Source organism: Bos indicus, chromosome 24, assembly GCF_029378745.1.
Source record: "Bos indicus isolate NIAB-ARS_2022 breed Sahiwal x Tharparkar chromosome 24, NIAB-ARS_B.indTharparkar_mat_pri_1.0, whole genome shotgun sequence".
Lineage (NCBI taxonomy): Eukaryota > Metazoa > Chordata > Mammalia > Artiodactyla > Bovidae > Bos > Bos indicus.
Window position 1 is genome coordinate 23799376 of NC_091783.1, and position 288358 is coordinate 24087733.

Consider the following 288358-nt stretch of genomic DNA (forward strand, 5'->3'; position numbering starts at 1 on the left):
TGTATGTGTTTTATTGGAGTATAATTGCTTTACAATGTTGTGTTAGTTTCTGCTGTACAGCAAAGTGAATCAGCTCTATGTAGACATATATCCCCTCCCTCTTGAACCCTCCCCCCCTCCGACCCATCCAGGTCATCAGGGAGTGAAGAGCTGAGCTCCCCCTGGCACATGCACATTAACGTGTGTAAAATAGCTAGCTAGAGGGAAGCAAAGGTATTTTTTAAGCATCAGCTCATTCACGTGAATGTAGAACTGTAGGGAAAATAATCTCTAACTTCATTTTCCTCCTGAAGTCTGAAGAATGTTATTGACATGACTATTATTATGACTGTGAACCCAGAATGCAGTGAGATGCTGATTTACCTTCGCTGGTGAATCATGCAGGGAACGGAACCACAAACCTGAAGCAAACCAGACCATCTGTGCTGTTTTCTCCAGATGAGTCGAATTTGGTGACCAATCATTCTCCAAACAAAGGGCGTCTCTTTCTTTTCATCTTTCTCTTTTAAGTGAGAACGGGTAATTTCTCCAATACAAGATGCACAAATGTAGTTTGCTTCTCATACTACATTGCCTAAATATTTTGACTCTGCACCTAGATAAATTAGCCAATAAATTATGACTTCAAAGATTTTGCTCTTTGAAACTTCAATTCTCTCATTATTCCTCCCATCCACATCCATGCTGTTCTGGGAAATAAGATGCTTCCTGGAAAGTTACATTTGAATGACGTTTTCTAAGGAAATTCCTTCTATCTTACGACAATGCTGAGGCACAAAACACTAAAAAAATGCTTGGTAACTTTATATTTCTTGGAGAATCAAGTCATAAGTAAGAACTTTTGTCTCCTATAATTCAATAGCCGGTATAGCAATGTGGATCAATCAAACGTTCATTCATTGAATGTTGGATGGGGCTTGGAACTGGAAATGCCCAGTTGTTAGAATCCCCTTACAAGTATTGTGGGTCAAGGAGGAAGCTCTGCTCACCTTCAGTGAGATGACACACTCTTGGGTAGAAAAGGAAGTTAAAGCATCTCATTTTGGAAATAGCAAAATGCATGTGTTCACACAATCTAACCTCACAAAGAAATTGTTACTTTGATATGTCTTCAAATAGTTGCTTAATAAATACTTAAAATATTAGCTTGCCAGGGGGCTTAAAGAAACATATTTATGAGTAAGAAGTATTAAAAGACAGCTTGGCCGTAGGGGGAAGACGGTAAGTCAGACACTGAATACAGTGTGAATAATTCATTCATGTTCTTACAGCAGTGGTGTAACAGACAGGGGGACAGAGGCCACTGGGGCTCCTGAATATTTTTCTCTATATGGTGACAGTTAATCACTGATGTTACCTGGGCTGGAATGAGTGGAGCAGTAGGACTCAACCAACCAAGACTTGCTTGGAAAAATACTGGTGATGTTTATCTCTGGCACTATGTCCTGGGGTTATCTGCTGACTGCCTCTTCTGTGCTCTTTCATTTTCCCCAATGGTCAAAATAATTCTCTCTTGTGATCACCAGCAGATCAGGATGCTTTTATTCCTCAGAAGCACTGGGGGTTCCCTGACTTCAACCCAAACCTGCATCTTGCATGTGCAGGACTTGCTTTTTGTTTTCTCATCAGAACCCTACTGAATCGCATGAATAGTCAGAAGTAAAGTCATGTCCTTAAAGAAATAGCCCACATTGCAATGTATATCAGTGCACTGCTATTTTTTGTAATACTATTTGACTTTTTAATATAGGAATATGTGTTACATTCATTAAAATAAAATTAACAAGTATCACCAACATTGGCTACCACATGGTTTTAATATGTTCTAATGTTTACAAAGTCCGTTGTCAATATTACCAATATCCAAACAAGTTCCTGGAGTCATATAAAAAGGTCTTGGGGACACGGCTGTGAAATGTGTAAAGCACTGTACACCTTGCAGAGATCATTAGCAGGAGGACTGATACGGCTGAGTCCTGTCCAAGAGAAACCACTGGGATGCTGACACGGAAGAGCGTGTCCTCTTTCCCAGTGGGATGGCCCTGAGGCTTTGTCATTTATGAGCAATGGATGCCCTTGTGGAGGTTTCTTTCTTGTCCAGTTGCAATCTTAAATGGCCGCATCCACTCAGTTTACTTTCCCCACTGCACCTTGTACATGTCTTGGCTACACTCTTGCCATAATAAAATTACTGATCATCTTTCCCACTAGCCCATACTTTTTAAAGATTTTGGGATCCTCTGTTTTCCCTTAGTAGCCTCAGTGCTCAGCAGTATAGGTAGCAGCCATTGTGTTTCATAGATAAATACGAGGATATGCTTTGGTGAAGAGAATTTATAAAATCTTCATATTCAGACCATGAAGGCTAAAGATTTGAAAAAGATTTATTACTAAGAGAATCATAAGTAGAAAACTGAAACTGCAGAGTGTGGTGTCTTCAATTACTCCAAGTTTTTGCCAAGGAAAGCTTTTTGGACAAGAAAGATCCCATGGGTTTCCAACCTCCTGGGTACAGAGAATAGACTGTCGGATGGTTGTCAGAGGTTGGTAGAGGGAGGTGGGTGAAATCGGTGAAAGGCACAAAATTCCAGTTAGAAGATAAACACCCATTCCAGACTTCTTGCCTGGAAAATTCCATGGTCAGAGGAGCCTGGTGAGCTACAGTCCACGGGGTTGCAAAGAATCGGACGTGACTGAGCACACACATACAAGCCTCGTGGATCCAAGGTACAACATGTGACCATACTTAACAGCACTGAATAGCATGGTTTAAAGATGATTAGAGAGTAGGTCTTCAAAGTCCTTATCAAAAGAAAAAAATTGTAACTATGTATTATGATGGGTATTAACTCTATTTCCTGTGATGATCAATTTAAAATATATTCAAATATCAAATCATTAACTAAATATAAATACAAATTCAAATATTAAATCATTAACCTGGAACTAGTGTGTTATATACCAATTACACCTCAAAAACAAAAAAAACCATTTCAATGTCAGAAGATGAACAAAAAGAAGCTGTTACCAATCTCACACTGCTTTTCTCTTGGTCAAAAAGTATCTTGTAGGCTCCAACTGACCCTCTAACAATGAAGAAATTACAGACATGAAGATCAGAGATAATGAGCTATCCATAAAGTCCTACTCTAAATGTAGTTTGGAAAATGTTTTCGAATTATTGAATTTTTTAAGATGCCAACTCATTTCCCATAGCTCTGTTTTCCCTGCAAATATAAAGACTGTTTTACCAAAAATAAAGCCAAAAAACCTATGTGATACAAAAAAAGTCTACATTGAGTTCACATGTTAAAGCAAGAGGAGGTATAAAAGCTATCAGTGACTTCTATTTAGAAGCATCAAGGAGAACTTCCCCACTAAGCCTTTCAATTTCTCATTATGAGATTTAAATTCATCAATTGGCAAATGAATTTTATATTACAGGAAGAAATGTTTTTAAAATTTCTATATAAATGGACATGCATTAAATGCTACTGCTTCTTCATAGAAAAAGAACATCCAGGAGAAACTCCTATGGTTCCTACAGTCACTGCTGCTGCTGCTGCTGCTAATCACTTGAGTCGTGTCCGACTCTGTGTGACCCCATAGACGGCAGCCCACCAGGCTCCCCCGTCCCTGGGATTCTCCAGGCAAGAAGAGGCCAACCTTTTCCATCAAAAGCCAAATGAATCAAGGAAATAAAACCATAGCTCTGCACTACCTCCACATTCTCTCTCCATTAAAAGAATGAGGATTTGAAAATTAGCAGTTTTCTGAAATAAAACCGTAATATGAAACCATAGATACATTTGGATCAAAGGTGAAACCTACTTTACATGTACCATTTAACTAGCTTATGAGAAATCAAGACACTGTGTAAGTACCCAGAAAAAGAAATGATCTTACTTATCTCAAGTGTCCAGGACCTTCTGTTGAAGCAGCAGGTGTTCCCTCCTTTAGACAAATTGCTGTTTATGGAGGGCGTCCACCAAACACGGTACTGTAAACAGCAAAAGGGGGAAATGCCTGGACTTTTTGTTGTGTTTGGGTTAAAGCTCACCTTTGAACCATCTCTAAATAATTTCCTTAAAAAAAAAAAAAAACACACAGATTGTAGGTGGAAATTTTAGCTAACTAAAAAACAAACTTCCCCATAAACGCAATGGATATATGAAGTATAAATGCTAACTATTGATAAAAGCAGATTCAGGGAGTCCCTTTGTTCACAGAACTTATCTTCAGCCAATCTTCATCGATTTGTTGTAATAGGACCATCTCTTTTTGTCTGGTATCAGTTTGGATTGCCTATGCTTTGCAGAATTGCTATGCTGCAGATATATTCACTATATATCTGCAGAATTGCAGATATATTCACTATCAGCATTACTGATAGGTATAAAAATGGAATATTAATATAGCTGAAAAATATAAAATATAAATATAATTATAAATAATATATATAATAATTTATATAATTATAAATATATTTTAAATAAAATAGCAGAAAAAAAATCAACCTTTGCTTTGTAAATCCGGGGACCCTCCTCCAGTTGGTGAGAATGTATGTAATTTATTGACTAGCAACTGGAGAAAAGTTTCTGCAGATAACAAGACTGCGTTCATTGGCCAACCTAGACCTCCAGATTAGCTGTGACACTGGAGGACTCCAACTTCTGATTTCTGTTTCACTGTGGATAATGACGTATGCTTTGAACTTGAAGTAATAAGTTCATGCCAACTGCACCCTGTCTTCAAAGAAATTCACGGTGACACACTTTCTAGGAATGATGTTCAACTGTATCCTGCAGGAAGAAGTCCAAAACTCTTGTAACAACTACTCTCCTGGCGAGGTTCTTTCTAAATAATATTTAAGAGCTTGTTGAATCACTGGGTAGATCATTTGTTCTCAGATAAGGTCATGATAGATACAAATATGTGCCTTAGGTCCTAAGAGCAACTGTTACTCCAATTAGGTCACATTAATATATTAAGAATAAATATTTATATGAAAATTGCTTAATATACCTATTATGAGAATAAGTGAATTAAAACATAATCAGGTAAGTTTCAAGAAATGTCACCTTAGAGAATGCTTGGTGGTTCAATTTTCCGTGATGAATTTTGGAATAGACGATGCCTGGGGAGTAACGCAATGAAAACAATAAAAGAAAAATTCCACAATGCTAAATAAAATTAAGAAAACATTCTGTAACACTGTAATAGAAAAAATAGGACGAATAAGGAGTGCCAGTATTATAGTGAAAATAATTTAGTGTCAATTACAAGTATTTATCTTCCATCGCCTTACTTGAATGAGCTGTATTTTCATTACTATAATCATTTAATCTATGAGAAGGAAGAAGCATGTTTTTATTTTCCTCCAAAAGTAAACATCCTTTTTCGCCATCTGGTGGCTAAGGACCGCATTTTCTGTGTAGATGAAAACAGCCGAACTCAGATTTAACCAGCTAATTATGTTTAATGCTTTCAGCTTCATCTTACTGTAAAGATATGCATATTTCCTTAACCAATGTAAATACAACTGAGGCAATTTTGTTTTAATGGTTCAGAGCATTTTATTCATATTAATCTATCTGTAATATTTAATGCAAGAGAAGGAAAACTAACCAGCAATTATTTTAGAAAAGAATTTTGAGAGGTAATTCATTTTGAAAGTTAAATATGGTAGTAACAATTTGTTTGACTTACCTGTCTTTTGGTATAAAGAATTAACAATATTTGTATGAAAACAAGAAGATTCAAATATATTTTTAAATAAGCATAATAGATATGGTTAATTTCAAAGAGGAAACCTTTGTAGTAATAGTTACAACTGTATGTTGAGAATTCACCATGCCAATGAGGGTAGAAATTTTAAGAGTATACGGTTTGTTCTCCTTATAAACTTTTTGTTAAGTAAAATTTTCAATGTATTTATTAGTACATTTTATGTGTATGTATATTAACCACCTCATTTCATTAAAAATTTAAAATTCATATTAAAAATTAGAAATGACAATAATTTAAGGTTGAATTTCTTTATTTTCTCCCAGAATATTTTAATATTGAAACCCAAATCATTACTTTAGAGAAAGGGAAAAACAGAAACATGAAAAGACAAACATTTCATTTAACTTATGGTATCGTGAGCAGTCACTTTTTTAGGCAACACTTTTTTCTTTGTAGAAAAGAAATAAAAAACAAACAGCACCATTAAAGAATGCATGATCCCTGAATTCTAAACAAAACACTGCCTAAAAATTGTTTCAATGCTTGTTGCACTCCGTCACATTTAGTCAGGTATCAAAGCAAGCATAACAGTATTAAATTGTAGCAGTCTTACTGATTCAACTGCTCCCCCTTCTGAGGATTTTACACACCTTTTCTGAGTTTTTCCTGTGGGAATAATATATTCTTTGGTAGAGGGCTGAAGGAGGGTTGGACTTTGCTGTATGCTGATATAAAATGTCTGTGTACGTTCCGGGCCTTTGCCCCCAAATCTGTATTTGTCATGCATGTTATGTTTGGGTTGCTTCACATTTTGCTGTTACACTGTAAGAGTAATACCGCCTTTTAAAAAAGGCATTAAATGGCTAATGTCAAACAGATGTAAACATTCAGAATACTGACCAAAGGGGAAAAAAGGGAAAAAAAATACACACATACACATTAAAAAAGTATACTGAAAATATGAGTCAGATTAGGTTTCCATGAAGCCAGGGGGAAAAATACAGCAGTACAAGAAAAATTATGGCAACCAAGTAAAGCACTTTCTTTGAAACATTCATGAACAGTACAAATACAACAAAGTTTTTTCTACAGTCTAAATTATTCTGCAACTATCAAAGAGAGTACAAAGCGAAATAGTATGTGCTATAAAAAAAAGCAGCTCCTTTAAATTATAGTAAAAATGCTTTTCGTTCGCTTTACAGTGACAAAGCATGAGGACTGAAGACAAGATTTTTTTTCTATTCAGTGACATTTTGGCTACATCGGCCCCTGACAGTCTGGTGAGTTCCTTTTCTAGGACTCTTCACATTGTTCTCTAGAAACATGGACAGTGACTCTGGGCTCTGTGTATTCGGTGGGCTCACTCCCTCCAGGCTGCTAGCCCGGTGCTGGCCTCCACACTACAGAGCAGATACGACCCTTAACTCGGCTTCAGTTTCTGTCACCTGGGATTTGACCAGACCCAGGAGGAACTGGGAAACCAAGGCCACAGTAACTTCCCCTTTAGAAATTGTGCGAGTGTTTGTAAAGGCCACGGGGCTGTAGCGTCTTGGATCCTTACTCTCGGCTGCCCTGCAAAGCACCATACGCACCAGCTTATGTCCATTTTGAACGAGTAAGACTCTCCAGCTCTAGAAGTCAACTAAACCTTCCACAGCGCATCCCCAAAACACATACCACCACAAAGTCTTTATAGCAACGAGGCTCAACCTCATGGGTTTGTTTTCAAGTTTGTTCCTTCAAACTAGACCTTAGCAGGGAAATAGTCTATGTAACTATGGTGCTCAGGTCTCCAATATTTCTGCTATTCTCACTTTGGGGAAGGAAAAATATTTTCATTCTGAAAATGACTCTTGCATGAGAACATTCATATTAACATGCCCATTAGCTACCTAAATGTCTTTATACAACTTCAGGCAGATGTATATCATATAGGAGAGGGATCAGGGAATAGCAGTTTTCTTCCACCCCTGGTTTCAAAAGTGCTACTTAGGGAAATGCAACCTTTGTGAAAATAATTTAAAAAAATTCCATGATAGATGTGCAAGCTCTGTTCCTGATATGGATATCAGAGTGTCCAATCACCAGGATAACACACATACTAAAATTTGCACATTATACCATGGTAAACATGTAGCAAATAATATACTCCATTTGCACACAGGCAGATATCAGTGGAAATCAGGACACTAAGAACTTGCTCACCTAATCCAAATATACTGGCTTTTGTATATATATTAAATGGCCATTCATAACATATCTGACCTATGTTTTACTTGTGAATTTTTCTTTCCATCTTTCGAGCGCAAAGCTTTAATTCTTTAGTAATATAAACCATATGCAAACACTGGGAATTTAAACAAGGGCAAAAAAAGAGCAAGGGCAGAGAAATATTATGCTCTTTGGAACAGAGTGATAGAATCCACATGTGATCAGCAACTGATTCTCCAAACTTACCATGTGAAAAATGAGAAAAGAGAGAAGGACACTTTTCTTTATTCCCAGTGAGTAACTTGCGGGCAATGTTTCACAATAATGGAACTGATAACGAGCTCAGTATCATATCAGCCTCAACTGTATCTCAAATGCAGAGTGCAAAGGTTCTGTAGACCAGAGTTTCAACTAGGTGTCAGTTACTAGGGTAATGTTGAATCTGCTGGTGTGGACAGTATCTGACACTGGTAGAGGAACAACTAAACTTGGAGGAAGGTGGTGGCATGCAAGTATCTATGTTTTAGGGGTGCCCCTATGTGAGCGTGCCCTTCCAAACCAACATCAGAGCCAAGCAGACCATAGAGACCCACTGATGAGGATACCACTCAAAGCCCCTGGTGCAGAGTGAACTAAGGATCCGCTGGAACTAATGCTGCCTTTCTTGGGAAGGGCTGGTTAAGTGCATTGCTAATATTCTCAGCCATTAATTCTGTTAATTTTAATGTGAAAAACAGAAATGACAGCAACTGAAGCACTGAACCTCAGCCACGGAGGTAGGCCTTATTTGCTTTGATTTCTTCCTAGGTATCTTTCACTATCAGCAATTTGTTAGTAAAAATGACATCTCTATCACTTAATAAAATTTGGCAACATCAAAGTCATAAATATGGAGGGAAAAAAATATGCCATGGTTGACTACTATAAAAAAAAAAATTGCAAGTTTTTTTTTTATCCCCAGGAATGTAATTTCCACTCATTTTAGTCGATTTTTAAGACGTAATTTAAGGGAATGTCAAAAGTTAACATTGATTAGGACGATCCCTTGTGAAAATAACTGTCATTCTTACCCTGAATACAGAAGATTCCCCCCCACGCCCAGATTTTCTACAGTCACAACCGACCAGTGGGTTAAAGGTACTCCGCATTTTGTGCTCTGTAATAGGAAGTTACAATGGACATGGTGTTTGTTCTTTCATCTTCCCACAATGTGCATGTGCTTTTGAACTTGCTTTAGGGAACAGAGCCTGCTGAAACTACAGCTGTCCTCTGGCACGAGGGTGGCCGAAGTACATGGCATGCAACTCAAATACTTGACGCCCAGACTCTCGGCTAAACACTGAGAACAGTTGTAAGATGCAGTATCCCTTTTTCAAAAGTAGTTCCACTACCCCAAATGTGAAGAATGCACTGAATTCACCTGAGGGTGGGGGGAAACCAAATCGTGGAACACCCAGAACAATTCTAAAGGACTAGTTCAGAGTCAAATGCAATTACAGAGATCGTGACTCATGAGGAAAAAACTCGTTTGGAAAAATGTCAACATTTCAGCCTTCTGGAGTCCCTTTCGCCATCAATGACACTTTTAAAAAGAAATGGCCAACCTCTGCAGAATCAGAAGTCAGAATGCAAGGATGTCATCAATAAAGGGCTATGATTATTTCCCCCCATCTCAATATCCAGTAACTGTATGAGAGTGAATAGAATGGACCGATATTTACATCATCAACCCATCTAGGTGTGTTTGCATACACAGCATTTTACTTGTTTGCTCTGAATTTTAGGGCATCTTTTTTCATACTTGCTCTTAGAAGCCACGCACAAAGCTCTGAAATCCTCTGGGCCTCTTACAGTCTCAGGTGTCAAGAGGTTTGAACCAGAATGCTGGGCAAGAGGCCCACACTGCAATTTCAGGTAGAAAAGACATTTCACTACGATGTGTGTACCATGTCCAATGCAGATCCAGGTAATCTGCCCATCTCCGAAAAGAGTCAAAAGGGAGGAAAGAGAATAAGGACAGTGGAGTTCATTAATGGTATACCTCCTTTAATATCTCTTGTGATATGAGTAAATACAAGGAATCATACACTTAAATCAGATTCCCTTTGCCAAACAGAATGTCATCACTTATGGTGAAGGCAGATCCAAAGGAGTCAACTGTGGGAACCCTCACTGGAATGGTTTACCTGTAGAAGAATGCATCACCACCTCAAAATTGCTTTTACTGATCTCTTTCTACATCTCCATTTCTGGTTACCATGAAGTAATTAAATTGTCCTTTTCCTTGCTACACCTGGATTTTTTTTTTTTTTAAGCAACAAATTGGGAGGGAGCGACCTGTATACACACGCTTAGAAATTTTCCAGGAGTTGCGAATGGCAACTGAATATGCAAAAGACATGCTGCTGAGCCCCTTGACTGGGATGCGATCTCGCCTCTCCCAGAAACGCCAGAAAACAATATGAGATAGAGAAAAGAGCCTCTGTTCCAAACTAAAATAAATTAGCACGGGATAGACCCCAGAGTGACGCAATGTGTTGTTGATGATGCCGTTTGGCTTTTCCATAGAGGAAAAGGGATACTGCACCTTTCACTCGGCTTTTATCGCACAACCAGGCAAGCGACACAGAGTTTAGAAGGCCCTATGCAGTCGTCGTGGCAGAAGGCCCCGCAGCCTTTGCACACAATCATGGCTTTCAGCCGGCAAGAGCATTTCAGTTCCAATTCGTCCGCGTTGCTGCTGTCGGCAAAGTTCTGAACAGGCATCTGGGCGTTCTGAGCGGGCAGGCCCGTGGTAGGACTGGAGCCACTTCCCAAAACCCCAATGGACTTTTCAATGGCAGACGTGGCCCTTCTGAAGCTTGTGCTCCCGAAGTGGATGGTTGGATAGTTTCCACAGAGCTGCTGTTGTTGCTGCACCTGCATTTTCTGAGCAGCTAATTGGGTAAAAGGCTTTTGCGGCTCGGAAAGCAAATAGGAAGAGAAATCGGCATTTTTCAGCGCAAAGGCCTTCAACTGTTCTTTCATCTCATTCTGATCGTAGGAAACTTGTTTCATGCCCAGTTCGCAGCTGCTGCTTAAACCTTCCTCAAAAGAAAGAGGTTCCGATTTTATATTGCTACATATGCCCGTGGACTGAGGCCAACTGAGTCTCTTAGTGGTTTCCATGGTAACCGGTGGTTGTTTCTGCTCGGGTGGGACTTCTGGGTTCGGATGAGACGGAGGTAGTGGAGGAGGTGGCGGTGGTGGGGGCGGTGGGGGGGGGCGGGGGCAGAGCCAAGGGGGGAGGGGGCGGAGGCGGCGGGAGATGCACCAGGGCCTTGTGTGGCATTCCGTGCGGGGTCCCCCCGACGTCATCACCTTCTTTAATCGGCACGTTGGGGGGTGCCATGTTGGCTAACCTCAGCTGGTGAGGCGCCGGGGAAAGGCCAACCTCCCCCAGTCCCTTCTGTTCAAGGTGCCTGTTGAAGGCGAATGAGCTACAGCCTGCTGAGGTCTTGGCAGAGGCCGGTAACAGAGCTGCTGGAGGAAGAGGGCCCCTGGGTGTCAGAGGCATTTGGTAAAACTGCTGTCTGTGCGAGGTCCCGGGGTCGGGATGGAAGCCCCCGTTCTTGTCGACGTGAAACAGGGTCTGCTGGAAGCTACACGAGGGGAGCAGCCGCTTCTGCTGTTTGACCTCGGGGCTGTGAGCAATCCTGCTCTGCGCAGGGTGCTTGTTCAGCCACTCCTGCTTCAGAGGCTGGCTGTGTGCCAGTGGACTCAGGCCGGAGCCGAGGACACAGGGCACTCCTTTCACGTCGGGGTCCGCCAGCAGTTTCCCCGGCTCGCATTTCACTTGCGTGTGCTCCCCCACGGTCCTGGCCACCCTCTTCTTGGGGTGGTTCTCTCGCTTCCTCATTTGGAGCGGTGCCAGGGCTCCGGCCAAGTAGCCCTTCCCATCTGGATTGGGCGAGCTGAGGGGCATTTCAACCACGTTCCTCTCTGGGGCTGCTTTACCCGCTGAGGTAGTCGGAAGAGGCAGGGGGAGCCTGTTGATCTCCAGCTTGGCTCCCAGTCTGGGCTGCGGCAACACTTTCTCCAGAGGTAGGTTGCCCTGGAGTAACTGTGTGACGAGGGGGTTGTTGGCCTCCACCGACGACAGACGGCAGCTGGAGTTCCCAGCGCTGGGCACCCTCTTCAGGTTGTCTGTGGCCAAAGAGACAGCCTCCTCCAGGGGCCCGGAGGCGGGGGCCTTCACGGTCTGCGGTGGCTGCACACTCGGGGCTGCCTCGGCGGCTGGAGCAGGCAGCTCGGAGCCGGGGAAATCTTCGGTGTCCATCCTGAAGCCTTTGTCCACGTCGTGAGGTTCGGACTTCACGGGGAGCGTGACACTTGTGATGAGATTCCGGGGCTGAAGTTCCACCACATGCGAGTAGCTGGCGTGCTCGGTCTTGATGGACTTGGGACAGCTCTGCTCCAGATAGTCCTTCTGTTTGCTGGAAGCCGGGTGGCTGGGTGGAGGCTGGCCCGTGCTCCGCATCCCGTCCTCACTCCAGCAGATCCGGCTGCCCGGGTTGTACGGATGGCTACAGGTGGTGTCAGCTTCACTCTTGAACGTGGCTGAGCCACGCGCCTGCTCGGCAAAGCTGTGACTCGGGGGAGTCCCCTCTTTTAATTTATCGGGAATGACCAGGAGTCCTTCGCGAAGACCCGGACAAGTGGCCTTCATCGTCTGACTGTCTTGCTCGGCCACGGAAGCCGTGATGAAACTGGAACTGTGATCTCCGCCTTCAAGGGCCACCGGCTCGGGCCTGCTGATGACAGACACCTGAGGGCAAGCCATGGGTGGCCCGGCTGCCTCCGTCCTCCCGGCCCGGGTCTGGAGCTCCAAGCCAGCTTCCGTGCTCTCCAGGGAAACCGTCAGAGACAGGGTGGAGGTCAACGTGGTGCTGTGGTCCACGATGACCTTACAGGGGATCGATCGGTTTATGGCTGCTGGTGTGAAGCCGCCCGGGGTTGGCTGAGGTTTCCCAGAAGGGTCTCCCCTGTTCCGAGTCCCTGAAGTTTTGTCCAGGCTTTCGGCACTTAACTTGGGAGGGCTATCATAAGAGCTGATGGTCAGCATGCTTCCAGAAAACACTGCCACGGGTGGGCGTGCCACCAGGGCGTCAGTGACCGCAACGGGGTCCCTACAGCCGAGGGCAGCTCTCACAGTGGTGCCCATGGGCACAGTGGCCGGTTCTTCACTCCCAGGCATGGCTATCTTCTCAGAAGGGTATCTGTTGTTCATTCCCGTTGGGGGCATCAAAACAGAGCTAGAGGAGAGATGGTTGGGAAAGTTGCTTCCAATCGAGGGAGCTGGCACGGAGGTGTACTGAGCAGAGACGAGGCTGCCAGCACTGCTGCTGGGTACCAGTGCCAGCTGGTCATTGTGGGGGCTGGCCGAGCCTGAGCCCTCTGAGGGGGCGGGGAGAGGTGTGCTCTCCATACATTTTGGTATAATGGCTATGCATGGGGTATCCGTTCCCTGGATGGTTTTTAACATGCTTATGTTACAAGCAGAAATTGTAGCGTTTGCACTGTCAACAGACATTAGGACGGAGGATTTATCAACAGGACTCACAAAGGGATGCTCTTTAATTGCTCCCGACAGAGCGGTGCTGCAGACAGACGCGGGGACGGGATTTTTATTAAAAAGCATGGGCACACTGCTATTTTCAGAAGAGGTAGATGAAACCATTTTCTCAGGTAAGTGTGACACGGGTGTGTTTTCGTCAGAACTATGCACAGATAAGTCCGTAGCGGTTTCTGCAAGTTTCGTCGGGTTGAGAGGCTGCTGTAGAACCGTGGTGGTGTCCCGGAGGTGCGCGGCCTTGTTGCTGGGAGATCGGCAGTTCGGGTTGACAATGATGACGCCAGGCGAGCCTTCAATTTTTGTTTCAGGGGCAGGAGAGACGACGTCTAAGCTTGGAGGCCCTTCCTTTGGGCCGAGCTGGGGAGGCCCCCGGGGCTCTTTCGGGTTCTGGAAGAGGTGGGCTCGTGCTTGATGCTTAGCAAACAGCTTGGCCTTTGTCTGCTCTTTGATGTGCGCCAGGGTCCGGGCCTTCCCGCCCTCTCCGGGGCTCCCCATGGCACCTGAGACGATGCTGGCCGCGGCCGCCACAGCTGCAGCCGCCGCCGCCTCGCGCTGGGCCCTGGCTTGCTGCGCTCGGGCCTTGATGTCTGCCAGGGTCCGGGCTCCCGTGTTCCTCCCGCTACTGACCGAGGTGCTGGAAGACGCACGAGCCTCTGGTTTGGAGACAGGTTGGCTCTTGATGATAAAGGGTGGCCCGATTTTGGAAAGCTGGATCTACAGAAAGGAGGCGGGGGGCGGGGGGGGTGGGGGTGGGGGGCAGAAATGAAAAGATAAAGTAAGCGTAAGGAGCACCGAAGAGGCGCATGTGCACATGATTCCAGAGGCGCATGCGCACGCAAGAGCAGGGAATAACCACGTTTTTAAAGGGGCCAACCCCTAAATCCAGGAATGGGCTTTTGGAGGTAAAAAAAAAAAAGCAACAATAAACGCAGCACGAATGTGAAAATTAAAAAAATTTAACCTCTGTTTTAATCTACAAAACATCAAACAGTGACTTCATTTGGCATGGAAATGAAACATATTAAAGCATCACATGAATGGAAAGGAAGCCCAGGCTTCTTCAAATGAGGTAAACTAAAAAATAGTTAAGCTTTCGACTTATCTTCCTGGCTGTCATGAAAAAGTGGGACCTTGACTCTGTTTGAATTTACTGGTCTTAATCTGACATAAAGGAGAAAGCCCCAAGGAAGGCTCAAGACTAGAATTCTCAGCTGTGATCCCAGGCTGTGTACTTCAGTTTCTCCAACAACCTCCGAAGTAAAAGACTGTAGGTTTTATGTGGTCCCATACCACCTAGCCTGTTGCTTTATACATATAATAAGCACACAATATGAGTTTGTAAATTCAGTTGTAAAATGAGCCTGGCTATTTCCGGTCTATTTCCTTCGCAGAGCTGTTATAAAGAGGGAATGAGACTGTTTTTGTGAGAATGCTCTGCCTTCCAAAGGGATTTTGTTATTAGCAGTATGTTTTATTGAAAGCAAGGGCAACTCTAGTTTTCTGCCTCCAAAATAACATGGGTTTGGCAGTTTATTTTGGAAATCCAGTGTGCTGAATTTCATACATGTCCCAACACACACTGTTCACTTACTCATGCTGAGACACGCATATGTGTGTGCTCAATCGTTAAGTCATGTCTCTTTGCAACCCCATGGAATGCAGCCTGCCAGGATCCTCTCTGTCCATGGGATTTTCTAGGCAAGAATACTGGAGTGGGCTGCTATTTCCTCCTCCGAGGGATCTTCCCAATCCAGGGATCAAACTTGCGTCTTCTGCATGGCAGGCGGATTCTTTACCACTGAGCCACCAAGGAAGCCCAAGAGATGCACAGTTGTCACCGAATTCATGCAGCCTAAGACCTAACACCTAACTGTGGTGTTGGAGAAGACTCTTGAGAGTCCCTTGGACTACAAGGAGATCCAACCAGTCCATTCTGAAGGAGATCAGCCCTGGGATTTCTTTGGAAGGAATGATGCTAAAGCTGAAACTCCAGTAGTTTGGCCACCTCGTGCGAAGAGTTGACTCATTGGAAAAGACTCTGATGCTGGGAGGGATTGAGGGCAGGAGGAGAAGGGGACAGAGGATGAGATGGCTGGATGGCATCACTGACTCCATGGACATGAGTCTCAGTGAACTCCAGGAGTTGGTGATGGCCAGGGAGGCCTGGCGTGCTGCGATTCATGGGGTCACAAAGAGTCGGACACTGAAGACCTAACAACCAATATCCCAAAGCAACGGCCTGTGATGTGCTAGCCACTGAGAATGTTCACAGAGTCACAGATTTATGGAGCTGGAAGGGATCTAGTTAAAGCCCTTAATGTACAGCTGCAAACACTGAGCCTGTGGAGATAGGCTGCTCTGGGGTCCTCTAACCAGAGCATGATGGAGACTTTCAGCCCCCTGTTCTCTTCTGTTGACATGTACTATGCTCCCTTTTATTCTGTCCTCTAGAAAAAAGATTTTTCCTAGAAAACTTACATCTCTCTTCTTAACATTTGTGCACTTACATATGTTGACATTATAAACATGTGACACATACTACAAGATCATTTCAACTTGGAATTATCCTTTAGAACTTTGGAAGGTGGAATTATTTTCCTGAGCTCTCATTTCTCATTTTCAAACATGTGCTGGTTCTCTTCTGATCTAAAGGCTCCAAAGAAAGATAAATTTAGAAAAGGATTTCAGCTTTTCAAGTACTTCCCTTCATTTAAAAAATTAGAAACATCAAGCCTAACAAACAACAAATTTGTTTTATCTAACTAATCCACGTATGTTTACATAAAGGTATATATCACTTTTAAAAACAGCTTTTGACAAAAAACAGGATACTTCAATGTATTATATACTTGTATATATGTCTATACTTAAACATATTATACTTAAAAGTATTTCCTAGGGGAAGCATGCTTATTATATTTGTCTTTCCATTGCTTCATAAATGAAAATGCATAGCAGGGTTTTAATGGGAGCTTAATGTTCATCTTTTGTATCTCCAGAATCTTATTTAATAGGGAATGATTCATTATACAGAATAACTACAATCACACCCTTAAAAGTCAACCTTAGGGAGATTAAGAGTCCCTATTATAAGTAGATGTCAGAGCAGAATAAAATAAAAAGACATGAAGAAAAACAAAGGCTGTTTGTTTATAGTTCTTTGAATCAATCTTAATTTTCAGTTCACTTAGGCAGATTCAATTATATAAAAGGTTGGTTTTCTGAGAGTTAAAATCTACCTGGGAATCAAAATAAGAAGTGTAATTAGGAATGTTTGTCTACAGGTTTTATTATTTTGTGAAGTCAAATACTTCTTTAACTATCTTGGAAATAAAATAGTAGCATTTGTATACATGTATATCTATGGCATTTTCCTCTGGGTTTGCAAAGCAATTTCATTTATTTATTCAAGAAGTATTTAATGAAGGTCTTTCACAAGCCAGGCCCTCTCTGCTGGGCAGTGTGGTGTGTGGGGAGTTCAATGTTTGTTGGCAAATGAATGAAGGGGTAATACATACCTTCATTTCTTGAGTGCATGCCTCTGACTTGATCACTACTGTCTCTAGTTCTGCTAACTTTTATAGAATGATGAATTAACCTTCAAATTTATGTAGATCTCTGTCCTACATCTTGGAGTCCCCCAAAGGCCATGTTATCTGAGTGGCCTGTGGGCTCCTCCAGGCCCAGTTCTCCCTGTTCATTTGATTTTTCCCTTAAATGCCCAGGTCTAAATATATACATGTATCTAAACTTACTGTATGAACTCAATGCAGTCTGAAAAAGAATCACTTAGTATCAGACTGGCGCTGGGAGTATTGGAGTATAAACTGTGACATTTACTCTTGAAAAATGAAATATCTGAATAGGAAAAGCCTATCTATGGAATTTTTCGTTAAAAAAAAAAATACCATACCTTGAGAGGTGGGACCCTTGGCTCCTCTCTTGGGGGTGGCTCTTTCTCAGGTGGGCTGCTGGACGAGATGTTCCGTCCAGCAGATGACTGGTCATCGTCTATCCTAGCCCTCTTCTCCTTACAAATCCCGAAGCTGTGATGCTCTGCAGTTTTCCTCTTTGATATTTCAGATTCTCTGCTTTCATTTCTTACCCCATCTGGGGACTTGGAGGGCTCTGACAACTTGGAAGAATGTGAGTTCTCCAGCCGATTCTGTGAGCTCCCCTGCTTATGCATTTTATTTCTAGAGCCTTCTGAAAATGAAGCCTTATCTACCGAGGAGACGTATTGTTTGTCCTGTAGTTTACCTGATGGGACCTCATTTCCCTTACTCTCTATCTCTTCAGAAAAGACGGGTAAGTCCAATGGTGAAGACATCCCTTTCTTTTCTGCTCTTTGCAGGACATTATGATTTTTCACTTTGATCATTTCTGTAGAAGGAAGTTCCGGAATTGAAGTGGGATAGGATTTCTCAGTTTCAACGTGTGATTTACAAGGCTGCTGATTCAGGGTGTTACTGTGTAATTCTTCTGATGAATACGCTTCAGGAGCAATTGAAGAAGAAGCCATTTTGATGGGTTCAGGAGCATCTGATAGAATCTTCTGTGGAGAGGTAACGCCCTCTCCCAAGGGCTTGGCAAGAGCAGAACCTTCGTCTTTCTGCGGGGAGGGTGGTTCTTCGGATACGGAAGTGGACTTTCTTTGTTGATGCACCATTCTTTCATTCATGGAAGAACTGGAAACTGGAGATGTTTCTGAAGGAAGTGGCAAACTGGATATAAAAGTGGTCTCGGGCGTGAGAAGCATGGAAGACACTGAAGAAGTTTCTGACGTCAAAGGTAAATCAGACATGGGTGAAGTTTCTGATGTTAAAGGTAAATTTGATACTGGGGATGCTTCCGATGTCAAAGGTAAATTGGACATCAAAGATGCTTCTGATGTCTCAGGTGAGGTGGATATTGGAGAGATTTCTGACAGCAAAGATGCATGAAGATTTTCATCAGCGGCATTTCTCTGATTATATTTGTCCACATTTTCAGTGCTGGACACCTCAGAACAAAACGTTGTCTCAAGGGAGGTTGGAGTACACGGCTCTTCTGAAGTGCATTGGTTTTCCCCTCCTGGGGATGTCAGACTGGCACAGGCTCCCTCTGGGCTCTCAGAAGAGAAGGACGTCTCAGAGACGCAGGCATTTTCAGAAAGCTGCTCATCGGGCTCGCTCTGCAGCTCCATACCCACAGCAATTCCTTCACTTGGAAATCGGCCTTCTAGGGACGATGACCCCGTTTTAATTTCTGGAGTGTTGGTCTCTAGTGCAGTTTCTGGCTCCTTATGTTCTGTGTCACTAACATGAGTCACGGATAAAGTGGAAGGAATGAGCGAGTCACAGACTTCCAGCTGATCAATGACAACCGACATCTCTTCCTGGGGAGATTCTGACTTCTCTTCCACGTTAACTTCGATAGGAGGCAAAGTTTCCAAAACATCATTCATCATAACACAAGATTCCACATGATCTTCAGGAGGTGCTAATTGTGGCTCTTCATGAGAGGTGACTGGACTTTCCGACTCCTCAGAAAATTCAGGTATTGTCTTGTGATTCTCATCCTGGCACTCACAGATGCTGGTCTCGACCTCTTCTGCAATTTCCTCCTGAATCACGGATTCTTCAGGGATCAAGATGTCCTCTGATTCTGATTCTGTCATTACATCTTTACCTACATCTACCATTGGACAGAGCGTAGCACAGAATTCAGGCTCTGGAGAAGTTGGGCTTTTCAAGCTTTTTGGCTGTTGTTCTTTCAAGGGAGTCTGTGCAGAAAGACTGGGAAGGCCAGGGGTCCCACAGGAAGAACTACTTTCAGCGCCATCAGTGTTTGGTCCAGATGTGAGCTTTACAGAGTCCTCTCTTGACATGCCCAACCTGAACAGAAATTAGAAATACTAAATTATTGTTCAACCACAAAACATGAAAGGTACAACTTGGATCTCTCACCAAATATAGCATTCATAGAAGTAAATGCATCAAATTAATTTTATTATCACTAAGTAGCATGCTTAGCCTATGTAAACTCATTTATGATGGCTTAGGTTTTCTACTCCTTTTATGTGCTCAATTGCTCAGTTGTGTCCAACTCTTTGCGACCCCATGGACTGCAGCCCGCCAGGCTCCTCTGCTCCTCTCCTCTTCAAGCAAGAATACTGGAGTGGGTTGTCATTTCCTTCTCCACAGGATCTTCCTGACCCAGGGATCAAACCTGCATCTCCTGTACTGGCAGGCAATTCTTTACCATTGAGCCACGTGGGAAGACTGCTTTTATAATCATACCTAAAATAAACTCTGCATGCATGCTCACTCAGTCATGTCTGACTCTTTGCAACTCCATGGACTTCAGACTGCCAGGCTCCTCTGTCTATGGGATTCTCCAGGTAAAAATACTGGAGTGGGTTGCCATTTCCTCCTCTAGGGGATCTTCCTGACCCAGGGACTGAATTCATGTCTCCTATGGCTCCTGCTTTGATAGGCAGATTCTGTACCACTGAGCCATCTGGGAAGCCCCAAAATAAACTTTTGGTTTTAAAAAAAAGTATTGATTTTTATTCTATAAGCAAGGAAATATCAACCTTACCAAGTATTAGTAATAAGAAAATTGCATAGTACAAAAGATTAAAAAAATATGGGCTGAAAGGCAAAAGAATATAAAAAAATCTAAACTTTTATACTCAGGAAGTAGAAATATATCCTTATAGTAGAAAATCTCATAGTCCTCAAAAGATGCAACATAACCAAATAATTAAAATAAATGGAAGATGGGTACGTTGTAAAATTCTACAACTGAAATGACTTCCAAAGATTAAGTTCTCTTAACCCAATGTAAAAGATGTCCATCACCTTATTTTAGTATCTAAATGTCTAACCTAAGATATGATGGAAATTTCTTTAAAGAATAATAAATATGGTTGGGGTCATCAAAGTTGATTCCACTAGATTACATCTGTGTGAGACAAGACATTTCAGTTCTTTCATGTAGATCTCTTACAGTAAAAATATTCCATAAAAAGATAGTATAGAATATCAAGAAATAGCCCAGGCCATAAGACAAAGTTCATCAGAATTATGATTGATAATATTGTAAATCACTATTTCCTATCATACTAAGTTACAATGTTAGCATCAGATGGTAGGGAAATATGCTGTTCTAAATGAAGTTAAATTAGAGTGCAGGCAATTACAAGGATGAGCAGGAGAGAGAATATTCCCAGAGGAAGAAACATATTTGAATGAGGAAATAGAGCTGTAACAGGAAAATACCTCAGTGAAATCTTCTTCAACCTTTTACTTAAATCCTCAGAATAAAAAGGAAGTAAGAAAGAATGTGCTTTTGGGGTATTTTTTCATTGCCTTCTTCACTAAATTTCAGAAAGCTGAGAAAGAAAGATAGAGGATACTTCCTTCATAATTAGTCTCTCTTCTTTCAACTTTCCCTATGATGGGTTCAAATTAAACCACAGTTTATATTATGCTAAGACGGAAAGAATAATATAACTACACAACAGATGAATTTAGAACAGAAAAATCAGCTGGATACAAGGTCTCCTGGGGCCAGATCAAGTAAAGATATCACTGATACTAGATTAGATAGAGAATATACAAAACCTACCCACCAGCAGCCAAATTTCAGCTAGATGAGTCACAAGGATATTATTAAATATATACTATAATTTTGGGTTAGCATATTCATAACATCTACATAAGTAATTAAAACAAATTTAAGACAGTACTGTATCAAAAATCCTAAAGGAAATCAACCCTGAATATTCACTGGAAGGACTGATGCTGAAGCTAAAGCTCCCATACTTTGGCCACCTGATGTGAAGAGCTAACTCACTGGAAAAGAACCTGATGCTAGGAAAAACTGAGGGCAAAAGAAGAAAGGGGTAGCAGAGGATGAGATGGTTGGATGGCATCACTGACTCAATGGACACAAGTTTGAGCAAACTCCAGGAGATGCTGAAGGACAGGGAAGCATGGCGTGCTGCAGTCCACGAGGTAGCAAAGAGTCAGACACGACTTAGCGACTGAACAACAACCCTGGATTAAAGGCAGAGTAAGCCAGTACGAACCAAAATAAAGGTCACAAAGAGCAGAAAACTAAATCAGACAGATCTTAACTAAAGGGGAGTTTCAGTGGTAACATTCTTGGGAGAACTCAGAGCAATGAGAAGGCACATGGTCTCAGTCAACTGAAAATTATCTGATGGGAGGAAAATATCCCTCCTGTATTGAGGGAATATAGGTAATCTCAGAGTAAGAAAATTAGAAGGGCAGTCAATGAAATGTCCAAAATGCACCAGTCATCCAGTATGTAATCAAAGATCAGAAAAGATAAGCAAGAAGTCCAGGGAGGTAATGGGACAGAAACTCTATGGATAAACTATAACAAGGAAAGGGTCAATTAAATCAAAGAACTGTTGGATTCAGAACTCAGTGACACTGCTGGGGAGTCATGTTTATGCACAGCATTGTAGCTATCACCTTCCAGGGCAGGAGCCCCCAAATTTCATGCCAAAAATTGTAGATGTGTGAATTTTTCTGAGAAGGATTTGCAGGATTAAGACACTGAGCAAATTACTTAACCATACTGTGTACGCCTGGGGAAATCAGTTTCACTGCCTCTCCGTTTCCTAATCCCCCTTTAAAAAAAAAAAAGAGTAATAATGGTATCCACCTTATAGGACAGTTGAGAAGATTAAGTGAAACAATATTTGCAAAGCTCTTAGAAACCTATTAGAGCCTGAATATGCTCAGTGATTGTCTGCTGACTGAGGAAAAGTCTCTGTGTGGTCTTACATCATGGGCTGTCTGACAGTGTGTGTGGTACAAAGACAATGGTTGATGCAGACTGAGCTGATAGAAGAACAAGCCCAACACACGATCAAAACTAAGGACAGGTTCTTTGGAGGTGACTGTCTTGCTTATGCTTCTTCCATTACTGACAAGAGTGTTCCCAACACTCCCTTTGTCAGAAAAGACAGGAAGGCAGGGTTCTTAATCTTGCTGGACATCAGCGTGATAGAGAAGCATCTAAAAATACAGATTCCAGGGTTCAACTCCTGGAGATCCCCAATCAGTATGCCTAGGGTGTGTGTCCTAAATCGGTATCTAATCTGTTTTTTAATGTAATTAGTTTATTTATGGTTGCACTGGGTCCTTGCTGCTGTGTGCGGGCTCTCTCCAGTTTTGGCAAGTGGGGGCTACTCTTTGTTATGGGGCCTGGACTTCCTACTGTGGTGGCTTCTCTTGTTGTGGAGACAGGCTCCAGGTGCATGGGCTTCGTTAGTTGTAGCACGTGGACTCAACAGTTGTAGCACAAGGGCTTAGTTGCCCTGCGGCATGTGGAATCTTCCCAGCCTAGGGATTGAACCTGTGTCCCTTGCGTTGGCAGGCAGATTCTTAACCACTGGACCACCAGAAAAGTCTTGTATCTAGTTTTGAAAGCTGCAATGAGGACTGTGATGCCAGCAGGCTTGAGTAATAGTGCTAGTAATAATATAAGAAGGCTGATAACTAGCCTGCCACAATTTTAATTTTTGAGAAAGGAGATTACAGCCTTTTAGTTTTGCTTAAATATGTATATGCATCTGAGGTCTCAGGGCAGCAACTGAAAAGGAGCCTTCCTCCTCTTGAGGATGGCTACTTAGGACAATTCACCAGGGATGAGGCACACTCATGTGAGACTCCCTCTGACATTTTTCCTCATTTACAGGGGAGTTTTGTGAAATTAGATCAAACGGTACAAGCTGTATCGCCTACAATCACCTTAGTGTCTTCTATACAAAACACCACTTTCAAGCATCAGTTATGTTTGTGAGAATTAAAGCACAGATTCTTCTACCTAAGATGATTTAAAGTGAGTGAAAGTCGCTCAGTCAGTCATGTCCGACTCTTTGTGACCCCATGGACTGTATATGCAGTCCATGGAATTCTCCAGGTCAGAATACTGGAGTGTGTTGCCATTCCCTTCTCCAGGGGATCTTCCCAACCCAGATCTCCCGCATTGCAGGTGGGATTCTTTACCAGCTGAGCCGTGAGGGAAGCCCAAGATGATCTAAAGTTACTGTCAACTGTCAGCTCTTAAATCCCTCTTTTTTTCTTACAAATCTGATTGTCTGTGAGACTCCAATTCTGCTCAAGGAGAATGTGTCCCTGTTAACTGGGAGGCAAAGGAGAGAATGCTTTCAATTTAGTTCAGTCACTACCACGCTTATCTACATCTGGTATTATCTTTTAAAACACACACAAATCAAAATAATAAATCAAAAAGTGGTTATACCCTCCTACACTGTTGATGAGAATGTAAATTGGTTCAGCTACTATGGAAAACAGCATGAAGAGTCCTCAAAAAAATAAAAATACCATTGTCATATAAGGCAATAATCCCACTCCTGGGCAAAGATTCAGACAAAACTATAATTCAGAAAGATACATGCACCCCAATGTTCACAGCAGCACTGCTGAAAATAGCCAAGATGTGAAAACAACCTGAATGTCCACTGACAGATGAGCAGATAAAGAAGATTCGGTGCATAAACACAATGGAATACTGCTGCTGCTGCTAAGTCGCTTCAGTCGTGTCCGACTCTGTGCGACCCCATAGACGGCAGCCCACCAGGCTCCCCCATCCCTGGGATTCTCCAGGCAAGAACACTGGAGTGGGTTGCCACTGCCTTCTCCAATGCATGAAAATAAAAAGTGAAAGTGAAGTCACTCAGTCGTGTCCGACTCTTAGCGACCCCATGGACTGCAGCCCACCAGGCTCCTCCGTCCATGGGATTTTCCAGACAAGAGAACTGGAGTAGGGTGCCACTGCCTTCTCTGCAATGGAATACTACTCGGTCATAAAACCTAATGGAATAATATCATTTGCAGCAACATGGATGGACCTAGAAATTACCACCCTAAAAGTTAAGTCGGAGAAGGCAACGGCACCCCACTCCAGTACTCTTGCCTGGAAAATCCCAGGACGGGGGAGCCTGGTAGGCTGCCGTCTATGGGGTCGCACAGAGTCGGACACGACTGAAGCGACTTAGCAGCAAAAGTTAAGTCAGACGTTTACAGTATGTCATCACTTATATGTGGAATCTAAAATATGACACAAATGAACTTGTCTACAAAAGAGACACAGACACAGATAACAGACTTGTGGCTGCCAAGGGGTAGGAGAGAGATGGACTGGGATTTGACATTAGCAGATGCAAAGCATTATATACAGGATGGATATAACAAGGTCTTACTGTATCACATGGTGGTGGTTTAGTTGCTAAGTGTGTACAACCCTTGAGATTCCATGGACTGTAGCCCTCCAGGCTCCTCTGTCCATGGGATTCTCCAGGCAAGAATACTGGAGTGGGTTGCCATTTCCTTCTCCAGGGGATCTTCCCAACCCAGGGATCGAACTTCGGTTTCCTACATGCAAGCAGTTTCCTGGCTTGCAGGTGGATTCTTTACTGACTGAGTCACCAGGGAAGTCCATATATCACATGGATGGAGCTATATTCAACACCCTATGATAATCCATAATGGAAAAGAATATAAAAAAGAATGTATAATATATATTTCTTATACATACATACACTGAATCACCCTTGTAGAGCAGAAATTATTACAACACTGCAAATCAACTATCCTTGAGTAAAATAAAGTTTTTTTTTTTTTAAAGTGGTTATAGAGAAAGAGGAAAATGGACAGAGCAATAGATAGTACTTCAGGCTTTCCTTAAAATAAGGACTAAACAAACGTATACTCAGAGTCAACATTTTTGGAAAAATGTGAGAAATAAATATGTGTCTAAGGCTGCTTATCTCTAATGATTCATTAATGAAAATACTTAGACTAAAAAAATAGCATATTTTTACTAAAATCCAGTTAAGAAAGACAAAATTGACTTCTCTGGAATTCATGTGCTATTTTCAGTCCAAAATGAATTTTCATGGACAAGTTATAAACCATTGAAAATGCATTTAAAAAAAATTTAAGTGCTGATGTGTCACTATAATTTTACCTGCAATTTCTTACACTGAGGGACTATTGCCTTTTATCACAGGTTTATTAAGTTTTACGGCACATGAGTGTGCTGTGTGAACAAAGAGAATTACATTTTCATTTCCTTCTAAGAGAAATGACAAAAAAAAAAATGCTCTAGTACTTACTTTTCTCCATAAAACCTTTCAAAGAATTTTTCTTTCCAAGGTTCTGTTTTCTTTTCCTTCTCAATTTCTTGCCTTATCCGCAATTGCATTTCTGGAGTAAACTCTCCTAGAAAGAAAATGCTTAGATATTGAGGAAAAGCTGTCATATCTTTTGCCAATTAATAAAGAGAATATGTAACTAATTTGAGTAAACGTTTATAAATACTGAAAAGTAACAGGTTGAGTGCTAATGATATTTCTACGGCTTCTCCTTTTATGAACATCACTCCGTCACTTAGTCGCAGACAGACTTGAAAGCTTTAGTAAATGTACTGTGTACTAGAGGCGGTAAATGAAACTGTGTATATTCAGTGTCCTTGATGAAACCAGTCTGGTGAACGCAAAAGCACACCATTGAGTATAATAATACAAGGTGGAACGCCCTATAGAAGCCATAAGTAAGAATATTCATAAATGTAGGGAAAGTACTTAACTCTGCCTAAATCGATTAAGAAAGACCATCTACAGAAACTGAGTCTTAAGTTAGCCTTTGAAAGATGACCACGCTTTCATAAAGTCATTAGCTCACAACGCACAGAGATATGAATATATATATTTATGTTCTTTTAAGAGGCCAATTGTGAGTAAAATACAGGATGAAATGGAATAGGAAAGATAGGCTGTGGTCAATTAACCAATACATGTTTTAAAGAGAGCCCTGAATGTTTTTCTGTAAGAGACTGAGGGAGGTCCTGGTGGTGTTCGGGGAGGGAGAAAAATGGCCAAATAAGCAACTTAGAAACTGGCAGGCAGGCTACTAGGTAGCACAGACGAGAGAAGGAGATTACAGTCAGGCCAACATCTTGAGAACGTTGAAGAACATGCAGATTCAAAAACACAAGTTCCTAACCAGATGGACCTGGGGAGAAGGGAGAGGATCAAAGATATCATTACGGTTTCTGAGTTAAGAGCTGTGAGAAAAGGGATGATCTTAGCAGATAGAAGGCAGAAGAAATGGTAGACATTTAAAAGGAATAGAATTTAATGCTGGCATTTAGGTTTTAAGGGGCTTGATGCTAGGAAGATCCTGCAGACTTGTGGAACGGAGCACTGAGCACTGGGAAAGAGTAGCTGAAGACAATTTTGGACGTTTTCAGCTTATGGGCCACAGCTGGAATCCTGGTGCTGAATAAGGCTGCTCAGAGTACATGAAGAGTTATAAAAGCGAAGAACAGGGAAGAGAATGGTGGAGGCATCACTATTACCAGCAGGTGAAAGAACAGGAGCTCCTGAAGGAAGCCGAGAGAAGGCTGTCAGAAAGGTACCCGGGACGCAACCTAAGATATATTATGAATGTCTAGTGGAAATGGCTTCAGCCGCTCTGGTGAAAGAAAAAGCACACAGTTGACTATAATAATGTAGAAAACCCTGTAAAAGCCACAATAAAAAATGTAGTAAAAGTACAGAGAGGGAAAGCACTTAATTCTGCCTAAAGCAATTAGGGAAGACCATGCATAGAAGCTGATTCTCGAGTTAGCTTCTGAAAAGTGACCAAGCTTTCATAAAGTAATTAGCTCACAAGGCACAGAGATATGAATATGTACTGCATGGGGTGGAAAACAAGTGAGATACTGGAGAAGCAACATGAAAGGCAGGACAGAGGAAAGGAAACTGGACTTTACAATCAGAAAGCAATTCATATTCTCTAGAAAGAACTGTTTCCATTGTGTAAGACTGGGCCACTCCCAGCCGTAACAATGTGCGCGGGGAAGGGAGTAAAAATGTGACACTGGATATTTTCTAGTCTTTCAAGAAGACTGGTGACTAAAGGAAGGATAAGGCAAAGTGTGCCTTCAGGGGAGGACAATATTAAAAGAAGATTCTTCAGAGTCTTAGGCCTTAAGAAAATATATAATATATCAAACATATAATTAAAATGATTATTCCAAAGAATATCTTGCTATATCAAACTGTTATCATGTTCTAGATAATGCTATGCTTTCTTCAAAAATCCTGGACATCAAAATTGCCAAGAATAATAAGAGAATTAATGAAGTCATTTGAAATAGGATGTGAGTTTTAATTCAAGTATACTTCAGTGGGGGAAATGACTTGGGAATCAGAGAAGAGTGCAAATCTCAGAACAGTATGTGTACTCAGATCTGTCAAATAATAATGGAAAATAGAAATTTACCTTCTGCCAGTCGCTGTTTCCAGCCTTGTGCTGCATATGCAAAGAATTCATTATTTAGAGCTGAAGTACTGAGGCGTAAAATTCCATCACTTCCCATCTAGGAAATAAGCCGACAAAAACAAGATTCCATCAAGAATAATTCAAAGCAAAAGTACGCAGGAAAGAAGCGAAAACTGAGGGTACGTGTGAGAGAGAGAGAAAATGAGAGACAGAAACAGCAGGGCAGGAGGCAGGGAGGAAAGGAAGGAATTTAACAAAAGATGAATCTCCTAGTAGGAAAACTGCACTGTTTACAGTGACTATTACAATGACTCTATAGCAATTTAGGAATAAATTTAGCAATGTATTAGGCATTTCCATTATCAGTGGTGAGTACAACAAATGTATGCGGTTTAATCAAAGAAGTTTTCTATCTTTATCATTTTAATGTGCTTTAAGTGGTACTGAATTAAAAATCAAGATATGCGCACACCTTTAGATTGAGTTTTTTAAAATTAAATTTTCTGAATTTTTTGTGAAAGCTAAAGAAATCTAGTCTGATCACTTGGATTCTTCCACTGTCTGAGGTTTAGACAACAGAAAGTTCTGGAGCATATTAAAACACACCCACACTCTCATACATACCTCTCTCTCTCTTCTTCTCACCTCTCTGGTTGCACACACAAAACAGGTATACAAAGTTTAAAAGCAGTATATGCTATATGCTACTAATGTTTCCCTCAAATATTTTTAAAATTCATGAATAGAAGAGATTCAGAGAAGCATCACCAAACTGGATGCTTTTTTTAACTTTCCAACTATTTACAACATCTTTTCTGGGTATATATTCTGCCTGCTGAGACGGGATAAAAAGAACTAGTGTGTCCTTGGCTGACTGTAAGTAGCTGTGGAGTGAAGAGAGAACATATAAAAAGTTAAACAATGCCAAAAATTAGGTGAGTGGGAATTAAAAAGGACAAAAAAAAGTTAGGGAAGATATCTAGGTGGACCTGAGTAGTTGAGAAGAACTTGATGCCAGAGGTGAAATGGGTTAGGGTCTTGGGAGATTAACAGGATTGGGACAGGATGGTTTTATATAAAGCATACAGTACAGAGTGTAGACTGGGTTGTGGACACAGGATGTCACAATCAGCAACTGGACGGTTCATGAAGAGGTGAAGATGTTTTAGTCTGCTACTCAAAGGCTTGGCAAACTGTAGCTCCAGTTATATTTTCAAAGATTTCTTTTTATTCTCACAAACACACTCATATCCTAAGCTCTAAGAAGTCTCTGCCATCTGAAAACACACTCAGATTTCTTATCCCCATGTTTTCATTCGTTTTTTTTTTTTTTTTTTTGTCTTCTTTTCACTCCATTTTCACCCAAAGAAATGCTGTCCCTCTTTTAAAATTTAACTCAAACCATGACTTCATGAACGTGTCAGCTGAACCATCATTCAGGAGCAAAGGAGAAAACTGAGTCGAAAACTAAATCTTATACTGCTGCTGCTGAGTCGCGTCAGTTGTGTCCGACTCTGTGCGACCCCACAGACGGCAGCCCACCAGGCTCCCCCATCCCTGAGATTCTCCAGGCAAGAACACTGGAGTGGGTTGCCATTTCCTTCTCCAATGCATGAAAGTGAAAAGTGAAAGTGAAGTCGCTCAGTCATGTCTGACCCTCAGTGACCCCATGGACTGCAGCCTTCCAGGTTCCTCCATCCATGGGATTTTCCAGGCAAGAGTACTGGAGTGGGGTGCCATTGCCTTCTCTGAAATCTTATACTACCTACTCTAAATGTAATCTCTTGTTGTCATTCAGTCGTTCAGTCGTGTATGACTCTTTGCAACCCTATGGACTGTAGCACCAGGCTCTTCTGTCCTTCACTGTCTTGGAGTTTGTGCAAATGCATGTCCATGGAGTCAGTGATGCCATCCAAATATCTCATCCTCTGGTACCCCCTTTTCCTCCTGACCTAAATGGAATAATGGTCAAAAAATCCAGAGAAGAGAGGCACTGAACAGATGTGACATAAGCTGAATGCTGCCATCACGACAGCCACAGATTAGAGATCTTGAATTTCCTTACCTAAGATACTGATAACCACACTAAAATATTTAATCCACTTGGAAAATTTACAAGACTGTTCACTCATGGATTCACCATTTCCTCCTAATGATTTCATCTTATTGCATGCGTGCATGTTCAGTTGCTTCAGTCATGTCTGACTCTTGCGAGCCCATGGACTGTAGCCCCCTGGCTCCTTTGTTCATGGAATTCTCCAGGCAAGGATACTGTAGTGGGTTGCCACTTCCTTCTCTAGGAGATCTTCCCGACCCAGGGATCGAACCAGCATCTTCTGTGTCTCTTGCATTGGCAAGTGGGTTCTTTACCACTCACGCCACCTGGGAAGCCCAGATACTTATCAAGTCACTTACATGAACCTGTGTATCTGGCACTCGTCTGGGTGCAGGCAATACAGCTGCAGTAGAAGGAAAAGCCTCCTCATTTTCAAATACACTCCACATATAGCAGATGCTTCTGGTCCTTGTATCTCTCCCACCCACCTGGGCTCAGCACAGTTGTGATGTCTGGTGACACTGCCACGCCAGTCCCCACCTCAGCATCTCACCACAGCCCCAAAATGGGAGTGGATAAACTGGACAATTCTAGGACACCACCTTTTGGGATGCGGTTATGAACTGAAGCAAAGGAGGCCACTTGGTGCTGTGTCCCCAACAGTTAGAACAAGTAGGTGGAAGGCAAGTGCCCGGGAGAAAAATGAAGTAGTTTACTGTGAGGTGCATTTATGGAAGGCATGATGAACAAAGGTAGATTTTCTACATTTGAGCACACGCATGTGCTGAACAATTTGGAGTCCATGCACAATGCCTGTTATATTGCAGGTACTCAACAAATGTTTATTACACTCTCCTTGGTTTGTGTAAGTGAAAGATGTAACACTGAACTCCAGTAGCTGACATGCAGGATTTTAATTTAGTATATTTTGCCAGGCCAGGGGACATGATGAGTTATTAACTGACATTTCAGCATAATTTTAAGACACAAAGAAATACCAGACCCAGATTAGCTCTGACAGAGTATCAAGATTTCAGCACATGAAAATGCACGATAGTGTGAAATGACCACATTCAAGAATATGGAAGCTAGCCCTGGAGGAAACTGTTTTTCTTTTAAAACAGAAAAATAATATTAATGGCCAGGCTTCCAGCCTGTATGAGACAGCACAATTAAACATGAGGGCTGAATTCGAGTTAGGAAATACGTGCCAATAAAACTTTTGAAATACACAATTAATTTTATGGCCTTTAAGAAATACTGTCCAAAAGACATGGCATTTAAATGAGCTGGAACAATAAACATTTCTGAAAGGTTTATTTATTTATCACTGAGCTATAAATTCTTGTTTTTTTCTGATTACCCACAATAGAAACATTCATTCTATGTAACTCAATGAAAAATCTAAAGAAGTTGTTGATAAGTTATGTTTTGTTTTTAATTAGAAGGAGAAAAACTGTGTGTGCTCATTGCTATGGAGAAAAATAAGTGTGAGGAAGAAAATCTTATTTGTGGAGAGATCCTTTCACAAAGATTTAAGTCTTAATTGGTGAGTATATCACTTGCTTTTGGGGTTGATTACATTAACATACATTTTATGGGATGTCTATCAGTGGAATGCAAAGGATTAAAAAGATGTTGCTACTTACAAGCCATCCAATGTTTGATGTTCAATTAATATTGTTCTATATGAGAATATATCTTGGGTTAATAATAATGCTTTGCACATCTAATAGATTATTTATCCCTTTTTCTAATTTGGGATTTCCTGCAAGTGCTTTGGGCTTTCCAGGTGGTGCTGGTGGTAAAGAACCCGCCTGCCAGTGCAGGAGACGTGAGAGATGAAGGTTTGATCCCTGGGTCGGGAAGATCCCCTGGAGGAGGGCACCGTAACCCACTGCAGTATTCTTGCCTGCAGAATCCCATGGATGGAGGCACCTGGAGGGCTACAGTCCACAGGGTGGCAAAGAGTTGGACATGACTGAAGCGACTTAGCACGCAAGTGATTTGGCATGGATGGCAGGTGGGCTGCTTAGATGAATAGTGACAAATGGGCTGCAGAGTCAGAAAGTGGCTAAATCCTAACGCGGCATCTAGACAGACCAAGCAGTTTGGAATTTATTCTACAGGTAGTGGGGAGGGAGCCATTCGAAACAAAGTCAAAACAAAATGAAAACATTCATGCTGAGTGTGTGCGGGGAAGCAGACTGTCAATCTGTTGATGTAGATGGTGTGTCCAGGATGGGCCTCTCTGCTCGTTGCTGATCAAGGACACCGGAGCCGACACTTGAATGAGTGAAGGAGAAGCCACCAGCGTTGGGGGAGGGTGTGCTCAGTGGATGGATGTACTTGCAGCGGCCCTCAGGTGGGGCTTGCGAGGAGGCCCTAAGAGCTGGAGAGACCTTAATAGTGGGAGGAACAGGGGTTCAAAACCCAGAATCATACTGGGCCTGGCAGCCCAATGAAAAGACTGGCTTGTCCCTCCTGAGTGAGCTGGACAGCCTCTGGGGGATTTGGGCCCAACAATGAAAAGCTCTGACATTTCAAATGGAGAGCTCTGACTGCTGTGTTTAAAAAAGACTTCAGAGCTGCCCAAGAGCAATATAGATACCGGGTCACATCTGTGATTTTAATTTTTCTAATAATCACACTGAAAGAAGTAAAAACATGAAACTCATTCTAATAACACAGTTTTAATCTGACCTATCCAAGATGTTGTTTCAATATATAATCAGTATGATATTGTTAATGAGCTATTTCTCATTCTCTCTGTATACTAATTCTTTGATGTCCACTATGTATTTTTAGAACATATCTTAGTTTAGATAACCCATATTTCTAAAGCTCCACAGTCACTGCTGGCTAGCAGCTACTGTTGTGGAGAGCACAGTTTTAGAAGACAAGAGACTCACCAGGGACATGAGGATGTAGTTATTGAGATAATCCAGATGGTAGCTGCACTAGGTTGACAGGTACAGAGGTGGTCAGAAAGGTTGGGTTCTAATTATATTTGGAAGGTTGAGCCAGTAGTACTTGATGATGGACTGGATGTGTGGTATGAGAGAAAGTGAGCAGGCAAGAATGACGCCAAAGACTTCTGGCCTTGGCAATTAAAATTATGAATTGCTATTTATTACAATGGAAAAAAATGGAAGGAGGTTTAGTTTGGAACCAATTAAGGTTGAGATGCTGATTATAAATCCAAATTGAGGTCTTTTACCTATCATTCTGCATATAGTATGAAGAATGCCCTGGACAAATGCAGGGACTTCTGTCAAGAAGTGACAAGAGAAGACCAAGGAACAAATGATGAAAAGTGTTGAGGCTACTCGGCAGCAGGAGTAAAGATGGATGACATGCACGAGAAGTCTGGGAATCAGAAATGATGGGGCTGGGTGAGCACGTGTTGGGTGGTGAATGAGCTAAAGGCTTGAAAGATGATTCCCAAGAAGAAGGCTTGGCTAATTTGGTGGATGCTGGAAAGAGGCATTAGGACAGGTAAAGCACAAGGGGGGAGTGGTGTCTTAGACAAAGAAATGATGGGATTTTCTTTGAATATGCCAATATAAGGGTATGGAGAAGGCAATCAAGTAAAGGTGATCTAATCAATACTGGAAACTCAGGGAAGAAGCCCACTGGTGAGGAAGGAATCAGGCATAGAAAATTTGTCATTAGTAGTAAAGAAAGTGTAATTGAAAACATGGATATGAATGAGAACACCCAGGAAGAGCTAACCAAAAGAGAAGATGGCATAAAGCAGAGCCCTGAGGAACACCAACACAGAAGGAATGGGCAGAAGTAAATCCTGCCAGGAAGACCGAGAAAAATCAGTCACAGGTGGAAAGAAAATCAAAGCAGATGGCATCACAGCTGAAAGAAAAGAGTATCCAGAAGATGAGCTGTAGTGTGTATGTACTAATATCTACCAAGCCATATGGGATTACTCGGGTCAACACTGTGTATAGTACACTATACTAGCTGTTATGTCCGATAAAACAATCAACAGGGTCTTTAGAGCAAGGACAACCTAGTCAGTGAGACACCAACCAGGAATCTAATGCAACAGCAAAAGAGGAATGAGCAGACAGACTATAAGCAATTATTACTGACCCTCTTATACCTTGGAACAAGCATTCAGTGCTCTTGTATTCTACACTCCAGGAAGAACTAGAGTTGGGGAATTCATCCTCTCTAAACGGTAAGTTTTCATTTTTTACCTTACCATTAAGTAGGATTCAGACGGCTCAGGAGACTCTCTGTAAGTATGGCTCAAGTTTTATCCACAAGAGAAAATGTAAGTATAAAGTTAGATATAAAAAATGAAAGAGGGCTGCTGAGAGAGATGGATTAGTAAGGGAGAAAGAATCAACGGTATACTAAAGACAATTTGGCCAATAATTTTTGAATGCTATTTCTTAAACTGCATTAAGACAACATTTTCTAAACTGTGCTTTGCAAAACAGGGATTTTTCAAACGAGGAATTACAATTTTAATGGATAATCTATCTAAAAGGAAATTGATTCTACTATCCAATAAATATAGCCTATACTTACTAAATATTATAGAATGATTTTCTTTACTGCATGTATTCTTGAATATGTTAGGATTTATTTTAAAGCATCATGCAGTATTTCCCAAACTTTTAAACCTTGCAATCCTCTTCTAGAAGAATTATCACTATCTCATGGAACAAAAACAAGTGTTCTCCAAAATACAGTTTGGGAGATGATGTATTGGGTTGGCCAAAAAGTTCATTCAGGTTTTTCTATAATACTATCTTATGGGGAAAAAAAAATACCATCGTAAGGGAAAAATGGAATGAACTTTTCGCCAACTCAATATTAAAAGTTGTTAAAGTGTCACTGTCAGCAGCAGTCAAATGAGATAAACCTACCACAGTGAATTTGCACACACTAGGTACTAAATCCTTGTTAAGCAAAATGAACGAAAATTTCTGAGATCTGGACATGGGACAATTTTCTACCCATTGCAAAAATCAAATATTCATAAAAAATAAAGTAAAAACAGTAAAGGATGATGCTATAAGTCTTAACAACCTCAATTTCAAAGCCCACTGCAAGAAACAATTATTTCACGTTACTTTTAAAAGTTATATCAAAGTATGTGCATGCGTGCTCAGTTGCTTCAGTCATATTGGACTCTTTATGACCCTGTGAACTTGTAGCCCACCGGGATTCCGTGGGATTCTCCAGGCAAGAATACTGGAGTGGGTTACCATGCCCTCCCCCAGGGGATTTTCCTGACCCAGGTATCAAACCCACGTCTTCTGCGTCTCCTGCTTGCAGGTGGATTCTTTACCACTGAGCCACCAGGAAAGCCCATATCAAAGTATAAGTGCATATAACAACTTTTCTTTAAATACACAGAAACTGTCATTATAAAACTGTAATCAAGACTATCAGGAACTATACGGATGTCAAAGAAAAAAGTGCAACAACATTTTCATTTTCCTCCACCTAATTTTTTAAAAATGTGCATGGAATTAAGCTAATGTGAACAAAAAGAAATCTCAGAAATATTACCAAAGAAATCAACATTTGGATGGAAAAGCAGAAGGCTTTTTTGTCATCACTGTCATGTGAGTGAAGTCACTCAGTCGTGTCCGACTCTTTGCGACCCCGTGGACTGTAGCCTACCAGGCTTCTCCGTCCATGGGATTCTCCAGGCAAGAATACTGGAGTGGGTTACCATTTCCTTCTCCAGGGGATCTTCCCGACCCAGGGATTGAACCCAGGTCTCCCGCATTGGAGGCAGACGCTTTAACCTCTGAGCCAGCAGGGAAGCCCTATTACTGTCATAATGGGTCATTAAAACTGGTTTTATTATAAAAGCCTCTCTTCTGAGTCAAGCTGATTCCTTTTCTTCCTACTACTTGGTTCCTCAGGAAATCCCTGCTGAACGCTACAATGGAAACCACAAGATAAGAAGTTGAGCAGGGAAGAATTTGGGAGGTGGAAGATCCACTCTACTGAGGGTGATGGCAGGTGTATCTGTTAACTAGAATAAAGCTCCTGAGGCAGACATGTGGGTAACATTTAATTATTAAATGAGATGTGCAAGTATGTAAACTTCCAAGGGGTTTGAAAACAAAAGAAGATTATAAGATGACAAAATAACAGCTAGTCTTGTGGGAGTAGATTCTCACCTTCTCATTAAAAAATACATGTAAACATGTATGTGGATCAGGAAGATTCCCTGGGGAAGGGAATAGCTACCCACTCCAGTGTTCTTGCCTGGAGAATTTCAGAGGAGCCTGGCAGGGTACAGTCCATGGAGTCGCAAAGAGCTGGATGTGCCTGAGCAACTAACACTTCCACTTTTTTTTTCACATACCTATATAATCATGTATAACTATGTGTGTGTAATAAAGTTTTCTTCATTTTCTTTATCTGGAAACACGCTTTAACAATCCGATGACTTAGCTAAGATAAGCACTGCCTTTGGAATGGAATCTCTTGGACCTCTCAAGAGAACTGTTCACCAGACACCTCCCCAAGCCTCCAAGTCGACAGAGGAGGTCTTCAATTAAGAGGTTAGGAAAGCCATGCCCCAGGGTAAGACCTGCTGGCAATCAATTTCTCAGGTCCCAATTAATGAGCAAAAGGAATTCCCTAGAAATAAGAGAAAAAGATTTTCTCATAATTGCTGCTACGAATTTCAGCATTTACAATCCGAAGATCCACACTTGAGGGATATGTATGATATTAAAAATATATGAAAACAGCATTTTGATATTGATTCTTAAAAGACTTCAATTATTGAGTTTTAATTACTTTACTTACATGAGATTTACCTTAATCTTATATACAGTAATTAAAAGCAGATATCATTTTCTAAAGACATTGTTTTATACATTTACATTCTGCCACTTTTTCTAAGAATCACCCTATTTTAAATTGCAAAGGGAGGAATCTCTCTGTTCAAAGTGCTATAACGTCTCTCATGCTTCAGCATCTTGCTCAGAAGATACATAGCCTGTGGTGAAATAGGTAAAAATAGTGAAATACAGACATCTGAAGACAGAAGTCAAGTCACGGACAGATCCTTTAATCACCCTTTCAAAATTAGAGAAGTATGTTTTGATCTTTATGGTTCATCTTTTTCATTAAACTTTGTGAACAACCCCCTGGCCACATCCTGGGACGATCTGACAGGCCTTGATGAGAAATGACTTTTTTGATCCAAAGGCAGATAAACAAAATTTGAACATGTTTTAGCAAATATGAGAATGTGTGTATATCTTAAAAGACATTCTCTCTTATAATTATATTTTCATCAATGTTCCCTCTGTAGGAGGGAAATGAAAAAGCAAACTTCCAATGCAACCATATAATACTAAAGTTTTATGTAGTGAAAAAAGTTCATGTTCTTGTACAGATAAAACAAGGTTCTGTTATAATGAAGTGGGAATCAATGAATCACTGTTTCTGCCTGTAATACACAGAACAGCTGTGTTTAATTGACTATCTATTAGTCACTCATTTCTTTAACAAATATTTCATAAGCAGCCACTACTTGCCAGGGACTGTAAAATGGACAGATAGCTTCTGCTGCCATAAGAGCTTTATTAATATCTAGGATAGGACAGAAAAAAAATAATGTTCATTATAATGGTACAATAAGTACCCAGAGGAGGAAAAGATGCTAGAACAACTTCCAGACCTGGCTAACTAGTATGCCTTTAGTTTCCCCTTTTATAGCCTGTTAAAATCTATGCCTGAAGTCTATTCCTCTCCCCAGTTAAACAATGGCCCAGCCCACTCTTCAGAGAAGGCAATGTCACCCCACTCCAGTACTCTTGCCTGGAAAATCCCATGGACAGAGGAGCCTGGAAGGCTGCAGTCCATGGGGTCGCTGAGGGTCAGAAACAACTGAGTGACTTCACTTTGACTTTCACTTTCATGCATTGGAGAAGGAAATGGCAACCCACTCCAGTGTTCTTGCCTGGAGAATCCCAGGGACGAGGGAGCCTGGTGGGCTGCTGTCTATAGGGTCGCAGAGAATCAGACACAACTGAAGTGACTTAGCAGCAGCAGCAGCCCACTATTGTTCAGTTATAGCTATATTTATAATAATAAGTATAATTAATTTAGTACCTACGTAGGTAAGTGGTAAAACAGGATTTGATGGCTCAAATGAATATATGTTTATTCTACCATGGGGCTTCCTTAAATTAACATGCAGGCATTTTTTCTTCTACTCAAAACCTTTATGTGCTAGGTGTTGGGGGAAAAAACAACAATAAACAAAAAGATAGGTCCTGTCCTGAAACGTTATAATGAAAAATTGTGCAACATGTACAATGACAGAATGTTCCAGGTCCATGTATGTAGGAAGGACTCTCTGAGATACTAATTTCTAGGTAGTGATGTATGTGAGGGCAGGGATGAGTAAGCCCCGTAAAAGGTGAAGGATAGCTCAGTTGGTAAATCATCCGCCTGCAAGGCAGGAGACCTGGGTTTGATCCCTGGGTTGGGAAGATCCCTTGGAGAAGGGAAAGCAACCCACTCCAGTATTCTGGCCTGGAGAATTCCACAGACTGTACAGCCCATGGGGTCACATAGAGGCGGACATGACTGAGCAACATGCACTTTCACTTGCATCAAAACTCTGAAAAGAGAAGTAAAGGATATGGTTTGAAGAGAAATGGGGTTGAGAGTGTGGTAGCTGAAGGATTATGTAGCATCAAGATTTGTTGTTGTTTGTGCATATTTCCTTTTTTTAAAATGGATATTCTTAGCTGAGAAAGATCCACCTCTACAGGGTTTAATTTATTTGCTTGTAAACTAAGGATAACAAACTATTAACTTCACAGAGTTTTTGTGAGGATTAAATCCCTAAATATGTATAAAATGCTTTGACTAGGGCTCATTTAGGGAAAGAGCTCAAGAAGTTCAGCTATATAATAACTCCTAGTAGATGTGACAGACACACCCCAGGGCACCCCTGATGTGCCTCTGTGTGTGTGTGTGTGTGTGTGTGTGTGTGTGTGCGCGCGCGCACGCTGTGTATCTGTGTGCTGGTGTCATTGTTTAAGTCATGTCTAACTCTTCGCAACCCCATGGACTGTAGCATGCCAGGCTCCTTTGTCCATGGGACTCTCCAGGCAAGAATACTGGAGTGGGTAGCCATTCCCTTCTCCAGGGGATCTTCCCAACCCAAGGATCAAACCTGCATCTCCTGCACTGCAGGCACATTATTCACCACTGAACCACCAGGAAAGCCCTTGTGTATCTGTGTTCAGGTGATTAGAAGAGAGAATACAAGACTCCAAGCAGCATTATCAAGGAAGATGGATTAAAAAGAAACAACAGACTAATCTCCATGGGGACAGGGATTTGCATTCCATGATAGGGTAGGTACTTAATAAATACTTGTTTATTTTGTTGTGGTTCAGCTGTATCACTATTTGATGCATCTATTAACCTTACCCAGTCTTTCAATGGCAGTGCCAAAAAGATGCTTTCGTTAGGGGTGAAAAAAAACAACAACTGATTTTATAAGGAACATACAGAGAGCAGGAACTAACTTTAGGTACTGTTTCTGATGTAAAGTCACAAAGAGGAAAACAAAGCAGACAATGGATTTTAGCTTTCACCCAAGGGGTTATCAACACCAGGATTATGTTACTGTAACACAAGCTCCCAAAGTGAGACCAATGTATATTTTCAAATTAAATCAATCAGTTGTGCAGCAAAACAGAAAATGGAAGGAATACTCTGGTAGGCTTTAAATCCTTCCAGAGTAGAATGTAGAGGTTACTGTAATAAATTAAAACAAAAAACATTATAACAAACTTCTGATGTTTGAAAGATGCTCTGTGGCATTCTCCTTAGGTAAGTCACCTAGCATATCAAAGTGGAAAGAGGGCTGAATTTACAGTCAGTAAATCAGGCAGCTCATCCCAGTTTTGCATTTCCTATCGGTCTGAAGATGCTCCAGGTTCTTAACAGCTTCCAGCCTCTGTCTCATTACTCAATGGAAAAGTAAACAAACTCGCAAAGCTGTTCCATGAATTAGAAATAACAAATGGAAAGAACTCAACCACTTTCTAGTGAGTGAGATTTTAAAAGATAATATTTATGAAAAGCGACGTTTTAAGAAATCACTATCTAATAATGCTGCTGCTGCTGCTGCTGCTGCTAAGTCATTTCAGTCGTGTCCAACTCTGTGTGGCCCCATAGAGGGCAGCCCACCAGGCTCTCCGTACCTGGGATTCTCCAGGCAAGAACACTGGAGTGGGTTGCCATTTCCTTCTCCAATGTATGAAAGTGAAAAGTGAAAGTGAAGTCGCTTAGTCGTGTCCGACCCTCAGTGACCCCACGGACTGCAGCCTTCCAGGCTCCTCCGTCCATGGGATTTTCCACACAAGAGTACTGGAGTGGGGTGACATTGCCTTCTCCACTATCTAATAATATTAGGCATCATTTACTGAGTAGTTAGGCTATGATCTTTTAAACCTGGGAATTCTTAAGTATGTTCTTTTTCAGTTGACGTCCCTTGAACACATACACCACTGATACCAAATAAGCAACATTTGGAGGCAGTTACCTGCTTTTGAAATTAGGTGTCATAACTGGAGAGCTGCGTACCACGTAGATATTGTTGTCTTAGTGTTGGCTTGTCACCTGAACTCTGCTGTTCCCTTCTGAGTCATCAGTCCCTTAACCTTGAGCAATATTAGTCCTGCTACCCACGCCAAAGCTGGCTGGCCCAGAGATCAGCGTCAAAGACAAAGCTGTCACAGAGAGACATTCTATGAATTGAGATAACCAATTAATTACCTCCTCCCTGTTTCACAGAAAGAATAAAGTCTGAAAAACCGTAAGAGATGTCCTGAGAAGAACCAAGATATACCAGATCATCTAACAAAAGAATGGAGAGGTCTATACATTTAACTCCTTCCTCCTCCCCTGTAATTACTTAAAATCCTCCCCACCAACTCATCAGATCTCTTTTTCTTGCAACCTGAGCCAGGGCAGATGAATACAACTAGAAAGTATTACACTGAGTAATCTATTAAACATTTTCTACTTTGAAGAGCATGCGCAATTCATTGGAGAAAGAAATTCCATCTGCAAAGAGAGCCAACGACCATGAAAAAGCTTAACTGCAGTGCAAATGAATAACGAGCCAGCAGTTCAACTTACACAGCACATTGTAAGGGGAGACTTTCATAAAGATAAGACTCTAAATCAACTTGTAAATTTTTATAACAAAATGCCAAACATGCCACTTAAATCAAACCAACACCGAGCACCTAAGTGAAAATCCTAAGACACACAAGTCTCCCTTTGTCAGTAACGGAGGATGCCTGTCCATCCCAGATAGCTAAATTACTTCTGTCAGATGGTGGCACGCCTAACCTCCATTCCTTTACTTCCTCGTTTCCCCAGTACATTCTATGATAGGAATCCTTGAGATATTATTCCCAGGGAAATAAATAATTTTATGGTTAATTAACTTTATCTACACAAAGTTCAACAAGTTCCTTCTCTGCAGAGCTTTGGAGCCTTTACTATGCCAATGAGTGTGGCCTTTCTCAAACTCCTGAAAGCTCAGAACGTGGCTCCCCATGGAATATTCTGGGGGAATGAGGCTGTGAAGATTGTGTTCATGACAGGAAAGGTTGCCTTATGGTATCTAAAGTACAGCAAGTCAGAGCATTGACAGAGTCAGAGTCTGGCATACAGAGTGACGCAAGTCAGAAGGAGAGAAACAAACATCTGATATTAATGCATATATGTGGAGTCTAGAAAAATGGTACAGATGAACCTATTTCCAAGGCAGGCATGAAACCCAGATGTAGAGAATGGACATATGGACATGGGGCGGGGACGGGATGGGGCTGGTGGGGAGGGGAGGTGGGATGGAGTGAGAGATTGGGATTGACGTGTACCATGGATAAAACAGATAACTAGTGGGAAGCACGGGAAGCCTAGCTCGGTGCTCTGTGAGGACCCAGAGGGGTGGGACTGGATAGGGGGAGGTTAGATAGGTCCAAGAGGGAGGCGATACATGTACACATAGAGCTGATTCACTTCATTGTACAGCAGAAACTAACACAACATTGCAAAGCAATTATACTCCAGAAACAAAAAACCACTGTTCGTTTTGTGAAAAATAAATAAAAAAACCCCACACACATACCGGAAAAAAAAAAAGGATTATAGACTGAGACTCTATTACTCTATCCCTCAATTGACTGGTCTTTGAAATTCCAATTCAGTGAACTCTCAGCCTGTTGTCAAAGACCAGAATAAAAGAGGCCTTTGTGAACCACGTCCTGGTCATTCTTACAAAATTGCCATTGAAACATAATTCACACACTATCAGGTATTCCCTACATGTAAACCAATTATTCTGTTTTTTTAAAAAATGAAGTCCGTGTGACTTTTTGTGCTTGTACTCAGCTCCAGAGTATGGCCACCATGAACAGACTCATTGGCATTGGAAAGCAGGAATAAAAAAAATAAGTAACACACTGAGACCTCACTTGACCTTCACGTCTATCGACCTGAGTCACTCGCTACTGTGGGCTGTGCTGATGGGAGAGGAGGGAAAGAGGACCCCTATGCCAAGTGGAATAACCCCACACCTTCATTTGAGCTCACTGTACTTCAAGCCAGCACTCAACTTGCTTCCAGGTAAGGAACATTACCAATGGTAAGTTTTAACTAAACTTGCCACCACAAAATGAACAAGAGGCTTGGAAAGGTCCCTTCCAAGAAATGAATTCAACATTAGTAAGCAAGTTTAAGCAAAAAGAAACAGAGTGGAGCTGCCAGGAGTGCTTCTAGTATAAATCCACCATGGATCACATAAAAAGAGGGCTTCCCTTGTGGCTTAGCTGGCAAATAATCCACCTGCAATGTGGGAGACCTGGGTTTGATCCTTGGGTCGGGAAGATCCCCTGGAGAATGGAAAGGCTACCCACTCCAGTATTCTGGCCTGGAGAATTCCATGGATTCTATAGTCCATGGGGCCGCAAAGAGTCGGAGATGACTGAGCAACTTTCACTCACTCACACAGAAAGAAGGACCAGGATAAGGAGGATGGGGAATGGGGGAGACTGGAGGGAGATGTGGGGAGATGCATACACTGTGGGTCTAGAGAATACCACCAACTCAGGAAATAACTTGTGGTCTAAAGCCGAGTGAAAGGAAACTTGGACAGAATAAAAAGGATGCTTGCTTCTCAAGGGAAATATGGGAGCAATAATTGGCCTGTTTTAGAGTTAGAACTAACCATATGTCCTTAGGCAAGTTACTGGAACCATATGAAACTCATTTACAAGGTCTGTAAAATGAAGTGATTAAAATAGAAGACCTTGAATGTTTCTTCCAGACCCAATGTTCTCTGACATCGGAAGAGGGAAGGAACAAAGAATGACAGTGATTCCTGAGATCAAACCCAAAGGCATGCCTGTTAATGAAATTAGGGTAAAATGAAGCAAGGAAGAAAGTAGATGCAGACAAGCTCAAGGAGTGGCCTGAGTCCATGGGCTGTGGCCACCTGCACTCAAGGTCATCTGAGTCCCTGAATGTCACTGCCCTAAAACCTGTGAATAGATCCCCCTGAGATTTAAGAACTAGAGAATGTGTGTGTGTGTATGTGTATGGGCAGGGTTACCTCTGAAGAACTGCAAGAACAAGAGACAAGGATGACGTCCAGGAGAAAAGCTTTCTAAGAATAAGAAACGCCATTTGAAGTGTGTGGGTTGGGGTGGGGCAATGGGGAGATCCTTTCACATTTATGGGAACATTCTTGGCCTACCGGGGGCAGAGTGGAAAGATGCAGAGGTCCAGCAACGCACCCACAGTCACATGATGCAGAAATGCCCTGCAGTTCATATGCCGTAGGGCTTCCCAGGTGGCACAGTGGTACAGGATCTGCCTGCCAATGCAGAAGTTGCAAGCAACACAGGTTCAATTCCTGAGTCGGGAAGACCCCGTAGAGTAGGAAATGGCACCCAACTCCAGTATTCTTGCCTGGAAAATCCCATGGACAGAGGAGTCTGGCGGGCTACAGTCCATGGGTCTGCAAAGAGTCAGACATGACTGAGTGCACACACGCGCACACGCACACACACACACACACATCATATGCATTACAAATGACTCAATGGATGTGCATGCAAGGAAAGTACCTGCTATGCTGGTCCAAGGCTAGAATATAAAACCACCTTTTTGAATGGGTTTTGGTATCTACTGATTTTCTTTCTTGGCATCCACCTAACATATTTTGAAAGACAACTGCAATTTGCTGCATTCAGAACTTTTATGAAGGTCACTCACAGAAAAATGCATCACTGAAGTTACCTCCAGACCTCTACCAACAGTCTGGTATGGTGTTCATCAGTCTCCAACTGCAGCATAGCACTCCCAGTCATTCCACATATACGTGCATCATTCTACTCCCCAGTAAGCCTACCCAGATGCTCATGCCTGACCATTTACATGCCAGAACATGTAACATTTGACTAATAGTAATCTCTGCTTATTTCTCTTGTATAATTATATAATTCGTATAGTATTTAAAACTACATGTATAGGAAAATTGTCTTTTCTGTGATTTTTGTTTTAAGGCAGTAAAAGGGCTTTACAAAATGTACATTTTAAAATAGGGTCACTGCTTCTGAAGACTTTCCATCATTGGTTTTAAAAGTTTTGGGTTCACAATGCCTTTTCTACATTACATAGTAACTATGAAAGAAGCTGGGCTTCCCCAGTAGCTCAGCTGGGAAAGAATCCACCTGCAATGCAGGAGACTCCAGTTGGATTCCTGGTTTGGGAAGATCCTCTGGAGAAGGGACAGGCTACCCACTCCAGTATTCCTGGGCTTCCCTGGTGGCTCAGATGGTAAAGAATTTGCCTGCAATTCAAGAGACCTCCATCATGCAGAATACTCCAGTATTCCTTCCTGGAGAATCCCATGGACAGAGGAGCCTGATGGACTACAGCCCACGGGGTCGTAGAAGAGTTGGGACACAACTGAGCGACTAAGCACAGCACACAGCATGAAAGAAGCTGCGGGTGCAAACTGCATGGAAAGCTGCTAATCCCCAAGCATTCATCCTGTCCTTCATTCCTTCATAATTACAAACATTTCCTCTGAGGCTGAGTAGCAGCAGAGACGATATTTTCCAGACTCTCCTGCAGTTAGGTGTGGCTATGAGACTAAGTTCTCCACAAAGGAAGGTGAGCAAACGTAATCTGTGTATCTTGTACATTATTTCTATAAGCTTGCCGTGCACAACCCTTGAACTAGAACGCAGATGTGGTAATTTCAACCTCTGGGAACGAACAGCTCTGAGGGGTAGAACTGTGTCCAGTCTCCACAGACCAACTCTCTACTTGTGCACTATTGATGTGAGAGGGAAAAAAAAAAAAACTGCTACCATATTTAAGCTGCCCTATTCTGGAACTCTCTAACACAGCAGCATAGCCTCTACCTTGACTATCACACCCTGAATAAAGAAACAAAAGCACAAACATGCAACGTAACGCACACAATTCCAGGACTCCCACAGACCCCTGAAGCATTCCTTGGTGCTCTGAACCAAATATTTTGTAGTAGTTTTAATGGCTCTTATGAAATGTCTCTTAGGTTGCTAAGTTTTATATAGCTTAGTTTTAATGTCTCTTAGGTAGCCAAAATGTCTCTTAGGAAAATCAGCTTTGAAAACATCGGATGAGCATTTGTTGTGGAATAGTCACAAGAAAACTCATTTTGTCACTGAGTATTGCAATTGACAGGTGAACCAGGAAAGCATTCTCAAACAGGAAAGCATGGTAAATGACTGGCTTTTTCCCCAATAACCAAAATTCTCTCATATCTCTTCTCTGTATGTTCAGGACTGCAAGCCAGTACTGAATGTCAAGCTCACTTGGGTGTGCTAATATTAAGTATCAGAAGCAATAATCATTTACACTTGAAGATGATAATATAGCTCTTCTTTAAATGAGAGAAATCACTAACATATATAGCTCATACTCTGTGTCATTATAAAGGGTAAATTACTAAAGTAAATATCTTGCAGTAAGTATGTAAAGTAGAAATCAGACAGCCAAAATCATACTTTATGATTAACTCCTATGAACAAATACACTTAAAAAAAAAAAAGAATTTAGTAAAATTATAGCCACTGAATCATCAACAATTGTTCTCAGTGTTTTCCAAAACAACATTATCTATTTCCCCTTTAATTTTATATCTCTTCTTAGAAAGCAAATAGTATTGCCTGAAGAAGAATATTTTGTCCATAAACTAAAAAGTGTAAGAATATGCTAAACTAATTAATTTCATATAGTATGAAAATATAGGACAATAAGGATTGTATATTTTATGACTGTATCACTGTTTTTCCAGCAACTACAGGAATGGGTAGAATTTTAATCTTTTTGACAGAAGTTTTGTATTACTTAACGACATACAAGTGATGATACCAAAAACGTGAAAACATAGGAAACCGGAGAGGAATTTTTAGGGAAGCAATACTGTAAACATTCAAGAGATATCTGCAAGAGATACGCACAGACCCCACCCCCACACCAAGCAGAGTGATGTGACCACACCATATGCTCTCTCCCACGGGACACGCATGACCTACATGCGAACAGTCAACTGAACCTCCAAACTGTCTTCATGGTAGAAAAGCAGGAATGCTTTTAAAATTCCAAGTTACTTAAAAATCAGTTACCAGTGGCACAATTCATTATCGTAATAACTGAAAAATGTTTCCATCTAATTAAATAATAACCATATACTGACAAGTCAACAGTCAGCCATTTGGGAATTCAGATAGCCCAAAATATATGGTTCTGACCTCATAAACAGGAATCAAATGAAGTTATATAAATATTGTACACAATTAGGTCAGGGGAGCTGAACTAAATTTTGAAAGAAAATTATGTCTGTTTTGAAAAGCAGTTTGAGGCATATGGCATCAAATCAAATATTAAATGGGAAGAATGTTCACCTAATTTGCATATAAAGGCAAAAAGGGGAGCAAATGTGAATGCCATCAACATCAGAAATTTAAAAAAAAATTATTTCCCCCAAATGGATAGAGAAATTATGGCAATAAAATAAATTCAAACATCTGCTTACAAAATAAAATGTAATTTAGTTAATGTAGAAATCAAGAAAAACCATGATATCTACATTGATTCTAAAATGACAAAATTGCTCTCTTGGGCTAAAATATAGGAAACAGAATAGAAAATCTAAATGACATAATAAATCTGGTAAAATGAAAAAGGCGAGAACATCTTTAAACAACATCAGAAAAAGAATACAAAGCTATGTATAAGAGCGTTTTATATATAAATTTATTCCATCATAAACTGTTATAAACATTTTATAAAATAAAGTCTTGGTAAAATATTTTTTCCAGAAACAATCAATCATACAAAACTTCCCAAACATTCAATAAAAAAATAAAACTGAAAGTGCCATATGGAAAAAAAAAAAAGCAAGTGTGATATGGTCAGGTAAACTGAAAAATCTATATATTTCATTAAATGGTGACTAAGGACAATAATTTAATGCAGAAATCATCTTATGTTTGAATGAAAAAATTGTTAAATTTTTTTCACCAATAGATCCATATCTAAACAAGTAGGGAATTATAAATTACATATTCAAATCAAGGACAGAAACTCAAGGAAAACTTATATTGGTTGGAATCGATACCATTTAAGAAAGGTAACTATAGAGATATGTCTTTGACAAGATAAACAGGGAGAGTCTACTTTTTATTTCTTTGAATATATATATTCAGAAGTTCATAGGCATCCTTTTCCAAGTGAACTATGATCAAGCGAAAGAGGAAACTCAAACTACAAAAAAAAAAAAGTTAATTATGAACAACTCTCTCTAGCCAACACATTCTAACTGTGAAACCATGTGGACCCAATTTTTTTATTCTGACACTAAAGCTAATTACAGTTCCCTAGCTGATCTTAATGAGTTACCAATGAAACAAGGTACAACAAGAAGAGGAAAATACCACGTTTTATCCATATCAAAAGCTATGACTCAGCTTTTAGGACAGATCTACCAAACTCATGATACTGTAGATGAGGGTAGTGGTGGGAGTTGAATGACCAGAAAATGGTAATGAGAAGGAAAAGCTAAAGAATTCTCCTTGCACGTATGACAGAACAGACTGGCTACTGCAAAGCCAAATTATGGAAAGAAAAAATGTGTTTTTTAAAAAAATTTTTACCACCTTTCATTGAAAGGTAGCATATATAGAAAATGAACAAATTATAAGTATATAGCCTGATCCATTTTCACAAATTAAACACTTCTGTGTTATCAGTATCCAGTTTAAGAAAGAGGACAGTTACAGCTAACAGAAGTTCTACCTTCCTGGTACTAATCCCCAAGGATAACAGAACACAACAGATTAGTTGCATCTGGCTTGACCTTTATGGAGACTGACGACATAGTACCATATACTTTTGTACTCAGCACATATGCTCAGTATTCTTGTGAGATTCATCCACATTGTGATGAATGCTCGCCTCTGTTGTGAGCAGAGGTACTTCATCCATTCTCACAGTGGTGAATTCAAACACTGAAATAACACCCAGCAATTTATTTATCCATTCTCTTGTTCACAGGTATCTCAGTAGTTTCCAGGTTTTGGATCTTTCTAGGTGCTGAAACAGTATGACTACAATCATTTCTGTTCATGTCTTTTGGTAAACATATGTATGATCCCACTGGGTATAAACAGAGGAATTTAAAGGCTGGATCAATTTTAATAAGTATTGTCAGACCATTTCTCAAAGTCGTTGAAAACTCCTACCAAAGTAAGAGTTCCATGTACTTCTCTTTCTCACCAGTATTTGTTATCATCTATAAACAATTCTGAAAAACTTTTTATGTTTATTTGCTTATAATACTAACCATCTTCCTGGATGTGTAGTTGTATTTCATCTTGGTTTCATTTACCTCATGAATAAGGATGCTGAGAACCTTTTCATATGTTTACTGACTTTTTATACCATACTTTTGAAGTGCCAGCTCAAGCTTTTTTGTTCTTAAATTAATAAAAATTATTAGCATTAACAAGGAAATTAAACAAAATTGTTGGATAACAATCCATAGAGGTCAATGTTATCACTAAATGCCAGCACCAAATAGAAAATGACACCACCTTCATGGCAGAAAGCAAAGAGGAACTAAAGAGCTTCTTGATGACGGTGAAAGAGGAGAGTGAAAAAACTGGCTTAAAGCTCGACATTCAAAAAACGAAGATCATCTTATCTACTCCCATCACTTCATGGCAAATAGATGGGGAAACAATGGAAACAGTGACAGACTTTATTTTCTGGGGCTCCAAAACCACTGCAGATGGTAACTTCAGCCATGAAATTAAAAGACACTTGCTCCTTGGAAGAAAAGCTATGAAAAACCTGGTCAGTGTATTAAAAACCAGAGACATTACTTTGCCAACAAAGGTCTATCTAGTCAAAGCTATGGTTTTTCCAGTGGTCATGTATGAATGTGAGGGCTGGACCACAAAGAAGGCTGAGCACCAAAGAATTAATGCTTTGGAACTGTGGTGTTGGAGAAGACTCTTGAGAGTCCCTTTGACTGCAAGATCAAACCTGTCAATCCTAAAGGAAATCAATCCTGAATATTCATTGAAAGGACTGATGCTGAAGCTGAAGCTCCAATACTTTGGCCACCTGATGCGAAGAGCCGACTCGTTAGAAAAGACCCTGATGCTGGGAAAGATTGAAGGCAGGAGGAGAAGGGGACAACAGAGGGTGAGATGGCATCACTGACTCAATGAACATGAATTTGAGTAAGCTCCAGAAGATGGTGATAGACAGGGAAGCCTGGTGTGCTGCAATCCATGGGGTCACAAAGAGTCGGACATGATGAAGCGACTGAACAATAACAACAAACAGCAGCATGAATACTACTTTGGAATAAACAAATCCAAATGAAAAATGTGAGATCCTCTATACCATAGGTTTTCAACCTCTTGTTGTTCAGTTGCTATGTCATGTCTGACTCTCTGTGACCCCGTGGACTACAGCACACCAGGCTTCCCTGTCCTTCAGTATCTCCTGCAGTTTGCTCAAAATAATGTCCACTGAGTCAGTGATGCCGTCTAACCATCTCATCCTCTGTCACCCCCTTCTCCTCCTGCCCTCAATATTTCCCAACATCATGGTCTTTTCCAAAGAGTCGGCTCTTCCCATTAGCTGACCAAAGTATTGGAGCTTCAGCTTCAGCATCAGTCCCTCCAATGAATATTCAGAGTTGACTTCCTTTAGGATTGACTGGTTTGATCTCCTTGCTGTCCAAGGGACTCTCAAGAGTCTCCTCCAGCACCACAATTCAAAAGCATCAGTTCTTCAGCACCCAGCCTTCTTTTATGTTCCAACTCTAGCCTCTGACTACTAGAAAAATCAAAACTTTGACTATACCTCTTAGCCTTTGAGCCTTTGACTCAACCTCTTAGCCTTGAGATAGTCCTCCCCCTGGCGACATTCTGCAACATCAAGAGAATATTTTTCATTGTTAGTACTAAAGGTGTGGGATCCTCCTGACCTCTAGTGGGTAGAGAGCTGGTGTGCTGGCAAACGTCTTACTGTGCACAGGACAGCCCTCCCCCCAGCCCGGCCCCCACTCCCCACCCCCAACAGAAGACTATCATACAACATATCATTAGTGCCAACTGACAAACCCTGCTGTACACTGAAAACTATAAAACATTTGAAAAGTTAAAGGATACGTCAACAGGGAGTGGGGTATACATCGTTTAATGGATTAGAAGACTTTAACAAAGTATAGACGTCAGAAAGGCATGAAGAAATTCTTTGGGCTGATGAGTATGTTCATTATCTGAACTGCAGTACTGGTTTCAGGGATGAATATGATATCAACTTGTACATGTTCAAGGTGTGCAGTTTATTTCATGCCAACCATACTTCAATAGAGCTGTTAAAATATTTGTAATTCTCCAAACTAACATAATTTTTTTAAAAAACTGAATTTAAGAGGCATTATACATCTATAAAAAAACTGCATCTGTAATTAAAGTTTTCCACAAGGAGTTTTCCATGTCCAGCTAACTCTGTAAGTGAATTTTTCCAAATAGTTTGGAAAAAAAAATATCCTATTCAAACTTTCTCATCAAATAAGGTATTTACTAAATAATTTTAAGAGGCAAGCATCACTTTTAGTAGGAAAACCTGACAAAGACATTACCAGAAAGGAATTACTACAAGTCAATTTCTCCGTCGATCATAAATATAAAAATCCTAAGCAAACTACAAACAAATTGCATTTATATGTATGTATGTATGTGCATGTGTATTGTTTATTCTAGGAATACAATTTTTTATAATGTCTGAAAAGCAATTTGTTATTTATCACATTAATATAATAAAAGGAAAAATCATCTTAATAGATGCATAAAATATCATTTATGATTAAAACTCATAAAACTAGGAATGAAACTTCCTTAATATGATTAAAAAAAAAACCTTCTCCTTTAAAAGAATCTGCAATATGCTTCCTGCATAAAGGTGAACCCCTTCATGGATCACAGTCTCGTGGTTGTGAAAGGGCTTGTGTAACTCAATGAATTAACTATGAGCTGTGCAGGGCTATCCAAGATGGGTGGGTCATAGTGAAGAGTTCTGGCAAAACATGGTCCCCTGCAGGAGGGAATGGCAAACAGATATGACTTCACAACCGAACAACAATAAACGCAAAACCATAAAATCTTTATCCCTGAGACTGAAAACAAAATACAGATGGCAGCTAACACTACTTGTATGTTAAACTGCACTGAAGGTATTATCCAGTACCATAATGTAATAATTTTTAAAAAGTAAAACTGCAATTAGTATAGAAAATATAACTGTATATTCAGAGAATCAAAAAAACTATATACACTTTTTAGAATTAATAAGTGATTTAGTAGATTCACCAAGAAAAATCAACACATGAAATTTACAGTGAATAGTCAGCAGCTATGGAGGAATTAATCTACTGAAAGATGTCTAAGACCTCTCCTAAGGAAACTGCCAAATTATCGAGAGAAGTTAGAGAGGACCTAAACCAATGGAAGGTCAAACTATTATTCACTGATTAGAAAACTGAATACGCAAACTTTTAATTCTTCCCTAAATTAGTCTATATATTAGTCTATAAATGCATTCCTAACCAAAATCCACGGCAGAAAGTGAAGAGGAACTAAAAAGCCTCTTGATGAAAGTGAAAGAGGAGACTGAAAAAGTTGGCTTAAAGCTCAACATTCAGAAAACGAAGATCATGGCATCTGGCATCTGGTCCCATCACTTCATGAGAAATAGATGGGGAAACAGTGGAAACAGTGTCAGATTTTTTTTTTTTTTTTTTGGCTCCAAAATCACTGCAGATGGTAACTGCAGCCATGAAATTAAAAGATGCTTACTCCTTGGAAGGAAAGTTATGACCAACCTAGAGAGCATATTGAAAAGCAGAGACATTACTTTGCCAACAAAGGTCTGTCTAGTCAAGGCTATGGTTTTTCCAGTGGTCATGTATGGATGTGAAAGTTGAACTGTGAAGAAAGCTGAGCACCAAAGAATTGATGCTTTTGAACTGTAGTGTTGGAGAAGACTCTTGAGAGTCCCTTGGACTGCAAGGAGATCCAACCAGTCCATCCTAAAGGAGATCAGTCCTAGGTGTTCACTGGAAGGACTGATGCTAAAGCTGAAACTCCAATACTTTGGCCACCTCATGCGAAGAGTTGACTCACTGGAAAAGACCCTGATGCTGGAAGGGATTGGGGACAGGAGGAGAAGGGGAGGAAAGAGGATGAGATGGCTGGATAGCATCACTGACTCGATGGACGTGAGTCTGAGTGAACTCCGGGAGTTGGTGATGGACAGGGAGGCCTGGCATGCTGTGATTCATGGGGTCGCAAAGAATCAGACACGACTGAGTGACTGAACTGAACTAAACTGAACTAAACCAAAATCCAAGTATTTTTATGAAAATTGATACTATTCCCAAATCACTATGGAAATACAAAGGGCCTCTGAAAGGAAAGAGAAAAAAAAGTTGGTGGATTGCCTCTATCAGACTTCAAGCTACCAATCATCAAAATAAGATGGTCTGGATGCAAAAATAGATAAAAGGACCAATGTAAAAGAACAGCATCTATGAAAGAAGCAAAGATTTCTGGTCAAGAAGCTTTTGACAAAGGTGACATTACAGTTCAATGGGGGAAAGAATGCCTTTTCAGTAAACTATGTTTGGCAAACTGGGTATCATTTAAACAAAAAATCTGTATCTCATATTACACTCTTATTTAACCCCAATGATTTGTAGACGTAGATCTAAAGGTATCATTTTAGGACATTTCTCATCACCACACAAAAAGGTTTAACACAGTAATAAAAGTCAACAATTTGGGGTACGTTAAAGTTAAGAACTTCTCTTCATCAAAGAACACCATTTAGAGAATCAAAAGACAAGCCACAATGTGAGAGAAGACATCAGCAAGTACCAGCACAAATCAACAAGGAAGAGATGACTAGAGTGGATTAAAGACTCTGAACTGGTAAGTGACCAAACAGGCTATCCAAATATCCAAAAGCATAAAATATTGTTCAGCCTCATCAGTCATCACAGTAATACAAATTAAAACCACAATATAAAATTATAAACACTGACAATTTCCAGTCTTGATAAGTATGTGGAATAGACTGAATATGCACATACTCCTGATAGATCTGGGGTAACCACTTTGGGAAGTTGTTTAATACTATTTTAAAAAATTGAATATATAAAAATTCTATGATCCGTCAATTAGACCCATAGAAATATACTCCAAAGACTTTTGTACTCAGGTAAACCAAAAATCACAGATACCAAAGTGTTCAGAGCAGTACTACTCAAAACAGCCCAAACTGAAAACAACCCAAATGTTAATCAAAAGATTCAGTAAGAAAACAATGATGTAATCACACAAAGAAATGCTAAACAGCACAAGAATAAACTAACTACTGTCCCACACAACAAAATGTATGAATCTCTCTCACAGCATATTTACCTTAAAAAAAAAGAAGTATACATGGAATGACTACATTTACAAAGTGGACTGTGACACAAATCAGGATAGTGGTTCCTCTGCAGGAGTGTTAAGAAGGCCAAACAGGGTTCCAAAATGGTAGGATATGCTTCATCTTTGTAAGAAAGACTGCATGCCAGTTTTACGGATGTGCGTCTCAAAACTCCATGAAATATACAAATATCAGATGGACATTCATTTGTCTGCATGTTGTGTGCCAATAAAATGTTTGTTTACATGTAAACATGAAGTAAATATGTTTTCCTGTCTCATTTTAAGAGACAGCTGACCCGGAGGACAGCAAGTAAGAGCAATGTGGTAGTTGAGACAGACCGAGCATTGATAAAATCAGAAACTGCCACGGTAAATTTGGGGGCTTTCCTAAAATAACGTAAGTTTAACATTTTCTGCAATTATCTATAGTTTGGCATATGTTTTATAAAAGCTAGACAAAAAAACTTGATTTTGCTGCTAAATATGTTTTACATAAAGTAAAAGCTTACAGTACTTTGCTGACTACATTATTAAATTTAAATAAAACTATCAAGCACATTTGGTATAACAAAAGCATTTTCAGTTAAATTTCAAAAATTGCAGCTTTTCTCGAGTTTTGAAAGCGGATCTGTGTAAAATTGGTGAAATGGTATTTTCCAATACTTTTTCTTCCCCAATGAAATACTGTGACATTCAAAATACAATAAATGTTAGCATCATTATTGCTATAAAGTTATTTTGTCTTTCGTAACATTAAGTGTAGGGGTATGCATTTTAAGATAACCATAAGGCAAAAATTTTCCTTATTTTTAAGAATCAAACATGTATCAATATATGGAAATATATCAATAATAAATATCTCTAAGCTATTAAACATATCAAATAAAATCTGTGCATCAATAAGAGCTTAGTCAATTCTGCTGAATAGTTTTTTCTGGCTTCTTTCTTTTCCTTTCAATAGAATCTCTGAACAGATAAAACAAGTATCAGATGAATAATTTAAATAAGAACACAGAGCACAAAAAGTAGCATTCTGGAAACAATCCAAGAGGCAATTAAAGAAAACGGGGAAACTGAACCACCTGAAGTATTTCCTCAGCCCTCCATGAATGCCTTCATTCTGTCTTTCACTCACCATTTATTTAACGATATTGTTATGTACCAAACACCAGACTTAAATAACCAAAACTCTGGCACTGAAACATCAATTATTAAGAACAAATCTGCAAAGGATTGATGCAAAATTACAATAGGCAAGAAAAAGAAATGAAACATATATTCCATGAGTCATTCTCACCTCTGAACATATTTCTATGGCACACTTCTGTTTTGGACCTTACTATTTTCGAAGATTCTTCCACCTTGTACAGTCCTTGTAACTTTACCCCATTGCTTACCAAACAGGATGCTTAGAATCAGGCTCCATATTTATGAGTATGGACCATTTTCAGTAGTCACTGAAAATCGGATATAGAGAACGGACTTGTGGTCACAGCAGGGGAAGGCGAGTGTGGGACACACGGAGAGAGAAGCACTGAAATATACACATTACCATGTGGAAAACAGACAGCTAGTGGGGAGATGCTGGACAGCACAGGGAGCTCAGCCAGGTGCCCTGTGACACCGAGAGGGGCAGGATGGAGTCAATGGGAGAGAGGGAATATATGTATACTTACAGCTGATTCACAGTGTTGAACAGCAGAAACCAACACAATACTACAAAGCAATTATTTTCCAATTAAAAATAAATTTTAAAAAAATTTAAAAAAAAGATCTGGTATAAATTATCTCATTCTCCAAAGCAAATAGACACAAACACCTCAAAATTATGGAAAATAATGACAAAGATACAATCAAAAGAAACATTCTCCTTTTTTTAAGGGAAAAGTACTTTAAACAATTACTATGGTTAAATACTATAGATATTAATAATGTAAACTGACAAGCTGTGTTTTTTTTTTTGGTAATCTTATACTTTAGTACAATCCTCTCTTTATAAGCTTCTGTAAAATAAAAGAGCTTAGCAAAACTGCAACTTTTCTCTTTGAAGTCTTTATGTGAAATATAATCTAAGATGACAGGAAAACTATAAAGCAGTTTTTCTGAGGTGTTTTTACCCACAGACATATTAATTTAAATTTCATTTAAAAATACTTATTGAGTGCCTACCACATTATAGCACAAATCAAAATAGCCATGCATTATTAATATGTCACTTTTAGAAAAAGGATGGCTTACTCAATAAATGGTTTTAGTATACTTGGTAATCCAGCAGAGGAAAACAATTTGAACTAATATTTATTACCATCTATAAAAGTTACACTTAAATCCAAATGCAGTGGAGTTCCATTTTCAGAATGCTTGTGAAAGGAACTCTGTGAACCTGTCCCCACTGAAACAATTATAATAGAAAAATTATTCTAAAAAAAATATACAACCATTTAAATTTTCTGGAATTTGTCTTAAGGGAATATACCAAGTGAAGAAAGAGTCATCCAAAAAATCTACTAAATCTTGGTAACCACAGCAAGAGTCTGTGTCAGTTAAAATCCAAACCATTGCCTCCACCCAGCAGGTTCCTGTGATGGAAGCTCCTCCCTAGGTAGCTGTGGCCAAGACGAGGGGATCCCCTCTCTCCTCAGTGCCCAGAAAAGGAGTTCAGTAATGGGAAGGACATTGGGAAGGACAGCCAACAGCATATCTCATCCCCTTCTAGCCCTGAAATGCAGGGGCTAGATTCCTGGCAAGTACAATCAAGAGGTCAAGGGTTCCTTCCTCTATCATACTCCGGACAGTAGCTCTATCCCAGGTGAGGAAGGCCAGGAATATTGGACCTTAAACGTTCTTACTCAAGCCCACCTGCAGGGTGGAGGTTCCATTCCAGCAGAGACAATATGAGAAAACCAGAGACTAGCACTCCCACCAATCTTTGCTTCTAAAGCAGGAGTGTCACTCCTGTCCCCAGATCTGGAACAGGGGCTCTGGATATTTTCCAAGGTCAAGAGGGACTCGATAAGAACAGAGATCTTCTAAAGTCTCCCCCACGAAGGCTGACTGTACTTAAAACAGAGAGCAGGGACTTTCAAGCTGAAAGTGCTCTTGAAACAAATGGAGATTTTGCTGGTGGCCAATTAAAAGGAGACTGGTAGCTTTTTCTTAGAGCAACAAGCTACATTTATCAGCAAACCAGGGAAAGAGACAGGTAAGAGGTGCCCTCTTTGAGTTTAAACAAACCTCAAAAAGCAGCCCTAAAACCATCCCTAAAAGGGCTCTAATTTAATTGGATCAGACTGTGGAGAAATTTATGCCCCAGGGCCTTGTTAAAAACATAAAGCAATTAGGTAGCAATTAATAGAGCTTAAGGGCTGAGTGTAATACTAAATGAAACTGTAAAATCCTTTAGCACAGACATTATATCTACCCAATAATCTTATCCCCCTTACTCACCAAGGAAACAGAACACTTAGAAAGAGGCTAACAATGTGCATGAATGGCAAACATAATTTTATTATGATGACTGAAAACCTAATATAAATTGATTCCCATTCCCCAAAGCAAATATAAACAAACTTCTCAAGATTATAATAAATAATGATGAAGTTACAATCAAAAGAACTATCCTCCTTATTTAATGAGAAAAAGTATTTTAAACACTTATTAGATTCAGTGCAGATAATTATAATGGTTTTGCAGAGAGACCAGGGAAAGGGACAAAGAACTCCAGCATGACTGTGTTCATGGCCAAGGCTGTGCTCTTTAAGAAGAAACAGCAGAGACTTCACACTGCAGGAAAAATCAATTTCACTAAAATAATCCAGCCAAGTCTCTAATCAAATTAACAAGAAAACAACAACACAAACAATCCCTAGAGAAGGGCTGGAAGTGGAATCAGTATACAAATGCTGCAAGATATAACTAACAATGTATAGAGAGGGAGAGAGGGAGGGAGGGGGGCTACAGAGAGAGACAAAGAAACAGGAAAGTGTGACCCATAGGCTGGAAAACAACCAGGCAAGAAAAGTGCTTGTGAGAAGCACTGATGTTAGATTTAAGACAAAAGGCTTCAAAGCAGCCATTATAACTGCCTTTAAATAATTAAACAAAATTATGCTTAAATAAGTTGAGGAAGGTATGCTGACAATGTTTCATCAAATAGAAAATATCAATAAAGAGATAACAACTATGAGAAAGAACCAAGTGAAAATTCTGGAATTAAAAGTAAAATAAAATGAAAATCGCACTAGAGGGGCTCAACAGTTAATTGAACGGGCAGAAGAAAGAATCAGCAAACTCGAAGATAGAGCGATGGAAATTACGCATTCTGAAGAACACAGAGAAAAAAAGGATGAAATGAATGAACAGAGCCTCAGAGAAATGTGGGGCACAATTAAGTGTACAAATGAATAGGTAATAGCAGTAACACAAAGAGAGGAGAGAGAGAGAAGAGAGCAGAAAACGGTCAAAGGCACAATGGCCAAACATCCCAAACCGAATGGAAAATGATTTACAAATTGAAGACGCTCAACGTACTTCAAGTAAGATCAATGTAAAGCGATGCACACTCAGACACATCATAGTAAAAATGCTGGAAACCAAAGAGAAAATTCTGAAATAAACAAGAGAGAAAAGACTGATTATGTACCAAGAAAGCATAATAACATTCATTAAAAATAATAAAATAGGGACCTCCCTGGAGGTCCACTGGTTAAGACTCCATGCTTCCACTGTAGGGGCCCAGGTTTGATCCCTGGTTGGGGAGCTAAGATTCCCACTTACCATATGGCAGTGGTCAAAATAAAATAAAATAATACAATAGTAAGGGGTACATTTAACAAAAGAAATGCAAAACTTATACTCTGAAAACAAAAAAAAATTTTTTTTAATTGAAAGAAATCAAAGAAGATATAAATAAATGAAAAGACATCCTAAGTTATGGATAAAAGAACTTAATACTGTTAAGCTGGCAATAGTCTCAAAAGTGATCTACAGATTTGACAATTCCTATCAAAATTACAACTGGCTTCGTTACAGAATTTGACAGGCTGATCCTAAATTCATTTGGAAATTCAGGGTCCCAGAACAGATTAAAAAAAACCTTGGAAAAAAAACTGCAGGACTTACATTTTTAAAAATCTAAAGGAAAAAAAATTTTAATATTAAAAGACTAGACTAATTTGGAGTATATTAGTATAATATTGACATAGGCAATATATTCTTAAGCTAGACTTGAAAAAATCAAATTTTCTATAGAGCTAAGGGTAGCTTAAAAAACACTATGGGCATTTGGAGAAAACCACAAAAATCCTCCCAAATTCTATCACAATAGATAGAACAAGAGCAATAGCACAATATTGCTCTATCACAACAGCACTTAATCATATATTATGCTGACCCAGCTTCCTCTTGCAAACTTGTTGACATACTCCTACAAGGACCATTCCTGGACTTATACCTCTTTACCTGCACCCAGTCCATTGTTGCACCACCATCAAAAAAGCAAGAGAGTTCCAGAAAAACATCTATTTCTGCTTTATTGACTATGCCAAAGCCTTTGACTGTGTGGATCACAATAAACTGTGGAAAATTCTGAAAGAGATGGGAATACCAGACCACCTGATCTGCCTCTTGAGAAACCTGTATGCAGGTCAGGAAGCAACAGTTAGAACTGGACATGGAACAACAGACTGGTTCCAAATAGGAAAAGGAGTACGTCAAGGCTGTATATTGCCACTCTGCTTATTTAACTTCTATGCAGAGTACATCATGAGAAAAGCTGGGCTGGAAGAAACACAAGCTGGAATCAAGATTGCCGGGAGAAATATCAATAACCTCAGATATGCAGATGACACCACCCTTATGGCAGAAAGTGAAGAGGAACTCAAAAGCCTCTTGATGAAAGTGAAAGAGGAGAGTGAAAAAGTTGGCTTAAAGCTCAACATTCAGAAAACTAAGATCATGGCATCTGGTCCCATCACTTCATGGGAAATAGATGGGGAAACAGTGGAAACAGTGTCAGACTTTATTTTGGGGGGCTCCAAAATCATTGCAGATGGTGACTGCAGCCATGAAATTAAAAGACACTTACTCCTTGGAAGGAAAGTTATGACCAACCTAGACAGCATATTAAAAAGCAGAGACATTACTTTGTCAACAAAGGTCCATCTAGTCAAGGCTATGGTCTTTCCAGTAGTCATGTATGGATGTGAAAGTTGGACTATAAAGAAAGCTGAGCACAGAAGAACTGATGCTTTTGAACTGTGGTGTTGGAGAAGACTCTTGAGGGTCCCTTGGACTGCAAGGAGATTCAACCAGTCCATCCTAAAGGAGATCAGTCCTGGGTGTTCATTGGAAGGACTGATGTTGAAGCTGAAACTCCAATATTTTGGCCACCTGATGGTAAGAGCTGACTCATTTGAAAAGACCCTGATGTTAGGAAAGACTGAAAGCAGGAGAAGAAGGGGACGCCAGAGAATGAGATGATTAGATGGCATCACCAACTCAATGGACATGAGTTTGGGTAAACTCCAGGAGTTGGTGATGGACAGGGAGGCCTGGCGTGCTGTGGTTCATGGAGTCACAAAGAGTCGGACATGACTGAGTGAGTGAACTGAACTGAACTGAGTCCACTGTTCTTTCATCATCCCCCTTGTTGTCAACTTTACATTTTCTGGCTCATCATGTTCAGATGATTTTGCCCTTCTCATCTTCTGGATACACCCATATGACAAAAGCCCAATCTATGGTAGAAAGCCCTTGCTATTCTATAGCCAGTACAGCTGGTATATTTTAGAAAAATCTAAGCAGACAGGTTTGATAAGGCAGTCTTCAACTCTGGGACACATCTCTCTCAAGCTTGTCTATTCTGCTGCTTTCAATGAACTCACTTTCTCACTCTTCAGTGACTATTTCAACTTCCATTCAATCCTCCCACAGATGAAAAAATTTCAGACACAGTCTCACCTCTCTCCTTAAGTTATGCTGTTCCAGTTAACCTTATGACTATTTATACATCAAAACAAATTTCTTAAATGATACATGCCTGTCTCTATTTTTTCCCTTCCTTTTTTCAATTTAATCCTTACCCTCTTCCAATCTGGCTTTCTTCCCTATCAAATAAAGGAACTGCGTCTAAAAAGTACACTGATGAGAAAAAAGGAATTACAATTATCATTGTTCATGATATGATTATCTGAAAAATTCAAGAGTACAAAATGAAAAACAATTAAAATACATAAAAAATTGAGTAAGATGGCTAAGGGAAAAAAAATAGTTTTCACATACACAACAATTCTGTTACAGGAGAAAAGACTCCATTTACAATAGCAATTTTTAAGAGAACAATGGCCTCAAGGTACTCAGTAAGAAATTCTAAGATCTTAAAATCTTTCAACAGGAAATTCTAAGATCTAAGAAATTCTAGGGCTTTCCAGGTGGTGCTGGTGGTAAAGAACCCACCTGCCAATGCAGGGGATGTAAGAAATGTGGGTTCGATCCCTGGGTTGGGAAGATCCCCTGGAGGTGGGAATGGCAATCCACTCCAGTACTCTTGTCTGGAGAATCCCATGGACACAGGATCCTGGCAGGCAACAGTCCAAAGGGCTGCAAAGAGTCGGACATGACTGAGGTGACTTAGCACAGAGATTCACACAAGAAATTCTAAGACTTATAGGAATGGAAAAACGAAGCAGTCTCTCCAAATTCTCTCCTTTCATTCTCTTTCAAAGCCACTCCCCAGCGGTTTTTCCTTCCTACTATTCCTTCAAAATTGTTCTTGTGAGGATCACCAGTGAAATACATATGTGAAGTCCGATGGGGATCTATCCATCATCATCTCTTCGATACTTATGTTAATATAATTCACTCACTCCTTAAATATTTACTCTCGATTTCAGTGATACAAACACTTGGTTTTCCTCTATGTCACTTCATTGGCTATTATTTTCAGTTTTATTTGCAAGCTTAATTTCTTACTCAGCCATGAAGACATGGAAATCTTAAGCCTAAGCCTTAGCCCTCTTCTCATTCTACCCTTTAGTACATGTCATTCATATCCATGGCCTTAACATCTATAGGTTGGTGGTTCCCAATTTTTTTTTTTATATACCTTCTGCTTAGAACTCTCAGAGAAGGCAATGGCACCCCACTCCAGTTCTCTTGCCTGGAGAATCCCATGGACGGAGGAGGCTGGTAGGCTCCAGTTCATGGGGTCGCTAAGAGTCAGGCACAACTGAGCGACTTCACTTTCACTTTTCACTTTCATGCATTGGAGAAGGAAATGGCAACCCACTCCAGTATTCTTGCCTGGAGAATCCCAGGGACAGAGGAGCCTAGTGGGCTTCCGTCTATGGGGTCGCACCGAGTCGGACACGACTGAAGCGACTTAGCAGCAGCAGCAGCTTAGAACTCTAACCTTCAAACCGACAGAGCCAATTTTTAAATTCAAAATTTCCCTCCAGACTTCTCAAAGGCCCCTCAGATGCAACATGTCCAAAACCAAAAACATGATTTTCTTCCAGTTTTACTTACCCCCAGTGAATGGTACCAACGATCCACCCACTGAGGATGGGCTAACAAGACACTGAAGCTGAGCTATCAGAGGAGACCAAGGCAGTTACAGTTCACATGAAGAGAATCAGAGAACCAAAGAAGAGAACCAGAGCACCTCAGAGAGAAAATATAGAGTTCTCCTTGGACAAAATAATCAGGGGCTTGGCAAGAACTACTCACAAAGTCTGTTCTCACCAAGAGATTGCAAAAACACAGACCTCAGTCACGGGGAAGAATCTGCCACAGACTGAACACTTCTGATTTGGCTTAAAATATGTTAGGGTTCCAATATCAAGCTGTTTACAGATACAGGCATATCTCATTTTGTTGTGTTTCTCCACTCATCAGATACTCTGTTTCTGCAAAGGGAAGGTTTGTGGCAACCATGCAGTAGCAGTCTATCAGAGCCATTTTTCTGACAGTATTTGCTCACTTTGCTTCCCTGGCTTATATTTGGGGAATTCTCATAATACTTCAACTTTTTATTACTATTATTACATTTGTTACGGCGATCTGTGTTTAGTGATCTTGATGGCACTACTGAAATTGTGGCAGGGGACCATCAACTATACCCATGTAAGATGTCAAACTTAATGCAGCACTTACTATAGTGCTGGTCCAGAACAGATGCCATAACTACACCAAGCTCACTTCTCTGCCTGCTCATAAGCTTCCTCTCTCTTCTTCAAAAATATATTCCCAGTGGCTTCCTATACATTCCCTCCAATTTTCGTTTCTCCTACCAGACTATAAACTCAGTGAAGGCAGATACAGGGCAATCTCATGTAACTGGGTATCCCCCATGACTAGCACCCTACACATAGCTCACCGTTAAAATTCAATTAATATTTGTAAATATAACTAATTTCTTCTGAATCATCTTTAGCTTGCTAATTGATACTGCTGAAATCATTTTTCTCCTGTTTCTGTATGACACAGAAGGCCTTGTTCTCTGAATTGTCACACTGGTCACCTTATTGAGCTCTCTCTTCATCCTAAGACAGAGAGGTCTGTAGGTGTTAGATCATTACTGGATATTGAGATAGTCTTTTCAGAAACTCAACTGCACCTTGTTCAAGTCTTTCAGATCCAGATAAGGGATGAGGAAAAAGTGCATGCTCACCCTACTGATGGTTCCTCAAGTAAAGGTTTGTACTTATGGGGAGTAACAATTGATGCTTTAAAAAGAATCTATTAACCACATGTTTAAGGATACATCACTGAGTCTAGGCCTCCCTTTAGCTGGCAAAACAGCCAGTCGTTGGGACCCAGAAAGCCAGCTAACCCCTTAGGCAAGCATGAACTGGAAATATGTTCTTCAGTGGGAATGTCCACAGTTGAAAGATTAAATCCTAGAGGAATTTCCAGAGAAGAGAAGCCAGGTAGAGATTTGCTCCTCCTCCCAAAGGCTCCACGCTTGCTTCTGGCCCTGACAACACAGCCCAGTTCCATCTAAGGTAAATCTACAGTCTCTTTCAGTCAAACCCCATACCAGTTCTCTGCTGCAGGCAGTCATTTTCATTCTGGTCACCTCTGACCTCCATATGGGTTTTCCAGGTGGTGTAGTGGTAAAGAATCCAACTGCCAATGCAGGAGGGGCAAGAGAAGCAGGTTAGGTCCTTAGGTTGGGAATGTCCCCTGGAACAGGAAATGGCACTTCGCTCTAGTATCTTGCCTGGGAAATCCCATGGACAGAAGAGCCTGGCAGGTCACAGTCCATGGGCTCACTAACAGTCGGACACGGCAGCACGCACATATGTGACTCCATCTAGTCTCATCTTCATTGTCTCCAGCAGAAACTTCTCACAGTTTCTGGAATCTGGATGGCATTCTTCATCCAGGTTCCAGGACTGGTAAAGAAATATAATGATGGGTAAAAGCCAGTCCCCTTTTAATGGGAATTTTAGAAGCAGGAAGTAAATTAAAATGCAGACTTATACTGCCAGCTTAATCCAGAAGCTCAAACATAATTAGACCGTTCCCATCCTGCTTATAATTGATTCTTTACTCCCTTACAGTGATCTTTAATAAATTTGACAAATATAATGAAAATATTTTCTCAGGCAATTTTATTTTTTGATTAGGGCTTAATAACTGCTGTGAGTTCTAAAGGTGAAATCTGTTCTCTTCTTCTCTTGAGCCTAATTTAAGAGTAAGTCACTGTATGACACCTTTCCTACTCGTCCACAGTGACCTTGGCATTACAATACCCCTTATTAAAAGCAGAGGCACTAATATGTAACCTGCCATGTGCATGACTCTCTTTCTCAAATCTAGTTCTTTGTATGATAAGACAAGTTATTCAAGTTCCTCGTTCTCCATTCCTGTATAAGCTGGTAGTTAGGAATTGAGCATACATGCATTATTCAATAATTTATATAAAAAAGGTAATTATGAAAATATCAGATGACAATATTAAATATTTATCAATCTGATATGCCAGAGGCCATTGATCATACAGGGCCAAGGATACCCCCTCATGCCTTGAGGGCGGCCACTTAGAATCGAATATAAAGGAGAAAAGAAGTGGTTTAACACACAGAATGGGACGTTGTCCAGGTTAAATGAGTTTGTGCTCTTCAATTAATCATCTCACACACAGGATGGAAGGAGGCTCCATTTGTTGGATTGCCTATTACATGCAATTACTTGTACATCTGTAACTCAATCCACTTTAAACATTATTTGATACACACTGAAGCAGATCCTGATAAACAGAAATTGATGTTAACTATCCAGTTAGCTAAGAAATGAATAATATCGAGATGAAATCACTTCCCTCCATGAGCATAAAGCTCAAACGGCCAGAATAGAAATATGCAGGCATGGTCTGCATGGATCTCTCTGACTGTGTATGATTTACAATCACCAGTAAGTGAGTCAGGAGAGAAGGAATATTGGATTTCCTAAGTACCTTAAGATATCCTTTCAGGAGCAGGGAAAAAGCCAAAGTGTCAGTTCCATTAAAATAATTACATCTCAAGTACGCACTTTTACCTCAAGGCTTAAGATATGAGTATTTCTTTAATATCTTTAATATGTTCAAATTTTTATAATCTGTTAGGCAAATTGACATTTCATTATATATGCTATTTGTAGAATAAAATAACAGTATAATTTTAAAATCAATATATACAGTACATAGAGCAATCTCTAAGAGGAGCCTGAGTTATTGCAAATGTATGAGCTATTCCCATGAAGGAAAAAGATGGAAAGCCCTTTCCCATTTGCATTTATAAAGGCTGCGTGACTTCTTTAAATATATACACTGATGCCAACAGAGCCATCAGAAATCAATAAATCACATTCTCGAATGCTGTAAAATATCTGACACACGCATTCATTTTCCCAGTCCAAAATTCTCTGCAAAAGGGACTGTGTAAATGTTCCATTTTGGTTTAATGACATTCTCCACAGTTAAAATTATGTGCATTATTGCCAGCGAGTTCAAAAGCCTGAAGAGCACAAAGCTAGATCGGGTTTTAAAGAGCCTACATAGTACATATCCTTCAGTGGCCCATCATTCAATAGACATAAGTACACAGAACCAAATGGGGAGTTAGGTAAGAATGGATTGAAATACTGCAATTACCATTTGGACAAAAAAAATAATAGGCATAATTTATTTAGAAGCAGCTGGGGGAAAGTCCTGTAAGTATTTGGAGAGATAGTCTGATAGCCTGATGCCACAGAATGGAGGCAAAGATGAGCATCACTTAAAAATGATACAGATGACAGAAATGACAACCATCTATTCATCAGTGATGTTCAATCTGAAAGTGTAATAAAAACCTAAATACGACTCCACTTTAGTTGACATTTATTCTACCAGCTGCCATATATTTTAAAAAGGTCATAGAAGTGCCCTACGTGGATGTCATTTATAAAGTACAAATTCTTAAAGAATTTGTACTTTATAAATCCCTTCTTAAAGAAAGAAGGGATCTGTTATGTACAATCAAGAAGGTTCTAAAAATTCTCCAAGCACATCTTGCAGAGAGCTAAGCAAAAAAGCCATGTCTGAAATAAACCCAAGCACTGAATTTAATAAGCCAGCATGGGGACTGAACAAGAACTAGCTAGCTACAGTTCTACCTGTTCCCCGGCACTAAACAGTGCTGCCCTGGCCCGCCCCTTCTTTCCTCTTTCTTTTTTTTTTTTTTTGCAATTTTATTTACTTATTTTTGGCTGTGCTGGATCTCCGTTGCTGTGCGGGCTTTTCTCTAGCTGCAGCAAGCAAGGCTTACTCTCCAGTTGTGGTGTGCGGGCTTCTCATTGCAGTGACTTCTCTTGTGGAGCACAGGCTCCAGGGCGCGGGGGCTTCAGTATTGCAGGTTCCAGAGCACAGCCTCCACAGCTGTGGCGCACAGGCTTAGCTGCTCCGCGGGCTGTGGGGTCCTCCCGGACCAGGGACTAAACCACGGCTCTTGCGTTAGCAAGTGGATTCCCCACCACTGAGCCACCAGGGAAGCCCCATTTCTTTCTTTGTGTTTATCTCTGAACCAAAATGCTGTGGCCAAGGAGATGACAGTTGACTCCTGTGTTTTCCCAAACCGGATTATACTGAAAGTGTGTTATTCTGAGACTGTTCTTTCAACAACATGTCTTTCTTAACCTTTAACCCACATTATCCTTTCCCTGAGACCTCCACCCACACCAGCCCCCCTGACCTAACTATTCTCCCTATGGAGCCTGGACTCCATAATCAGTTGCCCCAACAAGCATCTCACAAGTCTGCTAAAATCTTTCAGCTCCTTTTTAAATCTTCAACAGCTCTGGCAAAACTCAACTGCTGGCTCCAAGCTAAACGGACCACTATCTAGCAGTGTTGAGTGGAAAACACAGAAGTCGACCAAGGATGTCTGCCACCATCTACACTCAAATAGGGCCCCCATGTTGGTCAGCAAGCACTTTTCTCCAGGATGAATTCACAGGACGATCCATCCAGCTGCTTTCCAAAGCTCTTTCAGTCAGTCAGTTCAGTCGCTCAGTCGTGTCCGACTCTTCACGACCCCATGAATTGCAGCACGCCAGGCCTCCCTATCCATCACCAACTCCCGGAGTTCACCCAGACTCACGTCCATCGAGTCAGTGATGCCATCCAGCCATCTCGTCCTCTGTCGTCCCCTTCTCCTCCTGCCCCCAATCTCTCCCAGCATCAGAGTCTTTTCCAATGAGTCAACTCTTCGCATGAGGTAGTCAAAGTACTGGAGTTTCAGCTTTAGCATCATTCCTTCCAAAGAAATCCCAGGGCTGATCTCCTTCAGAATGGACTGGTTGGGTCTCCTTGCAGGCCAAGGGACTCTCAAGAGTCTTCTCCAACACCACAGTTTAAAAGCATCAATTCTTCAGCGTTCAGCTCTCACATCCATACATGACCACAGGAAAAACCATAGCCTTGACTAGACGGACCTTTGTTGGCAAAGTAATGTCTCTGCTTTTGAATATGCTATCTAGGTTGGTCATAACTTTCCTTCCAAGGAGTAAGCGTCTTTTAACCAAAGCTCTTTAACTCTCAAGAAATCCCGAATCCTCTAGTTTCTCAGTAGACAAACCACCACCCAGCTGAAAACCACTCAATTTACACCATACAGTCTCACAGTCACGTTCAACTCTCTGGCAACCCTATGGACTGTAGGCCACCAGGCTCCTCTGTCCATGGAATTCTCCAGGCAAAAGTACTGGAGTGGGTAGCCATTCATTCCCCTCTGGCGGAATCTTCTTGATCCAGGAACAGAACTCGGGTCTCCTGCATTGCAGGCAGATTCTTTACCATCTGAGCCACCAGGGAAGCACTGTACCCTTTACTTTCAGTTATTTCTTCACTCCATACTTCATGATCATCTTCTCTCTGAGCTCAGAAATTAGCTCTCTCTTTTTTCCCCTTAAACCAGCTTCTTCAACAAGAAGTCTATCCCTTTCCATCTATTCTAAGACTTGGGGCCATAAATCAAATCCTCACTCTTCTATCTTCAATTTCTTCTGTGAACTGCCTCAATTTTTAGGACAAAATCATGTTTAAGTCCACCCCAGCTTTAAAAATACAGCAATACTTTGCTATTCTCAACTGCACAATAAATAGTACCTAAAAGGAATGTTCTATTTCTCCTTCTCCCTCAAATCCAATTACCAAGTCATGATGATTTTATTTCTAATGTCTGTATTGGGCAGAAGGCCCCCCCACCTCCTGAATTCATAGGTTGAAGCCCTAATTGAAGCCCTAACCATATACTTGGAGACAGGGCCTTCAGAAAGGTAAATGCATGTGTGCTAAGTGGCTTCAGTCGTGTCTGACTCTTTGCAACGCTATGGACTGTAGATCTCCTGGCTCCTCTGTCCATGGGGTTCTCCAGGCAAGAATACTGGAGTGGGTGGCCATGCCCTCCTCCAGGGGATCTTCCCAACCCAGGGATTGAACCCATGTCTCTTATCTCTCCTGCATTGGCAGGCAGGTTCTTTACCACTAGTGCCACCTGGGAAGCCCCCTTCAAAGAGGTAATGAGGGTTAAATCAGGTCATACTGGTGGGGCCCTAATGCAGAATGAGGGATGTCTTTATAAGAAGAGAAAGTGACATCACAGATTGGGGGATGCTATGCAAAGAAAAGGATAAGTCAAGGCACATATAAAAGGAAGCTATCTACAAGCCAAAAGAGCAGAGAGGCCCAGGGAGACTCTAAGAATGCCAGCACCTTGATCTTGGACTTGCAGCCTCCAGAACTGGGAGAAAACAAATTGCTATTTTTAAGTCACCTAGTCTCTGGTATTTTGTTAACAGCAGCCCTAGCAAACTAATACACTGTCTTCTGAATAAGGCCCCTCCTTTCCATTCTACAATACAGTGGCTTTGGCTAAAATTCTTATTTATCAGACATGTTAAACTAGCCTTTTAAGTGGCTTCCCAGGCTATAGTCATTCATTCGTTCAGAAAACATTTACTGAGCACTCACTCCAGGCCTGGAAAATCCCATGGATGGAGGAGCCTAGTAGGCTGCAGTCCATGGGGTCGTGAAGAGTCGGACAGGACTGAGTGACGTCACTTTCACTTTTCGCTTTTATGCATTGGAGAAGGAAATGGCAACCCACTCCAGTGTTCTTGCCTGGAGAATCCCAGGGACGGGGGAGCCTGGTGGGCTGCCATCTATGGGGTCGCACAGAGTCAGACACGACTGAAGCGACTTAGCAGCAGCAGCAGCAGCACTCCAGACCAGGCACAGTGAGGAGGAGAAATAGAGCCACTTTGCCCTGGGGCTGTTAATTTCCATGGGGAAAGACAAAAGAACAAATACGTAAACAAGTTAGTCACAGACTTTAAAGTGCAGGAAAGGAAACACAGAAAACTTAGAAAACAACCAGAGATAGTACTTTAGATGGGAGGAGAGAGAAGAAAAGCCCTTGTGAGGAGCTGATGTTGAGACTTGGTGGAGAATGAGGTGGCCTTACCAAACGATGCTGGGAAAGCATTTCTGGCAGAGCTGAGGGACAACAAAAGGCTGAGGCATCAGGCACAGGAGGGAAGACAGTGGCTACGTGGTACCCTGATGGAGAGCACGGGATCTCCCCTCTACTGTGCTTCGCTCCTCCAATAGAGCTTTCTCTGTAACACAAATCTAACAACAGCACGCTCCAAATGTACAATCTTGGTATGTTTTACATTGCTTACTGACCTATGAGGCCTTTTTTAAAAGCTCACTCCACCTACCTTTCTAGCCTCAACTTTCTCCCCTCAGCTGTCTCAAATTACGTGTGGACAGACACCATATGCTTCTCTGTCTGTCCTGGCCGCAAGGGAGCATGATGTAGGAGAACATCACCTTGGGGGTGGACAAATCTGTGTTCATATTCTGGTGTCCATGTTTTTATTTGGAAGAGGCTGGGTAAGACCTTTTCTTTCCTTATCCTCAGTTTCCAGGTATATAAGACAGGAACACAGACTCTTCGAGAACTGCTGTCAGGACTAGTAACCATCTCTGTGGGAGGCCTGGCACTGCAGGCAATCAGTATTATTACTGGTAAGCATGGTTTCCTTTGCTAGGAATGCCCGCCTTACTTCTTAACCTGGGAAACTTCCTCCATCATTTTTGACCTTGTTCAGCAATACCTTCTCTTGAACTCTTCTCTAACTCCCACAGACAGGATATAACCACCTCCTCTATGTTCCCTTGGGACTTCACTGGTAGCTTAGCTGGTAAAGAATCCACTTGCAATGCAGGAGACTCCCATTCGATTTCTGTGTTGGGATGGTTCCCTGGAGAAGGGATAGGTTACCCACTTCCAGTATTCTTGGGCTTCCCGATGGCTCAGGGGTAAAGAATCCACCTGCAATGCAGGAGACCTGGGTTCAATCCCCGGGTTGGGAAAAGCCCGTTGAGGAGGGCATGTCAACCCACTCCAATATTCTTGCCTGGAGAATCCCCATGGGCAGAAGAGCCTGGTGGGCTACAGTCCATGGGGCCTCAAAGAGTCAGACATGACTGAATGACTAAGCGCAGCAAATGTCCCCTTAGCACAATGCATATGCTACCACCACAGCATTGTTCTCACCTACAGGCTTTTCTCTCTCTCTTCTCTAACCATTACTTCTCTCAGGATATGAACTGTAAGTATTAACATCTGTATCATCAATGCTTTCCCAGGCAGCACTAGTAGTAAAGAACTACCTGCCAATGCAGGAGACATAGAGATGCGGGTTTGATGCCAGGGTCAGAAAGATTCCCTGGAGGACAGCATGGCAACCCACTCCAGTACTCTTGCCTAGAGAATCCCAGGGACAGAGGAGCCTGGTGGGCTACAGTCCACAGGGTCACAAAGAACTGGACACAACTGAAGCGACTTAGCATGCACGCACAGGTTACATAAACGTTGGTTGAATGAATGGACCATATATCCTTCCCCAAACCACTAGAATTGGCTTTCCATCCATATCATTCTACTTCCTCAAAGGGTGTGTCAGTCAGGAACCCAGCAGGCACAGGTGACTCATTCAAGTTAGCATTCTTCAAAGACAGCAGATTAAACGGACTATTTATAAAGATGTGGGCAGGATGCAGCCAAACCACGGAGGATAGTGCAATAAGCCAGAGCGAATGATGCGGGCAAGTATTTGACCTGAAGGGTGAGGGGAGAAGGGAGTGATTGGAACTTGGAGAGGGATGTGTGGCACAGGCTTTCTGATAGAAGCTGGTCAATGGATGTGGCCTCTATTGTCCATGAAGGGCAGGTGAGGGGCTCAGTCTCACTCTGCTTCCTCCCCTGCTGGGGCATCCCAACAGCTGAAACCAATTAAGAGTCCAGGAGCCTTCTCATCCTCCTCCTGAGTGATTCAGGCCAGAAGCATATATTAACATGGGCCTCTGAGAGAAGTTGTGGAGGGACTCATGATGGTGCAGAGTGGGATCACGCAGCCCAGTGGGGTAAGGTGAGTGACTGTATGGAGGGGAGACCTGGAGAGAGGAGACACAGCAGGTTGGGGGCCACCTTCACAGAAGGGGCCCAATGAGCAGTGTGAGGGAGGGGTCAAGCAGGAAGGGAAAGGTTCAGGGGAGGTGGGGAGGTGGGCAGTCATGGAGAGTGAGAGCCTCAGGCTGGCAAGGAGGCCATTCCCATGGGGAGGTAAAGTGGCCAAGATGGAAGACTGACTGACTTCCAGGAGGTTCAAGGACTATTTAGAAATATTGAGAGTAACAGAACACTGTTAGTGTTGGACAGCTATATAAAGGGACAAAGCTAGGATAAACCAGGAGGCATTAGGTTAGTTTATAAGCATTAGTGTGAATTCACAGTTTACAAGCTATAGAGATGCATGTAGAAATAAATGTAAATGGAAACTGTTTTACAGTTATGGACTGTGAATAGGCTCATACTCTTTCTCCTGTAAGATGTGCCTTGTCACCAAGACACAGAAGGTCGTCACACACACAAACATGCACATACATGTATGAATGCACGCATTCCTGCATATACAGACCTGCATATATTTCATAAGTCTGTCCCAGATCTGGGAGCAGCCATACCTCAACAGCAAAGAACATAGGTATAGTGAGATCTTGATTTCTAAATACTACCTTCCAGTAAAGGGAACTAAGGTTCCTTGGAGAAGGGATGCATTCCAGGGCTGGGGCAGGCAAAGTATAAGATGAGACTGGAACAATTCCATGTGTTTCAAAGTAATGAGATATTCAAAGAGTGATGGAGACACTTTAGAAGACAGAGGAACCAGCTTGAACAGGCTCCTAGTGACCAAATGTGGACAGCTGAGCATAATAACCTGCTAAAAAACTAGGGAACAATGAAGAAACCACAGAGATAGGAGTAAGTAGAAAACTGACAGGCTGAAGAGGAACAGGATTAAAAGGAAGTCCTTACAAAATACTATTTAATTACAAAGAAAAAATAAGTAATGTTACCCTGGAGAAGCCTTGGGGGATACATTTTAATAGAATGTTCAAGTGATCAACATCAGTATCAGGAGAAATCAAATTTGTGCCAGCTCATAGGTGCAAGGAGAACACATCATCATTTGTCATATTCCTCCTCCTGATAAAATCTGAATCTGATCACTAGGAAACATCACACAAACTAACATTGGCTTATAATCTTCAAAAGTGTCAAAATCACAAAGTCAAGGGAAGACTGAAGAACTATTCCAGAATGAAGGAGACTAAAAAGATATGACAACTAAATACAATGACAGATTTGATACTAAAAGGATCTTGTTACTAAAAGTGACATTACTGGGACAGGTGGCTAAACGTGAATAGAGTCTAAGAATTACACAGTAAGAATCATAAATGCCAGTTTTCTGATCTTGATTGGCTACACTGTGCTTATGTAAGAGGATGCCCTTGCTTGCAGGAAAAACAAAACAAAACAAAACAAAAACAGGCTTAAAGTTGTAATATATTAGGGACAGGGGGTCTGATGGATAATGAGGCTTGAAACTTCTCTACTATATTTTTAAGTCTTCTAATAGTTTGTTATTATTTCAAAGCCATGGTTTTTCCAGTAATCATGTATGGATGTGAGAGCTGAGGACCATAAAGAAGGCTGAGTACAAAATAATTGATGCTTTTGAATTGTGGTGCTGGAGAAGATTCTTGAGAGTCCCTTGGACTGCAAGGAGATCAAACCAGTCAATCCTAAATGAAATCAATTCTGAATATTCATTGGAAGGATCGATGCTGAAGCTGAAGCTCCAATATCTGGCCAGCTGACACAAAGAACTCACTCATGGAAAAAGACCCTGATGCTGGGAAGACTGAAAGCAGCAAAGCAGGCAACAGAGAATGAGACGATTGGATGGCATCACTCACTCAACGGACATGAGTTTGAGCAGACTCTTGGAGATGGTGAAGGGCAGGGAAGCCTGGTATGCTGCAGCCCCAGGGTGACACAGAATTGGACACGACTTAGCGACTGAACAACAACAGCAAAATTAAAAACAAAGGAAGACAGAGGCATTGTTCTTGCTGATGCAGTAGTCCATATATACATTAGTCTCTACAGACAGCCTCCTGGAGCAAAGCAGAGAAAAGGAGGCAGAGGTTGGATCTAAAGGAATGAAGGAAAGATGTCCCCCTTACTCCCTGTGACCTCCTAAAGTCCATTTGACACTGCTGCCCGCACATAATCTCCTCATTGATGATCTCACAGATTTGCTATTTTCTATCTATTCCCTGGCTGCCCCCCACACCCTTTGTAATATGCACTTCCTCACAAATATATGTCTTTTTCTGGAATGATTATATCTCACAGTATCATCAAATCCCATAGCTGACACTATAATCTATGTAGATTGTAATCATTAATTACATTTTCTCCAGTTAAAAAACTTGATCACATAATCATTTCTGGACATTTCCTGTAATAGAAGCATCTCAACCCAACATGTTAGAAATAAAACTCCATACCTACCCCATTACAGGGAACAACAATAGTTGACGTCCCCCTCAAACCCCCACTGCACAGCCTCTAACAGAACTTCCTAAAAACCAAATTTCTAAAGTATTCCTGAATTCCTCACAGTGCACCATTTTACTTTTGGAGATGATGAGCACTCTAAAGTTCAAGATTAGGCCTGGCTGCTTTAAACCAATTTGAATATTCCATTTCCCCCCAGCTGGAGTCATTGTTTAAGTGGACAGGTGATCCATACAGTACCATTCATGTGACTCTTAGGTCTTGTTTTTGAAATACTAGAAGTATCAATATGTAATAGGAAGGAAAGGGGCAGGGCACAACTTTTGAAGGAATGACACAGTCCAAGGACACAACATAAACCAATTAAAATCAAATGGGTCCAAGATGGCAGACAAGCAGACTTTGACTAGACTTTGATCCTCAATCAGCAAGCTAAATGACACACCCAGAGGCTTCAGGACAGTTCCAAAACACTATCAAAAGACCACGGAGTGGGCCTAATTCCTGGAAATCTCCATCCCTTCCCCAAAATAGTTGGAATAACCCTCCCACTCATTAGCATATGAAATTACCCAGCCCATAAAAACCAACCACAGCACATTTCAAGGCCGCCAGATTCTGCCCTCTGTGATGGCTCATACTCTCTCCAGACTCACCCTCTGCAGTGGCCCTTACTCTCTCTGTGGAGTGTGCTTCTCCCTAAATCTGAAAAAAATCCACGTATTACCTATCCCTTTGTCTATCACTAAATTCTTTCTGTGATGAGGCATCAAGAACCTGAGGTCCATTATGTCCTGAAACCAGTACCGTGGGTTTGGGCTGGAAGACAATGGCACCCCACTCCAGTACTCTTGCCTGGAAACTCCCATGGATGGAGGAGCCTGGTGGGCTGCAGTCCATGGGGTCGATAAGGGTCAGACACGACTGAGCGACTTCACTTTCACTTTTCACTTTCATACACTAGAGAAGGAAATGGCAACCCACTCCAGTACTCTTGCCTGGAGAATCCCAGGGACGGGGGATCCTGGTGGGCTGCCGTCTATGGCGTCGCACAGAGTTGGACACGAGTGAAGCGACTTAGCAGCAGCAGCAAGACCTGACCACGTGGGTTTATGTCTCACCCTGGATTTTGGCTGGGTTGGAGTCCTAGCATATGGGTTCAAGTCCCAATCTGAGGTAAACACAAACAGCTTCAAATATGTTCCCTAAGAATGTGAACCAACAGAAAAACACCCAGTTTTTAAAAATTCAGGTAGCCATCTTACCACAAAGGGATTCAGGTTTAGAATAGTGCCAACTACAAGGGAAAAGATTTTTTAAATGAATTCTTTAAACACAGTTAAACTGGTCGGTGATAACTGAATCCTTGGACTAACAACTAGAAGCCTACTCCAACCTCCATCTTACAATTACCTGAGCCAATAAATCCCCTTTATATTTAAGTAAGTTTGAGTTCAGTTTTCTGTTAATTGCAGCATAACATGTGTGAGGTAAAATTAAAATAAACTAGATGTGACAAAGTTATAAAACAACTAGGAATATGTAAAATATGTAATCTAAGATAAACAGCCCTCTAGAAAAAGAAAGGAAAAGTACAAACATGGAAAAAAAAATACCAGAAAGGCTGGCTTAATGGTAAATGGGGAACCCAGCCTCCCTTATTTTAAAGGTGTCATAATGAATTACACTTTGGCTTCACATGGCCCAGAATAGGAGAGCCTGTAGGACTGCTTCAGGGGAGAACTCGGGCAGTAACCTGGGCAGTCAACAGAAGAAGACAAGAAAGCTGAGAATTTCAAATTTTGTAAAAATATGTGAAATCAGGCTTTCATACAAGTGAAATTTCACATAATTGCACTACCTTCCACTGACTCAAGTAAATCTGTGTAATCTGATTCACATCTCCATGCCTTTCCTACTCCTTCTGGCCTAGAAAATGGTGATGTTCACCTCCTTTTGGATTTTTATAAACTTAACAGAAATAGAGCAGTTTTGGAAGCTTGTTGCATTCAGTTGCCTGTTCCTTGCTGCTGGGAGAGAGGGCTGAGCTCAGCTCCAGCAGAGCAGAGACACAGTTCTCAATTTCTCAATGTCGAATGTGGATGGGGCCACAGAGTCTTCCTGTCCTCCCAAATAACCCTAGATAGTATCTCCAGTTGCCTCCAGACCTTCTACAAACCCATCCCACAGGCAGTGTCATTTACTCCCACTCTTCAGGGTTGAAATATGCAGGGAGCAGTCCTTTCATTTCTTCTCCAAGGCCTAATGTCTTAGGTCAGACTCTTAAACTCTCTTTTTTTAAATTAATTTATTTTTTATTGAAGGATAATTGCTTTATAGAATTTTGTTTTTTTGTAAAACCTCAACATCAATCAGCCATAGATGTACATATATCCCCTCCCTTCCGAACCTCCCTCCAATTTCCCTCCCCACCCCACCCCTCTAGGTTGATACAGAGCCCCTGTTTGAGTTTCCTGAGCCACACTGCAAATTCCCATTGGCTATCTGTTTTACGTATGGCAATGTAAGTTTCCATGTTACTTTTTCCATACATCTCACCCTCTCTCCTCCCCTCTCCCCATGTCTGTAAGTCTATTTTCTGTTTCTCCACTGCTGCCCTGTAAGTAAATTCTTCAGTACTATTTTTCCAGATTCTATATATGCATTAGAATACAATATCTTTTTCTTTCTGACCTACTTCACTCTATATAAAAGGTTTCAGGTTCATCCACCTCATTAGAACTGACTCAAATGTGTTCCTTTTTATGGCTGAGTAATATTCCATTGTGTATATGTACCACAACTTCTTTATCCATCGATCTGTCAATGGACATCTAGGTTGCTTCCATGTGCTAGCTGTTGTAAATAGTGCTGCAATGAACAATGGGATACATGTGTCTTTTTCAATTTTGGTTTCCTCAGGGTATATGCCTAGGAGTGGGATTGTTGGATCCTATGGTGGTTTTATTCCTAGTTTTTTAAGGAATCTCCATACTGTCTTCTACAGTGGCTGTATCAATGTACATTTCTACCAACAGTGCAAGAGCATTCCCTTTTCTTCACACTCTCCAGCATTTAATGTTTGTAGACTTTTTGATGATGGCCATTCTGACCCATGTGAGGTGATATCTCATTGTAGTTTTGATTTGAATTTCTCTAATAAGGAGCGATGTTGAGCATCTTTTCATGTGTTTCCTAGCTATCTGTATGTTTGTTTAGGTCTTTTTCCCATTTTTTTATTGGGTTGTTTGTTTTTCTGATATTGAGTTGTACGAGCTGCTTGTATATTTTGGAAATTAATCCTTTGTCAGTTGTTTCATTTGTTATTATTTTCTCCCATTCTGAGGGCTGTCTTTTCACTGTGTTTATAGTTTCCTTTGCTGTGCAAAAGTTTTTAAGTTTAATCAGGTCCCACGTGTTTACTTTTGTTTTTATTTCTGTTACTCTAGGAAGTGGATCATAGACGATCTTGCTTTGATTTATGTCATCCCTAAGGAGACAAAAGAACTGTACACAGAAAATTATAAGACACTAATGAAAGAAATCGGGGGCTTCCCTGGTGGCTCAGAGGTTAAAGCGTCTGCCTGGAATGCAGGAGACCCGGGTTTGATCCCTGGGTCTGGAAGATCCCCTGGAGAAGGAAATGGCAACCCACTCCAGTACTCTTGCCTGGAGAATCCCATGGAGGGAGGAGCCTGGTTGGCTACAGTCCATGGGGTCGAAAAGAGTCAGACACAACTGAGCGACTTCACTTTCACTTTCACTTCAATGAAAGAAATCAAGGACAACATATAGAGAAATATTCCGTGTTCCTGGATGGGAAGAATCAATATAGTGAAAATGAATATACTACCAAATGCAATCTACAGATTCAATGTGATCCCTATCAAATTACCAATGGTATTTTTCACAGAAGTAGAACAAAAAAATTCCACAATTCATATGGGAATTTGAAATATGGAAAATTGAAACTTCCATATGGAAATTGTGAAATATGAATTTCACAATTTCATATGGAAACACAAAAGACCCCGAACAGCCAAACCAGTCTTGAAAATGAAGAATGGAGCTGGAGGAATCAACCTTCCTGACTTTAGGTTATACTACAAAGCTACAGTCATTAAGCCAGTATGGTACTTGCACAAAAACATAAATATAGACCAATGGAACAAGGTAGAAAGCCCAGAAATAAACCCATGCACCTATGATTACCTTATTTTTGACAAAGGAGGCAAGAATATACAATGGGGCAAAGACAGCCTCTTCAATAAATGGTGCTGGGAAAACCGGACAGCTACATGTAAAAGAATGAAATCAGAACACTGCCTAACACCATACTCAAAGATAAACTCATAATGGATTAAAGACCTAAATGTAAGAAACTATAAAACTCTTAGAGGAAAACACAGGCAGAACACTAGATGACATAAATCAAAGCAGACTCTTAATCTCTTATCTCAACTACTGTCTTTATCTCTTATCCAGTCTCCCTGGGTCTTATCTTTCTGCCAGTCCAATACATTATTTACAGGGCTACTGGCTTCTAAGAGAAAATAAGGACTGACTTTATTTATTCTTTGGATCTTCTTCTCCTGCCCTAGGTCCAGGCATTAAAATATTTACTTAAATTATTTTATGTATGCTGCTTCTCATTTGAGAAATCTCTTGAGTACCCCCTGGTTTCAGAAAAAGCTAAAGAGTTGATTCTGCAACCAGGTGATCCAGGTTGTAGACCACACTGCCCTTTAGCACAGTATCCTACCATACACACAGCAGGTCTTTGTAAACGACAAGCTCTCCTTCTGTAAAATGCACTTTCTCTTGATGCTACTTCCAAAACACCTTCAAGGTGCAAGTTAAGCATCTGTTTCATCATAAAATTTTCTTCAGTACTACTTTCAAATTAAAGTTCTTCACCCTCTCTGCCTTCTGAGGACTTTCTTTATACTTCTATTTATGTGACTCTCCCTGGTCTTATACTAAATTTCCCATAGATCTATGCAGTTATCAGACTTCTTTCCTAGTAAACAGGAAGCTATATTTCAGGATAAGCTTGTCTTTCTCCTCCACCTGCTATTCCTCTGCAAGATTTATTCCTGAAGCCTCTGTATTTAGCAAAGTAATAATACACGCTCTGTAAATATTTCTTGAATACATAATTTCCCACTGAACCACCTGTTCTTTGAGGACAGATAATCATGCCTTATTCATTTATATGCCTCACAGTGACTGGAAAACACTGAGTAACAGAAACTGCTACAGGTTGGTTTAAATATTAGACTTATTCAGAGTGGCCTTCTGGGTTACTGAAATACTTGGCTAATCCTAAGACAATCTGTCATTTCTTCATTGCAAAAAGATGTGAGTATTTTATATATGCTGAATCTCATTCTAGCAACAGGAGGTAGAACTGTAAACAAGATAAACTGCACATACCTTGAAGTGGAGGGAATAGCTGTATAGCTAATAAGTTCACTGTCCCCCAAATAAATAAAGTTTTTCTAAATACCTGAACGCAATGCTCAGTCATACCAACTTGAAACCCAGGAATTATCAGCCACTTCTCCCAAAATCCTGCTTCAAGTGTTATTTGGCAAAATGTAAACTTGCTGCCCCTGGATGACAGTGATGATGGCGGCAGTGGGGACTGGTGATGGTGATTGCATCATCCTATTCCTTTTCCCTTGTAGCTCAGCTGGTAGAGAATCTGCCTGCAATGCAGCAGACCTGGGTTTGATCCCTGGGTCTGGAAGATCCCCTGGAGAAGGAAATGGCAACCCACTCTAGTACTCTTGCCTGGAGAATCCCAAGGACAGAGAAGCCAGGCAGGCTACAGTCCATGGGGTCGCAAGAGTTGGACACAACTTAGCAGCTAAACCACATTCCTTTTCAAGTTCAATGCTATTCCTCAAATTCAAGCCCTCACTTTGCCTTCTGGAACAACTAAAATGACTTTCTAACAACCCTTTCCACTTTCATGCTTCCCATCTCTAACATTCCCTTTTCAGTATTGCCAGAATAATTTTCTTAAGAAGTAGTGATCTTATTACACAGCTCTGCTCAAAAGCCCTCAATGGCTTTGCATTGCAAACACAGCAAGAACACTGTTCAGACTTCTTAGCCTTATACTCAAAGCATCTTCTAAAATCGACTTCTAATTTGTCATTCCAGACCCATTGGTATTGCTGTTCCTATAATCCAGACTCCGCTCACAATTCACTTTTGATTTTGTATATTTGAATCTTTCACATAAAACACATCTCCACCTATTTCATTCAAATTCTGCCTCTACTTCTAGGCCCAATTCAAGGATCTTGAATTTGTCTGTGATTTTTTTTCCCTTCTACATATAAAAGTTCAATTTACTTTGTGCTTTTCTCTCTATGTTCACCTGTTTCTAACTCATATTTTCATTATTTAGGAATATAGCTTCTGTATCCAACTTGAGTGTATTTAATCACTGATTGAATAAATATGTAATAGGCACTTACTGTATTTCTGTTATTCCAAAGCACCAAATATTTATTATATTCAGAATACTGAATAAATTTCAAACAAAAATGCACAAAAATCAAAACAGTATTTTTCTAAAATGAACAATAATATCCACCAAAGAGATACAAAAGAATGGTAGAAAACAGCAGCTCATCAAATTTTAAGTATGTATGAAAAAGTTGGTAAGTTAGAAGAAAAGAGAATCAAATAAAAAGCTAAGAATATTTGTTCAAAATAATATGGAAATATTGAATCAACCTTGCCCATATCAATTTATGGATGTGTCTCTAGTTTTGAGATGCAAATTTATAAACACATGCATAATATGTCCATCAACTGGGAACTACATACAGTGTCAACTCTTATTGAAATGAAAATTGCAAGGAAATGTTTCCTTAGTTACCATTTAATAATTTTTGTGAAATTTAATAAAAGTTTATGTGATGAAATATTTTTTTTCTTTTCAAAGCAAACAGCTTTAGAAGATGATTGATGCCTGCTATTATGAGTCTATATTTGTACTTCCTTATTTTAGAAGCTTTTCAAAAATACAAAAATACACTGAAAGCATTTCCAGTTCAACTAAATATAAAGATAAAACGTGATTATTTATAGGCAATCATATTCATGATGATAGACTTTCAGAAGCCAACTCCAAACATAAATTTTAAATGCTTTTTGGAAAGAGTTGAGAATGAAAACATTTACATAATTTCTTAGAAACCCTGGCTTTTTATTGCTGCACTTCAATATTCCCTCAGGGCAAAGGAGCAGCTACTTCAAAGATTTATTTGATAATGGAACCTTTGATTTCTTTGTTTTTCCTTCCCAATGTGGGTAGGTCTGTTGTTTCCACTCTATGGCAATGTGCTATATTTTAACATTTGAACTGGCTCACTAGTGATAATAAAAAATGAGTCTGTTTTGGCAGATTAAGCAAACACACCAATGCCAGCAATAAGTATATAAGTTACATAAATATACTAGACTATTACAAAACCATCCACTCAGGTATCAGTCATCTTCGATAACAGACCTGCCACTTCATAATGATATAACTGGTAACTGATATCAAATGTCTGAAACTTCTACTTACCTGCCTATCCACTTCTGGGAGCAAAAGCAGGAGGTACTGTTGAAAATGCTGAGGTAAGGAAGCAAATGTATGTTTATTTATTAATGCCCTCAAGTTAGTGTTGACAAGAATAGATCCCGGGGTTTCTATGTCAATGTCCTCAGCTTTGGTCCATTTCAAGTGTCCTGTGATAAATAAGCAAGAGGTATGAATTCACTATAGATTGGGAAAACATACACCTGTACACACACATAAAATGTATACTGAAGGTATATATATATTCAATAATGTACTTAATTGTGTCTCTTTTCAGAGTGACATTTCAGAAGAAAATCTCCAAAGCTTCTTTGCGTTTCTATCTTGCCTTAGTTGCCTTTAATTTTCATAATGTCTACTTCACTCAATACCATCTGTTTATTTAACCCAACATAGCACCAGGTCTAGATAAAGCTGATAAAGATATCTGGAATGCAGCATTAAAAATGAGTCAAAAATGCAGGATAGAGCAAAAATACAGGGAATAGATTAAGTAGTCAGGATGCACATTTATAGGAGTTTGAGAACGAAAAAACACAGCAGATCACAGAGGGGCAATATTTGAAGAGCAAATGTCTCTCCAAGTTTTAGAACTAAAAAATGACAAGAGTCCTCAGAAAAAGCAACACACCAAATCACAAAAAGGATAAATACTCATTCCTTCATCTGATGTGTTGAAACGCAAAATATCAAAAATAAAAAGAATATCTTAAAATTATTTTGAGCAAAAACAGATTACCCACAAAGAGATCAATATAAGACCCAAGAATCACATTACCAATAAATAACAGATGACAATGAAATATCTTCAAAGGGACAAAAGAAAATAAGTTTTGATCTAGAATTTAATTAATAAAAATGTCCCTCTAAATGGCAATGATAGCAATGATATAAGAATATTTTCAGTACTATCCAAAATGGAAATTCTCTCAGATATGCAGATGAGACCACACTAATGACAGAAACAGAAGAGGAACTAAAGAGCCTCTTGATGAAGGTGAAAGAATAGAGTAAAAAGCTGGCTTAAAACTCAGCATTCAAAAAAAACCTAACATGGTGACATCTGGTCCCATCACTTCATGGAAATAGATGAAGAAAAAGTGGAAACAGTAACAGATTTTATTTTCTTGGGCTCCAAAATCACTGCCAATGGTGACTGCAGCCACAAAATTAAAAGATTTTTTCTTCTTGGAAGAAAAGCTATGACAGACCTAGGCAGTGTATTAAAAAGCAGAGACATCACTTTGCTGACAAAGGTCCGTATAGTCAAAGTTATGGCTTTTCTGTAGTCATGTACAGATGTGAGAGCTGGACCATAAAGAAGGCTGAGTGCTGAAGAATTGATGCTTTCAAATTGTGGTGCTGGAGAAGATTCTTGAGAGTCCTTTGGACTGCAAGGAGATTAAACCAGTCAATCCTAAAGGAAATCAACCCTGAATATTCATTGGAAGGACTGATGCTGAAGCTGAAGCTCCAATACTTTGGCCACCTGATGCAAAGAGCCAACTCACTGCAAAAAGACCGTGATGCTGGGAAAGATTGAGCACAAGAGTACAAAGGGGTAACAGAGGATGAGAAGGCTGGATGGCATCACTCTCTCAATGGACATGAGTTTGAGCAAACTTGGGAGATAGTGAAGGATAGGGAAGCCTGGAGTACTGCAATTCATGCGGTTACAAAGAGACAGACACAACTTAGCAACTGAACAATAGTCCCTTAGAGAATCATGCTGAAAAATCACTAGTGCATGCTTTTAACAAACAAAGAAATTAACTCAAAGAAAGAATGGGTGGGTTGCAGAAGTAATAAAAAACCAGAAGATGAATAGACATGAGTAACTCCAAATAAATACTAACAGAGGAAAATAAAACTAACATGAATTAAAATGGAAAAAAGAAAAAGAAAACAGTACACAATTGCATGAGAGATGATACAGTGTGACTGAAATGAGAATGCTATATAACTCTGGCACTGTTTGAGAACAAAAGAGATACCATCTAGTTTTTAACTTTGTTAAAACTCTATAGGTAGAGTCTACAGGTGTCACTGGGAAAAATGAAAGACTTAGAACTTCCAAATAAATTCCTGGAAAGAAAACTCAATCACACGAAGTCATTAAAAAAAATTTAATTAAGTCCAACACAATAAAAAAATATACAAGTGGATTTTCATATTAGTTTTTAAAAGTAACACAATCCAATTATATGCTGCCTTACAAGAGATACACTTAAAATAACGATCAAGAAAACCAAAAACGAGGAGAAAAACTCAAAACAGCAGGAAGACATTGAACACAACAAGAAAAGCAAAACTATAATATTAACATCAGATAAAGATAAAGCTTTAAAAAAAAAAAAAAAAAAACAAACCTTTTTTGGGGTAAGAAAATAATTCCTTAGGTATAAAATGAATTCACCAGGAAAATACAATGACCTTAAGCCTGGATCCATTTAAACTGCATAACATTCAAAATTTAAAATTGAGATAATTAAAAATAGAAATTGGTACTCCATAATGCTAATGGGATATCTGGACATATTTTATCAGATAGCAGATGATGAAGAAGCTGCCTGCAATACAGGAGACTTGGGTTCAATCCCTGGGTCAGGAAAATCTCCTGAAGAAGGGAATGGCTACCTACTCCAGGATTCTTTCCTGGGAAATCTCATGGACAGAGGAGCCTGCTGGGCTACAGTCCATGGGGTCACAAAGAGCTGGACATGACTAAGTGACTAACATTGAGGTAACAGGTAAAAAACTTGTCTTAAGAATGAAGAAGACTTTAAAAACTCTATAATCAATCTTAAACCAATGAATTTAAGCACTGAACTAAAGCATTTTCTTTTAGTCAGCACTCAAGAAACAGTTTAAAAAAAATACCCAAAACAGACCTGTGAGTCTCAACAAATACTGAAAAATAATAGAAAATCTCATCTCTCTATCCACAAAGAAGTAAACTTAGATATCAATAACAGAAATGTAGCAACTCTTTGGTCTTCCCACACCCATTATATGTTTGGAAACTTGGAAGCAAACTTACAAGTAACTCATAAGTTAAAAAATTTTGTAATGGAAATTACAAAATATTTAGATTCTAAGTGACATGCCAAAATTTGTAAAAAGCAGCTAAATTGGTTATAAAGATAAATTGTGCATATTTAAGAGAAGAAAAAATACTGAAAATTCAAGAGTTGAGTGTGCAAATCAAGAAGTTAATGAATGAACTATAGAATAAAAACTGAAAAAGAAAGACTGTAAAGAAGCAGAATGGATATTCATAAATAGAAAAGAACAATTATGACCATCAAGAACAGAAAAAGGATTTTTTCATTAACAATAAAACAGGTATACCTCTAAAGAGAGATAGCTTAAATAAACATTAATAGGAATAAAAGATAGGCACATAATTTGAGGTATAGTATAGATTCAAAGGCAAATATAATGAAAATTAGATTTAAAAAAGTATGTGTGTGTGGATGCTCAGTCGTGTTAGACTGATGGCAGGCTCCTCTGTCCATGGAATTTTCCAGGCAAGAATGCTGGAGTGGGTTGCCATTTCCTTCTCAAGGGAATCATCCTGACCCAGGGATTGAACCTGCATCTCTTGCATCTCCTGCCCTGGCTGAGATAGATGTAAAAAGCATACTACTATGATTTTAGCCAATACTTTTGAACACATCCCCGGTGGCTAAGATGGTAAAGAGTCTGCCTACAATGCAGGAGACCCAGGTTCGATCCCTGGGTTGGGAAGATCCTTCGGAGAAGGATGGCAACCCACTCCAGTACTCCTCCCTGGAAAATCCCAGGGACGGAGGAGCCTGGTAGGCTACAATCCATGGGGTCACAGAGTCGGACAGGACTGAGTGACTTCACTTTCATCACAGACTCTTCAGTTAAAACTTTACGGTTCCCTGGTGGCTCAGACGCTAAAGCATCTGTCTACAATGTGGGAGACCCAGGTTCAATCCCTGGGTCGGGAAGATCTCCTGGAGAAGGAAATGGCAACCCACTCCAGTATTCTTGCCTGGAAAATCCCATGGACGGAGGAGCCTGGTAGGGTACAGTCCATGGGGTCGCAAAGAGTCGGACATGACTTCACTTTCACTTTTGAACAGATAAACTAAAATATTTCAAGTTCACAAATTTTCAAATTATATTAAAAATAGCAAGCCTCAATAAATTTGTGTAAATTCTTATAAAATAAATAAAAAACCCTCCTACTCAAAGTGTACACACATCACATATTACAAACAGCTCTGAAGACTAATTTTACCAATACATCAAGCAACTCTCCCACCACTTATATAGATATATATTTTAGAGAATAAGTAAAGAAAGCTCTTAAATTTACTTTATGAAATTAATATAACTTATTTCAAAATAAGGACATACAAGGATAATACAAGAGAGAATTTGTGGCCAATCTCACTTATAAACACAAAAATGTACAACAATTTTATCAATTAAAAAAAAAATCTAAAGGATTCCCAAAAAACTCCTGACATTTGTTAGGAGTGAAGTCAAATGTATGTTTGATTACAGATGTATGTTTGATACAGATGTATGTTTGATTAGCATCTTTATTTTTCTACATATTTAAAGTGTTTCACAGGAAAATAAAATAGACTACAAGGAGAAAGGAATTAGGAAGAAGTTATTTTTTCTCAGCAGGGGAGGCAAAGGCAAAACTTAGAGACAGAAATGCTGAAAATATAGAAAAGGAACCTGCTTAATTCTAATCCATGAGAGGAAGTTGGGGTCATTTACCAAGGGTGACTTTGGGAGGGAGTATTGGGGAAATGGGAAAATTGTAAAACCTTAGAAACATGTTACAGACAATGTGAGAAGTCAAACTTATGCTGTTGGTTACTATCTGGCATGGTTCAAAATATTTAAGAGTATCATAGGGAAAAAAAGAAAGATTCAGAGAGGTACATAGACTTTCATGACAAAATCAAAAAATAAGATCTATTTCAAAGATGTCCATTGAAGCAAAACTATGCTTTATAATTTCAGAACAAAGACAGAGCAGATGAACTTATTGCTAAATTTGTCACCACACAGGATGTTTAATCCCATTTTAATTATCCTAACATACTTATTCTTAATTGGCTTAAGAACAAGCTCATTATATCTGATCTTATCTTATAGCTGACTTATCTTATCAAAGCTGGTACCTCACCTCCCTAATCAGAGGAAGAAAAGATGCAGTTATCTTAGTGTCTAATTCCTGGACACAGGCAAATTTGGCCTTGGAATACAGAATGAAGCAGGGTAAAGGCTAACAGAGTTTTGCCAAGAGAATGCACTGATCATAGCAAACACCCTCTTCCAACAACACAAGAGAAGACTCTACACATGGACATCACCAGATGGTCAACACCGAAATCAGATTGATTATATTCTTTGCAGCCAAAGATGGAGAAGCTCTATACAGTCAGCAAAAACAAGACCAGGAGCTGACTGTGGCTCAGACCATGAACTCCTTATTGCCAAATTCAGACTTAAACTGAAGAAAGTAGGGAAAACCACTAGACCATTTAGGTATGACCTAAATCAAATCCCTTATGATTATACAGTGGAAGTGAGAAATAGATTTAAGGGACTAGACCTGATAGACAGAGTGCCTGATGAGCTATGGACGAAGGTTCATGACATTGTACAGGAGACAGGGATCAAGGCCATCCCCATGGAAAAGAAATGCAAAAAAGCAAAATGGCTGTCTGGGGAGGCCTTACAAATAGCTGTAAAAAGAAGAGAAGTGAAAAGCAAAGGAGAAAAGGAAAGATAGAAGCATCTGAATGCAGAGTTCCAAAGAATAGCAAGAAGAGATAAGAAAGCCTTCCTCAGCAATCAATGCAAAGAAATAGAGGAAAACAACAGAATGGGAAAGACTAGAGATCTCTTCAAGAAAATTAGAGATACCAAGGGTACATTTCATGCAAAGATGGGCTCGATAAAGGACAGAAATCGTATGGATCTAACAGAAGCAGAAGATATTAAGAAGAGGTGGCAAGAATACACAGAAGAACTGTACAAAAAAGGGCTTCACGACCCAGATAATCACAATGGTGTGATCACTGACCTAGAGCCAGACATCCTGGAATGTGAAGTCAAGTGGGCCTTAAAAAGCATCACTACGAACAAAGCTAGTGGAAGTGATGGAATTTCAGTTGAGCTATTTCAAATCCTGAAATATGATGCTGTGAAAGTGCCGCACTCAATGTGCCAGCAAATTTGGAAAACTCAGCAGTGACCACAGGACTGGAAAAGGTCAGTTTTCATTCCAATCCCAAAGAATGGCAATGCCAAAGAATGCTCAAACTACCGCACAATTGTACTCATCTCACATGCTAGTAAAGTAATGCTCAAAATTCTCCAAGCCAGGCTTCAGCAATACGTGACCCGTGAACTTCCAGATGCTCAAGCTGGTTTTAGAAAAGGCAGAGGAACCAGAGATCAAATTGCCAACATCTGCTGGATTATGGAAAAAGTAAGAGAGTTCCAGAAAACCATTTATGTCTGTTTTATTGACTATGCCAAAGCCTTTGACTGTGTGGATCACAATAAACTGTGGAAAATTCTGAAAGAGATGGGAATACCAGACCACCTGACCTGCCTCTTGAGAAACCTATATGCAGGTCAGGAAGCAACAGTTAGAACTAGACATGGAACAATAGACTGGTTCCAAATCAGGAAAGGAGTTCGTCAAGTCTGTATATTGTCACCCTGCTTATTTAACTTCTATGCAGAGTACATCATGAGAAACGCTGGGCTGGAGGAAGCATAAGCTAGAATCAAGAATGATGCTGGGAGAAATCTCAATAACCTCAGATATGCAGATGACACCACCCTTATGGCAGAAAGTGAAGAGGAACTCAAAAGCCTCTTGATGAAAGTGAAAAGTGGAGAGTGAAAAAGTGGGCTTAAAACTCAACATTCAGAAAACGAAGATCATGGCATCCGGTCCCATCACTTCATGGGAAATAGATGGGGCAACAGTGGAAACAGTGTCAGACTTTATTTTTTTGGGCTCCAAAATCACTGCAGATGGTGACTGCAGCCATGAAATTTAAAGACGCTTACTCCTTAGAAGAAAAGTTATGACCCACCTAGACAGCATATTCAAAAGCAGAGACATTACTTTGCCAACAAATGTCCGTCTAGTCAAGGCTATGGTTTTTGCAGTGGTCATGTATGGATGTGAGAGTTGGACTGTGAAGAAAGCTGAGCACTGAAGAATTGATGCTTTTGAACTGTGGTGTTGGAGAAGACTCTTGAGAGTCCCTTGGACTTCAAGGAGATCCAACCAGTCCATTCTGAAGGAGATCAGTCCTGGGTGTTCATTAGAAGGAATGATGCTAAAGCTGAAACTCCAGTACTTTGGCCACCTCATGCGAAGAGTTGACTCACTGGAAAAGACTCTGATGCTGGGAGGGATTGGGGGCAGGAGGAGAAGGGGACAACAGCGGATGAGATGGCTGGATGGCATCACCGACTCGATGGACCTGAGTTTGAGTGAATTCCGGGAGTTGGTGATGGACAGGGAGGCCTGGCATGCTGGCACTTCATGGGGTTGCAAAGAGTTGGACACGACTGAGCGACTGAACTGAACTGAAAGTATAAAGTAGTTGAAGTCCAGAGAAACAGAGAAGGGACAACTGTCAAACTGCCGCACTAAGTGTCTATACTACTAAAGACAACATTAGGAGTCAATAAAATCATGGGAAAGCGTCTGATCGGGGTCAGGGGAATTATTGTAACCAAAGGGAGTTTGAAGAGCATCAATCTGAGTAAAGGCGGCAGACTCTGGAGCTCTTGTTGGCTTAAAACTTCCTATTTTCCAGAAGGGAAATCCCACAGGATTAGCACATAAAATGTCCACAGGAGATACACTCAAGCAGAGGGAAGGAGCCCATCAAAGAGGCAGACCAAAGCCTTATGTTACAAGAACTGCCCAAGGAAATACAGAAAGAGTTCAAAATCAAAGAGTTCTTCATCGTCTCAAAAAAATTACAGAGGAATAGATTCTGAAAGAGTTCAGTGAAGAAAAGCAGGCTTTTGAAGAGTGAAGTCTAAAGAAAAAATAATTATCAGAGGGTAAAATCTAGCCATCTACAACCTAAATCGAGTACCTTTCACAAAATGAAGAGACTGTAAAAATTCTATCAGGGAGCATTGACTCGATTACAATACAGTACCATGAGGTTAGTGACAAACAGGGATTATGGTAAAAAAAATAGATTTTTAAATGTTAATAATCTTGATGGACTCTTTGCGACCCTATGGGCTATACAGTCCATGGAATTCTCCAGGTCAGAATACTGGAGTGGGTAGTCGCTGCCTTCTCCAGGGGATCTTCCCAACCCAGGGATTGAACCCAGGTCTGCCACATTGCAGCCAGATTCTTTACCAGCTTAGCCACCAGGGAAGCCCATTTAAAAAATAACATAACGAAAACATGGAGGTAAGTGGGATTGTAAGTGCAATTATCTCCCCCTCCTTCAAAATATATTAGCCAAAGTTTGAGTAGTTAAAAAAATTATCACTTCTATTTCAGTCTGTCACATTTTAACAGCTTTGGAGAGAACTTTCAGATATGAATACATCTTGTGGCAATGTTTAGCGATTTTGTTTTTGGTTTTACTTTCATTCTTTTTTATTATTCAGGCCAAACTTAATTAAATTTAGTATTTTTAATTAAAATGGTATAATTTGGTTTTTCTAAGATGACCTCTGACTATGGCTACACATCAGGAGATGTCAAATAGTATTTATAAAACAACAGGGAAAGTTATTGTTGATGACAGGATTTCGGGTTACTATTCAATTTTTTTACTTTCCTACATTAATTTATCTTAAAAGTACGTAACGTTTATGAAACCAGCAAAGTTGTAATTCTTCACTACGAAAAGATTAAACCTAATAAAATATACTGGAATGAATCCCAGAAGTTGGGCTCACTGAGGACATTTATTAAAATCCCCTCAGAGACATCCATTAGAAGCTTGAATTCGTTTAGCAAGCACTTTTTAAACTCCTACTGTGTGACTAGGAAGGAAGAAGCATAATTATAAATGGTATAGGTCAACGACCTCTAATTCAAGGAACTTACATTTTAGTTATGGAAATATACAAGAAATTAATACCAAAAAAGTGGTAAGAAAGATTATCATTAGTAATTTTTTGTAAATTCCATAATCCATCTCTCAGAAAACTCCATAGGTGAGGTTTTATATGTGTTTTATCCTTTGCTAAGATAAGGATATGTATGGGCTTCCCTGGTGGCTTAGTTGGTAAAAAATCTGCCTGCAAAGCAGGAGACCTGGATTTGATCTGTGGGCCTGGAAGATCCCCTGGAGAAGGAAATGGAAACCCTCTCCAGTATTATTACCTGGAAAATCCCATGGACAGAGGAGCCTGGAGGGCTACAGTCCATGGGGTCACAAGAGTCGAACATGACTTAGTGACTAAACCACCACCAAGATAATGATAAAGGACATTAAAACAACTGATTAGGCAAAAAAACCCCATATACTTCAAACTCCATTTTCAGTCAGAACCTACCTTACATCTCACTGATGTGGTTTTTCCACCTAGTTGTTTGGTGGTCTAATACCATACTGATTTTCAAGCCCTGAGATAATAAAAGGGGCCTTGTAGATACTGTTAGTTTGTTTTTGTGCATGTCAGATTAGAATTTTCTACCATGCATGATTCAGAAATGGGAGAGGGACCAGCAAGGTTTCGGTTGTTTTTTAATATAACATCATCAGAGTTTTTTAATAATAACATCATCGGATCTTTAGATCCATTTTCTTTTTCAACTGCACTCACTCAGAGTAACCCACGTCACCATGTCAGCCAGAGAGCTACTCGGAGAAATAGCCTTATAATTTTTATACAAAACCCTGGCAAAGAACAAATAAGATAAAACAGAAAAGAAAAAAGAAAAAAAACTATGTGAAAAGTAATGGGTTCCCAAGCTGAGTGCTATCAATATTTCTCATAAGAATTTCAAGATCACTATCAGAACTGGAACAGCTGAGGGATACGGAAGCTTTATTATTATTACTACTATAATACTGTCAATGCTGCTGCCATTACCACCGCCACCACCACTGTGTGCTCCTAACCCTCCCCAGAAAGCTGGCCTGTGAAGGAACCGGAGGAGGGCTGTACTGGGGTCTGTCCTTTACTGCAGGGTCCTCGGGGAAACACTGGGATTCACCGTGTCCTGGGCTACATATATTTAGATTCCAAGATCCTGTTGAAACCTATTACCTTGGACAGGGTGCCTATTCCACTACTGGACAAATTAAGTAATTGCCAAAGACCAACAGGAAGCATTCAGGGACAACTAGGAGTATTTTATGTCCTGTAAGGATAAACTGACAATGAGGATCAAACTCTAGACTTAACAGTCTGAAGTCTAATTTGGACTGGATTTAATTTCAGAATTATCAGCTGAAGGTAGAATAGACTTACAGCATTTATTTTCATTCAGAATGATTTCAACAGGCTAGGACTATGTAGTTATCTCTCCATAGAGAAGACAAAGAGGGTTAAAGCTACATTTCTAAAATTGTGTGAATTAGATGTCTCACTGGTGGGAGAGGCAGATGACTGTATCTGGCTGGCTAAGGAGTGTTGGGTGGGCTCATCTGGTTTTGCATTCACCCTGTGTCGGTTCAACAAAGAAAGACCTTCCCGAAGAAGCACAGGGTCATTCTTATTCAACTACAAGTAACTACCCTACTACGCAGAAAACTACAGGATGCCTCACTCATCAAGACAAATATACTTGCCATCCTGTTACTTATAAATAACTCGCTGAAAACGTATTCAACACCTACTAAATGAGACAGACATAATGGGTGCGGAAAGTACTACCAAGATAGATGGGAAAGTCACTGCTTCTAAGGAAGTAACAACTTCATGGCAAAGAGTGGGAAGCAAAATGTACATATATATATGACATATATATATATATATATATATAAGTAATAAAACCATCCTGATTCTAAAATGTTGCACAGCACACAGAATCTTTTACTCTGTAAGATCCCTAAGGTCACAGAACATCAGAAACATCACTTCCTACAAGAGACGTGGGATACTATCTGGAGATGGTTACATTTAAGGCCGTTTTACTTTCTTTTGACATGTTTTCACTTATCATTCTATAGTGCTGGGCATACACGGGAGGCTTAATCAGTACTACCGACTTCACCTGCACAAAAGAAGCCACTATATTCAGCTGGCTGCTGGGTTAGTCAGTCAGTCACAGTTCCTTCCTAGTAATAAACTTCAGGTAACTTTTGACAGATTTTTACATTAATTGATTTATTTTAAATCCCACCTTCTTCCTCTGTCTGATTTTACAGGATCAGCCAGAAAATCTGTTAGTTGCTAGCTCTCCTTGTGTATGTAACTAGGGTTCCTACATTTTAACGCCCATGGCAGGCTCATCATATCATGGATGCTATGCTGCTCTTCACTGGTGCCCACAGGTCTAGGCAGACTAGACATTCAGAACATATCCCCAGATAACAGTTTAGATTTTGCGAGCCAGCCAGCCCCTGGCTTAGATCTTTAGCCATGTCATTTATGGACAACCTCCTTCACCCTCTGGCCCTCAGTTTATTCAGGTGCAAAATAAAAATCATTTTATTGTATATAATTGAAGTAAATGAGATAACATGGCAAAGGATCTAGTTGTTGTTTAGTAGCTAAGTCATGTCCAACTCTTCTGCGGCCCCATGGAATATAGCCTCCCAGGCCCCTCTGTTCATGGGATTTTTCCAGGCAAGGATACTGGAGTGGGTTGCCATTTCCTTCGCCAGAGCATCTTCCCCACACAGGGATCAAACCCAGGTCTCCTGCATTGGCAGGCGAAATGTCTACCACTGAGCCACCAGGGAAGCCCCACAAAACCTAGACCACTGCATTAAATTCAGGGAGTGGGTAAGATTTTACCCTTCCATTCCTTCCTTAAAGTAGCTTCATTATTTCTAGTACTCTGTAGTCTAATAAAAAGCAGGTTAAAAAGAACTTAGTGGTCTCTCTCCTTTATCACCTTTTAAATTTGCTAGCAAACAAGCCAAAATGCCTTTACTGCTTTTTGTTAATGCGTAAGACGTTTAGTGGCATGCAGGATTCCTAGGTTATGACAATTAAAACAAAAGATCCTGACTGAAGACCCAAACATCTGACAGGATCATGAAAAGAGTACAAGCCTTGCTTACCTCCCAGCCCTGAAGGCAGCTAAGTAAAGGAATGAAGAGGTCCCCATGCCTTGAATTTTCTTAAACTCATGATATAGTGTTGACTTTCCTGAGGTTGGTAGCACACAGATTTAACAGATGGTCACTGACTTTTTAATTACTTAAGGTATCATAACGATGTTTTGGGGGGCTTTTCTTTTTAGTATATTCTTTACATATCACTCTCCCATTACACTTTTCAACTTCAGAAGCTACTTAAAATACTTTAGAAAACTCAAAAATTAGGGGGAAAATGTCAATATATATTCGGAGAAGGCAATGGCAACCCACTCAATATATATGTAGGTATGGCTATACACTAACTTACACATTTGGGGCCAGACAATAACTATAAAATGATTTAGCCTTGGAAACAATGAAAAAGATAATTATGCTATATTTAAAAAACTTAAAGCAAAAATAAATTCTGTTTTCCCAAAGATCTCTGATATAAGGCTATCTAAACCCTATTATAAAGACTTTACTGAAAATATGCTCCAGAATTTAACAAAATCTTGGTATACAGTTGGCAATCAATAAACCTTTACTCAATCAATAAATACATGGGTTAAAATCTTGCTTGAATTGTACAAACAGATAAACTCTGCAAATAAGAATTACCCTAAGTTGCCAAGAAAGTAAGTGGCAGAACCAGTAATAAAGTTCAGGTCAATAAATTTGTACTTTCTACCAACCATTTTACAAAATGTTACAATGATCATTACCCTTACTCAGAGATAAAATAACTGAGAGAAATGAAGCCATTAGGTCCAGGCATCCAGTAAGGCAGGTTTGGTCTAGAATGTTAATGTTCCACCTAGGATATATTTATTTTCCTCTTTTTCAATTTTCATATTCCTTTTCCCCCTAATGCTGCTATTGATTTCCTGATGAAAAGTTATCAGGAAGGAAGTCTTCAGAAGAAAACCTGGGGCTGACTTGCAGAACCCAATATCTGGGTCTCCCACACTTCTCAGCAATTGTACACTGTTTTTCAGACAAGCACTACTGAATATTTCAAGCAGCATAAGATGAAAAGCAAGGCAGAGTAGTTTTACTGCAGCATATTCTGACAGTGTACTCTTTAGTTCAGTGAACGCTTTATAAAAGTTGCATTTCCCCCCTCCCCCCAGGACAGTGTATTCCAATAAAGTGAAACCCAGTAGCAGCAACAAAACACGGCACGTTGGACTGAATCATGACTTGGCAGATAATTACTTGAATGCGTATTTCATTTTAAATCCCTTATCGTTAGCCTCTGCTCCGTCCAGCGATATCATTCACAAATTTAGCAACATGCTTAAAATCATTCCACTGTAATATGTTGCCTTATTTAGCACCTTCTTTGGTTTAGATAAATTGGGAAGATTTAAAATTTTCCTTGTTTAACTATTAGAAGAAAGTTCCTATTATTTCATTCAACAAGATTTAAATCTCTAAAATGAGAAATGTTATAGTCAATCGAACACTCACCTAAACCAGACTTTTTTAATCGCTTTAAGTGCTGACTTGTTTGTTTTCCAGTGGGAGATTTTTGCCCATGTTTCATTTCTTTATCTGAACTGTCTGCTTCACCATTTTTAGATTCAGATCCTAAAAGAGGAAATAGTTATTATGTCATTATGTTCCTCTTGCTGTCCTTGAAAAGAAAAATCTCAAATTGTTTTACCAACCATAGATACAATCTCCTTTTCTAAGAGTTAATACACTGCCTTTGGCCACAATCTGATTCCTCTACTGGATATAAAGAGAAAAGTCCAATAAATCAATCAAACAGAACAAAAAGCAAGAACAGATGGCCTAATAGTGGAGTCAAAAACACATTCACTGATCTGATAGCTTTTAAAAGAAACACTCAGATCTTTTGTGAAAATATATGAATACACTTCAACAATACTCTGCCACTTGGAGACGATGCAAGGCCAAGAGAGAAAGATGAAGGATGAAGAGGGAGAGATCATGCCTTTATGAATGACTTTACGTTGAAGCAGGAAGAGAAAACGCAAACATCAATCTATAATAAATAGAATGGTCCATAGCCGAAAAAGTGACAGAAGGTAAATTAAAAGAAAAGGTCAGGGCTGCACTGAGGTGAGAAGAATGCTGCCAGAACACAAAAACTAATAAACGATTCCTAGACTTTGCAGCAGAGGATGGCAAAACAAATTCACACCCACAGAAGAACGGCTTTTGATGGCATTACACATCAGCATGTGGTCCAGCATTCGAGTTCAGCATTCACACAAAAGCCAAAGCAAGAGAAACCCAGCTAGCAGTACCGCACGTTTCCTTACATCTACTGACATTAGCAAACGAAGTCCTGTGATGATGAGCAAGACGTGCTTTTGCTTTTTTTTAAGCACAAAATGCCCGGTTAGGTTTGAATCACGGAAAGAGTTAAAGGCATTAAAAAAAAAAAAATTAAATGAAACCTCAAGTGGAAATAGTATTCAGTTTCAGAGAAAATTCATGACATCTCTCTCTCAGTGAGGAACTCTCTGAGGGAGTAACTGGCCAAGCATAGAATATTTTAGCTCTTTACCTGAAGGCGAATCCGACTGCTCATCAGACACCTTTAATGGTGTCAGAACCACACGAGGGACAGTCTTGTTTACCATCATTGAGACTCCATTTCTTCTCTTCTGCTGCTGCCTCAAAGCCTACAAAAACATCATAACAAAATAGAACAGAAACATATAGTCAAAATGATTTCTCATAACTGAATTAAATGATCCACTTGTCTGTCATTAGATAGAACCTCCCAGACTTAAATTCCACAGAGTCACTCATTTGTCAAGAGTCTTCAGCATCAGCTTCCTGTCACTTTTCCCTCAAAAGCATAAAATCGGGCTTTGGCAGAGGGTAGAAACCTGAGACCACTTTCGGGAGAATTCTGAAAACCAAACAGCATGTGGAGCTTTGTGGTACCCGAGCGGTGGCTTGAGAGCCCATGGAATTGGAAACCATGACTCCCAAAGAAAAGAAATGTAAAATAAATGTTTCGCAACCAGGATAAAAATATATGTGTCTGCACTTCTCTTGCAGGTGCGTCCTCTCCAGTGGGCTGCTCAGTCAATCAAGTTAACACCGAGTGTCATCAGTATGTACAGCAGGTAAAGACTACAGTATTGATGCACTCACTCAGCCGTGGGGAGCGCTGCACAAAATCACTGAACATGGCAGGAATCATTTATTTCTGTGAAGGGAATCAGTCCTAATCTTGGAAACCTTGCAGCACTTGGCTCCTGTCTGCTTGACTTTGGGCATTAACCTTCAGAACACGAACATGATGGCGTTCTGGCAAATCCAGTGGCGGGGGGGTGAGGGGAGATTGATACGAGAATAAATTGCTCCAAATGGGAGTGCTTTGTGTTTCATAAATGAATCAGCCCTGGTGATGATAATGTAATAAAAAGACATTGAAAAGTTTTGAAATACAGCTTATCTAGCTGATCGTTTTATGCAGAAAATTACCCGTAATAAAAAGGGGCTTAAGCATACACAATTGAAGAGACATTAAATTCACAGTTCCAGGAATGCTAAAACTCCTCAAAAGGGTAAAAGGCTGACCACAGACAGTCTCCAACCTTTTTATTCCTGGTTTCTGTGTAATTTCTACCAATTTTATAACATCTCAGTTACTTGATTAATGTTCTTTGACCAATAATTGTCACCGTCTCCTGAAATGCTGTATTGACACTATAGCCCCCTGCTGACAGAAACACTATTTTATGTGCAAAGTGTTTTACCTGAATATCCAACTTGTTGACCGTAAAATTTAGAAATCAAATAATTACAGGTGTGTAAAACTAAATATCACTTAAATGAGATGAGATGAGAGTTAAAACCAGATGGGGAAGTGAATAGCTTAGGAAATCTCTTATAAATGATACTGTTGCTAATAATAATAGGGGACATTTTCTCTTCAATTCTTACATTTAAATGAGTTTATAAAGTACCAGCCACTTGGGGAGGGGGATGCGGGGGGGACAGGAGATACAAAGATGATAAAGATGCCATCCTCCTCATGATTTCATTTGCTATATAAAATATTTACAACATTTACTCTTTCATTAAGGTGTGTACACAATTGCATACATTTCTCTAGCCCTGCAATAAGAACTCCAAGCACTTTATAGACATTAACCTACAATCCAACATAAAACAATATAAGGCAAGGCAGTACCTTAAGTTACAATTAAGCCCACCTTTGCCCACTATATAAGATAAGACTTCCCAAAACAATTAAAACCTATATAAAGAGTGATCATTTTTTAGGAGTCTACATAGATTTCAAATTCTTCCTTTGGCAATCCTAATAGGTATTTTAAAAATATTCATTTAATGGCACGGTGGGGTGGTGTATTTTGGAAAATTTTGAAGTGATGATGAAAAGAAAAAAGAGATGATACAATCAGAGGCTTAGAAGCCAGAAGCACAAAGTCAAAGGTGACACGTCTTTTTATAATGTTTGTGGTAAATAATTATTAAAATAACAAAAACGCTGTCCTCAAGTCTTACAGCTAAAACTCTATTATAGAAAAATTAGCAGTTGGACAGAAATAAACCAAGATATCAATAATATGAAAAGAAAAACCCATGGCTATTTTGAATTTTAAATAGTCAAGCTGGAGCCAAGGTAGATATAAGGAATGTTAGTCAATATCAAGCCCATTTCAATGGTCTCAATGATTTTTTCTGAATATATATTTCCTACTCATAAGTTTGAATATTATTCCTTGGTACAGCGTGTTCTAAAATACTGAAATGCAACACTACGTGCTTGTAGGTGATGAAAGCTTTGTCGACTTTCTTTCTTTTTTTGCTTGTACTGTGTGGCTATGCAGAATCTTCTTGTTCGCTGTCTACCAGGGGTACAACCCACACCCCATGCAGTAGAAGCATGGAGTCCTAACCACTGCATGTCAGGGAAGTCCCAATATGCCTACCATGGAAGTGACTTTTGCTCTTTAGTTCTTCTATGTCTTTGCTAGTCTTGTTAGTAAGTGATGATGGGAAAACTGGACAGCTGCATTTAAAAAATGAAATTAGAACACTCCCTAATACCATACACAAAAATAAACTCAAATGGATTAAAGACCTAAACCTAAGGTCAGATACTATAAAACTGAGGAAAATATAGGGAGAACTGTCTCACAAAAATTGCAGCAAGATCTTTTTTGACCTACCTCCTAGATTAATGAAAATAAAAACAAAAATAAACAAATGGGACCTAATTAAACTTAAAAGCTTTTGTGCACCAAAGGAAACCATAGAAAAAATGAAACGACAACCCTCAGGATGGGAGAAAATATTTGCAAACGAAGTAACTGACAAAAGATTAATCTCCAAAATACAGAAACAGCTTATGTAGTTCAATATCAAAAAACCAAACAACCCAATGAAAAAAATGGGCTGAAGTCCTAAATAGACATTTTTCCAGAGAAGACATTCAGATGGCCAACAGGTGTATGAACAGTTGTTCCACATCACTAATTATTAGAGAAATGCAAATCAAAACTACAGTGAGGTATTATCTCACATCAGTTAGAATAGCCATCATCAAAAAATCAACAAACAGTAAATGCTGGAGAGGATGTGAAGAAAAGAGAACCCTTTCACACTGTTGGTGGGAATGTAAGGTGGTACAGCCACTGCGGAGAACAGTATGGAGGTTCCTCAAAAATCTAAAAATAGAACTACAGTAGGATCCAAAGATCCCACTCCTGGGTATATCCCTGACGAAAACCATAATTCGAAAGATACATGCACCCTAATGTCCACTGCAGCACTGTTTACAACAGCCAGCACGTGCAAGCAGCAAATGTCAACCAGCAGAGGAATGGATAAAGAAGGTGTGGTACACACATACAATGGAATATTGTGTGCATGCTCAGTCACTTAATCATGTTTGACTCTGTGCAACCCCATAGACTATAGCCCGTCAGGCTCCTCTGTCCATGAAGTTTTCCGGGCAAGAATAGTGGAGGGGGTTGCCATTTCCCACTCGAGGGGATTTTCCCAACCCAGAGATGGAACCTGCGTCTCCTGCATTAGCAGACAGATTCTTTACTACCTGGGAAGCCCAAAATGGACTATTACCCAGTCATAAAAGTGAACAAAATAGTGCCATTTGCAGAGACATGGATAAACCTGGACTCTGTCATATAAAGTCAGAAAGAGAAAACAAACATTGTATGATACAGTTTATCTGTGGAATCTAGGGAAAATGACACAGATGAACTTATTTGCAAAGCAGAAATAGAGACACAGATGTAGAGAACAAACTTACGGATACCAAGGGGAGAAAGAGGGGTGGGATGAATTGGGAGTTTGGGATTGACATATGTATACTACAGATCAGATCAGATCAGTCGCTCAGTCGTGTCCGACTCTTTGCGACCCCATGAATTGCAGCAGGCCAGGCCTCCCTGTCCATCACCACACTATTGATACTATGTATTAAAATAGATATTTAATGAGGACCTACTGCATAGCACAAGGAACTCTACTCATTGTTCTGTGGTACCTAAATGGATAGGAAACGGGATATATGTATACATGTAACTGATTTTCTTTGCTGTATAGCAGAAACATAACACCATAAAGCAATGATACTCCAATAAAAATCAATTTAAAAAAACACTGTTCTAAGTGTATTAAAAATATACACTGTTTGCCTTACCTCTGAAAAACAAGCATTATTTTCTATTCCAACTAACATTTCTAGGGTCAAATAAGCAAAAACTGGGAAGCCTTTACTATGATGCTAGTATCTAGCAGCTGAACTCAGGAGTATCGGGATTCAGCTATCAGAGAGGGCATTTTGATTACGTTTACTAGATCCATAGCCATTTTAGAGTGAGTCATTTTAGGATACCCTGAAGATTCCAATTCATTTTCTAGAAAACAAGACTTATTTGGCTGTGGACTCTAGGGATACCCTCCAAGTGGATCAGAATATGGACAGAGGAGAAAAAAACAATGCTGACTTAACTGAGGTGTCTGGGATAGTTCGGGGTGACTCGCAACAGCAGAACTCCAGAGTTTGTTATGTGCATGAGGTGGGCAGTAAAGTGGTTCGGAGTCCCCCACAGCAGGGTATACATTCTGCAAATACAGAAGCTGGCTGCTCAAGGTTTGTCTGGTTTGGTTATATAATTATATTTCTGCAACTACGTGCACATCAGCCACTCGCCACACATGCTGCATGTCTCCTGACATTTCTCTGAAACACATGCAATGCTTCCTGGACCATGCTGGCTAGGGCAAGAGGAGGACAAGGGGTAGGCTGGGGACTGCAGCAGCACATACCCACTGCAAGGGGAGTAACCGCTCAAGAGAAGAAACACAACTGGGCTTTTTGGTGAGGTTTCCTGTTTTAAACAATGTGCCTGACAAAACAAAGAGGATTCTGAGCCAAATTCAGCCAGGAGGCACCACTTTTTGATACCTACTAGACATCATTCCCAGTTTCTCAACCTCCCCAAATAAATGAGTCTGACCCACTGCCTGAGAATTATTCGAATCCCCCTCCTCTACTGGGCTGACTTACAGCAGAACAGGGGCTGCAGAGCTGTCTTAATGCCTGTGAGGTATGAGGCTGTAGAGTCAGAGAAAGACTCAACTCATGAGCTGAGTAATGCTGGGCAAATTACTTGGGTAAATGCCCCTGCAAAACAGAGACAACAGTGTTGGTAAGATATCTTAAATAGGAACACCACAGAGCTATGGTTTAATAGGCTTTGGGGGGATGGTTGATGGCCACGTGGCTTCCTCTCAGTGAGTCCTCTGTGACTATGTCTAGCACCCCCTTCACAACAGGATACTCGTGTACCCCATTATCCTTAACTTTATCCATTTATCCTTAACATCATCCATTATCCTTTTAGCTTCAGCTAAAATTCCAAGAGAACAAGAAAACTGCCTATTTTACACTAGAAATACAATAGAAGAGAAATGAAATTTACTTTGTAATTGTCTAAGCTTGGGTATCCCAACCTGGAAATATACATCCATGTAATAGATCAAGAAAATATGATTAGGAAGGCCACTTTCAATGGTCATGGAAGATTTGCTCTGCACAAGGATACCCTGAGAAGGGAGATTATCTGTTGTTGTGACAACATGAGGATAGGATGGCTACTTCTATTCCACACCACAGGTTTTAGATAGCAAGTGGTGGCCCTGTTGATCAATCTATAACATGGTTTTAATTTGTCATTGATATTATACAATAAGTCTTACTTACTATACAATAAGTCTAGATTCATTTTAAGAGGAAGATGTCAATGAGGTGCCTCCAACTACTCAACCCTTAGGTATATGTTGGAATGCTAATGGAATTATTTCATTGAACAACTTTAAATCTTAATTTCAAGTCTAGAAAGAAGCAATACTGAAACTAAATTAAAAAGCAGATAGCACATGTAAATACAGTCCACTATAAAAGCTGCCCATACATGGAATGTCCTCATGTCCAAACTACACAGAGTACATTGTATTTGCCAAGTTTAATACTTCCAGGTATCATTCAATATGAAAGAAACTTACAGGCTTACACTTGGAAATAGACTTACTTATTAAAGGAAACCAACATAACAGAGCTAAACCAGTCTAGGAAAGTAAAGATCATATCACACATCAATTACAATTTTGGCTTTAAGTGAAAAGAAAGAAATCAAAAGATGCTGAGTGAGCATGCTTTCCTCTAGAGATGTATTACAATATTCTCTCGTAAAAAGAGACAGAAAATCTTTAGATAAACATTTTATTTTAAAAGAAAAAAGCTTGGGAAAACTCTAAAAATATGGAACAATTCTCATTTCCACCTCACTGAAAAATAAAGTAAAATCTAAAGTCAGCGGCTTTTATGTTAACTTGGGATTTACATAAAGAAGTAATACCTTCTTTGTTTTCATGAGAAAGAAGAGCAACAGTGTAATTTAAGAATGCACTGGATGTGGCAAACCCTCCACTGAAAAATCTGAAAATAGCACAGGCTGCGAATGCTGAAATAATGAGAAATACACACATATGAAACAGCTGGCTGTGTCAGGCACCACCAACGTGCATTGTTGCTTGTACGCTAAATGTCAACACCCACGTTCAGAAACGCTATCGGGCAACACAACCTTTCGAATTTCACAGCATTGGTCAAACATATAAAGCGGAAGCAAAATACAAGGAATATGTCTGCTTTGTGATACAAAGGGGGAAAAGGATCTGCAACTTTATGAATAAATTCTACCATCCTAAATAATGAAGAGAGTCAAAGAAACCAATGGGAACAAGACAGAAAGGTTCTGCTGTCCATCATGTTACCTCCCATCGTAACATATCTCATCCTTTTTTAATCTTGTCTTTGACTCTGCTGTTTAGAAACTTCCAAAATTTAATCTTCCTTAATTATGCTTCCTTGAAATTCAAAATATAATCATTTCACACTTTTTAGGATCATTACAGCTAAAATATCAAGGCAGAAAGAAGACAGGGAACAAGGTAATCATCAGCAATCTGCTATTCTCCAGAGGCTTCTGATTATTATTTTGAAGATGTTATTCAGAAAAATAACTACTGAAATAACAACATATTATTCATGCAATTAAACTCCACATATGATATGAACTAATGTTCTGATGATTAGAAAGTTAAAGGGACCCAAATATCAGGAGCAATGAAAATACCCTACATCAACAGACAAGGGGCATTCTAGCTTTCACAATGTCCAGCCTATAATTACACTGCAACCAAGAGCAGTGCACAGTTAAGTACCCACTCACTGCAGCAACATGCTTTGGGTGGGGGTGGGGGCTTCAGAGCCGGGGAATTTTATCTGGCTTGTTTGGCATGAGGTTTGTTTTAGAAGAAGCAATTAAATTTTTTTTTTAATTTATTTTTGACTGTGCTGGGTGTCTTCATTGCTGTGTGGGCTTTCCTCTAGATGCAGTGGCTTCCCTCATTGCTGAGGACAAGTTTTACAGCTCGGGCTTCAGAAGTTGCGGCACGTGCACTCTAGAGCACAGGCTCAGTAGCTGTGGTGCATGGGCTTCATTATTCTGTGGCATGTGGGATCTTCTAGGACCAGAGATCGAACCCATCTCTCCTGTATTGGCAGGTGGATTTTTACCACTGAGCCACAAGGGAAGCCCGAGGTTTGTTTTAAATTATTTTTCTTCACTATGTGCTGTGCTGTGCATAGTTGCTCAGTCATGTCTGACTCTTTGCGACCCCCATGGATTGTAGCACGCCAGGCTACTCTGTCCATGGGGATTCTCCTGGCAAGAATACTGGAGTGGGTTGCCATGCCCTCCTCCAGGAGACCTTTCCAACCCAGGAACTGAACCCGGGTCTCCTAAGTATCAGGCAGATTCTTCACCAGCTGAGCTACCAGGGAAGCCATTTCTTCACTATACTTATGTGTAAAAAGCTGCTGCATATATATGGAATTTAGAAAGATGGTAACAATAACCCGGTGTACGAGACAGCAAGAGACACTGATGTATAGAACAGTCTTATGGACTCTGTGGGAGAGGGAGAGGGTGGGAAGATTTGGGAGAATGACATTGAAACATGTAAAATATCATGTAAGAAACGAGTTGCCAGTCCAGGTTCGATGCACGATACTGGATGCTTGGGGCTAGTACACTGGGATGACCCAGAGGGATGGTATGGGGAGGGAGGAGGGAGGAGGGTTCAGGATGGGGAACACATGTATACCTGTGGCGGATTCATTTTGATATTTGGCAAAACTAATACAATTATGTAAAGTTTAAAAATAAAATAAAATAAAATAAATAAATAAAACCACTGATAAAAAATAAAATAAAATAAAATAAAATGCCTGGGGCAAAAAAAAAAAAGCTGCTGGTGCTGCTGCTGCTGCTAAGTCACTTCAGAATGTCCGACTCTTTGTGACCCCATGGACTGCAGCCTACCAGGCTCCTCTGTCCGTGGGATTTTCCAGGCAAGAGTGTGTAAAAAGCTACTGGATTTTTTCTCCCACCTTCTTTTTCTAAGAATCTACACTGTGCAATATAGAGCTGAAATACAAAAGCCCTACTGACTCAAAATATACTAGTAAAATGGTAAAAGCTACTATATTTAAGTATCTACCTTTAATATGTGCTGATATTGAACACAAGCAGTCTTTTTTAGGAAGTAATATTCTTTTTTTGAAAAAATTCTTATTTTGGCTGCGCTGTGTGGCACTCGGGATCTTAGTTCTTGAACCAGGAACTGAATCCATGCCTCCTGCATTGGGAGGTGAAGTCTTAACCACTGGACTGTCAGAGAAGCCCAGAAATAATATTCTTAATGACTATGCTTTCCTTACATTATACAAATACTCGGGAACGCAGGTTTCCTTGGATAATGTCAAAAATCCATGTATCCTACTACACTGCTGCTGTTGTTTTTAGTTGCTAAGTTGTGTCTGACTCTTTTGCGACCCCATGGACTGTAGTCCACCAGGCTCCTCTGTCCATGGGATTCTCCAGGCAATGATACTGGAGTGGGTTCCCATGCTTTTCTCCAGGGGATCTTCCTGACCCAGGGATTGAACCCACATCTCCTGTACTACAGAAATTCTTTACCACTGAGGCACCTAGGAAGCATATGCTAAAAGGAACTAATAGTTGAGAGGGCAGAATCTGAAAATATGATTCTGGGTTCAAATGTCATCTTCAAGATTTACTCACTGGACAGTCCTGGGTAAGTTTTCTAGTTCCTCTGGGCTGCAGCTTCCTCATTTGAAACATATTTTAAAGGATTACTTTAAAAGATTTGTGTGAGGATTAAATGGCATAGTGCCTGCTAAATGCAGAGCATAAAAATAAATGACAAGCTAATGTAATTATTATTAGGGTTATTCGGCTGGCCCCAGGTTCTTAAGATTATGATTCATGCTGTAAGATTATGTTTTATGTGTATACACAAAACATGTTCACAACCACAGAACACATACCCATATATAACAGTATATACACTTTCAACGAATTCTACATGGTCATGACCATTCAACTATCAAAAAGAAAGCTGCAAATCTGCTAAGGCTGCTGCAATTCAAAATGCCGCATGTTCAGTCAATGTTTGAAACGCTGCCTTAAAAAACTCAGCAATTACAAGGAATCTGGCAATATTCTACAAGAACAGCTTTTCTTCTAATTGTATTTCCATTACGAATTTGATTATTAATCAAACATTAGCATATCTGCTATATATTGTGCCACACTGTCCGGGAGACTAACTTGTTACCTGATTATAAAACAGTACGTTTTAAGACATTAATAAATAGCTCTCTCAGGACATTAAGACGCTTACAGGGCTGGCTCCTTAAAACAAGGTTTAGATGCTAATCAAGCAAGTGGTACTTCCCATGGACATGTGATCTACAAAAAACAAAACAAACAAACAAAAACTACCCAGGGACTCAAAACTGTGTCATGTTTTAGTAATTGTAAAAAAAAAAAAAAAAAAAAAAACACAAATGTTCAAAGGATATGAAACCAACGTGAAGAAAGTTAAAAATAATGTGACATGACAATAAAGAGATGTGAATGAATAGCTTTGCATTCATATGGAGGATGAATTCACAGTGGACACAGCTTCTAAATCATTGTTCTTCAGAAGCATGAGTTTCGTTTATGTTTGCATCTACGTTTCTTAAACGCTCAGGTCAGCAGTCTCCCGTTTTGTATCTTTTGTTCCATCCTGGTTGGTATTTTAGTACCTACATCCAGTTTCCCACTTGAATCAGCCTTTTCCCAGGCTTCCCTACCATCATCCCTACTTTATTTCATCATGGAAACAGGGATCGCCACACTGAATTTAATTCTGTTCTCTGGCATCGAAAACATTTCACAAGAGCAAGGACACAAATAGCGAGCTCAGTATTTGACCTCTGTAGGATGAAACACTGTTTCTACCTTAAATATAATACCAGTGAATAGAAATACTGTGATTTCAGTAGCTAAGAAGGAATTAAAAAGTAACAGAATTCAGTATAAAAATGTTGTTTCTTTCTTAAAGTTTCCTAGTTTGAAACAGAGCAGTCGGTGGAGACATTCTAACTTCAAGAGATTGGATGTGAATATTAAGTAGCTTTATGTGTTGGGGAGACTTTAAAAATGTTTTTAACTTTATTTAAAAACATGGCTTCTTTTTCCTTCTTATAAATCTATCATTTAGAATGACACCTCTATTACTAGAGTCCCTTGGACTGCAAGGAGATCCAACCAGTCCATTCTGAAGGAGATCAGCGCTGGGATTTCTTTGGAAGGAATGATGCTAAAGCTAAAACTCCAGTACTTTGGCCACCTCATGCGAAGAGCTGACTCATTGGAAAAGACTCTGATGCTGGGAGGGATTGGGGGCAGGAGGAGAAGGGGACGACAGAGGATGAGATGGCTGGATGGCATCATTGACTCTATGGACGTGAGTCTCAGTGAACTCTGGGAATTGGTGATGGACAGGGAGGCCTGGCGTGCTGCGATTCATGGGGTCGCAAAGAGTCGGACACAACTGAGCGACTGATCTGATCTGATCTGATCTATTATATTACTAGACTTGGTAAGGGTCAGCAAGGGGTAAGGTGGAGGTGGCTGTCACAAAATGATGAAAATAAAAAATCAGGAAAGCAGTTAAACAAGGGCAAACCATGAATTTAGGGCTAAATATGTGAGCTCTGCATTTACTGACATTATTATAATCATGTTCCCCTCTGACCACAGCATCTCTTTCTTTTCTTCTGGACACATGCAGCATTTCTGGGGTGGTGGCTATAGTTAACATTTATTAAGCAATTATCATGGGCTACACATTCACTTTACCACCTCCTTTCAGCTTATTACCTCGCTTAATTCTTGGATCATTCCCAGGTGAAGGGTACCTTTATTTTCTACATCTTCTAGAGGAGGAGTTTAAGATTCAGAGAAGAAATGTGGCTTACCCAGAGTCACACAGTGAGTAACAAGGGTTGAAACTAGGTTATGCCTGAGTGTTAAAGAATCTGACTGCAATGCAGGAGACCCAGGTTCAATCCCTGGGTCAGGGAGATTCCCTAGAGAAGGGAATGGCTATCCACTCCAGTATACTTGCCAGGAGAATTCCATGGCCAGAGAAACCTAGCAGGCTACACTCCATGGGGTTGCAAAGAGTTGGATACGACTGAGTGACTAACACTTTCTTTCTTTCTCGAGTCCAATATTATAACCACACTTTTCACCACCATCTCTGGACAAGGACACACGGGTCAGGACTGCTTATGTAATGTGGGGATGATACTGCAAAGCTGACCTCTATTCAGCACCAAACACACTAATGGATAGTCGAGATGCAAGGAAGCCACGACTGCTATTTTTCTTATTTATAACAATGCATTTCGGTAACAAGAAAGAAATTACATTTCTTTTTGACGTCAACTATCAGATAAACACAAGACCATAAATAGAGACAGTATTTTCAAAATACGTGTATGAACAAGCAATATATTTGCTCTAAATCACACACACACACACGCACGCACACTCTTAATTAAGTTCCGTATGTTTCCAAGCACACTTTGCCTCTTCTATTTTACATCAAAGTTCTCAGCCAAGCCTCTCCTAGACTGTAGTATAAAGTCAGCATACTGGATATTAGGGGGGTGGCTGAATCTAACGCATCTCTGCTGCTTTCAGATTCCTACTTTCTTATTTATTTTGCTTTTCCTGCATAACCTTCATTATCTTAAGTAGGTAGAACTGAGAGACAAAGAAGTGCCCACGACCTTACCTGTTTGAGAGCCTTTTTGGTGTGCTGCTGAAAGGAAGACACTAACTTGCTCTGCACTGCTGTGTTAGGAAGGCTTGCATCTCGGGTGGAAGACGCCTCATCGGTTACCTGCTTCGCACACACTAGAAACAGAGAGATGATGATATTACTAATTTGAATTCCTTTTTTTTTTTTCCTGTATTCACTGTAATTAACTCACTTGGAGCGTTTCTCCAATTGAAAATGGATACCTAAAATAAAGCAAAATAGCACAGTATAAAGATGAGTATCTCAATTTGAAAGAAGGGATCGTTTAATCATTCTGTGGCCACAGTTACACTGAACCTCTCTGAGCCTCAGTTTCTTTACCCGCTAACTGATGATAATTTCAATGTCTCAGGCTACTGTACAAACATAAAAAAGAGAACGGTATCTGTCTCAAGAGGTGGGAGTCAGTAGGTAGTTTCTGGAGGTGAGTAGGCAGATTGGGCAATTCATAACATTGTGAAGAAAGAATCTACATTAATGAAATTGTTTTCAATCTACCAACCTCAGAAGCCCCTGGAGAAGGGAATGGCTACCCCCTCCAGTATTCTTGCCTGGAAAATCCATGTACAGAGGAGCCTGGTAGGCTACAGTCCATGGGGTCGCAAAGAGTCAGATACAGCTAAGCGACTAACACTTTCACTTTCAACCTCAGAGGTACTGTGAATCTTCCCTTTAAAAGCCCTCCGTCTATAGAATCTGTGCACTGGGGTGTGTGCATATCCTCTTCTATGGGCCAAAGTACATAGCATGGAGAAGGCAAAATGAGATGTGAGATGCTGAGTGTCAACTGAAGGTAATTATTTTTAAGAAAATCACGGACTCTGCAGATTACAATATAATTACCCCTTTTTACTACAGTCAAGCCTTCCAGGTGCCTCATCTATGGAAGCCAAGTTCACTGTCATTTCTACTCTGTAACACCTGTGCTGGAGCGCCAACGCTTCTTTCTGTCCTCCTCAGACACTCTGCCTGAGAGACTAGGTTTCACACTGATGTGACTCTGGCAGCAGCAGAGATAGAAGGCCTTTTCTCTGTACTCCGGGGGGGTGGGGATTTATGTGGAAAATCCACATGAGGAAGCGCTGTGATTAGTGGCAAATGGAGGCATATGTCAAAGGCAGGAGGCAAGAGGAAGTCATATGGAAGAAAATAACTTGAGAACATATTGTAAAAGCTTAAAATAAGCCTTCTTAAGGGCACCAGGGTTAACACTAATCTAAGAAAAATTTGCAAGGAACAGGAGCTCGGGACAGGTGGGTGGACGAGTTAAAAATGATTCTAGTCACATTGTAGAGTAATTTTACTCCAATAAAATCTAAAACAAACAAACAAAAATTCTAGTAAAAAATGGAGACATAGGCATGTGGCAGTGTTGACAGCACTGCTTCGGGTAGATTAAAGCTCACACTGACTAGAAATGGAAAATGTAGCCCATGAAAGAGGATGCCCAGGCAAAAGAGTGAATCGAGTTTTGTTTTAATGACAGAAAGTAATCAGGAAGACAAAATGAACACATTTTAGAAAATAACTGTTAGTTATTAATGCCAGGCATTTGACATACGTGACCTCATTTCATCTTCACAGCTTCCTTGCGAGATGGAAAAAGTGTCATCTCCACATTGGAGAGAGAAAACTACAGCTCAGAAATGGTCATTCATGTGCCCACGGTCACAGCCAGTAGAAGAGCAGACCTGGGGTCCAAGGCCAGGTCCATAATCTTCCATTTAGAATATCTGGCTTCAAAGCCAAGAACTGATACAGAAAATGTAATGTCTAAAGAACATGTTGCATCATGTTGGAAGACCTGAAACAGGAAGTTAATAAGGCCACAAAGGAACAAGATGTTGGGCTCTGATAAGAAAAAACTGAGGTCAACTGGCCCAGAAAACATTAAGGTCGAAGTAGCAAAAGGATGTGCCCAGATATCCAGGGAGAGCAATGCCTGAGTTAAAGATCAGGTAACTTTTTTCTCTTCGATACACTATGACATTTTATGCTTAAAACAATCTAAATGTTTCAGTAAAGAAACATTTTATAATACTGCTTACATAAACTATGGCTTCCTGGCCTCTCTCCTTAACATCATCACTTTTTTGTACCTCTTTGCCAAAGCTGACTTATCAAGGAATATGAGAAATAACCATCAGTTTATATTCTAAAGATAAATTTATTTTTATACTGATTACATGGATGGCTTTTTTTTTTTTTTTAATATTCTGGAGTCAATAGGAAGTGTGACAAACTGGAGAGATGAGAGGAAGGTGGTGGAGACGATACACAATCCCAACGGAACAGAGCTAAATGGATGGATGTGAGCACAGCCCAAAGAAAAGTGCGCATTAGCAAATACGTTTTACTACTTTCACATTCTTAAATTAGTATCACCACCTAGAAAAATACAAACCTAATGGTAGTTTAAAAAGACAGCCAGAATGTAGCACGTGGGTTTCAGGGAATTTGTAAAAAGCATCAGAATGCTCCTGGCCTACTGGACATCAAAACGCGTTTACCAATTTTCTCAGGAAATGATTTTATTCCTAAGCGTTTCAAAGGTAAACTTCAATGCAGCAGGATCAAAAAAACAACAATTACTGAATCAGTGTGGGTGTAATCAAAACCTTATGTCTTTTATTTTCTGACTGCTACAATAAGCAGTGTACACTTAGCTGTCACTTCCTGAGGATAACAGGTATCTAAATTACAACTTGCTCCATTTGTTTCTGACCTAGGAAACCACAGGCTGTTGTGACACCTATTTCGGTGTCAGTGTATACACTGTGCGGTTGTTTAAATCCGCTACCGCGTTGTGTTAACAGCGAGTCACACGTATCTACACACAGTGTTTCCAGAAGTAAGAGTCGTCAACACACAGCCCAGAATTTCAGTTGGAGGGAATGACAATAAAACTGAAACAGCCTCAAGAAACACTGTGAAGTTTTTCCTCAATGTGATTCAATTCCCTTTAACTCCATCCTGTTTTACTTCATCTTACATTCCAGCCTAGACCCAAGTGAAGCATCATGAGAATTCCTTTACTACAGAGTCATTTTCCTCCCCGGTTCCTCTTTCTGAACTTGATCCTATTTCTCTGGGCCAAACTGGTTTCCCTGTAATTATTTATTTCTAATACAATAAATGCAGAATCTTAAAGAAAGTAAATGTAATAGAAAATAAAATATAGAAATTAGTATTCCTGTGTATTTAAAACTTGTTTCTAAGGGAAAGTTCAAGAGTAAAAATGAGTAGGACACCATATAAAGCATGCACAGCCTTCAAAGAGTGTGTGCCTGTGTGTGTGTGTACTGACTATACAGACCCCAAACACGGGCATCTAAGTGATTTATTCATTCTTTGCCATGAGGGTAGCTGAACCTAAAAACATGCCCTGTGTAGATGGAGCAGCGGGTGAACACACTCTTGCAAGATTCATATTCTGACAAAACACGCCGTTTTCACTCTTACTTTATCCTTGCAGCTTTCTTAACAGATGTGATAAATAAATAATACAGGGCTTATTTTAAACAGTTGCCTGAATATTTATCTAAGGGGCTGAGTTTGGCCTCTGAAATACAAGCCAAAAAAAAATTAATGTTCAAGAAAGGGCCAGGGGAAATCCCCTGTATGTTGAAATTACAACAGGAGCCAGGAAACTGAAGAATTAGGACAGATGTTTTAGCCAATAAATATCTAACTCTGACATGCAGCTTAGAAGCGATATCTTCTTGGCACTCAGGACAGAATAGAAACTGTTTCTCTTTTTTTCTTTCGTAACTGTGCACTGGCAGCATCACAAAATTCACGTTAGGATTTTATACCTGGAAACCCCATGAGACTGCCTGCCCTACTTGTAGCTGGACAAACTGAAGACTAGAAAAAAACTGTCTTAAAAGGTACAGGAATATTATTTCTATGTTTTGCTTGTCTGCTAAAACTAGGCAAGCTAAAAGCATAGTTGAAAGCTAATCTGCCAGTTTTTAATTCAAACAGTTAATGGGACTTTTCAGTCGCTGTTGCTCATGTACCTCTACTCTCATTCACACTCAGATTCCCAAACTCCTCCTCCAAATTATTTTACTTTGAAGGCTTGGGACCAACGGGATTACAGGTCGTCACCAATTAGCCCTCAAGGCTAAAGCAACTGCTGAGTGCGTCTCAAAAAGACTGGATGGCAGCCTCTTTTCTCCAAGTCCCAAGCTGTCCCTTCCCCTCGCTCTTCTTTTTCATTCACCATTAGACCCAACAATGTGACAAAACTGGAAAATATGGACTAAAGCTCATACTTTGTAAGCGGGGCTGCTGAGAGTCGGAAATGACTGAGCGCCGAAGCACAGCAGTGAGATGAAGGTATGGGTGACACTCCCCCCAGCCTAAGTACTAAGCCCCTGACAGGTATACAAGAGGGCTTTGAACTTAACACAAGACATGAAAACAGGAGAAAGGAGAATGGACTCCTTTTTAAAAATTTTTTTAATTTTACATTAGCATATAGCTGATTGGGAGAAGGCAATGGCACGCCACTCCAGTACTCTTGCCTGGAGAATCCCAGGGACGGGGGAGCCTGGTGGGCTGCCGTCTGTGGGGTCGCACAGAGTCAGACACGACTGAAGTGACTTAGCAGCAGCAGCATAGCTGATTAACAATGTTGTGACAGTTTCAGGTGCACAGCAGAATGGCTCAGTCACACGTATATATGCATCCATTCTCCTCTGAACACCACACACCGCCATGCTCCACCACCATCCAAGCTGCCACATAACACTGAGCAGAGTCCCCTGTGCTCTACAGTAGGACCTTGTTGGCTATCCACTTTAAATATAGCAGTGTGTATATGTCGATCCCAAACTCCCTTCCCCCGATAACCGTATGTTTGAGCAGAATGCAATCTTGACTCTGTCTTTATTTCTAGTCTCACATCTGGTCATCTTCCCAACTCCCACCTCTCTGATTCAGCCAGTCTACATCTTGTGGCATTTCCTGAACACACATAATACTCGCTGTATTTGTCTCACTTGCTCTGACCGTCCCTCTTTCATCTTTCTGCCTAGCAAACTCATCTTGACCGAACTCAAACAGGTTCCTCAAAGCTTTCCTGACTATCCCCATCTCTGAGGAAGACTAACTCTTCCCCTACCCATGCTTTCTTGGAACTCAGTGTTATGAATTCATGTCAGTCCCTGAGATACTGTTGCCTGCCTCTGCCTTATCACTCACAGGCCCAGCAACTTGAATACTTACTTCTGTGCAAAGACAGGCACAGAGCAGTTGATCCATGAATGCTAATTAAACTGTCCAATTTGATTTTTATGAAATTTGTTTCAAGTATCTATTTCTTTTCCTTAAAAAACTGGCTATGCTGGGTCTTCGTTGCTGTGCAGGTTTTCCTCTAGTTGTGGTGCCGCTGCTGCTAAGTCGCTTCAGTCGTGTCCGACTCTGTGCGACCCCATAGACAGCAGCCCACCAGGCTCCCCTGTCCCTGGGATTCTCCAGGCAAGAACACTGGAGTGGGTTGCCATTTCCTTCTCTGGTAGTTGTGATGAGTAGGGGGTTATTCTTTGTTGAAAATGCTTGGGCTTCTCGTTGCAGTGGCTTCTCTTGTTGCAAAGCACGGTCTCTAGGCAATCGAGCTTCAGTAGTTGTGGCTCTAGAGCACAGGCTCAGGAGTTGTGGTGTACGGGCTTATCTGCCCTGTAGCATGTGGAATCTTCCTGGACCAGGGATCGAATTTGTGTCCCCTGCACTGGCAGGTAGATTCTTAACCACTAGACCACTAGGGAAGTTCTAAAGTATTTCTTTCTAAAGTTAACTTTCAATTACTGTTTTTAACAAGAATTCACGGAAGGGGAAGTCAACAAAGCACAGTTTGTTTGTTTGTTTTTATTGTGGAAAAGAATACGTACACAAATGAATTTTTAAAATTTGAAAACAGAATCTTTATTAAGAGATTGCACATTATCCTAAGATAAATTAGGGAAAATATGAAAACCAAACTGAAAAAAAACATCATATGCAAGTCCGTGGGAGATCTATGTGAAGTGTGAAACCTAAAAGTGTTAGTCGCTCAATCGTGTCTGACTCTTTGGGACCCCGTGGACTGGAGCCCATCAGGCTCCTCTGTCCATGGAATTCTTCAGACAACGATACTGGAGTGGGTTGCCATTCCCTTCTCCAGGGGGTCTTCCCAACCCAGGGATCAAACCCAGGTTTCCTGCATTGTGGGCAGATTCTTTAACATCTGAGCCACCTGGGAAGCCCCACGACCTGCCACTAAATGTAGATACATTTCCTTTTGCCGTCCTTACTCATTGACATATTTCAAGAGGAAAGTCACAGTCTGGAGGTTTTGTGTGGTGAAATAAAAATAAGTATCACTGAAAAGTCAAAATTAGAAATGACAATGCTTACTTGAAATGTCAGGAGCCGTGTGGGGGCAGAACCACAAAATAGCCCAGGATGTGGGCACATGAGAGTCAACGCAACAAAGATATTTATCGTCATATGTCTCATTCATCTACACACGAAGTGACTGTCTACCTGAAGTAACCAGAGTTCAAAGGGCTAATGAAGGCAGGGAAAGGAGCATTCCTTGATTGATTTCGTTTCTTTCAGTTCTTCCTCCAACTACTTCGTTTCAATTTTCCCAACAGACACTCTCAAATCAAAAGTTTTCCATCAAAATGATCCTGTATATACTATAGGCTTAGCAGAGTTCTTCTAAACTACAAAAATTTAAATCAAATAGCACACAGTATATGAGGATTAATAATGTGGAACTATGGTGTTGGAGAAGACTCTTGAGAGTCCCTTTGACTGCAAGGAGATCCTACCAGTCCATTCTAAAGGAAATCAGTCCTGAATATTCATTGGAAGGACTGATGCTGAAGCTGAAACTCCAATACTTTGGCCACCTGATGCAAAGAGCTGACTCATTTGAAAAGCCCCTGATGCTGGGAAAGATTGAGGGCAGGAGGAGAAGGGGCGACAGAGGATAAAATGGTTGGATGGCATCACCGACTCAATGGACATGGGTTTGGGTGGCCTCCGGGAGTTGGTGATGGACAGGGAGGCCTGGCGTGCTGTGGTTCATGGGGTCGCAAAGAGCCTGACACGACTGAGAGACTGAACTGAAACTGAAACTGAATGTGGCACATTGTTAGAATTCAATTTCAAAAGAGGGCTGGATCTTAGAGGAGCTTAATTGTTTATTTATTAATCATTTATTCAATGGCAACACTTTTATTAAACACCTTCATGCCAAGGGCTGTATAAAATGCAGGGGTATAACAGTGACTAAGACCTAAGACCTGACTTTGAGCCCTTAAGTTTTCTTAAAAGTACTTTTTTCATAAAACAATGGTATAGGGCTTCCCTGGTGGCTCAGTGGTTAAAAAAAAATCCGCCTGCCAATGCAGGAGGCATGGGTTCTATCCCTGATCTGGTGAGATCCCACATGCCACAGAGCAACTGGGCCCATGCACCACAAATACCGAGCCTGTGCTCTGGAGCCGGGAACCACGAGAGGAGGAGTCACCACAAAGAGAAGCCTGCACATGGCAACTAGAGCACAGCCCCCACCCACCGCAACTAGACAAAAGCCCTCACAGCAGTGAAGACCCAGCACAGCCAAAAATAATGAATGATTTAAAAAAAAAAGGTTAGAACTATTCATTCTGCCTGAGAAAAATCAACCCTATGAAGACCTAGCAGTGATAACTACAATTTGTTTTAAAGGATCAATAAGTGGGTAATTCAAAATTATCCCCAGATTGGCAAATAACCCCAAAAGTTTATGTTTGGACTGTGCTATGTTTTATGTATCACACTTACATTTCAAATTGTGCATATCAGATACTCTGGATATAAACAGCAGCAAAATACATGCCAAAACCTGTTGAAGACGACTTAATGACAACCAGACAAAATCATCTGATCTCAACTAAATATTTCCAGGACTCCCTTTCTTTCAGGAAAAAGGCAACTCCTTAATCCTTTTTGGATCCAGACTGAGGAGAACCACTCCTCTCAGAGCAGTCCTTATTCCAAGATATGTTTAGGTATCTAGATTTAAACAATCTCCCTTGTTGCATTATAAGAAAACATCCAAAGGGTACAAGAGGTGAACAATTAAACAGAAAAATAATAGCAATAAAATCATGGAAACAGCAATTTTCCCCTAAGACTTTCAAGGGAGACAGTATCTAAATGCTGTAAGTACTGGTATTAGATAGTATTTGAACACCATGGCACCCCACTCCAGTACTCTTGCCTCCAGAATCCCATGGATGGAGGAGCCTGGTAGGCTGCAGTCCATGGGGTCGCTAAGAGTTGGACACGACTGAGCGACTTCACTTTCACTTTTCACTTTCCTGCACTGGACAAGGAAATGGCAACCCACTCCAGTGTTCTTGCCTGGAGAATCCCAGGGACAGGAGCCTGGTGGGCTGCCGTCTATGGGGTCGCACAGAGTCGGACATGACTGAAGCAACTAAGCAGTAGGAGCAGCAGCTCTATGAATAAAATACAACTAATATAACTTGGATGGTGATTTCAGTCATGAAATTAAAAGATGTTTGTTCCTTGGAAGGAAAGCTACGACGAACTTACACAGCATATTAAAAAGCAGAGACATCATTTTGCTGACCAATGTCCATATAGTCAAAGCTATGGTTTTCCCAATAGTCACGTACAGATGTGAGAGCTGCACCATGAATAAGGCTGAGCACTGCAGAACTGATGCTTCATACTGTGGGGCTGGAGAAGACTCTGAAGAGTCCCTTGGACTGCAAGGAGATCAAACCAGTCAATCCTGAAGGAAATTAACCCTGAATATTCATTAGAAAGGCTGATGTTGAAGCTCCAGTATTTTGGCCACCTGACACAAAGAGCTGATTCATTGGAAAAGACTCTGATGCTGGGGAATATTGACGACAAAAGGAGAAAGGAGTGGCAAAGATGGTTAGACAGCATCACCGATTGAATGGACATGAGTTTGAGCAAACTCCTGAAGACAGTGGAGAAGAGAGGAGGCTGGTGTGTCCATGGGGTCCCAAAGAGTCAGACACAACTAAGCAACCAAACAACAACAGTAACAAACTAAAAATTTTACTATATAGTCTGTTCTATTAGGTCAATAAGCCCTTTTCTTGGTCAGAAGAGGTCTGCAGAAAAGAGAGCAAAAATAAACTAGGAGGAAGAACGAATCAGATGATTCATGATTATACCAGTCATCTGTATCAGTAAGAACGTGCTCCACAAGATGTAATCATGCCAGACACATTAATGATTTGGGTGGCATATATCACACACTACAAATGACGGTCATCTGATATCCCAGTCCTAGATGTACTGCAACTACATTGCAATGTCCTCAAACAGTTCACAAACACATTGGTTTGTATCAGACCAGACAATGAATTTCCACTAAGTAACTAGGAAGAATAGTTTACTCACTGAAGGTATAGGAATCCCTCCTAACCAGCACTCAATTTATCACCAGGACATTTTAGTTGGATTAGTACCTCTGTATATCTAGACACGGAGAAGGCAATGGCACCCCACTCCAGTACTCTTGCCTGGAAAATCCCATGGATGGAGCAGCCTGGTGGGCTGCAGTCCATGGGGTCGATAAGAGTCGGACACGAATGAGCGACTTCACTTTCACTTTTCACTTTCATGCATTGGAGAAGGAAATGGCAACCCACTCCAGTGTTCTTGCCTGGAGAATCCCAGGGATGGGGGAGCCTGGTGGGCTGCCATCTCTAGGGTCGCACAGAGTCGGACATGACTGAAGTGACTTAGCATAGCATATCTAGACAAGAAACTCAGATAAGAGAAACAAAACCAGAAATAATAATATTTAATAGAAAAAGCATACACATCCTATAAAGTTAAGTCGCTCAGTCATGTCTGACTCTTTGAGACCCCATGGACTGTAGCCTACCAGGGTCCTCTGTCCATGGGATCTTCCAGGCAAGAATACTGGAGTGCGTTGCCATTTCCTTTTCCAACATATCCTACAGGTACCAGCCTTTAACCACCTAATCCCTCCTATCATAGAACCGATACAGAATCCCCTTAGAATTATGGAAAATAACACAATAAGCTGCTTTTTGTATGTGGGGGGTAATTAGAAGCTATTTCTCTTATACCCACAACACCTGTGATCTACATGGCAGCAAGTTCCTGAAATATCTGCTCCGAAATACAGCAACCCATCTAGAAAATGAGAAATAGAAAAAAGCAGCCAGAAAGAATATCATTAAAAGGTTGGTATAGGCCAAGGATAAGTGCTTCATTCATGGGCACTACTAATGACTTCATACTTCAACATATAAAGCATAACTCCAGTGAATAAGAAAAGGAGTTAGACAAACAGATGGTTAACTGTTTGAGAAATGGTTATACACTGTCACTTTAGAGAAAAAAGAAAGGATGGATTATCTGACATGACTGAAAAAAGTACTTCATTTTAAAAGCATGGATTCTTTGTTCCTCTCTATCAATCACAAACTATATCAATCAAGAAGAAATCTGACTCTTTGGGATGAGTAATTGGGAGAATACATTTAATTTTGGTTTTATTTGAGAGGGACTTTGCTTTTATCATGAGATCGTACTCTATTTCCAATCTTTATCTCTATATTATGAAATATTTCTCTCCTTGAACAAGAAAAGAGGGGAAAGTACACTTAAATGGGTCACTTTATCTACACTTAAAAACTTTTTTTTTTAACTCCATGACTCTTGGACTGTTAAAATTGACCAAAATCCATTTACACAAGAACAAAGTTCAGGGTTCAAGGGGAAATATGTAAGAAAAAGAGGTCCCTAATGGGTAAAAGAAATGGAAAATAGTATCTATAAGTCATGTTTGAAAGAGCTGGGATAAGTTATTTGGAGAAGTTAAGATGAAGGGGGTGGGAGTTAAGATGATGCCCAGCTGTTCTCCATCATCAGAGGTGGGGGGGGGGGGTGGGGAGGAGAAAACTGGTTTAATTAAAAGCTCCAGAGATTTCAGCATAAGGAAAAAATTCTTGACTGTAAAGGTTATCAAAAACACAGAGACACAAATATAAAGAAGACTGTGGGATTCCCATCCCTCTGGGCATTTACTATTAGAATAATGTCTACTTGAATTGACTGGTTTAAGTAAAAAAGCTGACATGAGAGAGGATCCAGGCCTGCGTGAACCTCTGAAGTCCCTCATACTTCCCCTGAACTGTGAAGGCTGTGGGCTGGGATGAAAGAAAGGAGAATGAGAAAGAGTGGGCAGAGGAAGTTTTCTATCCTGCCAATGGTCATTTCTGACTGTGAAGAGTACTCTTTTTCCTCTGTTTTTCTTCCATGTGTAACTAAAACAACATTTTCACATACTTAAGTTTCCCTGGGCCACCAATGTAGAACAGGTGTCTCTAGGAGCCAACAAAGCTGTTAACAATAATGCAGACGTTGGATAAAAGACAAATTCGCTCAACCTGAGAAAAATCAGGGGACCTGACACAGTCACTGAAAGAATTCCTTCCCTCCTACAAGATTCTCAGGAATGGCTGTCAGGGAGAGATGGATGATGAACACAAAGGCGGCTCATGTGTCATCTGATGTAAAATCACATGTGAGCAGTCACAGACAAGCTCCCGAAAAAAGCCCAGCAACTCCAGACCAATACCACCGCAAGCAGAGACACCCAATTGCTGGGCGACCTCTTCAAAAGTTACTTGAACTTCACAGCTCCAGGGTGCACACATTCTCCTTTCCCACCCCTTGAATAAAACTGCCAGGGATAAACTGTCAGTGTGACTACTCCCAGAGGGCGCCGAACCTTCATTAGTACCCTTCTCCCTTCCTCCAGGAAGCTGCTCATCTGGCTGTAATTGATGTCTCAACTGAGATCCTATCCACACACTTCAGGCCATTTTAAAGCACTTTTCACTTTTGAAAAAAAGGCCCCTCAAACTGTGGCCTCTGAGCCAACGCAAACAAAGAGTGAGCTGAATAATGTTTCATTAAGTTAACATGACTCTGCCAAGAATCATACAATCAGAAACCCGCTTATAAAACTGGCCATAAGGAATAATGAAAAGGGACCACATAAAATTCTGCGAACGCTGGAATCATTATTCACCCCGGGATCTGAGGACTAAAACATAGGATGTGTGTTCTCTATAATCTTTTTCCTTAAATAGAGACTTTGAAAATACTAATTCTCCAGCTAGAGTGCTGCTTCCTCCCTGAAAGCCATTAGGGTTAATAACAAGCCAAACCTTTTTTGATCTCTATGGATGAAAATTGTACATTCTCCAGTTTCCTTATTTTAAAAGATTAAATAGGACGGCTGCTTTGGATTTTAAACATGAAATATATTAGGGCCACAAAAACAGAAGCTCATTTTTTATCTTGTTAATAACAATTTATAAACAGAAGGGAAAGGAGGTGAAGATGATCTACTGATGGTATCATTTCTATAAAATATGTATGGTTTCCACAGCCAGCCATGTACTGTAAGTCAACTTAATATGTGTAAGCAAACTCATAATATACAAATGTATTATGTTCAGAAAGCAACTCAGACACAAACATAAGCATAAATCTCAGACTAAATAGTCCACAAAATTCTAAATATTTTCTTTGGGTGACACAGATCTATACTTATACAGACATAAATGGTCATGGGTTGTCAACAAAGATGTATATATCAAGTGATTCTCCTAAATCACTCTTTCACCTCTTGAGCTAAGCCTGTAAAATGTGAAGAGTTTACTTTCTTGAGTCTCTAATTCTTATTAACTTGAAAAACTGTTTAGGAGTCAAAGAAACCTAATGCACAGCTCTAGTTTTGTGTCTTGTTAATTCTAGAATTGAGAATATATTACCTTTGCCATAGTGTAAAAAAAACAAACCAGACTTTAAAACAAAATACCTTGGCGAAGTGTCTATCATTTAAAAACAAATCTGTTTTGCTGGCCAACGGACTGCAAGTAGAAAGCAAAAGTGTTACTGTTACTATCTTTATCTACAGATTCACACGTCACTGGCATCAAGCTACAAGACTTCTTTCTGGTTACCAGCTTTTGTAAAGCGCTTTCTTTTCAAATACTTTTCTGAGTTTCCCTTTAGTGGTGTAACACATGTCAACTAATCTCTGTTCATCTGAAATAACTCTATGGTAGCAGAGGCTCAGGACTGTCACAAGGGTATCTTACCAATTGATAGTTATTATTCACTTCAATACTATTCACTCTTTCATATCCCAAAGGAGGAATGGGAAAAGGAGAAGAGAATAAAGATTTAAAAAGCAGATGGTGGGACCCTCCTCTCCCCCTGCCCTCTCCCTCATGGCCCCCACAACCCCACACTTCCCCACCTTCCCTCTCTCATTATATTTTCAAAGCGTATTTGTACAGCTGTAAGAAGTGTGGAAATTATATCCGTTCTAACTGCTGGTTCAAACACCTATTAGAAATAGAGTAAGTAAGGAAATCATCTAAACCAGTTCAGGTTCATGGCATTTATTACTGATTTGTAAGAAATCATGTGGTAGCCCACTCCTTCATTTGGATAAGCCGGTGGTTCCTCCTTGTCAAATTCTCAAGTTTAGCATCAGAACAGAGTTGGACAACTGTTGCAAAGCTAAACTGCACCAGTGACTCCCGGGCTAAGAGTGTTCCCTAAGGTTCCAGGCAGGGTCACAGAGTGGTCAGAGCCTGGTTTTGGGGGTCACTCACATCAACCTGAGCATGCCACCCGAATGAAGCACTGAACCTCTAAGTCTGTTTTCTTACTGGTAAAAAAAAAATAATAAAAAAAAATAAAAATTAAATTAAAAATATAAACAAAATAAAAATCAAAAATAGAAAAATTCAATTAAAATACAGCAACAGAGCCTAGGAAGTCTGACTAGCTCACAGGAGTGCTGTCAGCATTGATCAGTCTACATGTACACAGTTCACAAAGGATAGGCGTTGTGAGCACTCAACATATTTTCAGTATCAAGGTTTGAAAATCTATCCTGGGGTTAACGGACTGTACACAGAAGTATATAGTATTCATATAGATAGGGAACACACTCGTTCTACAAGAAGCAATTGTGGTTTGCAATAAGATGTAAAAGTGGGCAAGTCAAGGAACACTCAAGGAAATAAGCTATTTACCATTCTTTCAGTGATTTCTCAGAGCAATTTCGTTAGTACAACTTCAAAGGAGAGACCAGGAAATCCAGTTTTGGTCCCCATTAGCTGGAGATGTGTGGGTGTGTGCTCTTTGGTGAAGTACTCATTCACATTTCAAATTAGGGGAGTTTGCTTATCCCTGTTGTGGTTTAATTATTGCCTAAGTGCTTTCACCCTGCCCTGGACCCCTTCAGAGCCACTAAAACCCTCCCACTGTTTCTTCTGAAATTTAGGATTAGTCATTAGCAAAATCGGATTGACCTGGCCCTCGCCCATGGACACTACTTCCCCTGGAACCTTCTCAGGTAGCAGCCTGTGTCTTTCCCACACATCTTGTATTGCTGGGCCTGAAAATGGGACATGTGACCTCTATGCTCCTTCCTGCTCCTTAAACGCCTCCAGCATTGTATCTCCAACAGTCGGTTGTCAACAGACTGTTCCTCCTTACTGTAATTATCTACCAACTCCTGGGTTACTCCCTTTCATCTCTGGAAGATTTTAGCTCCTAAATATCACACCCTTTCAATGCTAGTTCTATCCTAACTGTCTGTTTCAATATCCACCCAGATGATTCTCTACCATTTCATGGAAGGGCTACCACCAGCCTTTACAACATCCTTGTGCGGATAAGAAAAGACAATATTTCCTCCACGTTGACCCTGCTCCATCTCATGACAGGAAGTTGGGCAAAGGAAGGGCTGCTCAATTTCAGTCACTGACGCTCACCTTGGCCAGGAACTCTGAAGAGGGCCCACACTACCTAACCATTCGTAACAGCCTTCAACCTCCCCTCCCTCTTTCTTCTCAGCTCAGACACACCTCCCATAATCCACCCTAACCTCAAGTTCAGGGGCTTCCCTGGTGGCTCAGGGGTAAAGAATCTGCCTGCCAATGCAGGAGATGGGGATTCGATCCCTGAGTTGGGAAGATCCCTTGGAGAAGGAAATGGCAACCCACTCCAGCATTCTTGACTGGGAAATCTCATGGACAGAGGAGCTTGGCGGGCTACTGTTGGGTAGCAAAGAGTTAGACATGATTTAGCAACTGAACGACAACAACTATAACCTCAATTTCATATATCCCACTCTTACAGCACCTACCCTTCTAACTCATTTCCTCTTCAACACCAAATCAAACAATTCTTCTTCCCTAAAGAGACCTCCACCTCCTCCTTCATGCCATTCCTCACACAAATGTGCCTTTGTTCAACCTCCACAATCAGTTTAAATTCCACAGAGATGATCTTAATGCTCCACGTCATGCACCCTCAATTCCTGCGTCCCTCTCTGGCTTCATCATTCACCCCTGGAAAAACCCCAGCTCTGGTCCATTTCAACATCGTTGTCTACTCTGCACTCACAGAGTGGTCATGAACATGACCGGAGAAAAATGCACAAACACGCTGGCTGTTCTCACATTAAATTCAGGATCAGCCATCTCAGAACTGTCCTTAATGATGTCAGACCCAAGACAAACATTTTTTCTATCTTCTCCTTAGATCTACAGAGCTACCTCTCCATCTTCACCCGTGGCTGAAGAACTTATTTCCTATTTCACTAAGAAAAATGGAGCATTAGGAAGTGAACTTGTGCAGCCCCTCCCCACATACTCACCTACCTTCATTTCTATCCAGCACCCTCATTTTTCCTATTGCTTTCTTACAGCACCAGTCAATACTCCTGAAGAGTGCCAATCTCTTCATCTGTTTAATCTCCTTCCCTCTCATCCAATCACATATATGGCAACGGGACACCTTGCTCATCGAAACCTCTCAACTGGATTTCTTCCCAGCAGTATATGATTGTTCTCACATTTATCTCTCATATTCAGAAAACTTTCCTTTCTTCCACTTTCTCTTGCAGCCATTTCCCCATTTCACTCCTTCCCTTTATCTCAAAAATCCTTGAAAGAATTGACTACACTCGGGGTCTCCCAATTTCTGTTCTCCCATTCTCTTGAACATTACTCCATTCGTGCTTGTGGTCTTACCGTATGATAAAAACAGTCATTGTCAATAACCTCACAAAACTAAATCCAATGTTTTCTTCTCGGCCTTCATTTTAAGTTCACACATAGAGAGCAATTGACACATTTGAGTTACATCCTCCCCAGACACACTTTCTTCACTTTGTTTTCAGAACAGACAACATAAGTTGTCCGTCCACTTATCCTCTGTCTCATTTGCTGGTTCCTATAATCTCTCCTACCTCTTAAATTTCAAGTACCCTAAGCTCAGTCTTTGAGCCTCTCCTCTTTTCTATCTGCCTTCAATTTCTTGGTGATTTCATCCAGTTTCTTATCTTTAAACCTCATCTATAAACTGACCACTTTCAAATGTATATTTCCAGCAAAGCCTTTCCCATTAATCTAAGACAGATAAGTCCAGTTATGTAACATATTCACTTGGATGCTGAAAATTAACTTCATGTTTAATATGTCCTACGCTGAGCTCCTTTGCCAACATCCCCCACCCCAAACTCTTGCAAGTATTCCATCTAAGTTAAAGAAAATAGTTCTACTTGCTGGCACTCAAAACTCTGAAGTCATCTCCAACTCCTTTCTTTACCTCATGCTGCTGCTGCTAAGTCACTTCAGTCATGTCCGACTCTGTGTGACCCCATGGACAGCAGCCCACCAGGCTCCCCCGTCCCTGGGATTCTCCAGGTAAGAACACTGGAGTGGGTTGCCATTTCCTTCTCCGATGCATGAAAGTGAAAAGTGAAAGTGAAGTCGCTCAGTCATGTCTGACTCTTAGCGACCCCATGGACTGCAGCCTACCAGGCTCCCCCGTCCATGGGATTTTCCAGGCAAGAGTACTGGAGTGGGGTGCCACTGCCTTCTCCTCTTTATCTCATAACTACACTAATTTCAGCAGTTCCTATTGGGTCTACCCTAGAATTCAATTACTTTTCATCATATTCATTGCTACTCCTGTTATTCAAACTCCCATCATTTCTTATCTAGATTACACCAAACCTTTCTAACTTGTCTCCCCGTTTTTGTCCTTGTTCTCTTATATATGTATTTTTGTACTTAGTGATCCTACTAAGGCCTGAGATCATTGTCCTTCTAGCTCAAAACCCTGCAGTGGTTTAACATCTCACTCAAAACAAAATTTTGTGTCATGGCACTCCAAAACTTCTCTGCAACTGTATCTTACCATCTTCTCCCTTGCTCACTCTGGATTCCAACCACACTGGCCTAATGTTTCTGGAACATTCCAGGCACTCTCCTGCTTTAAGGCCTTTATAATTGCTGCTGCTTCTGTCTAGAACTCTCTCCCATCAAATGCCTGTTCCCTCATTCCCTTGGGTCTTTTCTCAGATGTACTTCTCTCTCATTCTTATCTCATTATTTAATTGATTTTGCCCCATAACACTTGTCAGCACTAAATAAGCTGTAAAGTTCACATACTTATCTTGCTTATTGTCTGTCTCTCTACCAATATAAAATCCATGAGAGGTCTCTTTTTGTTCCTCTTTTTAACTGCAACAACTATAATGTTGAGGACAGCACTCGGCACATAGCAGAAACTCAATATACATGTTGATATACATTAACAGAAAGTAGGTGGGAGAGACAGGGCGGATGCAAGTGTTCATGCAAGCATGCAGTACAGCAAGAGGACCCAATAAGATTCCCATTCAGCTACTGAAGGAGAAGGGTGTGCCCCATTCACTAGCCCTTCCAGAAACCCAGAAATTGTCATGCATGTCTGCTCTGTTCTCTTTCTAAACACAAGGACCTGGCAAAGTTCACAGCACTACCATAATAGTGGTGGGGGGGGGGGGTGGTTAGCTGAGTTTTCAAAAGGTGCAGGAGGAATAAGGACATCAAACTAAATGAAAGCTGGTCTAAAAAAAAAAAGTCTACAAAGCTGATTTCAGTCATTTTACTAAGACAAGAATCTGTGTTTCCTATAATAATTCAGCACCTTGGCTACAGGTCAGATGGCGCTGGAGCAAAATCAGCCTCTAGGGGACTATCAGAAAGACACCAGTTTAAAGGGCAGGAGTGGCTAGTCAGAATACAAAGGGACTCCTACGACCATTAATGAAATGAATGGCTTTGGGCTATTACTGAAATACGATATTTCTGCAAGGATCCTTTAAGGTTTGTTTGTTTAACGGTAATTTACTGATTTCTATGAGTCCACCAACACAGACTTTAATGACACAGTCTTCCTCTCAAATCATGATCTGGGTCCACTTGGGGGACCAGTGAGTTAGGTTAAAAAAATAGAAAAGAACAGCAGCTTTTGTGGAGCAAAGGTTTGCCAAAACTGCAGTACAGAAATTACATACACCAACAGATTATAATGCAAATGTCTTGAGAAAGTTAAAAATGAATCCACATGGACAGAATTCAAGTGGAAAATGCCCCCTTAGAATTCCAGAAGGGTTGTTCACTTTTCAAAAGCATTTCATAAGAATATAACTCATTTGGTCCCTGTTTCACTGTGAGGAATGTTAACATTAAGCTTAATTTATTAAAGACAAACCTAGGAACAAAGTTATTATAAAACTACTTGAGTTCACAGGAAAAATCAGCACAATCAGAAACCAAACATCAGCCGTCTCAAGCCTCACATAAGGATAAAACCACAGCAAACCGCAGTAAGTCTCTCACCTTGCACAAGAAATATAACGATAACACTCAGGAGTACTATGCAGGGAAATCCATACTATTAAAAAGCAAAATAAAACAAAAAGCAAACAACTGAATACTTTTCTTAGGTGCTAACCTTTAAAATTAATGATAAATGGTGGCAAAACTTAAAATTGTATCAATACTGGTAGGGAACTCAATTTAGCAAGTTATTGGAACTCTACATAACCTTTAAGAGAACAGGATTTCTATCTTGATATCTGCCACACTTACCTCCATTTCCTTCCCCATTGGCATTGGCCTCCGCCATCTCTGAGCCATCCAGTTCAGACTCACAGCCTAAATCCAAAGTTCCATCAGCTGAGCATGACGACTCCTCTTTCTATATTATTTTAAAAATAATGATTTATGGAGATGTATTAGCAACGGAAAACACTCAAAATACTTCCAGAGCCCTAAGGAATTATCAAAGTTACTTGTGATTTTAAATTGCATTACTGATTTATTTTTTATGTAAAACCACTCCTTGGAGGGGGATGGATTACTGGGAAAAGCACACTGCCATAGTTGATTTTTGGGGGAGATAACCTTTAAAATCTACACAAAAGACAAAGTTTCTTTTTGCCATATGTTGTTTCTGTTTTTCTCAATTCTACTGTCATTTTAGAAAATGGATTTACAACTTGGATGTAACCATAAATTAATCCCCAAGTAGCTACAAAAAATAATAAATAATACAAGTCATTTGATTAACCTGTATTATTTTCTGAAACACATACACAGAACAAGAGCCTGATGCTTAAGAGCTGAGAAAGAATCCCCACTTCTTTGCCAGGTATAACTTTTACCATTGAAAATAAAACAGAAGAAACTTCTCAAAGGAAATTAATGAATTTTAAACGTAACCCCTCATTTACTAAAGCTGATACTTTTTTTAATTTATAAGAAAATACACTGATTTTGCATGTTCTAAGTTATGCAGCCATTTGTATCAGCTTTTGTCCTCTGGAATTTGGCATCTTACATGGCATTTCCATTCCAGATGTAAATGGAAATTACACTAAAATCATTAAGACTTGGTTATCTGAAGCTTTTAATTTCTCTGTTCTTCTCATATGAGTAAAAGCTTTTATTAAAACTTCCCAGAGATCACTATTTCTTTCAAATCTGAATAACATTTAAAACAGCAAATTTTCAAGAGGAATGGGTACATTTCTTATTTTTATAAAAGACAGACATACAGGTGTGAAGCCGGTATATCAATGTGTAATCATCAAGTCAAATAGTTTTTTGGCAACTGTGATCATCTTAAAACTTTTGGCTGATGAACCATGGCGGTCCTCCATGTAAATTTTTAAGAATCAAGAATTTCAAGGAAGCCACAACCATTTTCCATTACTATATGTTAGAGTGAAACCACAGATATGCTTTCTTTAAAGAAGAATGTCATTGTTTATTCTTAATATGAAATCATTTTTAAGACATCTGAAAACATTTAAAAGGCAAAGGGATCATTCTATCCCTCACCCAAATCTAATTTTGTTTACCTTCACATGTCTGAATAAAGGAATGATACATAGTAATAACAGACATAATATGCAGAACAGTCCAACTTACTTTGAGAGCATAGAGGCCTGACTTCCCAGGGATTTTGAAGAATGTTCCATCCCCGATTCGCGTGTTAGTGTGAAGCATTGCATTCAGACAGGCTAATGGAGAAGTTCCACTAGAAAATAAAAGTGTGCAAAAAATGAAGCAGTCTGAGACGCAGTTTCTGGGGCAAAACCGTTCTCAGTCTCTTAGGGAAAAAAAAAAAAAAAAGACCCTCTTGCTTGCCTTTTTAAAATATCCTCCCAACCCCGAAAACATCTACATTACAATAACAGGCCAGTCCAGTTTCGCCAAAGTTAATCAGATGCATCTGTCTTATAGGCTTCAGGCAAAAAGTCTCCTGAATTGAAATTATGCTTTTATTCATAAAGCAACCAACTCTATATTTCAAAGAAACCAAAGCCCAAACGTTTATGTGGTGTTATTTTGCAAATAATACCATGAAGCCTCAGGTTTTAAATATTACAGACAAGTTGATGGTTGCACTTGAATGATCAAATAAACCAAGTTCAAGGACAGCTCCATCCTATAGGTTGAAAAGCAACAAAAGAACAATAAGAAACCAGGGAAGAACTGATTTAAAATTACAAGTATTTAAGTTACTCATGGGATTGCACTTCTCACAAGGCCAAATAAAAATCTATATCTGTGCTCCTTCAGTGACATTCTTTCCTCAGCTCTTTATTTGTCAAATAAAGAAAATATGTGTTTGGGAATCCTACCCAGCTAATGATAATATTCTGCAGTAAAAAAGTAAGTGACTGAACTGTGAAAACAGATTTTTTTTAAAGGAATTAAACAGTATTAAATATTGATTAAAATATCAAAACACATATGTACAAACATCACTGAAATGAATTCATATAATTAAAAAGATGTTTATGAAATGTATAATACATATATATTTTCTGGGATAACTTTAGAACTTCTTTTGTGTTTTGTTTGTAAACTGGTATTCCTGTATACTAGAATTTAGAGGTAGAACTGTTACTTGCATTTACTTATGTTTCCATATATACTTTACTTCCTAATATGCTATAAGATCAATATTTGGTTGAATCAATACAGATTAGAAACCCTACTCCCCATCCCATTCACCTAGTTAGGGGTTCTGGGTATATAATCCAAGATATCCTTGGACAAGAGAACCTTTGGGATATCAAGGTTTCGAAGTGAATTTCTGTGATAGAAACATATTTTTATGTGACTAAACTAAAAGTGTTCTAAAAACCAAGATTGTCCCATCTCTTGCTTACTATGACTGCTCACCAATAAAATGAAAAAAGCCAAATTTGCTGAGTTGCCACAACACACTTACTAGCCAGTCAGCATATATACACACTATGGTCATAAAGGTTTATAAGTATTCTAATAAGAACACTTTATTAATTTAGGAAACAGTTTCTCTATGCCAACACATCAGTACATTTCCATTTGGTCTGACAGGAAGCAAGCGCCCTAGTATAAGTTTGGTCACAGAACAACACAGAACAGCGAAGTACACATGGAAACAAAGCTGGGAGTTTATGTAATAGCTTTCCTCTCGAAGCTTCTGCAAGCCTACAGACCTCATTTCATTATTTTTCCTCACAAAAGATGTTCTGCTCATATGTAAAGTGAGCCAAGCATTCCTTATAAAGTAAAATACATTCATCTCCCAGAAATAGCTGTCCATGAATAAATTTCAGATAAACAAGGCTATACATGTTACGCTGAACACTGTAAAATATATTTTTTTATCATTATTCTCTTCAGAAAAAGCACAGGCAATCTGAAGCTGGGAATTATTATACCAGATTTGTGGAGCTTTAATTTGGCAAAACTGTCAGAAACACAGATTTTTCTGTAGGGACCTGGCAAGAAAATGTTACCATTACAAGTAAAATAGAATTCTGTACATATAAATGAAACAATGTAGATGGTTTTGAAATATAAAAATACTTAATACTACTAATTGTTCACATTTCAAACCTCACACACATTCTTCCTGTTCCTCTTTCCTAAGGTCCTAATACACACAATTTCAAGAACTCAGATTTAGAATTTTAGAGAATAATACAGATTTAAAGACAACTAAAAAATACTGAATAAACTTAATATCACTATAATTTACATTTTCTTTCAAAGGTACAGTAAACCAAAGATAATGGTGGAAGATAAACTGACTACTAAATAGTTGTTTAAGGCTATGCTTGTTTCAAACATAAGTGATAATACCCAGTTTCATATAAATAATAAGCTCTGTTGAATATGAATATATTATTAAACTATCCTGTTTATTAATTCAATAAATTCAAGATTTACTGTGGAAATATTTTTAAAATATATAATTTATAATCACATGACACGGATATCCAAAAGTCTCAAAGACTACTGTAATTTTCCCCAAAACAAAAAGGAAATCCACTTTATTTTAAAACTATACATTTGCATTTCAGAAGAATTAAAAATATTTTGCAATTCAATGCAAATTTTACTACTCATCCTGATTAGTCACTTAGTTTTAAACATATCAATTGCATTTCTTCATAGAAAAAAAATCAAATTAAATGGCCCATTCATTTAAAAACTGTAAAACTTTAGCACTGAAAGAGGAAGTGCTTAAGAAAGAAAGGTAACTTTCATCCACTGCATATCCATAGGAAAGTGAATTTTAAAAATCTTTCATACCCTTTACTTATTGCTATCATTCTCAACATTTCCACAGAGTCTAGAAATTGTGGACTGCTTCCCCTGAAAAAGTGAATGTCCTAAGTAACTGCCATTGAACAAGAATAAATAAAAGTCTCATTAATGTATTTCCATTATTTTAATATTCAGAAAAAATAGATTCAGCAAGTGTACCTAGACCAGCTTTAAGAAAGATATAAATATATATTTATATATCTGTATATATTAAAAAACACAATGTCTTATTGTGGGTATGAAAAAAGATGAGGCAAGTATGTGTTAAAAGTCTGTATTCTTAGAGAGCATCGACATCTTCTATGTAATATTCCTTATTTTTTAATTAAAAAATATTTGCTCACAATGCGAGTTAATTGCCTAAGTCAGAATCTGAAAGCAAAAAATTCTGGAATAGACTATGTGCCTGTGTATAGTGTATATGAAATAATAACACATCAACATTTTAATTCAAAAATCTCTAAAATTTCAAAAGTTACTTACTTTCTAAAAGGATGAATTGGAAGAATTGCGATATCCCAATTTATAAAAAGAGAAAACAAAGAAAAAAGGGAAAAAAAAGTTAGTTTTCCAGCTTAAAATGCAATTCTACATCCCACTATTTCAATAAATAAGACAGCATACAAGAAACACACCAAACTCTTAGATTTGGCTGTAAACTCTGCAGGACTGGAGTAAAAGGTAAATTCCACTTTCTTCCCTACACTTCCATAATGTTTTCATTCTGTCTACAATGCTCATATATTGATAGCGCCATATTGGGAATATAATTAGAAATAAACAATCAGGACACTATTTGCCCCCAGTTCCTTTCTTTCTGCCATGCCCTGTAACTAGGCCCTTCCCTATACACCTGCCAGGATAGATATACAGCTTCTTCTATTTGTTTGTCTTCCTCCCTAGACTGTAGGGTTGTGGAACCCTTCTGGCTTGTTTTCATTTCCCACAACCCCTGAAGCAGAACGGGGTGAAATTTGGAGGCAGGGGAGCAGGCATAATTTAAACTGTCTAGACATCAAAGAACCCCCAGAGATGCTTTGCAGAGCCCCAGTGCTGTGTGAACTACAGAAAAACCATTGCTTTATCACATCAAATTGCTGACAGAACATATAAAATTTTACTAATAGTGCACACTTGGTGCAGAGAATGGTTGGTCTATTTTAATAATTTTAAAAACCAGAGAAAATACCTGGGGAATGCAATTGGAAGGATATTTAGATACGACAAAGAAAACATCATTCCTTTCCATAGAAAAGTAATAATGCTTTACAAGGCAATAATTAAGTAATCCAAATCTTAAGCTACTTTATTTTACTAAGCATCTCTTCATAAAAATTTCAGATGAAGCTATTTCCTGAAAACATTTTTAAATCTTGCTTTGTAATTTGGGGAACATTGAAAAAAGTAATCTTAAACAATGTTAAGTCTAAAAATTCAACAGATTTAAGGAGTGATTATTAAGCAGCATTATTCATCAGTTATTGTGCTAAGTCCTATTAATACAAATTAACTGAACCAATTTTATATTCACTCTTTAAAATAAATTAATAATACTTCAAGTATTTTCAGTGTCGAGAGCCAGGAGAAAATGTCTTAATTTTAAAGAATATGTTTTTAAGAGGAAGTTATGTGGACCTCTGAGATGGAAGTAATGTTTCAGTTCTTTATACAGAATATTAGTGTTCATTATGTGGAAATTAATTGTTTACTTAGGATTTGGTCATTTCATTTTATATATGTTATACTTCCCAAAAATGTTTTTGAAAATACTGAAAAACAAATAATGTACCCTTGGCCTTATGCATGTGTTTACATATTCAATGGGCAAGTCACTACTACTGGAGAAGAGAAAACTATTTCTACCACGGACTGTGGATAAGTCCTAAACACACAGACACGCAGTTTATACCAGTTGATAAATCAGTAACCTAGATGATTAAAAACTATCCTAGAAAGTCAAAGCCAAACTAACTTTTTATTTTTTTGAAAGGCAAATATATTAAGCATTTATTGAGTACATCATTATTTTTTTACTTAATTTATTTATTTTAATTGGAGGCTAATTACTTTACAATATTGTAGTGGTTTTTGCCACACACTGACATGAATCAGCCCTGGGTGTAAATGCAAACTAACTTCTTACTCTGAGAAACAACACTGTTAGTCTGGAACCCTTGAAAATGATTGGAAAAAAAAACTTGAAAGTTAGAGTCCTACATACATATACATTATCTGAAGAAGCTGAGCACACAGAATATTAGACCAAAAAAGGACCTACAGAAAGTCTGAAATTTGATTTGGATGATGAGAACAGTATCTCAAATTTCACAGTACCTCTTGGATCACTAGTGAAAGGTTTTTAATGGGCACTGACATATGACAAATAACAAAGATTTAAGTTAGAAAATGTAAGTTTGATTCCAAGTTTTGCAGGTGTAACTGAGGCTGCGGTTAAGAATCTCACTGTAGTCAACTAGCTAAGAGACAACAGCTGAAATCTAAATTCTACTCTGATTTCAAACCCCATATAAACATGCAAAAATAAACAAGAACAACCAATTAATTCAAGAGATGAGTCATTTAAAAGGAAGATATTTTGCATATTTCTTTATAAAGAATACCTACATGCTTTTCATTATTCAATGTGTCTGTAGGGTAAAATTGGAAACATAGTCCCAAGTATTCTTTTACTAGGTATGGATATTGAAGCAAGAAATAATTACCAAGTGACATATGTTGCACAATTCTTAAATTTAGAGAAATAGTTTGAGACTCCAAACCTAAACACGCATCTCTGATTGGCTTGAACAATGTAAAATTATATTCTTTGGGGAATATAAACAGGCATTTGAACTTAGACCTTTTATCCACTTTATGGACACAATGAAGCTACCACTAGAGAGACTACAGTGATTCCTATAGTCATGTTCATTAAACAGACCTTTTGTTTTAGGAGACAAGAATTTCAAAACATCAATACAAGGACAAAAGTTTGCTCAGTATTATTTTAGAATAGTATCTATAAGGAAAATTAGAAATAGTCCTATAAAAATGTAAGCTAAAGCATATAATCTAAATTATAATTTTTAAAGACCTCAAAGTAAAATATGAGGTGAGCTGGTCATCTTTGATTATAGACATTAAGGGAAGGATATACCACATGTGTATCTGGATACCAGCAATTGTATGCATGTCGTGACAGGCTACACTAGGAAAGGCAATGCAGTACAATGAACGAGACTCTGGCTTCTGAAGCCAATTAGCCTGAGTTCAGCTGAGGATAGACCATTTACTAGCTCTATGACTTTAGACTTCATTTCTATGGGTCTCAGGCTTCACCACTACAAAATATGGATAACAAAGGTCACTATTTCATAGGGGATTATTCTGAAGATTTAATGAGTTAGAATACATAAAACACCTAGAATTGTGTCTGGCATACTCTGTGTTTAACAATTATAAATTATTATTACTATGTATAATAATAATGAGTTATTATGAAAGGAAATCAACTCTGAATATTCATTGGAATGACTGATACTGAAGCTGAAGCTCCAACACTTTGGCCACCTGATACGAACAGCAGACTCACTGGAAAGACCCTGATGCTGGCAAACACTGAGGGCAGGAAGAGAAGGGGGTGAGACAGGATGAGATGGTGGGATGGCATCATCGACTCAATGGACATGCTGCTGCTGCTGCTGCTAAGTTGCTTCAGTCGTGTCCAACTCTGTGCGACCCCACAGACAGTAGCCCACCAGGCTCCTCCATCCCTGGGATTCTCCAGGCAATAACACTGGAGTGGATTGCCATTTCCTTCTCCAATGAATGCATGTGTGCTAAGTCGCTTCAATCATGTTCGACTCTGTGTGACCCCATGGTCAGCAGTCCACCAGGCTCCTCTGTCCACAGGATTCTCTAGGCAAGAATACTGGAGTGGGTTGCCACGTCCTTCTCCGCAATGGACATAAGTTTGAGCAAACTCCAGGAGACAGTGCAGGACTGGGAAGCCTAGCATGCTGCAGTCCATGAGGTCGCAAAGAGTCAGACACAACTTAGCAACTGAACAACAATTATGATAACTACTATGCCCCAAAATAACCAACATCTAGAGACACAAAGGATGGCAAATGGAAAGAAATTAAATATTCTGTAGTTTAAAGAACTTACTCAGGTAAAATTTTGTTTAATTTCATTTTTGTTTCACTAGCAAAAATAAGTGAAGATATGCAAGTGTATATATTCCTTTCCCACAGCCTTTCTTTCACATGTGATTAATACTGAAAATAACTTACTCAGTAGAGAGAAAAGATGCTAAAAATATCTATTATTATAGATGCCATTTATTTAGCATCTCTAATGTGACTGGGCTTTCACACTATTATTTATATTCCTTACAGTCCCCATAAAATGTAAGCATGATCCCTAGTTTTACAGATGTAACCGAGGCTGAGAGGTTAAGACTCAGAGTGTAGTCAAATAACAACAAAGTGATTCAGCTGAAATCCAAATTCTACTCTGATTCCAACACCCATGCTCTTTTGACTACCCCCAATTCTCTGTCTGTAGAGTTGTTTCTTCCACTTAACTAACCTTGGATACCACAAGTGAATATATAACACTTGAGGGAAACACATAAAGGAAAGCCAGATGCCAGAAAAGAATAAGATGTTGGCTTCATCTTCATTTAATATTGTCTGTAACATTGACTCCCCTAGGGTAAATTCCAAATAATATAATGAAAGAACCAGGTTACAGAAGATGACATTGTTGGTTGTCTTGTTCAGGTAATGCTACCCTATGAAAATGAAGGAAGAAAGACCTCTGAGAGAATATGGTTAAGAATTCAGAACCATAATTGAGATGCCTCTTTGCAGAACTAGATCATTAAAGAATAACACAATCCATTAGTTGAATAAATATTTATTGAGCACATTATATATGTGAAGCTAATCTTGAAATAAATTTGCACTCTTGACAGTGCTTTGCACAGAACAGAAATGTAGGCTGGGCTGAACTGAATTCTCTGAATACATATGAAATGACAAGGGATTCAGGAGAAAAGAGCCTTGAAGCATGTGTCACAAAATGGAGAAAATCATTTGGAATTTAGATGTTATCCCTAATTTATTCTAAGGAGGCAATCATTTGTGGATTTATTCTATCACCAACTCCAGCGCAGAGGCAGCCAACCCATGGTCTTCGATGGCTCTTCAGGACTTTATACTATTTCCCTACAACTGTAGTCTCAGAGTATTTTCACTTAAGCCAAAAAAAAAAAAAAACCATATAAAATAAAACAATGGATTTCATATATTAAAGAACAGCAGTGTAAGCACAATTGGTATGATAAAACAGGTTCGTATCGAAATGTTAATTTCTGCATTCTACTTGTAGCTACTCATACTCACACTCTCTCATTTTGTTGGTAATGGCCAATACCACAGCATTTCTGAATGTGTGCTCTAGAATGTTAGTTCCAAGTGTTCCTCAAAAAAACTGTCAAAGGAGTTTCAGAAAAAAATGCATCCTCCTCTTGCAAACTCAGCAAATACATTAACAGTGTACACTAAAATCTCTGAAAAATCTTACATTAACTCCAGAAACCTCCTTAACTCAGTGTTTCCTAAGCATATATAATTTAAAAATCTTCTCCACAATAGTATGTAGCAACATCTCTGATTATAGTATGCCAAGAAAAATACTTGAGGAAATGCTGAACTATATTTATGGTTAGGGTCATGAGGAAATAGTACCTAGTGGTCATATTCCCAGGAACATTTAATTTCATTAGCAAAATGCTTAAAAATTATTTGAAAGGTATATAAAATAGTTGTTTCTCTGTGAAAAAAATAATGGAGTGTGATTATTTTTCCCTGTGTAGACTTACAAAATTGAAAAGCATCCAGGTACTTTAAACAGCGTTGAAAAATTTACAAACAGTATCCATATATAAATGAAAATACTTTATATTTGCAATATCATATTACCTAAAATGAAAGTCATCATATTCATCTCTCCCAGTGGAGAGCTTCCTCCTGACTATTTCTCTCATTCAATGAGTAAGGTCTTCCTCTTCATCACCCAGAAACGAAGCATTTCTTAGACTATTAGAATTATTCTGCCTCAACAAAGTTCATCTTTCAATTTACATTTTTTACTTCCTCACATCCTAATTCAAACAATCTTTACATCACAAGAGGACAGTTTTAGAAACCCTAGCCCTACCCCTGCCTTCAATGTCTGCCTGCTGCAGTTCCATCTACCCACTGGTGCCAGGGCCATGTTCCTATTTAAAAGACAAAAACAAATAAAACGTTGCTCAGGCTTCAGGCCTTGACATACACCAGACTGACTGACTGCTTCTTTACAATCAGTACTTTTCACTCCCTACCACAGGAAGCATAGAGTCATTAGGATCCTCTATGGTAGGATCGGCAACTCCTTCATCTCCACCTTCCCCAACTCTCAGGTTACTCCCCAACCCCGAGACTATCCTCTAATCTGATGCAGTTCAGTAAACCATGTGCCTCTGCAGTTTCCCATCTCTCTGTTTTGGCTCCTCCGGCATCCTCTGCCTGGAAATGCATCCCACTCTTTGCTCCATTTATCACTCAAAATAAAATGTTTAGCTACCACCTGTATGGTGACATCTTCCGTGATACCAGGGTGTCTCCCTCACTGTACAACAGTCTCAGCACCTTGCATATCCCTCACATTTTCTTCTCATTACAACCGTTTATGCGTCTAACTCTCCTGCCCTTAAAACTTCCAAGTTTGGGAATGCCACGGGGGACAGACACATATTTGTCTATCTTTTATTATTTGACAAGCAATCCCAAGGTACTCAGAAGGTGTTTGTTGAAATGAACGTAATCATTGCTATAAAAACTGTTGCAATCATGGATCTGTGGACACAACAACCGCACACTGAATATCCTCTATAGTCTATTTAAACTCCTGACTACAATCATGTGTGTCAAACAGCCAACATATCACACAGGCTATGTAGTAGCCATAGTATATTTGCACGCTCTGCATTCCTTTCTCCTAGGAACTTTCCTTACTTTAGTTTAGCCATCACTGAAATGGTTCTGACTTCATCAGAAAGGCTAGCCTTGGTAACTATCTGGCCAGATGGTAGGAGTTTGAGTATCTTTGGGGAAGCATATAGAAATAAAGGGAATGAGCATACATTGTTTTCAGTAGAAACATAAGCTGTAAAGGGACAAAAAACATATTAGCTAGGGACTACCTTCGCCTCAACAAGGAGGGAGCCTACCAAGAACAAAACTAACCACAGTCAAGCAGAGCAAAACAGAGGAAGAAAACATGGGGCATCACTTGGACTCCTGCATTATCTAGTCATGTTGAAGGTCAACTGGATGTCCACGTTAAATAACCCAACAAATCCCCTGCTTATTTTATTGTTGACACTTGGATAACTGAGAGGCTGACCTCATTTTTCTAAGCCTCAACGTGTTCCTCGGTAAAATGATGAGTTTAAAATAGGTGATGATGATTCATCTGAGTCAGTTCTAATGAGGTGGATAAACCTACAGCCTAGTATACAGAGTGAAGTAAGTCAGAAAGAAAAACACAAACAGTATATTAATGCACATATAATGGAATCCAGAAGGATGGTACTGACAAATCTGTTCACAGAACAGCAACGGAGATGCAGACACAGAGAACAGACATATGGACAAGGGTGGGGAGAAGAGGCAGAGGGTGAGATAAATGGAGAGAGCAGCATGGATGCAGGAATGTGAAAGTTGCTCAGTTGTATCCAACTCTTAGCAATCCCATGGACTGACTATACAGTCCATGGAATTCTCCAGGCCAGAATACTGAAATGGGTAGCCTTTCTCTTCTCCAGGGGATCCTTCCAACCCAAGGATTGAACCCAGGTCTCCCGCATTGCAGGTGGATTCTTAAGCAGCTGAGCCATAAGGGAAGCCCAAGTGAGCAGCCTATCCCTTCTCCAGCAGATCTTCCCAACCCAGGAATTGAACTGGGGTCTCCTGCATTGCAGGTGCATTCTTTACCAGCTGAGCCACAGAGGAAGCCTGCATGGATGCACATACACTAATATATGTAAATATATGGCCAATGGCAACTTGCTGGATGACTCAGGGAACACCAACTGGGCTCTGTAATAACCTAGAGGGTTGGCAATGGGTGAGAGGTAGGAGGGAGATTCAAGAGGGAGGGGACGTATGTACACATATGGTTAATTCATGTTGATGTGTGACAGAAACCAAACCAGTACTGTAAACCAATCATCAATCAATTAAAATTAAATAAATATTTTTAAAAATATGTGATGAGTTTTAAATAGCTTTAAGATGAAAGTTCTACTAATATCTTTCTGGTTAAGGCTTCAAGGGCAATTACAAATGGTTGGACAATTGACATGTCGTTCATTTTAGCCACGCCACCTGTCTCTTCGCCTCTCTTCCTACTCATTTGTCAAAGAAGGCTCCCATTCACCTCCTAAAAACTTCTAATCAACTCTTTAGTCTGTAGAAATGGTTTCTGAACTTCTATAGGCATCACAGCCTGTCCTGTGACTATAGCATTTAGTTCTGGGCTATCTAATATCTAATGACTCAAAGGCAATAAGCGCCTTAGGACGCTGGCTTCATCAAGACTCTTTGTGTCCCCCTCATAAGGGCGCTGTCAGACTTGGATGCTCAGAAAACATTCAGGGACTGGTGATAAGCTTAACATTTCATAATCTACAGAACAGAACAAAATTTGAAGCATGGCAATACCAGAAATTGGCTGAGGAGATTCAGAAATAGGAACTATGAAATACCCTAGTGAGAATATAAACTGACAGCCAATTTGAAAAGACATCTGGCAATATCTAGAGGGAAAACAAAACAAAACAGGTGTGCATGCTTTGCAAATCAGCAATCCCACTTTTTGGTACAGTCCCTAGAAAAACTCAACTCACACTCACAGTCCTTAATTTTTTTAGGAGAAAAAAAAACTGTCAGTAAATTAAATGTTCACCAGAACATAATAACTATAGACATAGATACACGTAATCTATATGTACACAGTGAAATTATAAAATTCTGAGCCACAATGGTATACAGCAAACATATAACAAAGATTAACTCTGAGTAAAAAAGGAAATCAAAGGAACTCCAGCTTCTTCTGCCAGACTTTATTTAAAAGAAATCCAAAGCAAATATGACACTACGTCTACAACTGTTAATTCCAGCCGGTGCTTGTTGATCTATGATATTTTGCTATATTTTCAAAATTTTTCAGAACAGAAAAAATAAAGACTATTGATAATTTTGTTCTTTAATGCACAGTTTATCTTCTCTCCAATTCTATTAGATCTTTCTCCCTATTTCAGCTTATATTAAGGTTTAAGCATTTTCCCCATGTAAATCCATATATACACAGAAATTATATGGAAGTGTAAAGGTACATCATTATACAGACTAAAAGTAATAAGCCACTCTCAACTTCTCCCAGCAACACCCATTGCTTCTGAAATAATGACTATTAATGATGTACCATGTTTTTTTTTCTCCCAGAGCTTTTCCTATTTTTATTCAGATATATGTGTAGATTCAATTCTATGCTTTTGTATTTTAAATTTATTTTCAACAGAAGTGAGGGCTGTTATTGCATACCAGTAGATGCATGCTTTTTTACTTAATAACCTTAATGATAAAGTTTCCCATAGATTATATTTTTTGTTCTGAATGTTGCACAGACTATTAAATGCTCTTAATAATCATGCAATGTTCCCACTGTCCTATAGAGTAGATAAGCTGTACAGTGATTTTTAAACTTCTTTATTATTTAACATGTAGCTTGCATCTGATTTTACCCATTAAAACAGTGCTGCAATGAAGAACCAATATATATGCCTCCTTGCATATGTGCTATAGATTGGACGCTTGTGTTCTCCCCAGATTCATATGTTGAAACCTAATCCCCAGTGTGATGCTACTTGAAGGTGGGGGCCTTTGGGAAGTGATCATATCACGAAGATGGAGCCATAGCCCATGGTATCAGTGTTGTTATGACAGAGACTGTCCACGGGATTTCCCAGGCAGGAATATTCGAGCGGGTAGCCACTCTCTTCTCTAGGGGATGTTCCCATCCCAGGGATCAAACCTGGGTCTCCGGTCTGGCAGGCAGATTCTTTACCAGGGCCACCAGGGAAGTATAGCAGCCTGAACAGACTAAGACAGTAGGTATAACATAACTATTCCTCTAGGATAGAGTCCAAACAGTAGAATTACTACATCAAAAAAGCATTTTAAAAAATGTTGATAGCTATTTCCAAATTACTTTCCCCACCCGAGTCAAGGGTGGACAGTATGAATCTTTACATTTTTGCTAATCTAATCAAATGGAGGTAAAGTGGTCATTCCAGGTAGAGGGAGCAGCATGCAGGAGGCACATAGGGAAAGAACTGAACATGTCTGCAGAAACAGAATTATTTGGTATTTTCAAACAGTGAGTGGGAGGGAGAACAGGGCTGGGATCGGATTCCAAAGGCAAGGTGCACACCATGCCAGCCGCATGACACTTTTGTGTGCTTAGGTGCTCAGTCATGTCCAACTCTTTGTGACTCCATGGACTGTAGCTTCCCAGGCTCCCCTGTCCTTGGGGATTCTCCAGGCAAGAATACTGGAGTAGGTTGCCATGCCCTCCTCCAGGGGATCTTCCCAAATCAGGGATTGAACCCAGGTCTCTTGCATTGCAGGCAGATTCTTTACTGACTGAGCCACATGGGAAACCCAAGAATAGTAGAGTGGGTAGCCTATCCCTTCCCCAGGGGATCTTTCTGACCCAGGAATCGAACTGGGGTCTCCTGCATTGCAGGTAGATTCTGTATCAGGTGAGCTACCAGGGAAGCCCATGCATGACTTTTATACCTCAGTTTAAACTCTATGGCGAGGAGTTTAGACTCCATGCAGGACATGATGGAGAGCCCCAAGGGACTTTCAGGAAGGAAATGCCCTTGTCCTGCTGTACACATGAGGACAGATCCATAATGAGACACATCTACAAGAAGACACATCAGTGAGGAGCCTGCCGTCCTTGATTGAGGGAAGATAATCTGAGCTTCATCAAAACAATGATGGTAAGGAAGGGATGTAAAGAAAGACTCAAGAAATACACAAGAAGAGAATGAACTTACAGTTGCTGAGGAGAAGACTGGGAGGAAGGGATAGTTTGGGAGTTTGGGATGGACATCTACACACTGCTGTATATAAAATGTATAACCAGCAAGGATATACTTATAGCACAGGGAACTCCGCTAAATGTTATGTGGCAGTCTGGATGGGTGTGGAGTTTGGGGGGAGAATGGATACATGTATATATATGGCCGAGTCCCTTCAACGTTTACCTGAAACAATCACAACATTGTTTGCTAATCGGCTATACCCCATTAAAATAAAAGTAAAAAATTAAGAAGAGATACATGAGAAGAAATGTGGGGGACAAAAATCAGGAGGGCACAGAAACTGACTAGATGCGTATGATGAGGAAGCAGAAGCAGGTTAGAATTGCTTCAGGGGCTGGGGGTAAGCAGTGGTGTTATTAATTAAAATTGGTAACATAAAAGAGATGGTTTGAGGATAAATATGGTAAATTTAGTTCTGGACTCACTAACTTCAAGGTATGCAAGCATATGAAGTTCAGATACACACACGCATCACAGAGTTAATGGTGGGGTTAGAGACAGACACTGGGGGGCCATCACTTATAGATGGTATTTGGAAAGGTGAAAATTGAAAGGCACAGATGTGGAGTGATAAGAGAAAAATGACTGACTGGAGCTTATTACATTCCTAAGTCAGAAGACTACATGAGAAGGTATTTCTGAGATGAAAAACAGGAAAAAATAGTCCTATGAAGAATTTCATTATAATAATATGAAACGTAACTCTAACTTGAGGATATGATTATTTTAGAAGCCAGAACAAATCTCTGTAATCACAGGTAGAAACAACCTGTGAGTAGGAAATTACCTAGAGGATCTCACCAGCAGGGACTTTTCTTTTAAATATGCTTTTTTCTTTTAACAAGTAATATAAGAACATTACTAAAATATCTGTCAACTGAAGAAAAGATGAAAAAAAATCACTAAAAAATCTCAACTCCTTATAACAACTCTGAGCATTTTACAAACTTTCTACTAGTCTATGTTTCTGGTAGGCTATTTTAAAGTTATGATGTACCTAAATGTTCAATCACCACATTTTATTTTATATTATACCCTGTCCATACTACTATACAGCCATAATAAATATATTAAGTGGTTAAAAATATTCTATCAATGTGTGTCAAGCCAGTGGTTTTCAATCTAGCCGTGCATTAAAATTTTTAGGGCAATTTTTTAAACGCAAACTCTGAGGCAATTCCAAACATCTTAAATAAACATCTCTGGGTAGAGCCAAAGCATTGGCACTCTCTTTTATGTTTTTCCAAATGATTTTACTGCACAGTCAAGTTTGCGAACAACTGATATTACTGGTGAGTGTTTAAATTATGTTCTTCATTTATAATTGAAATAGAATTGATCTGAATATTTTAGTGTATATGATATACTTTTTTTTCCTTACATTCAAGAATATTTTAAGATAGGCTTGCATAAGTGGCATTATTATTTCAGGAGATATATGTTATCTAACGACCTTTTGCAAATAATGCCAACTGGCTTTTCAAATGAGTTGTTTTAGTTTATACTCTCACCAGGAGTGAGAAAGCAAAAAGCATCATTTGGAGTCAGGGTGAAGTGCTTGTACTGATTAATTTATTAGGTAAACCAAAAGACAATCTCCAGTGGCTACTTTACCTTGCATTTCTATGATTACTAGGCAGATCAAATCTTATCTACATATTTGTTTATTCCCTGGTTTTATGCACTGTAGTTCCTCTGGTCATGACCTCTGACCACAACGTTCTAAGGTCAACACCTCTTTTTGTTTTCATAATCTCTTTAATTAATACCTCTAGCTTATATTAACTAGAAATATTAACTAAAAATATTTTCTCCATTGTCACAATGTTTTTTTGATATATTGCTGCTGCTGCTAAGTCACTTCAGTCGTGTCCGACTCCGTGTGACCCCATAGATGGGAGCCCACCAGGCTCCCCCATCCCTGGGATTCTCCAGGCAAGAACACTGGAGTGGGTACAAACACATAAAATTTGATGCAGTCACATACGTTCATCTTTTCCTTTGTTTATTGTAAAGCTTCTGTAAAGAAAGTCATTCTCCTCTCAACGTGTGTATGTGCTAAGTCACTTCAGTCATGTCCAACTCTGCAACCCCATGGACCGTAGCCTGGTAAGCTCCTCTGTCTGCAGGACTCTCCAGGCAAGAATACTGGAGTGGATTACCATGCCCTCCTCCAGGGGATCTTCCTGACCCAGGGATTGAACCCGCATCTCTTATATCTCCTGCATTGTCAGGCGGGTTCTTTACCACTAGCGCCACCTGCAAAGCCTCTTCTGTCTCAAAGGTGAATTCAAATGTTAAATCTGAATTTTTCTGTTTTTTCAGTGGTATGTCTTTTCATGTTTAAATTTTCGATCATGTCTGTTTCTTCCTCAATATAAAACATAGCTAACACATTATATGTTCCATAAACACTTTTAAGATGTATAAACATTTCCTTGTCCATTACTTCATTTCTGATTCATCCTCCTACCCCTTCTCTGCAGAAGACTCTGGTACTACTCATGCGAAATTCCTTGATCAGCAGAATGTCAAAAGAACTCAACTCAGAGTTTTGCTGGCTATGGGAAAAGTTTTACCTTTAAATGTTTGATAAAGGAAATGTCTAAAAATAACTACACCAACCACTACTGTTAAGACTGGCAATCATACCACAGGACAAATGTCAATTTAACTTAGTTTTCTTCTCCCTTCCTTCCTCCCCCTCTTCTTTCTTTGACCACTTGCATTCTCAAGGCAATTTGTTCAGCAGCAGTTGTGTGGTTTGATTATAAGTATTCCCATAAAAAGATATTTAATAAATTTAGCTTTCTGCTATAAAAATTTAAGTGTTATCAAATTCAAACACCATAACGACTTCAGATAGTATGAAATACATCCACAAAATTCAGACAGAATTATAAGGTAAAAACAAACTTGAGAAAGGAGAAATACAAAGATTAGTGAATTCAAGCATCTTTCCCTTCCCCAAACTTAATATTCGACACCTAAAAATACATCTAAGAATCTGGCAGTAGGCCTAAAAGAAATTTAATACACCTAGTTCTTGTTTTAATTTCACCCTCTGGGAAATATGATTCATGAGAGACATAGCTGGGAGTAGGGACTGCAGAAAAGCAACCCAAATTAAATCTCTCCCGAACAGAGACAAAGAGTAAAATAAAAGTAACAATGGCTAGGATCAATGCAAATGTAAAAAGAGAATAAATAATACTGTTTCACACTAATGTTTGTTGAAAACTATAAAATTATACTCACATACATTATTAATAAATTCCAAAAGTAATGCTACTAATATGTTATATATGTATTACCTCTGTTTTATGGAAATAAACATCTTCCTTAGGAAAAATGCACATTTTGATGACCCAGGGGAAGAAACGTATCTTTAGACAAAACAAGATTTCCTGTACATTATTTTATAGTAATATCAATGTTCCATCTAGGCACACAGAGACTCTGCAGACAACAACTCCAGCAACAAAATGAGAGAACAATATGTAAATACAATTGGGTGGGGTGGAAAGGAAAATAATTCATGAGCCAATTCAAGAAAAATTATTTTAAACCTGAAACCCTGTTTAATCAACTAAATGGTAACTAAATAGTTATGAAAATATAAAGAACTATCTATGTTTACGTAACAATAAATGGTCTTCTGCCTTCATTCTTCAATGTTTTTTAAAAAATAAAATTTTGGATATGATGGCTTCTGGCCATGTGGCAAACATCTTATTTAAGTAAGCACAACTACTCCAAACCACTCATTTAGTTTGAATTAATATTCTTGAGGCTTTAAATACCCACTTAAACTTTCAGGCAATAGTTCTTTGATGCACCTGCCACCTAATTTCATGAAATCAATATTTCACTTAAGCTAAGTCAGGAAATCTTAAGATGTTGAATTCAATTATGACCATTACTTCATGAGCTGCTAGTAGATAAAGCATAGCACTGAAGTTGAAAATCATTACAGTTAAAGAGCTTTACCTCTTTGGAAAAGTGGGTGTTTTCTAAGGTACCATTAACATAATTAATAAGAACATATCATGTTAGGATAACAGTAACAATTTAATATTTAATATAGTGCCTTTCTATTGCCAAATGTTAGTTTATAAGCACAGAAACAATATCTCTCTGGCTATGCCTAAAATAAATCTATTGGGATGGTGGGAGGCATCTATCTACCCACAGAAAAAGGAAAACTAATAATATTGATCCAAACTTCATCCAAAGATGTAAATAAGTATTTAGTGAAACCCACATATATTACTGTTTAAGCAAAACACAATCACCACATCTTTGGTCATGTATAAGCACGATGTTATACATGAAAGGCAACAGGAAGCTGAGGTTCCACACAGAAAAGCTCACAAACACATTAAAAGGAAAAAATAAACTTTTATAAACAGTAAACGCCTGGTACTGGTTTTGAACTGCTGTCCCTCCCCAGGTAAGTACTAACTACCTGACTGGCTTCCATGCACTGACTCTTCTATTTCCTAGAGTCCAAAGTGGGGAATCATTACTTCTATTTCTAAACAGAGAATGAAAAAACATCCAGAGATAAAATTTGAAATTCTAAACCTCTCCATCCTGTAAATGGTAAACATTTGATGATCATAAAATTGCTCCTTTTGTCACCTGACTTGTTAAGTGAGTTTTAAGAAAACTCAGGAAATATTAAAAATAAATGTTATGCCTGAGCATTCCTAGGTCTCCCATTTCCTCCTTGGTTTGTTCTAATAGGCATTCTTTTTCTTCTTTTTTATTTTCCTTCAGGACTCCTTCTTCGAGTCTAACATTTGCCTGCGACTTAACACTTGACTGTGATAGAAAGTTTGAGATTTCGAGACAGCCAAACCCAGGCTCAAGTACCAGAGCTTCCACTTATAACTGTGTGAAGTTAGGGAATATATCTAACTTCTCTCAGCATCGATTTCCTCATCTGTAAAATGAAGAAGTAACACCCAACTTCTCAATGTTACTGTATGGATTAAATAAGCTAAAGGATAAAAACTGCCTGGCTCAATGCCTAATACTGACCGGTTACTGCATAAAAGTTTGTTTCTTGCCCTTTTGCCAAAATGACAATCAACAGACAGTTCTAATGATATTCACAGACACATACATCCGTGTTTGTTCTTTTCTGTTCTTTACCTATAATCTACTCTTAGACCTAATAAACTTCATGCATGTTCAACACTCAGCAAGCTTTTCATTACCATAAAGGGAAATAACTGAAATAATATTACATAAATAAATAGCAGCCAAGAGGAAGCACCACGTTTCTAAAGAACATATTCAAAATTGAAGAAACTCTAGTATATTCTCTCTAAAAACAAAATGCCTGAGCAGTTTAATGAGGAGCGGCAGAATTTATTAAAAAGTACAACCCAATTTGATTCTTAGTAAAACAGGGTTAGGAAAACGAAGTGCTCTCAGTGAAGGTAAAGGAAAACATTCACTGGGAAAAGTCAGCCATCACCCGCAACAATATTTATTAATATAGGCAGACTGCTTAAAAGAGCCCCAAGCGAAAGGGTGAACAAGTAGAGACTACAACTTCAGCAAGAAGGATCATGGAGATGCAGTCAGTGTTCACAGGGAAGAAGGCTCCAGATATATACCAGAAAGGAAAATAAAATATTTCTATCTGATGTTACAATGGGATTTTTGTGTGTAGATGAATTTGGAGTCAAAATATGGCCACAGTTTACACAAACTGTAATTCAGACAGAGAAACCAGAAAGCACAACGGGGCCTCCCAAATTTTCTCTTTCCAACAAGTCACGCTTTCTCAGTTTAGATTCTAGTCTTCACTGTCACACAGACAAAACAGAGAGAACGTAGGTAAGCGACACCGAACTGGGAACCACCCTCGTAACCTTCTTCACAGTCATTCAGATCACTGCCTGGCCTCCAGGTGGCCAGTGTCTCCTTAAACCCACTAAACATGAACCAGGGAATGAGTGACGACGACGGGGTTCCATACGGGGGACCCTCGATGTCCGTTTTCACCCAACATCACTATCTGGTACCTACCCGGAAGGAATGAACGGAACCACTCCAACGCAATCCCAGCCACTCCTGCTAGTTCAAGCATTCGGTTCAGCATCACCTCATGACCAACACGAAAGCAGCTGAGGCTCTAATATAATCATCATGGAAAGTTGTCCCAAATCCTTCATTCGAGGAAGATCCTTCATACACACCAACGCTGTCTCCAAGCCATGCCGGGGTCTGAAACCAGACTGGAAAATATTATATATGTGTATATATAGTAAAACTCCCACAAACCACTCTTCTCCTACGTCACATTTATGAACAGCTGCTTAACCCCTCCTAAACACATATGTTGCCTTCTCAAGGTGAAAATATTAACATTCAAGGAAAGATCTTTTCCACAGTAGAAGGGAAACTGAGAGTGTATGAAGACCTGGTGCTGCCTGGTAAGGTGGTTGAGGCGGTCCCAAACGGAACATACTTTGTCCTGAAGGGGAAAGAGAAAACACAATATTGGTTTCCAAGGCTAGTCTTCTAAACTTGGTATATAGGATCAAGCTCTTCCAGTATTTACAAAACAAAACAACGACGAGACATCTTGACTTTTTCAGAAGGTGGGAAAGCAATGCCGTATGAACCACTGAGGCTTTGTTTGGTATTACCAAGGTAGCTTCTTCCTCCTGAATCCCACTGTGTGGTCACCCACCACTTTTGTAATCCTACCTACCACTGCCTTGACTGCATTACCAGACTCTACTGATGCAGGAGGTCTATACTGGCTATATTTGCTCACTATGTAGACACAGCCAGCAGCCTTTGAATGAACAACAACTTTAATGGTAGCAATTATTAAAAGAAATGATCAGTGAGCCCCAAGAGGTATTATATGTTAAAGAACAAGAACAAACTAACTTTAAAAATACCAATTTTCCTTCTCACTTCTTAATGAATAGGCTTTTGTAGAAACTGACATTATATAAAGTTTTCAAAGTTTAAACAGATAATCTACTATTTTTATCTTCTTGAGACTTCTATTACAAGATTTAAGACTATTTCCTTTTCACTTGCCCCTTTCTCTCCTAAACCAATACTTAAAACTAAAACTTTCAATGCCAGTACAATATTTTACTAAGTTTCTCTATCTCCAGAGTGTGTCTAAAATAAAATTTAAAAATGGGTTAAATCACCGCAGTGTTATTTTCTATGTGCTTAGCCTAAATGATTTGAATCAAACAAATGGCTACCTGTAAGATGCTCATTATATATAATTCCATTTGAAATTAATAAAATTGTTTTCTAATCTCCATTTCATACTGTCCAGACACATCCCATCCTTGCCAGTTACTAAAATTAAAAAAATGTGGTGATATCCATCTGGTGTACTATTTCCTCTACCCACTCAGTATATACTTTGGTTCTCAAGTCAATTATTCCATTGATGTGAAATACCCAGAAACGTCGTAGACAGGCTTGGACCTGAGATTTATACCAAACATGACACTCATTATGTTTTTCTGGACACTGTCCACTAACTTCACTGTATCTCATAAAATATGACATGTCTCACATAAAGAAAATGTGGAATGGATCACCTACACAAAGGACTCAGAAAATAGTACACTGAAAGCAACAGATCCCTTGGTTGCTTAGCTCAGACATACAGTCCTCTTGGTGCTTGCTGCTGCTGCTGCTGCTGCTGCTGCTAAGTCGCTTCAGTCGTGTCTGACTCTGTGCGACCCCATAGACGGCAGCCCAACAGGCTCCCTCGTCCCTAGGATTCTCCAGGCAAGAACACTGGAGTGGGTTGCCATTTCCTTCTCCAATGCAGGAAAGTGAAAAGTGAAAGTGAAGTCGCTCAGTCGTGTCCGACTCATAGCGACCCCATGGACTGCAGCCCACCAGGCTCCTCCATCCATGGGATTTTCCAGGCAAAAGTACTGGAGTGGGGTGCCATTGCCTTCTCCGCCTCTTGGTGCTTAGCAAAATATAATGCTTTTCCTCCTAAAATTTTAAGTCCTTGTATATGATATATTGCCCCTCTTATGCATAATCTGTGGGTCTGCAAGTACAGTAAGTATAAGAGTCTTCTCAAACCATCCCATTTACAGATGTAAGATAACAATGTCTATAAGCAATATATGTTCAAGAAAATAAATATCCATTGAGATGTCTGTCATGATCTAAGGACTGTACAGGATATGCAAACATATGAGTAAGATATGTCACTAGCTGTCTTGGAATTCAAGACATAGCTTAGTTGAGAGAAAGACATATAAACTAAAAGAACTGTGATAAAGTTACATTTAAAAACCTCTCTTGTAATATAAAAGAAGGGACCATATTTCTGCCTGGAAATCGAGTGGAAAGTTTCCAGAGGAGGTGATCCACATCTTAAAAGATGAATAGCTATGAGGGTGGCAGTGATGGTAATAACAAACAGAAGCTAAGGTGTTAGCATATATGTAATTTACAAGAATATTGGAAAAAAGATTACCACTCAAAAGTAAAATATATTCTATCCTATAGTATTTAGTTTACGGACAGTAGAAATACTTCAGTATAGTGAAAAAACTCCTAGTGAAATAGGAACGTTCAGTAAATACTAACCAAGCCAAGCTATAAGATCCTTAATGACAGAAGCATACAAATAATGATGTAGATTTTTCCTAGAAATTAATAATTCCCACATACTTAAATGCAGACCTCCTCAGAGATAGCAGAGTGGTTATGTTTACTAAAGTCTCTTCTCCAAACTTTCATTTTGCATATGTGAAACATCTTAAATTCCAAACAAAATTAGGATGATAGTACAAATATACAGGACTCTGAGACACATCTTTTTTTTTCCCCAAAACATACCAATTAGATAATTAGCAGGAGGTACTGTCAGGATATGACATGTTAACGTATAAATTTGGAGAGCGGAATAGCAGAAGAAATACTACATCTATATTGTACATTCAAAACATTGAAGTGGCCCAGGTGGTCCAATTTGAGAGCAAGATACAGAAATACACCTCTTTAGTTACAAATAAGATTGTCCTCAAAGCATTTCACTTAATGAAAAACAATCTACCCACTGGTGTGTTGTAAACTGGGAAAATCCTTGATCCTAGAATCCCAAAATTAGTCACTGGCAGGCATCATACTAAAAACAATTCGGGCTTTGCTTCATCAGGTAACTGGTTTTAAATCTAATCACTGAATCTGAGTTTAAGAACACAAACTGATTAGAATCGCTTTGCTAACTTCTCATGAACTTTTAGATTAAAACTTATGTAGTAAATAATACTGCATGCAGGCAGTATTATTTAATAATACTGTTACATTCTGTAGCACTAGAGCCACCTTGGAAGCCCATTCGATAATATTATATACTTCTTAGTGAAATATAAATCTTTTAACACTGGTGTGCCAAAATATTACTGTGAAATATGGTCAAATACAAATTTACTTGATAACCCATTCCATCTTGATTAATTTTTTCAAAGTGCTACTAATGCACTAGGGTATGAAATCTCACAAATCAAACATATGATTGACAGTACATTTAAAAAATTATTTTATCCTTATTTCAGCCCTAAAATACACATAAAGATCCATAAGTTTGCCTATTTCACTGGAGAGAAAAGACAAAAAAAGAAAACAAAAAAGACTGAGTGACTTATCCAGGATAACACATTTCGTTGGAAATGGAAATAGAGCTACAATTCAAATTTCCATTCAGAAAATACCATGAGTCTATTATATGAAGGGCACAGTGGTCATGTATGGATGTGAGAGTTGGACTGTGAAGAAAGCTGAGCGCTGAAGAATTGATCCTTTTGAACTGTGGCGCTGGAGAAGACTCTTGAGAGTCCCTTGGACTGCAAGGAGATCCAACCAGTCCATTCTGAAGGAGATCAGCCCTGGGATTTCTTTGGAAGGAATGATGCTAAAGCTGAAACTCCAGTACTTTGGCCACCTCATGTGAAGAGTTGACTCACTGGAAAAGACTCTGATGCTGGGAGTGATTGGGGGCAGGAGGAGAAGGGGACGACAGAGGATGAGATGGCTGGATGGCATCACTGACTCGATGGACGTGAGTCTGAGTGAACTCCAGGGAGTTGGTGATGGACAGGGAGGCCTGGTGTGCTGCGATTCATGGGGTCGCAAAGAGTCGGACATGACTGAGCGACTGAACTGAACTGAACTGATAGGGAAGAGAAGGATCAATGGGACATAAATTCTACCATTAAGGAAACTGCAGTCCTGTTATAACAAGAGAAAATTTGAGAGTTTATTAGCTACTACGACAAAGGCATAGATGTATTAATGTTATAAATAAACAACAAGGATAAAATGATGAATTAAAGCTAAAGAACTCTTCACTGAGGAGGTGGTATATGACATGTGATTTGGGCTCTGGAGGCAGGGGGCAGAGGACAAGAAAGAGTGAAGTTCACAACAGGCTGTCTAGAGTCAGAATTGAAAATATATGTTAATATCTGCATAAAGTCAAATATATAGGTAATTTTTTCAAACGTCACAAGTTACAACATATACTTAACTAAACCAAGTCTAAGCAGGAGATTTGATTAAAAATAGATACAACAAAGGCTGATAGTTGTTCCCTCCAAATTACCTTTCCCGACAGCTAAGACTCCCACATTTTAGCTGGGAACATGCTTCCTGCAACAGAGTACATGCTCCTGTTTCCCATTCTGCTAACTGTAAATATATATCTGGTCAATGGGACATGAGGAAAATGGATGCACTCAATGCTTAAAATGTATCTACAGAGGGACTGTGTCTACCTCTTCTTCTACCTGCTGCTTGGAACATGGATTTGGTGGCAAGTCATGTTAGACCACGGTGATAGGGACTCAATCCTAGGGACAAAAGAGCAATAAGACAAAAGGACCCTGGCTCCTTGCATATCCTGATATAACAAAGCTATCCCATCATTCCTGGGACTGCCCACTTTCAGACTGTAATGTGAGAAATGAAGTTTTATTTGATTAACCACATATTTGGGGATTCCATGACACCCATGCAAACCTATATACTAGCTTGTATAAATATCTATGCTATGAAAGTGAAAGTCACTCAGTAGTGTCTGACTCTTCGTGACCCCATGGACTATACAATCCATTGGAATTATCCAAACCAGAATACTGGAGTGGGTGCTACTGCTACTGCTAAGTCACTTCAGTCGTGTCTGACTCTGTGCGACCCCACAGACGGCAGCCCACCAGGCTCCCCCGTCCCTGGGATTCTTCAGGCAAGAACACTGGAGTGGGTTGCCATTTCCTTCTCCAATGCATGAAAGTGAAAAGTTAAAGTGAAGTCACTCGGTTGTGTCCGACTCTTAGCGATCCCATGGACTGCAGCCCACCAGGCTCCTCCGTCCATGGGATTCTCCAGGCAAGAGTACTGGAGTGGGGTGCCATTGCCTTCTCCAACTGGAGTGGGTAGCCATCCCCTTCTCCAGGGGATCTTCCCAACCCAGGGATCAAACCCAGGTTTCACACTGCAGGCAGACTCTTTATCAACTGAGCTATCAGGGAAGCATAAATAAATACAAATTAAAAGTATTTTCAAAACCTGAGAAAAACAATCTGAAAATTTTTACTCACAAAGGATTTATTATAATCATCAATATGCAGTTGTCATAATAGGCTTTCAAATCTATTTTAAAATTTGAATCTATATGATAACCCCTAAACAGTGGATGCATTGGAGAAGGAAATGGCAACCCACTCCAGTGTTCTTGCCTGGAGAATCCCAGGGACGGTGGAGCCTGATGGCCTGTCGTCTATGGGGTCGCACAGAGTCGGATACAACTGAAGCGACTCAGCAGCAGCAGCAGCAAACAGTGGAAAAGTCAGAGATCAATACTATTACAAGTGAAGAATCAAACAACAGATCAGGCATTCATTACAAAAAAATCTTTGACAGATTCAAATTTTACTGGGTTTAACTTCATTTAATCCATGAAATAATCATTACATATATTTCATACTATATTGATATACTAAAGATCCATTAATAAAGAAAAGTCAAATGAGTTATTAATGCTCGAAAAAAGAATCAATAAATGAAAACTAGATTTTTACTGTAAAATTCACATTAGTTGACAATGTTCCATTTGCCCACTGGACTTCTCAGGCCACTCAATTTTATTTTGATTATCTTTAAATATTTCTATTCATTTTTTATAGAGAAGAGAGGAAAATTTAATAAGCAAACATAAATTAAATATATTACCATGATGGGAATGAAGAAACAGAGCAGCCTGCAAGAGTCTAAAAGGAAAAGAGAAAATAGAGGCTGGATGCCCTGTGTGCATCAAATTGTCTGCAGGCAAATCTATTCACCCTTGCTTCACAAATTACTTATATTACAGACATTCTAAAGAATAACAGGAGTAAGCATGTGCAATAAAATGATCCATGGCACCGTGTCTTACTGAGCTCACTGGCTCTCTATGTCAACCCACAAAGGCAGGAGTGGAAGGCAGTCACAACCCTTTCCCTTGTTCTTCTCAGACTCCTCCTTTGGGTCAAGTCTTGGTGGTAACTAAAAGCCAATGAGTCCAGAATCAAGAACACCAGATAACCACCTGAAGTATAAATTACAGAACATTCTCTCTTGCACCCCAATCTCCTGCCAAAATATGTACTATTGGAGGCAAATAAAACCAGGTAATAGAGGGCGACTGGATCAATGAAAACACATCACTTCAGGAAAATCGATTGAAAGACATGTCCTTTCTAATAGTACCTTGGAACAGAAGATTTATATTCTTCTTTTTTTTTTTTTTTGTGGTCTGTCCTTTACTGGGCTTTTTGCACATTCTTCTCAAATTCTGAAATGATCGTCCTCTTCTAAGTTTTAAGATGAGTCACATATTTACTAGTTCTATTACAGTGGACAATTCATCTTCTCTAAGCCTTAGTTTATTGATTTGTAAAATAAAAGCTTAAGATGATATGATCTACAAAGTCCTTAACAGGAACAAAATGTTATTGTTCTGAGTTAAACTTCATTCACATCTTAGATTGCATCGTAATGCTGCTCTGAATGCCCTTCTTTTAAGGAGGCTTGCTTTCAAATAAATTCTCAAAAGCATGGCTAAAAGCTGGGAGAGTAATGACCACAGCAAATGGCCCTTTGTGTAAACTAGTCCTGATTTTACCAAAGGGTCTAATGGCTACCCACTCCAGTATTCTTGCCTGGAAAATTCCACAGACAGCAAAGCCCAGCAGGTTATAGTCCATGGGGTTGCAAAGAGTCAGACACGACTGAGCGTGTACCTTTAACTCCTCAGATTCTAGGAATTAGGAATTCTGTTACTCTCTTACCACAAGAAGCACTTCTAAAAAAGGCTGGAAGTGCCCTGGGTCACCAGGTGGTAGAAAATTGGGTAAGGAAAAGACCAGGTTTAAAATTTAGATAATCAGATGCTCCTACTCAAAATTCTGCAGACATTATTTCACAATATGTCATCCCTCTCAAAGGAAAAAAAGGAGGTAAGAATGAAGGAGAGCGAGGGACACATTGAGACATTCCACAGCAAGGAAACATTCACATTACCATAGGTAAAATAGATAGCCAGTGAGAATTTGCTGTATGATGCACATAGGCTCAAACGGAGTGATCTGTGACAACCTAGACGGGTGGGATGGGGAGGGAAGTGCAGGCGGGAGGTTTAAGAGGGAGGGGACATATGTATACCTATGGCTGATTCACGTTGATGCATGGAAGAAGCCAACACAATTTTGTAAAGCAGTTATTTTTCAATTAAAAATAAATACATTAATAAAAAATAAAGATAAAAAAGAACGTGCCACTGTACCCAACAAAATGATTTATAAAATTTTGAAAACCAAAAGTTTTCAGTGGCTTGACTCAAAAGGATGGTGCTTAAAAACAATAAAATAGATCCTAATTTTAAAAACCAAGTTCATACTTTCAATTTTAAGGACAAGTAAAAGAAATGGGCAATAAAAACTATTCTAAGTAATTCCAAATAGTACTTTCTAGCGTTGGTGGTTCAGGGGTAGAATTCTGGCCTGTCAAATGGTGTTTTCTGTGTACCTGACTCAGCACTTTCCTTCTTGGCATGAAGATGCAGGGTGATTCCAAAGTGATCTCTGATAATCCTAAAACTTCAGAATTCAGGATTTGAGCCATTGACTATCGCACTAGCCACAATGTATTCCAACAAATCTTCATGCGTGGTATTTTTCTATATCTAGCAATCAGTAGGTCACCTTCAACAAATGCAAATTAAGCAACAAATTGAAAAATTATCATTGCACAAATTGTATTTCACACAGACTGGTTAGAGAGGAATGAAATTATCAATTTGGGCTATCTGCAGTGATCTGATGGAGAAAGTGCTCTAGACAGAAATTTTACATTTGTCTTTTGTAAAAATGAGCAATAAAAGTAAAAAGGAATGAGTGGTGTTTTTATACCTCCCAGTGGAAATACAATGGATGGAAGCAATGAGAGAGGATGGATAAGTGGTCATGACATAGATTCCCAATAACAGTAAAGTTTATCTGACTGAGAAAATGTTCTAAAGAATGCAGTGATGCTAGTCCCGACCATACTCATCTATTCATTTGTACCTTCTTTTCTTTCCCTAGATGCATATCTTAAAAAAGAATAATGTTAATAACAGCCTCCTCCATCCCCATGGTTTAGTCAGTCTCATCTATTTTCCTTCAGTTATTTCATAAAAATAGTGACTGCCACTTTCTAAAACTGTCTTTTATTAGCAATATGCTTTGGCCACAGTGAAACAATTCCCCCCAGAAACAATCTATAAGTCCAACTTCAACAGCAAAACAGTAAGAGTCCTGTGGAGGCCATAGTTCTTCCATTATCCAAAGTATGTATCCCACCATATGACATCACCTTCTAGATAAAACAGTAAAGAGTTACAATGCAAATACATCTTGCTGCTACCCACAAGCCCCAGTCTTCACTAAAGATCACCCACCCTCCCCCTTCATGTTGGACAAGCATAACAGGTCAAGTTTGGGAAAGGCTTTGAAGCTTCCAAATCTGGGTTATGGAAATGGAATTTTAAAAAATCTTTCAACTCTGTTTACAAATAGGCTCTAAATTGAGAGTCTCAACACACCTATCTATAGGCTTGACTTAAATCTCAGTGAATTTTATACACATATATAGACCATCAACAGTTAGCCAGAGAAGCTGCCAAGGGAGTGGGAGCTGCGGTGGGGGGAGTATTTACTTAATAAACTCATACAAACAATACTTTAAAAACAAAGTGTTTTTAGGTTCTGGAAACAAATATTTTAAGAGATTAAGTACAATTTGAATCAGACATCAAACTCCAGACTTGTCACCTGTTAGCTAAATGAACTATCTCAAGTTACTTAACCTCATCTGCCTTAGCTTCCCTATCTGTAAAATGGGAAATATAGTATCTATCACCCATCTGTTTAAAAAGATAATTCATGTCAAGTCCTTACTCTTGGACCTAATAAAAGTAAATGATTAAAAAAAAACAATTAGGTATTCTTTTACTCATCAAGCCCCTATTCATTAATCTGCTTGACATGCTGCATTAAGCATGGTATCTCAGCTCTAGGTAAAATAAATTAATGGATACATAGATGCATGTTCCTATCTTTGATGAGCTTATATTTGTGATGGAAAGACAATACTTCTTGATAGGCTGGAATATCATGTATTTTATAAAGAATTTAGAAATTCCTAAATTTAATTTTTTTAATAAAAAATAAAAACCCATTATGTTCTAGGCTGAAGACATCCTCCACAGAGGAGAGGTTAAAAGATATAATTGAATGATTCAGAGAAGAATGTTTGGAATCACGTTGTTAAATCTTCAAAAGAAGGAACTTCATTTTACTCATCTATTAATTCAGCAGCTTTCATGATCTCAAGAACATAGCATATGCCTAATAAATGTTATTGGAATGAGGATATGTCTTAAAGGTTCCACAAAACCCCTGGATTTTACATAGCAAAGGACATGCTTCATAGGTATTTGATTAACTTCTCGATGTCCACACTTGTTTTCTTTTCTCTGATGTTCTCTTATTTGACTAATAAACACTTGGGAGAGGTCTACTCACACACGTGAGTCCCCTGAACCTGGCCAGAAGACAGTCACCAACAAACTGAAGAGAGAACAGAGCCCAAATACAAGCCTTGCACAGCACCTAAAGCAGGACTTAAGTAACTTTTAAAAAAATGTTAATAGAAATCATCTGAATTTCAGAAAATTATCAATGTGATTCTGTATAAGACATTCAGGAGGTAGGATAAATAGTCCTTAATTGTCCTGAGTGAACTAGGACTTCGTCTAAGGAATTATGCACTGTAGCTTTTAGAAAACCTGTCTTAACAAAATGTCATGATTTTTATTCCTCTGAAAACAAATCAACTATAAAAAGAAGTCCCCATGTCAGCATATCAACTGTTTTGCATTTGAATTATGTTGTCAAGTTCAAAACATGGAAGCAAAACTAAAATCATTTAAGCATGTGGCAATTAAGAGCACAAGCAATGAAATGAGGAGATAAGGAGAAAAACACCACCTAGAAAAAAATTAAATACAATACCCCAGTTAAACGTGTATTTCTCCCGAAAGATTTTCACCTGCATAGGATACTTAGAAAGACTCAAATACAATATAATTTTATATCCATTTCTGCTCCTATTCCTGGACTGAAATGTTTATAGAGTGCTCAGTATTTCTGGAATAAATTATACCAAGATCTTGGTAAAGCTGAAATCACCTAAATTACCTCTTTTATTCAATTATTTGGAAGAATGGAGAAAGAAAGCTTGACAGAATAAAATGTTGTATTAAGAAATGGCCATGTCATAGCCGTAATTGCATACCTTAATATTGATGCCTTGAGGGTTATGTGCAGTCACCACAGCTATTTTTACCAAAGGCTTCAAATAAAATCCAAATCAATTTATGTTATGTGACTATATACATTATATTTGAAGATGCAACTTAAGCCAAGTATTCTATCAGTTTATATGTTAGGAATAACATATGAAAACACATATTAGGAGTATGTAATGACAGAAGCACAGTACAGTGTTAAGCATACTGTTATGAATAACTTCCAAGTTGAATCAGATAGTCAAAATTCTAGAAAAATTCTATGTATGCCATGAATTCTAGAAATGTAAAGGCCCACATTCTGAAACACTACTGCAGACTGACTGTGTGTGCACCCATCCACAATTCCTGTGCTGAAGCTCTCCTCTCCAGTGTGGCTATGAGGGATGGTATCTCTCAGGAAGGAATTAAGGTTGAAAGAGGTCATATAGATGGAGCCTTGATCTGATGGGCATGTCCTTAGAAGAAGAGACACTGAAGAACTTTCTCTCACTCTCTCTGCACACACACATCCAGAAAAGGCCATGTGAGGATACAGTGAGAAGTTGGCTGTCTGCAAGCCAGGAAGAGAGCCCTCACTAGAAACCTATCCTGATGGACCTGCATCTAGGACTTCTAGCCTCCAGAACTATGAAAAAGAAAAAAAAAGAGTTCTGTTGTTTAAGCAGCCCAGTGTGTAATGATTTGTTATGGCAGCCAGGGCACAGTAACCAATCACTGTTATCATGACCTCAGTCTGGGAACCAGGAGGGGTACAGACGCAAATTTATTCCATTGGTTTGAGGCTTTCTGCCTGAATACTGCTTCCTTTCCATTCTGCAACCCAATCTTATGGAACAATGTGAAAACTACCAGAAGTGTGCGACACACGCACACACAACATTGCTTACTACGGTCTCTCAGGCTCTACTTCTGCTTTCCAAATTACAAATAGGTTCTGGGAGAAATTTCACAGCAAAGGCAAGTACAGTTGACCCTTGAGCAACATGGAAATTAATCTGCATATAATTTACTGTCAGCCCTTTGTATCTGCAGTTCTTCCATGTCTGCAGATTCAACCAACGACAGACTGTGTAGTACTGTAGGATTTACTATTGAAAAATATTTGTGTATAAATCAATCCACAAATTTCAAAAACCCAAGCTGTGCAAGGGTCAGCTGTAGTCAACTGTGGCTGCAACATCAAAAGCGTGACTGCAAAGGCTTTAAAGCTGCCAAAGTCCAGGTTGATTAGGGCTGGGCTGAAGAGTTGAAATCTGACCCTATAGGGTAATGTTTCACACAATTATTTACCTAATTCAGGAAATGCTTCCACAGTAATATATAATCATATTATCCCCTTGAAGAATTATTCCAATCACTGTGTCATCATAAAAAAAACTTTAAGAAAAGTTTAATTATGAGAGATTAGTTGCTTTTAAACAATGAATGATACCCATGTATAAATTATGAATACTTGTATAATCAGTTTTATACCATTTAATTTAAAACTAATTAATTATGCACAAAGCACACAATTCTAACAAACAACATTTTAAGTGATGTATTTTGGGAAGAACCAAATGTTTGTAAAAATGATCAAATTAGAAATTCCAAATCTTATATCTAAATGTAAGGTATAATGTATGCATTCATCATTCATATCATAAACCCTATATTATCAGAATAGCATGTGTTTCTTCAGATACCATGTGACTAGAAAAAAGTACCACACCTGATCTCATCTAATTATATCCAAACATACAACCAACAACAGCTTTTGACTCATAGTTTATTAGGTATGTTATATTCTCTGCATTATTTTGGATTATCAGTTAAGAAATGCTACTATAAATGGGGTAGTTGTTAAGAAAAAAAAATAGATTTAAAAAGGGGGAGACCAGGTTTAAAGAGATGAATTAAGAAGATACTGTATTAATCGAGTTGAAAATTTTTAAGTGCAAAGAATGAATGGCAAAGACTAGGAATACAGAGAAAGAAAGGTGTAGTTAGAACACAGAACTAACACCACCCAAGAACCAACTGGCCATGAGGGGAATGGGAGAAAAGAATTAGGAATGATCCCGACTGAGATTTGTAATCCAAGGACAAGTAAAATTTTATGTCAACTAAGACAGAAACCATTCTAAAGGCTTGCTTACATGCTCTCATGAACACACACCTAGACACCCACATAAATACATGATTTATGTATGATTTTTCTGTGATTCTGATTAATAACATCACTGTCTCCTTCATTCCTTTCTAAGTAGCTGACTGTGCACACCATTTACACAATGAGAGAATTAGATGTTAGCACATGGCAGGGTGACGCTGTGTTAACACTGTAATTCTAAAAGGCCCTGACACAAACTAGACCACCATGTCAGTACGAAAGGGGCGATGCCAACACGGAGTCTGGAAATAAGAATTGATTTTGCAGTTGAAATTATTTGTGTTTCTTTCTTATCTTTAGACAAAACATTTCAGCAGTGAGAAAGAAGCATCTCCTGTAGCACTAATTAGAAACGTAAATCTCACCAAGAGAAATGCCAAGGAATTTTATTGTTTTTCACTGTACATGGTAATGGAATTTTTTTGACATTTTATCCCCCTGGAAAAATGCAATATCTTTAATAAACCACAGTACAAAGTGAAGACACTTATTTCAGAATATCATGACAAAGACTGCAAAACAGAAAACATGGAAGACCTTAAGACAGGAGCGAACAACAAATTTAATTCTAAGAATTCCCTGGGGGGATAAAAAGCGCTCATTGATAGCAGGATAATTACAAAATCTTGGGTTGTCAACTGCATGCTCCACATTACAAAATCAAAAATATGTCAATGTCCTGAATAATACCAAGCACAAGAAAGATTGTTTATAAACTTTTTCAGATGTCTCTATTATAATATGTAATTATAGGTTGCTGCCCTGTAAATGGTTGATGAAATAGAACGTAGATTTTTTTTTTTTTTGGAAGTAAGGTATCTATAGTATTGTAAAAGTGTACCTTACAGGGCTTCCCTGGTGGTCCAATGGTTGAGAATCCGCCTGCCAGTGCAGGGGACATGGGTTTGATCCCTGCTCCAAGAGATCCCACATGCCATAGAGCCACTAAGCCCATGTCACAACCACTGAGCCTGCACTCTAGAGCCTGGGAGCTGTGACTACTGAGCCCATGCACAACTATTGAAGCCCCTGTGCTCTGCAACAAGAAAAGCCACCCCAATGAGAAGCCCACACAGTGCAGCAAGAGAGGAGCCCCCTGCTCTCTACAACCAGAGGAAGCCCATGGGCAGCAATGAAGACCCAGTGTAGCCAAAAATAAATAAATAAATATTTTTTAAAAAATAAATGTACCTTATAAATATTGCCCTGCTCCTAACCCAACAGAGGGTTTTTTAATCGTGCTGTGATTTTTTGACCATTATTTTAAGACTACCTCACCTCCGTTAGAAAACTATTTACCTACTATCAAATAATATGCCAACTGTATCACAGTTTATGCTACATTAATGACTGGTATCTTGTAACAAGAATGCCAGGCACATAACCAGTTATCCCCACTGACAAATGGGGGCCCCCCCTCTCATTAGGTAAATGCTAGAGACCTCATTCCTTGACCTACCGCTCCTGGATGTGTCACTAAAACAGCATATGTTTCTCTGGAAGCATTGCTTTAAAAATTACATGAGCAGAGAAGAACATATCCTTGGGCATCAAAACTCCCTCAGTCCCCTTTGTAAAGGAATTATAACTTCTGAATAAGCAAGCCAAAAGCAGAAAATCAGAATTAGGGCAAGGCAACCCCCAAAGTCATCCAAACCAACCCGGTCACCGCAGTTGCTTTCTCTTTTTCTATGAACATATGTTTAATTATTGCAGACAAGACTAGAGTCCACAGTAGCACCCTCTCTCCCTCAGGAAGTGGGAATGTTTAGCCAAGCAGTCCAAACAGGAATATCAAATATCCATCCATAAAAGCTGCAGTCTGGAATATGCACATTTCTATCCTCTCTGTGCAAGCAACATGGCTCTTTGATTGATTATAAGATTCTGATCATCTGAAAAGCATTCCAAACAGCTTTGTCTTATCAACTGTTGACAACTCATTAGCACAAAGTAACAGAAGCCTGGAAATAACTCAATCAGTAAAGCAAGTACAATATAGATGGACCAGAATAAAATTATATTGATAAAGATCTTCTGTTATTATACAGAAGGGAATTAAAACTTACCAAATATATTTTCATTAAAAAAAATTCTGGGAAATCTTACCATGATCATATTAATTTTCTCTAACAAAAACTTTAGGTTCTTCTGACAATTTACTATATTTATATACCTTTTTAAAAACCACATGGGGAGTTCTTATTTCAGTCTAGCTTTCCCAAATAGAGTGCAACCAAATACTACACATTTCATCAATAACTTGAAGAAGATACACAGAACATGATATAAAAGAACTGTTCTCTTTTTATCCTGTCTGTATGAAAATTATGCAATTTGAAGTGTCCCTGGGAAAGAAGAAAAGGTACCATAAAATGTCAAAAATAAATAAATGAACAATATCACATCTATTGAACACAAACATATCAGCTTTGCCAAAATTATTGGTTTATTTTTTATTTTAAGTCTTAAGTGTCAACCAGAGGCACCTACAGTGTTTGAGAACAGGCAACGGCACAGTAAGCTCACGTGTTCACCACTCATTTGTCAGAGGCGATCGGCATGCATCTATTTAAAGGAATTCCCTCAAAACTGGTAGATTCTTTTTGATTAAAACAATTAAAAATAGGATTAAAAAACACAACCTGTAAAGCCAAAAAGAAGCTTCTAACTTTAAATGCAAGCCAAAGGCATCACTGAGGACCAGCAAGTTAACATCCTGAGGAAGAATGTTTGCTCAACAAATATTTACTGAGTATCTTCTGAGTGCCAGGAGTGTGGGGGTACCCTCCCCATAAGGAGTTCACAGACCAGCGGGAAGACAAACAAGGACAAATTTAGAGTCCAGTGAGGTCCAGTGTTATAGGAAACCTGCCTGACACACAGGACGAAGAACCCTCCCCCCACACCCCAACAACCCAGCTCTGGAAAGAAATGGCGTTATTTTAAAACAAATGGCATTGGAATGATGATGGATAAAGGGCCAATCCTCTCTCTTCCAGAAATGCCAGGCACAGCGGTGGACTGGGGGAGGGCCGCTAACATGACCTCTCATTCATGGAGACCCCCGGGGGGTTATGGGCGCATCAGTAACCTTCACAGTCACTCCCCTGCAGTTAATCAGGCATATCTGAAAGCCTGCACATCTTGAAAAGCACATCATTAATAAATACCTAGAAATGAAACAGCTATGCTTGACCTTATGATGATGGAATTTTTAAATGTAACTTTACTTAAGAAAAACAGATCCAGTTACACTTCATTTACTCTGCTGCCATAAATACTTGGGAACTATTTAAGAATTTGAAAGGTAACAAAATAAAAATAAATGTCAGAATCTATTCCCTAAAGCAATATACAACAGGAAAGCTGAAACTCAAAAATCTGAGAACTACTTTTACTTTAGAGATGATCCTAATAAGCAGACTAGAAAAGAAGGAAAGAGTGGTTACAGACACAGCAGTTGTAAGGAACCATCACACCTGACAGGAGCGAGAATTCAAAAAGACAGAAAGAAACGGGACATAAAATGCACAGTGTGAAGCCCTCTGCACAGAGTTGATTTTATAAAGTAGAACTTAAAACAGAACCATGGTCTCTTTCTTGGCCTATTCCTTTTCCTATTTAACTTCTGAATTCCTTGCAGGTAACTTTAAACAGTCCTACACAGGTTCATCTGTACTTATAATGACATTTTTTTTCTTCACAGGACACAATAACGGAGGACGGGGACGATGAAGGGGTCAATGACTTACAGAGGAACAAGCTATGTTTTCGATTTCAATTTTCTTACTCTTTAAAGAAGTTGTTTGTGTTTTGTTTGCTAACATATACTTAAAGCCCTTTAATGTACCATTCTGGGAAGATGAGCATCTTGAAAAAATATGAAAAAAAAAATGCTGTTACAATGGTTAAGTGTAATTAAAATGCTGCTCATGGCCATGGTACAGGAGTTTTATATCTCAAGGTACATAAGAGCTGATAGTGGCCTGCTCACTCCTGTGGAGAAGAAGATCATGATGAACACATTTCAAGTGTCTGCTTATAGGAGAACCTTCGAGCGCTTGCACTGGTAGACTGCGCTGGCTCAGCCCACGTTCAACAGGAGTTCAGATCTTTAGGTTTGTACCCCTTCTTTTCTTCTGGCTATAGCCCAAACGTTTCGGACAGGCAGTCAGGAGAATATTAATTTCCAGGCGTCCCCGTTTTGTTCCTGAGCCCCTTATACTGACGTCTGGCTTAGAAGCAAGGGACCCCCTAAGAGAGTTGTTAGGCTCTGTCAGCAACTTTCCTCCCCAAAGTTACCTCCACTTTGTGGGGAACAATAATTGCAAATACTGCAGGTACATTAGCTCGGGCTCCTTCTTCAGAACAGGCAGATAAAGCCTCTAAAACAGAGATGAAAAACTGAGCCTAGGAGTCCTCCATACCACTAAATTGTGATGTTCGTGGGTAAAACTCGCAAGAGATGCATTTTAAACAGCTAGAAGCCAATGTGACTCACAGGTTATAGTAATGAGTTTCAGGTAATACCAATTTTGTCGGAAAAGTTAGTCTTGGGAGGACATTGATTGCTCTCTGCAGATGCTATCTCAGTTACCAGATTCAAAAGGTAACTCAGCGGATTAAATTTTCACCAGGCTGAGACCACTGTCTTGTCAATGACTTACAGGTAGGCAACATTATACAATTAAAAAAAATTTAGTTTATGTAACATGAATGAGTAGATACACATATGATAGCTCTATGGTTATTTTACCTTATAACAAATTGCTTTCTTCTCTTTGAGTAATATCATTTATACGGCCCTAAACTACTGGATAAAGCCAACACTGTAAAATTCATAACTAAACAAAAATAAAGGATAACCACAGATAAAGAAAATGTAGTTGACATCCATTCAATAAAATATTATTTGGCAACAAAAAGAAATGAAGTACTGATTCATGGTACCATATGGGTGGACCCTGAAAACATGATGCTAAATGAAGCCAGCCACAAAAGGCTATAGAGTGTATAATTCCAATTATACAAAATGTCCAGGATAGGCAAATCCACAGACTGTAGTACATGAGTGATTGCCAGGGGCTGGGGAGAATAGGGAATTGGGAGTGATTGCTAATGGGTATGGGGTTCACTTAGGGTGGTGAAAATGTTCTAAAATTAAACAGCGGTAATGATTGCACAGTTTGGGGGAACGTTCTGAAAACGAACAAATTGTACATTTTCAAAGGGCAAATGTTATGATATATGACTATCTCAATAAAACTGTTTTTTTTTTTAAAAAAAGACTCAATAATTTATCCAAGTAGAGTAATTCTAAATATAAGAGGACTAAATTTTCAACCACGTTCACTGGCAATTTGAATTTTCTCAGAGTGAGCTCATCTTACATCCTGGAGTCTATCTGTGAAGACTGTAAAACGTTTCTCTTTCAGTAATCACTTTCAGAAACAAAAGTCTTCTCTTACGAGAGAGATGAGTAACTCCAATTATAGGCAAATTCACACAGTGCTGCTCCTTGTTAATGAAGTACATTCTCTATCAGTCTAATTTATTAAGTGAACAAGTAGTCCCAAGGAAATCTTGGGTCACTCAAATATTTGGCAGTCACCAAAGACTCTGCAGGTAGCTACTTAATTCGCAATCAACTACATCATCAAAAGCTACATACATCTGTTGCTTTGCAATCAGTAGCAACTGTTAATCAAAGAAAACAGAAAATGTAAATACGAATACTGACCTTGTTTCTTTTAACCCTTCTTTCTGAATGACTTCCAATATCTGCTTTGCTGTCATTGGTGAGTTGGGATGTTTTTCTAGTGCCTAAAAAATAAAGATAGACATAAGACTTCTAGATTACTGCATAGAAACATACAAGATGCAAATGTGTGTGAATCATGCAAATTTTAAAGGGGAAGGGGCTATTATGCCAAAATCAGGTTACGTGATACATGTCAGGTGTGCAAGTGATAGGATATAATTTTTTCCTGGACATTTATGGCAGTTTCTGCAACATACAGGGGCCATTCTGCAAAAATGTCACAAAGGCATACACCACAAAAAAAGTAATGTGAAACCTGAAAACACCGAGTTAGTAAATGCATATAATTTCCTTTATTTAAAATTGCTAACATTTTATTGTTAAAGTCATGTGTTCAGGCTGTTAAAATGTTTCCTAAATTTCTAAAAGCTTGGAAACATGAGCCTGAATACCATCAACAGCAGAGAACAAAGCACTAGTCAGAAATAACCTCACTGGATTCATAGTGTGATCAACTTCTTCTGTATTAAAAAACAACAAAAACCCTTCGTGGCCCAAATGGAGAGAAAGCACACAGAAACCCAAGTATCCCATTACAGTGTGTCTTCCAGTTCAGCTCAGTTTCCTTTCATTTGCCTTTTCCAATTCATTTCAAGTAAACCCCCTTCCTCTTCCGGTTCAGCCCATCTCAGCTTTATGAACTGAGTCCTATTTTCCTTCTCTCCCCATCTGTCCTACTTATTTTTGAGCGGAGGGGATATTTTGAACAAAGTATGGGAAATAACATGGGACACAGTTAATTACTTCCACGGGCATTAGACCACCAGTCCTAGCAATCAAGGCTCTTTATTTACCCCGGGACTGAACTACACGTAGTGAAAGCAGTAAGCAATGGTCCCCACACGACTCACGAACAAGGGCTGTGAGGACCACATCCAGTACAAGAAAACAAGTCTGCACGTATCCTCACAACGACTTCTTCCAAGGGTAGATGACACCTATTGCATTAGCCAAAAAGTTCATTTGCGTTTTTCTAGAACATCTTATGGAAAAACCCAAATGAACCTTTTGGCCAACCCAATACTTAAATTTTCTGTACAGGAGTCTGTGCACAAGTCATGGCCCCATGCAACTTTATGATTCTAGAGTCCTAATTTATGACTACTATGATTATCAGACCAGAATTATCATAATAATTGAGAATTAATTGAGAAGTTTTTAGGCAAATTTTAAATTGAAAAGGCTTCCAAATACATTCAAAAGAGCTCTGTGATCTCTTCTACTATCAATGGCTAAATTTCAAAGAAGTCACTGGCAAGGCTTCTGCTCCTTGGGGCTCTGTTCCTTGTGGTTATCTAGTGAACTATCCACAGCCTGCCCTTCCTCACCATTAAGGCCACTTTTCTGTCCTCGCCTCTATTTCCCAGAAAATGTCCCCGGTTTTCCCAGTCTGGTCAGTCCCTTAGTTGCAGATGGCAATTCTTTAAAGAACATCGAAAACATGCTACACTGGAAAGAGCGTAGCAACAAGTATGTCAACAGGAAAGAAGGAAAACTGTCTCCAGAGAGGAGACTATTGGGAGGGATGGACTGAAGACTATCAAAGGGGGGGGGGGGGAGAAACATAGGCACAGCTGTACAGGGAAGAGGACAAAAGTGTAAAAATATTGGTTTAAAAAAGGCAAGAAGGAAACTGCATGAAAGAGCTGAAAAGGGGGAAAGATTAGGTTACAAAGAAAGGCAGGAAAGATACAGACATGAAAACAAAAAAGCCAACAGAATTTTTGAAATAAAAAGAACCGTCAGTATTGTAGAACAGTTCATACTCATGAGTTACTGAAAGGCGATGCTGTGGTCACGTGGACTAGATACAGGGTGGGCATCACCCCCAAGGACAGGCAATGCTGGGAACAATGGTCTCTCATAGCAGGTATGGGCAGAAGGTCAATAGACACACACATACATGAGTAAGCAAGCAAGGAAGAGGGAAACTGGAAGGGAGAGACACGGGATGGCAGAAAAGAGAGCGGGCAGAGAAAAAAGGGGAGAAAGGAGGCATATTGAGCTGAACTGGGCATGTCCAAAAGGCAAACTGATTAAATCCAGAAAGGGCGGAAGAGGAAACTCCAGCGTACTGGGTAAGGTTTTCATGGAAAGTTGGGTACACTCGAAAGTGGGGTTACTCACTGTGGAGGACTCCCTGTTTCTCTTCCTGAGTACAGGCCCCTCAGCACACCTTGGCAGCTCCTCCCAGCAATTGAGAGAATTTGGATAGCCCTGTCCCCTTCTCTATGACATCACATCCTACTCTACAAAGGAAGTAAAAGTGCGAAGAATTACATCGCGAAGTGGATGAGAGGCAGGAAGGAAATGCTGAAGCCACCCAGAACACCAGAAGCCACCCTCAGTTCCTGCAAGCCAGAGAAAGGGGACGGAGCAGGAGAGGGTCCTGGGTGTGAACAGGCTTCACTGAACTAGCTGTGGGAGCATTCAGAGAACAAGATAGAAATTACTTTCATGGAACAATAACATGGATAGCACTGAAATAACATGACACATGGCAGAGACATGAATCAGACTAGCAGGCAGCCATACTCAAACACAACAGAGGGAAGAAGCCACAGTCAGAGGGAAACTACAGCCCCCAATGTTAGACTGAGGAAGCACCCACACATGCCAGGAATCAATGTCTTGGCTATGCAGTGTTTCCTAAGTCCTGAAAAATTACTCTTCCTAGATTACCTTTCTTGACATATTCAAATACAACTAGCATTTGAAAATGTCTTCCTGTTATGTAACACTTAATCTGAATTTAACATATTCTTCCAATCGTTTTCCACCTTGTACCTACCCCTTAGAAACAGGGGTCAAGGATGCAATAGAGCAGTGAAGAGAGTGGGATTCTATACAATTTTTAAGATTATGTATCATAATAAGATTAGTAAGAGGGCCAATAAATATTTCAGATAATCAAAACAGGTTCAAACTGTCTTGGGCAATAACAATACAATTATGACAAAATATAGAGATTCCAATTTTAGAGTTCACCATGGATAATGATAATTTTAAAAGTTTTGTTTTCTGATTGAAAAAAATGGAAAAATGCAAATTCATACCTGTATTATAGAAAACAAAATGCACTAGTAAGTTTACAACCAAAAATAATTTCCCAAAGAATACACTGAATGTAATGTTCTTAGAATATTATTGAGTCAAAGGATATGAGCTTGGTCATGTCTCTTGATACACTGCCAACTGTTTGAAAAATATTTTAACAATTTATACTCTCACCAAGCAGAACTGAACCTGCCTCTCTCCACAACTTTGCCAGGATTAAATATTATCTTTTTCACAATATTTGCCAACTTGGTGGGTCAAATAAGTTGTAATTCATTGTTACTCTAATTATACTTTTGTAAATACTAAGGAGAACAAAGTTTTTTTTCAAATGAATACCATATGGGATATCTCTTTCTTACTAATGTGTAAAAAGCTATTTATAGATTAAAATAATATTCATTATTGGGCATGTTAATAACAGATTTGTATTCTTTATGTTACTTATTTTTGGATATTTATGAAGACACATAAAGTATTCTATTTTCACATAACTACTTATGTGACTTTTCCATTGTGGCTTTACCTGCTCTTATGCTTAGACATTCCTTTTATCCAGAGAGTAGGTAATTATCTACAAATATTTCTTGTATTCTATGCTTTTATTTTTAATCCCTTCAATCAATCCAGAATGCATCTGTTTGCAGCCTTGTGAAGAATTAACTTAAGCCCCCACCTATTATTAATATAGGTCAAGATTCCCCAACACAATTTGTTTCATAAGCCAGTTTCTGGTTTATGGTTAGTGAGGCATCTTCTGCCATATATTACAATTAGGGCGATGAAAACGCTTCTGGATGTGAAAACAACATAACAATGTGGAAACCCAATATAAAAGGCACAGATGGTCAGGAATCTGCCTGCAATGCAGGAGCTTTGGGTTCGATCCCTAGATAGGGAGGATTCCCCTAGAGAAGGAAATGGCTACCCATCCCAGTATTCTTGCCTGAAAAATCCCATGGACAGAGGAGCCTGGTGAACTACAGTTCATGGGGTCGCATAGAGTCAGATAGGACTGAAGGGACTTCGCACGCAAAGTAGTGATGAGAGTGCTCAGAACCCCCAGCACTTACTCCCTCTAATGGCCAAAGGCACTTCTGGGAATTTTCAGGGTCTCTGAAATGAACTGCAAACCACTGTCCCTGGGGCTCACCCAGAGTTCCTGCTATGTTCCCCTGTGAAGTGAAGTGAAAGTCACTCAGTCGTGTCTGACTCTTTGTGACCCCAAGGATGTACAGTCCATGGAATTTCTCTCCAGGCCAGACTGAGGGGAATCCAGGTCAAACCCAGTTCTCCCGAATTGCAGGCGGATTCTTTATCAGCTGAGCCACAAGGGAAGCCCAAGAAGACTGGATTGGGTAGACTATCCCTTCTCCAGGGGACCTTCCCAACCCAGGAATCGAACCGGGTGTGTTGTATTGGGGGCAAATTCTTTACCAACTGAGCTATCAGGGAAGCCCCTATGTTGCCCTGACTTTCAGTCAATTCCTGTGCCAGCACCACCCTGTTTAAATTGCTGTGACATTACAATACACTTCACTCTCTGGATAGGACATGGCTCTCATTATTCCTTCCTAAATTTTTCATTGCTCACTTCTTTACATTTTTAAATGAAACTTAGATTGGAATTAAATGAGACATTCTAATTAAACTTTCAGGAAATGTACACACATTGTTCCATGTTTGAGTTTTATTTTATAAACTGTAATAGGCTTTTTATTAAGTGCTTTATATTTTGGGTTGCAACTCTGAATATACTTTTTCATAAAATATTCTCACATTTTACTGCTACACACAAAAGCCACTGAGCTGTGATAATTATTATCTATATGAACAGCTAATTGAATTCTTAATAGTTCTAATAGCATAGAAGTATAAAATCACATTTTCTACAAAAACTATGAATTGTGTCTCCTTTCCAATAGTTCTGTTTTCTTTTTCCTACATTATTTACTTTGGCTAAAAAATGATCTTTTCTAGTCCCTTTCAAAAATTTTCTTGCTGAAAATGGAGCTGTTTTATAATTTATTTCCTCAAAAACAAGCCCCTAAAACTGCCATTTCCCAAAGAAAATCTGTAGCTAGAATTATTAGCTGAGAGAAGGCTGCCAAGAGAAGGCTGTAATTAGAAACCTTTGGCCAGATATCACTGTCTCTTCTATACAAATCAGAGTCTGTCACAGTGTTCAATCTTTACATAAAATGCCCTTTCTTTCTTTCTAAAACAAATTGCTCTCCCGTGTTAGAGCTACATTTGTGATTCCACTTGACTCTGTCTCCCTAAGAGTTGGATCTTACGCCTCTCATACTTCCTTCTCATGTACTAAAGTCCTTTCAATTTTCAACTATCTTCTGTCTCCTGCATTGCTACTCCCAACAGGCTGCAGACTCAGCACTGCTCAAACCAAAGTAGACTTTCCATGTGTTCCAAGGACACAAAACACACATACTCTCAATGGCCTCCCTCACAATGGATTCCCTTGCATTTTCCAGAGGGCATGAACAGATGTGCAGAACTGGTCAGCAACCCACTGGATGTCAGCTCCCTTACCAATGTGACTAATTTATATCAGCCTGTATGCATGCATGCTAAGTCACTTCACTTGTGGTTGACTGTTTGAGATCCCATGGACTGCAGCCCGCCACTCTTGTCTACTGGAGTGGGTTGCCATAGCCTCCTCCAGAGAATCTTCCTGACCCAGGGATCAAACCCACGTTTCTTATATCTCCTGCATTGGCAGACAGGTTCTTTACCACTAGTGCCACCTGGGAAGCCCAACTACATCAGAGCTTATCTCAAAGACATGTACATTTATGCAACTTTGAGACACGACAGACAAGAGTCTATCTCAGACTGCTCTTCCCCAGATTTCTACATGCCCCATATGAAGAGAAAAAAAAATCTGCAAAAAAAGATAGCAATATAGAAAGAGAAGGAAAGGGATGTTTGCTGAATCACTGAGGACACAGGCCATGCTAAGAATGATTTCTGTTTTAGGTTCATTCTTTCAGCACGTATGGTCCAGGAATACCATACATCAAACATTTTAAAGCTTACCCAGAAAAGTCATTTCCAGTACCCTAAGATAAACTGACTCATTCGAAAAGACCCTAATGCTGGCAAAGATTGAAGGCAAGAGGAGAAGGGGACGACAGAGAATGAGATAGCTGGATGGCATCACTGACTCAATGGACATGAGTTTGAGCAAGCTTCAGGAGTTGGTGATAGACAGCGAAGCCTGGCGTGCTGCAGTCCATGGGGTCCCAAAGAGTCGGATATGACTGAGCAACTGAACTGAACTGAAGATAAACATATTAGACCAATGTTCATCTAAAGGTAAAAGATTTGGTCCTTCAGGCCCTGAAAAAAAATTTCTGAGCTTATTTATTTAACTGTGCAATAAATGACTTCTACAATTTATTAATACAGTCACAGTGATGATACAGGTTTAAATCTTTCTCAAACATTAAAGTATTTTCCCTTAAATCATATTGACAGTTCATTAAAACGTTTAGCTATTTAAGGTCTTATGTATTCAGTAAATGAATCAGAGGTTATAACAATAAACCATTATATAGCTCTCTACAATCAAAGAGTGTTTGCTTACAACATATATTGTTTCATTTGCTTATATATGAGATAGATAGATATATATATATATAAAATTTGACCCTGACACCTCAGTGAAATGCGTAGGAGAGACAGGATTAACTTCCTCTGAAATGCACTAAGGTGAGGTAATTAGTCCAAGGTCATAAAGCTACTTTGTAGGACAGGACTTGCACACATGATAATATTGATGATGACAATGTTTAAATACAATAAAAGCAGCAAATATATATTAGACACCTCATCCCTGCTAAGTCTCCAGAGGTTTTACTTGTATTACAATAGACTCCTGGATTCATATATTTCAGTTCAGTCACTCAGTCATGTCCCACGCTTTGTGACCCCATGGACTGCAGCATGCCAGGCTTCTCTGTCCATCACCAACTCCCGGAGCTTACTCAAGGTCATGTCCATCAAGTTGGCGATGCCACCCAACCATCTCATCCTCCGTCTTTCCCTTCTCCTCCTGCCTTCATGTATTTAATATTCCCTATTTCCACTCTTCTTGAGAAACCTCAAAGGTCCATGTCATTTTGATGAGACATGAATTTGAATGGCTGGTAGTATTCAGATAAGAAAATGAATCACATAAAAAGTGATAGTACCTTGCCCAGCGCCCAATATCTATACCTCAATGAGGTGGTTTTCACTTCTAACATATGTGGTTACTAGTTAAGGGTATAAAAAATAATACTCTGTTGTTCAGTCGCTAAGTCATGTCTGACTCTTTGCAACCCCATGGTCTGTAGCCCACCAGCTTCTTTGTGCATGGGATTTCCCAGGCAAGAATACTGGAGAGGGCTGCTGTTTCCTTCTCCAGGAGATCTTCCTGACCCAGGGATCGAACCTGTGACTCTTGCATCTCCTGCATTGGCAGATGGATTCTTTACCACTGAGCCACCAGGGAAGCCCCAAAGATGACACCCACAATTTTTCTACTCTACTTGCCTGCATTTTATGGGGAAATTACATGCTGTAGTAGTATCTGTGAATGTGTGACTTAAAAGATGCAAAATTTTGTTATAAAAGCTTTGAGAGTCAGGCCAACTTCACCTAGAAGAAAAGGTGTCCAAGAAGATGAAGAGTCCCTGAGACCTGGCAGTAGGAAGTCAATGGGTCTAGCCAAGAGAAGTCTGCTCCTTCTACTAAGTTAAATTGCTTCTCGTCTTGAGCACAAGGCTCTCATAGAAACCGTGGGCCTGGAGTCAAGACATTATACGCACCATCCAGCTCATCATCCCCCTCTCAGCAATCTCCCACTTCAGAACAAATCAGATATTTCCTTGAACTCTCAGATAACGGTTTAACCTGTACTTTCCCATGGCAGCGCCTGTCACAGCTGTCCTTAATTAGCATTATCTGTTTAATGATATTCTTCCAGCGACACTGCAAGGCTCGTGCGATCGAAGACCTTGATCCTCATTCACGTCTGTAACATCAGATTAGAGCACCATTAAGCAGGCTTCGATGGAGACCAAGTTAGTTTTGAGTTGCTGCACATTAGGAATTTTGATAGCATAACAAGGAAGTCAGATAAACCAGGAACTGCTACTCACTAGCTGAGTGATCTTGGATATTTAACCTCCTTGAACTCAGTTTCTTCATTTTCTCCTTTAGAAAAATTTTGTGAGGACTAAATGGGAGCTTGAGTGTAAAGCACTGATTATTTCCGGATGCCAAATGACTGCCTACTGCAACATGTGTTAGTAAACATTAGCTAAATACTATTGGCTGGGAAAAATGCCTCCTTTGAGCACAGCCTAGAAACATGAATCTTTTCAACACAAAGAAGGGAGCTACAGAAACATAATAATAATAATAATAATGGACATTAGGTGGAGTCTTTCTTTGCAATTTCCTGCCTAAGCTGCACTAGGGTTTCTACAAATCAGGTTAGACACATATCACCAACCCCATCCCCGATCATGGTCAACTTTATTCCCTGTGGATTCAGATGTAAACCTGCACCACCCCGTATCTGCTTTCACCAACCCGAAGTCTTCCTCCCGGTGTTTAACAAGAGGGATTATCCACTAAGGCACTCTTTCAGACACTGCTCTCTTATCTAGGAAGAAAAGCACCCTGTGGGGACGAATTATCCAGTTGTGTTTGTGTTACAAATCAAGCAAAAATAGAGAATACCAGAAGCGGCAACTTACTTCCAACAACATATACTTAAAGATGAACTTTCTTGCAATTATGATCTATAGAATGTCCATCAGAAGGAAATTCTTACAGTAAAATTATTTTGGTGGCTCAGCCTCCTAAAACCTGAGCAGGGCTCAGTACAGTTTTCTGAAGCCTGGAACAGTTCAGACAGTGACCACTACCTAAATCTGCAGGTAAAATTCTATGCAACTGAGAGATGACTTCTAATTTCCTGGGGGATTTTGGCAAGCTTGCTCTACCTCAGTAATTTTCTAAGCTTGACAAACAGTTGACATTCCTTTGACACATAGAAAGAAAACACTAGTGAGAGACCTGGAATTTCCACAATGTTCCAAAAAATGTAAAAGAAAAACATTAATCATTATTTAAATGAAGATACATATGAAACCTGTCTTAAAAAGTCAGACATCTCTTTAATGAAGAAGAAATACTCTTATACCACAGAAATGTGCAGATGGCCTATTCAGAACCTACTGATTATTACAATGTTTCTTCTGTGTACCAAGCAAAAATTATGCTTTCCTATTACTTCTGCTATGTAGCCCTGGTTTTTGCCTTTGAATGTGACAAATATTTAATATTCAATTACAACCACCTGGCTACCACGGAAGCCTAAAGTAAGGTAATTGTGTTACATGAATTTCTAAAATGGGATCCAATAATTTATTCATATGATATAATGCCACCTGTTTGAAAACACTATTAGGGGCCCAGCCTCCCTTTGGTTGTTCAGTCACTAAGTTGTGTCCAATTCTTTTGCAACCCCATAGACTGTAGCCCACCAGGCTCCCCTCTCCATGGAACTTCCCAGGCAAGAACACTGGAGTGGGTTCCCATTTCCTTCTCCAGGGGATCTTCCTGACCCAGAGATCGAGCCCAGGTCTCCCGCGTTGGCAGGTGCATGCTTTGCCACTGAGTCACCAGGAAAGTCCCAGCCTTTTATTTTCAGGCTAATGGATCCTTGGTTTCTTACATCCATCCTCACATAAAATAGCTTGCAGCTGCTAAGTCACTTCAGTCGTGTCCGACTCTGTGCGACCCCATAGACGGCAGCCCACCAGGCTCTGCTGTCCCTGGGATTCTCCAGGCAAGAACACTGGAGTGGGTTGCCATTTCCTTCTCCAATGCATGGAAATGAAAAATGAAAGTCAAGTTGCTCAGTCATGTCAGACCCTTATCAACCCCATGGACTGCAGCCTTCCAGGCTCCTCCATCCATGGGATTTTCCAGGCAAGAGTACTGGAGTGGGGTGCCATTGCCTCTCCGAAATAGCTTGCAGACTACCTCCCAAATCATCCTTCCTTGAATATTCTTGAATTTGCTAATGTCATCTGTAATTCACATCTTTAAGAACTATCCTAATTAAAGCAAATTAGTTAAATATCATTGATAAATATTCCAAATGTAGTTTGACTGAAACATAATCTGTATAGTAAACCTATTACTTCCATTTCTCTAGCTCATATAATTACATTAATACAATCTAACAGAACACTTGCTCTTTTTCAGCAGTCCTCACACTGTCAATCAACGAAAACTTCCAGATCGTTCAACATTTGCTTCTGAAACCACATGGGTAATTCTGTGGTATATTTTCCAAACTCGCCAGACAGAAACGTATCTTTATGCACTGGTGTTTGTTTCAATCCATTTTTGCAGGCTCTGAAATCCTATCATCCTCTAATATCTGATTATTTAAGGTAACAGGTAAATTTTGCTTTATCCACAAATTGGAGAAATATTTATCTGAGTTAAATTTCATCTTTTTAGGTGCAGGTGGTTCGTCCAAGCTTCCAAACTTCTTTTGGAATCATTATTCCCTTGTCCAACTGTTCAGTTTCCCTTTTTATTTTGTGATATCCACACATGTGACAAGCATGATTTGACGGATTCCTCCAAGTTATTCCTGACAGGAGAATAATGCAAGGAAAAACAAAGCCACAAACCATGTGGTTGCCACTGGGATCTCCTTTCAAAATGATACTGATGAGCCAATCAGCATAATTTGTCTACAGAAGCTCAATCTGCTAAAAAATCATTTAATTATACTATCGCCCAGTTCATATTTGCCCATCAGTTTTAAAAGAGTCCCACAAGAGAATACGTCAAATGACTGGCTGAAATTTCACTCCACCAGGCGCATCCTCCTGCTGTATGTCTAATAATCCTATCAAAAATAAATTAATTTAGTTTGACATGAATTAACTTAGAGAATCCATAATGCCTTCCAGGGATCACTACTTCCATTTCTGTTTAATAATGCTCTGTAGAATTTTACTGAGAGTTGAGATAAAGCCCTACAGTCTGTAATTTCAACAAGTTTTTCTTGTTCTTTTTTTATAATAATAACAATAGAAAATACCCAATAGCTACCCTGCACCAAATTCTGTTCTAACATAAACACAAGCTTACTTGATCCTCACAACCACCACTTTATCATCATGGGAAGTAGTAACAGCCTCATCTTACGAGAGGTGAGGCAACTAAAATGCAGGCGTGTTCATTTGACTCTCCCAAAGTCCTGCAGTCATGAAGTGCTTCAGCTCTTGGAAAATTACCCGCCTGCTCTCTGCGGCTTTCCCCATGGTTATGAGCAGCACCCCTGATCATATCTGCAGATTTTTCTCAGTGTCTTGTCTGTCAAGCTCATATTTTATCATTTCTTATCTCATCTAAAACATAGGATATAACCTCTCTATTACTTTATTATACGTTCTTTTTAGAAATAGGCACTAATTTAAAGAAGAAAATACAGGGAATATTTCAAAACTTCATGCCCTGTGATCAAGCTGCTGTGATTCTGACCTAGAATACGGTACTAATTCTAAGGCAGCTAAAATGTAGAGACAAACAACCAGTTAAGTCCTATTAGCTTCAGGAAAGAAACATTGGTTTGTCAGAGAAGATCAAGTTTCCTATCCCTAAACTAAGAGGATCATGTCAAGTGAAATTCATACAGAGGCACTGGGTGGTAACAGGCAGGGTCCTCAATGAGAGTTTCACAAAAGCAAACACATAACATACGTAAGTTCATATTGCTGAATCTCTCACAAAATCTAAGCATAACATAAAAATACAATGTGTGTGTGTGTGCTTAGTCGCTCAGTTGTGTCTTACTTTTTGTGACCCCATGGACTGTGGCCCACTAGGCTCTTCTGTCCATGGAAGTCTCTTGGCAAAAATACTGGAGTGGCAGCCATGCCCTTCTCCAGGGGACCTTTCAGACCCAGGGACTGAACCCAAGTCTCCTACACTGTAGGCAGATTTTTCTACTGTCTGAGCCACTAGGGAAGCTCAAAAATATAATACTTGAGACTAATTAGGTAGACAGTATTCCCAAGATCTAATATGATTAAGTTAAAGAGTATATACCCTAATGACAACTTGGAGTTTATTTATGCTTTACTACTAAAGGTAGATGGACTTTGCAGGTGGCGCTAGCAGTATGGAGCCTGCCTGCCAATGCAGGAGACATAAGTGATGTGGGTTCAGTCCCTAACTTGGGAAGATCCCCTGGAGAAGGGCATGGCAACCCACTCCAGTATTCTTGCCTGGAGAATCCCATGGACAGAGCCTGGAGGGCAATAGCCTATGGGGTTGGAAAGAGTCATACATGACTGAAGTGACTTAGCATGTACGCACTACAGATAGATGTGACAACTCTGAAAAGCAGACTTGCAGCAGTAGAATAAGATAATATGAAAATTAATAAGCTTAATTTGTATTTTTGTCCACATGTAGGAGAATAAACACCAGTCCATATGGAAGTCTCTGGTCAAGGTCAGTGTTCTCTTCAGTATAACATTATGAAGGAGTAATCAGCTGAGACCCAAAGTTTCCTTATCTTGGGAATCCTTACAAGGTGCTCATGTTAACAATAGCAGATAGTACTTACATAATACTGGGAAGAATTTTTAATAAAAATACATGAGACGCTTTTATAAGAACCTGACTTACATTAAAATATTTCATTTTCATAGTCACCAATCAAGGTAGGTATTATTTTCCTGTACATGAGAAAACTGAGATACAGATAAATTAAATCACTTATTCCAGGCTAGTCCCAAGTAACAAGCAGAGGGGAGATTCAAACTCATGCTCCTGACCTACAAGTGTTTCACCACCACCACATGATACCTTGTAGCAAAAAGTCCAAATTTAGTTGGAGAGTAATTGAACAGTACTATGAAAATGTAATAAGTGGTCCCATTTTTCAAATCTTTCTATCATTCTGGACTTCCCTGATAACTCAATTGGTAAAGAATCCACCTGTAACGCAGGAGACCCCGGTTCGATTCCTGGGTCGGGAAGATCCACTGGAGAAGGGATAGACTACCTACTCCAGTATTCTTGGGCTTCCCTTGCAGCTCAGCTGGTAAAGAATCTACCTGCAATGCGGGAGACCTGAGTTTGATCCCTGGCTCAGGAAGATCCCCTGGACAAGGGAAAGGCTAACCAAGAGTCCGACACGACTGAACGACTTTCACTTTCAGTCTATCGTTAGGTATTTATCATACAGAAATCCTCAGCTCATCCTGCACATTCAATAAAACATCATTCTAAAACTATTTTTTAAAAAATACAATCTAAGAGAGAGAAGGTTAAATAAATGAAGGCACATACATCCCACAAAATAATACACAGACATTGGAAGGAAAACATGTACTGATATGGAACGATATCCATGAGAAAGTGATGAGTAAAAAATATAAACAAGCTTAAAAATAATACATATAGAAGAGGCATATATACAAGTACATGTGGTGTACATACAAATACACCCACAACCCCCCCCCACACACATTCACACCAGATAAAAATATTCAAACATCTAACAATTGTTACCCTAGACAGTGGCAGAAAAGCAAAAGCTGAAGGAGGAAATTTCATATTCTTAAAATATTTTTGTATTTAGAAGCACAAATTACTTTCATAATCTTTAAATTGTATATTAAGATAATCTTTATATCATTAAACATATAATGGATACATATATAATATAAATTATATAATATTTAATTTAAAATCAATTTCAAAACAAAATAAAAATGAATATTCAAACATCAGCAGACACATTTATATACCCTCTACTGTAAAGCACAGTAGAGAAAATAAAATGCAGGTATATTGAATTTTTTCCAAAGCAAAGATTATTCATCATTCAATCTGAGTCAGAATTCCTCAGTGTTATCCTTACAGACTAGCTTGAAATGACACAGCATCCAGATGCAGCTGCCAGAAGGAATTAGTTGCAGAATATATCTTGAGATAATTGTAGAAAATGACTTTGTTATATGGGATTACTTGATTCTGACCTCTTAAATGTTGAAGAATGACAAAAACAATGATGCTTGCTTTGTCACAGTTAATAGTAACTCTTCTCCTGACTGGAGCTAAACAACAGCACCATCTCCTCAATAATTCATTGATTTAACAAATATTTACTGAACACACACACACACCAAAATGAAATACAATAAAACATGCCATCATCATCTCTAGAGACACTTATCCTTTGGTTTACTATTGCTGAGGAGGGGAGGGTGGGAAGCATCAAATTCATTTAGAAATGACTTACAAAGGAGACTAACCCATGTCTTTTTTTATCTTCATTCAAAATGCTAGTTTAGTCTACATAGAAATGACCCTTCCCTATCCTATTCCAGTGATGATATTATAAGTCAGAGTCCGTGGAAGTAATTATGGTCATCATGGTATTTTGTTTCTTTTTTGGTCATTGCTTTATATCCAATTACCTGGCACATGGAAAAACTTATACCTAATGAATGAAAAAAAGATAAATAAATGGTAAGGAAGAGGTGATGTATTAGACTTCTTGTTTTGTGAACATATTACTCTCTTCTTTTGAAAAAAACTCTTCTCTACCTTGATTTTAATGGGGAACATTCTATTTCTGCAGATACTGAAGTTTTGTTGTTTAGTCACTATGTTGGATCTGACTCTCTGTGACCTCCTGGACTATAACCCATCAGGCTCCTCTGTCCATGGGTTTCTCCAGGCAAGAATACTGGAGTGGGGTTGCCATTTCCTCCTCCAGGGGATTTCCTGACCCAGGGATCAAACTCATGTCTTCTGTATCTACTGCATTGGCAGGAGGATTCTTTACCACTGAGCCACCTGGGAAGACTCTCAGTAGCAGAATACCTATTATGAAAACTTACTTCTTTTTCATTGGTAACCCCAATTCTTAACCAAATAAAACTCAGAAATTCAGAGTTAGTCCTTTGTCAGGCATGCACTTTGATCATCCACAGACAATAGTTAAAAGATTAAACAATTGTATAAAATTAGGAACTCTCCAGGCAAAGCTATAAATAATTCCCACAATAAGAAGTCTTTACCCAGAACTCAACTCTGATGAATAATAGTTAAAAGAATTTCTGAATCCCAGGCTTCAGAAACAGGGCCAACATTTAAAAATATGAAGCAGGTACACCAATATTTTAGTGATATAACCTACAGGCCTTCTATAGACCACAGGTTTCTGTGATATGTGTTTTCCTGTCTGTAAAGGAAAGCATGCATAAAAATCTACCGTAACTATTTATACTAAAAGCCAAGTCAAAGATCTCCCACCAGATTTACTGTACTCAAGTAATTAAGATATAATTAAAATATCTGCAACACAATTTACACTAAATACATTCTTGGGGCAATTACTTTAATATTCTACTTGATGTATTACCTACCTTAAAATTAGCCAAGTTTTCCAGTTTTCCATCCAACCCTCCTTTCTGGTCCTGTTTCTTACACTAAGTGCCAGAGGAATGAAGGCCATATTTATCAGGGCACAAAGCAAACAGAACTGGTTTCAATCAGCCCATATTTGTTGATATGAGGTATAGGCTGAGTCTCTTTAAGGAGGCAATGGAACATTAAAACTTACCTTCGCCAACAAAAGATTCTTTATGAAATCAGATAGTCCCTATTTGCTTTTTAGCCTTCCTCAGTCCTGATTTTACCAGCTGAGTTTTGCATACAACCAGGCTGCAAGCTCATTATACCACAATGCCACCTTTAGATGTCAGAATGAAGAAAAATTATTAGTTCCAATATGATTAAAATATCTATCCCTTTGAAAGAAATACAAATAAGAGTTACCTATTAACCAACTCTAAATTAGTGCTTTTATGAAGTCTCAGTTAGATTTTTCCCATAAGTTGTGATTTAGCATTATTGAATTATGCCTGAATATAAATTAGGCCAGATGTTTTTCTCCTAGAGTCACTCAACTATGGGCAGTAGAAATTAGGCTCAAAAGGAATCAAATTCTCCCTGAGGAAACGATCTGCAGGAAAAGTTTTGAGAGTTCTGCTAACTACCTTGACATTCAGATTTTAAGCACTAACTACACCTGCTATCAGGTATAGAGAACCGACAGAAGAACAAACTATGGAATATCCTAGTCAGCTGGTACAAAGGGAAGATAAACACAAAATGCATCATCTCCGTATTACTGGGAAATCATATGAGAAGACCAAAGTCTACTCTGTAATCCTAACAACTCAGTCATGGCCTTGCCTATAATAATTACAATGAAGTAGCTATACTTCCATATAAAGGCCAAGAAATTTTGAAGATAAGGAATTCATTGTGAAAATCAATGTCTCCTACAGATAAATTATGCCATAATGAAAAATATAATATGTAAGGGGCTGTGCATGAACAACTCCACTGCTATTTGAGCAGATGACTGGTAGAAACATCTAGAAAATCTGGTTTTGAATTTTTGCTTCCAAGCATGGAATAGACTGGGCTGCACACTGGCAAGTTGAAGGGCTGAACAAACCTTGCTCGTCTGGTTTAAGATGCATGTGGTCAACACATTCCTTGGGTATGAAAATCTGCAGGCTCTCAAGACAAGTTTTCCTCATTTTCTCCCCCTTTTCCTACATGAAAAGGTAGGGCTCAATGGGGAGTGTGTCAGCTGTCAGGAGTTTCTCTGTGCTGTATCTAGAAAAGAGTCAAAACTGGTGGGAAACGGCCGGAGGGTGACCGAGCCCTCAATGCATGGGAAATGGAGACAGGACGCTCTGAGACAGACTGGGAAATATAATCCCTTAGTGGGGGCGCTCCTTTCCACAAGCTCTCCTCTAGGCCAAAAGAGAGAGAGAGAAAGGAAAAGAAAGAAGGAGGTGTTATTACAGTGTCTGCTTTCCTCTTCTCAATGGGGTGGAAATCTGGTCATACCTTTGCAACGTGAAGCACACTTTGTCTGGACTTGGGAACCTGAGCTTGTTGAAAATGCCCAGGTGCCCTTTTTCTATCTCTTCAACTATCTTGGAACTCAATTCCTTGTTAACAGTAATTGTTTCACTCTCTCTGGTTAGAAATCTGTCCTCTTGAGTAGACAGATGGAAGGAAAAGCATTTTTTTTTTTAATCAAGAAAAAACATAAACAGAATTATCTTAAGAGAAAATAGAAACAAATTTTCCTTGCAATGAAAATCCTCTACTGGTTTCTGGTTTGACAAATATCAAAGATATTTTTTACAGGAGAGGGTGATTTTACAAAGCAATTTAATGGAATGAAGAAGAAAACAGGGACTTAACCTTGTTTGCTTTACTTACCTCTTAAGCATGTAATTAAGCATTTACTGTCTCATAAACAAAGGGAAAGGGTGGCCTGGAACAAAAACATCCCGTGTTGCTATCAGAACTGTATCTGTCAGGAGGCAGGGATACAAACAGTAAAAACCAACCCCCAAATCTTGGTGGATTAAAACAAATGCTGATTCCTCACTCACATCTGTATGTCCAAGCTAGAAGCAGGGTGACTGAAATTTCATCATTACCAGCTTCTGTGATTAACACATTCAAGAAAGAAAAAAGCTGAATCAAACCCTGGCTAGAGGGAATAAGACCATGCACCTGGTAACACCTACTTCAAGGGGCAAGAGGTGCCCACCCTGTGCCAACCTACTGCCTATAATGAAAGAGCCAGTCAACCATTCATTAAAAATGAAGGAAGAAATTTAAAAATATAATTAGTAGAAAACTATCTTTTCATCTCTTTGAGTCTCTCGAACACAACTGAAAACACAGCTGACCCTTGAGCCACATTGGTTGTAACTGCACAGGTCCACTTACAGGCAGATGTTTCAACAATAAGTACTACATGATCCATAGCTGGTGGAATCCATTGATACAGAACCACAGATGAAGAGGAACTGAGGGGAGAGGGCACCAACTCTAAGTTATACAGGTTTCTGAATGTGCAGATGGTCAGTACCCCTAACCTCTGCGGTGTTCAAGGATCAAGTGCTTATTCAAAACACACAGAAAAAAAATTAAAACACTAAGTTTTATCAAAGTCCTACTATTGTTCCCTCATCATTCATTTTTCTGGATGATACCTTTAATGTGCTTCAAGTTGCTTCTTTCTGAAAAGCTGCCTATGGCTATCATCTACACCAGGAAAATAAGACACAAGTCATGAAAAGAATGGACTGGGAAAACGAGACTAATTTTTAAAGGGCCTCCTTCTCCACTGAAGCTTTTAACGAATGAAAATAATTTTATGAATCTTGCATTCTCTACCAATAAGCTGAACTCACTTAACAGTGAGTTCTGGAGCAAGGAAAAATAAAACAGTCATTAGGAGACTAAAAGGTAATACAATATCTGTATTTGCTCATTGATTTTTGTTTTTCCTACTGACAGTCCTTCGATTCCCGTTTAATTACTAGTACTTGGTTTGTGAAGACAGCATTAGCTAAAAGGGATAAAAACAGATATCTAAAAATTGGAGGAAGGATGAGAACAGGAGTCACATAGTATTTTTGTCTATACTTAATAGTGTTTTATTTTTACTTTTCTCATCTCCTCGTTAAAGATCCTGGTGGGCTAAGTGTGTTTTTCTCTTTATTCACAGTAGCATCTCTGCCTAGAATAGACCGTGCATAAACATCAAAAAGCTCAGTGCCATCAACCTTCATCCAAACTGAGAAGGTACGGTTACATTTCCACAAGGCTAAGAGAAAGAAAAAGGGAGAAGGAGAAGAAATTTTCTAAGCACAACTTTTGTTTCCCTTAAGCTCTAGAAGAGAAATGCCGTTAAATGAATAAATAAGAAGTGACAGCCATAAGATTGTGATGGCCACGTAACTGTACATAAAACAGGGAGTTGCCATCTTATGCTGATCTTTTCTCAATATTCAGAGAAATGAGTGAGAGTTTATGCTAGGGAGAAGAAAAGTTTGCTCTCTTTCATTAAACTAACATTCTCTTAGGGTCACAACTGATCCTGTGAAAAAATCTTGGCATTTAGTCAGTGAATGAAAGTATTTACTTGCATCCAGAAAGAACCTGGAAGCCTCATCCAGAATTATATATTTCATGAATTCAGGTCATGAATGGTGCTAAACTATAAATATTATATAAAGACCATTCATATAGAGTGCTATTTAAAGAAACTGGTCTGTGAGGAAAAACAGAACAGAAACTATCCATTGTAATATCTGGCCTCTAAATCAGGAAAGTAAGTTCCAGAGGAAACGCTCCAAAGAAATCTTTACAATTTTTGCAATGGCTGTCTTGGCTTTAACATCTTGAAAATGTGAAACAAACAATCATAAAACGAATACCAGGAAGAAGGAATAAAAAAGTAACTTTAATATGCTTAATGTCTAGAACTCTGAGCATGGGCAGACATGGGTTTTAATCACTGCTCTACTAATAACTGGGCTTCCCTGATAGCTCAGTTGGTAAAGAATTAGCCTGCAATGCGGGAGACCTGGGTTTGATCCCTGGGTTGGGAAGATCCCCTGGAGAAGGGAAAGGCTACCCACTCTAGTATTCTGGCCTGGAGAATCCCATGGACTGTATTGTCCATGGGGCAACAAAGAGTCGGACACGACTGAGCGACTTTCACTTTCTTCTCCTACTGACGAGCTTAGCAAGCTAATTCGCCCTCTCTGAAAGCAGAAGGAATGGCATGTATAATTTGTTTTTCTGGCATACTTTCTATCTCCCTTTTATTGGTGTTTTTGCATAATTTTCTTCTGCTCCAAGTCATTGCTGCATGGTAATCCATCATGCTACCTGATCCTGGCCACTGCTGCTGGTGAGAGATGAGTAAAACAGTCAAGTAGGACAAAATAAAGACTACCCTGAGAGGGCATTTAAAATAACAACAATAATAATAAAGAGGAGGAGCAGGGAAAGTGGTTCGTTTTATGCTTGGAGGATGCAGCTCTGGGGTGCCAATGAGCATCTTATCTTGACCAAGACTTCTATCAGATCCTGGCTGCAGCATTAAGCCAAGAAAAAACAAAGATAAAAGATGGAGAGAAAGCAAATATTTTGATGATAGTCTCTATATCTCTTTACCCACTTACAATTTACTGACTTCCACCCTTGGATTTCTCAGTTAAGTGGGACTTTTTGCTTAAACTAGTTTTCACTAAATTTATTTCACTTGCAACTGAGAGAAACTTAACTGGCACTTTTAATCTCAATTTCTTCATTTAAAAAAGATGGACTATGCTATAGGTTTGCACTATAGGTTTGCACTTAGTCTCCTAGGTTTGCACTTAGGATTAAACAATATAATGTATATAATAAGTTAGTGTACTATCAGGCATATAAGTACCCAATAAGCATTATTTAAAAAAACTCTTATTAGCCATTTTTAGTCATTACTTTAACAACAGTGATTTTAATTATTAGTTACTTTGGTAATAGTAATAGTTTATGATATCTGATATATAAAGTCTGTTCCATCATTATATCAGATTTCTACACTCTCAAAAGGAAACTGTGACATCAAGTTGTAAATATTTTGCAAGCATGCTCAGTCACTAAGTCACGTCCAATTCTTCAACTCTTTGCAACCCCATGAACTGTAGCCCACCAGGCTTCTCTGTCCATGGGATTACTCATGCAAAAATACTGAAGTGGGTTGCTGTTTGCTTCTCCAGGGAATCTTGCTGACCCAGGGAATGAACCCATGAGTCCTGCAATGGCAGAGGAATTTTTTACCACTTTACTACATGAACCACCAGGGAACTCCTTATAAATGTTTTACTTACATGTATAAAGGAGATTGTTTACTTTGTAAACATTTCCAATCCGTGTTGTAATAAATATACTATATAATTCTTCTCTTGGTTTGTAAGTCACAGAAAGCTTTTATAAAGTAAGATACATCATTGAATCTTACTAAAATCAAACATAAAAGACTACTTTTATGTTACTGAATTTCTACTACACTTTGCAACTTAAAATTTACAGAAAAGTATCTCTTGGGCTTCAAGGGGTTTTTTGGGGGTTTTTTAATGTTAATCTCCCAAAGGTCAAGTTCCATATTTTATTGAATTCACAGGGTACATAACATATTAATGGCAGGAATTGAATATGTTTTCATTGCCATTAACTTCAACAAAGTATCCCAAAATAATAAAAGAGGCTAGTGAATTGACAGTACACACAGATTTTTCAAAACCTATCAGTTGTCCAACTGAGTCTCAGAAAATCAGATCCCTTCTCTAGGCTGTACAATGACAATTCAGCAATGACATGGAAATAAATCAATAAGAAATAAGTTTTATAGTTCTACAGATCTTCTGAAAACTTAAAAAAAAAATTAGCTATAAGAGCTCCTCTGAAAAATCTTCTTTGACTCATTCACTTTATTCAACTATAATCAGCACCCTCTTAACCTGATATAGTACATCAGGTACTCAGGAAATACTTATAAACAAGAAAGTAAACAAGTAATTATAATAACCGTCCCAACTATGAAGTGCTTTGCTGCTGCTAAGTCACTTCAGTCATGTCCGACTCTGTGTGACCCCATAGACGGCAGCCACCAGGCTCCCCCATCCCTGGGATTCTCCAGGCAAGAACACTGGAATGGGTTGCCATTTCCTTCTCCAATGCAGGAAAGTGAAAAGTGAAAGTGAAGTCACTCAGTCGGGTCCGACTCTTCGCGATCCCATGGACTGCAGCCTACCAGGCTCTTCCATCCATGGGATTTTCCAGGCAAGAGTACTGGAGAGGGGTGAAGTGCTTTGGGGGCATACAAAAACTTCTTAAAGGAAGTTGAACTCTGAAGGAAGTGTTAAGAATTTACCAGATGAAAAGAATACAAGGGGAGGAAGGAAAGATTTACAAAGAGAAGGAACATGTACAAAGTTGAGACAAAATATGGGGCAGTATGATAAATTCAAAGATCTAATAGTACTTTCATATTAAGGTGTTTAAAATGCCAATGGTGAGAGAATCAAGCAACGAAACTGGAGATGTATGCAAAGGACAAACCTGAAGGATCCTGAAACAAGGGCCATGATGCTCTTAGAATCATGGGAAGCTACTGAAAGGTATTTGAAAAAGAGATGTTTTCTGCATTCCCCATTAGCAGCTCCAGATTCACTTTTTAGCCTTCTCTACTCAGCTTCATGACCCAGTAGGCTGACAACCATGAATTTCCCCAATGGAAGTCCTCTGTCTTCTGACTTATACATGGATTCAGCCATAGGAGGCACCAACTGGAGATCAGAAGATGGAAGGAGTGGAGTCAGAATGACAATGAGCATGCTTCTCCCCCTTGCAGGGGTGAGGGATGGCACTGGCTATGTTTTACTTCTGATCCTTCTATAATAAGAGCCCACATCTCTGTAGTAACCGCTCTCTGCTCTCCTTGGCCCTTCAAGTCTAAGAATAGTAACATCCTTCTGCTGGTAATATCCCTGATTTGTCTATCTCTTGTTCTTTTCTTTTATTGTGCCCTAACTTTCTTTAATCACGCATTATAAGATAATGCCATCTGTTTCCTATAGCAGCTTAGTCAAGCTCAAGGGGATAACATGAACCAGTTCTTCCTTTAAAGAAGCAGCTGTGGATGTAATAAGGAGAATGAGTCTGAGTGGAAGCAAGTCTGGAGTCAGTAAAACCACTTACAAGGTTGTTGTATCAACTTAATGAGAAGATGGGAACTACCAGGCACTAACATTAACTGGCACCTTCTAATGTCAGACACTGTACTTAAGTACCTTATGCACGTTATCTTATTTAAATATTCCAACCACTCTGTAATGCCATTATTCCCTTTAATAGACAATTGAACTAAAATTGAGAGATGTTAAATAATTTGCCCAAGGTCAAACACATAGTAAGTGGCAGAAATGAGCCTCAAACATAAATCTGCCTGACTTTTAGGCCTGTCATTAATCTATATTCTTTCCCAAACCCATACACTGCCTGAGTCAAGATAAATTACAGTGGAAATGGATATGTGTAGCATGTAAAGACAAGGATTTGCAAATTTGAAGAAAAGGAAATAAAACTGGCATAACTCAGTGATTACTGGATAAAAAGAAAAAAAAATACAAAAGGGCATTAATGATGACAAGAAGGTTTCTAGTTTGAGGAACTACAGAGAGGGCAATGGCTTTCACTGAGAGAAGAAAAATACGGAGCAAAATTGCTGAGAACAGGAGGTGGAAAGAGGTGGGGCATTCAGTTTTAATCTTCAGTTGGCTTTATTGCCACTATGAATACATAAACATAGATGCTTCCACTACAGTGGTGAAGAGGCCATATACACCTTCTCATCAGTCTTCAGCAGCCAAGGTATAGACTTGGGAGCTACAGTCTGACAATTAGATGCATCTGCCTGTGAATTTGAATCTTGAGTATTGGATGCAAAGATAGAGGAGACTATAATACATTCATATGATACACTGGGAGCAACAGCAGTGTCCAATGTCAGCACTAAGTCACAGAGGTGACCATTATTGTGCTAGTGGTGTCCACAGCCACAATCCAAGTAGACTGTTCTTGCAGCATGACTGTGTGTATTTCTGCTGCACATACTCTATTGATCTCTGCTGATTTTTCCAACCTCCTTTTTTTAAGAAGAAGGTGATGACTTCCCGATGACTATATAAACTACTTTATGGTCTCCAAAAAAAGCTCATTTTCTATACTTAAGTTAGCAACAAGTGGTTTCTGTTGCTTGCAATCCACAATTCTGACCAGCCAAGCCAGCATATCTACTACTGTATCCTGTTCTATATTAGGGAAGTCCTTTCCACATTGTATTTAAATCACTGCTAACCCATAAACTAAACAATTAGATGCTGTGGGAACACTTAGAAGACTTCAAAGAATTCATGGCCTGCTGGGGACACAAGACAATATAAGTTCTATACCAAAACATGATTAAAATTTTAAAGTATAAAAAGGCAACAATTAAGTTTACTCTTTAAGAAAAGTATGGAAAGGAAATGGCAACTATATCCACTATTCTTACCTTGCAAATGCCATGGACAGAGGAGCCTGGCTGGCAATAGTCCACGGGATCACAAAGAGACACAACTGAGCAACTAAACATACATGCTAAAAAGTAAACTCTGGATACCAAGCATAATAACACAAAAACAAACATTTAAGACAAAGCATTAAAACTTCATAACTTCAAGGATAAAGAGAACATGTAAAATCTCTCAGATACAAAAAGCATATTACTTCTTTAAAAAGTAACAATGAAACTCACCACAGACAAGATATTACAACCACTGATGCAAGAACATAATGAAGAAACATCTCCAATGTACTAAGGATAAAGCAACTGTCAACTAAGACTTTTATAACTAGTTAAATTATCACTCAAAGGTGAGAGCAACATAGAATATCTTAATTTTTTCCTACCAAGTTTTTCCCTTTATTTTCTAATGGAAGATGAGCTGAACTTTGTGAGAATAAAAATCTTGTTGAATTATAATCCACACATTTGATGGATACTTCTTCTTAAAGGCCAAGGTTGATCACTTTTGTACACATAATCTTTTTTTTTTTTTTTTGTACACCCAATCTTGACTACATTAAGATTAAAATTATGAGAACAGGGGGGATTGGGGGAGAGGGTATGGATGATTAGGAAGGATTGGCCACTAGTTCACTTTTTCTTAATTCTTATAATTGCATATGAGTCTGGAACTAACTTAAAACACAAAAGCTTAATAATCAAGTTTTTAAGGGGTGGACAAACAAAAATATATCAGAAATGCAAAGCCTGTGAACCCAGAGACCCTCGATTAATTTTTTTAAAAAGCTGTTAAAGGAGGCAACTTAGAGTGAATGCAATATGAGAAATAAAGTTGAGCATGGAAGTTAATAAAATGTTATTAATTTATGTCATATTAAAAATAACTGCTATGTTTTAAAAGAATTTAAAATAAATATGAGGCTGCAGAAATTACTACATGATGGGAAAGTTGGTGTGATGTATAATGGATAGAACATGTTAAATTCTTGATACTATTAGGGAAAACAATCATATATCACTTTTAAAAAAGTATTTCCAAGGTTAAAATGAGTTTCCCATGACCTGCTGAACTTTAACTTAAAGGTAATCACAAAACTATAAGTAGAGGAATGATTCAGTAAGATCAAATGTGTTCGAGAAAGATTAATACAGCTTCACTAAGTAAAATTTGGAAAACAAATTAGGTTCAGAATTAGTTGGAAGGTCAGCACTCTGTAAAACACAGAGAATGAAAAAAGGAGGAGCTAAATGTGAGCTATAGTTAGAATTTCCACCCTTCACAGACATTATTTATGCTCATACAGGTAAGTGCCCTCCAGACAGGAATGATATCCTTTCCTGTTGGGGACCCAATGCATTGCACATTTGTGGGAGGTTGCCAATGAATATTTAACTGAACTGGATGAATTTCATTTGGAATATCCATAGTGCAAGGAGATAAACAATAAAAATTGTTAGTATAAATCCAAATATAAAGAAAAAATCAAGACTAGAGTTCTTGTCCTGGGATACCCGCCACTGAAGTGGGTGCGACTGCTCAAAGAGAGGAGAAAACTGAGAATAAAAAGGAGGGAGACGTAATTCTGAGATATAGCAATGTGAAGAGAGAAGCTGAGAGGAGACCCTACAACAAGCAGGAAAGAGCAACAGTGAGGCAAAGAAAACAAGTAAAATATCAAAGTTTAATTCAGAATGTTTAATTGAATTTCCAGAATTGACTCAAAAGAGATTAAGAGGACCAAAGTAAACAGGGAATTCAGGAATGGCAATTTCTAATTTTGAGATTTTGAGGATATGACAACACATATTTTAAAGCAAGGAGATTTTCTTATAAAAAAATTTTCAAATAATGAGTGTCTGTTGTGTGTGCATGATAAGGAGGGGGAGGAAGGGGAGGGTGGTTGTGGAGAATACAGAGTCCTGATGGTCCAGACACAGACTTAGTTCTGCAGCAATGTCAACAAGGTTTCTATACACGTGCAAATTACATGTATAGTCATTTATTCCAGACATTAAAAAAAAAAATTAAGAAAAACCAACAGCCTCACTATATATCATGTCTTCTTCATGACTAAGCTGGAAAACAAGCCCAAAAACCCAATTTCAATTTCTAATTTCTTGAATTCATTAAAACAGGTTTCACTACATGAAAGTTAACAAAATCCTGAAAATACCATCTGTCCTCTGAATAAGATGAAGAGGGTCCCTCCCATTCCCTTCGTTAAATCATAGATCATACACTCAGAAATCAACTGTAGGATTAGTAAAAAAAAAAAAAAAAAGAACACTTGCCAAAAAAAATCAATTTTGGAATTATTTTCAAAATCATTAAGTTTTTCATGGACTAACGTATGCTACAGATAAACTGATATAAACTATATCATAAAGTCAATTATACATCTATATACTTAGACAAAAATCTTACAAGTTCTAAGCTTGTCCATTAAGTATAAATTCCACTGCCTTGGAGAATTCCTCAGGTTCTAAAAGATCCACCGAAGTTACGGTCTTAGATGTCATTTAAGTTGTATATTGCAGCTATTAAAGTCAGTGTTCTGACAAGCCCTTTGGCTCTAACCCCAGGGCATGAATTTGCCCTAAAACTACATAAGAATGTGTCAGAGGGCTACATGTCAATCAACCATGAGAAGTGCCTATTCCCAATTTGGTGTTGTCAGTTGCTGACATTAAAACCAGCAACAGTTAATTGTTATCCATTTCAAGTGGGACTAGGGAGGGAAGAGGAGAGATAGGTGTCTAAGTTCAGGCAGATAAAGCTGTTAATTGCTACCCTTTTATGTAGATTTGTTTAATAATGAAAACAATGTCGCTAATCATATAATGTTTCTATTTGTTCCCCAAGGGCTCTTCAGGGAAAGTTTCAGCCAGGGCTAGATTTCCACAGCTACCAACTGTGCAGGGACAAAGGCAGAACAATCAAGGCTCTGAGTGCTGGCAAATAGCGGAAAGTCCTTCTATACAGATGCCCCTCCTTCCAGTCCCACCAGGAAGGAGCCAGGATCTGCTCCAGAGGACCTCAGGGGTGCGGGAGAGTGTAGTTTAAATTATGAATTAACAACAGCAGCAGCAGCAGCAGTGTGCAAAGTTTTGATGCTTACAAGAAGGGGGGGAGAAGGGAATGAAAGACAGGCAATCTGAAAGGTGGTCAGTAAGTCTGATGGAGGCTTGAATCCTCCCTATGCCTCCATGCAACAAATCAGTTAAATTTACATCAGTTAAAATGCTTGTATTATTTTTAAAATATCAGACAGCACAGAATTTTTCAAAGGACTTATGCCAGCCCTGCTCCTTACAAACAAGGTGAAGATACTGAACACATCGTTAAACCACACACACTAGGAGAATGAGTTACTGAGCAAACCCCTGCTATCCACAGATCTCAAGGGAGTATATTCAGCAAATGAGTGGTCTGTATACGTTTTCTATGAATGCAATGTACAATACTTACAAATGTTTACTTTTCCTCATTTGGAAGGCTATGACACAGAACAAAGTTGTGTTTTTTTAAACAAAATATTTCTAACATCAATTTTGGTTTTAGATTCTCCAAGTAACAGAGTCCCCTCTCTATAAGGAATAGTCATTTGGGAGTATGTATGTACACCGTGTGTTTCTACCACCCCACTGCCCCATCAGCCCCATGCTCCAATTTACAACGTCCAGCTCTCTTAAAATGACTTTTCGAACCCCTCCCCAATTGAGTCACAATCTAATTTTCAACTTTATTGCAGTGCAAGTTCCCCTCAAGTCTTCTGAGATTTCTAGACTGGTCTGTTCATTGTGCCCTGAATACTTCCTCTCACCTAACATCACACCTTTGTCCATACAGTTCTCTCTTCCTAGAAAGTTTCTCTCATCACCTGTTTAATCTTACTCATATTTCAAGGACAAATGAAGCTTCACTTAGTCCAGTAAGTCTTCTTCAGTCAACTTCTCCCTTCTGTAAATGTATAAACTAGCACCTCTTGATCACTCGTGTGATGCCCAAGGATGGTGTCTGTCCGCTCAGTCACCCTCCAGGTTCTGAACTCCCCCACCGAATTCTACACTCCTTCAGAAGATAAGTTTGTATTGCCCCTGGCATTTGACCCATATGCTATGTAGGAGCCCTCAGAATATTTAGGGACTAAACTTCACATTTCCAATGCATTTCAGTGACATGTTAAATGATTACATTATTAAAAATTAAATTTAATTACTTTATCAGTTTGTTGTTCTGTGGTGAAATTCCTTTACAGGTATAACTCTACAAGTCTAAAAGCTACCATATGCTCATCTGTGACCAAAGAATTTGTCAAAGAGAGAAAAACTTAAGAAAGAATTCTTAAAATTCTCTTTCATGTCAGCAGGAAATAAAAAATTAACAACCTATACACTGCCCCAAGTTCACATCCCTCATTTTTTTTTCCCAACTTGAAACTCCTTTTTTTTTTTTTCCTAGAGAGGCACAGAGCTTGCTAACTCTTTTCCATCTTTGAAATTGCAAAATGAAAATTTAGGTTCCATATCTGAAAGAAAGATGATGATACAGACATAAAGAAATGATGCTATGTGTGAATCACAGAAAACAGCTGAAGCAAGCCAACTGAAATGTAAGCTATTGAAAATAAAATTCCATTTGCCAAACACATCAGCCAGTCTCTTAAACGAGTAAGCACTGTCACAGTTATGCTCATGTACACCTTTGGGGCTTACCCCAAATCACAAGTCAAATGTTCTCCGCTCTTACAAAGGCCTGGTCCTAACCTAAAATCTAAGCACCACTAACACAGTGAGAAAATGCCAAAAGCAAGACCAGTGCTCTCTGCTCTACCCTATGTTCATCACCCCTGAAAAATTACATTTATTTCTAAAATACAAAGACAAAAGGCAAGGCAACCAGTAAATGAACAATTATGAATTGTTTTCTACTTTAACAGCTACCATTACCATTCAGCACTACTTGATAAAAACCTAACACTTTATTTAGAATATAATGCATTATGCAAAAGAATCTTCACTGTGCAAAAGATTCACACAGATTTCCTTTAATTAATAAAGCCCTACTTAATTTTTAATACAGTATGATTTACAAAAGTTCAATTTACTTAAAACCTTCAGTAACTCTGCTAGGGCATAAAGGAGTACGTGCGCCTGCTTTTTTCCCAACAATGAGGCAAATTTGCCATTAAAATTTTTTCCAAAGGTCACCTTGAACCCCACCCCCACCCCCCCAAAAAAAACCCACCGATATTCATTATCTGTGTGAATGTATCTAAACCACAAGCAAATAAATCAGCCATGTTACCAAGCACAAAGCTATTGAGGATTGTTAAGATTTATTTTCAGATGCCAGTGAGACTAAACAAAGATTGTAAGGAACAAAACAAATAGAAGGAAACTCGGGGAACAAATTAATACATTGAACCATTATCTTAACAGGAGCACTCCCTATAGAACAAACTGATGAAACTATCAAAAAGCACTTCTCAAAGCAACAATTTTGCATGTCAAAAAAAAGAGAGAATTAACCTAGACTAAATATATAAATAACAGTATGTTCTGTGTTAAGCCAGTAACAAAGAAACCCCTTAGTGCAGTAAAACAAAGTCCTGTCAAATCCCCATTTTTTACAAAGAAGCATGAAGATCCTTTCACAATGGTTTAAACTGTATTTATAGTAACAGAGTGAAGACTTGAGATAAAAGTCAAAAGGATTAAAGTCAAAGCCCCAGCTCGACATGAGTTATGGTTTTGATTTTTATTCTTATTGTGGGCTACAAATATTAAGACAGAAGACACTTCCATGTGATTGTGGGATCCTCTGAGACTCTACAACCTTAGAGGAGCAGATAAAACAGATGAAAATGCATCTGGTTTGGGAGCAGACTCCATATTAAATGGCCCTGCGCTAAGTAACAACCACAACTGCAGAAGGCCGAGGAGGAGGGGGAGAGGCTGAGGGCTGAAATTTCTGCAATTGATGCAGGGCAGAAAGGAAAAAAAGGCGGGGGGGGGGCAAAGATGTCATATTACTATTTTAAAATGGCAGCCTGTTAATAATCACCACATTCCTGAAAATACAGGGGAATTATGCCACCAGTCCTCCTTTCCTAAGATAAACAAACCCACCACATCCAAACAGGACATACTTCTATGAGAAAATTGGTGGAGCTTGATAGCTACATCTCCATCTAAAACAAAATCCCTGGAGCTGCCACTCAGTTTACAGATTTGGATGCCGGATACTTTTCTTACAAAGAAAGAAACCAAAATTCTGTTGTTTAAGGGAAGTTCTAAGTTACTCTGGAAAGAACTGCTCTTCCTTATACATTTTTCTTAAAAATGAATACCAAGCTACACTTCAATATGAGCTTTTGGTCTCAGTTCAAAAAATCTACTTTGCATTTCCTCTGACCTGATATCCTTCCGTTCAAGATAATCACATGCAAACACACATACATACACACCAGTAGAATATATATATGTACATACACACACATATATAGATACACACATATGTATATAGATATATAAAAGTATACATGGCATATTTTTGAAGATTATTCTTAATGTTAATTTGGATACTTTCTCTTTAGTTCATATATTGCAAGAACCACATACTGAGCTGCATATTTTCTATCGATCTTTAGTCTTTAGTTTTAAAATCAGACAGCTGGTTTAACATTTGATGGAGAAAAGGCTAAAAATTCTTTACCACTACCACAGCAAAATCAGCAGTGGCAGTGTGAAAATGTAAAATAGGACTTCTATCACAGAAATGCACACAAAAAAATGCATTTCTTTTTCACTGAGTATAATACTATCACTTTTAAGAGTAAAAATGTTTCTCGTGCAAGTTTGGAAGAGAGTTTGTCTATATGCATTCACATAACCATAAAGAAAATATGAAAAATTGTCACTGTTACCCAAATGGAATCATTTCTCCTTTTTTACCAAATAAGTTAAGAATGATCATAAGTCACTATTATAAATGGCAAATTTCTGAAAAAGATATTTACAGTAACAATTATTTGCTCCTTTATTCAGTATTTTATTTCAACTGTCAACATTTTGAATACATACACATTTGTACAACTACCAGGGGAAAAATAACTTGAACCAAATTGAAAAATTACCATAACTACTAGTTCAATATGTCTAGTTAAAACAGAGACATCTGTTCCATCATTAATTCTTTTGTGTTGATGACCCCTAGCGTGTCTTTTCCCATCAATGAACTTTGCAAGAGGAAAATGAAACTTTGAACAAAAAACATGTAACTCTGAAACTGATTTCGAGATTTATCACTCCAAGACAATTATATCAAATAAAGTGTAGTACTTTCAAGAATAGCAACATATACTGATTGAATACAAATGGTTAGCTTTAAATTCCATCAGAATACTGTTATTTATTAAGAATTCTCTGCAGGCAGATATAGCTAATTCATGAACCATTATTTTAAAATATTTATAAATCAACTCATTGTTCACTTGTTTAAAATATATACACTGAAGCTCTATAATAGCACTTGACTGCCACTCCAAGGAACTGGAATAATGCATTTTCAGAAGCGGTGCACACCCCCCACACAATTCTGAATTAATGGCTGAGCAAACAATAAATAACCTACTCTGCTCTAGCAAAAATCCAATGATAACATCAATCTGGCATTTACTTAACACTGCTTACTTTTCACATATTCCTTACAAATAAGTTCACTCTCGCAGATGCAGTTCATTAGAGAATGACTATTACCTGCCCATTCATCCGCGGAGACTGAGTGATTTGGCGATTAACAGGACCGCAGATAAAGAGAGAAATCATAGCATACACTATTACAAATTAAAAATGAATAAAGGGGCCCGGCCACTTCAGCTACCAATAACTAGAATGCAATTAAGAAGGACTTCTGTCACTTCTGCGCAGGGCAATAGGGCCAATTATCTAAAACCCTTTGCCAGAATCCAGAAACATACCAGCAAGGCCCTTCAACCAAACTCAGATAATTACTTTTGACAAATGTTCTCCTTGAACATGATGTAGTTACTCAAAAGCTTAAAAAAAAAGAAAAGAAAAGACCACAGTTATAGTAAAACAATCTTTAAAAGTCAACCAGTAACATATCCTGGGGTTTTCAGCTCCCCCCACCCCCACCCCCGCTGCATGCAGCCTGCTTTCTTTTGGTCAATTTATAACAGATAGTAAGTTGGTGAATAAATATTTAATTTATGCAACCGAAAGCCTGAAAGGCTAAGCTTCAAATGCAATGCCTTGCATTCCCGTGAGACACACTGTACAGAAATATCCTTAAAAAAAAAAAAAAAAACCGTTTACAGCTGTCCGTTTAAAGAAGATGAAGAAAAAAAAAGAGAGAAAAAAACCCACACGTACACATACATCAAACCAAAGACGCCGACGCCCCTCTGCCAACCAGCATTTCTATAGAGACATTCTTTCGCTGATTAAAACGTAAGCTCCGAACGGTTAAAGAAAAGGAAAAGCAGCGAAGTAACACCGCCCAGGAAGCCAGCAGCGAAACACACCTAGCTGTACACTCTTCATAACCCCCCGCTACAAATGACACTGACTCAACTTCACGAAACACAGACACACACACCCGGACAAACATACTCACAAATGGCACACACGTGCACGGAATGTACACACAAACATCGGGCTGAGCACAATACCTACAAACACCATCGAACTTGAGCCACACAAAACCTGCACGTATCAGTGTGCATACATAATGCACACGACACGGCACACAGAGCCGCCACGACGGAGCCCACATGCAACATGCCCCACAAGTCCGGGTCGGACACACACCGGGCATGCACGTGTGAAATGTATGAACTCACAAACGTCGAAACCCACACAGACCGTGCACGGAGAGTTATCGATGGAATTCCGGGGGGTGGAGGGGCCGGGAGGGAGTGGTAATTGCCACACAAAGGTCTCCGGAGCGGCAGAGCGAAGTGGAGCGCGGCCGAGCGCTCGGAAATTCCCCGGCGGAGGAGGCACGGCCGAGCCCCGAGAGCGAAGTACCGGGAGAAGTGTCCCGGGCGGTCCCGGGCGCGGCGGGCGCCGGGCTCCCCGAGATAATCGCTGTGCCCCTCCGCGCGCGCACGCACACACACACTCACAGGCACACACACACACACTGGGGCCCCCGGGCGAGCCCACTCCCGCAGAATAACAAAGAGCGGGAGCCCGGCGAGCTGGCGGCGGCTCCGGCTGGAAGCGGCCGTCTCCGCCGGCGCGGGCCAGCGCGGGGCGGCGGGCGGGGGGCGGTACGTACCAGGCGGGCAGCCTCGGCCCAGGTGCGGTCCTTCTTCTTCCTCTTGTCTTTCATGTTTGCATCTCATTGATGGTTCTGCTGATGACGTGGGGGATTCCACGGGGTGCTCGGGGTTCGGGCGCCGAGACAATGACCCAGTGACCCGGTGACCCGCACTCGCTCCGCGGGGGGAGGCGCGCGGGCGGCGGGTGGGAGGGATGGAGCGAGGGGGTGGGGTGGGCTGGGTGGGGGCGCGCGGGCGGCGGCGGCGCGCGACGGGCGGGCCGGGGGCGGGGGCGGCGGCGGCGGCAGGGCCGGGGCCGGGGCCGAGGCCGGGGGCGGGGGCGGGGGCGGCGCCGGCCGGGCTCGCTCGTGCGGGGCTTGCACTGCGCCGCCGCCGCGGTGACAGCTCCGGGGATGCTCCGCTCGGCCCCGCTCACAACAATACACTCTGACGTCACGGGGAATGGCGACGCGGCCGCACACTCGCCGCGCTCACACTCGCCGCGCTCACACTCGCCCTCTCTCGCGCGCGCACACCCGCGCACACTCGCCGCGCGCCCCCCACTCCAGCCACGCCCTGAAACCCTCGCGAGACCCCTCTCCCTCCCACCCAGACCCCGAGCCCCTCCGGGCTCTGCCCGCTCCGCTCAGGCGGAGCCTCTCCGGCCCGGTTTGGGCCAGCCACCGCGGACACGCGGGCCTTCGGAACTTGTGTACGAGTCCGCTCCGCAACTCGACGCCTCTGTCCTGTGCGCTCACACTCGCTCGCACACTCATTCTGTCTCTCTCTCTCTGCACTGCTCCCCTCTGCTGGACTCCTTTAACCCTTTTCTGCTGGGCTGGGTAGATTCTTAGAGCCTGAAAGGGTGAAAAAAAAAAAAAAAAAGCTTCTTCTGATGTAGAACTAATACTGAAGGTGCAACTTGACACAATGTTGAGCCCCCTCCATCATCTAAAACAATGCGAGACCAAAGCGCGGTGGCCGTGGATCAGTGCCGTGCGATGACTTAGCATTAGTTATTTTTAATAGTGTCCAGTCATCATTCGATAGCGTAAAACATGATGAGAATCTAAACAATTGCACAGCTAACGCTTGTGTATTTAAAAATTGTTTGTAATGGCCAGGTTTAGGGTGCGTGAAGAGTTGGACTGTTAACCTTGCTAGCGAACTACAAACAAACAAAAAACGTGTTAAGCCTTGAAAGTTTATTGTAACCTTTCCAACTTCTTAGATCGCTGGTGAAGTGTTTAGGTCAATAAAGTTATTGTTAACGCCAAGAAAGAAATGGCTGTATGACCCACACATTAATTATGTCTTGGGTATCTAAAAAAAACAAAACGAGCACTCATTCTGGATGATTTATGTACGGTTATTTCCTAACTGTAATAATAAAGTATGTAAATAGTAGTCTTGTTTTTTCATATACATTATCTCATTTCATCCTCAAAACAACGCAGTTAAACATACATTTTTCCCTCTACTGCACAAAAGAGGAAATGAAGCTTAGAAACATTACATTGCATTCAAGGTCTCTAGCTAAATCAGTTCTGAATCAAACTCAAGTCTTTTGACCCTAATCCCATATTGTTTCTATTACTCTAAACTGCAATGCTTAAAAATAAATACTCCTAACTTGAAATGAACGTCTAATGAAAAGATGTATGTCTAAGTATGAAACAATTATAGTAAGGTGATTCCTTTGAGAACAGTGTCAAATGACTGAAGTAATAAAAATATTTGAAATTAAGCAGAGGCAGTACTTAATCATAAAGAACTGATTATGCTAATTCTTTAAAAATATTTACCTTATTAATTCATTAGAATAAGAAAAATCTATTCATTGTCTTTAAATATCAAAAGATTATCTCCATTTTTTTTCCCTTTCTTTTTAAAAATGGATTTGGAGAACACACTGAAGTTATCCCTGGGCTGAAAGTACTGGTAGTTTGGTCTCTAAGTCGTGTCAGATTCTTGTGACCCCGTGGCCTGCAGCCCACCAGGCTTATCTGTCCATGGGATTTCCAGGCAAGAATACTGGAGTGGGTTGCCATTTCTTTCTCCAGGGGATCTTCCTGACCCAGGGATCAAACCCAGGTCTCCTGCTTTGCAGGCGGATTCTTTACCATTTGAGCTAACAGGGAAGCCCTTTGCATAACTCTTATTCCTGTGTATTACATTTTAACTTTACATTTCATATACATTAAAGTTGTATTACATTCGCATCTGTATGCTTATTCCAATGTTTTCTCTTCCATTCAGAAATACTTATTTAAAGCAATCAGACCATAGCATATATATATATATAAACACATAATTTGTTTTTTGTGTGTGAAATAGTGCTTAAGAACTTTTGGAAAACATTCATATTCAGTTCCTTTGCAGCAAATTATTATTCTTTAATAACCAATTCTGATTATTAAATAAAATATATCAATGCGCTTTGTTGTTGTTGTTTAGTTGGTAAATCACGGCCAACTCTTTGTGACCCCCTGGACTGTAGCCCAACAGGCTCTGTCTATGGGATTCCCCAGGCAAGAATACTGGAGTGGAAATCACACTGGGTTGTGATTTTCTTCTCCAGGGGATCTTCCAGACCCAGAGACTGAACCTGCATCTCCTGCACTGGCTGGCGGACTTTTTATCACTGAGCCACCTGGAAAGTCCATCATCCACTTTAAGCAGATGTAAACGATTATATTGTTAAAAACTAAAACAAAATTTGTTTATACATCCATTCTTTGACAGTGAGCAAAGTATTATGAACTGACACTTTAGATTCTACCTATCCCAGGTGGCTCAGTAGTAAAGAATCTGCCTGCCACTTAGGAAACAGGGGTTCCCTTGGTCAGGAAGATCCCCTGGAGAAGAAAAGGGCAACCCACTCCAGTATTCTTGCCTGGAAAATCCCATGGACAGAGAAGCCTGGTGAGCTACAGGCCATAGGGTTGCAATGAGTCAAACACTTAGAAACCAAACAACAATGAGTCCATACTACCTAAGTCTGATTAAAGATTTTATCAATATTCTCTACCCAAATGGCATATGTTTCATATAGCACCAGAATAGAGGTGGGCCCCTTTCCAGAGATGCTGATGCTGTTGCTGTTGTTGCATTATTTTCTTCTGTGTATACTTATCTACATTCAACCATACTTTTCCTTATGAGTAACTCAATCTCTCAATAAATGTGGTATGAAGAGGGAATATATGGATCAATTATAGATCTTTTATAGCTTGCTAAATTCCATATCTTTTTTAACAGATGAATGTGATGTGATGAATGTCATAAGAAATGTACAAGTGAAATTTTATGAAAATTAGTAAGAGAACTCTCTACCAGGGAGATTAAAGAAGGCTTTAAGAAAGATGTTCTTAATGGGATTTGAAGGATGGGTAGCATTTGAACGTTCAAATCTGTAGGAATTAAGAGAAGCTTTTCCAAATATAAGTACAGTAAAAAGTCAGGACAGTTTAGAGCTAGGAAAATATTCAAACAGAAAGATGACATCCACCAAGCACTGCTAGCATTCATTTAAATTTCATGTAAGATCACATATATTTCAAGAACCCTTCCTTCAAATGAGGAGAGAAGAGTAACTCAAAGAGTACAGGTTCCAGTCAGAACTGCCTTATAAATTGTTCCTTTTCTAAGATTCCCATCCCAATTACATAGCCATAGGGATAGCTCGGAAATTCATTTGACATCTAATAGCACCTTCTCTGCATTTCCCTGCTCTTTAAAATCCCATTCCTGCTTCTAGGTTCAGAATTCAACAGTTCAACTTCATGTGTTCATGTGTCCCATCATCAATTCCAGCAGAGCCTTTAAGGTCCTGGGATGTTGGGATTTTCTGAGCAAGGGTACTAGAGTGGGTTGCCATTTCCTTCTCCAGGGGATCTTCCCAACCCAGGGATCGAACCCAGGTCTCCTGCATTGCAGGCAGACGCTTTACCATCTGAGCCACTAGGGAAACCCTTCTTTTATAATACAAGATATTTAACCATTGATAAGTGTTCAGTACTGATCAAATCCAAACAGTAATCGATATCAGTTTGAAAAAAATAAAACAGAGGTAATGTTGTACTGCAAAAGGGTTCGTGTTCATATGAAAATCCAATCCTAATACAAGAGAGACTTTAGAATCTGAGGACAGAAGTTGTTGTGTCATGACTGATCTGTTAGGGAATACAAATTTTCACAATGGATCCTAAAGTGTTGACCATAGATGAGAAAATTTAGGTGTTTCAGGCAGGAATAAGGGACTGAGATTGCTTCCCCAGCCATCCCACATCCCTATTGCCTGTGGAAGTCTGGAATGAAAGGAAATCTCTTCTACCCCTCCCCCACACATGCCCACCAGCAGGCACAGCACAGAGCAGAAGGTGGGGTGGGGAAGGAGTAATAAAAGTTGAAGAGAATAGAGTCAAGGGTTGCAGGGGAGACGGGAGAAGTCTTAGGTGGTCTTGATGACCATGCAATATTTATTTCTGAAATATATATATATAATGCAGAAGCTGAGAATCTCTGAATTCTACAAATAATAATATTTAATAATCCTATTTTTTTCCTACATATCTTTTGTTAATGATCAATTAAGTTCTAAGTAGTCTGGAAATTCCATGAAAGTGGTGTCTTATCTTCTTTGTCCCTTGTCCCATTCACTGAATTTCCAGCACAAAGCAAATTACTTGTCATAATCCAAGCCACAATAAATACTTATTGAGTAAAAAGTAAATTATTGGAAATTGAGTAAAATAATTCCTTTCATTGTACATATGATAAAAGTCCAGCCAATCAAGATGCATTTGCTTTTTTTCCCTCTTGATAGCAAAATGCTCCCTCCCCAAATATTTCAACTGAGCAGTTCAGAGTAATACAAACCAAAGTGAAATGGAGCCAATTATCAGCATTATTAATTATGTATAGTCAAAATGATAAACATACAGAAGGGTTTTAAAAATTTTGTCTGAGACTAATTTTATCTAAACTATTGACAATTCTTCTACTAGGAAATAAGTGGATTAACTGTGGTTGCTTTTGTTTTGGAAATCTACAACAGTTTAATATTTTAAGATTTCAATGCGCTCTCATAGAAATATTGTAGCTAAAAAGAAAAAAAGATCGTAAATTTTCATCCAAACCTCTCTGTAACTAATTTTATTTGCATTGTCAATATATATAGTTTTCCTTTTTTAGTTGATTAGAATGGTTTGATGCCCATTTTAAATTATCCGGTCAGTTTGTAGTATTGTGCATTTAAGTGCACTAAATTAAAAAAAAAAAATGCTCACCTTATATCTAGTCCTTTTAGCAGGTAAAGCATTCTTAAATCTGAGGAGAAGTAGAATAAAATGGCTAAAGCACTTTCATAGTTTTCCTCTTTCATTCTCTTAAATTGCTCTCTTTTTTCTGCTTTATCTCCCTACTTCCTTTGTGAAATTACAAACTCTGCTTCTGAGTAGAGCCCTTCATTCAAGAATTTACCTTTTCCCCCTTTAAACCCTTAATTAGGCATAGAGAACACAGTCTGATTTATGGCCTAGTGTTTAACAGGACTCACACTTAATCCATTACACAAAGAGGGATACACATATTCCCTAACAGCACCACTCATTAGTTTATACAAAGTGAAAAAAAAAAGACACTTAGGAAATGTAAATAAAGCTTGGCTTGATACTATCTTCTTATGCATATGTAATGTGATCAGAATATCAACATTGCAGTCTAACAGCTTTTTGCTTATTTTCCAAACTACAAATTAGATTTCTCTAGGTAAACTCTAATTCAATCCCACATTTAGTGGATAAGAAGGAAAATTACATGCTGCTAAATTCATCTTTGTGTGGAAAGAATGTTCTTAGTTCACAAGGGAGAAGACTAGAATTCTGATTATAACTACTATCTCAAACTCTAATTCACAGGAATCTTGGCCATGTTTCTGATACTCCGCTTGCCTCAGTTTCTATGTTTACCAGAAAAATAATTTTTGTGATTGAGACTCCTAGAAAAAGAACTTTGGAGGAATCACAAACAAGTAATTTATTCCAGTAATTTTTTACCTAGCTGCTATTTTAAGTTGTACAGTAAGGTATATGAAGTATACGCTGTGGATATTATCTAATGGTAGGACTTCCTCTCTATTCCATTCATAGCACCAAGAGCTCAAAGGAAGATATAAGGCCATTCTGAAACTTTTACAAGGATGGATTGAAGTGATGGGGAGATAGGACTCCTTTTGTAACTGAAGAATTCTTATTGCTTTCCCGTTGAGTTTTATTGCTGGGGACACGGCTGATCATCTTAGCCAACACACTTCCAGTAACCATGGGGTGACAAGATTGATTAGCTAAATAGCAGGAATAACTGGAAGATCTCTTAGGAGCCCATTTAGCCAGGGAAATACCATCTAATTGTTCACCAGTTTATGTGATGACAGAAAAGAAGTGTGTGTGTGTGTGCATGTGTGTGTGCGTGCACGCAGGAATTTCCACCTCCACTCAGGGACCCACCTAGCAGTGAGGGAAAGCAGCAGTACTGCATTTCAGAAAAGAGAACAATGACCCTGAAGTGTCTGAAATCTGTCCAGGATTTTCACAGCCCCCCTGAGGCGTGGGGGAAGGGTGGAGCTAAGCATATTTACCTTTTTGTGAGAATAGAGAGATGCAGAAAAAGAGATTCTTACTCACCCACTCCCCCTGATTTTCTGTTACTCTATCACATTTAAGTAAGGTATCCCCAAGGAAAAGGATCAAAGATAGTTATGACATTTAGATGTCAAAATAATGAATCATGCATTTTTAAAAATACCTGGATTGAGTTGCTGGTAGGAATTTTGATCAATGCGCATTTTTTAGTAGAAAATTCTTTTCTCTAGAGACTTTCCCCCTTAATCATTCAGGGGTGATTAACTCTGTAGTAGATCCAAAATGTCTAGATCACAACTCTTCTACCTAACCCCTAATCATTTATTTAATTTCCATTTCATAAATCTAATTCCTTCCCCCTTTCTATTTGTGGGTTTATTGCTAATTTCACTTCTTGGGCAAGGAGTGTTTGCTTCATAAAATTTAAATATTTTAAAAAATTGTATGCTTTTTTTAAACTTGAGCTGTAATATAATCATCACAAAATAAAATGCACAGGTCTCAAGTGCCCTGTTTGATGACATTTGATAATTGTATACATCTCAGTAACTATAATCCACAACAAAGTACAGAACATTTCCATCATTCTCAGAATGTCCCTCACAGAAATAACCACTTTCATAATTCAATCACCAAAGATGAGTTTACCCTTTTAATGGACCGTTAATATTTTCCCCTGGATGTAGTTTCTCTATTCACTTTTTGTAATGGCCTATTTAATGAAGTCAGTTTTATCAGCTTTTTCTTTTATGATTAGGGCTTTTGAGTATTGTGCAAGAAACCTTTGCTTATTCCAACTTCAAGAAGGTATTCTCCTATCTTTTATTCCCAGTTTTGATATTTTTTACATTTTTGGAAATAGTATTTTAATTTTACTTTTTGATTATTTGCTGATGACATATAAAAATAAAATTGGTTTTTTAATATTGATCTTGTATACTGTCACATTGCTAAATTCATTTATATGTTACAGAGTCAAGTAGAGTCTCTGTGTCTATAATTATGTTGCTTACAAATAATAGAAATTCTACTTCTTTTCTGATTTAATATTTCATTTCTTTTTCTTGCTTTATTGTGCTGGCTAGGGCCTCTGCAGCAATTCTGGATAAAAGTTATGAGAGTAAACACACTTACTCTATCCCCAAACTTTGGAGTAAAGAGATTCATGTTTCACTCAAGTATCATGTTCAGTTCAGTTCAGTCGCTCAGTCGTATCCGACTCCTTGCGACTCCATGAATCGCAGTACACCAGGCCTCCCTGTCCATCACCAACTCCCGGAGTTCACTCAAACTCACGTCCATCGAGTCGGTGATGCAATCCAGCCATCTCATCCTCTGTCGTCCCCTTCTCCTCCTGCCCCCAACCCCTCCCAGCATCAGAGTCTTTTCCAATGAGTCAACTCTTCGCATGAGGTGGCCAAAATACCGGAGTTCAGCTTCAGCATAATTCCCTACAAAGAAATCCCAGGGCTGATCTCCTTCAGAATGGCCTGGTTGGATCTCCTTGCAGTCCAAGGGACTCTCAAGAGTCTTCTCCAACACCACAGTTCAAAAGCATCAATTCTTGGGCGCTCAGCTTTCTTCACAGTCAAACTCTTACATCCATACATGACCAGTGGAAAAACCATAGCCTTGACTAGATGGACCTTTGTTGGCAAAGTAATGTCTCTGCTTTTGAATATGCTATCTAGGTTGGTCATAACTTTTCTTCCAAGGAGTAAGCGTCTTTTAATTTCATGGCTGCAGTCACCATCTGCAGTGATTTTGGAGCCCCCAAAAATAATTCTGACACTGTTTCCACTGTTTCCCCATCTATTTCCCATGAAGTGATGGGGCCAGATGCCGTGATGTTCGTCTTCTGAATGTTGAGTTGTAAGCCAACTTTTTCACTCTCCACTTTCACTTTCATTAAGAGGCTTTTTAGTTCCTCTTCACTTTCTGCCATAAGGGTGGTGTTATCTGCATATTTGAAAAGGAGTAGGAGTACGTCAAAGCTGTATATTATCACCCTGCTTATTTAACTTATATGCAGAGTACATCATGAGAAACGCTGGGCTGGAAGAAGCACAAGCTGGAATTAAGATTGCCAGGAGAAATCTCAATAACCTCAGATATGCAGATGATACCACCCTTATGGCAGAAAGTATCGTGTTAGCTGTGTGATTTTTTAAAGATGCCTTTATTTCTGAATGAGAAAATTTTCTTCTTTTCCTTGAAGACTAAGAGTTCCTCCCTTTCCCACTATGAGTGAGTTTTAAATTTTATTAAAATCTTTTCTCCATCTATTGAAATAATCAAAAGATTTTTTCCTATCATTCTGTTATATTGTGTTACACTGATTTCCTTTTTTTTTAGTTTTTATTTATTTTTGGCTGTGCTGTGTCATTGTTGCTCTGTGGGTTTTTCTCTAGTTACAGCAAGTGGGGCTGCTCTCTAGTGGTGGCGCACAGGCTTTTCCTTGCGGGGCTTGTCTTGTTGCAGAGCATGGGCTCTAGGGTGCTTGGGCTTCAGTAGTTGTGGCAAGTGGGCCCCACAGTTGCAGCTCCCAGGCTGTAGAGCACAGGCTCAGTAGTCGTGGCACATGTGCCTAATGGCTCTGTAGCATGCAGGATCTTCTTGGATCAGGGATTGAACCAGTGTCTAGTGGACTGGCAGGCAGAGCCCCCACTGAGCCTCCTTGATTTTCTAAAAGTAAATCAAGCTTGCATTTCTACAATAAATCTCACCTGTTCTTTATTATATATTTTTTTGTTTTTTTCCTTTTATTTTTATTTATTTATTTTTTAAATTTTATTTTATTTAACTTTACAATATTGTATTGGTTTTGCCATATATCAAAATGAATCTGCCACAGGTATACATGTGTTCCCCATCCTGAACCCTCCTCCCTCCTCCCTCCTCCTCCCCATACCATCCCTCTGGATCATCCCAGTGCTCCAGCCCCAAGCATCCAGTATCGTGCATCGAACCTGGACTGGCGACTCGTTTCATATATGATAGTATACATATTTCAATGCCATTCTCCATATATTTTTATATGTTGCTGAATTCACTTTTCTAGTATTTTGTTAATTTTGTCTTCATGCTCATGAGGAATACTGATCTTTAATTGTATTTCCTTGACATTTTTTGAGTTATTTTGCTATCATAGTATTGCTGAACTCATAAAGTGAATTGGAAAGTTTCTTCATCTTTTGTATGCCAGAATATGGAGAGGATTATTTTTTCAGTCACTTCAGTTCAGTCGCTCAGTTGTGTCCAACTCTTTGAGAACCCATGAACCACAGCACGTCAGGCCTCCCTGTCCATCACCAACTCCCGGAGCCCACCCAAGCCCATGTCCATTGAGTCAGTGATGCCATCCAACCATCTCATCCTCTGTGGTCCCCTTCTCCTCCTGCCCTCAATCTTTTCCAGCATCAGGGTTTTTTCAAATGAGTCAGCTCTTCGCATCAGGTGGCCAAAGTATTGGAGTTTCAGCTTCAACATCAGTCCTACCAATGAACACCCAGGACTGATCTCCTTTAGGATGGACTGATTGGATCTCCTTGCAGTCCAAGGGACTCTCAAGAGTCTTCTCTGTTTTGGATTAGTGTTATTTCTTCCTTAAATGTTTGGTAGAATTCATTGATAAAACCACCTGGAACTGGAGTTATAATTGTATGTGTAAATGTTTTTGAGAGCAAATTCAATTTCTGTAATGCAGAGAATGAGATGGTTAGATAGCATCAGTGACTCAATGGGTATAAATCTGAGCAAACTCGGAGAGATGGTGAAGGACAGCGAAGCCTGGCGTGCTGCAGTACATGGGGTCGCAAAGAGTCGGACATGACTTAATGACTAAACAGCAACAACAATACATGAAAATCAGTTCATTAAAGCATTCCACTTTTTTTTTTTGAATTCTACTTTATTAAAGTTTTATCAGTTTCATTGAGGTATCATTTACATACCATCCATGAATCCAAGGTAATTGTACAGTTTGATGTTTTTAGTTTTGAAAATTTACACAGTTGTGCAACCATCACCTAGTCTAATTTTAGAAACTTTCGATCATCCCCAGAATTAACCTTATGCCCATTTGAAGTCAAATCCCAGTTCTACCTCCAGGACATAGAATTATGTAGTAGTTTTGTATCTGTCTTCTTTCACGTAGATATAACCTATTTCACATTTATCCATCTTGTTGCATGTATCAATAGTGTGTTTCTTTTCATTTCTAGATGGTATTCCACACTGTATGGATGCTGCTGTTGTTCAGTTCCCAAGTTGTATCTGACTCTTTGTGACCCCATGGACTGCAGCACACCAGGTTCCACTGTCCTCCGCTATCTCCTGGAGTCTGTTCAAATTCATGTCCACTGAGACAGTGATGCCTTCCAACCATCTCATCATAAACATTTTGTTTATCCATTCACCAGTTCAAGGACATCTGGAATGTCTGCAGCCTTTGACTATTATAAATAATACTGTTATGACTATTTGTATACAAATCTTTGGGTAGACATGTTTTCATTTTCTTTATGAGTGGAATTATTATATCTTAAGAACATGTTTGAGTTTCCCAATTACTGTACCTTAAGTATATATCTACATTTTAAAGAAATTGTCAAACTGGTTTCCAAAGTGGCACTCTATTTGATGAAATGTGTATTCAAATATTTAAGCCATTTTAAAAATCATATCACTTAAAATTTTATCATTGAGTCTTAAGAGTTCTTTATATAATATGTATTTGAGTTATTTATCAGATATATATATTTTTTTCCCTTAGTCTATGACCTATCTTCTTATTTTCTTAATGGTATATTTTGAAGAGCAAAAGATTTCAACCTTGATGAAATTCGATATACCAGTTTTTAATGTAGTATCCTTAATGGCATCATAGCTGAGAAATCTTTGTCTTACCGAAGATCACATTTTTCTTTTGTTTCCTTCTAGGAGTTTTTCTAGTTTCAGCTTGTAAATATTCATATACAACTAATTTTGAGTTATGGTATGAATATGGTATAAGGTAAAGTTATCAGTTATTATTTGTGGCATATGGATATCCAATTTTTCTGGTACCTTGTATTGAAAAAAAGTCCATTCCCCTATTGCAGTATCTTGACACATTTATTGAACATCAGCCACAGTTATGTAGTTATTTTTCTGGGCTATCTATTATGTTGCTCTGATATATATAGATATACACTTTACACCAATATCAGACTGCTTTAACTACAATAATATTATAAATCATGAAACCAGGTAGTATAAGATCTTCAGTTTTCATCCCCTTTATAAAAACTGTTTCATCTATTCAAGATTTCTCAGATTTCACATCAATGTTAGAATCAGTTTGTCAATTTCTGCCAAGAAAGGACTGGGAGGAGGGTACTGGTATACAATCTCTATGAAATTCTTCCATTGTCTTTTCATTTGCATTATTTTTTGCTGAGGATTCTGAATTGGTCTGTATCTTTGTTTCTTTCTTCATAAGGAGTCTTTTTTTCCTTGGAGATTTAAATTTTTTTTTTAAATTTCTCAGTGAATTTTGAGCAACTTTATTATAAATTTTATTGATGTAGTTTACTTCATGGTTCTTGTGTGTGACATCCATTGAACTTCTTCCATTTGAATGTATGTATACAAAATTTCTTCAGCCGTGTACAACTCTTTCCATCCCCTGACTATAGCCTACCAGGCTCCTCTGTTCATGGAATTCTCCAGGCAGAATACTGGGGTGGGTTGCCATTTCTTCCTCCAGGGGATCCTCCCAACCCAGGGATTGAACCCACATCTCTTATGTCTCCTGCATTGGCAGCTGGCATCTTTACCACGAGCATCACCTGGGAAGCCCATTTGAATGTATCAGTTCAGTTCAGTCGCTCAGTCGTGTCCAACTCTCTGTGACCCATGAATCACAGCACGCCAGGCCCCCTGTCCATCACCAACTCCCGGAGTCCACCCAAACCCATGTCCATCGAGTCAGTGATGCCATCCAGCCATCTCATCCTCTGTCGTCCCCTTCTCCTCCTGCCCCCAGTCCCTCCCAGCATCAGAGTCTTTTCCAATGAGTCAACTCTTCTCATGAGGTGGCCAAAGTATTGGAGTTTCAGCTTTAGCATCAGTCCTTCTAGTGAACACCCAGGACTGATCTCCTTTAGAATGGACTGGTTGGATCTCCTTGCAGTCCAAGGGACTCTCAAGAGTCTTCTCCAACACCACAGTTCAAAAGCATCAATTCTTGGGAGCTCAGCTTTCTTCACAGTGGTCACCAAAGTTGGAAGTGATTCAGCCATGTATTCAAATGGTTTTTCTGTTTAGTATTTAACCTTCACCATTCTCCCCTCTAACTGGATTCATTATAAGGAAAGGAACAATGGCTTTTTTTTTGCCAACATTGTAGCACCATGATTAGCCCAGGGTCCAGTACGTATTAGCTTTTAACTAATATATGAATGAATTAATTGCATGAACTTTCAAGCAACAAACACAGCACTTATTTTGACTAAACAGTTTGTCTCTGAATACAACTGCATTAGTTACAAATAATTAAGTGATTATATATCCACAAATTTGGATTAATATATTTCTCAAGCTTGTGCAATTAAGTTCAACCATCTCAGGCCAGGACACTCGAATACAATGCCTTCATTTTTCCTTGTATTTCTTTTGTAATTACTGTCACTCCCACCTTCAAAAGGAGCATGAAAAAGAAAGGAAAAAACAATTAGAGTGAAAGGGGTGGATGGGGAGAAGAGAGGAGATCCATCTGAACTCTCCCTTTGAATCCCTTACTGATCAATATGGAATTTTCTGACTGTCACATCTACAAAGCTATCATTAGAGAAATTTTATTGACTTATTTTTATGTATCAATAGAGTCAAATATTTGTCCATGTTAAGGACAATATATATGTGGCAATCATTCTTGGCGTTATGCTAATTGTGACAATACCAACATAGACTGAGCACATGTGCCATAGGGCCTTGTTATAAGAACTTGTTATTTGCAAGAAGATTATGAGTTATACATATGATTATCATGCCTCTTTTACAGATGAGAAGCTTGATTGCAAAGGGATCCAGTAAATTGCAAAAGTTCATATAACTTGAAAGTGACAGAGCTGAGATGAAATTTTAGGCAATGTGAGTCAAGATTTCTTACTTTCACCTCTTCCAACAAAGCACACCTCAGCACAATGACGGGCGATTTTTTTAAGTATAAAATATTCTAGTATAAAATATTTCTTCTTTTGTTAAAAAGTGAAACTCAGGTTATGTTTTTTTATATATAGAATTCTGCTGAAATATATATATATATAACAAATAAAGATACTGAGTCAGTTAAATTATTAACACAGTCTATCCACCATATGTTTGTAAAATGTATCCACATATGTGACTCTCCATTTTCTTCATGTGTGTGAGAATATCCATGTTTATTTAGAAAGCATACCCAATATGTGTTTAACTTCCTGAAGACCTTTGATAAATTCCTTTTTAAGTAAATCTTGTATTTTCAAACATTTTATACTTATAGAAAAAATCACAAAGATCTGCAGAGTTCTCCTGTAGCCCATATCTAATTTCCCATGCTATTAGTATGTTTTATTATTATGGTACATTTGTGAAAGTCGACAAATTAATTTTGATACATTGTTATTAACTAAATACTTCTAAAAAATATTTTCATGGTTTTTTCTAATGTTCTTTTTCTGTTCTGGAATCCCAACAAGGATATTGTTTTACATTTAATCATTGTATTTCCTTTGACTGCTCTTGACTGTGACAATTCCTCAGACTACCCTTGGGTTTGGTGAGCTTGGCAGTCTTGAGGACTTCTGGTCTGACATATTTTTAGGTATTTTGTACGATGCCCCTCTATTGGAATCTGTTATGGAATTTTGTGATTAAGACCACAGAGGTAAACTGCCATTTTTATCACACTGTATCCAAAAAATATGGAGCTTCCTGTGTGGTAAAGAATCCGCCTACCAGTGCAGGAAATGCAGGAGACGTGGGTTTGATCCTTCGGTGGGGAAGATCCTCTGGGGGATAAATGGCAACCCATTCCGGTATTCTTGCTGGGAGAATCCCAGGAACAGAGGAACCTGGTGGGCTGCAGTCCATGGGATCATGTTAATATGCTATCAACATTATTGATTACCTGGCTGAGGTAGTGTTTGTCAGATTTCTCCACTGCAAATTCCCCTTTCTCACTGCTCCCTTCCATACTTGTACATTTTGGGAGGTTATTACTATGTGCAACCCACACTTAAGGAGAGGTGGCATATATTACTGAATTCTTCTGCACGAGATATTTGCTTTATTCTCCATGTTTTACTTATTCAATCATTATCAGTATCATTATAGAGTCATGGATATTTTATGCTTTGGGTTCAGTTCAGTTCAGTTCAGCTGCTCAGTCGTGTCCGACTCTGTGACCCCATGAATTGCAGCACGCCAGGCCTCCCTGTCCATCACCAACTCCTGGAGTTTAATCAAACTCACGTCCATCGAGTCGGTGATGCCATCCAGTCAACTCATCCTCTGTCGTCCCCTTCTCCTCCTGCCCCCAATCCCTGCCAGCATCAGAGTCTTTTCCAATGAGTCAACTCTTCGCATGAAGTGGCCAAAGAACTGGAGTTTCAGCTTTAGCATCATTCCTTCCAAAGAAATCCCAGGACTGATCTCTGGGTTACAAATCAATAAAACTTTGTTTATGTTGGTGCTCAAACTGTTCCAGTTTTGGCCATTGAGAACTCTTTCAGATGGCTTCTATGTTTGTTTGTTTGTTTTTAACATACTCCTATTTTTTGCTTTTAAAAATATTTTGCTTTTTGTTGTTTTAAGAAACACATCCTTACCTTCTGACACTACAAGGTGCTTGAGGCTCACTTTGTATATTTCCTGTTCCAATCTTAGAATCAGCCATTTCTCCAAGAAGCCCTGGTTTTTTATCAGAGAAATGAAATGAATGCTCAAAATGAAAATCTGAGCATTAGCTGTGCTTGTTACTCCTGAGGTCTTTTTTCTAGCCCTTCTCAGCTGAAAGAGCAAGGAAATACATGTATGAATACCAATGCATATACTATTTATAAATACCAGCTCTCTATATTTCTAAATGTACACATCTGTATCTATTGAAGGTAAACACCAGTTCATACAATTGGCCTTCAACTAATTCATTACCACATCTATCATTCTAGTCTCTTCTTGTTTATTTATAACCTTCCAGTACAACAGTTAGAAACAACTCCAACCATCTGCCATCTATTTAATTGTTCAGCTTGACATATACATAATTATATTTGAATCGTTAACCAGCTCCCCCATGTGAAAAGACACTTCAATAGGTGGAGTACAATCCTTATGTATAGTACAATCCTCATGTATAGTTCAGTTTGCCTTTAACCTTACAAATTCCTATATCTCCTAAGTTAGTTAGGTTAACAGTGTCTACTTTAAGCCCCTTCAATGATATTGTTCCACACATTTGTAATAAAGTTATGATTCTTTTGTCACATTCTGCATTCCACTTTGTCATTCTATAATGTATCTATCATTATAGAATCATACTGAATATTTTCACTGCCTTAAAAAAATACCCTGTGCCTCATGTGTTGAAACCTTTCTTCACCAAGCCTCTTAGACCACTGGCAAACACAAATCAGTTTCCTGTCTCTATGGGTTTGCCTTTCTAGAATGCCATTTAATGGGAATCACTCAGCATTCGCCCTACTTAGATTGGCTTTTTTCACTTAGCCATATGTGTTTAAATTTCATTTGTCTCTTTTACTGGTTAAATAATGCATTCCTTTTAACTGCTGAATAATATTCCATTATACAGATGTACCATACTTTGACTATCAAAAGGCATCTTGGTTGTTTCTAGTTTTTAGTAATTATGAATGCAGCTATAAACACTTAGTTTTTGTGTGGACATAAGTTTTCAACACATTTGGGTAAATACCTAACAATGCAACTGATGTGTCAAACAGTAAGACTATTGTTCTCACTTTGTAAGAAACTGTCAAACTGTCTTCCAAAGTGGCTGTAAGATTTTCATTCCCTCCAGGAATGAATGAGAGTTCCTTGTGGCTTTGCATCGTCACCAGTTGTCAGTTTTTCTGGGTTTTAGACATTCTAATAAGTATGTAGTGGTTATCTCATTGTTGTTTGAATTTGCATTACTCTAATGACAAATGACTGAGCATACTTTTATATGCTTATTTGCCATCTGTATACCTTCTTTGGTGAATTTTCTGTGTGTATCTCTTGCCCAATTTTTATTGGTTATTTTATTACTGAGTTTTAAGAGTTCTGTGTATATTTTGGATACAAGTACTTTATCAGATATGATCTGCAGACGTGCAGATCTCCACGTCGGTGGCATGTCATTTCATTCTCTGAAATAGAGTATTTCTCAGGGCAGAAGCTTTAAATTTTTAATTAAATCCAAACTGATTTTTCTTTTATGGATTGTAGGTCTTGTGTGTGTGTCGTTAAAAATTCACCACCACGAAAACCATCACAATATTGTAAAATAGTTATCATCCAATTAAAATAAATTAATTTAAAAAATTCACCACCAAATTCAAGTTCAGATAGATTTTTTCCTTTTTTTTTCTGAAGTTTAATAGTACTGCATTTTACATTTCAAGCTATAATATGTTTTGAATTAATTTTTGTGAATAATTCAAAAATTTTTGAATAATATCTAGATTCATTTTTTTTTTTTGCCTATGCATGTCCAGTTGTTGAAAAGATTATTCCTTTTCCATTAAAATATCTTGGAAACTTTGTCAAAGATCATTTGAGAGACAATTATTCAATATGTGTATGTAGTTAATTTGACTGTTAAAAAGATGGTGCTAATGGGGTCAATATTGGAGTTAAATTTTATACAAACACTTTGGATACGTACACACTAAATGTCTGGACACATGTGCCTCTGTATGCTGAGAGTTCTCCAGCCTTCTACTCTAACTCTGCCTGCTGACGTGCAGATGCACATGCTTGATTATAACGTGATAAAGTATTCTAGGTAGCTTACTCAGATAAAACCCAATGCCACAAAGAAACTATTTTAAAATGGTGAGTCTTTATTGCCCTGTTGATAAAAAACAAAACATAACAAAAAAATATCTGGAGATAAGCAACCAGGTGCTGGATTAGTAGCCAATATATATTAAAGACTCCGGATGCCTTGTTCTCTCTCACTATGAAGAATTGCTGGCTACTTTTGATATTGCAGCTCACCATTCTGGGTCCAAGGGCTAGAGGAAGGGATGCCAAGAACTGAAGAAAAAGTATTATAGATATACATGCACTCATGTGTGCTAAGTCGCTTCAGTCATGTCTGACTCTTTGTGACCACACAGACCATAGCTTGCCAGGCTCCTCTGTCCATGGGATTTCCCAGACAAAAATACTGAAGTGGGTTCCATTCCCTTCTCCAGAGGATCTTCCTGACCCAGGGATCGAGCCTGTGTCTCCTGCATTGCTGGTGGATTCTTCACCGCTGAGCCACTAGGGAAGCCATACACACACACACACACACACACACACACACACACACACACACACACATCTATATATATATTAACTTTCTGTAATGTGGTTTTATCAGCTGCGGAATTGTGGTTCTTCTTGCTTCTTCTATCTGCCCTCTGCTGGAGGAGGCTAAGAGGCTTGTGTAAGTTTCCTGATGGGAGGGACGAGTGGTGGGAAAAACTGGGTCTTGCTCTGGTGGGCAGGGCCATGTTTGGTAAGGTTGGAATCCAATTCTCTATTGATGGATGGGGTTGGGCTCCCTCTCTGGTAGTTTTTTGACCTGAGGCGACCCAGCCTTCAGATTCATGGTGACCTCCAAGAGGGTTTACATCAAAAGGGACCTTCCCAGACTGCTGCTGCCAGTCCCACATTCCTGTGGTGAGCCCCTGCCAACCCACTCCTCCACAGGAGACCCGCCAACACTGGCAGGTATTTTGGTTCAGTCTTCTGTGGAGTCATTGCTCCTTTCCTCTGAGTCTTGGTGTGCGCAGGTTTTGTTTGTACTCTCCAAGACTGCGGTCTCTGCTTCCCCCAGTCCCATGGAAGTCTTTAATAAAATCCTGCTGGCCTCCAAGTCAGATTCCCTGGGGATTCCCAGTCCCTTTGTCAGGTCCCCAGGCTGGGAAGCCTGACATGGAGTTCCAAACCTTCACAACAGTGGGAGAACTTCTTTGGTATTTTGCTCTCCAGTTTGTGGGTTGGACTGGATGAAGCACAAGCTAGAAACAAAATTGCCAAAAGAACTAACAATAACCTCAGATATGCAGATGACACCACCCTAGTGGCAGAAAGTGAAGAGGAATTAAAGAGCCTCTTGATGAAGGTGAAAGAAGAGAGTGAAAAAGCTGGCTTAAAACTCAACATTCAAAAAACAAACAGCATGGCATCCAGTCCCATCAGTCCAGTTCAGTTCAGTTGCTCAGTTATATCCGACTCTTTGTGACTCCAGGGACTGGAGCACACCAGGCTTCTCTGTTCATCACCAACTCTCAGAGCTTGCTCAAACTCATGTCCATCAAGTCAGTGATGCCATCCTACCATCTCATCCTTTGTCGTCCCCTCTCCTCCTGCCTTCAGTCTTTCCCAGTATCAGGGATTTTTCCAATGAGTCAGGTGGCCAAAGTATTGGAGTTTCAGCTTCAGCATCAGTCCTTCCAATGAATATTCAGGACTGATTTCCTTTAGGACTGACTGATTTGATCTCCTTGCAGTCCAAGGGACTCTCAAGAGTCTTCTCTGGTTCCATCCTTTTACGGCAAATAGATAGGGAAACAATGAAAACAATGACAGACTTGACAGTGACATTTCTTGCACTCCAAAAATCACTGTGGATGGTGACTGCAGCCTTAAAATTAAAAGACCTTGCTCCTTGGAGAAATGCAATGACAAACTCAGACAGCATGTTAAAAAGCAGAGACATTACTTTGCCAACAAAGGTCAGTATAGTCAAAGCTATCATTTTTCCAGTAGTCATGAACAAATGTGAGAGCTGGACAGTACAAAAGACTGAGTGCTGAAGAACTCATGCTTTTGAACTGTGGTGTTGAAGAAGACTGCTAAGAGTCCCTTGGAAAGCAAGGAGATCAAACCAGTCAATCCTAAATGAAATCAACCCTGAATATTCATTGGAAGGACCGATGCTGAAGCTGAAGCTCCAATATTTTGGTTATGAGCCAACTCATTGGAAAATACCCTGATGCTCAGCAAGATTGAAGGCAGGAGGAGAAGGGGATGACAGACGATGAGATGTTTGGATGGCATCACAGACTCAGTGGATATGAGTTTGAGCTAACTCCAGGAGATGGTGAGGGACAGGGAGGCCTGGTATGCTGCAGTCCACGGGGTCACAAAGAGTCGGACACGACTGAGCAGCTGCACAACAACAAGTTTATGGGTCACCAAAGTGGCAGGTATGGGATTTGATTTTATTGTGATTGTGCCCCTCCTACCATCTCACTGCAGGTTCTTCTTTGTCTTTGGACATGGGAGATCTTTTTTTTGGTAAGTTCCAGTATCTTCCTGTCGATGGTTGTTCAACAGCTAGCTGTGATTTTGGTGCTCTTGCAGGAGGAGGTGAGTGCATGACCTTCTACTCTGTCATCTTGAACCGAAAGCCCTACTATTATCTACCTCTATATGTATGCACTGCTGCTTTTCTTTCCCAGCACTTTTCAACTGCCAGCAGTTAGGAGCTATCCTCTTGCCCTAAACTTTCCAGTTATAGCAACTTTTACTACTATTAGAGGAAAGTGTTTCTGATCATCATTGCCTGGTTTTTTCTACCTAATAAAAATCACCATGCCCTGAAATTCTTGCAGCCATAAAAAAATTAAACCACAAAATGTTTAATACTAAAACAACAATAACCTATTCACATTCATTTTGCAAGATAAGTCACTCTATTTAAAAGCAAATAAAAATAGCAACAGCCCAAGCACTGTCTTGCCCCATAGCTTTGAAATGCATTGAATAATGAAAGAGGTTACGATGATGTCCACTGAAAGCTCTGCATCTCTCCCTTGAATACACAATTAACACAAAGGTAATAATAGGCACGTACATATCTGGGAGTTCATAAAACCCACTTCACAGTCCAAATCAATGTCAACAAATTTCTCTCCTGTGAGATGAGCTCCTTTAGAATTTTGTTGGCTTGTCAGCTGTTTCATTAATATTTTATAACAGAAGGTAAATGTCTTGAGAATCCAAAATCATCACAAACTGCCCCAGCTTCACTCTATTGGTTATTATAATGTCATCAAAATCCTTTGATATATGTATAGAAACCTCCTTACAGGGGATGGTTTCTATTCTCAGTTTATACATATGCAGAAGGAAGAAAAGCTACAAAATTCAACTTCAATGCCATTGAAGGTTTGGAAGGCCGTTTTAGAAATCTGTGTACATTTTTGTCTTCTGGATGGTTCCCATGGTGAAGGGTATTCAGCACCTTTTTTTTCAGGCAACATCAACCCTCTTGAATTTTTCATCTTTTTTATCTGGCCTCCTGTTTACAAATTGATAAAGAAAATATTAAAATGGAATGAATATAAATAGCAGCTGTAGAATGTATTTTGCCAAGAATAAATCCTGTCTTAGAATTGCTAATGTATTAGAACTGTTTTACAGAGAAAAAAATGCTTTTTATGACATTTCCTACTCAGGAAAGATTCCTCTCCAGCTGCAGTTGAAACTTAGAACTGTGTATATACATACACATGTATATATATGTATGCAGATTAAAGTGAAAAATTAAGGCAAATAGAAATATTTCCTTTCAAATATGTGTCTTCATATCACAGGAGTCAAATAATTATTTGCTCACTAGAAGTGATATTTAGGAGATAATTCATAGTGAAAATTAATTTTTCATGAAGTATGCATAGAGAGCTTTATTCTTCAAACATTTTACCTTAAAACATTACCATAAAGCTAAAACTGGGAAGAATGAACACATATATTGTTCACTTAGATTCAGTAATTGTTGTTACTGTATTGTTACTTTTGAACTTGCTCAGTGTGCATGTGCTTATGTCTTTATGTATCAATAACTTTAGCTATAAATTTGTGAGTTTGTGATGAGGAATTGAACTTTTTTTTGGTCTTCTGTTCACATTGGTATAGAATCCTAGGGTACAATTAACCTCAGAAAACACCTAGAGGATACCTACAAGGTCAAATGGAGTGGTTTTACAATATAGTTTCATAAGGGCACATCTTAAAGAATTTCAAAAAATGTTAAAACTACATGCACTACTACTCTTACTCTCTAGAATATTAGCAATTTGCTGCTGCTGCTGCTAAGTCACTTCAGTCGTGTCCGACTCTGTGCGACCCCATAGACGGCGGCCCACTAGGCTTCCCCGTCCCTGGGATTCTCCAGGCAAGAACACTGGAGTGGGTTGCCATTTCCTTCTCCAACGCATGAAAGTGAAAAGTGAAAGTGAAGTTGCTCAGTCGTGTCCGACTCTAGCGACCCCATGGACTGTAGCCTACTAGGCTCCTCTGTCCATATGATTTTCCAGGCAAGAGTACTGGAGTGGGGTGCCATTGCCTTCTCCGATTAGCAATTTATATCTTATCAAATATACACGAATCACAAAATATGAAGAAAGTTCTAAAGATTAAATAAGATACTTGTCATTTTTCATTTAGTTAATTCATTAAGGATACTACATTTTTGTTCTCATTGAAATGTCAATCAGTTTTTAGTGACAGCATGTAATAAAATATTTTATTTTTTTTAAATGTAGTTTAAATTTGAATTAAACTTATTAATTAACTAAATTAGAAATAAAGCTAGTTGAGTTCTAAATTAGCTTTATTTCAAGTCCTGTTTCTAGTGGCTATTGAACTTGCAAATATATATAAAACTAAAGGAAGAAAAGTTTCAATTACTGTACTTATTAAAAGATAAAGCACATTTTCTTTTTAATTTATTCTTGTTTAAATTTTTATTTTATATTGGCGTGTAGTAGATTAACAATGTGTTAGTTTCAGGTGTAGAGCAAGGTGATTCAGTTACATATATACCTGTATCTATTTTTTTTTCAAATTCTTTTCCCATTAGGTTATTACAGAACATTGAGCAGAGTTCCCTGTGCTATACAGCAGGTCCTTGTTGATTATCCATTTTAAATATATCAGTGTGTACATGTCAATTGCAAGATAATGTACATTTTCAACCACATTCACCAATAATGAATGCAAAAATGTATGTTAGTTCAGCTAATGTATTTCCATACAATGCCAATGATTTGCTTTAGCAAGCTAATTGAAAGATGTTGGATTTTAATCACTTTACCAAACTGGTTAAAAATAAATTACCGAAATTCTTCATTTGCAATATTAACGGATTAGAAAAGTCTATTTCCAAATGTTTTTGTTAACATGACCAAACGTGTAAATCTTTTATTTAGAGTTGAAATACTTAATATTTCATCAGCCACAAAATTCACTTAATGACAGTAACATTTTCAAACATCTATTTTCAGCATTCTCTTTTATTCTTAAGATTCTTTTGGAAAAGCAGCTATTTTTTTCAAGTATTGGTAAATAGCATGTCTCCCTTAAAGCAATAACTGTAACTATATATATAGTTATAACAGTTGACAGCCATATATATCATATAAAAATATGAAAAATTGGAACAAATGTATTTTTGTTAAACAAAAGAAATATATAACTCTTTAAGCTGAAAGACTGTTTTAAGTATTTCACTATTGGATAAACTTCAAACTCCTGTATGGTACAAAAGGTTTTCATGATCCCTCCTGATTTCTTTACAAGGTGTTCTAAAGATTCTATTTAAAATCATGTACAGTTGGCCCTCTGTTCTGCAGCTTCCACATCCTTGCGGATACAGTCAGCTATGATACTATGACATTTTAAATAAGGGACTTAAGCATCTGCAGAATTTGTTTTCAGTGCGGGTCTTGAAACCAACTCCCTGTGTATACCAAGGGTGATTCTTTTTGATCAATCTATTACTTCACAGTACACTGTGAATGAATGAATGATTTGAAACTGAATCAATAACTTAGAAGGCCACTATGAGATCCTACGTATCATATAATTTTTCATTCTTTTCTCTCAGGATACCTGACAGTCTCTTCATGACATGTATCCCAGTATCACTCTAAGTATTAGAAATAGGAATGTATCCATTATTTTTTTTCTTTCTTTTATCAGAAAAAGTTATAAATATGGACAACCTAATTTTTGTTTCCAGATCCTCAATATTTGATTTTGCATGTTCCCTGGGACATGTGTATCCTTTTTTTGGAGACCACAAGTATGAAAAATATTTCAAACTTGGGTGTGATTCAGTCTTTAGTGACAGGAGGTACAGTATGTCCTGAAGAACATCTATTTCAGGAAGTCTTACACTGGGTCAGGGTTCAAGAAGGCATCTTTCCAGAAGATCTGTCAGGATTAGCAGCAACCGGGCAGATCCAGCCCTTTGGAAAGAGGGCTGGACAAAAAAGAGCAAGGATAGTCATTCAAAGAAATTGTGTTATGCTACGACAGAGTATTACACCAGGAAACTCATGGATTGGAAATCAAGATGAAAGCATCAGACAGAGCACACTGAAAACCAGAAGCCAAGTGTGCATGTAGGGCTTGCCCTGGCATACCTGATCAGGCTTTAATTAACTCTGGAGAAGTCTGATGGGAGAGGAGTCGGGGGAGAATGAAGGAACACAGTAGCCATGACAGGCCATTATATCCCAAGGATGACTCTGACTATTCCAAGACCCACTGGAGGTTGCAGTAGCAGCTGTGCTATACACTTCTTTCCTCAGTCAAGATTACTCTAAATTTGAAGGAGAGTATTATGCCTGCAGCATGTGAGAGAATGAACAAGAAGAGGCTGATTAAAATATAGACACTAAATGCACTAACATTTTGTAAGATATTATAAATGTTTGTGAGCCATTGGAAGGTAGTCTGGTGAAAGCTACCAACTCAGTCAAGCTTCATATTCAGTAAGACTATTAAGTTGTCATGGTTATCTTTATCTCTGTGTGTGTGCTCAGTTGCTCAGTCATGTCCAACTCTTTTTGACCCCATGGACTGTAGCCTGCCAGGCTCCTCTGTCCATGGAGTTTTTCAGCAAGAGTACTGGAACAGGTTGTCATTTCCTACTCCAGAGATCTTTCCTACCCAGGGATCGAAGTTGCATCTCCTGCATTGCAGGAGGATTCTTTACCACTGCATCACCTGGGAAGCCATGGTACAGGGACTACTGGATAAAAAGGACTTCATATTTTGACTCGGATTTTGGACCTTCATACTTGCATGAAGTATGAAATTTACATCTTTCTTTGTTATGTAGAAAGTTATGTAAACTATCTCTCTGTAAATAGGGGGTGGATTTGAGATTTAGAAGGGCCAATGACAATGCTTTTGACTAAGGTAGGGCCTATACACATTTTGCCAAATGAGTCTTAATAATGGTTTTGATGAATTCAACTAAATCAGAGGATTGAGGGTGGTAAACAAGAAAAGAGTAGAACTGTCCAAACTCTGCAGACTTGTCAAAATACCTTATTAGTAGAATGGGTTCCTTGATCACTATGAAGTTTGAAAGGAGTTCTGTACATAAGAATAATCTTTTTCAAATGTACTTTAGTCACCCAAGAGGCAGGGGCCTGTGTGCAAGGGTGAAAATATGTAGACCATGACTAAAACATTTATATCCATCTGAAGGAAGAAGTTGTATAAAATGCATTTGCCACACCTTGACTGGTCCATTAGGCAGTTAAAAATGCCTGGGAGCTGTACAAACAGGCATCCTTTGATTGTACTTTGAACAAGTGGAATAAATGAAGTAGGCACTTTTTATGGCCTTATTAATGTCACCCCACCAGTACTGATTCATGAAGGATATCATTTTGTCAGTAGACAAACGGTTTACTGCATGTACACTGGCAAGGAGTGAGGATTTTAGTCTCCAGAAGGATTGGGTTGTTATTTGGTCATAACCAAAGCTTTCTCTTTTTATCAAACTAATAATTGTTGAATTTCAGGTTTGGTTTTCCATATTTTGAGGTCAATTTCTGGGCTTCTCTGGACAGTTTTTTAAAATTATCATTGAGGGAACTATTCCCTTGGGCCATGACATCGAGATTTGGCTGCCACTGGTTCCTTTAAGGGCAGAATTCCTTGTGGAAATATCAGCAAGGTGATTTCCCCAGTTCCCAGACGGTCATGTTTAGAATGCCCTAGAATCTTAATAATAGCTGAAGCAGCAGGCAAAAGTACTGGGTCCAATAATTCTTATACATTAAGGACATTTACAATTTTATATCTGCTTCAAGTGAGAAAGACATGCTGTTTCCACAACATTCCAAAATCATGAGCTACATTGAAAGCACATCCAATATCAGTATAAATATTGGCAGCTTTGCTCTTGGCTAATGTGCAACCCATGTTAAGAGTGCTTAATTCAGCCTGTTGAGCCAAAGTAGACATAGGTAAAGATGTTGCATCAACAGTATCAAAAGGAATAGCAATAGCATACTGAACACAATATTTGCCATGTCACCTTTTAAACAAGAACCATCAATGATCCGAGGAATTTCCTGCAGATCAGCACAAGGAATCAGGAGATGATTCCTCAGCTTAAAGCTGTCATGAGGGGCTTCATCAGTGAAGAAGGGAGAAGAGTAGCTAGGTCAAGGTTTGATGTTGTTCAGTCACTAAGTCGTGTCCAACTCTTTGCAATCCCATGGGCTGTAGCACACCAGGCTCTTCTGTCCTCCACTGTTTTCCAGAGTTTGCTTAAATTCATGTCCATTGAGTTTTTGATACCATCTAACCAATTCATCCTTTCCTGCCCCTTTCTCCTATTGCCTTCTGCCTTTCCCAGCATTAGTATCTTTTCCAATGAATTGGTCCTTCCCATGAGTTGATCAAACTATTGGAGTTTCAGCTTCAGCATCTGTCCTCCTGAAGAATTTCAGGGTAGATTTCCTTTAGGATTGAATGGTTTGATCTCCTTACAGTCCAAGGGACTCTCAAGAGTCTTCTCCAGCACCACAATTCAAAATCATCAATTCTTTGGTTCTCAATCTTCTTTATGGCCCAACTCTCACATCTGTACATGACTACTGGAAAAAACATAGCTTTTTGACTATATGGACCTTTGTTGCCATAGTGATGTTTCTGCTTCTTAATATGCTATCTAGGTTTGTCACAGCTTTCCTTTCAAGGAGCAAGAGTCTTTTAATTTCATAGTTGTGGTTACCATTGCAGTGATTTTGAACTCCAAGAAAATAAAACCTGTCACTGTTTCCACTTTTCCCCCTTCTATTTGCCATGAACTTGTGGGACTGGACACCATACGTTTTTTTAATGTTGAGTCTCAAGCCAGTTTTTTCACTCTCCTCTTTCATCCTCATCAAAAGGCTCTTCAGTTCCTCTTCACTTTCTGCCATTAGAGTGGTATCATCTGCATATCTGAGGTTGTTGATATTTCTCCAGGCAATCTTTATTCCATCCTGTGATTCATCCAGTCCAGCATTTTGCATTATGTACCCTGCGTAGAAGTTAAACAAGCAGGGTGATGATATACAGCCTTGTCATACTCCTTTCCCAATTTTGAACTAGTTAGTCATTCCATATTGGGTTCTAACTATTGCTTCTTGACTTGCAAACAGATTTTTCAGGAGACAAGTAAGGTGGTCTGGTATTCTCATCTCTTTAAGAATTCTCCACGGTTTGTTGAGATCCAGACAGTCAAAGGCTTTAGTGTAAAGTCAATGAAGCAGAAGTAGATGTTTTTTTGAAACTCCTTTGCTTTCTCTATGATTCAATGAATGTCGGCAATTTGATCTCTGCTTCCTCTGCCTCTTTGAAACCCAGCTTGTGCATCTGGAAATTCTCAGTTCATATACTGCTGAAGCCTAGCTTGAAGGATTTGAGTATAATTTTGCTAGTATGTGAAATGAGCACAATTGTACTGTACTTTGAACATTCTTTGACATTGCCCTCCTTTGGGACTGGAATTGGAACTGACCTTTTCCAGTCCTGTGGCCACTGCTGAGTTTTCTAAATTTGCTGACATATTGAATGCAGCTCTTTAACAGCATCTTTTAGGGTTTTAAGTAGTTTGGCTAGAATCCCATCACCTCCTCTAGCTCTGCTTGAAGTAATCTTCCTAAGGCCCACTCGATTTCACACTTCAGGATGCAGGATGTCCGGCTCTAAGTGAGGGACTGAACCATCATGGTTATCTGGATCATTAAGACCTTTCTTGTATAGTTCTTCCATGTATTCTGCCACTTCTTTTCTTGTAATCTGTGTAATCACTTTTGCTTCTGTTAGGGCCTTACTCTTTCTGTCCTTTATCGTGCCCATCCTTGCATGGAATGTTCCCTTGGTATCTCCAATTTTCTTGGAGAGACCTCTAATATTTCCCATTCTCTTGTTTTCCTCTATTTCTTTGCATTGTTCATTTAAGAAGGCCTTCTTATCTCTCCTTGATAGTCTCTAGAACTCTGCATTCAGATGGGTATAAATTTTGCTTTCTTCTTTGCCTTCTGCTTCTCTTATTTTCTCAGCTATTTGTAAAGACTCCTCAGAGAATCACTTTGCCTTCTTGCATTTCTTTTTCTTTGGGGTGGTTTTGGTCATTGACTCCTGTACAGTATTACTAACCTCTGTCCATAGTTTCTTAGGAACTCTGTCTACAGGATATAATCCCTTGAATCTATTCATCACTTCCACTGTAGAATCACAAGGGATGTGATTTAGGTCATCTCTGAACGGACTAGTGGTTTTCCCTACTTTCTTCAATTTAAGCCTGAGTTTTGCAATGAGGAACTCATAATCTGAGCCATAGTCGGCTCCAGGTCTTGTTTATTTACTGAATAGAGTTTCTATATGACCTGCAAAGGACATAATCGATCTGATTTTGGTATTGATCATCTGTTGTTGACCATGTGTAGAGTTATCTCTTGGGTTGTTAGAAAAGGGTGTTTGCTATGACTGGTGTGTTCTCTTGACAAAACTCTGTTAGCCTTTACCCTGCTTCATTTTGTACTCCAAGGCCAAACTTGCTTGCTCTTCCTGGTTTCTCCTGACTTCCTACTTTTGCATTCTAATCCCTTATGATGTTCTTCTTTTTCCAGTTGTTTCAGGTGTAAAATTAGGTTGTCTATTTAATGTTTTTCTTGTTTCTTGAGGTAGGATCGTATTGCTATAAAGTTTCCTCTTAGAACTGCTTTCACTGCATCCCACTAGTTTTGAGTTGTTGAGTTTTCATTGTCATTTGTTTCTAGAAATTTTTTTGATTCCCCTTTTGATTTCTCCAGTAACCTGTTGGTTATTTAGAAACGTGTTTTTTAATCTCCATGTGTTTGTATTTCTTACAATTTTTTTCTTGTAATTGATATCTAGTCTCATAGCATTGTGGTCAGAGAAGATGTTTGATATGATTTCAATTTTCTTCAATTTACCGAGGTTTGATTTGTGACCCAAGATGTGGTTTATCCTGGAGAAAGTTTCATGTGCACTTGAGAAGAAGGTGTATTCTTCTGCATTTGGATGGAATGTCCTGAAGATTTAAATGAGATCCATTTCATCTAATGTATCATTTAAATCTTGTGTTTCCTTATAAATTTTCTGTTTTGATGATCTGTCCATTGGTATTAAAGTCTCCTACTATTATTGTGTTACTGTCCATTTCTCCTTTTATGTCCATTAGTGTTTGTCTTATGTATTGAGGTGCTCCTATGTTGGGTGTACAGATATTTACAATTGTTATGTCTTCCTCTTGGATTGATCCCTTGATCATTATGTAGTGTCCTTCCTTATCTCTTGTATCTTCTTTATTTTAAGGTCTATTTTGTCTGATATGAAGATTGCCACTCCAGCTTTCTTTTGCTTCCCATTTGTATGGAGTATACTTTCCGTCCTCTCACTGTCAGCCTGTATATGTCTTTAGGTCTGAAGTGTGTTCCTAGTAGACAGCATATATATGTGTTTTGTTTTTGTGTCCATTCAGCCAGTCTGTGTCTTTTGGTTGGAGCATTTAGTCTATTTACATTTAAAGTAATTATTGATATATATGTTCCTATTGCCATTTTCTTAATTGTCTGGGGTTGATTTTATAGATCTTTTTTCTTCTATTGTATTTCTTAACTATATAAGTCCCTTTAATATTTGTTATAAAGCTGATTTGGTGGTACTGAATTCTCTTACCTTTTGCTTGTTGAAAAGCTTTTTATTTTTCCATCAGTTTTGAGATCCTTGCCAGGTACAGTGATCTTGGTTGTAGATTTTTCCCTTTCAGGACTTTAAATATATCCTGCCATTCCCTTCTGGCCTGCAGAATTTCTGCTGAAAGATAACCTGTTAAGTCTATGGGATTTCCCTTGTATGTTACTTGTTGCTTCTCCCCTTATGCTTTTAATATTCTTTATGCTTAGTCTTTGTTAGTTTGATTAGTATGGGTCTTGGCATGTTTCCTTGGGTTTAACCCCTATGAGGAAAAGGACATCATTTTTTGACATTAGTTATAGAAGGTGATGTAGGTCTTCCTAGAACAGGTCAACTTCAGCTTCTTCTGCATCAGTGGTTGGGGCATAGACTGATTATTGTGATGCTGAATGATCTGCCTTGGAAATGAACAAAGATCACTGTCATTTTTGAGACTGCATGCAGTACTGAATTTTGGACTTTTTTGTTGACTATGAGGGCTACTCCATTTCTTCTAAGGAATTCTTACCTACAGTAATAGGATATAATCATCATCTGAATTAAATTCACCCTTTCCTATCCATTTTAGTCCAATGATTCCTAATATTTTGATGTTCAGTCTTGCCATCTTCTGCTTGACCACATACAATTTACAATTTACATCTTCTGCTTGACCACATACAATTTACAATTAGGTCCATTGATTTATGGACCTAATATTCCAGGTTCCTATGCAATGTTGATCTTTACAGCATTGGACTTTACCTTCATCACTAGACCTATCCACAACCGAATGGTGTTTCTGCTTTGGCCCAGCCACTTCTTTCTGGAGCTATTAGTAATTGCCCTCTGCTCTTCCCCAGTATCATATTGGACACCTACTGACCTGGACCTGGAGGCTTATCTTTCAGGGTCATTTCTTTTTGTGTTTTTGTACTTTTTGCCTTTTCATTCATGGGGTTCTTGTGGCAAGACCACTGAAGTGGTTTGCCATTCCTTCTTCCAGTGAACTACATTTTGTCAGAATTCTCCACTTATGATCACTCTGTCTTGGGTGGACCTGCCAGGCATGGCTTATAGCTTCGCTGAGTTATGTAAGCCCCTTCGCCACAACAAGGCTGTGATCTGTGAGGTGTAGGGGGGTAGGGGGTGGGCGGCGGGGTGTGTGTGTGTGTCAAGGTTTCCACAATGTTAAAGAGTTGTGTGAGGAACAATTAACAAAAAGATTTCAAAGGAGACAAGCTGGCTTAAATACCCCAAAGGTAGTTTTCATCTACAGAAGGGAAAAGTGAATCCAATAATCAATATGCCTAATGGCAGGTAGTTTCCTCAAACTCTCCTTTAAAACCTTGAAGACTATGTCATTTGGTTCTTCCCGTAAAACTGGGTTGGGGTCATTTTTATTTTAATAAAACATATGGAGATTGGCTATAAGAGAGAAAACTGAAATCCAGTTTCAGCAGTAACCAACTGGTCTGAGAAAACCTCACACCTGCTTCTTAGCTTTGAAAAACTTAGGACACCATGAAGTCTATCTAGGTATAGCCCTTGTTTTGATAGCACATGCCCTAAATATCGAACCTAGGTTTGGTCAAACTGCAATTTTTCTTTGATGATCTTATGTCCCTTTAAAGCTAAAAGCTTTAGCAAGTGGATGCTGTATTTCTGTGAGGAGGCTTGAGAAGGAGAGCAAAGAAGCAAATCATCCACATATTGCAACAAAATCAAGCCACTGGGGAACTTTATATCATTCAGATCAGCCTTCAGGATTTGCAAAAAACAAAAAAGACTCTCAGTAAAACCCTGAAGCATTACTGTCCAGATGAATTGCTTTTCTTCCCAAGTGAAGGCAAAAAGATATTGGTGAGCTTTATCAAATGGAATACTAAAAAATGCATTGCATAATCAGTTACAGTAAAAAATTTACTTCTGGTAATTCCCATGGATGTTAGTAATGTATGAGGTTTAGGAACAATAGGGTATTAAGGGATAACAATGTTATTGCTCAGAAGTCCTAGACAAACCTCCACCCTCAGCCTGTAAGTTTTCTCACCAGTAAAAGAGAATAGGTACAAAGACCAGTACAATGGATAATGAGGTCTTGACACTAGTAATCTCCTATAATGGGTTTCTTTACTTATAGGGTATTGATTAATTTGGGAAGAGGTTTTGAGAGACCTATTTGAATCTTGATGGTAGATGCTCTGTGAGTTTGGCCAATATCAGTTAAAGATTGTGTGCATAAGAAAAATGGTAGTGAATGTAATAGGGACAAATGATTGGCGTTTTCAGAATCTGCTCAGTATCATCAGAGATGGAACAAATAAAATATGTCAAAGCTTCATTTCATTCACCTGATTGGTTACTTCGATAACTATCATCAGTTCCTAGAACCACTGTTCTCTTTTGGGATAAATTCCAGTATGATACTTCTCAAAGAATTCTTGGCCTAATAAATGAATCATGGGTGGAGAAACTAAGGAGAAAAGAATGTGTCTATCTCAAAAAACTTAAACGAATGGGAATAGGATCAGAGACAGGAACTTTGTGAGGTTCATTTTAGCTATTTGAACTGTTTCAATACTCTGAGGCAGGGGCTGCTTTATAGCAGTGGGGTTGAACATCGAGAGTGTGGCTCTGATATACATTAGGACTGAAAGAGATTCACCCCCAATTGGAGAAATGTTTCTCTGAATTGATTTAGAGAGAAGACTAGAAAGAGCTCTTGTAGTTTCTCAGAGCCCTATAATGGGGAATTGGAAAGACACTGGAAAGTATAGTTGGGGGGCTAAAAAGTGATGAAAGTGCTTACATTTGTAAAAATCTCATTTTCAATGTCCTCTTTGCAATAATAGTAGAAACTAGGAGGGTTTGGGTTTCATTTAGGAGCCTTCATTTACTGGAGTTGATGAGCAAGAGTTTTTGTGGTCTTCCTTTGAGATAAATCATTTAGACTGGGAGTGGGCTCATTTGCCAGATTAACTCAATCTGGAGTACACACAGTTTCCTATTCCATCCTGGTCTTTTTTACTAGAAGGAAAAGGTCATGGTTCAGTCCATTAATAAACATAACAATTAAAAGCTACCTAATTGTTTCCTTAAAAACTCTCTGAAGTGGATTGTGATATTCATGAACAGGATCATGAGATTCTTGCCTGCAAGCCTGAATTTTGTTCCAATCAACAGGCTCTTGAAAAGCCCTCAGAAGTGCTCAATAATGGAGCCTGCTGCTGCTGCTGCTGCTAAGTGGCTTCAGTCGTGTCCGACCCTATGCAACCCAATAGATGGCAGCCCACCAGGCTTCCCCGTCCCTGGGACTCTCAAGGCAAGAACACTGGAGTGGTTGCCATTGCCTTCTCCGATAATGGAGCCTAGTCATATAATAATTCGTGGGCTGGTTTCCTAGTTGTAATTTGAGCCACCTTTCAGGATTTTCCCAATTAGCAGCTGTCATCCAATGCTAGGCCTGACTTTCACCAAGTATATGAACCAGTCGATATAAGTGAAGGAAAGCAGACTGATAAGTTTGAATGACTATATTAAAATCCTCATCAGATCTGGGAAGATCTTCAGTTACTTTGGGAAAATCTTTGACTATGGCTCATGGTTCAGCTTGAGTCCACGGAATACAAGAAATTAAGGGTTTCCCTTCTGGATCCCCATAAGACTTAATTTTAAAGGCGCAGGTTCTGACAAGTTCAGAGGAAAAGTGAGTGGAAAAGAGTTTCTGAGAGAAAGTGAAGTTTGACAGGATAATTAACTTGGGGAAGCTGAGTATAGAGAAGGCGTAGATAGTGGGGAAGGGAAGGAGAAAGAGGGAGCCAGAGGTGAGTCTGAGGGCAAGGAGCTGAGAAAGAGACTTAAGATGGTGAGGGAGGCACAGCCTGAGATAGAGAAGCCAAGGAAAAAGAACTTGCAGCCTTGGGGTCAATTTTATTTTCCTTTAATAGTTTGCTTGCCTCAGTTAATCTCAAAATCTTTTGCAGAGAGGCAATCGTAGGTTCCTGATAACTTTGGGAAGCTTCGAAAAACCAACTGAAATAAGCATCCCACTCAGTCCTGGAAATGTCTGAGCTTCTGAAGTCCAACTCGGCTTTAAGGAAATTAAGTTTGTGCATTTCAAAAATTTCCCATAATGGCTATTGATATTCTAAATTATGTTTGGTCTCCTTTGTCCATTTTGTTGAAGGCACTCATCAGGAATGACTGCCGCTTTTAAAAATAAAATCGGCCAAGTCCCCATAGGGGAGCACCCTTAAAATATTTATATAACTTGGATCTCTTTTCTCAGACAGTTTTCTCTAAAGAACAATTTTCAAATAGCTCAAACAATTTACAGCTCAAACAGCTCAATTCAAACCAGCTAATCTCAGCCAGTTCTAAAGAGACAGCTTGGTCCTGGAGAAGTCAGGCCAAAGGCTTTTTTCCCAGCCAGTTTTCAGAGAATAGCCCTATCCAAAATTATAGGCCAAGGCTGAAAAACCGGCACAGATTCAGAGAAGTAGCCCCTGCTCCAGAAGGAAAGTGAAAAGCATTTTCAGACAGCTTTGGTTGAAACAGTCTGATTTCAAAATCAGATCAAAGTGCCAAATGAATACTTGCTTACAGAACAAGGCCTTATCTAGAAAAATAAAACCTTATAATAGATCCCAAACAAAGCCTGGAGAGTTCCAGAAGCAGAGGATGGAGCTTGGATCCAAAAGAAAGAGGTACCTTGGAAATTCAGGGCTGGAGAGACAAGCAGTGAGCAGCAACGGGCTCAATCGTGAGCACCAGGCCTGTGTTCTCACTAGGCTCAGAGCTGTCGGGGGTCTTCTCCATCCCTTGCAGGGGCCACCAAATGTAGACCTAAAATAAACAGCCTGCTAGGTATGTCTCTAGCAAAGATGACTTTATTTGGGATCAGTAGAGATTTACAGTTTGGAATCTACAACCATGACAAGTGAAAGTGTTAGTCACTCAGTCATGTCCAACTCTTTGCAACCCCACCAGACTCCTGTGTCCATGGGATTCTCCAGGCAAGATTGCTGGAGTGGGTTTCCATTCCTTTCTCCAGGGGAATCTTCCCCACCCAGGGATCAAACCCGGGTCTCCTGGATGCAGACAGTTTCTTTACTGACTGAGCCATCAGGGAAGCCCTGGTGACAAGGTACAGGTTAGCTGCAGCCGCACAGCAAAGAAAGAACACTTATATAGAGAGGGAAAGGGAGGTGGGATGATTTTAGTAAACAAAGACCGCATGGCTTTTTATTGGCTGAGTCCTTGCAAGGAAGGAGGAGTCTTTCTTCTTCCCGTTGGGCTCTAATATCATCCCAGGATGTGAGAGCTTCCCTTTCTGATCTCCCAACTCTGTTTAACTGAGGTTTGTGTCTGCTAATTTTTTGCAAATTAAAAATTGGCTTAAAGTGTATACTTTATGTTAAGTACTCTTATCACAAAAATAATAATAACAACAAATAAAGAGGGCAAGGGGAAATGTATATAGGTGGTGGGTATATTTATGACAAACATCGTGATGGTTTCATGGTGTACATGTGTCTCCAAATCATTACTTGTATGCATTAAATAGGAATAGCCTTTTGTGTGATGATCATACTTTAATAAAGTGTATTTTAAAAAAAAGAACTTAATGTGATACAGCACAAAAAAATGATAACTTTGACTAATAAATATATTGGTTCATTGGAAAACAACAGAATATTTACCTAATATAATGAACTTCTACCTAATGGTGGTAGACGTCTGCTTAATTAATAAAGAAAATGTATACCTGTGGCAGATTCATTTTGATATATGGCAAAACCAATAGAATATTGTAATGTTAAATAAAATAAAATAAAAAAAAAATCCTGATGAAAAAAGAAAGAAAATGGAGAAAACACAGACATACAAAGTAAGAAATGGCATAAAGGTAGTAACATTGAAATAGAAGAAGCATTTAATAAAATATTGAAAGAGAATTCTTTGAAAGCCTCTATGAAAATAAATTTGAACTCCTGGTTTAAATTAATATATATAGGAAAATAACTTTTAACAAAACTGATCTTTTAGAGATAAAAATCTTAGCACATGAATTTCTGTAGAAGGAATTTTAAACATTACTAAGAAACTACTGTACAATAAAGGGCATCCCTGGTGGCTCAGGGGTAAAGAATCTGCCTGCCGATGCAGGAGATGTGGGTTCGATCCCTGGTTCAGGAAGATCCCCTGGAGAAGGAAATGGCAAACCACTCCAGTATTCTTGCTTGGGAACTCCCATGGACAGAGGAACCTGGTGGCTACAGTTCATGGGCTTGCAAAAGAGTCAGACATGACTTAGTGACTAAACAACAACTCTACAATAAAGCACCCAGTCCAGTCAGTTTCCCAAAAGAAACCTACAAACTTCTGAAGAACAGATAATCACAATGCCAAATAAAATGTTTTGAGTGGGGTAAATGAAGAAATATGTCCCAACTTTTTTTGAAGCTAGTTTAAAATCAATAATTAAACCAAATAAAGATAGCACAAAAAGTTACAAATCAGTAAATAGAATGTTCATTACCCACTGTATGGCCTGGTGGTCTACAGTTGAAAGAGTCGTAAAAAGTCAGACATGACTGAATGACTAAGGGTGTGCTCGCACACACACACACATACATACACACATACGCATAATGAAAGGTAAATGGTATTTATTTCAGGAAAGCAAGGTTGGTTATTTATGTAGATTAGATATAAATATAGACATAGACATATGTTAGGTAAAGAGAAATAGTCCTACTCTCCCTTCTCTTGCCTCTCTGTTGTTTAGTTATTCAACACGTATTGGAGGTATTACCTAATGTAATCTGATAAAAGAAAGCAGTGAGACATCTGAATTAAAAAGAAGTAAAAATTCCCTATTCGCAAAGATACAATAGTAAACTAGAAAACATGAAAGAATCAATTATCATATTGTCAAACACAAAAAATGAGTAACGTAGCAAGGTGTACTCTATCAGATCTAGTCCCTTAAATCGATTTCTCACTTCCACTGTATAATCATAAAGGATTTGATTTAGGTCATACCTGAATGGTCTAGTGGTTTTCCCTACTTTCTTCAACTTAAGTCTGAATTTGGCAATAAGGAGTTCATGCTCTGAGCCACAGTCAGCTGCTGGTCTTGTTTTTGTTGACTGTATAGAGCTTCTCCATCTTTGGCTGCAAAGAATATAATCAATCTGATTTTGGTGTTGACCATCTGGTGCTGTCCACATGTAGAGTCTTCTCTTGTGTTGTTGGAAGAGGGTGTTTGCTATGACCAGTGCATTTTCTTGGCAAAATTCTATTAGTCTTTGCCCTGCTTCATTCCGTATTCCAAGGCCAAATTTGCCTGTTACTCCAGGTGTTTCTTGACTTCCTACTTTTGCATTCCAGTCCCCTATAATGCAAAGGACATCTTTTTTGGGTGTTAGTTCTAAAAGGTCTTGTAGGTCTTCATAGAACCATTCAACTTCAGCTTCTTCAGTGTTACTGGTTGGGGCATAGACTTGGATTACTGTGATACTGAATGGTTTGCCTTGGAAACAAACAGAGATCATTCTGTCATTTTTGAGATTGCATCCAAGTACTGCATTTCGGACTCTTGTTGACCACTCTATTTCTTCTAAGGGATTCCTGCCCACAGTAGTAGATATAATGGTCATCTGAGTTAAATTCACCCATTACAGTCCGTTTTAGTTCGCTGATTTCTAAAATGTCGATGTTCACTCTTGCCATCTCCCATTTGACCACTTTCAATTTGCCTTGATTCATGGACCTAACATTCCAGGTTCCTATGCAATATTGCTCTTTACAGCATCAGACCTTGTTTCTACCACCAGTCACATCCATAACTGTGTATTGTTTTTGCTTTGGCTCCATCCCTTTATTCTTTCTGGAGTTATTTCTCCACTGATCTCCAGTAGCATATTGGGCACCTACTGACCTGGGGAGTTCCTCTTTCAGTATCCTATCATTTTGCCTTTTCATATTGTTCATGGGGTTCTCAAGGCAAGAATACTGAAGTGGTTTGCCATTCCCTTCTCCAGTGGACCACATTCTGTCAGACCACTCCACCATGCCCGCCCGTCTTGGGTGGCCCCACAGGGCATGGCTTAGTTTCATTGCTGGTTTTAGAAAAGGCAGAGGAACCAGAGATCAAATTGCCAACATCCGCTGGATCATAGAAAAAGCAAGAGAGTTCCAGAAAAACATCTATTTCTGCTTTATTGACTATGCCAAATCCTTTGACTGTGTGGATCACAATAAACTGTGGAAAATTCTGAAAGGGATGGGAATACCAGACCACCTGACCTGCCTCTTGAGAAACCTATATGCAGGTCAGGAAGCAACAGTTAGAACTGGACATGGAACAACAGACTGGTTCCAAATAGGAAAAGGAATGCAAAAGTAGGAAGTCAAGAAACACCTGGAGTAACAGGCAAATTTGGCCTTGGAATACAGAATGAAGCAGGGCAAAGACTAATATACTTTTAGTATATTTTTCTCAAGCCTGTATATTGTCACCCTGCTTACTTAACTTATATGCAGAGTACATCATGAGAAACATTGGGCTGGAAGAAGCACAAGCTGGAATCAAGATTTCCAGGAGAAATATCAATAACCTCAAATATGCAGATGACACCACCCTTATGGCAGAAAGTGAAGAGGAACTAAAAAGCCTCTTGATGAAAGTGAAAGTGGAGAGTGAAAAAGTTGGCTTCAAGCTCAACATTCAGAAAACGAAGATCATGGCATCTGGTCCCATCACTTCATGGGAAATAGATGGGGAAACAGTGGAAACAGTGTCAGACTTTATTTTTGGGGGCTCCAAAATCACTGCAGATGGTGACTGCAGCCATGAAATTAAAAGACGGAAAGTTATGACCAACCTAGACAGCGTATTCAAAAGCAGAGACATTACTTTGCCAACAAAGGTTCGTCTAGTCAAGGCTATGGTTTTTCCAGTGGTCATGTATGATTGTGAGAGTTGGACTGTGAAGAAAGCTGAGCGCCCAAGAATTGATGCTTTTGAACTGTGGTGTTGGAGAAGACTCTTGAGAGTCCCTTGGACTGCAAGGAGATCCAACCAGTCCATTCTGAAGGAGATCAGTCCTGGGATTTCTTTGGAAGGAGTGATGCTGAAGCTGAAACTCCAGTACTTTGGCCACCTCATGCAAAGAGTTGACTCATTGGAAAAGACTCTGATGCTGGGAGGAATTGGGGGCAGGAGGAGAAGGGGACGACAGAGGATGAGATGGCTGGATGGCATCACTGACTCGATGGACGTGAGTCTGAGTGAACTCCAGGAGTTGGTGATGGACAGGAGGCCTGGCGTGCAGCAATTCATGGGGTCGCAAAGAGTCGGGCATGACTGAGCGACTGAACTAAGCAAGGTATACAAATAATATTTAAAAAATCAGATTTTCATATATATAAATAACCACCTAGCTACAATGTTAGCAAAAACCTCATTTTTAATCACTAAAGAAAATTAAAATACAAATACTTGGAAATTAATTTAACACATAATGAGCAAAACCAAAATAGTCCTAAAAGACACAAATGTAGTTTTGTACAAGAAAACACATCCCTTTTCTTCAACAGAAGTCAACATCACAAAGATATCAGTTCTCCCTAGAGTAATTTTTAAACTTTATACAATTCTTTAAAGTATTCTTAAATTCTTAAAGTATTTAAAGCCAATAAACTAGTTTTTTGCAGCTAGAAAAATGGATATTAAATTTCATGGGGAAAAAAATGTAAGAATAACAGGAAAAAAAAAAGATGAAAACCTTTAATAGACTCACAAGATACTAAAACATGAAATTGCCCCCACAATGAAGGCAGTATAGTATTAACTCATAAACAGATATAACCAGTGTATAACAGAAATTTCAGAAATAGACCAAGGTACATATGTGCAAATGAAGTACTTAACATACATGGCATCACAAATCACTGGGCAAATATAGGCTCTTTCTAAATGATGCTGAGATCATTGGCTAGCCATTTTAAAAAAGATGAAGATGATGATTCATAGCAGACACTATATGTAAAAAAAAATTCAAATGTATCAGGGACGTCCGCATAAAAAATGCATGCAAATAGAAAAAGACAAGTTGTGCAAGTTCCTCAAAAACTTGGGTGTAGAAAAGACTTTCTAAATATCACTCACAATCCAGATGTAAGAATGAAAACTTGCCAAATTCTATTATATTAGAAAAAGCCAAACTTTTGAGTGATGAAAACACAATAAAGCAATCTAAAAAACAAAGGAAACCGGAGAAAAATTTAAATGTACAGCATAGTTAAAGGCTGCTGCTGCTGCTAAGTCACTTCAGTCATGTCCAACTCTGTGCGACCCCATATACGGCAGCCCAACAGGCTCCCCTGTCCCTGGGATTCTCCAGGCAAGAACACTGGAGTGGGTTGCCATTTCCTTTTCCAATGCATGAAAGTGAAAAGTGAAAGTGAAGTTGCTCAGTCGTGTCCGACTCTTAGCGACCCCATGGACTGCAGCCTACCAGGCTCCTCCACTCATATGATTTTCCAGGCAAGAGTACTGGAGTGGGGTGTGGTTGCCTTCTCCAGTTAAAGGCTAGTATCCGTAATATATGGGCTTCCCTCATGGCTCAGATGGTAAAGAATTTGACTGCAATGCAGGAGACCCGCGTTCAATCCCTGGGTTGGGAAGTTACCCTGGAGAAGGGAATGGTTACATACTCCAGTATTCTTGCCTGGAGAATTCCATGGATAGAGGAGCCTCATGCGGTATAGTCTATAGGGTCACAAAGAGTCAGACACAACTGAGCGACTAACACACACACACACATATCCCTAATATATAAAGAACCACCAGTAGCTTCATAGTGACTGTCCAGAAGTACCAGAGCAATTATTCACTTTCTTTCTGAAACTTCCTTGTCATAATTATGCCTTCCATACAGAATCATTCATGTGGTAGTTTAAAAGAAAGCATACACTTTCACTATTTGAATTACATATGAGTGTAGTACTAAATTCAGAATACAGAATGTAGCTGTAAATTCAGTGCCTTAGGCAAGCTTGTCTTTTGGCAAATTGAACTCAGAATCATTTGATTGCAGAAGTCATACCCCCAGCCTGATTTTATGCTAATTGGCCAGGTGATTCAGGTTTTAAAAACAAATTTCTTTCCTTCATCCCCTAATCAATTTACTGCTCTGTCTTTGAAGTTTTACTACACATTCTGGATGAATCCATGGGTAAATCCACCACAGTCTCTTTGACTAAATGGATGTTAATGAATACAATATTGAGCTTTTTGTTGGCTAAATTACCTCTAACAAGATATTTTAGAGTTAATTTAATGAAGTGAACTAGGAAGTTAAGTAAGCGGCTTATTTTATTGAATGAGGCAAGTTGAAAGAGAATAAACACAATAAATACTATAAGGTAAAAAAAAAAACATAATTTTTTTGTCTACAAAGTGTTTTGAAATCCTTCAAATGAAAAGGTCACTGTTGTCATTAATCACTTCCTTCTATGTCTTATCTCCCTAAATATTGGATTGATAAATTTACTTTATCTATTGCTATTTGGGGGCTTCCCTGGAGGCTCATATGGTAAAGAATTTGCCTGCAATGCGGGAGACATGGGCTTGATCCCTGGGATGGGAATATCCCCTGAAGAAGGAAACTACTTCTGAAGCTACCCACTCCAGTATTCTTGGCTGGGAAATCCTATGGACAGGGGTGCCTGGTGGGCCCCAGATTTTGTTCCAGGATGATTTCATGTAAACTATATAAAACAAGTACATGATGTTACTATGTAACTTTGATAGATGTATCTGAATAGTAAAGTGGAAAAAGCTGCAATCTTTACTTATATTAACTATAGAAATACTTGTGCTGTTTTCAAAATGTCATTAGAGATAAGAAGAATTGCATGGCTATCTTTCCTACTTTTAGGAAATAGCTCTCACACTAAATATGGGCATACTGATTTAAAGTTTACATAGCATTTGACATGTATTATCTCTTGATTCCTACAACGAAACTTCAAGATAAACAAAGAAGGATTTTCTCCAGGAAAACAAAGGAACTAAAAGAGGTTAAGGACACAAGATCATACTGCTGATATTGCTGAACTTTTCCTATAAATTAAAGGCTTCCCTGACGGCTCAGACAGTAAAGAATCTGCCTGCCATGTGAGAGACCTAGCTTCGATCCCTGAGTCAGGAAGATCCCCTGGAGAAGGGAATGGCAACCCATTCCAGTATTCTTGCCTGGAGAATTCCAGGGACAGAGGAGCCTGGAGGGCTACAGTCCATGGGGTAACAATGAGTTGGACATGCCTGAGTGACAAACACTTTCTAAAGTGCTGCTATGAAAAATAAAGTTGATTTATTAACTGGTCTGGGGACAAGCTGTTGCTACATGCAGAAAACAATCAGTTGGCATTGGCCTCTTTAATTTATATTCTACCATCTCCTGCCAAATCAACAAATGCTTCAGGAAAGAGTTTTCCTGATATTTCTACCACTGCTGAGCAGGGTTCAGCAGTGCATCAGTTGGAGTGCATATGTACTTTCACCAAACATTATGAACTCTGGACACAGATAAGAAACAGGGACACCCTCTGGGCAATCAGTCCAGAAACTTGTTGACTTGCCACAAACACATGCTGTACTATTGTGTTGAGCTGGAAGCAGTCACATACTTGCAAATGTCTAGCAACTGGCTCTCTAGGAAACTAGAAGTCCTGATTTGCAGGGTTTGCCATCTCTGTAAATATTCTCACCAAGGCTAATTTCAAACTTCCAACGTCACTGAACAGAGTGGGGAAGGGATATGCACCATCCGCTCTCATTGGCAGATGTGATTCAGCCCCACCCAACACATCACTGGCTGAAAGTCACCATTAATTTCCGTGTCTGAAATGTAGCTTTTGGAAAAGAGGTTGTGGAGAATATACTTTTGTATTTAGATTAGATTCCGTATTTTACCTGGATCACTTGATATTTTCACCTAATCCATAGCTAGCTTAAGACTGGGGGAATATAAAAGCACAGAGATGAATGTTTCCTACTCCCATTTTACCAGAAAACTTTCAGTAGAGCTCTGATGTAATGAGTCAACTAAGAATTTAGTCGAAATTGTACCACAGGAAATAAGATAGACCACAGAGCTCCAAAGGAGTGCATATTTTCTGAGTCTGGGTGAATAAAAGAGACTTTCTTTGTGTTTCACAAATAGGATTTCCCTCTTAAAAGTCATAACTTAGTTGTGGTCATGGGAAAATATTAGACAAGTCAGGCATGCTTTCTGTTTTCTAGGGGTCTACAATCTACCTGGAAGAAGGACTTAAACACAAGTACCAATAATGTATGTCTTTAAGAGCAAGCATTTTAAGTTTATATAGCTTTGATGTAGTAAATCTCTAACTGCCTACTCACTTGACATCAATTTTTGAAGTCTGTTTCTTTCTTTAAAAAAAAATTATATATATATTTATTTATTTATATAATAAATATAATATATAATATTATAAATATTATACTATAAATATATATAAATTTTATTATAATATATATAATATATATTATATACAATATATAACATAATAAATTATAATATTAAAATTAAATAAACTTAAATAAATATTAAAATTAAATAAAAATTAAAATATAATTATATATAGTATACATATGTTATATATATACTATATATAAATAAATATTATTATATAATAAATATATTTATTTATTTATTTATTTAGCTGTACCAGGTCTTAGTTGTAGCATGTGAGATCTTCAATCTTTGTTGCCAAATGCATGATCTTTAGTTGGGGCAGTCATCTTTACTGATCTTTACTGTTCCCCTATAGGGATCAAACCTGTAGCCCTTGAACTGGGAGCAGGGAGTCTTAGCCAGGGGACCATCAGGGATGTCCCTAATGTTTCTTAGTCTTTCTTTTCACACAGACCAATGAATTACTTGTGATCCTTGGAATTAATTTAGGTTTTTCTCTGGAATTGATATGTTCAACCTGTTTTATGAACACTAACAGTGGATTAGGCTGGCACATTGTTTCTGAATGACAACTTTGTGTGAACTGGAACAATGTTCCTTAACTCAACAAGTTATTAAAAATTGACACTTCTCTGTCTGGATGATCCTGTGTGATGACAATCCACAGCAATTCCAAATGGGTTTCTGGTGGGAGTTTTCCTGGAAGGTCTGGTGAATACATCTGTTCTAAGTGACTATGCTCTCCACCTGGGAGGGCTGTCTTATGTCAAATTATTGAGAAATAACCTTCAATGAGGAGAATTTATCCTACTCTTCAGTTATTCTGTCTAGGTGACCATCTGGTTTCCTGTACTAACACCACCAAAAAGTAGAAGGCTAGAAACAAACAAAAATCTGTTGAAATATGTAGGTTATATTCTTAGAATTTCCATTACAAAATTGTGGTTCAGTCACTAAATCATTTCTGACTCTTTGCAACTCCATGGACTGTAACATGCCAGGCTCCTCTGCCCTCCACTATCTCCCAGGGTTTGCTCAAACTCATATCCATTGAGTTGGTGATGCCATTCAACCATCTCATCATCTGCTGCTCCATTCTCCTCTTGCCATCAATCTTACGCAGCATCAGGATCTTTTCCAGTGAGTCTGTTCTTCACATCAGGTGGCCAAAGTATTGGAGCTACAGCCCCACCCACCAACAGAAAATTGGATTAGAGATTTATTGAACATGGCCCCTCCCATCATAACAAGACCCAATTTCCCCCTCAGTCAGTCTCTCCCATCAGGAAGCTTCCAAAAGCCTCTTATCTTCTCCATCAGAGGGTAGAGAGACTGAAAACCACAATCACAGGAAATTAACCAGTCTGATGAAATGGACCACAGCCTGTCTAACTCAATGAAACTATAAGCCATGCCCTGTAGGGCCACCCAAGACGGACAGATCATGGTGGAGAGTTTTCACAAAATGTGGTCCACTGGATAAGGGAATGGCAAACCACTTCAGTATTCTTGCCTTGAGACCCCATGACCAGTATGAAAAGGCAAAAAGATACGACACTGAAAGATGAACTCCCCAGGTTGTTTCAGTTCAGTTCAGTTCAGTTCAGTCACTCAGTCATGTCCAACTCTTTGCGACCCCATGAATCGCAGCATGCCAGGCCTCCCTGTCTTTCACCAACTCCCGGAGTTTACTCAAACTCATGTCCATCAAGTCGGTGATGCTATCCAGCTATCTCATCCTCTGTCATCCCCTTCTCCTCCTGCCCCCAATCCCTCCCAACATCAGGGTCTTTTCCAATGAATCAGCTCTTCACATGAGGTGGCCAAAGTATTGGAGTTTCAGCTTTAGCATCAGTCCTTCCAGTGAACACCCAGGACTGATCTCCTTTAGAATGGACTGGTTGGATCTCCTTGCAGTCCAAGGGACTCTCAAGAGTCGTCTCCAACACCACAGTTCAAAAGCATCAATTCTTCGGCACTTGGCTTTCTTCGCAGTCCAACTCTCACATCCATACATCACCACTGGAAAAACTATTGCCTTGACTGGACGGACCTTGGTAGGTGCCCAATATGTTACTGGAGATCAGTGGAGAAATAACTCCAGAATGAAGAGATGGAGCCAAAGCAAAAACAACACTCAGTTGTGGTGTTGGAAGTAAAGTCTGATGCTGTAAACAGCAATATTGCATAGGGACCTGGAATGTTAGGTCTATGAATCAAGGCAAATCCGAAGTGGTCAAACAGGGGATGGCAAGAATGAACATCAACATTTTAGGAATCAGTGAACTAAAATGGACTGGAATGGGTGCATTTAACTCAGATGACCATTATACCTACTACTGTGGGCAAGAATCCCTTAGAAGAAATGGAGGAGCCATCATAGGCAATAAAAGAGTCTGAAATGCAGTACTTGGATGCAATCTCAAAAATGAAAGAATGATCTCTGTTCATTTCCAAGGCAAACCATTCAATAACACAGTAATCCAAGTCTATGCCCTGACCAATAATGCTGAAGAAGCTGAAGTTGAACGATTCTATGAAGACCTACAAGACCTTTTAGAACTAACACCCAAAAAAGATGTCCTTTTCGTTATAGGGGACTGGAATGCAAAAGTAGGAGGTCAAGAGATACCTGAAGTAACAGGCAAGTTTGGCCTTGGAGTACAGAATGAAGCAGGGCAAAGGCTAACAGAGTTTTGCCAAGAGAACACACTGGTCATAGCACACAACCTCTTCCAACAATACAAGAGAAGATTCTACACATGGACATCATTAGATGGTCAATACTGAAATCAGATTGATTATATTCCTTGCAGCCAAAGATGGAGAAGCTCTATACAGTCAGCAAAACCAAGACAGGGAACTGACTGTGGCACATACCATGGACTCCCTATTGCCAAATTCAGACTTATATTGAAGAAAGTAGGGAAAACCACTAGACCATTCAGGTATGACTTAAATCAAATCTCTTACAATTATACAGTGGAAGTGACAAATAGGTTCAAGGAATTATATCTGTTAGACAGAGTACCTGAAGAACTATGGGTTGAGGCTCATGACATGGTACAAGACAGGGATCAAGACCATCCCCAAGGAAAAAAAATGCAAAAAGGCAAAATGGTTGTCTGAGGAGGCCTTATAAATAGCTGAGAAAAGAAGAGAAGTGAAAGGCAAAGGAGAAAAGGAAAGATGTACCCATTTGAATGCAGAGTTCCAAAGAATAGCAAGAAGAGATAAGAAAGACTTCCTCAGAGATCAATGCAAAGAAATAGAAGAAAAGAATAGAATGGGAAAGACTAGAGAACTCTTTAAGAAAATTAGAGATACCAAGGGAACATTTCATGCAAAGATGGGATTGATAAAGGACAGAAATGGTATGGACCTAAGAGAAGCAGAAGATATTAAGAAGAGATGGTAAGAATACACAGAAGAACTATACAAAAAAGATCTTCATGACCCAGATAACGACGATGGTGTGATCACTCACCTAGAACCAGACATCCTGGAATGCGAAGTCAAGTGGGCCTTAGAAAACATCACTACGAACAAAGCTAGTGGAGGTGATGGAATTCCAGTTGAGCTATTCCAAATCCTAAAAGATGATGCTGTGAGAGTGCTGTACTCAATATGTCAGCAAATTTGGAAAATGCAGCAGTGGCCACAGGACTGGAAAAGGTCAGTTTTCATTCCAATCCCAAAGAAAGGCAATGCCAAAGAATGCTCAAACTACTGCACAATTGCACTCATCTCACACTATAGCAAAGTAATACTCAAAATTCTCCAAGCCAGGCTTCCATAGTACATGAACCGTGAACTTCCAGATGTTCAAGCTGGATTTAGAAAAGGCAGAGGAGCCAGAGATCAAATTATCAACATCCATTGGATCATCAAAAAAGCAAGAGAGTTCCAGAAAAATACCTACTTCAGCTTTATTGACTACGCCAAAGCCTTTGATGGTCTGGACCACAACAAACTGTGGGAAATTCTTAAAGAGATAGGAATACCTGACCACTCGACCTGCCTCTTGAGAAATCTGTATGCAGGTCAGAAAGCAACAGTTAGAACTGGACATGGAACACAGACAGGTTCCAAATCGGGAAAGGAGTATGTCAAGTCTGTATATTGTCACCCTGCTTATTTAACTTATATGTAGAGTACCTCATGAGAAACGCTGGGCTGGATGAAACAGGAAACAGTGACAGACTACTTTTGGGGGCTCCAAAATCACTGAAGATGGTGACTGGAGCCATGAAATTAAAAGACACTTGATCCTTGGAAGAAAAGTATAACCAACCTAGACAGCATATTAAAAAGCAGAGATATTACTTTGCCAACAAAACTGTGTCTAGTCAAAGCTATGGTTTTTCCAGTAGTTATGTATGGGTGTGAGTTTGGACTATAAAGAAAGCTGAGCGCCAAAGAATTGATGCTTTTGAACTGTGGTGTGGAGAAGACTCTTCAGAGTCTTCCCTTGGACTGCAAGGAGATCCAACCCATCCATCCTAAAGGAAATCAGTCCTGAATATTCATTTGGAAGGACTGATGCTGAAGCTGAAACTCCAATACTTTGGCCACCTGATGTGAAGTACTAACTCATTAGAAAAGACCCTGATACTGGGAAAGATTGAAGGCAGGAGAAGGGGATGACAGAAGTGAGATGGTTGAATGCCATCACCGATTCAATGGACATGAGCTTGAGTATACTCCAGGAGTTTGTGATGGACAGGGAGGCCTGGTGTTGTGCAGTCCATGGATTTGCAAATAGTCGGACACGATTGAGAGACTGAACTGAACTAAACTGAAGTCCCATAATGAATAGTGAACTCCTCTTTTTCCTTTTCTTCAGAGTATTGTAGTTTAACACACTAGTTTCCAAATATTTGGAAACTGAAAGTGAAAGTTGCTCAGTTGTGTCTGACTCCTTGTAAACCCAGGGACTATAGTCCATGGAATTCTCGAGTCCAGAATACTGGATTGGGTAGCCTTTCCCTTCTCCAGGGGATCTTCCGAACCCAGGGATCGAATCCAGGTCTCCTGCATTGCAGGCTGACTCTTTACCAGCTGAGGCACAAGGAAAGCCCAAGAATACTAGAGTGGGTAGCCTATCCCTTCTCCAGTGGTTCTTCCCAATCCAGGAATCAAACTAGGGTCTCCTGCATTGCAAGTGGATTCTTTAACAGCTGAGCGACCAGGGAAGCCCCACTGGGAACTTAATTTAGATGAAAAAAGTACTCTGTTGCATGTGTGGTTAGCTGAAGATGGAGCTTTTCCTGAATACCAGCTTCATCTATGTAAGACAAGCCAGTCTCCACAATAGCTCATGTAGTCAACAAAGCCCAGGTTCCCTCGGCCTTTCCTCATTTCTCGTTTACCAGATATGTTACTTCTTTGTTTCCTGCTTGAATTATTCCCCAAGCCACTTTTCTCTATTTTATCCCAAGTTAATTTTTATTTCCCACCTTCTCTCTTGTTCTGATCCTACTACATTTCATTCTCCTAGTTTTATCGTGGTTCCTTTGTTAGGATCATGGACTGGCTCCAATTACAGAAACCTTATATTTACTCTTTTAAGATTCATATTTGAAACCAAGCTCTTTCACAGATAAGCACATTTTTTTGTAAATAGACTACTGCTATTCAAAGAAACACTCACTGACATTAGAAATAAGATTATTGGCTCTGGTTTCAGATAACCAAGAAAGTAAAAATCTTGTCCTATTGACAAAAAGATCTGCTGGATTTTTCCCCTTTGCCTACTTAATGGTTTATAACTTTTTAAAGGTTAAGTTTTTAAAGCCAGAAAAGTTTAAAGCTATCCTCTAATGAGTTTCTACCCACTTCTTGTCATTTTGTTTATCATTCTTTACAAAGTACTGGTAATTGTTTACTTGTTTTTATAAAAACAGATTATTCAGATTATTTTGAAGGTCATAACATTCAAGAAAATGCTGTAATTTCTATAGTTTTAATATACAAACTAAAACTTTAAAATTTTCTGTTTTAATACCAGAATACCCTACAAATAATCACAATATTTCTCTCTACATTTTCTTCGGCAATGTAAATGTCACACATCTACCAGTTCTTTAAGTTTGAAATACTATAAAAATATGAAACACTCATTTATCAGAACATGAATTCTTTGGTCCTTCGGTTTGTAGGTGCTCTTTTAATGTGCAAATATGTGGAAGATTATTCTACAGCTCTCTCCCATCTCAGAGGAGTTGGGAATTCTAGATACTTTGTTAGCATTCTTTAGATTTTGCATATCAAGCTAATGCTTAATTCTCATTAATTTTGTTGAATAAATTCATTCTATCCTATGTTAAGTAAAGAGGCAGTGTGTTCATTTTAGTTTTTGTTGTCACTTGCATGAGCAAAAAATAATATGATCAAAAAATACATAAGAATTTAGTACAGATTTCATGACTGATTCAATTAAATATATTTTTCAATTCCTAAATATCTTTACTTACTTTGAAGTATCTAAGTATTTAGATGTACTTATATACCACGTATTTCCAAAATTATTTTTGAAAAAATTAAAAACAGAAAAGTACTAGTATTATAGACAATTACATGCTGAAATTAATAAACACAAGCATTTTATTATTTGCTTCATAAGTATTAATAAAAGCAAAATTATAAGTACATTTAACATTTTCATTTCCAAAAAACAGAAAAAATGTCCATTGTCCATCATTCCCATTTCACTCATTATTATGAATTTGATATTTATTCTATCAGTTATTTTATATTTCAACAAATATATGTGCATCAGTGAATATAATACAATTTGTAGCTCTTTCAAAAATTGTATATAAATGGCGTATTATTCAATCACTCTGCCACTGGCTTTTAAAAAACTTATTGTGCTAAAAAATAGACATATTTTATTCAGTTTATTACTGTACACTTCCATTCTGCTAATCTTCTATATTTTAAAACCTGTTTCTGTACTGACAGCATCTTTTTGCTGTTATAAACAGTTTTTCAGTGAACAACTTCATATCTGTCTGTTTATGACCTTGTTGGAGGTGTTTTTCTATTAGGGTAGATATCATGACAGTTGTTGCGTTATAGGTTTGGATATTTTCAACATGACTAGATTCCCTCAAAGTGTTGAACAAGGTAATTATACCAATGCACATATCCACAATCTATGAACGAAGTTTCAGTTTCCTCATTTATTAGTCAATGTATAATCATAGTAGATGTAAAACATTAGCATAATGAGTGAGAGATTTTCTTATAACATTAATTGCACTATATCTGATACTTAGACTTTCTCTTTTGTGACTTCTCTATAGCATCTTTTGTCCTTTTCTTATTTATCTACATGAGAGCTTTATATATTTTAGATTTAAATAATATATTTACTATGTTGCAAATATCTTTTGGTTGTTTATCTTTTAACTTTGATTATATCTATAAAACATCTTAATTATTAAAAATGTTAATTATAATGTCTCCTCTGATTGACCAAGAAGTATATCAATAATTTGTGTTCCAGTTCTCCTCGACTTACAGATCTAATTAAATATTCAAGCTGAGAAGCAATATGTAACTTTTAAGAAAAACGTATTTAGAAAACTGACCTCATTGGGAATATATTGGGAATATTCCCTATATATATATATATATTGGGAATATTATTATGTTTCTATGATCAATGACATCAATGAGCTTTGAATTCTTAAAATATTTGGAACTATATGGTACGATTAAGGACTAGATTCCCAAAGTTGCTACATTTTGGCATTGAAAGCAGTCTGAGATCAACTTTTTCTTGCGTTACACAAGCTGGAACTAAAATCAAGAAAATGTAATGGCCAAAAACCCAGTATCCACGGGGACATTCAGCCATAATCAGTGCCTATTTATTACTATTTTGGGGTAGTTTCCCTGAACCACAAAGCAACTCCAAGAGCAAACAGATGTATTTCACATTTCAGAATTAGAGTAACTGCTATTCTTAACTAGCATGTTTCCTTTCTTTCCAGAAATCAGTAACGTTTGACAGTCAGTTCTCATATTTCAAGATAACACCAACTTTCTTTGTAATGGGGGGAGGTAAGAACATGATTCAGTTCGGTTCTTTTAAACAAGTGAGGGGGGCACGCACACCACATACATTGCTCCTCCTGGTGACTCCACTCAGCAGGTGGCAGGGACTGCAAAGAAATCTAACTTGCAGAAGTTTTACCAATTCCAGCTCCTAGAAAATTGTTTTCACATTCAGAGAAATTCTCTAGTAAGGCTGAACCAATCCCAGGTTTCCATGTGCCAAAGTTAAGTTTTAAACATTGTTCACAATATGGAGACTGTTGACCACAGAGTAACTACAGTGTAATTATGTTTATTGTGTGTTTCCAAGTTCCTGTAACAGGAAAAGCAGTAAACACTGCAGATGCTTAACTACTTACTTTTACCTTTAGTGCATCAGCACCGTTCATTTTCCTTTGCTGCAGGAATCAGTTTAACCATTCAGTTTTGTTGTTGCCTTTCAAGCAGAAAGAACCTGTGGTTGGCAAAGGGATTAAACAAATACAACTAAGAATACTTTGGATCAGTGTGTAGCTATTTTAAAGGGTAGCTGAAACGCTCTCAAACATAACCTGAGCTTTCTATTCCCTGAGTTGTTTGTAGATAGGTATCCTTTCATCTTTTTGTGATAGTTCACCATTTATTTACATCTTTTAATAGTACATTTTGTAGTTCTGACATCAAGGACTATATGTTCTTTCCAGTTCAGTTTGAGATCAAAATAAAACTAGAGGGTATTAGAGGCAGGAAAAAAATTTGGTATTTTAATACTGTAGTAGTGTACATAGGGGGCTTCCCTGGTGGCTCAGACAGTAAAGCGTCTGCCTGTAGTGCGGGAGACCCGGGTTCGATCCCTAGGTTGGGAAGATCCCCTGGAGAAGGAAATGGCGACCCACTCCGGTACTCTTCCTGGTAGGCTACAGTCCATGGGGTTGCAAAGAGTCGGACACGACTGAGCGCCTTCACTTCACTTCAGCGTACATAGGAAGGAAATCTACACCTCAAGCAAGTTTACATATGTGATTCCTACAGCATAAAGCATGCTGAGTCTTAGAGGTCAGTTTGTGCCCCCCGTAATATCCTCCAGTTGCCATGGCAATTACTTGTTTTCATTGGGTAACTGAGCGAATGGCTACATCTGTTCTTGCTGAGCTCTCCTTTCCCCCCACGTAGCACAGAGCACAGGGAATAGATTCACTTCTTAGTGCTCAAAGATTTACATGCATAACTGTCTCCACATCAAGGAGAGACCATAAATCTTAGGCCAGAAAGTCACACTTGTCCTCGAGTCCCTCCTTTTTTTCTGCTCAAAAGTTCTTCTGTTCTTATATAAACACAACTAAATATGCATGTATTCAATGGAAAAGGAGACGTAACATTCCTCTGAGGCAATAAAGAAATGTATATATATATTGAAAAATGGCAACTTTTCCACAGGCACGATGATATCCTACAATTCAAAATTATAGTTTCTTTGGGATAAATTTGCATCTTTTTTTCCTTTTTAAGCAAATATTTCTCTCTTTTTTTGTAAGCTCCTTTAGTTTTTTCCTTTTTAAGCAAATATTTCTCTCTTTTTTTGTAAGCTCCTTTAGTTTATTGCCTTTATTTTTTTTAACTAATTTATTTTAATTGGAGGCTAATTCCTTTACAATATTGTAGTGTTTTTTGCCATACATTGACATGAATCAGCCATAGGTGTACATGTGTCCCCCATCCTGAAACCCCTCTCCCACCTCCCTCCCCATCCCATCCCTCAGGGTCATCCCAGTGCACCAGCCCTGAGCACCCTGTCTCATGCATCGAACCTGGGCTGGCGATCTGTTTCACATATGATAATACACTTTTCAATGCTATTCTCCCAAATCATCCCACCTTTGCTTTCTCCCACAGAGTCCAAAAGACTGTTCTTTACATCTATGTCTCTTTTGCTGTCTTGCATATAGGGTCATCACTACCATCTTTCCGTATATATGCATTAATATACCACATTGGTGTTTTTCTTTCTGACTTACTTCAGTCTGTTTAATAGGCTCCAGTTTCATCCACCTCATTAGAACTGATTCAAATGTATTCTTTTTAATGGCTGAGTAATACTCCATTGTGTATATGTTCCACAGCTTTCTTATCCATTCATCTACCGATGGACATCTAGGTTGCTTCCATGTCCTAGCTATTGTAAACAGTGCTGCGATGAACACTGGGGTACATGTGTCTCTTTCAAATCTGGTTTCCTCAGTGTGTATGCCCAGCAGTGGGACTGCTGGCTGGGTCACATGGCAGTTCTCTTTCCAGTTTTTTAAGGAATCTCCACACTGTTCTCCATAGTGGCTGTACTAGTTTGCATTCCTACCAATGGTGTAAGAACTTCTTCTCTGCACCCTCTCCAGCATTTATTGTTTGTAGACCTTTTGATAGCAGCCATTCTGACTGGTGTGAGATGATACCTCATTGTGGTTTTGATTTGCATTTCTCTGATAAAGAGTGATGTTGAGCATCTTTTCATGTGGTTGTTAGCCATCTGTATGTCTTCTTTGGAGAAATGTCTGTTTAGTTCTTTGGCTCATTTTTCAATTGGGTCCTTTATTTTTCTAGAATTGAGCTGCATGAGCTGCTTGTATATTTTTGAGATTAATTCTTTGTAAGCAAATATTTCTTAGTTGATAAAGTCTTTAGGTAAGTATTTTGATACCTTAATTCTGATGCCAATTAGGACTAGAAGACATTTTTGCACCTTAATAAATTTGTACCAGCATCAATGAAATAAATAACAGTTGAATTGAGTCCATTCTTTTCCATTTCCTGCACCCCCAAAGACAGGGAAGGGATAACAGTGATGTTAGAGATACTTAAGCCAACATTCAACTCACTAATATTGAGAGTCATGAAAGAGAGAATTTCTGGTATTTCTCTTATGTCTTTTTTTTTAATCTGAAGATCACAAGATACCATCTGAGAGAAGAGTTAGCACAGAGCTTCTTGTATTTCCTATAGTTATTAAGTACTTTTCTAAGGCTAAAGTCTTGTATTCGTATTCTTCCAAATTTGCAGAAACTACTCTGCAATTTTGCTAGATTTTTCCAATCTTCAAGATCTAAGAGATTTTTCTAAAGATGCTATTCTGGGCGATATGGAGTTATCTTAAATTCTGCCAGATAGATGAGGGAATGGAGAAGGCAATGGCACCCCACTCTGGTACTCTTGCCTGGAAAATCCCATGGGCGGAGGAGCCTGGTGGGCTGCAGTCCATGGGATCGCTAAGTCGGACACAACTGAGCGAATTCACTTTCACTTTTCACTTTCATGCATTGGAGAAGGAAAAGGCAACCCACTCCAGTATTCTTGCCTGGAGAATCCCAGGGATGGGGGAGCCTTGTGGGCTGCCATCTATGGGGTCGCACAGAGTCGGACACGACTGAAGTAACTTAGTAGTAGTAGATGAGGGAAGTTAGAATTTCTTAGGTACAAGAAATCCTACTGGATGAGTCTAATCAACTTGAGAGTCAATTGGTTTTCCAGATATTTTCACAGGATGTGAGGCAGGAGGTTTAAGAAGCAGAAGGACTACATGGTGGTAAAAAAATTCTGATTGAGAAAAGCTGGACACCTGTTGTCAAGCTGACCCTAACAGTTAAGCCAAACCTGAGGAGATAAAAAGATTAAGAGGAAAAGTGGGCATTTGAGCAAAAAGGCAGGGATGAACTTACTCCATGGTAAGGGAATCCAACAGTGGAGTCCAAACCAGAGTCAAGATTCAAGCTGTTCATCAACATAGGCAGGAAATATGTAGAGGCCTAGGCATGTGAGGGTTTAATTCCTCTTCCTGAGGAGTTAGAGTAGGTCTGAGTTGGATATAAGGTCACAATGGCTGAAATCCAGGAATAGACACTGGGTTCCACATTACTGAGTTATCCACAGCAACCAAGAGAAGGAAGAACAGAAGGGCAAGTTCAAGTCCAGACCTAGAGCAAGTACTACAGTCCAAGGATGACTGTTGAATCCTGTCTGGTGCAATGCCTGAGCATGGGCTTGAGACAAGAGACCATGGATTGGGGTGCACTGGATTGGTACAGGGAGGCAGAGGCAGTTGGAAAGGGCAGAGTAGCAAAGGGATCACTTCCAACAAAGTTAGCGTGCCTTTGAGTGGGTCATGCATGCGTGCTCAGTCACGTCTGACTTGTTGGGACCCCATGGACTGTAGCCCACCAGGCTCTTCTCTTCGTGGGATTTTCCAGGCAAGAATACTGGAGTGGGTTGCCATTTCCTTATCCAGGGGATCTTCCTGGACCAGGGATCCAACCCACGTTTTTATGCATTGGCAGGCAGGTGGATTCTTTACCATTGAGCCACCTGGGAAGCCCCTTTGAGTGGGTCAGCCTGATTTAAAAGCACTGTATCCAGCTGGACATATGGAGATCTGAGAAATCAGGATAAGGAGTCAAGAGATTCCTGTGTTGATCACGGTTTTTATGAAATGTACACATTATAGATATTTATGTTCCTCTGCTAAGTCCATGGCTAAAAATCTTAGCACTGGCTAATTCAGGGACTTTGTCATTATCATTAAACCAGGCCAAAGAGTTGAAAGCCACAAACAGATTCCTTAAGTCTTTGTTGCTTGTGGGAGTCAGAAGGCATGAAGTTATATGCATTTAACAACTTGCCCATCACTTATCCCTATGTGTGTGTACTTAGTCGCTCAGTCATGTCTGACTCTGTGATCCCATGGACTGTAGCCTGCCAAGCTCCTCTGTCTGTGGGATACTCCAGGCAAGAATATTGGAGTGAGCTGGAATGCTCTCCTCCAGAGGATCTTCCTGACACAGGGATCAAACTCAAGTCTTTTGTGTCTCCTGCACTGGCAGGCAGATTCTTCACTGTGCCTCTTGGGAAGCCCTCTCACTAAGTAGTATTTAAAAATAGTAAGTCAGATTATGCCAATATATTAGATTTCTCCCTTTCACTTTTCAGTCAACAAATATTATGGAATGCATACTGTGTGTGAGACAGAATCTTGGGTGACATGGCCATGATACACAGTGAAATAGTAAAAAGGCCCAGTTCCTCTCTCAAAGGGCTTAGAGCCTTAAAGAGAGATAAATGTCACATAGCTCATTTTGCCAGTCAGGCTGCTGCTGCTCCACTTCTCTAGCCTAGCTCTATTTCTGCCTTTTTCTTTCATCCCTGACCAATTATCCATGCATTTTCTATCTCTTTTTTGCTTCTTTGGTTATTACTGCCTTTCCTATCCTTCTCTAGAGGCTCCTCCTCATCTCCACTTCTCCTTCCCCTTCTCCTGATCCTTTACCTTTAGCACTTTTAGTCGGTATCTAGACGCTTACGAAAATGTGGCAGGATAAAATTTAGAGATTTATATTTGACTTGAGTTTTTAGTTTTTGTTTGATTGAGAGATGACATTGACTGGTTTGATAATGGAGATCGGGGGAAATAGGGTGACTACAATTTAAATATTTATTGTGTAATTAGAGTACCTCCATAAAGTTGTTCTCAGGTCCTATTAGGAGGTAATTCCATGAAGGCAAGGATGGGGTCCCTTTAGTCCATGTGTAGCCTCGGTGCCAAGGCAGCCCTGGCACACAGCAAGTACTCAGTATTTGGTGAATGAATGCACACATGAATGAATGAACAATTAGATGAATGAATAGTGGAGGATAGACAGGAAGAAACAGGATGGGACTGCAGGTTCCTGGAGTGACTGTTAGGACGGACATGCTTGCATTTATGGCATGGTATAGGAATTGAAACATTAAAAAGCCTTGAGACACGAAATCAACGTTCTGTCCACCTCACAGATCTTACTGGAGAGGGGCCTAGCTCATCTCTACAGGTCTACAGAAAAATAAAGCCTCTGTGTTTAGTCATCTCATAGGCCTTGGAGTTGGCTGGACCTGGATTCACATGTCATAGCTCTGGGGCAAGTTACCTAATCTTCACCCCAAGTCCCTTTATTTTTAAAACTAGAAAATGATACTTATCTGAGAATGTATCTGCGAGGATTAAAAATGAAGCGGCCAGAATCATTTCATTTCAATGCTCAAGGAAGGCTTTCTTCTTCTTTACAGCACTTGCTATTCTTCCTGCCCTTCCCCACTGCTTCCTCACTCATTATCAGCTAACTTGATTTCCAGTTCACTTCATATTTCCTTTGTTAATGGAAAAAGTAAACTATTTAAATAAATGATGACAATTATAGTACATCTGAATTTTAAAGAGAATTCTGGCAAAAAAGTTCTGGATAAAATGGATAATCTTGAAGACCAAAGCTAGTCAGAATAAATAACACAAGACAAATAATACGAACATTTGCAATAAAGAACTGAAAGTCTCAAGTTGTTCTTTCAGAGTACATTTGAGCTTCTTATTAGTCATAATTTTATACTTATACAATCAATGTAAGTGTGAGGGTTTCAGGAGATTTTATTAGCATTAATCTATCTTCACAAATAGTGCTATTTTTTTTCCCATTTTCAGACATTTAGAAGGTATTTAAAGCTACAAAAGAAATAAAGCATCTCTTTTGCTTCCAAGTTTGATAGATTTTTTTCAGGGAATCTCTGCGGTTTATTTAAAACAATTCTTTGAGTGAAATTAAATGTTAATTACCAAATTATTTCATGTTTAGCCATAGATGAATGCATTTCTGCACACAGATTTATAAACTTTTTAAAAAGCAATAGCTCAATTGTTATACAGCACCGGTAGTTGTCTTTCATATGTATGAACCAGTATAAAATGAACAAGCTTTATTCAATAGTACATTCTTACATTTATTTCAATAGACTAAAAGTATCCCTCGATTCTTTTGCATATGGATCAAAATATTGTGACAATGACATAGGGAAGGAAATTATCCTATTTAAAATACTGGTAAAAAGGAAGTTACTCTGAAACCAAGCTTTATTAGATATGTCAAATAATTATCCATTTTTTAAAACTATATTTTCCTTTAAAATGCCACCAAGATACAATTAATTCATTGCATGTTCTGCCTAAACAAACCAGTAATAACAACTACAATAAATATTTGAAAGGTAAAATTACAATCAAGATCTCTTTATAAGATTATCTCCATGTTTATCATATTTGTCAGTAAAAACAATCTAGTTTTAGTAAAATGTACAAGTTATAAACTAAGTAGGGGGCTTCCCAGGTGGCTCAGTGGTAAAGAATCCACCTACCAATGCAGGTGACACAAGAGAGGCTGGTTTGATCCCTGGGTTGGGAAGATTCCCTGGAGAAGGAAATGGCAACACACTCCAGTATTCTTGCCTGGAGAACCCCGTGGACAGAGGAGCCTGGCAGGCTATATAGTCCATGGGGTTGCAAAGAGTTGGACACAACTTAGCGATTGAGCACGCACATTAACTAAAGGCAATACTTCACTTGCCATCTCAGATTTCCTTTGTTAAGACTCAGATCTGAGACTGAAATACCTTTCAATTCAGGGAGAAGCAGGAGTTATAAAATGCTTTTGTCTAAGCACTGGTCCATCCGGGCTTTTCTGTAGGGCTGGAGTTGCAGTGCTCTCAGGCCCAGCCTGCCCAGTAGCCCTCACCACAGTCCACTGTGTGCTTCCTGAGAGTGCCTGGGATGTAAAGTGCTTAGTCACTATGTCTACTTTAGTTTTTTTTCTTTTCAAATAAAGTCAGTTGTGAGTAAAAAGCTGTTTCTTGAAATTTCTTCAATTTAACTCATTACCTGCCTTCAAAAATGACAAAGCCTATTCTTATAGCTAAAACTGTTCTCTAAGAAGGTACTTTCTCTCCAGCTGTGAAACTGATTGATGTTTTTAAAACCCCTGAGGAACTTCTGCTGGCAGCTAAGTTGTAGTTTCAAAGAAGAAATAGATGTGGCTTGTGTCCTTTTGTAAAGAAATATTTCTACCTGAAGGAGCAGTATCACTGCACACGAGGGACTGAAAAATCAATGCAATTGATCAACATCTAAAAATTCATTTTACTAATGCTTAACTATTTTAAATTAATACAAATATTGGTATATTTTTAGACTACTGCAGCATTGCAGAGATGGCCCAGCTATGAATGATCAAAATGCTATATTTTTAAGGAGGTTGTTCAGAGCCAGAAAAATCATTAAGGACTTATTTAGTGGGGATTACAAACGTTGGAGTATCTCTACGCATACTTTTGAATATCTGTCTTAGAGGAGGAAAGGAGAAGGAATACAAAGGAGAAGCAAAGTGAATAGCGAAAGTGTTGTTTGCTCAGCGTGTCCAACTCTTTGCTACCCCATCGACTGTAGCCCACCAGGCTCCCCTGTCCATGGAATTCTCCAGGCAGGAATACTGGAGTAGGTAGTCATTCCTTTCTCCATGGTATCTTCCCAACCCAGGGATCAAACCTGGGTCTCCTGCATTGCAGGCAGCTTCTTTATTGTCCAAGCCATCAGAGAAGCCCCAAGATACTAAAACAGCATGATAGTTGACTCCCTTCTCCAAAAGTAACCACTGAGAAGCTAGGCAGGAAAATACCAAAAAAAAAAAAAAAAAGAAGAAAAGTGTAAAATTCTTCTGGGTAATAGGGGAATTGTTGTAAAATGGTGGGTTTGAGGGAGGTCGATTCTAGACTTTAACCAGGTCAAGACTGGCAGCCTGGGGTTATTGAGAGAGGGAAGGCAGCAATGCTGGACTAGAGTTCTCCTGTTGCTTCCTCTCTGTTATTGCCTTGGTAGAAAGAATGTCTGTCCACAGCAGGAGTGATACAGAATTCTGGTGCAGGTGTCTGCAGGAGGTAGTTCCCATTAGAGAAATAGTAGAACTTTGGATCATCAAATTAGCTGAAGTGCCAAAAGTGGACACTAGAGGAGACATGGGACATTTGCTGAATTTTGAATTCGTGTGGCGTGTGAAGCAAACAAGCTGTAATGGAAAACAGAGATGAATCAAATGCAATTGCAGGAAACAAAGACCTTTCAGGGGAAATGACTCCAGCAAATATACCAGAACCAGTGAACTGATGATCTGACACCAGTTTTACCACAAGGACATTTTGCTGATTTGGGGGAATTGAGGCTATGGACTGAAATTTCTGGCTTTGCAGGACAGAGGGCCTCTGCAGAGAAAGCTGGGTTTTTAGCCAGCATATGGGATGGAGAGAAAGATAGAAAATGGTGAAAGATAGAAAACTGAGTCTCAAAAGAAGACGTTCTTTCTTTTAAACATTTACACAATTCTAAAACACTTCAGTGCAGAAAACTAAAAAGTTACGCCAAAAATCTCTCAAAGGATCATAGTACTCACGTCATTCTGCACTGCTGAGAGGACAAAGACCAAATACAGGAGAAGCCCCAGTGAATATCAGCATGAAAAGTGAAAGTGTTAGTTGCAACCCCATGGACTGTAGCCCACTAGGTCCCTCTGTCTGTGGGATTCTCCAGGCAAGAATGGAGTGGATTGCCATTCCCTTCTCCAGGGGATTTTCCCAACCCAGGGATGGAACCCAAGTCTCCTGCACTGCAAGTAGATTGTTTACCATCTGAGCCACCAGGGAAGCCCAAACATAAGCATACTCTCATTAAAAAACTTCTGAAGGCTAAGCCCTAATGACAGAACAAACCAGATGCAGACCAAGCCTTATTAAAATGTCAACCAAGCAGCCAACTCCATCTGCCTAGCATAAAAAAGGGAAAATACTCTCGGGATGCGATAACATTGTCATAAAGAGTCAATAAAATAATATTAGCCAAGAAACAAGACAATTTGACCAGGCTAAGGAGGAATACATAGACAATAATAAAAGAATAAAATGCAGATTAGATAGTGAAGCTATCAAAAACTGTAAAACAATTATAACTAATCCATTCAGGAGAAGAAAGAAAAAGTTGTAGAAAACACATGAAAATATTGAGTTTCACCAGATACTTGGACTACACAAGGAAAACATATATAACAGAGATTCTAGAATTTAAAATATATTATCTGAAACTAGAAACTTATTTACTAGGCTTAACATCAAACCAGAAGTAGCATACACCAAGATTAGTAACCTGAAGGACAATAGAAACCCAAACATAAAGCACAAAGTAAAGCCTATCAAATGTGTAATGAGAATCCCAGATGAAAACAAGAAAAAGAATGGACCAGAAGCAATACTTGAAAAAGTCATAGCTCAATAGCTTAAAAATCTTTAGGAATCCCTATGTGAAAGTGAAAGTCAGTTAGCTGTGTCTGACTATTTGCGACCCCATGGACTATACAGTCCATGGAATTTGCTGGCATCTCCATGGACACCAGAATACTAGAGTGGGTAGCCATTCCCTTCTCCAGGGGATCTTCCCAACACAGGGATCAAATCCAGGTCTCCTGCATTGCAGGTGGATTCTTTACCAGTTGAGCGACCAGGGAAGCCAGGAATCCCTATAAGGATCTATAGAAAGATAACCTATCTACAGCATGTCACCATAAAACTTCTGGGCAACAAAGACAAAGAGAAAGTCCAAAAGGCAGTAAGAGGTGAGAAAAGATATGTTACCATCTAAGGAAGAATAATACTAATGATGGAAGCTGGAACACAGTGAAATGACACACAATTAAGGAACTGAAAAGAAAAACTGCTAACCTAGAATTTCTTTCCCAGTAAAAATATTCTTTAGTATACCTCCATGAAGGTAAAATAAAGAGGTTTTTAGACAAGCAGAAACTGCAAAAATATGTTGCCTACAAACTTGCTCTAAAAATATAAAGCACTTAAAATTCTAGATATCTGCTATGTAAAAGCTTGGAAGCCATCACTCCTGGCCTTAAAATAAGACAACAGCTAAGCATATTGGAAACCAAGGACTTTTCTTAGATTCATCAGAGAAACAGGGTCACAAGGCAAACTGCCACCCTGAAATCTGGGAGGACTCACAGCTGAGATTGGTTTATCTGGAGAGAAAATCACTAAAGCCACATTCTGGTGGGAACGCTTAAATGAAAATTTTGATGAATTGTTGGAGGCTAAGGATAGACTAATTTCAGAGTGAGAAACTCTTTGGAGTCCCACATTTCCTGGATTTTTCCTCTAAAAACTCTGCCAAGTTCTAATAGTAAAGCAGTGGAGTAAAAATCTCCACATGTTTATGGCAGGAGATGAAGGAAAGTATCCATTTTAAAATATACCCAGAGCATTCTCTGTTAAAAAAACAAACAAACAAAAAACTACTCTCTAAGAGAAAATACTTTACCAGAGCCTTATCTGACCTCTGTTGCTGTTGTTCCGTTGCTCAGGCGTGTCTGACTCTTTACGATCCCGTGGACTGTAGCACGCCAGGCTTCCCTGTCCTTCACCCATCTCCCAGAGTTTACTCAAACTCATATCCTTTGAGTTGGTGATGCCATCCAACGACCTCATCCTCTGCCATCCCCTTCTCCTTCTGCCTTCAATCTTTCTCAGCATCAGGGTCTTTTCCAGTGAGTCGGTTCTCCCCATCAGGTGGCCAAAGTACTGGAGCTTCAGCTTCAGCATCTGTCCTTCCAGTGAATAGTCAGGATTGACTTTCATTAGGATTGACTGGTTTGATCTCCTTGCAGTCCAAAGGACTCTCAAGAGTCTTCTCCAACACCACAGTTCAAAAGCATCAATACTTCAGTGCTCAGTCAACTTTCACATCCATACATGACTACTGGAAAAACCATAGCTTTGACTAGACATAGCTTTGTTGGCAAAGTAGGGTCTCTGATTTTTAATATGCTGTCTAGCTTGGACATAGCTTTTCTTCCAAGGAGCAAGCATGTTTTAATTTCATGGCTGCAGTCACCATCTGCAGTTATTTAAGAGCCGGAGAAAATAGTCTGCCACTGTTTCCATTGTTTCCCCATCTATTTGCCATGAAGAGTGGACTGAATGCCATGATCTTCATTTTTTGAATGTTCAGTGTTAAGTCAGCTTTTCACTCTCCTCTTTCACCTTCATCAAGGCTCTTTAGTTCCTTTTTGCTTTCTGCCATAAGGGTGGTATCATCTGCATATCTAAAGTTATTGATATTTTTCCCTGAAATTCTGATACTAGCCTGTGCTTTATCCAGCCCAGCATTTCACATGATGTACTCTGCATAGAGGTTAAATAAGCAGGGTGACAATCCACAGCCCTGACGTACTTCTTTCCCAATTTGTAAGCAGTCCGTTGTTCCCTGTCTGGTTATAACTGTTGCTCTTTGACCTGCATATAGGTTTCGCAGGACGCAGGTAAGACGGTCTGGTATTCCTATCTCTTTAAAAATTTCCAGAATGTGTTGTGATCCACACAGTCAAAGGGTTTAGCACAGTCAATGAAGCAGAAATAGGTATTTTTTCTCTTGCTTTTTCTATGATGCAATGGATGTTGGCATTTTGATCTCTGGTTCCTTTGGCTTTTGTAAATCCAGCCTGTATATCTGGGAGTTCTTGGTTCATGCACTGCTGAAGGCTAGCTTGGAGAATTCTGAGCATTACTTTGCTAGAATGTGAAATGATCTTGAGAAACCGAAATTAACCACTCCAGCCCTCTGACCTTCCCATCTCATGTCAGGGGTAGGTGGGGAAGAACTAAGAAGCATTTTGAATGTCTTGCCCCAAGACTCAGTCCCAAGGGGAAAAAAACATTTTTTTAATAAAAATACAGGCTTCCTCTCCTCAATTTACCATTACTTCAACAAGGTGACACAATAAGAACAGTGAATTGCAGCTGAAAGAGCTGCAAGACTCGTATCTGATCAAGAAAGTGTTCTTAGAGAAATCCAGACAACAGGGAAGAAGAAAAAGGCACTTGAGAAAACGGAAGCCTCTGCACCTACTTGTACTGCAAACATTAAACACAGTCCAATTCTGAGCCAATTAAACATAAATTCTCCTGTGGAAGGCCTTCGTATCTCAGATCTTATTACCCAATGTACCACATCAAACGTTCAACAAAAATTTTCAGGTACACCAAAGAGAATAAAAAATAGTCTGAAGATATACAGCAAGAATGGAACCAGACTCAAATATGACACAGATTTTGGAAATATTAGACCAAGAATTTAAAATATGATTAACATTGTAAGGGTTTTATGGAAAAAGTAGACAACATGTAAGAATAGATGTGTAGTTTATGCAGAAAGATGAAAACTCTAAGAGTCAAAAGGATATGCTTGAAATTTAAATGCTGGAAAAGAAGAAGAATGCCTTTGATGGGCTCATCAGTAGACTAAATCAGGAGGAAATAGCAGTGACTCTGCAGATACATTAATAGAAACTTCCCACAGTGAACTGCAAAGAGAAAAATGACTTAAAAAAGAATATCCAAGCATTATGAGGTTGTGGGGCATTTACAAAAGGTGTAACATACATGTAAGTGGAATATGAGGAGAAAAAAAACAGGCAGAAGAAATATTTGAAGTAATAATGACTGTGAATTTTCAAATTTAATGACAGACACCAAACTACCAATCCAGGAATCTCACAGAACACTAAGCAGGATACCTTTCAAAAATATAAAACTTAGCCATATCATATTCAAACTTTAGAAACCAAAGGCAAAGAAAACCTTGAAAGAAAGTGGAAGGGAATAGGGGTACACTTCACTGAGGAAAAAGATAAGAATTACATCAGATATCTCATCAGAAACAATGAAAGGAGGAAGAGAGTGGAGTGGCATATTTAAAATGACTGGAAGAAGAAAGAAATATCAAACTAAAATTCTGCATCCATGGAAATGAAGAGAAATAATGAGTTTCTCAGAAAAATGAAAATGAGTGAATTCATTGTAGTACAACTTCCTTCCAAGAAACATTAAAGAAGTTCCTCTGAGAGAAGGGAAATGATGTAGATCAGAAACCCATATCTGCATAAGAAAGGAAAAGTATCACAAAAAGAATAAGTGAAAGTAAAATAAAGCCTTGATTTCTCCTATTCACAAATAGTCTATTACATAACTGTTCCAAGTAATAGTAGTAACACTATACTAGGTGATTATAGTTTAGGGATAAATGAAATGAATAGCAGAAATGTTACAAGGGATGGGGAAGAGGAACTGGGAATTGGGACTACTCTGTTATTATAGAAGTAGTAGTTATAATATACATATTATACATATAATATACATATTATAGTGTCCTAGAATCTATTATGAAGTATCTGTACTACTCATGAAGTAATGTGGTGCTATTTGAAGTGGAATTAGTTAAACATGTAGATTGCAAAATTTAGAGCAGCATCTAAAATTTTTTAAGTATAATTGATGTGCTAAGAGAGGATAGAAAATAGAAACAAAATACTCAATTAAAACCAAAGAAGAAAGAAAACTGAGAGAAAGATTTTAAAATGAAGAACAGTTATAATGAATAGAAAATACAAACTGGTACATATTAATCCAACTATATCAGTGGTAGCTTTAAATGTGAGGGGCCTAAATTTGCTATTTAAAAGACAGAGATTGTCAGAATGGTGGTAGAAGAAGAAACAAGACCAAACTATGTTGTCTACCAAAATACCTTGTTTTAATATAAAGACACAGGTTAAAAGTAAAGGAATGGAGAAAGACATTACATGCTAACAATCAAAAGAAAGTTGGAGTACGTATATTAATTTCACATAACACAGACTTCAGAAAAAGGAAAATATATTAAGAATAATGAGAAGCATTTCACAACGATAAAGGGGTCAATGCTCCAAGAACACATAAAAATCTTTAAAGTGCATACACCTAACAACAAAATGTCAAAACACATAATTTAAAAACTGATAGAACTACCAGAAGAAATAGACAAATCCACTATTATAGTTGGAAACTTCAACACCTCTTTATTCCAACAGTGAAAAAAATCAGTAATGATAGAATTACATGAAAGAGCAGCTTCAATCACTTTGTTCTAATTGACATTTATAGAACATTTATAGAACAGCAGAATACACATTCTCCTCAATCTCAAATGGAATAGACCACATTCTGGGCTACAAAACACAGCTTGACAAATTTAATGCAATAGTAAGCACTCAAAGTATGTTCATAGATAACAATGGAGTTAAACTAGAGATCAGAAAAATAATAGAAAATTAGCTGAAAAACAAAAATAATGGACAGTAAATAATACTCTCCTAAATCAGCCCTGGGTGTTCTTTGGAAGGAATGATGCTAAAGCTGAAACTCCAGTTCTTTGGCCACCTCATGTGAAGAGTTGACTCATTGGAAAAGACCCTGATGCTGGGAGGGATTGGGGGCAGGAGGAAAAGGGGACGACAGAGGATGAGATGGCAGGATGGCATTACCAACTCGATGGACATGGGTTTGGGTCAACTCCGGGAGTTGGTGATGGACAGGGAGGCCTGGCGTGCTGCAATTCATGGGATTGCAAAGAGTCGGACACTACTGAGCGACTGAACTGAAATAACATGGGGGTCAAAGAAGTCTCAAGTGAGATTTTAAACTATTTTTAATTAAATAAAAGTGGAAATACAACTTATCAATGTGCAGGGTGCAGCAAAAACAAAGTTTACAGGAAGGTTTATAGTATAAAATGCATGTATTAGAGAAGAAACATATCTAAAATTAAAAAAATCTAAACTTTTCCCCTAGGAAATTAGAGAAAGAAAAGCAATTTATGCCAAGGCAAGCAATTTAAGTCAAAAGAAAGAAGAAGAAAAGAAAAATTAAAGCAGAAATCAATAAAATTGAAAACAAGAAATCAATAGGCAGAATCAATGAAACCAGAAGTTGGTACTTTGAAAATATCAATAAAACGTCTAAACCTCTAGCTGGACCAACCAAGAAAAAACCCTTCAGCAGAAGGAAAATGATTCCAAACAGCTATGTGGAAACACAGGAAGCAGTGAAAAGCAATAAATGGTAAATACAAATGATTACTGATTGCACAAGACAATAACAATATTTTGTAGAATTCAAAATACATGCAGAACTGACATGCATGACAAGAGCAGAGCCAAAGATGAAAGGCACAAAAGCAGAATTCAACCATTCTAGGATCTAAGCATTATCAGGAAAATGACAAAATTAATCATTTTACTAGATGCATTAGGCCACATATCTGTCCTCTAAAGTAAAGATCTCTAAAATGACCCTTAAATAATTCCCCTTGATAGCAGCATCAGCAATCACCTCAGCAGTGGGAAGGTAATGTGGTGAATCCCACACATGCTTTGAAATATGTCACATCAATGTGATACACACACACACAAGCAAAAATAGTAAAAGAATGTATAACTAATTAAAGATGGGGAAATAAAATAATTTAACATATTTTGCTAATTCAAAGAAAACAAGAAAGCATAGAAAAGTAAACATAAAGAGATCAGTCACATAAAAAGCCAATTGCAAGATGACAGACATTGACCCAAGTAAATCAATAATTAAAATAAATGGAAAAAATCAATAATTAAAATAAATGGAAAAAATATTTCAATAGAAGAATCAAATTCTCAGACTCAGAATTTAAATATAACATAGTAATTAGAAGTAAATAACGTGGCACAGAACGTTTGAACCTCAAGGAATGAATATCATTACCAGAGTCCCATGGAGACATTTGGTAATATTGTCTAACTCATCAGTTAGAAATAAAAAACATAAGTATATGTGTGCACAGTTACATATTTGACAATATATCAGACAAAACTTAGTGAAAGTAAATAGTGACCTAAACAAATCTACAATCATATCAGGAGATTTTATTGTGCTTCTTTCAATAGCTAATAGGACAACATAAGGAGTTATCCCTCTTAAGTCAACTTATACCCGAAAGACAAAGCTTGGAACTCTAGTGAGAAGTTTTCCCAAATGAAGAATGATTATCTGTGTTTTTTCTGGTGTCTAGACCTCTGTAATCACAGACCATATCCACTCCCCTCCCTTGAAACCTATAAGGCTTTATAGCCTGAGATCTGACCTCCCAAACTTATTATCTGACAGGATATCTGATACCCCCAGAGGAAATGTCCTCACAGAATAAAATAACAAGCTATTTGAAGAGAATGATTTGTAAAGAAAAAAGAACACACTGCATAAAAGTCCTTCAGTAAAATATATATAAGGTATTTTTAATGTAGAGTAAGACAACATTAAAAGAACAAACAGGAAAAAAATGATTTGAAAAATAGAATAGTCAATGTAAAGAACACAATGGTTATAAGATTTGAATTGATACAACTGAGGGAGAAGTTAATAATTGGAAGACCCACTTGAGTAATTATCCAGGAGAACGAACTAAAAGAGAAAGAATAAGAAAATATTATATATTAAGTTATCTGGATAATAGTATTAAAGTAGAATAAAAAATACAGATAATAGAGCCTCAAGAAAATCATACAAAAACTGAAAGAAGTAATAGAAAAATATTTCCTGGAATCAAAAATAAATAAATAAATAAATTCATATTGCAAGCATATATGAATTGTTAAAAGTGAGAAATTAATAGAAGAAACCCACCTGGGAACTAAAGAATCTATCAAAGACAAGAAACTTCTAAAAGCTTCAGAAAGAAGGAGCATATCAAGAAAGTCATCAGGTCAGCAACACTTTTTCAACATCACTGGAAGCCATATGAAGTTGGAATCGTATTTTGATTTAAAGAAAAAAATTTGAACATAGATGCTTAGACCCAACCAAACTAATTCAAATATTATGTGATTTAAAAAAAAGTTCACATGAATTCAAAGCATTAGTTTTTCCTAAAAAAGATTTGCATTGAAAATACTTTTGGATATTTTTAAAAATAGTATTTTAAATAATAACATTTTTATTTTTCAGCAAATCTATGAGCTGCTACCAGAAATACGAAGAAATGAAATATGTCAGTGAATTTTATTTTCTTTAAAATCACAGTGAGTGTCAGATAAAAGAAAATAGATGCACATTATCCCAGAATTAAAATCTAGATCACATCAAATTAAGAAGGAAGGAGGGTCTGTGTGCCAGCAGGATGAGAAAGTGTATACCATCCTATTTAAAATTAGAGATATAGATAACAGTTGAAGACAGTAAGTAGAAACGAGTTTTAAAATAGACACAGAAAACATAGATTAAACCAAAATATTTGCATTAGATACAAATATATGAAAAATTAATCTAAATGTAGTTTCTCTAAACTCACTATTCAAGACATATTTTCAGATTGGCTAAGATATATGTTGTTTACAAGAGAAAGGGCTAAAGAATAAAGACATACAAGACTCGAAACTTTTTAATAAGTGAAAACATTTTATCAGATAAATAGTAACTGAAACTGGTTTAGGTAAACTACTATTAGAAAAGTGTACTTAAAATCCTCTAATACTGTGTAAAACCATGTATAATCTATCTTAGTACATCCAACTATCTGCCCAGCTTTTTGTGTGGAAATGTTTCTGACACATGACACAGGGAAGTGGAACCAAAACAGTAGGAAGTGGTTAAGAATGAGCAGAGAAGAAGGTGATCAGAGTTCTGGGAGGCAGAAGTAGCTGGAAATCTGTAAGCCATTGTCACAAAGAAGAGGGATCCATGCAGAGAAATGCCTTCATAAATCTTCATGATTGCTCAAAGAGTAACCAATAAGGTGTAAACCAAATATTTCACAAAGCTCACACAGAGCTGGACATGTGCATCCCAGTCAGTCAAAATACAGAATCTTTGGAAAATACCCTAAGCATTCAAAAGAGACCCCTGAAAGAGGCATGTATTAGTAGATGGCTAAATTTCAGGAAAAAAGCACTATAAATGCACCAAAAGTCTTAAAAACAGCTTTCTATTAAAAAATAGAAAATCTCAATACTTACGTCTTCCTAAAAAATTGAGTTTACAAGTAAAAAGTCTTTCATAAGGAGCTTCTGTCCCAAATGGATTCAACAGTAAATTCTGTGAAACATTTCATAAGGAATAATATCATTCTCATACAAAATTTTTCAGAAAATAGAGGAAAAGGGGACACATGCCAACTCATTCAATGAGAAAGCATTACCCTAATAACAAAAACAGAAAACTGGATTATAAAAAGAAAAAAAAATTAAAGAACGTTACAGTCACTTGCACTGATTTATATTTAAAGGACACGTCCCTGAAACAACACTACTGTATAACTGCCTCTTTGTTAAATATCCAGATTTGATGTCCTCGGGGCAATGCACCCTATTAGATTACGGATGGATGAAGGGTAGGTGAGAAAAGAAGAATCAACCTGATTTTAGTAAACAGTACATATGGAAGCCTGTGGTCAGGAAACTGACAGCTTTAAAATTTCTGTTACCTCTGACATCCATATTTGTAATCCTAAATTAGATTGCTAAGCAATGCACAAGTATCTGTCCTGTTGCCTGAACAGCATTTCAAGATTCTTCAGAAAGGAGATCTCGCCTCCAAGGATACTCTTCTGCTTTGCCTTTTATATAGTTTACAATTATGTTTTACTTACCCTTCATTTCAACCAGAATGTTTTTATTTACCAACTTAATAAGCATAGAAATCGGTTAATTTTTAAAATCTCCATTATAATTTATCTTGAAATATTTATTATAGTTGTTATTGCTAGTTCATTTAGGCATGAGAATTCTATCCCCATCTGACTAAATATCTGATCATGTTGTTAGAATATTGAAGCATCTGCCTCCAATAGAAGTTTCATGCAAAGTACTTATCACAGTTTCTTAAGGATAGAGAAATCGGACTTAATTAACTTGGAAAGAAGATTGTTTACTATATTTATGATTGCCTGCTAATAAGTAATATGGCAGAATTTGTTTGAAAATGGTTTTTATTATGATATACAACCTAGTTTCGGAGAAGGCAATGGCACCCCACTCCAGTACTCTTGCCTGGAAAATCCCAGGGATGGAGGATCCTGGTAGGCTATAGTCCATGGGGTCGCTAAGAGTCGGACACGACAGAGCGACTTCACTTTCACTTTTCACTTTCATGCATTGGAGAAGGAAATGGCAACCCACTCCAGTGTTCTTGCCTGGAGAATCCCAGGGACAGGGGAGCCTGGTGGGCTTCCGTCTATGGGGTCACACAGAGTCCGACACGACTGAAGCGACTTAGCAGCAGCACAACCTAGTTTAAAATTTGTCCAGTCAGTCAGTCAGTTCAGTCACTCAGTCGTGTTCAACTCTTTGCGACCCCATGAATTGCAGCACGCCAGCCCTCCCTGTCCATCACCAACTCCTGGAGTTTAACCAAACTCGTGTCCATTTAGTCGGTGATGCCATCCAGCCATCTCATCCTCTGTCATTCCCTTCTCCTTCTGCCCCAATCCCTCCCAGCATCAGGGTCTTTTCCAATGAGTCAACTCTTTGCATGAGGTGGCCAAAGTATTGGAATTTCAGCTTTAGCATCATTCCTTCCAAAGAACACCCAGGACTGATCTCCTTTAGAATGGACTGGTTGGATCTCCTTGCAGTCCAAGTGACTCAAGAATCTTCTCCAACACCACAGTTCAAAAGCATCAATTCTTCCGCGCTTAGCTTTCTTCACATTCCAACTCTCACATCCATACATGACTGCTGGAAAAACCATACCTTGACTAGATGGACCTTCGTTGCCAGAGTAATGTCTCTGCTTTTGATATGCTATCTAGGTTGGTCATAACTTTCCTTCCAAGGAGTAAGCGTCTTTTAATTTCATGGCTGCAGTCACCATCTGCAGTGATTTTGGAGCCCCCCAAAATAAAGTCTGACACTGTTTCCACTGTTTCCCCATCTATTTCCCATGAAGTGATGGGACCAGATGCCATGATCTTAGTTTTCTGAATGTTGAGCTTTAAGCCAACTTTTTCACTCTCCTCTTTCACTTTCATTAAGAGGCTTTTGAGTTCCTCTTCACTTTCTGCCATAAGGGTGGTGTCATCTGCATATCTGAGGTTATTGATATTTCTTCCTGCAATCTTGATTCCAGCTTATGCTTCTTCCAGCCCAGCATTTCTCATGATGTACTCTGCATATAAGTTAAATAAGCAGGGTGACAATATGCAGCCTTGACGTACTCCTTTTCCTATTTGGAACCAGGCTGTTGTTCCATGTCTAGTTCTAACTGTTGCTTCCTGACCTGCCTATAGGTTTCTCAAGAGGCAGGTCAGGTGGTCTGGTATTCCCATCTCTTTCAGAATTTTCCACAGTTTATTGTGATCCACACAGTCAAAGGCTTTGGCATAGTCAATAAAGCAGACATAAATGTTTTTCTGGAACTCTTTTGCTTTTTCCATGATCCAGTGGATGTTGGCAATTTGACCTCTGGTTCCTCTGCCTTTTCTAAAACCAGCTTGAACATCAGAAAGTTCACGGTTCACGTATTGATGAAGTCTGGCTTGGAGAACTTTGAGCATTACTTTACTAACGTGTGAGATGAGTGCAATTGTGTAGTAGTTTGAGCATTCTTTGGCATTGCCTTTCTTTGGGATCGGAATGTAAACTGACCTTTTCCAATACTGTGGCCGCTGCTGAGTTTTCCAAATTTGCTGGTATATTGAGTGCAGCACTTTCATAGCATCATCTTTCAGGATTTGAAATAACTCAACTGGAATTCCATCACCTCCACTAGCTTTGTCCATAGTGATGCTTTCTAAGGCCCACTTGACTTCACATTCCAGGATGTCTGGCTCTAGGTGAGTGATCACACCATTGTGATTATCTGGGTTGTGAAGATCTTTTTTGTATAGTTCTTCTGTGTATTCTTATCACCTCTTCTTAATATCTTCTGCTTCTATTAGGTCCATACCATTTCTGTCCTTTATCGAGCCCGTCTTTGCATGAAATGTTCCCTTGGTATCTCTAATTTTCTTGAAGAGATCTCTAGTCTTTCCCATTCTGTTCTTTCCCTCTATTTCTTTGCATTGACCTCTGAGGAAGGCTTTCTTATCTTTCCTTGCTATTCTTTGGAACTCTGCATTCAGATGCTTATATCTTTCCTTTTCTCCTTTGCTGACAGAATGTGGTCCACTGGAGAAGGGAATGGCAAAATTTTTCCAAGGAGTCCCTAAAGCTCTTACCTACCTCAGATTATTGAAGAATGCCATAATTATAGATGGACAGCTCAGGTGACAACAATACCTCCATAAAATCAGGAGTAGGAAATCTATTTTTTTACTAAGAAATTTAATTATTATTATTATTTTTTACTCCTTACTTTCTTTTCCTTTGAGGGCTTCCCTTGTGGCTCAGACAGTAAAGAATCTGCCTGCAATGCCGGAGACCCGGGTTCGATCTCTCAGTTAGGAAGATCCCTTGGAGAAACGAATGGGTACCCACTCCAGTATTCTTGCCTGGAGAATTCCATGGACAGAGGAGACTGGTGGGCTATAGTCGACAGGGTTGCAAAGAGTTGGACACAACTGATACTTCATTACTTTGGCCACCTGATGTGAAGAGCTGACTCCTTGGAAAAGACCCTGATGCTGGGCAAGACTCTTCAAAAGAAGAGTCACTGCAAAAGAAGAAGCAGTAGCAGAGGATAAGATGGTTATATAGCATCACCAAACTCAATGGACATGAGTCAGAGTAAACTCCAGGAGATAGTGAAGGATAGGGAAGCCTGGTGTGCTGCAGTCTATGGGGTTGCAAAGAGTCGGACGTGACTTTGTGACTAAACAACAACTATCTATAAATAATTAAATCTCATTGTCTAACAATGAAATATTTTAAAATAAAATAAAATATAAATATTCAAATGCTAACTCACAATAGATAATGTAACAATTCTTATGTTTATTGTTTTGTTCTTGAGAAATGGTTTTCAAATGTTATCTACCCAATAAATTGCCTCAGAATGATCATTTCTGTGTGTTTGTGTGTGTGTGTGTGTGTGTGTATACAGGGAGGGGAGAGGCTGTTAAATCCAGGTTCATGAGCCTCTTTCAGAACTAATGAATTTAAATTTCGGGGGGTGGGACCCAATAATTTACATTTTAACAAGTCTCCTCTCCCAAGGAGATTCTGATTCATGTTACATCTTGTGAGCAACAGCTTCAAAGTCTCAGGATATATACATATTTCTTTTCTAAAATGTTCATACAAATGCAAATGATAAATTACTATTAACATCACTGTCATAATTAATTTAAAATGATTAATGAATTGGCTTTAGTTTTCCTGGTTTAATTATTTGCTAACGACACTAGTTTAATTAATTGTTCATGTCGACAAATATATGATTCCTGTTTTCACAGCTCTTCATAAGCCCACCCGGAAAGCAGATCTTTTATCAATGCAAGGCATGGCCCACCTGTCACCATTTCATGTTGCAGTCATGTGCTAATTTGATACTCTTTAAATAGTGCTATATCCATTTCTGTTTCCAGCCTTTTATTCGGTCTAAACATTTCCTAAGGACTGACATCTATAAGCTTTGTCTTGGTATGCATAGACATCAACTCCACTACTGAAAAGGAGTTCCTTCAGTAACTCTGATGCACACGCATTTGTCACGGGAAGGGAATGGAGAACGTGGAATTACATGTATTTTAACATACCCCTGGGGAATTCATGCTTTAGGAGTAAGACAACTATTTTTTCTCAAGCCTTAGAACCAAAAGGTCTAATTAATTTCCCCCAGGAAACTGAATAGAATAACTCCTTGCTTCTGTGGTCCACAACTTTCTTGTTTAGGGAAAGGAAATACTTTCTTCCATGATTCTATTTTGTTTTTCTAGCATCTTTCTTTATGGGAAAGAGTAGAAAATTTGAAACATCCAGTCTCTGCTGGGGCATCCTGTTACAAACGCATTTGTGTACTTATTAGACCATGCCTGTTTTGTTTGCATCATACAACCAGCCATAGCACAGTCCTTAGGCCGGCATAGGTCCTTGGTAACTATCTTGAATCTCAGCTTTGGGTTACTTCTCAGAATGTTAGGGCTGTTGCACTGTCATACTTAAGTACAACCTGCAGGAAAGATATATTTTCCTTGAAACATTTTCCTGCTGAATTTTAAGCATGTAGCAAGTAATTATCTTAACCTGAAAATTTGTTTGTCAAACTACTTACTCATTTTCTTTACTTTTTAGTAATTGCCACAATTTTGGCTCAGAATATCTATCTCACTAAGTTGGTGAGACATTTCCCTCTTATCTCACCGCCATTTTCACCAGGTCAGGAACCAAAGTACAAAGTCAGCAAAGCATTGGGAGCTGAAATGCAGATCTGAGGAAGAGAATTTTAAAGGCATAAATGATGACTGACATGTGAATAAAATGTATCTCCCCCCAAATTTCAGCAAAGTGTAATCTCACATATCTGGGAAAGACATCTGGCTTCAAGATGGCATATAAGTATATGAGGGAGACTGAAAACAGATTAAATCTTGATGTATTAAAAATTCCGATCCTGCATGTGTATTAACATATTAAAGCAAACCATTATTGTAGAAATAGACTGTAAAACGTACAGAGAAGTAAATGGAACAAAGAAAATGTAATCAGGCCAATAAAAGACAGAAATGTTAAAAATGAGAAGGAAAAAGAGAGTACCATAAATATGAAACATGAAACAAAATGGCAAGAATAAGTTCAAATAAATTAACAATAACAATAAATAGTGTTTGGCTAAAGAATATTTGTTGTTTGTGTCAGAAATAAAGCTACATTTTATTTTCCAGACACGTCTGAAACAAAGTGACACAGGATGATGGAAAAAAAAATCTAGCAAGTACTAACATAGAGAAAATAACTCAAGGTACAAAGCATTAAAAGGATCAAGGTAAGGCATCCTTTTTTCCATAAAAGGAACCCTCCGCCTTAAAATAATACAATAGCCATGGTCCTTACAAAATAAATTCACAAAATACAATGAAAAAAATGACGAAAAAGTTATATTAACAGATTTTACAATCTCTCTCATTAATAACCATGAAGTAAATAAAACTCTAGATGTTTTAGATATTATAAATGCTGCTGTTGCTGCAAAGTCGCTTCAGTAGTGTCCGACTCTGTGTGACCCCATAGACGGCAGCCCACTAGGCTCCTCCGTCCCTGGGATTCTCCAGGCAAGAACACTGGAGTTTGATCTAATTGGTAGTTACTCAGAATTATTTGCACATAAAATAGATGCTATAGTTTTTTAAGCATTCAAGAATTTTAAAAGACTTTAAAAGTAATCATGTACTAGAGTCATAATTTGAAAAATTTTCCCCAAAATTGAGAAACCAATGTATTGTATGCCTTGATGAAAATGCAATAAATATAAAGGTCTGATGTGTGTGTGCTCAGTCACTCAGACAACAAAACGAAAGCCAAACATCTGTGCAATAGCAGTGTTGTAAAATAAACTTGAAAAAGAGTGATGGGTCAAAGAGAACATCAAAATGAAATTGTTAACATTTAGATTTAGAATAAATACTGGCTAACTACTTATGTATAAACAGTGTGGGACATTTTAGCCTTAAGAAAAATGTGTAGAACTTAAATATATTAGAAAGTAAAAAAACTAATAAGTAAACTGAGAGTTCTCTTTTGATTAGCATGTAGGATGCTTGTGATATAATTTTGCTTCCGTGGTGACACCAACAGCAATAGCCACTTCTTAGGTGAAGAACAAACCCTTCATAGGTGTGTACGGAACTGAGGAAAATTCTACAGCTGGAGAGGAACATCTTGCCTGAGTTCAACCAGGTCAAAAATCAGTCTGCTTGAGATGGATTGTTCTTGTTCTGTCGCTAAGTCGTGTACAACTCTGCAGTCCCATGGACTGCAACATACCAGTCTTCCGTGTCCTTCACTGTCTCCTGAAGTTTTCTCAAACTCATAACCATTGAGTTGGTGATGCCATCCAACCACTTCATCCTCTGTAGCCCCCTTCTCCTCCTGCCCTCAGTCTTCCTCAGCATCAGGAATGAAGAGGAGTCAACTGGGTTGGGGAAACATATTAAGATCTGGAGCCCTAATTGCCCAAGTGAACTGATTAGTCCAACAATTTTATCAATACATGCTCTCTCCTCCCAAATTCTACAAAGAAAACAAAAGTGGAAAGGGGGTTCAAAGTGGAGGGACACTGTCTCATGCATTCGTGTGATAATTGGATTCTAAGACCCTAACTAAGTTTAATTCAAAGGTGAACTAAATGACTCAAAAGTACAGTTACCCTCTCCCAGGTCAAAAAGTGACTATACTGAAAAACAGATGTGTGAGAGCGGTTAGATGCAGAGAACACAACTGGAGAAACTAACTAATCAAAACTAAGGAACAGCAAAAGACCAACTTGACCCTTAAGAAGAATTTAAATAATCAATAATAATCTTAGCTACCACAGAGGAAAGACTTTCATAGTCTCTGAGGAAAAAAAAAAAACTCTGCAAAATCTTACACTCAGTCTCCATTGTCCTTGTATACACAATGTCTGGAGTAAAACAAAAATTTATGAGACATGCACAGATGCACATTTTCCTTTAATTTTTTAGACATGGTTTCCTTTTGTTCTTTGAACATATTTAAAATAGCTCATTTAAAGTTTTTGTCCAGTAAATCCAATGACTTAGTACCCTCAGGGGAAATTTTTATCAATTGATTTTTTTCCCTCCAAGTATGAGCCATACTTTCTCATTTCTCTACACGTTTTATTAATTTCTTTTGAAAACTGGACATTTAAACATTAAAACGTTTGTCACTGTTGTTGTTTGCTGTTGTTATTGTCTTTTTGTTGTTTGCTTGTTTAGCAGCTTTCCTGGATAAATTCTTTTAGGTCTGTATTCTTTTTAGTGTGTGGCCAGAGAAGTCTGTGCTCAGTTAGCTTAATGGCTAGCTAATGACTGGACAAAGATTTCTTTTAATGCATGAAGCAACAAGTCTTTCAGATTATGAACAAAGTCTTTGTGTGGTTTGGGGGAGGCACTGACTTAATGTTCAGACATGAAGTTTACAAGTCTACCTTAACTTTTATTTCCTATTTGTGCAGAACTTCACATTCAGAGGTGGAGAGCTTAGGGCCCTTTCAGCTCTTTCATAGCTGTTCCCAGAGCCTTTTGCATGCACATGGCCTTCCAGATTTCTAGGAATATTTCAGAGCTTTTCAAAGTCATCTACGTATATCTCATTCAAAACTTTTCCTTTTGAGATTTTTGATCTGTTTCATGTTTGTGTCAATTTCCATCGCTACCTAAGCAGTTGGGATATAAACAATTGTGGCTGATTGTTTCTGACAAATATCCCTAGGGAAAAGGCTCTCTACATTGGGCCAGCTCTGTGTCAGGCCAAAGAAAGATGAGCTTTACTGTTGGGATTGCCCAGAAAACTGCCAGACAGATAATAATGACACTTATCTGGGAATTGGGTTTTAAATGTGATCTCACTCTGTTATTTCACCTTCTAGGCTGTTAAGCTATTGCTTTCAGTAAGCTGGTGGAGCATTGGTTTTCAGAGCTACTGTGGGGTTGATGAAGTCACAAGACTAGGAGAAGTAAAAATAGCACAAAGTTCACTGTTTTTATCACGATTCAGCCAATTTTCTTGAATAAACAACCTACTGGTTATTGAATGTCTTTGGCTAATTTCCACATTTATGAAAATGTTGCACATGTATACCTGTGGCGGATTCATTTTGATATTTGGCAAAACTAATACAATTATGTAAAGTTTAAAAATAAAATAAAATTAATTAAAAAAAAAGAAAATATTGATTTTGACAATTTTGTATGTTATCACTGCTTTTAAGAAGAAGATTATTGGAGCTCCTTATTACATCATTCTTGCTGACATCTGGCAAAGAGTTCTTAGACTTGATACCAAAAAGCCTGATTCATAAAATTTTAAAAATTGACTGTCAAAATTAAATGTTTTGCTCTGTGGAAGACTCTGTTGAGAGGATAATAAAATACATCACACAGTGAAAGAAATATCTGTAAAGCACATACTTGATAAAGGACTTGCATCTAGAATATAAAGAACTCTCAAACTTCAATATTTAAAACCATCAATCAAATTAGAAAGAGGGCAAAAGACTGGAACTGACACTTTTCAAAAGAAAATATGAAAATGGAAAATAAGTGCATAAAAATATGTTCAACATCAGTCAGTTAAATAAATGCAAATTAAAACCAACCAGCTGTCAGAAGAACCAAGTTAAAAATAGTGATAATACCAAATATTATTGAGGATGTTGAAAACCAAATCTCTCCTACATCTCTAACAGGAATATAAAATATTGCAAGCACTCTGGAAAAGAGTCTCCTAGTTCCCATTAAAATTAAAAAATGGATTACCATATGATCTAGAAACGGCATATGTATTGTGTATATATGCCAAAGTAATGAAAACTCTTTTCCTTGTAGAAACTTGGACATGAATATTCTTAGCAGCTTTAATACAGTAGTCCCAAACCAGAAACTATCCAAATGTCCTACATCCAATTAATTATTGTATGATTAATAAAGTAAGATGCATCTGTGCCATAGAACACTCCTCAGGAATAACTTGCTATTGAGAGCTGCAATAACTTGCATGAACGTAAAGGATATTATGTTGAGAAAAACATCTAATACCAAAAGGATATATACTGCATGGTCCCATTCATATAACACTCGTGAAGTAGCAAACACATGGATGCAAAACAAATTAGTGATTGTTGAAGGTTAAGATGCAGAGGCAGGAGTGAGTGTGGCTGCAAAAAAGTTGAATAGAGGAGTCTTATTATAATGGTTCAATTAAGTATCTTGATTGTTGTAGTGATTACTTATGCATGTGATAGAACTGCACAGAGCTATATCCCTTCCTCCCACACATAAATGAATGTGCGTATAACTGGTGAAATCTGAATAAGCTCTAAGGGTTGTACCAGTGATAGTGCCAGATTACAAATAAAATATTAGCCAATCAAATCAAGCAATGTGTTAAAAGGACAATGTATTACAAACAGAGAGAGGATAATCAGCTATCTACTAAATACTCAGCTTCCTTCTTCCCTAGTAAGAATCCCCTCATTTTAATCCAATCACTAATATAACCAGTTTAAAAATTATATTTCTCTCAATCTTTTGGAGGTTGGATTGATAACAAAATGCAAAGAGAAACTTAGGGTTAGGACTTCTGGGAAACTACCATTACTCAAATCCCTTCCCTGCAGCTCCCCTCCTCATTTTTCCTGCCTCTAATGAGGACACGATGCTTACATTTCTAGTGGTAATCTTGGGATTACAAGGAAAAACAAGAAGACAGAGACTTCCCCCCTTATATCCTTAAATTGCTGAACCAGTGCCAGCAACTGCTTTACTCGAGACCTGATTATGTCGGGAATATGAGCCCTTGTGTATTTAATTCACCATAGCCAGGTCTCTCCTACTAGTAGCTGAATGCAATACTTTATGATATACTGACCAAGATAGCTTATCCATGTATTGAAAAGATGGGTCAAAATGAGAAACTCTATTAAGGTAATTTTCTTTGTTAACAGACTTGAGGAGAAAATTATATGATTATTTGCATGGATGTTGATTAAGAATTTTATAAAATCTAACATACATTCATGGTAACAACTCAAAAAATGAGAAGTAGAAACTTTCTTAATTAAGTACCATCTGGTAAAAACTGATGCAAAAATCACATTTAATAATGAAATATTAAACACATGCTCAGTAACGGCAGAAATAAAAACAGAATTTCTTCAACCATTTCTATTATTGATTGTTATACTGGAGACTAAAACTAAAATAGCAAAAGAAAAAAATGGCTCAAAGATAACATTCTTCCTAGAACATTTAAGAGAATCAACTAATAAACAACAGAACTGATAAAAGAACTCAGCAAGTTGGCTGGATAAAATTCCCCATGCAAAATCAATTTAGTTTTCATCAGTAAGAAACTAAAAATCAAAATATATTATAAGAACAGTTACAACAGTAGGAGAAAGTTAAGATTCCTGGTTTAAAAAAAAATAAAAAATGCAAGATGTTTATGGAGAAAGTAATAAAACTTTATTCAGTGATACATATAGATATAACTAAAAGAAATACGCTATGTTCATAAATGGCAATATTCAATATTAGGAAAAATATCAGTCCTCTCCAAATCAATCTAGTCATAGAAATGTATATAAAAACAAAGTGAGATTATTTTATGCAAAAGTTTAAAAAAGTCTGGTAATAAGTGTCACGAAAAAAATGTAGAAAACAGATTCATTCTAAACTATTTTTAGAGTATGAAAACATTGATTTACTCACATTAGGTAGAAATTTGGAAGTATAATTAAAAGTAAATTTTCCAAGCCTGTGACCTTGCAATTCTATTTCTAGATATCTGCCTGAGGGCAAAAGAATGTCTGCTACAGCATTATTTAAATTATCAAAATATTAAAAACAAACTACACATCTTTCCAAAGAAGTTTAAGAGACAAAACGTACATTTTATGGAATACTATCTATGAATTAAAATATACAATCTATAACTATCAACATAGATTACACTCAAAGTTTTATATTGTACAGTCATGGAATATGATCAGATCAGATCAGTCGCTCAGTCATGTCCGACCCTTTGCGACCCCATGAATCACAGCACGCCAGGCCTCCCTGTCCATCACCAACTCCCGGAGTTCACTCAGACTCACGTCCATCGAGTCAGTGATGCCATCCAGCCATCTCATCCTCTGTCATCCCCTTCTCCTCCTGCCCCCAATCCCTCCCAGCATCAGAGTCTTTCCCAATGAGTCAACTCTTCGCATGAGGTGGCCAAAGTACTGGAGTTTCAGCTTTAGCATCATTCCTTCCAAAGAAATCCCAGGGCTGATCTCCTTCAGAATGGACTGGTTGGATCTAATTTAAAACAGCACACACATACACTAACTGAAGTTTTTTTAAAAAAGGAGATATGCACCAAAGACATAATATTGATTACCTAGAGGAATGGGAAATGATACTATGACTGAGGAGGTCAAAGTGGACTTTAGATTTAGATATAATGTTTTTGAAAATGTAAAAGGAAATTGTAATTATATCTTAGTTGTGCAATTAAAAATGAATTTAAAAGGTCTGATAAATATTTGTATAAGTGGATTTTGATGGTGTTCAGTTAAAAGGTAGAACAAAATTCTGGGTCATGCTGGATTAATACAGGTATACTTATCAGAGATTTGCACTGGACACATGCTTAGGACCACGTATAGGCATATATAGCACAAATAAATCAACCAAACAATGTAGTAAGTGCTATGACTGTGTTGGGAATAGAGAAGAGGAAGTTGCTGGCATTTTCTTCGGAAATATGAGGAGGTAAATTTGAATTTTGAATTTGAAGGGAAAAAATTTTTAAATTAAGAGCTCAGAGTGAGCAGAGTGATTGCAGGTCAGGCGAACAGCCTGTACCAAAGATGTGACTCTAGAGAGGGTTTGACATGTCTGAAGGATAGTATTTGCAGGCGTGACTGTGTATGGAGAGCAAAAGTTGTGGAGGCTATAAAGAGAGCAGAGGCTAGAGATTAAATGTCAGTGCCAGACTGTGGGATCTTTCTGCACAGAAATATATATGTTGTTTTCCTGATCTCTAAGCCTCTCCCTAAATTTTCTCTACTTGTTTTACCTATTCTTAAGTTTCTACCTAAAATCCCATGGCACTTTCCTCACGTACCTCAATCCATTTTGAGTTTTTCAGAATGTTTTTAGTGCCTGTAGTCTATATACATCATTTTAATACTTAAGTGTCTTCATTCCAAAAAAAGTAAATTGGGTTATATATTTGCCATGTATCCTGAAATCACTAAAACGGGTGTTAGGATCATAATGGATGACTATATTTTCTGAGTTGAACTGAGAGGAGATAAAGTGGTACTTTATAGGCTCTCCAACAAAATTAGCCTTTAACATGGGCAACAGTGTACAAAGAGTAAGGCCTCAAGAAGTAGTTCATTTCAGTACCATTTTGCTTATTAGCTAGTTCTGTTGCTTTGAAGGGTGTTTACATTCTTTGTCATTCATTTTCATCTATAAAGTAGGGATGATACTAACACATTTAATTTGTTGGCTTTTTGCAATATACTAGGAACATTGCAATGGCATCCCACTCCAGTACTCATGCCTGGAAAATCCCATGGATGGAGGAGCCTGGAAGGCTGACGTCCATGGGGTCGCTGAGGGTCGGACACGACTGAGTGATTTCACTTTCACTTTTCACATTCATGCATTGGAGAAGGAAATGGCAACCCACTCCAGTGTTCTTGCCTGGACAATCCCAGGGACGGGGGAGCCTGGTGGGCTGCTGTCTACAGGGTTGCACAGAGTCGGACACAACTGAAGTGACTTAGCAGCAGCAGCAGCAGCAGGAACATTGCTAAGGTGTTTTGTTTTTTTTTAAACACATAACAGGTACAAACTGGCACCATAACACTTACATATAATAATTGTTACATTTCTTTAGTTTTCTAAAGCAAATCAATTCTAGCTTAATCACTACCTGCCAGGGTTTGAAGAACCACCCACAACCCTTGGGACTGATATAAACTTGAGGTTTAGTCTAGAGAAGCTGGACTTAGTCTGTATGTACATCATTGTAGGTGCATATTATTCAATGTTAGAGACCCATTTAAAGGCAGGTGACTTTGCAGCTTAAAGAATGCCCTCCATTCTTTCAATACCAAATTCAGCTTCTGACATTTACTGTAAGCCAGTGGTTCTCCACAGGGTGAAGGGGATTTGGCCCTTCAGGAGGCATTTGGCAATAATAGGAGGCATTTTTAGTTGTCACAGTTTGGAGGGGAGGTGCTAATGGCATCTAGTGAGTAGAAGTCTGGGATGCTGCTAAACATCTGGCAATGCCAGGACAGCTCCTGACAACAAAGAATTATCCAGCCCAATATATCAACAGGCCAAGGCTGAGAAACTGCTCTGAGGGTTAGCGATGATACTGTGGACAGAACCATGGGGATTTTGCTGTTTGCTGAGAACTAAGGAGTATAACCAGAACTCAGTAGATTACAGAACCTGCTAGGATTCCACTTGATTTAGACAGAGTTCCAACTATTACTTCCTTCTACCTCAAGACACTCTAGCTTCCCTTTATCCTCACAACTATGATGTAATTGCACGTTCCTTTATTAAAAAAAAAAAAAAACAATTTGGTTCTTTCAAACAAGGACTGGTTTGAGAAATTTTCTTAAGAATGGATCTTGAAACCCAAAGAAGGTTGTTGGGAAGCCTAGAATATGGCTGTCCATCCTACCTCAGGAAAAACAAGATTAGAATTAATATCTCATTAAATGACCCTATAACATTTTTTAAAGCAGAAAACAGATTTTGCAGACATAAGGTCACTTGTCTAAGACAACTAAGTTATGAAAAAGCTAGAGCCAGTTAACTGAAACCTAAAGCTTAGCAGTTTTCTTCAATAAGAAAAGATCTTATTTAACTATGAAGTTGATCGATGGCCTGAAGTCACTTTCAAAGTCACTTTGTCCAGGTAAACTTAAAACAGATGGAAAATAATACATGTTCCCCTGTAGCACATGTTTTATTTTAAAGTATTTTAGTGAAATATAATATATCAAAAGTACACATTTCATATGTGTAGGCTTGATGAATTGTTACAAATTGAATCTACCTACATAACCAGTAAGCAGATGCAGTAACAGTATATTACCAGCACCTCAGAAGCCCTATTAAGGTCCCTTCCAGTCATGAATCTCTTCTCTCCCCATAGTGTAACACTGGTTTTCATATTTAGATAAACTGCAGGTGCCTCTCAAAAGCCTGTAACGATACTAACAACACCCAATTCTATTTTTCTGCATATTTGAGAACACAAGTATAGTTGATTTACAACGTTGGGTTAGTTTCAGGTGTACAGCCCAGTGATTCACTTATACGTACACATATGCATGCATACACACACATATTCTTTTCCTTATAGGTTATGACAGAATATTGAGTATAGTTTCCTGTGCTGTACAGTAGATCTTTGTAAGTTATCTATTTCATACATAGTAGTGTGTACAGGTTAATCTCATCTTCTTGATTTATACTCCCCCACCTCTATCCCCTTTGGTAACCTTAAGTTTATTTTTTATGTCTGTGGGTCTATTTCTGCTTTGGAAGTGAGTTCTTTGTATTTTTGTTTTAGATTTCACATGTCTTGGCTATTGTAAATAATGTTGTTTTGAACATTGGGGTGCAGGTATCTTTGAATTATAGTTTTCTCCAAATATATGCCCAGGAGTGGGATTGAAGAATCATATGTTAGCTCTATTTTTAGTTTTTTTTGGGAAACACCATACCATTCTCCAAAGTGGCTGTACCAATTTACATTCCCACCAACAGTGTAGGAGCCTTCCTTTTTCTTCACATCCCCTCCAGAACTTACTATTTGTAGACTTTTTGATGATGGTCATTCTGACTGATGTGGGGTGATACCTCATAGATTTGATTTTCATTTCTATAATAATTAGTGATGTTGAGCATCTTTTCATGTGCCTGTTGGCCATCTGTGTATCTTTGGGGGAAATGTCGATTTAACTCTTCTGTCTACTTTTTGATTGGATTGTCTGCTTTTTGACATTGAGCTGTATGAGCTGCTTGTATATTTTGGAAATTAATCCTTTGTTTGCTGCATCATTTACAAATATTTTCTCCCATTCTGTGGGCTGTCTTTTCACTTTCTTTATGGTTTCCTTGGCTGTGCAAAAGCTTTTAATTTTAATTAGTTCTCATTTATTTATTCCCAATTCTATTTTTCATCTCTCTCTTTTTGACTCCTCCCTCCCACTTGCCCCATTTTTTCTCTTCTTTTTCCTTCTCCCTCCCTTCATTTCTTTATCTTTGGCTACCACCATTTACTACATATTTTATTCCATTATTCCTAATAAATTTGGGCCAATATAAAGGCAAATAGGTACTGAAGTAGAGAACTATTACGGTAGAAGAAAAATACTTCAAAGTTATGCCACAATCACAGTAATGTTGATTGCTCATCTAAATCCAATATTACTAAGCACCTGGGTTCTATGGAAGTTGGCATTACAAATATGATTTTTAGAATGAAATCCCATATAACTGGAAGAAAACCACATACATTGCCAAAAACAGCAAACAGGGAAATAGCCGACTGTATTTAAACTAACAAAAAACTCCTGTCCCTCCTGGATTCTATCTTCAATGATGCTTGCGAGTGTAGTGTGTTTAACATTAAAGATAAATAATTTATCAGTTTTAAACATTATATAAACCAATTCTCCCCTCCTG

The 288358-nt window shown here is 38.9% G+C and overlaps 1 protein-coding gene across 1 annotated transcript; it reads right to left on the bottom strand.

Annotated features, from left to right (window-relative positions):
* Positions 1 to 6034: 6034 nt before the first annotated feature.
* On the bottom strand, positions 6035 to 202000 carry ASXL3 (ASXL transcriptional regulator 3). Its single transcript, XM_070778764.1, is given in 13 exon segments — positions 6035 to 11203; positions 11205 to 14269; positions 17469 to 19431; positions 25719 to 25824; positions 27892 to 27988; positions 82117 to 82280; positions 95871 to 95990; positions 96940 to 97057; positions 109170 to 109291; positions 128240 to 128348; positions 129584 to 129692; positions 168303 to 168385; positions 201818 to 202000. Coding segments are annotated over 13 exon segments (6771 nt in total). The 5' UTR covers positions 201872 to 202000; the 3' UTR covers positions 6035 to 10542.
* Positions 202001 to 288358: the final 86358 nt, after the last annotated feature.